The following is a 282,033-nucleotide window of genomic DNA, read 5'->3' on the forward strand; positions in this document are numbered from 1 at the left end:
ATGCCTCAAAGCACAGTACAAAGTATTCCCCAGTGGCCACTAATGTGAGCTTTAAACTTTTCCAGAAAAAAAAATGTAATATATGAAATGGGCACCAACAGTATGCCAGTGTGGGGAGAACTATTTAAAGAGGGAGAATATCTTTGAGAACTGAGCAGAAATTTATGGAAATTTTCATGAACAACGTACATTGGTTCACCACTGAATGTTGCTTATTTCTGTTGCGTTTGGTTGATCACATTAAATCAATATTGAATATCAGTTCAAGAAGTGAACAGTGTTTTATTATTGAATTAGACAATCATTCAATATTGATGTATAGTTTGTACATCAATATTTGCCCCATCTGAATAAATTAAAGAGACACACAAGTACTGTAAAGGTAATCTATTCCTTTGAATCTATGTCCTATCCCATTTGTTTTTTCAGGAGCTACGATTATTCCTAAATTACAGAAAATACAAGAAAGAATAGTAATCAACTTGGTTGCCCTAAATTTTATTTCATTGAACTTCTTATAGTATAACATTTTGTCAGCTAAATATTTGCTGTTGAATTAAATCCAACTGTCAGCCAGCAGTTGGTGCTGGTGTTTACTGGAGAATATTGGGTGCTCTGAGCTTTAGATGAATCTGTTGTGAGAAATGATGAATGCTCTGTGGGAGAGGCTCAGCACAAGCTGTCAATATGAAAGCTCCTACACAGGGTCAAAGGTCAGGCTGAGCAGATGTGCTCTTGTTGATGATGCCTGTCATTTGATGGATTAGACACATGCCTACTGTACCTAACCCAGCAGGCTCCCAGCGGTCAGCCTAAAGCGGACAGCACCCTAACACCTGAGCTTCAGGACTCCAGCAGATACTGCACCATATCTTCAGTTGCAGCACAGTACAACAAAAACACCAACTACCAGTACTCTGACAACAACAAGGCTTCCTAAGTGTTCCACTAATCCCTTTCCTCTTACAGCGTTCCTGCTTTTAGACCAATTAACTATGATCCTGTCAGACTGCTAAAACAAGTAGCTCCCCAAGCAAGAAGATACTGCAAGAAATGCCAATAACAAAGCTCTGGTTCAGTAAGTAGCTGGCCTCACACAATTATTATTCTTAAAGAAAAGAATGACTGTAGGTCTGTGCTTATTCTGTAATTTTAACTTAATAAAATCTGCCACGTGACAAAGGGTAGATTAACCAATATATCAGCCCATTAAACCTCTGGGTGTCAGCGTCCACTCACAGATATTACTCACACTAACAGCGGGTCTGTATTAATATTGATCAAAGCCGTTGTAGCAAATACATTCCATTAAACTAAAAACACAATGATATTCGATGTGCGGAATGTCAAGCTTAATCAGAGTGTTATTGATCTTGGACACAGGTTTGGTTGGGAAGCTGGAGAAGAAGCTTGGTGCCGGCTAGCCATTTCCTATAGAAGCATAATGAAAGCCTGGATATTGAGATTCAAGGTTGAATTCATTTGTTGGAGGACAGTGCTCTCTGGTCATTTGCAAATAGCATCTGATGGGACAAATTACACAAGGCCGGCTCATATATTGCACCATCCAATGAGAACCACATGCTAAATGAAGCTGTTTTCTTCAGCTGTAAAACAAAAGAAGATCTGCTCAGCATAGAGAAATACACCATACACCCAAAGGTTTGTAGATATCTGCTCATCCCATTTCTTTCAAAATATAATGGTATATCTGGATATATGCACCCTTTTCTACCACATGTTGGAACGTTGCTGTGAGCTTTGGAGTGCATAAGGCTTTTTAACATAAGGGTCAAAAGACAAGAAAGCATATATTTGACAGACAATTACAGAGGATAATATGAATAATTAAAAATTACTTTTAGTGTTGGTTTGTTCACAGTTTCTTTATTAGGGTTTCCATTATTTTCCAAAAAAAAGGGGGAAAAAAAGGAAAAAAAGCTGAGATCACTAGAAACTTCTTTTTTTGTCTATTTGCTTTTGTCAAGTTTAGAGCTGTCTTCTTACAGTGGACAGAATGACAAACACATTTTTTTCCAGTGAGAGTGAAGCTTGATTTTCTCGTGTCTCTCAGAGACAAAATATTTGCTGGGATAGTTCTGGTGCTCTATCAGGATGGTAGGTCTCATTTTCTCTTTATAATTTTGGTTGTGGAAAGTTTTCTTCCTATGGAACGTACCCTTCCATAAACAAGTGAAATAATAATCTCATAAAAACATTGTACTTAATGTTTTTTGGCTGAAAATTTTATGAAGTTTGGTCTCTGACAGTACTGTATTTCAAGAACATAAAATAAATAAACAGTCTCCTGCTGGACAGGTTATGGACCTGTTTAAGCGGATTAAGGGCCTGTGCATGTGGATGATGTTTTTGGTCCTCCATGCTAACCAGCAGTATGTCTGTAGGCAGGTGGCTAATCAATTTCCTGGATCAGATCAGGCTGGAGGCAGGTGTGGACAGAGCTGGCATAAGCGCAGGAAAAATATTTCCTTAATTCTGGTCTAACTTGCTCAATTTGGCTCTAGATTCCTAAGAATTAATAGCTAAGTGCGGTGTGGTCCAAATTAAATTTTGGTTGTTACAAAACAAACGCAGATTATGGGAAAATATCAGAAAGTTTCAGATGTTACAGTGGCGTTTGTATGATTGGGAACTGCACTGTAAAAATGAGATTTGGGCTTAGCTTGTTAAAGCAAAATTTGGCTTTGAATTGGAGCAAGGCAGAAATAGCATTGAGGTTTAACTAATATAAAATATTGATTTGTTTTTCATCAAAACAAAAATGTTGCTTTGAATTGTTGATTCAGTTTATTCATCTGAGATTTATTGCTTTGTTTACGGTGTATGGTTTACAGTGTGGTGCCTAGTTTCAAAGTGATTTTCTGTGTGTGTGTGTGACAGAGAGAGACAGACAGAGAGAGAGAGAGAGAGAGAGAGAGAGAGAGACATGGCATGAAGAACAATAGCCTCATCTGATGACTACTGACATTTTCTTTGTCTCTTCCCATCAGTATAAATGCAAACATACGGTAGGCAGAGTGTGGAGGAAGAGTGGTGGCATGTAAGAGGGTTGGGTGTGTAATTAGCAGGCAGAGAGCATCCTGTGCCTCTCCTGGCCCTGGATCAAGTCTCTATGCTCAGATTACTTTCGTAGACATTTGAAATGATTCTCTGCGGCTCACATGCTTAGTCATATTGTTCCAAGGTCGATTCCATCCTGGATGTGGAACGCAAAATATTGTGCAACACCTTTGCTATTCATTTATTGATTCAAAGAAGAGCCTTGTAACTATTCGTCTATTCGTTTATTTGTGGTTAGAGGAAACTGAACTTCCAGTGACTCCCACTGCAGTTTTCTTCACACTGTTTCTCTCTCTCTCTCTCTCTCTCTCTCTCAAACACACACACACACACACAATGTGGCTCCCGCCACTAGTGCATCATAGTTATTCAGCCTAATAGGGGAAGTTTGGAAGGAGGGGGTGGCAGAGAGAGAAACAGAAAGAGAGAGAGAGAGAGAGAGAGAGAGAGAGAGAGAGAGAGAGAGAGAGAGAGAGAGAGAGAGAGAGAGAGAGAGAGGGAGGGAGGAAGGCAGGGAGGAAAGAAGGGGGAAGGTGGGAGACAGTGACAGGTAGTGTAAGGAGTGAGAGAGAAAAAAAACATCAGCAGAGCTGTTGCAGCGGATACAATTTTTTTACAGCACAGAAGCTGCATTCATGCTAATGCCTTTACTGATCAATGCTAATTGAAAACTAATGGATAATTAAAATGCTGCTTGCAGAGGCAGAATTGCTGAAATGTTTTTGCATCTCTCCATGGACATGACAATTTGAACAATTTTCTGAAAAGAGCTGACCACTTAGCGGACACAAGGATGAGTCCAGCCAGGAGCTTCCAGTTGGTCCTGATCCTCTGCCTTCAGCACACATACGGTAACCTCTCGCTCTCACTCACATACTCACAAAACTTTCTGATTGCTTTTAAAAAGTAAGCATTGCCTTGTGTTGTTCAAGGCAGAATGTTATACAAGGGTCCTGAGCAGTGTTTTCTGTTTTCTATTCTTTTATATAAAATTAAGGAGATACAGAGTGTCATGATATTTTTCAGATGTCTGTTTTTCCTCTGTATGGATAATTCATGCTGAAAAAATCTCTTACAACCTTGACAACTAAGACCACTCAATGTATTTCTTTACATTTTCAAATGATATACCTTACAGTAAAGGGGGCATTCCAGATTAATGCAGCATAATATTTCCGGTAATTTTCACTCAGAACCGTCTCTAAGTACACGTTTCTTAATGCTGCGGAGACTGGGTAAAATTCAAAGCACCCAAATGGTCCACTTTAGATAAAAAGTACTTTAAACTTTCATACCATCAACTGGTGACACATGTATCTCCAAAACTAACTTTAGTGGAGAAGGAAAAAAAACATTTTCAGCGGAAGTCAATGCGAAAAGATTTTATTCCATTCATTTTGGAGCATTTTTATTGGTTGATTCATCATCAGATTTTCACACGGTGTGAAGGACAGCCGCTGTGTTCAAATGATGACTAAACTTAAAAGCAACCAAAATGGAGATGCATGCTCTTCTTTGGAATGCAATGATATTTGAACATTTCAGACGTGGGAAAATGTGAGAAGGCAACTCAGTGCTTTAGGTTTGAAAGCTGTGTAGTCATGCGTCTGATAAACGTAGTGATGGTTAAATAGTTTTGTATTGGCCTTTTAACTGTTTTGTTTTGCTTGTGTAAATATATAAGAGCTTGACAACAGTGGCATTATATATTTTTTATTGACCAAAAATAGCATGGAATATCAGTGTCACAGTTCACTAACATAGGGGATATATTGCCTCAGCGCTACGACTATAACCAGAAAACACTATGGATAACACTAGATTGAATGTTGATCATTTGAAGAGGTTATGAAAATATCAAGCTCTAGTGAAAGTGTTAATAATGATAGATATAAACTTGTATAGTGTTCTCCCCGTGTCCGCGTGGGTTTCCTCCAGGTGCTCTGGTTTCCTCCCACAGTCCAAAAACACACGTTGGTAGGTGGATTGGCGACTCAAAAGTGTCCGTAGGTGTGAGTGAATGTGTGAGTGTGTGTTGCCCTGTGAAGGACTGGCGCCCCCTCCAGGGTGTATTCCCGCCTTGCGCCCAATGATTCCAGGTAGGCTCTGGACCCACCGTGAATTGGATAAGCGGTTACAGATAATGGATGGATGGATAAACTTGTATAATATTTCTACTGCTGATCTGAGAGCATATTTACACTGCATCAGCACATTGGCGTTCTGCACTGAAGAACACATCAGCAAGCTTTAACTGAGTTGAGCAACGAGATTAAGAAGGCAGAAGCTGATTGGTTTGTCTTGTCTCAGTATATGAATGACAATGCATGTGTATTTATTCATCTCACTCTTTCAGTTTGTACACTCATTCCGGCACGTGCACATGCAGAGGAGAGGCTGCTCCAGGTTCTGTTCAGCCGTTACAACAAGCTCTCGCGTCCTGTAGCAAACATATCTGATGTGGTGCTGGTCCACTTTGGCCTTTCCATCGCGCAGCTCATTGATGTGGTGAGTTCCCCTGGCACAAAGCACAGCAAAACTCTGGCGAGCTCCCAAAACTGAAAAATGGAAAAACCACTTTCTTAAAAGAAATCCATTCACAGCAGTCTGTTAATACTAAATTAGACTTTCCAACTTCGTGACCATTTCTTTTATCACATCACATCTTGAAATGAAATGTGATTATCTCAGTTAGACTCACTTGATCTAAAAATACTATTTTAACAATTCCTATTATATACCTTGCTTTAGGATGAGAAGAACCAAATGATGACCACAAATGTGTGGGTGAAACAGGTATGTTTTGATCAGTTGGAGCATATAATTGAAAATTAATGAGATTTTTAATTGGAACTGGGCTTCCATTACCCCACTCTCAGTTCTCCTGTCATGCCTGCTGATTCAGAACATTGATGAGAGTGTATGTGTCCTGACAGGAATGGAGCGATTACAAGCTGCGCTGGAACCCTGAGGACTATGAGAATGTCACCTCCATCAGAATCCCCTCTGAGCTCATCTGGAGACCTGATATTGTGCTTTACAACAAGTAGGTGATTCTTTATACAGTGTCCAAATGTAGCCTGACCACTCATAGTCCATGTAATCTCAAAAAATGTCTTAATTTTGTTTCTGGTTTTCAGTTGCAACTTCCTAACTTTAAATTTAAATTTCTTGTTTGATATTAGTTCCTCTAAAGGTACAACCAATGTAAATGGACCCCCAAGTGTACAACACTATCCATAAAGTCCAGTTGGTATGAAATATAGGAATGATATATTCATTTTCCCAGGGGAAAGGGGCATATGTTTTTATTTACAAAATACATAAAAATGAAACTAAATTATTAGATGAAACTAAAAATATGAGAATCACTGTTCACTCATTCATTCATTATCTGTAAGCGCTTATCCAGTTCACGGTCGCGATGGGTCCAGAGCCTACCTCGAATCACTGGGCGCAAGGCAGGAACACACCCTGAGGGGGCGCCAGTCCTTCATAGGGCAACACAGACACACAAACATTCACTCACATACTCACACCTACGGACATTTTTGAGTCGCCAATCCACCTACCAACATGTGTTTTTGGACTTTGGGAGGAAACCGGAGCACCCTGAGGAAACCCACGCGGACACAGGGAGAACACACTAAGACAGTCACCCGGAGGAAACCCACGCGGACACAGGGAGAACACACTAACTCCTCACAGACAGTCTCCTAGAGGAAACCCACGCAGACACAGGGAGAACACACCACACTCCTCACAGACAGTCACCCGGAGGAAACCCACGCAGACACGGGGAGAACACACCACACTCCTCACAGACAGTCACCCGGAGCGGGAATCGAACCCACAACCTCCAGGACCCTGGAGCTGTGTGACTGCCACACTACCTGCTGCACCACCGTGCCGCCCATCACTGTTAATTTTCATTCTTTTTTGGAATGTAAATCTTTTCAAAAACTCATCACTAGAAACTCACATTTAAGTTTTATTTAAGAATTTATGAATTTATGAAATTTAGTGATAATCCACTTAAATATTGTTGGTTCTGCTTTTATCAAACCATAAACCCAAGTGACTAGAAATCTATATCAGGAATGGAACCCGTTTTATGGTCAGATTAGACCAACATTTTTGGAAAGTTTTCTGTTGCTTTGGCAGAAAAACACTCAAAAGAACTTACAATCAGCTTTGAAGTATGAATGTGTTCAAATGCATAGTATCAAGAGCAAGAGACTACGGCTGGGTCATGGTTGAATCTTTCATCGGGGTGATAGTCCAAGGTGTATTGACAAGTCAGCTTATATTTTCAAGTTCTTGCAGAGGTCATCCTGGTTCAGTAATCTAAATCCTTAATGAAAATCTGTGCAGTGAGCTGAAGAGAACAGTCCCCAGAAGACTGAGATTTTAAATGGGGGAATGGCTTTAAAGCCGTTTATATTTACTCTCATTAATTTGGCATTATAGCAAAAGTCCAGTGCTGCAAATCTATAAAATGAAGCCAGGGAGTACTAAATATAGAGAAGCTAATAATTCCAGTAACTGGTTTTAGAGAGGAAAATCTATTTATATAAATGTGACCTCAGTGGAAGGTTAGTTTTATTCAGTGTGGAATTAAATGACGAATGAGATACAATTCTGTACGAGTGTTATTTCCTTTGAACTTAAAGGGGTTTCTTTCCTCAGTGCTGATGGAGATTTTGCTGTGACACACCTCACTAAAGCTCAGCTGTTTCATGATGGCAGAATCAAGTGGAAGCCCCCAGCTATATACAAGAGCTCCTGCAGTATTGATGTCACGTTCTTCCCGTTTGATCAGCAGAACTGCACTATGAAGTTTGGCTCGTGGACGTATGACCGGGCCAAGATTGATCTTGTGAGCATGGACGGTGACGTGGACCAGATGGACTACTGGGAGAGTGGGGAGTGGGTCATCATTAATGCTGTAGGAACGTACAACACGAAGAAGTATGAGTGCTGTACAGAAATCTACCCTGACATAACTTATTCCTTCATCATTCGTCGGCTTCCTCTCTTCTACACCATCAATCTCATCATCCCATGCTTGCTGATTTCTTGCTTGACTGTCCTAGTGTTCTATCTGCCCTCAGAGTGTGCTGAAAAGATAACGTTGTGCATCTCAGTCCTCCTTTCCCTGACTGTCTTCCTTTTACTCATCACTGAGATAATCCCTTCTACTTCTCTGGTGATCCCTCTTATCGGGGAGTACCTCCTTTTCACTATGATCTTCGTTACACTCTCCATCATCATTACAGTATTTGTGCTAAACGTGCACCACCGCTCTCCACGCACGCATCGTATGCCTCACTGGGTACGGCAACTCTTCCTCCACCTGGTGCCACGCTACCTGTTTATGAAGCGTCCCCCTGCTTCTGGCAAGAGGAACTGCCGGAAGCTCATTGAGATGATGCACAAGCCGGTGGTGCCGCAGGCCATGTTGCTGGGAACCACTGCCCTCCCTCCCTCTGAGACTCCCTGCCCTGATTCGGGTGTTGTCCCTTCGTCTCCATCAAGCGGACATCCAAGGGAACATGCCTCTAAAGCTCCACTTTTCTGCAGCTCTCCCAGCAGCCAGTACTCCATCCTGCAAGAAGAACCCACACTGGCGCCCCGCACACCTGTGCTCAGGTACTCGCAAGCACACAAATCCTCAGCCTCCAGTCCATCCTCGACTTTAGACACAGCCCTCGGATCTCTGCTTCACACGCTGCCCCTCACTGAGGTATGTGAGCTTTATTCTCATAGTGCAGAGAGCGTGTTCATAGATACTGATCAGAAGGAGGTTCCTCAGCACTGCTGCAAGCATAAGGGGGACGCACTGCAGACCCACACCAGTGCAGATGAAGGTGGGAATACAGGACAATGCTCAAGACTCAAACTGCTAGACACACAAATCTCAAGCTCCAACTGCAGCAAAGAACTCAAAATGGGAGAAATGGACAGTCCCCTGTCACAGTCACTGCTGAGGGCCCTGGAGGGAGTGCAGTATATTGCAGACCACCTCAGAGCTGAGGATACTGACTTTTCGGTAAGTTACCAAACTTCAATAAAACATAAAAACAGTTTAGAAGTGTCCCAGGAGAACTCTTTTTCTGCTCTTGAAATCCAGTTCTTCTGCACTTACTAACATTTCATGTGGATATCAGCTTGACGCAGAAAGGCACTGACAAGACAAAACTTTTAGCTTTTCAGTTATTTGAGCCACTTTTGGCTGGATGTATTTTATCATTAATCTTTCACCAGCAAAAGAAAAGGACAGATCTATAAAACAAACCTCTCACAGGAAAGTGGTCATGCAGAAAAATCAATCTGAGATGATCAGACTTTATTGGAAGATGTAGGTTGAGATTTGACGCTCATATGATTTCCTCTTTTACCAGGTAAGAGAAGACTGGAAATACGTTGCCATGGTGATCGATAGAATATTCCTCTGGATGTTTGTGCTGGTGTGCATCCTAGGGACAGCTGGACTGTTTCTTCCTCCATGGCTGGCTGGAATGATCTAGAATTCACCATGGAACAACGTCCTGGATATGAGCAGGGGAGAGAGATGGGAGACCTGCCAATCACTTTTGGTGTCCTTATTAAAAGTGATCTGCTGTTTTTCAATGTGCATATACAATTTCAGTGCGTTCCACCATGCCGTGTGTGGCCAACATAATGATGAAGCGCTTTTTCCAAGGTCATCTTATATTTCCTTGATACGCCTTCATAAAGCAAATATATTCATTTCCGTCCTTTCAGCATTGTACGATTTTTGTCGCAGTTAATCCGTCGCGCTGACTTCCGGATCATGTTCTTTCCTCTGTGTACTATTCCACTCAGCTTTTAAAGGAGTCCATTTTTATTCACACTTGCCATGAAAGCAGGGGGACTTCCAAAATCTGCCAACCATTTATTGTACGTTATATCTGTAAACTTTTCGACATCTTGGGGATACATTTCAGTTATTATATATAGGACGTTTTGTATGTAATATTGAAAGTTACAAATATAATCTTGTGTACATGTTTTGTACAGTGTCATAACAGTGAGTTCTTTCATTTAAAAGGTACCAATAAAAGCCTTTTGATTAAAAAGGAAAATGTGATTTATGTATGAGGCTGGGGTTCTGTTTGTAGTGCTACCCTTCCCTTTCGTCTCTGTACCCTTGGGACAAATCTCTCCCTGTCTAAATAAATCTTGAGTAATAACCCTCTTCCCTTCCTGGTTGTGACAAATGAGTTGGCATGAGGTCATTATGGATGTCGATGCCAAAGTTAAATTAATGTTCCAGCACAGGTAGAACGTCCTGTCTGTGTCCACATACAGACAGACTAAAGGGAAATTGTGACAAGCGATTTAAAGGTGCCACAATTCACCTGAATGGCAGTTGCATTAGAGCACTCACAACAGTGAACTAAATTTATTTCCAAACACGTTTAAGACTGCACTGAAATTTAGCACGACATACTTGCCCTTTACTTGAAAGATTTATGAATGTGTGTAAAATTACCTCCCAGATCTAAATGAAGTCTTGCCTGCCTGCTTATCTATTAATCAAATGAACAGTTAACGCTCTACATTTGTTTATGCATCATTCAGTTCAAACAGGGACGTCATAAAATGAAAAGTATACTCAGAGGAGCGTATAGTTCAGTATTGGCGCCTTTTGGGTTGCTAGTCTGCCTCTTACCCTTTTTAATCAAACGCCATTATAATACAATATATTTATGGCCAAGCAGTTCATTAAATTCACCTGTGCTATGAGGTATAATTCAAACTACATTTACAGAACAGAACAACCACCTAAATTGCATTAAGAGCTGCTTATTCATTAGTCTGATATATCCTGTTCTACTCTCCTGAGAGGAAGACAGAAACCACATTAATATTACAGCACTGTGGACTGTGCATCTCGGCACACTAATAGACCAAGGTTTCTTAAGCATGTAACATAGAAGTTATTGTTGATGTATTCATCCACTGCCTGATTAATCCTGCTGCAGCTAATCTCCAGATACCTGCTGCACACACACACACACACACTCAACAGGACCAATTTGTATGATTTAAAGGAAATTTAATTGAATTCATGGTGTAATGTCCCAGTTGAAGAAATGAAAAACACTTTAAACTGAATACAATTAGAAAAAAATTAATTTTGCAAATATTTCTGAAAATATTACACTGGCTTCATGAAAATGTTTTTCTCATGAGCAGAATATTCCCTAAACACAGCTGTCATATGCAGTGATTTAAATGGATAATGAACATGTTTTCTAATACAGTAATATGAACAAAACAAATGTTCCCTCCAATTAGAGAAAAGGCAAGTATCACATCAAAATTCAGTCATTTTCTTATGTGTGTCTGCCTTCTTCTGAGCTCTCTGTATGGACTGCTCCTGAGCTTTCAGCTGCTGTAGCAGGATACGAGATGCTGCAAGTTTCTCCTCCATACGGCTCAGCACTGTGGCATCCCTGAGGAAGAGGAAGGGAAAGAAAACACATTCAAGGAGAACATGTGGAGGGCAAAAATAATAGGGAACAGAGCAAAGCCTACCTTCCGGTTCGTCTGTTTAGAGACTCTGTGAGTCGTTGGATTTCTTTTTCCACCTGGCTCACTCTTTCTGTGGTCTGAAACAGCTGAACATTAAGGGAGCGCTTGACACTCTTTCCTCCTTGGTAGGCCTCCACCCCACTGACTGAACAACTGACTGAAGGAGTGGTGGAAGAATGAGTGCCACCCCCAAGCTTAGAGTTCAAAAAGTCAAACACATCCGATCGCGTTGAAGTGGAAGCCCGCTTCCTTTTCATTTTTCTTTTGCCAGTGTGTGAACTATCTTTGCCAATGGCAGCACGAGTTTTCCGTTGGGTCAGCTCTGCGCACTGGTCCAATGAGCGACCTTTGGGGAGGACCACAGCCTGAACAGGCTCCACGCGGCCCGAAAGGGTCTTTCCCAAACCTGCACAAATGCACACCAAGCGTAAATGTCTGCTTGGTAAATCATCTGAAGCACTGCAGAATTGTCTCCTGTATTTCAGCTTCTAATAGCACAACAAATTCATGAGATGGAATCGCTTACCTTTCCCTAACTCGTAGCCCATTTTCAGCAAAAGCTTGGAGCCTATGCCCCGAGTATGAGCTTCCCAGCCACAGAACTCTGTACTGTTTGCGGGAGTCAAGTCCTCCTCTTTAAAGGAACTGAAAACTGAAGAGAATATGAAAAACTGTATAAACTGTGTGTGCATTACTAATGTGATGTTTTATGTTGGGCAAATATTATATTCAGTCTTGGGTTTCCCAGCTGGGATAATAACAGTAATCTTAACAGTAACTTAATTTACTGGAGGGTGTTGTCTTTAACTTGGGAGGTTAAGCTAAATAACTAATCTTGACGTGACAAACCTTTAGCATAGCCTGCGTCACACTCCTCAGAATCATTTTCCGAATCGGAGGAAGAGGAAGACTCATCTGGCCGAAGAGGAGGAATAACACTATCAGCCTCCAGGACAGCCTCCTTTAGCAGTAAGGAATCAAACTTTACTGTGTAAAAGCCATCCTCGAGCTCTAGACAGCAAAGGCACATGACAGATGTCAACACCAAAAGAAATGAAAGGCCACTTCACAACACACAAATAGCATAAATATGTAAAATAAAAATCAAACAGGCTCCATTTTAAATAACTGGTCTATTAATCGTGAAGGATTCTAGACAAAACAGCTGAGGAGTTGTACCTGTGATTTTGGCAGGATACCAGATGCCATCTTCATGCTTGGCCAAACATGAGGATCCTGGCTGCATATTTGTAAGATTTGCTTCAAGAAAGTCCCTCAGTTCTGACACACACACCACTTCCCCATGAGAGTACCTGAGTGACAAGCAGCAGCAACACAGACACAATTGGCTTATTATTTCTGCACTCTCAAGAAGAGCCAATGGAATAAAATGACATAATGGGATGGCTGAAACGTCAATCTAAAAAATACATATAGTGCAATTACACATGTAAATGCACTACTCCTCTGTCTTCTCTCTATATACACGACAAAAATGACAAAATATATTTCATTTATATTAAAATAACTACAAAAAAAAAAACAAGTTTGAGTACCTGCAGCTCTCCATGAAGCGGCACTTGCCTTCCAGAAAGAAAGAGCAGGGCTTCATGGACTTGTGTGTAGGATAGAGGTAAAGCACCCTCACTCTGTTCTCTTCCCCATCTGGTTCCTCAGAACAAACAACCATGGCATTGTGGTATTCAAGTGTTCCCCAAGAAGTGTGAAAAGGTGCTCGTACTTTAGTGCCACTAATATCTTCCTCTTCTTCTTCCTCCTCCTCCTCTTCCTCCTCCACCACATCATCAGGCTTGAGATTTTGTGCTGCTTCCCCATCACACCCAGACAGTTCTGAATAGAAGGCAGTGAACTCATCATCCAAGTTGGCACCTCTGGGCTGTTCTTGGGTTTTAGCTGGTGTTGTCTGTGTTGCTGAAGGATCTTCAAGTAAAGCCAAAAGCTGGCTCTTCTTGACTGAAATCAAGCTGGACTCTGTGAGTTCAATAAGCTGTACCAGATCCTCCTTTAACTTCAGCAGGTCTTCCTGCTCAGAGGCACCGAGACCACAGGCCAGGGCAGCCTCCACTTGCCGAAGCTGGGCATTGTAGGTTTCAATGGCCTGTTCCAGGCTGCCTTCATCCATGGTAAGGTTCTATGAATGATGGCACCTTAAAATCTAAGAGAAAATTTAAATAATGCAGAAAGTGCTTTTCATTGTAACACCAAGTCTTATGTATTTTATTTCATAAAAATATAAACATGTTTATTAATTAATAAAATGTTGCATGTTGGGATTGAAACATCAAGTCCTATTAGCTTTATCTAATAAGTATGACTGACAATTTCAGAATTATGCTGGGCGAAGTGGCTTGGCAAAATAAATCTATAATATGTAGATACCAGCAGGTTTTATCCACGGGTTAAATGCTGGCCCCAAATATGGACGCCCACAAATAACTGTTATGGGATCAGGAAGGTTTATAAATGAGACCAAATTGGGCAGCCCACCTGAAACACAAAACGTCTCTATCTACATTACAACTCACTATATGCCCAATAAGTAGACAGTTACTGGTCTGCCCACATTTATACCATCTAAACTGCCCACCTGGGTCCCACTAACAGCCCATGTACCAACCCATAGCAATCTTGAACACAACTATCCGGTGTTCTATGCGCGACCGTGTTTATCTTCATAAAAAAATCACTAAAGACTGCTGTGCACGGTGAGCTAACAAAGTAAAGCTAATAGCAAAACACCGGGTTGGAAGACTCTTTAACTAGCCAGATGCTAATGAAACTGATGGTCTTTATGGTCCTCTAATAAACCTAATTCGACACGACCGAGTTATATTGTCTTACATTTACATAGTGGTTAATTCCATGTTGATATATTCTGTCTCGCCGCGTTTCTCTTCTTTATAATCGGTCCTGTACCGGTGGATCTAGCTTCTAGCAACACAGCAGAGAAAGACAGGAGTTGAACTGGGAGTCGACTCACTGATTCAGCCAAGAAAAGTCGATTCAAAAGATTCAGACTCGATTCCTCGCAGACATGTAATTCTTAAAATCAAATCAGTGTTCATTTGATTCAGTGTCTTTCAGTACTCCCCAGGAGTGGCGGTTGGTCTGAGGTGAACACTTCATTAAAATTATAAGTTACATAAAGATTACCTAAGATTTACCAGTTTGATATTAATTACCCAACCCCCAATGTTCATAAATACAGCTACAATGATTGGAAAACAATTTTAAAAATACTGTTTTTAAATATTACATTTTCATTAGCTTCAGCTGGTTATGTCAGCCTCAGACATGACTGGCTTTGGATGCTTTAGGCAGTATTAGCTATCCCAACTGCTTTTCTAAGTTCCACACAATTAATCTGACTTTTTGTTTTTATAGGTCAGTGGTGGGAATATGTCAAATAGATAAATGTCAAGATAGTATAATAAATGTGTTATAGCTTTAAAATGTAAAAAAAAAATGGTGTCTTTAATGAACTATTCAAATAGACAGAAAGCTGTTACAAAACTCAGCATTTATGACTAGGTACCATAAGCCCAGGCGAGGATTTTCGCTTATAAATGTCCCCCAGTTCTTGTCCTATTGGACAGGCATGCCTTTGTAGCTGAACTGAGAATTTGGTTCACAAAGTAGGATTTCTGTTTAGTTCAGATACCCTGACTTAAGTTCAATGTGAATTGTAAAACATCTTACAGATGTCATTAGGTATTCACGTTTCCAACAATTCCACTTGTCAAATTTAAAATTAAACAACGCTCCTCCACGACGTTACACAAAACACACATTCAACTCTGAAACATATAAAAGTCTTAGCAGTAATTTCTCAGCTCATCACAGCCAAAAATGAGACCACACATTACGTACTAAAATACTTTAATGTATTTTTGAGTTTAAAAATTGCAGTGTCTTTATCAAAATTGTTTTATCAAAGCACAATTAAACATTTTTAAATAGGTTTTTGCATCTATGGTCCATGTATGTAAGATATATGGAGATTGCACCACTTTGATACTAAGAGAATAAGAGATAACTTAAACCTAGTATGAATAACATGATTTCTCTGGTCAGGAGAAGAACGATGATATCTTGGTCTGTGATTTTTCTGCAGTGCGTTGAGAAACTAGAGAAAAACAAAAAAGGACAAATCAGTGCATCTCTGTACTTACTGAAACCATTTTAAATTATAACGCCTATTATTTCAGAACGTGAAAGATCTGGGCCTTGTGTTAATGATGTAAATATGTACATTAGCTGAGATTAGCCTGTACATGTGCACATCCTTAGACTCTGTAAATAAGACCTGAATTATACCTGGAACAGCATTAGTGGAAACACCTTCAGAGTCTTGTGAGGTCTCTGAGACACTTCCAGTCAAAGCTGTTAACATTTCAGAGAACTGCTGACTATGGTGCGGTGGAATGAACACAGATAATCCTGAATAAAAAAAAAAATTAAGGAATATTTTGAATCTATAAATGTGACAATGCTAAAGAAAAAAAGGCTTTCCAGATGTTCATGTAGGGCAGGCACTCACGTTTTAAAAGAACAATGTCTTGGTCTCGTTCCGTCAGCAATCCTACAACTGTTGCAACCATCTGCTCATAATTATTTGTTTTTTTGTATGTTTGCAATGCTATAAACAGCTGATTGGTTTTTTCAGCTCCTATAGCCTTCTTTATATCAGAGAGTAAGGTAGAAGTGAGCTGACGGCCTTTGCCTGACTTCTGTAGTTCCTGTGGTTTCTGATCATTTGTGCTTGAATCCACTGTAAATAAAAAAATAAATAAAAAATAAATGAAAAAGCACAGTTGAAAATAATGCATGTATTATATTCTCATTTATAAAATTTAAGGTTTCACAATACATCAGTTTGCAATCCATTGGACTATGAGTAATATTGATATTGCAGCAAACTACAATACAAAAATAAGCTCTCTAAGCATTCTTGGTACAATTCCAGTTCAGGGTTTTTCTAGAAACATAAGCATTTTAATGCACTGCAAGCTTTATCATAAAATATTTGGAATACAATTGCATATTATACAAACTACTATTCATATTGTACAGAGACATACCTCCACACAAATTATGAGTTCCTAAATGAGCGCCACCTTGATTCAGTTGTTTGCTTGAGTCTAGTTGTTTGATTGTGCCCTTTTCAGAGGTCTCCACTTTAGCTGAAAAAAAGACGTGTTGTTAAGACAATCAGCAGACATTTGTTTAACTTAAATGGCACCAATCTACTTCAGGTTAGGTGTTCTTTCTTTAGTTTTGATGATGAGGAATAATAATAATAAAAAAAGCAGTGTTCCATACAACAGTGAACACAAGTTACCTGTTTGTTGCGTGAGCATCTCCCGCTCCTCCCGAGAAAGTGAGTGCTCAGGTTTGTAGCCACAGCCCTGACCCGTAAGCTGCTGACATTTTTCATCAAACTGCTTCTTGTGATGTGGCCGAATGAACTGATAGAGCCCTGGAGAAAAAGCATATATGCAGAGGCATCGGACATCAATCTTGGATACCCACAGCTCTTTTATTTATTTGTATTAAATTTAATGTTATTGTAACTAATGCTTACTATCTCGTTAAACAGCTAAACAGACACTTTTGTACTGTACATTTGTATGACAACATCAGTGCATGTAACTTCACCAAACACACCTCTAAACAGGCTGTGCGTATTGGGGTCTTGAATTAAGAGTTCTGCTGCCTTTGCCACTAGGTCATCAAGGTGATCTGAGGCCTTGTAAACTTGGAGCGCATGCATGATCTTTGTGAAACTATCTTGACTCAGATTTTTCTTCAGCTCCAGCATAAAGGCCTTGCCTTTGCCTGCTGCACTGGATTCTGCAGGTTTCTGAAATAAACATCAGTGAGAAAATGCAGAAATAAATGTTTTTCATTATCAGCAGAAGCTAATCTCTGTTGTACATGAAATGATGTATGCTGCCAGCACAAGATAATGGTTGTGCAATTTATCTTTTTGATTTCTTTACACATTATATATTTATTATTCATTCATTATCTGTAACCACTTATCCAGTTCCGGGTCCAAAGCCTACCTGGAATCATTGGGCGCAAAGCAGGAATACACCCTGGAGGGGGCGCCAGTCCTTCAAAGGGCAACACACACAAACACACACACACCCCTACGGTCACTTTTGAGTCGCCAATCCACCTACCAACGTGTTTTTGGACTGTGGGAGAAAACCGGAGCACCCGGAGGAAACCCACGCAGACACAGGGAGAACACGCCAACTCCTCACAGACAGTCACCCGGAGCGGGAATCGAACCCACAATCTCCAGGCCCCTGGAGCTGTGTGACAGCGACACTACCTGCTGCGCCACCGTGCTGCCCTATATTTATTGATTTTATAAAATATTATATTTATACATTATATCAAAACTAGACACATAAGCCCAAAAAAGATTATTTACCCGATCTTGAACTACTCTGATTTTGCGTTTGCCACCCCTACATTCGTCATCCATGCGCTTATCATGCTGCAGAGATAGTGTGGACAAGCGGCTGGCCTGTATAAAGAGAATGAAAAAGTAATCAAAATGTTAACATTTATAGTTACAGAATTCTCATTCATATTCATATATATATTAAATTACCAGGTCATTCAGTACAATTAATTAATTTTTCAGTGACAAAATGGAAACATAACATAAGTTCAAAACACTTATTATACACTCTCACCCTCTCCTCCCCAACCAGGTGGTCACATTCTTGTCTGGGTTCGCTGTTGTCCAGAGCATCAAGCAAACTCAAAGGCTTCTTCTTACTGGAGCTCATATCCATCTCATACTGGATACAGAGCCCAGCTGTACCATCCCTCCCACAGTCCTCTGACAGCCATTGACATAAATACGTGGAAAATATTCAAGTTGCCTTTTATAGATTAACATTTCAAGACATATAAAGGCACAAAAACCTGTGCTGTTTTTAAATAGCTAAACATGAATTAAATTTATATTACCTTTTATTTATCATTAATCTAAAACTGCCCGTTCTCACATTTAGAGACTATACAATGTGGAACAATTTTAAAAGTGTCAGTGTCCCAACATTAGATCAAACTCCAAGTCTTATTCAAGTAGTCTGGTTTTCCATAACATGGCTGCTTTAAAATTATTTACTATCTGTATGCCTGAAGTCTCTGAGTAGAAATCTCACCCAGTTTCCTTCTTTTCAGGCTGGGTACATGGGAGTCCAGCACTTTGGCCTTTAGTGAGTAGCTGCTCTGCCAAGCACTCTTAGATGAAGAAGCACAGCTTCCACCCTGGCATCCACTCTGACCAGCACCTGGAACTGATTCACCCACCAACTCGGAATCTTTCAACGTCTTCTGTGGTACTGGCCTCTAATGTACATGAAACAGCAAGATCATTGAAGATTTAATAACTTACTGTCTTGTGTGGAATAAGAATGTTGTTTCTAACTTACTGAAAAAGGCACATATGCATGTACAAAGAAGAATAGCGATCTAATAACACAATCTTGTTACCCACAAGTTTCTGTGCAACTCTGAAAAACTGTGCTGCGTCACGAACCACAGTGCCAAAGTTATCATACGTTCGTAGGTAAGGCCTGACCCAGGAGGGCAGCTGGGCTCGTGCATCTGTATATTTGAACCTTGAAGAAGCATAAAGTCAAAGTTTAAAAGATTCCACATTTGTAATAAGAGATGAAAAGTGTTAAATGGGAAGCCTGGTGATATCTGACCTGTGGTCACAGAGAAATATAGCTCCGTAATCTTCTTTGTGACGTATCACTCTACCGATGGCTTGGTTGACTGCACGGGAAGCCTGCTGCCTGTACCACTCCTGTCCAGACAAATACTGAACAAATACACGAACACACACACACATTAGACTTCACGTGTACAACTTATTCAGCTTACATTTTTTCCACTGAAATGTTAAAAAAGCTGCTACCTTCACACCACTGGTTTTGCTCCTGCACATCTCGTCCAAATACTGCATCTTCAGCACCACTCTAGGGTCCATTTTGGGAGGAAAGGGAAGACCGGTGATAACCACCCCACGGCCATATGTATCTGCAAAGTCAAGGCCTTCACTCGCCTGGAAACAGATGGAAAACAACATTTCAGTGGGATGCAGTTCTACTGAGCATATTATAAACAGTGCAATTGCAGTAATTTTGTCCTCTTACCTTTCCCCTGCATACAGCAAAGAAGCTCCCTCCGTTTGATTTTGGATCTTTAACCTTGTCATAAAAACCATCGATAATCTGGGAAATTAAAATGGTAAATGTATTATGAGACTCATTCATATAGCCTCAGTATAAATGTTAAGACTTAAAACCAAAAAACACAGCATGATCCAAGTAAGCACAAGACATACCTCTGTAAATGTGCCTTTTCCTTTTGGCTCTACAAACATGGGCTTCATATTCTCAATGCGGTCTGCATGGCCACTTGCCTGTTGAAGGTAGATAAGGAAAATACAGTTTGGGCAACTCTACATTCTCAAGTTTCTGGGGTTTGTAGAATCGTTTAAAAATTCCAAAGTGAATTCAAAATCTTTAAAAACATATGTCATCCAAGTGAATGAAGATTCAATGACTATCTAATTACTATAATACAAAAAAAATTATTCCCACTCCGTGTGACTGTGTGAGAGGAGTGTGGTGTGTTCTCCCTGTGTCTGCGTGGGTTTCCTCCGGGTGACTGTGTGAGAGGAGTGTGGTGTGTTCTCCCTGTGTCTGTGTGGGTTTCCTCCAGATCACTGTCTGTGAGGAGTGTGGCGTGTTCTCCCTGTATCTGCGTGGGTTTCCTCCGGGTGACTGTCTGGGAGGAGTGTGGTGTGTTCCCCCCGTGTCTGCGTGGGTTTCCTCCAGGTGACTGTCTGAGAGGAGTGTGGTGTGTTCTCCCTGTATCTGTGTGGGTTTCCTCCGGATGCTCTGGTTTCCTCCCACAGTTCAAAAACACACCTTGGTAGGTGGATTGGTGACTCAAAAGTGTCTGTAGGTATGAGTGTGTGAGTGAATGTGTGTGTGTTGCCCTGTGAAGGACTGGCGCCCCCTCCAGGGTGTATTCCCGCCTTGCGCCCAATGACTCCAGGTAGGCTCTGGACCCACCGCGACCCTAAACTGGATAAGCGCTTACAGATAATGAATGAATGAATTTAGAGTAGTGTCCACTTCCCATAATAGATCATGCTTTACATTTGTAAATATACAGTACCCTCCAAAATTCCAGAGTCTTGTCCAGTACAGGGTATGATGGGAAAAACACCAGCAGGCCATGTGGAACTACTCGACAGAGATTAACTGTCACAGGAAAAAGAAGGAATTTGTTACTGAAAATATACAAAGTGCAATGTATATGTTGTCTTACTGGATGCTGAGAGTAAAGACTAGACTGACACGCCTACTAAATTAAAGTCTGATTAATCTCTTACCGACAGTATTTCCTAAGGACGCCATGTTTTCAGGAACAAACCTTTGCAAATAAAAGTCACAGGACATGTCATTACAGAGTGCATTGTTAATTCTCAAAGACCAGGTAATTCCTTTAAATGTGTGATAAATCTTAATGTAAAAAAATAAAAAACAGGATGCTGATCAGGCCACAACCGCTGTGTTGTCTTAAGCATGGGAACTTAAGGTAACTACATGCTCCAGGCAGGTTGTTGCAATGCTTCTTAAGTGCAGCCCCTATTCGTATGGGACAGCTAAAGCTGATGTAATATGGGGGAAATATCACAGCGAGCAATTTCTTACAAACTGCTAGAGAAAGATGCACCCACCTCTTGTCAAAAGCTGTGCTCAGCTGCACACCGTCTGGGCCTTTGTCCACAATGCTGACGAAAATCTGGTCCTGCTGAATGACATGAGGGTTCTCCAGACACACAGGGAAAGGACTACAGTGCACAAAGCAGAATGAGTGAGGAAGGTACATATATATATATATATATAAATGTACAATAAAAAGATTGAGCTTCAAATACACTCTTGAAAATAATTGTTTTTAAGTGATTCTTGTACTGGATACACAGCTTTCATTAACTGACCCTATAGATCTGTGCCTGGTTTAAGATGCGTTGGGCAAAAGAGCAGAGGACAGGACCTACATTTGCATTTCACAGGTGAAAGACGAAAGAGGTGAAAGGGTCCCGCTGGTCAGGATGATGCAGCGCACTTCTTGCCTGAGTAACTCTTGCATGCTGAATCCCGGAGAGAAACACCAATAGCTCAGAACATTTCCTAAGGGACAAACAGATGCCATACATTTACAGAGCAGTCTGAATGCTGCTGAATGTTCACAGTTTTTGTGGTTCTAGCTCTATATTCCAGCATATTGAAATTAGAATTCCCAGAGGACAGAATGTAGCTGGACAGTGATATAAAATATTTATAATATATAAGATCTGTTGGTTAGTTGTTTTCAACCAATGAGAAACTGAATTTTGTCCCCTACACGGATGATGCATTTTGGGCAAGTAGGTTTTTACATTCTACTTGTTTCATCAGCTTCTTTCCACCTTTCAAAGTGAAATGCTACTCAAGAAGATTAGTCAGATTTATGGGGTTACCCCTCTATGCCCAGAGCCGGCTTCTCCCCAGCCATAAATGTCAGCTGATGTTTCAGTGTCCTGCTTTTTCCAGAAATTGCTGGAGTTTACAGGAAATTTGATTGGATCTTTTGCTTGCCACTTTTTCTCCTTTCCACAACTACTTCAGCTGTTGTCAACAACTCATCAGGATACTTTGGTGCTGCGTTGCGTACAGTTTTTTCCTGTGACTTTTGATAATTCAGGGAAATATGCCATGCTTATTAACATTTATATTTAATCACTGTATTTACTAAATGTGTTACACTCAGTAAATCTGTTAATAAAATGTTATTAACGCTACATGTTTAAAAATGTATTAATTCATTCATTATCTGTAAGCACTTATCCAGTTCAGGTTCGCGGTGGGTCCAGATCCTACCTGGGAATACACCCTGGAGGGGGCACCAGTCTTTCACAGGACAACACACACACACACATTCACTCACACCTACGGACACTTTGGAGTCACCAATCCACCTACCAACGTGTGTTTTTGGACTGTGGGAGGAAACTGGAGCACCCCGGAGGAAAAAGGGAGAACACACCAACTCCTCACAGATAGTCACCCGGAGGAAACCCACGCAGACACGGGGAGAACACACCACACTCTTCACAGACAGTCACCCGGAGCGGGAATCGAACCCACAACCTCCAGGCCCCTGGAGCTGTGTGACTGGGACACTACCTGCTGCGCCACCGTGCCACCCCATGTTTAAAAATCATTTATCTATTTAAAACCTCATATTTTATGTTTATTTGGTGGATGTTACAAGGCCTACATTTTCAAATAAAGGTCTCTTTAAGGATTAATATAATTTAATATATTATGTTTTATCTTAAACTTAAATGCATTTCAATCTTGTACTCACTGCATTATTTTAAATGCAATTGGCTAGAGAACAAAGCCAAAAAATACATCTGACCAATTATAGATTTATTAGCATATAAATGTACAAGCTAAACTAAAATGCATGGCAGTATTACAAAGCTGTTGTTGTTTTTTCCATGTGATTCACTGAAATCTGCTCAAATGAATCTGCAATACCTTGTTTCTTCATAGAAGACGATGCCCATACATCAGTGCTTTGCTTCTTCTTAAAATTGCTTGTGTCAGGATGAATATGCACCTGTGGATAAATTAGTTTAAAATGAGGTCTATAATTTGATTTAAGAACAAAGTAAATAATGTATTCTAGCGGTCTAAATAGAAATGCAGTAATCCTGACAGACCTTAAACTGCTGCATATTATTTCTCTTGTTTGATAACATACTGCCCTCTGCAGGTTCAAGTGCAAACACCAACTGATCAAAGAAGAAACAGATCAATCAAAAACAAAATTAAATATCCCATCCAATTGTGTTGTTGTAATTGTGGAACTGTATCTGCATATTCTTACCTGGATTATATCTGCAACCTTCTGCAGACCGCTGGTGTTAAGAAAAATACCAGGCCCTATATCAAACAGTTGTAGAAACCATTATTTTCTGTGTCAGAATCGGACAGCAAGCCCCACATGTTCTAATCTACTTACTTCCAGCCAAATGTCCTGTGATCTGCTCCATTGCCTCCACGATTGCAGTTTTTGTGTCAAAGTTTACGTGTGCTTTTTGGAAAAGTTCATAAATGAAGCTGGAATAGAGCAGGAAAATAAATGTCTACAACAAAGAAAACAACACGAGCATATTCAAAAACAAAGAAGCATAATACTTGGTAAGGAACGTAAACTCAAACCTGCCAGGCTTTGTAATTCCCTGGTTATTCGGGGGCATCTCATAACTATTTATAGCAATCTCCAGGTCCATTAAAATTTCTGCAAAAGTAAATCAGAACTCCTTACAAATTCAGCCTAATATACACAGTATTAAATCCAGCTCAAAACAATGCAACACAAACTGCTAGAAAGCACATAAGCAGTTTATATTAATCACTATAATAAAAAGTACCAATGCATGCTGCTCACGTTTTATTTTAGCAATGGTTGTGATGTCCAGTTTCAGTCCTGCATAGAAGAGCACAGTAAATCACAGACGCATCAAGAAGACCACAATCTAACTCTTCTTCACAACTATAGGCCAAACCTGAATTTAGAGAGTCGACATTAAAATCCTCTAAAGATTCTCCTTTCCCAATATCTGTAGCCTGTTCCCTCAATAGCTTGTCCACAGCATCAATGGCTGAAGTCAGATCATAAGGTGTCAGGTCAAATGAAGTTGACTCCTCGCACATCTTCTCCTATAAAATGACAAGTATTCTCTTCAGTTAGGATCAATTACTATGTGTAGTCCTCCACACACGTAATCTGTTCATCAGTACTAAAAATATTCAACTCACTACATTATGTGCTTCATCAAAAATTATAACAGCTCCCTTAAGCTCTATGTTGTGTGCCCTTCGACTCTGTAAGAAAAAGGCACTGATTAAAAATTGCAGTCAGAGGACTTCAAGAAAAAACAAATTGGTAAATAAAATAAAGAATTATCTAGGTTAAAGAGGTGAAAAACATTCCCCTCACCTTTGGATCAAGAAGGTAGTTGTAGGGCATGAAAATGAGGTCTGCATGTTGCTTCAGAGATCGGGAAAGATAATATGGACACACTCTGCCAAATAAAGTTTCAAATTTCTTCTCAATAAGCTTTGGCCAAAAGTAGAAATTAAAGGTCACACTCCAGTCAATATTAAGTTTTAAACCTTGTTACTGGTCCATGTGTTTTTGTTTATGAGCAGTGTTTCAAAGACGGCGTATTTCAGACAGCCAAGGTTTCCTACATTAAAAATTATGGAACCAATCCCATCAATTGATAAAGTAGGGTTTTCAAGTTGCAGATGAGCATCAAAGAGGTGGGTGGAGATTAACTGAATATCAGCAACTAATTGAATATCGAAAGGCGTAGTGGTGAAGGTATAGTGACATATTTAATCCACTTTAAAGGCACTGGGGATTTTAACATAATTTTAAACTGGCATTTAACTGCATTTTATTAACGTTTTGTCTTGTGTAAAATCAGTCAAAATACAATATACTTTTTTTATAAAGTTCCTTAATCACAGGAAACATCAGTGAAATATTAATATTAATCCATCCTACATCATTACAACAGTCACTTAATTAGGAGATTGGGAAATCCATACCTTTGCTTTTTGCCAGTTTTAACGAGATCTTCCACATCCAGAATACTGTTCATGATATCTTTATCAGTGCTCTTCTCTTAAATTAACAGCACAGGAATCACACACAAACAGACAGTACATAAAACATATGGATTATTAAAATGCTGTTGAGCAATGTTTATCCAAATTCACAGCATTATTAACCTAACATGTCATGCAAGACACAATTAAAATTAAACCAGCAAAATGCTATTGTATGTTTACACATTACATTACAATAACATATGGCTCTTACCATCAACATTGTTATAGAAGACACAAGAGCGGGAAGAAACTTTTGCTCTACACATATGAACCTGAAGAAATACAAATGAAACTAAAGCAGTTCAACAATGCTCATGTTTTTAAATGTGTATCACATCTTCTGTGTGTTTTCCTGTTTTGTCCTTACCTTGATATGGTTGCTTTCCTGCTTTACTACTTCTTGGTTAATACACAGTTGTTCTCTGGATCCTAGAACACAAACTTTTGGCCTGTAATCAAGAGAAAGATTATGATATATTTATTGGGAACTTTCTTGTGACAGCCATTACCTACTGAATTTTCCTACAATATTTTGAATCACTGACCTGTACGAAGTGTTCCTCAGTTCACTGATGACTTGTGTCAACTGAGAATGTGTCCTAGATGCATAGATGATTTTGGGGATGTCCGTGTAATATGCTACATATAACAAGCAGGAAACATTACATAATAAATCATCTGTGTAACAAAACCCTTTCCATTCCAAACACAGATTCCAAGTGGCACCATAAATCAATATTTTGATTGGTATAACGTGAAAACTGGAACTGCTGGTCTTTGCTTATCACACCTGGTACATCTCCATCTGTTGCTGCCGTTCCCCAAGATGACAGAGGCCTATCAGGAAAAAGCTCAGCGCCTCCCATTTTCTCTGCAATCTTACGGGCAGATATGGAGTCTTTGAAGTATTCTCTCCAGCCAAGAGTTGCACAAAGCAGACACAGGGTCTTGCCTGTTCCTGTTGGACTTTCAAGAACTCCATTCACTTTCTGAAAGGGGTGGGGGGAATAAAAGACAAATGAGGAAGGCATAATAACTAATTATTGGGGCCACTGAAGTTGAGCAGCCACTGCCTTAGCAGCAGGCACTAAAATTAATTATAAGAGCTGTTTCCGAAACATTATTAAGTTCATAACAACCCTTCAAAATTAATGAAGACATGCGAACAAATTAATTCTGGGAAAGATTCATCCATCCATCCATTATCTTTAAGCACTTATCCAGTTCAGGGTCATGGTGGGTCCAGAGCCTACCTGGAATCGTTGGGCGCAAGGCGGGAATACACCCTGAAGGGGGCGCCAGTCCTTCACAGGGCAACACACACTCACACATTCATTCACACACTCACACCTACGGACACTTTTGAGTCGCCAATCCACATACCAACGTGTGTTTTTGGACTGTGGGAGGAAACCAGAGCACCCGGAGGAAACCCACACAGACACGGGGAGAGCACACCACACTACTCACAGACAGTCACCCGGAGGAAACCCACACAGACACAGGGAGAACACACCACACTCCTCACAGTCAGTCACCCGGAGGAAACCCACACAGACACAGGGAGAACACACCACACTACTCACAGTCACCCAGAGGAAACCCATGCAGACACAGGGAGAACACACCACACTCCTCACAGGGGAAAGATTCAGTAATTAAATATTTAAATATCACGTTCTCGAGACGTTCGTCCGCCTTAATTTAGTTTTAAGGGTTGTCACCAGCAGGGCCCAGTAAAAGAGCAAATCACAAACAGCACTCACATTCTGTAGGCATTCAATCACTTTGCTCATGTAGTCCTTCTGACAGGGATATGGGGTAAAAGGGAAGTCCACCGTTATCCCTCTTACATCGAGAGAAGGCATCCTGCACAACTGGGAGACTACAACTTCTCGTAGGTTTGAAATCAAAACAGGGTTTTATTCATGACAACTTTCATAACACAACACACTGACCCGGTGGCGCCATTTCTTCGTCGTCTTCTTTTAGATGTTCTGCAGAACTGTGTTTATATATTGCCCTCTGCTGCTCTCTACAGCTCAACCGCATTAGAACAAGTCCTCTACATTTACATTGAAACCCTGTGCGTAATATATCTAATACAGATCAATTTGAGTGTTCAAAATCTATGTACAGTCTCCTAATGCAATATTGTACATTCTTTGTGGAAGAAGAAAAATAATTTGTTTCACATAGTGTACTATCTGAATGGGGGCTGAGATTTAGCTCAACATTATTTCCCTCTAAGATTCTTGGGTTTATGTCCCAACATCAGTTGTATCGATATCCTTGAGTAGGATATAAAAGGCTTTTTGTGCCTAAAGGTTTCTACCATTATTTTATGCTAATTAGTATTAGTACTACTACATCAATATACTTTGTTACCTCATGACAATAACAGTACATTGTCTTTCATACTATCAGTTTACTGTACACATATTCAAAAAAAAAAACTATATTCAGTAAATTCAGTAGAAAACAGAACTGAAATATTGAAACCCTTGAATTCTCTTGAAAAGTCAGTGTACTCTCTTTAGATTCTCTTTCTGTTCTTGGCACTGTTTCACTGGAACATATTTCTGATTATATGAGTGCTTTGAGAAAAATAAATAAATCAAGAATATGTGACATGGAGCTGTAGCTCAAACCAGTGAAACGGAATCACATCTGAGGTGCTCTGTGAAAACATTTCTGACAACACTATTTCACACTTATTTGTTTAACATCACTTTTCCTCAAAACACTAGGGCCTTGCAAATTAGTGAAATTGGTTCTTTTAAGAGCACTCATTGCTGACAAAGATATTCTTTTGAGAACACACATCATGTATTACTATAGAAATAAACAGCCAGTTGAATGCAATGAGCCAAAGGTCAGCCATCAGACACAGGGTATAAATCCCTCTAGTATGTTGTGGAGCAGTGAAATAGCAATGGCACATATTCTCCCTTTTGGTTGTGTTGTACCGGCATTAGTAAACCTGAAACAGCAGTTCATTCATTCATTCATTGTCTGAAACTGCTTATCCAGTTCAGGGTTGCGGTGGGCCCAGAGCCTACCCGGAATCGTAGTTAGGACTGTGGGAGGAAACCGGAGCACACACACACAGGGAGAACACACCAAACTCTTCACAGAACAGTCACCTGGAGTGGAACTTGAACCCACAGCCTCCAGGTCCCTGGAGCTGTTCAACTTGGACACTACCTGCTGTGCCACCGTGCCGCCCAGCATCAGTACATAACCTTACTAATGCTCATGGGGCTGCATTCAATCAAATAATTGCAGTGTGTTCCATATTTAGTGTAAAGTCATTCCTATCAAAGACATTCATTATGACAGAATATACGTTTTTGTGCTTCTACACTGGTTAATTTTTGAAAAGACCCTTAAAGTCTCCATCTGGACGTCAATGGTATCCCCTTTTATCCAGCACTTGCCACTACTGCTGCAGCTGACAATCAGAGATTAAACATCACTCTGAGAGTCAAGAGTCAGCAAACTTTTTAACAAACATACAATTTAGATTATGCCTCAGTGGGATTTATTTATTGAGCCCTGCTAGGGATTTTTTCATAACAAAATTAAAATATGCAAATGGTTGAATGCGTGCAAATTATTTAAAACGCAAGCCTCAGTGAATCACCTGGAGCTTGAAAGCCTCACCCAACAAGCTTATAACAAAACAAACTATTAAAATCTGAATCCACAGAAGACAAGCAGTTTTAAACCAAAAAGTGTGAGTTATATTATACTCTTTAATTTGCTTAAGATATACTTTCTAGCTTGAACAACACAACAGAGACATGATACAGACATGGTAGAAAACTTAATTTTCCTCGGAGGGAGTCTTTAAGTCAGGATTAATGCTACATTAATAAAATAGAATAAAATACACACACGAATATTCAATGGGAATTTAGTTAACTGGAGCCAGTAGCCTACACAGGTTTAACAAAGTTGACACCTGTAGATTAATGGATGTGAATGTACATCTACTCCTTTCTGGTTCACTATAAAAGATGACAGATAAAACTATTTTAAATGAATAAAAATGTATAAATAACCACTTTTTTAGGTCTGAAAATATAACACTTTGATGTTGAACCTGTTCTTTTGTCGCTGCATTTATTTCCCTGCTCAATGTTTCGTCACAACATGGCGACGTACTCAGGCGCCAGGGTCGATTTAAACACTGAAAACATTCAGGTAAGCTTAGGCTCCAGATTATTTCATATTATACCTCATATATCTGTTTTTATTAATTGCTTGTTTGCTATGCGTGCGGGGTTTATCTGAAGTGAAAACGGAAAGCTGCACTGGAAATACGCTGTTTATATTTAAAGTGGAAGAGGTTCTTGGCTTTATTTACGGAGGAAGCAGCTAACGCAACGCTAGCGAAACCTCAGACAACTCCTTCTAGATTCGTATAAACATTAATATCGATTGCTGCATTTAAGTCATAGGGTTATAATTAGGTTTTTGTGTGGTAATGAAGACGTGTGGATGTGGTTTGGTTGTTATTCTAAACGAATACTCGCCGTTAATTAAATAGCTACGCATCTGCAACATTACAGAACTAAGGTAGGGGATTTATTACCTAACGTTAACCAGCATTCAGATATGTCTCCTTCGCACTTTGTCTGACAATATTATTTATTTTTTCGGCCTGGAAAAAAACCCGGACTTGGCTTCTTATTAGACAGTAACGTTTTCGAATTTTCCGTTCCACCTTAAATGGTCCACAAAATATATTTGGACGCCTGCGACATTTAAGGTGGAACGGAATATTTAGCTTGAGACAACTTCACCTTCATTGCCTGGGAAGTGTTTTCAGGTACAAAGGTAAAAAAATGGGCTTGTCTTCTGCCTGTGAAATGTCAGGGATTATTATTATTTGTGTATTATTTATTTATTTGTTTATTTATTTGTTTGTTTATTTAAATGTATGTTTCAGGGCTTTTATTGTACCAACTTTGTCTGACTTATCAATTTTACACGAACGACTTTGACTGTGTCCCAGTTTATAACTAAAACAATAATAGATTACATAGTGAAGTTTAGGTGCATACTGTAAACAAGATAAATTGAATTGTGATGCTTTTAAACGGAGATGTTTTATTTGGACTGATTCAGCCATCAATTTGGACATGTCTGCTTACATGTATTACAAATTGACCAGTCGACTTAAATTTACTTTTTTAAAGCCCGATTTTCATGTGTTCCCGCGAAAAAACTTGCTTCCCCCCTGCTGCTGTCTTTTTATGGGACTTGAATTTTGTTGTCACTGCCCCATGTGGCTTCTCTTGCTGCTGTTTCTTTGCAGCACGTGGTGGGCTCATGTTAAACTAATCCTCTCCTTTTCTCAGCTCTTAAACCATTCTCATCATTAAGGCCCGCTTTCTACTCTTGTTTTTAACCTAGTCTTGTATAAGTATAATAATGTTTGGAAACGAATCTCTGAAAGTTGATCATTTTAGCCCATGCTTTGTAGTTGCTATATGATGTGAAACCTGCTCCATAGACAGGCAACAGAGCAGCACTAATTTATCATGTCTGTTTCCTCTGCCCCTGGTCTAGACTTGTTCTCTTTTGCCACAGGCTAAACTTAATATTAAATAACATCAAAAAGTCTGATGAGTACAGTTAGGGCAGAAATAGGTTGAATTTGACCCGTCTTTAATGGAATGAAAAGGTGTTCCACAGCCTGATCTTGTTTGCATAGGATGTTAATATAGTTGATACTTCTCATTTTGGCACGAGTCCCCCTTCGGCCATTAACGAAGCCCATAAAACCGCATTTATGTTCAAGAGATTGACATATTTAGGAGTTATTTCTAAGAAAAAAAATACTAATGCCTTAACAGTGGTTTAGATGCAAATCTACATCTCACATTAATTAATTTATTCAGTATGTGCCAATCTAAGGCTGTTATCTTCATTTGTCTCTTTGTTGTTTTGCCACAGATCAAAGGTTCTTCCTGGGGTTGGATGGATTTGTTCCTTAGGTTTATGACATATGAAACCCTGCCTATCTCAGTTCACCCTTTAAAAAAAAAAAGGGCAAAAAGTTTTATGTTAAAATGTAGGAAGATTCATCTTTAAAGAGCAATATCCTTCAATGGTTACCCTTTTAATAAGTAGTTCACACTCTTTGTAACTTCAAAAGTTAATGAGTGGAGATACCTGCTGTAGGCTGAGTATTTAGATATAACAGAAACATTTCACTGCAAACTGGCAGTTTAGTTCACAGTAAGGCCAGGAAATGAATGGGATGTTAAAAAAAATATTTATAATAATTGGGAATTTAACCTGTGCTGTTATTTTACACATTATGATTTGATTATGGTTAGCACATCAAAAGTTTTAACACAGATTTAGACCGTTTATATGGCTAATTACTTACCCTTAAATATGTTTGTTCCTTCAAAAGTACGGCCTGAAAACCATGGATACCACCGATGTTTGTGGGCTAGATGCAGCCACACGTGGAGTTGTTGAGGGCAGCAGTTCTCCTTCCTCTAAAGATAATCTTGAGGAGTTTGAGGGGCTAGTTAATACTTGCTGCAGTGAAGAGGTGAGAGGGGAAACACCTGGGCGAGAAGATTGTCACATTGATTCCCTCGAAGAAGAACTGGACCCCAGTGACCAGAACAAGGAGCAAAACATGTTTGGTAGGTGATGTCATCAATGTCTCATCCACATAGCCAACTGCATGGTCAAGCATAAACATAAGGTGAAACATTGACACCGGACTATAGACATGCTGTAAATCTTTATCTTCCATAGGGAAAGAGGTCCTGCTACTGATGCAAGCCCTTCACACTTTAGCTACCCCAGAGGAGAAACTTGCGGCTCTTTGTAAGAAGTATGCTGATCTGGTAAGAATTTGTGGCCTGTAAAAATACTTTTGTAGTGTTATTGTAGTATGCATACATATCCAGGTAGGTTACTGTTAGTTGAATGTAGAATACACGTGTAGCCCCTATGGATATGGTAAGAGTGTAGCTGTGGAAATGACTGCAGGCATGAAGACATGTTACTAAATATCAGGAACATAATGGAATCTTATTATCTGTTAGTTGGAAGAGAGTCGCAGTATGCAGAAACAAGTGAAGATCTTGCAAAAGAAGCAAACGCAGGTTCTCAAAGAGAAGATTCATTTGCAGAGTGAACACAGCAAAGCCATTCTTGCTCGCAGCAAGCTGGAAAGCCTTTGCAGGGAGCTACAAAGGCACAACAAGACCCTGAAGGTATAGTGCATAAGGTAATAGAACAGGAAAGACTGTTTTTTTTTTTTTTTAACAGTCTTTCTTGTTCTTTTAATTCCCAAACTGTCATGACTAATTTGAATAACTGTTATTATAAGTGAACAGAAGGTTTTTTTTTTTCCCTCCCCCGTTCTCTCCTTAGGAGGAGAATGCCCAGCGGTCCAGGGAATATGAGGAGAGGCGTAAAGAGGCCATGCTTCATTTTGGGATGACGCTCAATGAGATCGAAGCGCAGATGGAGCAGCACAACTTACACAATGCCAAGCTGCGGCAGGAGAATATGGAGCTCGCTGAAAAACTCAAGAAACTCATTGAGCAGTATGAGCTGAGAGAAGAGGTAATCAAACTAAGTCTAAAAAGACTGTGCAAAACTGTAAAACAGATGTCTGAGAATAAGTAACATATGCCCCTATACCCCCCACCCCCCACCCCACCAAACAGAAGAGTTGGTCAGATGTGTGAGGCACAAATTTAGAAAATGGAGAAGTGCATTTTTGAGACACAACAAAGTAGTATGCCATTTATTTGCAGTGAGCATTAGTTTTTTTCAGATCTGTTAGAATATAAATAATAAAACAATGATGAAACTTTTCACTGTGAGGAAATGTGTGTAAGAGTTTAAGCTTAACCAGTTCCAGTACCTTTCTCAGGGAAGCACAGTATTTATAGTTAAGGTCCTGACCGATTTTCAGCCTCACTATGCCTCACACAGCATAGTTTTGTAGTTCTTATAGTTATGCTGTATATATTTAGAAACTGCTAAAAGGAGTGTGATTTTAAAATCACAAACTGTTGAAGATACATGAAATGTGCTGCTGGCACATGTTTTAATCTTATTACCACTTGTTCCTCTAATAGGATTATGCATATATTGGCTACTTACTTTAGCTGGCTTAGTGCAGAAACCCCAAGAGCAAGGCAACATTCCAATGCATTGTATTCCCTTTTTAATAGTGAGGTAATGTGAACAGCTTTACAGGATTCCAGGGGGTCATTGTTTGAAATCGTGATGGATACTGATTGAACACTGTGTGATTAAAATGTTCTTTTAAAGCAAAGTAATAGACGACTAACTTGGATTTAAATGTGGCATGTTTCTCTTCAGCACATTGACAAGGTGTTCAAGCACAAGGAGCTTCAGCAACAGGTAGTTGATGCTAATCTCCAGAGGACAGCTGAACTGATGAGAGAAGTAGAAGAGAAGCAGCAACGAGAGAGAGAACTTGTAAATACTTGTTTTCTGTCCTTTATTTAGATTTTGAGAAAGACAGCATATGAGCACTTAAGGAAGTAAGAGATATACTGATAGATAATAGAATCCTAATGTGTTAGATATGTGTTCAGTTAACGATGTAGTTGAGCTGATTTTATTGATAACATCTTAATTATAGACCTATCAGTTTTTAATATTGTGCCACAACTTTGTAGGTAACTAAGTTGTTACTCAAACTCCCTTCCATGTTCAGCTTCTGAAAGATGCTACAGAGTCAAGACATAAATGTGAGATGATGAAGGAGCAGGAACTTCAGTTGAAGCAGCAGCTTACTCTTTACATGGACAAATTTGAAGAGTTCCAGACAACCCTTGCTAAGAGCAATGAAGTGTTCACCTCTTTCAGACAAGAGATGGAAAAGGTTTGCATCTCTTAAATCTTCGGGAGCTGTGGGACATTCTTCAGCTTTAGTGCAACTATAGTATTCTTATGTTACTGCTCTGTTATACACAGATGACCAAGAAAATCAAGAAGTTGGAGAAGGAAACTAATCTTTGGAGAACCAAATGGGAGACAAACAACCAGACCTTACTGCAGATGGCTGAGGAGGTGAATATTTTGAATAGCAATATAAGCCACAGTCTGGAAGTCTCTGATATATGGGCCACTCTTTGGATCATTTTTAGCCGTATTGTGATTTTCACATTAATCTGTGACTTGTCTCATGTTGAGAGTTCCTGTCTAGAAGATGCCTAGAATTGGATTTGCATATTCTTTTTTTAATTTCTGTAGAAAACTGTGCGAGACAAACATTACAAGGCCCTTCAAGGTAAACTGGAGCGCCTGGAAAAGCTGTGCAGAGCGTTGCAGAGGGAACGCAATGACCTCAACCAGAAACTAGGAGCCCTCCAGGGTCCAGCAAAGAATCCTGAAGAAGAGGGTACAGGGCCTCCTGACCCCCAGCCAGAGGAGACCTTCAGCCAGTCGTCAAATGCAGGAGTGGATGTAGAAGTAGAGGGAGAGATGGAATGTTTGGTTCCTGAAACGGAGAAGCTGGCATTTCAGCTAGAGAAAGAGTCAAACACAAAGCAGCTTTATGATGACTGAGGCACTTTTTTTTTCTTTTCTTGAGGTATATATTTTTGTGTAATAGATATCATAATTAAGACTTAAACACACATATATGAAAACTGCTCTGTACATTGGTGATTGGCTTTGTGATGAGCACTTTTTACTCGCTTTTTGTACCACATCTGTATTTTCTTAGGAAATTGTCAAGTGGCCCAAGGTGGCTAGAGCTTTAGTGTTCCATGCTTCATTTGTTTTGTGTTACCCTCCTTGTTGATCTGTGTTATGGTTGCAGATTTGAATTATGATAATGTAGCTCTCAGATCTGACATCTAGGACTGAAATATTTGGTCATTTGGCATAGCCAGGATGTAGTTACTAACCGACTTTGTCTAATTAACAATGCAATTAAGGGGCATTCCTGAATAATGAAGCGCTTAAGAGATCTATTCAGTTATAGTTGATGTGATCTTACAAATCACATTTGGGCTTTGTAGTCCAAGGACAGTCAGTCATTGGTTTGTTCTTCTGTTTACTTTTTGGGAGCTAAAGTCTTAAGTATATCATCTAGATATGTATCTTAATTTCAACTACTATACCTGTATCGTTTTTTCCAACATGGGATTAAGGGCTAATTTGACTTTTTAAAAGGCTGCTAATAACAGATTATGTGAAATGGTGGGACTACTTTGACACACAGTGTCAGACTGTGTCAAAGTCATAGACTCTGCAAGGCTAATTTGAATGTGGCTGCAGATTGACTTTTTATTTCTAATGCAGTTAAAAGCGATTAAGGATGGGCATTTTTTGTTAACGATTTATGGGGATTTTCTTTGAGAATACTACCACAAAATTCCATTAAGGATTTTATATGGTGAAAATTTAGTGATATTTGCATAAATCTTGTATTAATTGTTACTTGTGTGTTTAAAGGTACAATAAACAAATTTCCTATAAAACAAAAATATCAGGAGTAGGTCTAGATCAACGTTTTGACGGGTAGATGGGAAGAGTGACAGTGCTGTAATAGGATTCTTATTCAGAAAGGCAACACTTAAGTCATGTGGTCTGCCTTGTCACTAACAATGAGCCAGATTTGTGCAAATAAATTTACTACAATATTATTTTGAGTTCCACTTAACATACTTAGATTAAAGAGGTTTATGCCGAATGCAAAAGCAATTTCTTAGTGGGATACGTATAGAATAACTTCAAAAAAGTCTTTTAACCTATAGTTTAGCAGCAGTTGAAATGGGGGCAACTTATTTTCCTTGCAGTGGTGGAAGTTTTCTAGTGATTGCTTTTAATTTCAGTGACTTTGGCCCTGATGACTTGAAATAAGCATTTTGCAAATTCATACGAGGTTTGGTAGAACTCTACATGCCATCTATTACTTTTTTTATTTTATTTTTTTTGTCAGTAAAACTGCACATGCTACCTACTTGCTTCTGATCGATGCAACGTTTAGGTTTCAGAGACTGATGCACTGCTAATATACACAGCAAATGATTTCCACAACTGGAAGCAAAACTGACTGAAAAGAATCTGTTTTCAAAAGGGGCCTTGACATCTTTGATACTTTACTGGAAATGCTGAATGTGATTTTTTTCTTTTTCCTTTGGTCTAATTTTTACTATTAATTGTGTGATAAGACAAATGTACTTCAAGCATTATGCTGAAAGCAGATGCTAACCTTCAGTAGCTGTGAGCATTGTAGATGTTGCTGACAATGTGAAACGGTGTATAGAGAGCTGAACTCATGAATGTAGAAATGTTTCACCCATGTTGCCACTGTCATGCCTAATTATGCAGACGTAATAGGCACATAGCCTTACAATCCTCTGATAATTCCTTTGCTAGAATGAACCGGGAAAACAGGGTGTCAGGAACATGTTCCCTCAGGTCACTAAAGACTGACCTGCATGTCTGTGTTCACTGCAGACCTGCTGTCCATTCCACAATTCTTATTCGATTAAAGGCAATTGACATTCCAGTGCTTATGTTCCTACTGGACCCAAATCTGATGTTTCCACTGCCATTACAGTTAAAATGTGGCTCAGTGTGCAACGTATATCTGGTAAATTTGCTGGAAAACATTGGGATTTCTATTCAACCGGATCATCAGGGTCTTGGTTCACATTTTCTATTATTGAATTGGGACAATATATAGAAACATGGGCCACAATTTCTGAATATGGTAAATGGGGCGCTGCTACATTGTGAATCTCTAAAGAGGTAGATGCTCACCAGCATTGTGACACTTTAAGCAGTGCTTCATACCGCCATTGTCTAATTTTGCGATGTGAATGTTAATGATCTCTGAAGATCAGTTCTTCTTTTTAGAGGTTTTACCTAACTAATTATGCAGAGACCTCAATAATGCTTTTGAACCTCTCTTCCTCAAATTTGAACCGTGTAAACTCAATTGTATTTTATTTGCTGATTGAAAATATGGCTTTTTTTGGTACTGTTTGGTATTTGCTTTTCTTCCTTTTTTTAGCAGTGTCCCAGTCTGATTCTCAGGTTATGCAAGAAATCTACCTCTGCAGGTAAGACTAACTGTGAAAGAGGCTTAAGTCAACAATGCTTTGAGAATGCTTTCTCCCTTAACTCAGCCTGTCCTTTCTGAGATTGTATGTCATTGTAGTCCTGTCTTTCTTTTCAATAAAAAACGTTTTGTAGATTTTTCTTTAATACTCCCTGAGATGTTGTGAAGTGTTTTGTTTGAAATGAGCAGATTTGTAATACAATATATGAAATGATAAAAGCTTGGAAGGCATACAAGTCATGAACAGGAACACAATATTTTTGAAAAACTGCAATGTTAAAAAACTAAGGGTTCCTTTTCCCTTTTCATTTGCTTTGCAAATGAAAATACTGCCTTTGTCAAATGTACGTGCTTTAAAGCAGATGGTAAATTAATATTTAAATTCGCCCACGAATGCTCCCCCAAATAGACAGTGAGGATTATTTGCACTTTATTCCTGTGTAGAATAAGGTAACCGTTATCAACGTGTTAGAAATAGAAAATGAACAATTATTTTAAAAGGTATTACAAAATTTTTATTGCAGTTGACATCAGGCTGACGCACAAATTAAAAATGGATTGGATAACTGCCTTACTGGCTTCAGTTTGGGAGGGGAAAAAAAAAACTTTAACAGCAGTGTCCCTTCATCAAGTGCATTTTTGAAAGCAACACATTTTTCTCCATCACTGAAATCTCCTATATATCTCGTTCTTAAGAGCATTTGTAACAGGTTGTCAACAGAGGATGGCAACTGCCATTCAAGAAAACCTCTGATTGAAGGTGGAATACTTTTCTACACAAACCTGAAGTTCAGAGTGGTGAAAAAAAGAATACTAATGAGCAAAGAAAAACAATGGAATCCAGTAACCAGTATGATTGGATTTTGGTCCCTGGATGAAGTCCTGAAAAACAGCTGTTTCTTTCTTCGATGTAATCTGTCCAGGAGATGAACCTTGGCTGGATCCAGGTATTTATGGGATATTAACCCTGTTCTTCCATGTTGAAGAAAGAAATTATGAGGCCTGACTCTCAAGCTCTGAGGCAGGGGTATCTGGTTCTTCATCATTGTAGATGTTCTCTGCCTGAATGAGGAACACATTTATTTATAAGTAAAGCATCTTTTGGTTTGTGCTGTCTATCCACAATAAAATCAGTACTGACCATTTGCCAAACTTGCATAATATTGTCCTCAGAAACAGAGCAGATGACCCAGGGTTCGTTGGGATTCCAAGAGAAGTCTGAAATCTTTGCTGTGTGCCCACCATGAATGAACTGTCACAAATGAAAACCAAGTAAATCATACACTAGAGTAATGTATGTACGCTCATTTTAACACAATGAAAAAGACAGCAGTCTGAATATAATTTTGTGGTCTCACCAGTAACTCAGGAGGTCCATCCTCAGCATCCTCAGCAGACTGTTCCTCTCCGATTTTACTGCATGTCAAACACAAACTTGTGAATTACTTAATATACATTTGCATAGTAGCAGAATTGGAAGTTATCATTTAAAAAATACACCAAGAGTGAAACATGGCTCCACTAAGATTATATATTTAACTTAAACAGGAACATTATGGTTTACCTCAAATCCCAGACGTTGAGTCTTCTGTCTGTTCCACTGGAAGCCAGAATCGTCTCATTATGGGGTGACCATTGAACCTGCAACAAGTAACTCACTGTCAGCATAAGAATCCTAATACACTTATATGGACAGATGCATTGGGACACCAACATAGCTTTTATAACATCAATTCTAAAACCACAGGTGTTAATATGAAGTTGATACAATTTTACACATTGTGCAACGTTGCACTGTAATTTTACATGGGCAGCCACTTCATGGTTCAGTTGCTGTATTTCTTAAACACTTCTGTTTTTCAATAATACCACTCAAAGCTGATCATAGAATATATAGTGGGGAAGAAATTTCACAAACTGTATTGTTACAAATGTGGGATTAATGTACCATACTCAAGTATATTGAGCAAATTAGAATGACCAATTCTTTCTCAAATAATTAAAATTGCTTAAATGGAAGACCTAAATTTGTTGATTAGATGGTGTGCCCCAATACATTTGTCAATTGTGAACATTAGGTACTGCAAAATGCTATTATGAAACATCAATAAAAATATAGGTCTTTTATATATAAGACTGAAAGGTTGTTGGGGCGGTGGGAGTGAAGGAACAGCAACTGGCTGCTCGCCGCTCTGGGTCTGTTCACAGCCCCTAGTGCACTAGTGTGTGTGTGTGTGTTCACTGCCACAGATGATAATACATGTCGTTGTACAATGAAAATTAACCGCACACATTAATATATATACCTCAGCCTATATACATACACACGCATACATACATTACCTGAAAGATTTCATCTTTGTGCGACTCAAAAGAGTGAAGCTTCAGCTTCAAGTTACGTAGATCCCAAAGAGCCACAGTCTGTAGAAATAAATAAAACAATTACAATATCCTCCTGAGATATATTCATGGTAGTTTTAAAGTCTCAGAGACCACATTTTGATTTTTTTTTTGCATATATATTACTAAACCTGTGTGTCAAATGAGGCATTCAACAAAGTTTAAAAAGAAAACACAAAGCAGAAAATTACAAAACACTCTTCACAACCACCAAAATGACCTCTGTGAACAGTGTGAACTTGGTCTCAATATGTTAGTGAATGTGCCAGACATGTTTCTTTTTATTTTTACCAAAGGCGACACATACAGCCATGAGGCAGAAAAGCTCTGGGTTTTTCCTCAGAGTGAGACTTGGAATGAGCTTTGGGTTTACTCTGTGTGAGGCTTGAACAAGCTCCAGCACGAGGTTACCCAGAGTGGGAGAGGACGGAGCCACATTAGCCTTGATGTCATAACCCTGACCCATTTTAAGACCCGCCTATTCTACATAATGAGAAGAGATCTATACTGGTGAAGTATGGCAAACATAGTTTCCTATGGGCTTTAAGAAATGTATATGAATTCTTGAGTGTGTATGTACATATGGATGCTAGTCCTGTACAGACCTTATCAGCAGAGCCGGTGGCTAAGATGAACTCACTGTAGGGGTTGAAGGACAAGCAGTTCACCTCAGCTGTATGGGCATCCACAGAGTGACTAGGCTTAGATGTGTTGTTAGATCTTGTGTCCCAGCTAATGAAAGAATACAATATTTTTTCATTAGATCTCCCTGATAATGATAATGGCTACATAATGTTTACTGGAACAGTAAAACCTATCGGGCGATCATTTAAACTACTAGAGATAAACTTATAACAGCCTCACTTTCTTATACTATGAGAAAGACAAAACATGTGACTTGAAATTTAAATGAAATTTGACCCAGAAACATCTATAGAAATTGATGCCTACCTTACTAGTCAAACTAATACTCACATCATGAGCTTCTGGTCATCAGCAACTGAGCCAAAAAGTGACTCGTGGAGAAGGTGCCAGGACACATCCTCCACCACAGCAGTGTGGCCTGTGAAGATGGTCTTGGCGTCTATAATCTTTCCTTCCTTTGGAGATCCACTGATATCCCATAGACAGATTGTCTGCAGTAAATAAATATTTGAAAGTGTTACTCAGAAGACTGAGCTTAGTGACTTCTAATGTAAGCTATAGGCAATCCAAACTCACATGGTCATCTGATGCACTGAGAAGGTTTCCACTCAAGTTGGGGTTCCAAGACAAACCATAGCCTTCCTTCTGATGCCCTCTAAGTCTCAAGTCTGGACTGCATTCACCACTTGGGTCTACAGATAGAAAGACATTTTGAATTCATAACACAGGCCTCTTAAAAGAGAGTGAATCCTTCCATGTGAGAGAAAGTGAGGTGGAACCCATGCTAAATACATCTTAGACTCACCTGGTTTGGATGGATGTTTAGTGTAGTCAAAGACCAGCACATCTGATGTTGGGGTCTTCGTGGCAATGATGCAGGGGTTCTGTGGCATGTACCTCGCTCGGTTGACCTCTCCCTCATGATTGATCTTAATCTCAATCTCAATTTTGCCACTCACAGAGCCGAATCCACCAAACTCTGAAATGAGACACAGCAGAACAAAGATGCTTAGATGAATGAAAGATGCTTAGAATTGTTTGAATCTGATTAGTAGCAGCTGACTATTGAAACATATTTCATGCACAAATCAGTCTGATAGATCAACCAAAAAAGCAAAAGGTTTGTGCACTCAGCACAGAGATGATTCTTTCCGTCATCAACACTAACACCAGATCCACTTCTGACCAGCAAAGACTCAGCAAATGAACATACCTGCTGAGAAAACACACAACAAAGCCTTTAATATTCAGGATTACAAATCAGTTCATAAAAATTCACAATTATTTAAATCACAAACCTCCTTTTTCACTGTCGTAATGAGACGCATCAAACTGAGCATCATCATTGGGAATCTGAACACTGGCGATGACCAAATGGTTCTGCTCATCTGAAGTGTGTGTCCCCAACACCAGTCGGTGCACTGCATAGTCCTTTCCCTCTGGTCTATTGAAGGGATGCATATTGAAATCTTACTTGAACTTGCCATTTGCTTATTATAAGAAATGTTCTTGGAAAAGAATGAATTACATTAAGAAAGAGAAATGTGAAGGTGAAATGAGTCCAACCTGTTCACATCAGGCAACCACTGCACTGTTAGACTTGGCCACTCAAGGGCATGCGTCATGACCAAGTCATAGAGAAAAGGTGTATTTTTCTTCCATATTTTATATTCTTCGTTTATAACCCGCTCTTCTACAGCATCGTCATACACTGCAAATGAAAAGAATCAAAGATTTCCTTAAGACAAGATACACATAAACTGAGAGTCTTTACATATATCCCAAAATATCAGGTAGGAATAAGGAGAATAAGATTAGAGATCTCTAGAGATATCTAATGATGCAACAAATCTCTCACGGAAATAAACATGGATTTAATGTTGGTTATTTATTCTCAAAATGAGTTGAAATTAAATTTCAAATAAATTGGTGACAATAATCACGTTGCTACACAATATAGTGACAACCCTAGAGCTTGTTTTGGATGCAGACTGTTGCCTCACAAACATTAATAAATCAATCCTTTCTCAAAAGGTTTTTTTTTTTTTTCACACAGTCGTTACATAGCCACCTTAATGCATTACACTCTGTGCTAAGTCCAAGCCACATAAGCATGTGACAAACTGTGAAAAATGTGTTATAGTATGTATGCACTAAACACATCAACTCTGTGCATGGAGTCTGAAGAGAAGCCAACCACTGACCTATCAGAAAACAGTTTGTGGCTTCATAAAAAAAGGGTGAGCATCCTAGATGCAATGTTTAACAGAGCAGCCTGACTTGTCAGAATTAGAAACAGGACATCTGTCAAAAATGGCATCTCGCATTTCGCACTGAGGCTCTGGCAACTGTAGACAGGAGTACTGATTATAACAGAAGTGTTGTTTTAACTTCCTACACGTGCAGAAACTATACTAAAACTGATGTGCTAAATATGGCTGCCCCCATGATGGTACCCGTTCTATGTAGCATAAACGGGATTCAATCCCTAAAACCTTATTCCTCAACTTATGTAAGCTGCGCTAGAACACATTCTGTGGTAAAACAACTTTTTGCACTTTTAATTGAACATAGTTCTATGAAGCTTTCACCAACACTGACACTTTAACGTTATATTATTCTTTGTGGTTTGTGCTGCCTGCTAGCTAATGTTAGGAGCCCAGTAACTGTATTAATCCGAGAGGTATATAATTATTTTGTTTTTGATAGTTAGTTATGGTCTCTAGTTTTAACGCCATTAACACCGACACTAGCACAAACCCGCGGCGCCAAAATCCGAGGAGGTGCTAACGCACAGTTAGCCGCCAAACAAAGCGCACACTCCCGCACAACTTCACCTTCTTTATCCGCCATTTCTGACCGTTCTCGGTACAACGCAGAGCCGCAGAGGGACTTAACGCCTCGCTAAAAGTTTCCCTTCAACCAGAATGTGATATATTTCTTTCACTGTTTCACAGTGCGGAACACTTTCCTCTCCTCGCCCGTCCACAACGCACTGACGCCCGCAGGGTTGCCAGGTCCTGCAAAATAAATCTCCAGTCGAGCACAGTGTATGCAGACCAAAGCAAAGCACTTCATGGGCACTTCAGTTGCTGCTTCAGGTTTATGCCCCATAACCAGAAACACAAACCTTTTTAAAAGCACATTCTATTTGCCTTGGGTGTACAATATTTTTTTCTTTTTTTATTGTAAATTGTATATTTTTTCCTAGTTCCAAGCAGTGAGAGGCTTGATGTAATGAGTTCAGATTAAGTTGTGTTCATTGACTTACTGAATAGTGACTATTTAAAACCTCTCTAGTCATCAATATTATATATTTAGTAAGTAAATAAGTAAATAAAAAGAGGTTTTACTCTAAACTTTGCCTTTATTCAATGTGCACAGATCTTTTAATATACAAAGTACCGGACCTTGCAGCGCTGTCTAATGTAACTCACAACAGTTTTAACCATTTTTCCTCAGCAGCGTTGTAGCATTGCTGTACTATAAACAACACCACACTTACATTTAAACAAACTAGAATACACTAGAAGTGTTTTTTAATCTCAGATTGGGGTAAATTAAAAAATCTGGCAACTTCACACACACGCTGCTGAGATGTGCGTCATCAGAGAGCGACAGAACTATGATAAGCTACGCTCCAGAGAAGCGAGCTTAGCTAACATCTTGATGCGGATATAATTCAGTTTAAAACATAAAGCGGGCGACTCGGGAGAAAATCGAAAAATGTGCTGAAATGCTAGGCAACGGTTCTTGTTCAGATTTGAGTGGAATGTGTGTAAATGAGGTCCCGGAGCCTGAGGCTGAGGCGCCTGAAGGGCTAAAGGGCGAAGTCGCTCCTATCAAGTTCGTATTTCTTCCCTAAGCCTGTTGCAAATGTTTTGTTTTCCTTGTGAACGTATTTTATTTATTGTTCTCCTCTGTCTTCTGTTTAGTGGGAAACAGCGACGGGCCTTGCTGAAGAGAGAAAGAAGGAAAAGAAAACGCCAAGCACTCGCTAAACTCAAATTATGTAGGTTATTTTAAATTATACTCTGTATTTAAAGGGGCGTTCCAACATTTCATGTATTTATGTATATGATATAAACAAATCTAATCATTGTTTCTGTAACTGCAAAGCTGTTGATCAGTCTGAAAATGACAAGGACCATGATGGTGGTGGTGGACATAAAGACGTGGAGGAAGATGAAAGGTACAGTGTGTCCCTGTAGTTGCTGCTATTAGGAATGTGTGTATTTAAATAATTTCGTTTTATGAATGTTTTATGTTTTTACCAATCCAGGCAGCGTTTACACCAGGAATGGTTGGAGAGGGAAAGGATAGCTCAAGAGGAATTCAGGCTGAAGAAGGAGAAAGAAGAGGCAGCTCAAAGGAGAAAACAGGAAGAGGAGGTAATGGAACAGCTTAGCAAATCTGGACAAAGGCTGTGTTGCTTCACCCCACTCTGATTTTAAATAAATCTGTTATGGATTTTGTTTTAAACACTGCAGCAGAGAATCAAGGAGGAATGGGAGGAGCAGCAGAGAAAAGAAAGAGAGGTGCAGGAGCAGAGGCAGAAGGAGAAGAGAGACAGAGAGGTGATCCCTGCATTCGGAGGATAAAGTGAAAGAGGCTGATACCCCCTTATATATCCTCCCACTAGATGCTTTCATATTTCATATTAGTCTCTATAAGTTAGTAAAATATCATTGCACTACTGAAGAAGTGTTTGTAGGTCGGTAATATAAATTTAAAACCCACAGACATGCCATTTTTTACTTTTGTTGGTGTTTTGCTTGCCAACTTCCTTTTTTTAACACTAATACTGGGCCAACATGATTTATTTTTAATGCACATTTTACAGTTGTATAAATCCAGTAACTGGTTGGTAAGTAAGTAAGTAAAGTCATACATCAGCATATGAAAACCATGTTTTGCAAGGTGATACTGTTTGCTGATTGAAAAATATAGAGCAGGTTTATGAGTAAACTGCTAATTGTTTTACCCTATGTTCAGACTTGGTTGTTATACATAATGATTTCTTCATGATACTCCTTAACTAAGATACACACACAATGCCTTATGCCTACCGGTGTCTTCTTCTGCAGAAGAAAATGTATCTTTTCATCATGTTCAACCTTTAAAATATAATTTGACTAAAAAGTAAAGATCCTAGGGCAATTTAAGGAAAAATACAGACATAAATCAAGATGTGTTTTCTGTTAAAAGCTGTGAAAACGGTGGAATTCCTCTTGTCTATGTTTGCTGTCAGGGGGAATACAATACTTACTTAAATGTGTGATCTTAACAAATTCTAACAGACATGTTCTAGCTCACTGCAGGTTTTCATCAGCCATACTGTATGTTTGCACCATTTATAGGAAGCGGTACAGAAAATGTTGGACCAAGCGGAAAGCCAGGTATCCATGAACATCATTATATGGCGTTTATTTGTATTTGTAGTAGACATAGTCAGTCATTTTGCTTATTTTTGCTTGGGTGCTGTGTGGGCAGCTGGAAAATGGAGGCTCCTGGAAAAACCCTGATGCCCCAGTGGATTATGGAACAGAAAAGGACAAAGCAAACTGTCCCTTCTTCCTTAAAACTGGGGCTTGCAGATTTGGCGACAGGTAAGATGTACTACTTGGGATGGGATATAACTTATTAATTTATTTTGTCTTGATCACTTGACTTTGTCATGGACAGGTGCTCTCGAAAGCATGATCACCCAGCATCAAGCAGCACTCTTATGGTCCGGGGTATGTTTGTGACATTTGGTATGGAGCAAATCAGACGTGATGATTATGACACAGACGCTAGTCTAGAATACAGTGAGGAGGAGGTGTACCAGCAGTTTATGGACTTCTATGATGATGTACTACCAGAGTTCAGGAATGCTGGGAAAGTTGTGCAGTTCAAGGTAACAAAACCTAAAAGCAGCTGATGAAAGCCAAATCTGTAGAAAGAATAAGACATTTCAAACTTGTTGTGTTCTGTGGCATTTATGTGTGTTTTTTATACATTTAGGTGAGCTGCAACTTTGAACTTCACTTAAGGGGAAATGTTTATGTACAATATGTCACGTAAGTAAGAATGGTAATGTGTGGTTGTGGGTTTTGCAGATGGTTGGCCAAGAGATGTGTGATTAAAGTACATGTTTTCGAAGACACACTTTATGATTGTCTTTTGTATGTGTGTGTGTATGCAGTGAGGATCAGTGCAAAGAGGCATTTATGATGTTTAATGGGCGGTGGTATGCAGGAAGGCAACTACAGTGCGAGTTCTGTCCTGTTACCAGATGGAAAACTGCAATATGTGGTAAGATATTTTGTAGGAGGAGCACAAATATTTGAATTTTATATGTATATTCATTCCATTTAACTGTTTGACTACACCTTAAATTCTCACACAGTGTTTTTAAATTGTTTAAATTGTCTCAGGGCTTTTTGACAGACAGAAGTGTCCAAAGGGTAAACACTGCAACTTCCTCCATGTATTCCGGAACCCGGGTAATGAATTCTGGGAGGCGGACCGTGATCTACATTTGTCTCCTGACCGTGGCGGAGGCTTTACTGGACGACGGTCAGAACGTTTGCTATCACAACGTAGCTACAGCCCTGATCGCTCTTATTACAGACGAACTGATAGGAGGAGCTATAGTCGAGAGAGGTACAGAAGGAGACGGAGTAACAGTAGAGAGAGGCGGAGCCGCAGTCGAAGCAGAAGCAGAGAGAGTCGGAGGTCTCAGCATTCAGTGAGAAGGGGTGAGAGGTACCAGAGAAGTGAAAGACGCAGGTCACGTAGCAGAGGAAGAGATGGAGGTCGCCATTCGCTAACAGACACAAGAAAGGTATCTCCACGGAGATCAGAATCGAATAGTCCTCAAGATGAGTCCAAAAATGGAACTGTTAAGAGGAAGAGTGGGAGCCAAAGCCCAAATAGTTGTGATGCTGCTTCTACCAAAGCAGTTACTTCCTCACGTCACCATAAACGCTCTAAAAAGAGCAAGAAGAAAAAGAAGAGCAAAAAGAAACAAAATCGAAAGAGAAGCAGGTCCCGTAGTCGGAGCTCATCTGCGGGAACAGGCAAAGAATCAGAGGATGAGGATGAAGGGCCTGTAAAGAACAAACAAGATCTGAGCACAGAAATGCCTGGAGAGAACAGCAAAATAGCTGAGCCTCTCGCAGCACTCGAAGAAGAGAATTCAGAGAATGATTCATATAACTCGTCAAGTTGAAGATGCGCCACTGCAAAGCACTGATGTCTCAGCTGCCAACACTGATGCCGGAACCAGCACTCCAGCGTTGCAGGAGTTCCCAGTCTCCGTCTCTGCAACCCCATGATCTACACATTCTCATGTGTTCTGTACCGCTACACATGTGACTTTAGAGTGCGAGTTTGCGAAGATTAGGGTTTGTTATCCAGTTTTGTATACAACAATGTCTGTTTAAGATGAACAGTGTGTAAATAAATGTTTATTTTAATAAAAATGATATCTTTTTCTTAAGTTATTCGTATGTCCATATATGGGGACATGTTGTACAGATCATTTAAACAACAGTAAAAGTTCTCTTTTAATATAAGGTAATAGATTTGGCCGGCGATTGCCATTTTGGATTCTTCTGCAAGCTGAATCATTGTGCATAGTATGAGTTATAAATCTGAGCCACGTGAGCTGTCTAGAACTCAGTATTGCTTTTCCTCTCAACTTTCAGTCATTGTTACATTCTGCTGTAAGTCCTGGCAGTAGACTAGTCCTTGGCCCTTAGGTTAAGAGACAACAGGCAGCTGTTTTGTGTCTGTACACTGGGCAGCAGGTTTACCAGTCACTGTGGCATATTCTTAGACAGTTTAAAGCTAAACATCTGCCATTTGTTGTTTGGTTTCTATTATCTGAAACAATTATTTATTTTACTAACTGTTGGGCAATGAGAAAGATGTAAGAAATGAAGCAAAACTCATTGTTGACATTTAAGAAAATTGCATTTTATTTCAAGAAAGCTTAGTACATCCTAGAGAGGCTACATAGTGAATCACAGTGTAATCTGAAAACCATTGATAAAAAAAAATCTAGATGCAATGTGTAAATTCTTTGGCATGAAACCAGCAGGGTATTTCATGAAGTCAGATGTTTATCTACAGACATTCTTAATACATCTTGTTTTTTTCTGCTATTGGACAGTCCAGCATATGGCTTGCAGGTCAATGTATAATCATGAGCTGTATCTGTGCACAACAACAACAGTGGAAAAATGACCAGGGGGATATTCCACAAAGCAGGATTTCTCAGGACTATTTAATAGCTATCATGCTCAGCTTTGTTCCTATTGGACAGGCTTGACTTTGGGCTTAAGTTAGCTGACTAACTGAGAAATCCTTTGTTGAACAGCCCACTGAATATTCTACATATTTCTGAAGGTTTCCTAGAATTGTGTTTGCAAAGGCTCTCAAAAGACAATATAAAATTCTATTGACTGCAGGATTTTAAGCTTAACCAGCTGAAATATCTGACAACACATCCATAACACTCACCGCCTGTGGTTAATATTTATTTCTATCAGAAATGCGTTTTCCAAATGCTGAAACGTACATCTTATTCCATATAATATTGACCAGTAAAGGTTATCTCCTTTAAGACTTCTTGCTCCATCATATTTTGCTACTCAAGCATTTCTATATTCAGTTTATAGTCCCGTTTTTCATTGTCAGTATATTATTTGGTCCCAAACAACTGATTCCATTTCTTACAAACAAATGCTTTTGTCTCCATTGAGACAAATGAATTAAGCTTCCACCAAGTTGCATAAAATGCTGGCAAAATACAACAACTGTGAAAGTAATTTTTAAGGCAGTGGAGGGTAGACAGTGAGGTAATATGGCAAGTTAATGAAAAATGTTAAAAATTCAGCAAGCAGATTTCTTGTTTTTAGTTACTAAATGGCTTCTGTTCTCAAGATACTCATAATAGCTTAATGCTAATCACTAAATTCACTAAATTCCCAGATAGTGTTCTAAGAATCCTAAAGAATCAAATGTAAACAAAAGGTTAGTATTATAATTTCCCTTGCACATTAAGCTAAGTCCAGGCACTCTCATTTTTATAATACAAAATTTTGACCAATACCTCTGTTGACAAATGCATCTGAATACTGTAAATAAAAGCAAATTTAGAATAAAGGAATGAATGTCTCTTCTGGGGCAAATGAGAGATTTTTAATATTTATGTGAGTCCAATCTCCTCCAGAACACTGCGTGGAGCTTCTGCTTCCTGTAACAATTAGAAGACATCCAGTTACACATGTGCACATACGAAAAAAGACAGTGATTCTTAATATATGCTTATGAAAAGAATTGTGAAAGGGTTAAACATCCTGCACTACGTAACCAAAGTGGCAGTACACTCATATATTCATTATCTGTAACCCTTATCCAGTTCAGGGTTGCGGTGGGTCCAGAGCCTACCTGGAATCATTGGGCGCAAGGCAGGAACACACTCTGGAGGGGGCGCCAGTCCTTCACAGGGCAATACACACACTCACACATTCACACCTACGGACACTTTTGAGTCGCCAATCCACCTACCAACGTGTGTTTTTGGACTATGGGAGGAAACCGGAGCACCTGGAGGAAACCCACGCAGACACAGGGAGAACACACCAATTCCTCACAGACAGTCACCTGGAACGGGACTCAAACCCACAACCTCCAGGTGCCGCCCCACTCATATATTACCACTCATATATTGCCACAGTATTTGTTTCATCATCCTGAGGACCCACTCAATATGTAAAGAACAAAATATTTGGCAAATTCAATATGACTTCTATTGGAGTCCTGTCTCTTCCAGTACACTGTGTGGTACAAGCAATACTGTGCCGCTCAGAGTAAAATGAGCTTAAAAGAAGCAGTGTCTCTATACCATTTGACATGTACCTCAATATCATAACATTTAAAATAATGTACTTTGAAAATTGCTGGTATTTCCATAAAGTATCCAACCCCCACCTCTTGTAACATATCTGCCTGTTCAATGGCCTTCAACACAATCTTCTTTGAAGTCTCCTGAGCTTCTCCGCCCAGTATAAACTCATCCAAAATGTAGTATGCCTTCTCAAAGTTAAAGATTATGTCCAGTTCACAAACCTGAATGGTACAGAAGATAGAAACCCAAAAATACCACAGTTATAAGTATGTTTGGGGACAATATGCTTATGAAATATTATAATAAACATAAAACTCACACTGCCAAAATATTTGTCCAGCAGCTCTACATATCTGTGGATGATCTCAAGGGTAATCAGTTCATTCTCCTGATCTTCAACAGCACAACAAAAATAAAGGCTGGCATATCTGAAACAAAAAAGAGACAAACTGAAGAAAAGAACTGGCATGCTGAAAAAAAAGTAAAATGTTGCTTTTGACACATTGTTCTCTTTATTATCTGACCGTAACATAATACAAAACCATCAATCACAAAAAACATAAGCTACAAATCTGTCTTGACCTTGACAAGTACATGACATGCTTCTTACACTGTCACTTGCCTTTGATACCATTTGATATCCATTCAACAGCCACTCTCTTAAAAACATTTACTTGTGAGTTCACCATGCCATAGAGCTTGAAATATTCATCCAAACCTGCCTGGACTTGAATACTCAAGTACTGTTGTGTTATACTATGTCAAATATGTATTGGGCTTGTGTAAGGTTTCAGTTTTAGTCTGTGCCCTAATTTTATCTTACATGCCCCATGCTTATTTTTTTCTATAACTTTATTTTCATAACCTTTTAATCTGGAATGTCGCTCATAATGCAAACAATGAGGCCCTCCATTCCAAGCAGAATTACCCTCAGGAAAAAAAGATATATTAACCTCTTGTAGACGATTTTCAAGTCCCTCCATTCCAGGAAACTGCACATCTTGGGCTTACGAGCCAGAACCATCTGGATTACCTCACGGGAAATCTTTTTCTTCTGGGTGTCAGACAGGGGTCTGTACCATTTCTGCAGCCGAAGCTTGCCCTGGCGACTGAAAAGCAGCATGAACTGCATCTGTGAGCAAAGAAACAGAAGCAAATTATAATATGTACAGTACCTTATAAAGATTTATAATAACACTTTAAGGACTATAATGACACTGTAAGTATAATGTATTTAGATTTCAGTTTAATACTTCACATGTGTTATTCTTGCCTTGTGCAGTATTTCTGAAGATCTGTCTTAGACTAATATGAAAGACAGTCTTGTAGAACCCTCTAGTTAAATGTATGAATTGTTAAAGTTTTAAAATTGACCACAGAGCCCAAAATATTATGATTTTGGCATCAAAGTTTCAACCTTTGAAATGTTGTCTTTGTACTTGTTTCAAATAAATATTGGGTTTAAATGATTTGCACATCATTGTATTACGTTATCATTTACATTTTGTTCAGCATCCCATCTTTTTATTAATGAGTTTTGTTTATACACATCAGTCATGACATTAAAGTGACCTCCTTGGTGAGCATTCTCAGCACTGCAGTGACACTGCCGTTGTTGTGGTGTGTTACACTGGTAAGACTGGATCAGTCACAGTATTACTGCTGGAGCTTTTAAACATGGTGCCACCTCATTGGATACTCTATTACAAACACATCTTGTTGGTCAACATAATATGTAAAGTCAGAGACAGCAGCACTGTTACTGTACACTTCAATTAGACATCCTCTAATCCCTTATGAGTGGTCACAGGATGCTGCTGGTGGGATATTTTTGGTTGGTTGCTGCTTCTCGGTGAAGTTGGCATCGTCCTGTGTCTGGTCCATTTTTTCCAGTGCAACAAACACAACCCCAAGTCAGTGTCACTGCAGGGCTGTGAATGCTCAATCATGAACCTAATACCTGCTCTGTGATGGTCCTTTGGGGTTTCTGACCACTAAAAAAACAAGATGAAAATGTAACAAAATATGCAGGTCCCCAAATGTAGCACTTTAGAATTACACAGTGCACTTAAAGCTGATATATCGGACAAAGAATGTATACCCAAGGTGATTAATTATTTGAGTGAAATATTTAAGTGTTTGCAAACTAAGCTGAAAAAGTCATAAAATACATCCCTAAAGGCTCCGTGTTGTTGCCAAATTAAACACTAATCTCTTCCAAAGAAAACTAACGTAGATACAGTTCTGAACTCGTCTCTCCAACGTGATGAGTGTGTTGTTTTGGGGGGTCGGCCACTCCCAGTGTGTGAGGCATTTCCCCCACAAGCTAATGTTCTCTGTCTCTCCTTGGCTTCAGGAACACTGTTTTATAACTCATTAGCCACACAACGATGCTAAATATTAACAGACTGGCTGCTAATATTCGCTATTTACTTTATTTTATGACGAAACATAATACTCAGAAACAACACAGGGGGGAAAAATGGCCCAGACGTCCTTTAGCGAGCTAAGGTAACGGTACAGTTCTCCTTCACATCACACACCGAGCAGAGAACAAGGCTGTGCGTAGCTATGAATACATACAGATATTTTCCCCGAGAAAACAACAGTAATTTAGTTACCTCTGCTCTTTTAAGAATATATCCGTCCCGAGAATTCAGCTACTCGTCTGCTGTGATAATGAGCACCGTTAATCACACCACTATCTTTCCTCTCATTTTTTTTATTCCGTTCGGTAAAACGAGAAGAATCGCCCATTGGTTCAGAGCAGAGCCGTAAATATGCGTCACTCCGGAAACTCAAATTGCTCCTTACACACTTTATAGTGCACTCGGTCGGATAATATATTTTGTATTCTTCCAAAAATATATCTCCTGCAAGGAATCATACACACATCCATGAATGTCAAATGCCTCGTTGATAAATATATTATGCTGTGTGTAGGTGCTACACATAGCTTTGTGTTATATGTATAATTAAGTTATGCACTACGTAGGGAACTAGGAGCCATTTTAGGTTTACCCAGACGGTTTGAAAACGAACAGTTCTTTTACTGATAGGTTTAAGGTTTCGTGTAATGGTGTACACGTTGTTGTAACTGTGGTATGAAGTTTGAACTAATCTATTTTCATTATTATTTATTATTATTATTATTATTTCTTCTTTTTACCCCTAGACAATAGGGGTGTCTTTTTGGGGAGTGTAGTTCCTCCTCTGTCCACCAGAGGGCAAGAGGAGCTGTGCTTAAAAGCTCTTTAGATCCGCTCTCTCTCGCCGGGCGCGGTGGCGTGCGCTTGTAATCCTAGCTCTGGGAGGCTGAGGCTGGCGGAGCGCTTGAGCTCAGGGGTTCTGGGCTGTAGGGGACTGTGTCGATCGGGTGTCCGCACTAAGTTCGGTATCGATATGGTGCTCCCGAGGGAGCTTGGGACCACCAGGTCGCCTAAGGAGGGGTGAACCGGCCCAGGTCGGAGACGGAGCAGGTCAAAGCCCCCGTGCCGATCAGTAGTGGGATCGCGCCCGAGAACAGACCCTGCACTTCAGCCTGAACGATACAGCGTCACTCAGTCTTTTGCACTGTTAAACCGCCTGACTATTTTGTATGACTACAGTAACTGGTGATTTAACCAGTGCCTCACTTGTAATATGTACATATAACCGTTTAAAATGGAAATTGAATTTACGTGGCTTCACTGACTTTAGTATATAACGGGCTATAAACTCTCAATGCAGCAATATCAAGAGACTAAATCATCAGTTTTAATCCGTTCTGTAGCATTATATTATAGCATTATACTGCCTCCTGTGGGTTAGACATAAAATTACACATTATAATTAAAAACTATCAAGTCATGTCCAGTAGAGGGTGCTACTGATTTTCTCCACTCCAGCTGAACACCAGCAAAATCGCGTTATCAGGTGTCACCTATATTGTAAACTGTTTTTACTATATTAAAGTACCACTACATGGAACCTGAGAGTTTACTACTTCCAAATGCCAGGTATTTATCCCATAAAACCTAACACATAGATATTTCTGGGAATTCCACAATGTCCACAAAAAAAAGATGAATTTCAGGACTGGTTTGTATTGTTGACGTCATATGTTGTGTAGTTAGGACCCACCATGATCCATTCATATTTTCTCAGCCGGTCAAACATTTGCCCCACGAAGTGAGGCCCTGTATGTTCTGAGATCTGAGATGGTGAAAAAAAAAAAAAGGGGGGGGGGGGACGACTACTGACGTGCAGACTGACCAATTAAATGTTTACAGGGAAGGTTATCGCCCAATAAAGCTACTTCACCACGCCCCCTTCTCACTTAAGCGAACCAATCGGAGTAGGGGAGGGCGGGACTAGTTTGTGAACGAAACTTCTCGAAGTTCTATGTTAGCTCTAGAAAAACTAAATCCCGGACGTTTATTAAAGTCTAAAAAGAGGACATGTCCGGGTAAAAGAGGACGTCTGGTCACCCTACTGTTAATAGATAATGGGCTTTAGATGGGTTAAATGTAGGCCCTCCAGCTAGTTTGGACATGAGTTCCTTGATCCACCGGGAAAATATCTTGTATGGTTTACACATTCTATTTAAACTGCTCTTATCTACTGTAGACTATATCTGGGTTTCTTGTGACCCCTGAAACATGTTTAAGTGACCCAGTGATCTAATCTCAATTACACTGCGCCTGTGTAAATGGTAATTTAATTATGTCTGTGGCAGTGTGTGTGTGACATCTGAATTTATCTGCAGCTGATTCAATGATCTACATCATGTATTTAGTCTCACCTGCTGTTGGCTTTCTACACCCCTTACCTGAAAATGAGTGAATATATCCAGAACCTCAGTGTCTTTTGGTGTAAACACTCTGACAGGTGTTTTCATGTCTTTTGTTTATGGCACAACAGGCTTTGATGGATGGTTAGGAGCATTTTGTTTTGTTTGTTTTTTAAAACACTACAGTCATGTTTGAAGCAGCACAATACATCCAATTATTCTTTAATTACTCCATAACTTTTTAATTGTTCAGTAAAATAATGCATTTTCCTGAACTGTTTGCTGTGCGTCTACTTTTGATTTCATTTGTACTTACTTCCGTTAAAAAATATCAATTACTATTACAATTAATTTTAGTGTTCAGAATATATTATCAGATTATACATTTAAATGTATAGTGTGTTAAAGCAAAGTAAAACGGCAAAATATATTGCAGGTGTCATCCAGATCTACATACCAACAAAAGTAACTCTCGCATTTTACTGCATCATTTGCAAATGTAACAAGATTCACAATCATTGTGGTTAAACATTAATGATGTGCTCATGTACTTATAAATGAAACAACACCTGAACAGCAGGTGTGCCCAACCCGATTTAAAGCAATAAAAATAATAATGTGCACCTGACCCAGTTTCTTTTGAAGTAAAACCATTTCTAGGAATAATCTGATTAATTCACTCAGAGTGGTGAATCCCTACCATCACCATCACATAATAAGGTAGAACAATACATTTTGTGTTTTATATATATATATATATATATGTATGTTTCTAGCAATTATGCAGAAATACATGTCTAAAGTGTGTCAGGATTAGGGACCATATAATGTTTAGTTAATTTTTTAATTTACAAATAAATGTACATATAAGAAATAAGTACAAATAGTTTACAAAAATATGTTATGGACAATATGCTATTCTATTGAATTTAATGTTTTCTAAAACAATTGTCAAATATTTAAAACAAAACATTTTGAAATGAAAAAATGCAAACAATTCAGATCCTTCAACTACCGTATTTAAAATTGAAATTGTGAAAACATTAAACAGTGTAATTAAAAGGAAATTTTGATGTGAGGAACAGCATGGGATTTTAGGAGTTAATGATTGGTAAAAATGAGCAGCGTACGTTTTTGTGCTAGCGGAAGCGCTCTGGTTTTGATTGAAGCAATAATATTATATAGATTTGCCTTAGATTTTTATTCAAGGAAAAAAGAATACGAATGTGAAATAGACACAAGTTAATGTTTAATGTTAAACTGTAAATAAAGTCGAGAAAAAAAACACAAAAAAGAAGAAACCGAGACGATGGATTATCGTTAGATTAAAGGGTATTTCTGTTTATATTTATGGAGGTCATGTAAACACGTAAATGTTAAACTTCTAAGTACAGGAGTAAAGAGGGGAAACAATTGTGTACGTGATTTCACTTTGGGGCCCCTTTACGCGATGACGTTATTCGAAGACGAGAGCGCGCACGTCTACACAGTCCAGCTATTTTCGGTGCATTGGGAGTGAGCGGGAGAGAGAGAGAGAGAGAGGGGAGGACGGGAGCGAGTTAGCGACACATCCCACGGGGTTTATGTTGCTGCTTCTGAGTCGTCAGGTGTCTCTGTCACTCGTTCGACAAGTCAAACCCCGAGGTCTGTTCTCGCCGCTGAAGCGCGTCTCTTTGATTTTGAGATTCAGTGCACTCTGTGTTAGACAAAGTACGGTCTCCATAAACTCTGTGAACGCCACCGTCCCACAGTTAGTCACCATGCCTGAGAGGAGGCCCTTCGTGCGGCTGCCCACTGACGTCTTCCCTGTCAACTACGGGCTGTCTCTTAAGCCCGACCTCATCGACTTCACCTTCGAGGGCAAACTGGAGGCAGCCGTGGAGGTAGGTTGGCTACAGCGCGTTTTCATTCTATTGCATTTGAGGACGTAAACAGTTGAACGTTAGGAGGTAATAACCATTCGCGTTCACGCTTGTTAACCGTCTATTTAGGCTGTTCCTCAAATGGCCCCCTACTCATTGTCAAGTGCCCTATGTAGGTCATGAAGCAAGTATACTTCTACATCCAAAAACTGCCTCCTGTGTCGAATAGAGAGCCCTTTATAGTCAACCATGACCTGGAAGACTTTCTCTATCTAACATAGAGTGCAATATATGTGTGCAGTAGTCGTAATATAGTGACTTGTGAAGTGCACTGCGAAGGCAGTGTGGAGTCATTTGTGACACAGCCTTAGTTATTGCTAAGCTAAACTAGCTTGGTGGCTGTGTTAGCAGTGTAGCTGGCTGACTTAGCTTAGCTATCAGCCACTAGATTATAGCCTCAGTGAGAAGCAGATATAGCTAGCTAGTGAACTTAGTAAAAAGATAACTTTTCCAGTTTTCATGCTGTCACGCAGTGGGATAGCGAACTTAGCAGACTGTGTCAACGTAACTGCCTTTTCAGGATAACGTTTCAGGCTGAAGTTGGCTTCTTATTTTAATTTTCCGTTCCACCTTAATTGGTGTGACTGCCATTTAAGGTGGAACGGAAACTAGAAAACGATGCCAACTTCAGCAATACAGCTTGCCCTCCGTTAAAGGCAGGGGCTGTTCAGTGTGAGGGTTTATGAAAGCTTTCTTAGGTAAAGGACAACGGTGAACATCAAGAAGACCGGCATGCCAGTGTTGTTTTCTCTCAAGGAGACTACCACTGAACGAGTGTATTAACAACCTAAATTATTATGTCATCACAATTTGGTCTGAGATATAGTTTCCTGCAAACTGTCAGCCTCCTCTTCAGCCTTAGATTTGTCTGATCCTACTTTTTGCCATTTACTTATTTTTAGTGTGCCTTCATGCTACATTCTTATCTTGAGTTATTTAATACAAATTTTATTCTGTTTTCCTATTCCTTGAGGTCCTTGAATAACTTGTTATATTTTTAACATAATAAAACAGGCATAATTCATTTCCAGGTGGCCTTTTCCAGAAAGTAGGGTGGGCTAATATCACTGTAAAAGTAAAAATAGAATCAGGTGTAAGCTGAATGGGTGAGGATATGTTTATAAAAAAAAGTGTGTGTGTGTATATATATATATATATATATATATATAATCTCATGTCTTTTTTTTTTTTTTACAGTAAATTTCAGTAAGACATTGCTATCACAACATAAATTCTTTACATGGATTCTGACTCTTGCATATGATTTGAAAAAGTAAAAATACGTTCATGTGGATCCAAAATATACGTCTTTCTAACTCCTATGCTTTGAAAAACTGCATAAAATATAACCTCAAGTTTGAATATATATATTTAAAGAGGTAATTATATAATGTTGTATATTTTTATCTTATCTTAAATTATGCATCACTGTCACTCACATTTTACTAGAATTATAGTAAACTGCTGAATAAGTCACTTTTTGATTCCAGTTGACGGAGTCAGTGCAAAATATCTCATAAAAAGAACAATTCACTTATGAATTGCAGAGAGATTAAACCTTGTATATCCACTCCATGGGACTATTAAACCTTAATATGCCCATTGTTGCTTTGTGAGCTCTGTGGGTCAGTTACACAGCGCTATGTTCACACTGTTACCTAAACAACAACCTCACTCACCATATACATTCATTGCAAAAAGAGAGATTTAAGGTTTAGACTTAGATTAGTAACAAACATGCTATAAAATACTCACACCTCAAATATTACTGAACTCAGAACAAAAATGTTTACGTGTAATTTGATTAAATGGTCTATTTGAGTTTTTGGCACATGATGCACAACAAATTGCGTTCCTTATTTGCTGGAATCTGATGCAGAACATCATTAAAACTGCAGAGTTATGAAACTATTAATAAAATTATGTATGTAATCATGTTTACACTGCACATACTAGACTGATATATTGATATGCCAGATTCCCATGTTACCCTGTTTACTGCCCTTTCGTGCCTTCTATATTTACTCTGGTCCACCGCAGAGTTAAATTTGATGGTGAAATAGTTTGTAGAGTCATTGTTGTGTAGATAAACTTAAAGCGCTTAAGTTAGATTACTGCCTTTTCTTATGCTGAAGTGTTTTTAATGCATTTTTAAAGCCAGTACAATGCACTGTTTGTCACTTAGTGCTTCACTCTAATGTAACCCCGTTGTGAAATTCCCGTTAGCTCAGTGTGGCCTCTGTGCCAAGTCTCATTGGAGCATGAGATTAACTACATCCCCCAAAATGCCTCAAATATTATCGTCACCCTCAGTAAAAAGTGGGCTAAAAAGTCTCAGCCATCTACAGCAAGCCTCATGTGTTCTCTAAAGTGCTATCTCATCTGAGCCCACTGTTTACAAAACTGAAGAGTAATGACTGATTATTTCCTCATATGTTCCCATTAGGCTGGTGCATGGAGATAGTTAAGTCTGTTAATGTGTTAAATGATCCCACTGATGATGAATACTTCTTTTTTCATGGTTCCAAAAAGGTGCTTATTGATGTATTTCATGCAATCCTTAAAACAATTATATTAATTCAATGCAAAAACAGGATCAAACTCTTTAAGATGTTGAGTGATGTAGTATTAAACATTAACATGGTTTTATTATACCTCACATAAACATCTTTTCTGCTGCAGAGCTAAATGGTTCTGAGCAAAGATTGTAATTTCCTGTGGAGTTCCCACATGGACAATGTTTGGGCCACAATGCTAGTTTGCCTAGTTTATTTGACAGGAAGGCAGCTGTACAGTTCTGGTGGGTTGGCTTAAAGATGTTTGTATTTGCTGAATGGTTCAACATTTATAATAATCCACTTAGGACACTGCCATTTTTCTAGCCGCTGCCTAATCACACAAACCGACGGCAACAGGAACTGTAACCAAGCTCACAAGTCTATACCAGTATGGAATGGTGAGATTCAGAGACGATAACAGTTCTTTCTTGCAGTGGAATGAGGCTATATGATGATATATTGCCTGTTATTTAAAAAAACCCAAGCACCTTTGGTTAAGACATATATTTCAGACTGTAGGGCCAGGTTTTGGATCTTAAACTAAAGTTCATATTGTGTGAAAGAGACTCAAACAGTAACACACAAAATATCATTGGAGATATAAATGGCTGTTTGTACTTACAAGAGTGTTTAATCTAACTCTAACTCATTTTTGTATCTTGCTGAATGTTTGTTTGCTTATTTAGGAAAAATTAAGCCTCAGCTTTACAGGACAAAAGAGAAAAGCAAAGGAAAATAACCTCTTTGCCCTAATCCAGTTAAACCACATACTGCAGTTATTTTCCTCCCAGTTACCTGAATAAGTGAACTGTTTCCTGCACACAGAAGTCCCATTTTGACTTGCTTTAGGTGTGACATGTTATTCTTTGAGGTTGAAAAATAGAATGTGTCCATATAAACAGCCTTTAAGAGGTATTGATTGTTCCAATGGGGGAAAAAAAATCACTTCCTACTGAGCAACTCTGCACACTTTTTACGCTATAGTGTGCACTTTAGAGGAATATGAATTACTAGGCTGAGTGAATCAGCCAGGTTTATACAGAATAATGTTAGTTAATCCAGTCCCAGTTATCAGATATTCATTCTAATGAAAGAGCACACATGGCCTGTTGGCAGTTCATTTTATGTGAATGCAAACTTTATAATTTTATTACTCATTAACTCATATTTTATGGAGAATTCTTTGTGTTTTGCTTTAATTACCAGGTTACACAAGGGACTAACCAGATAGTGATGAACTGTGCTGATATTGATATTATCACTGCATCTTTTGCACCAGAAGGAGGGGAAGGTGAGTATGCAGTTCTTGTCACCATCACAGTCATCATTTCAGTCCGTGACCTTGCATATGTTTAGTAACTTCATTCTATTTCTAAACTCATTTTAACATCCTTAATCTATGCTTAATTTAGGGTTTAAGCAAAAATGGTGCTATAAAGCTGCTTACTTGAGATTATTTAGTTTGCTTAGAGCTGCATATTTTTATCATTGGTTTATCAATATCACAATTTAGTGATATCACAGAAGACAACATGCTAATAAGACTAGGACCAATTTTTATTGTGTTCTTTGAGTGTAATGAGCAAGGTTCTGTGTCTGTGTTTTGATAATCAAGGCTGACCATGTTGATGTTTATGATCCTCGACAAGCATCATATATTTTGGTAAAAGTAATGCAGGCTGATCATTAATCATGTAACATCAAGGATTCACTAATTTGTTTTATTATATTCCCTGCATATCGCAGTTGCAAAGCCTAGCAGTGTGATTGCAGCATAGAATTTCATCCTTATCACGCAGTGATACTGTGAGTTAGATATTCTGATATTCTTAGAAGGAATTTACAGATGCTATTGTTTAGTCTTGTCTAATGAGGCTAGCCTTTTGTAAAATATATGTAACAGATTTTTGTTTCTTTCTTAACATAGAAATTAACGCTACAGGATTCAACTATCAGAATGAGGATGAGAAGGTCACTTTGTCATTTCCCAGTGTTCTTCAGAAAGGTAAACATCACAGCAACACCAGTGGGCTCAGCTGTGTTCATGCAAACATTCTCTGTGCAATCAGTTTCTATAGTTATTTTTCAGCAGCTTGAATCAGGCCTAATCAACTTGCTGTCAAGGGCTTAATGATTCATTTTCATCTATCACATCAATGACTCATACCTTGTGATGAATTCTTTTTATAGTTTGAACCAATTGTGAACCAGCCACAATGATAGTTACACCTTAAAAGCAAACACCTGTTTTTACCTGATTTTTAGGGTCGGGTACGCTGAAGATAGACTTTGTTGGAGAGTTGAATGACAAAATGAAAGGATTCTACAGAAGTAAATATGCAACTCCTTCAGGAGAAATCCGCTATGCTGCTGTCACACAGTTTGAGGTATTTTCCCAAGCAGATAATTTACCTTCTTGTAGTTCCAACAATTATTCTGTGTCCCAAAATTTAGATTATAGTGCTCTACTAATTTTAATTTGGGAGGATTCAGCTGGTCACTTGATATATAGTAAAATGTCTTGAATTCTACTCAAAAGTAACTTCACATTGAACTAACTGGTAATAAACTTTAGATCATAGACAGAACAGAGGAAAGAGGACATTTCCCTGTACGTATTTACAGCTGCATTGTGTGGATTGTTATTGTTTTGGGACACATTTATCAGTTCAGATTTTTGTTTGTGAAGCTATGACTAAAGTTAGTTATTAATAAACAAGGTTTAACATGGGCTTAAAATGTGCTAATGTACATCTAATTAAATGAGATTGGTGTTTGATTTTGTGTGTCTATGTAGTCCCTATATGCTTGGCGAGCACACAAATGAATTTAGGGTTACGGATACTATCCTTGTTTGTTATGTTGAATTTCTGTGTGTATGCAAACAAATGTTCTAGCATGTCTTTCGACCACTGTCACATGACCTAGCTTTCTCTGACCTCTTTTTGCTCCCCTTTTATCTGTTATGACCCCCCCCCCCCCCTTTCTTTCTCTCCTACTCTCTATCTCCCTCTTTCTCTTTCTCTCTCTGTGTCTCTTTCACTCTGTGCCCCTAGGCCACGGATGCTCGCCGAGCTTTCCCCTGCTGGGATGAGCCTGCTATCAAAGCCACCTTTGACATCACCCTCATTGTCCCCAAGGACCGTGTAGCCTTGTCAAATATGGTATGTGTCAAACCTTTCTCTGCCCTTGTGAAAACACTAGACCCCAAATGACTAGATTCACATTACTCAGCGCAGGCTTTGTATTCTGTAGCAAAGTGTGTGTGTGTGTTATGTAACACAGGCTCAGAGGCATTGTAGTTCCTCACAGCTGATGCAGGCCAGCTGTCACTCAGTAGTGCTGAGGACATCTTTAATGTCCTCTCCGTATCTTGAAGCAGAATACTAATTGTTTAATATATAGTATTAGAAATGTTTCTTTAACAGTGGAATCCAAATACAGATTTCTGTGCCTGTTTTAAGAATGAAGAAAGGTACTTGCAATTGGGGTTGGAAATGAGATTTTCTCACTTTTTGTAATAGAGGATCTTGTGCACAATATTTAACATAATTAGATGAGGGTGAATTTTTCTGGGGATTTGGGTTGATATGTCATAAAAATGTTGGGATTTACTCTTCTTTTCTTAGCCTTTTAGAGAATTCCCTTTTTGGTAGAGGATTATAACTGCAAAAACATGGAAAAAATGCATACTTAAAAAAAAAAAATACTTATTAGCTGATGTTTGTGTAATAAACAATAGAGTGCATAAGTGTGTTCTGCCTTTCGGCCCCATGTTGAATTAGAGGATGCTTACCATGTTGTATGAAAGCCAATATTCCTTTATCATCTGTGCAAGTCAGTAGATCTCAAATCAGAGTTGAGAGGGGCTGAGAGTGTAATGGTTGTGTAGCTCTGGTTTCACTATTGATTTCAAGATGGAATGCTAATTACAGTTGCTAATGGAAAGAAAATGCAAACAGAAACAGGCTGACATGCCTTTGCCCTGAAAGCTTCTGTTTCTAAAAGGCCTTTAACCAATTAAATAAGTTGAAGAACTCTTTCATAGCATAATGCAGAGAAAAATAGAGCTTCTAATATTATCTGGGTATCATAACTGTTTTCCAACACTGCAGAATGTTATTGATCGAAAGCCATACCCTGAAGATGACAGTCTGGTGGAGGTGAAGTTTGCTAAAACACCCATTATGTCCACCTATTTGGTGGCATTTGTCATTGGAGAATATGATTTTGTGGAAAGCCAGTCGTCTGATGGCGTGACAGTCCGTGTGTACACTCCTGTGGGGAAAGCAGAGCAAGGGAAGTTTGCACTGGAGGTGAGTTATTCCGCCCTGACTATTCTGGTGTAATTCTACAAATCTTTGTAAAACTTTCATACTAAAACACTATCAGCAGTTTCAATAAGAATGCAAAATAATGCGTTTTTGTCTTCTATTTATCTCTCCTGTTTTTTTAGGTGGCTACAAAGACCTTACCTTTCTACAAAGAGTATTTCAGTGTTCCTTATCCCTTGCCTAAAATTGATCTAATTGCTATTGCTGACTTTGCTGCTGGTGCGTAGCAAAATTTTCATGTCAATAAATTGTGCTAACTTGTTTCCAATGTTTGTGATGGTATAATTTATTATATACTACTTTGTTCTGTTTAGGTGCCATGGAAAATTGGGGCCTTGTTACTTACAGGTACAGTGAAAACTTAATGATTTTATTGTTCACTAAATTATTGAGGTTCTTTTTGTGGCTGTGCAGTTTTAATGTTATGTAGTCAATAACATTTTATTGTAGGCTTGTTCCATAACAAGGTGTCTTTTTGAATTTGTGTTTTAATGTTTTATAATGTGTGGAAATGTATCCTGAATATGCTTCTCATCTTAAAATTTATTTAGGGAGACTGCTCTGTTGATCGACCCAAAGAACTCGTGTGCGTCTTCACGTCAGTGGGTGGCCCTGGTAGTGGGGCATGAGCTGGCACACCAGTGGTTTGGGAATTTGGTTACTATGGTGAGTGTGTGAACTCTCAGTGAGGTGAACCATGCAGGCTGTTTTTATTGTCTAATGAGAAGCACATTTTAAAATGTGGTATTAATTTAATAGTCCTTGATTAAAAACAAATCTCTTTTCAGTTTTAATCAATGTGATTTCATGAAGATAAATTTAATGAAGTTATTGTTAATATAGTGAACATAAAAATAATTTGTGAATTAATAATGGTTAAGGATTTTTGTTTTTATTCCGTATTTGTTTATGATTAGTTAATAACATACAACTGTATGGGAATGTAACCTTGTTGACTTGCATTAGATTATAAACCTCTGGAATCTGTAAACTGAAAGAGTTATATTGTGTAGGAGTGGTGGACCCATTTGTGGCTTAATGAGGGCTTTGCATCATGGATTGAGTACCTCTGTGTGGACCACTGTTTTCCTGAGTACGACATCTGGACCCAGTTTGTGTCTGCGGACTACACCAGGGCTCTGGATCTGGATGCTCTTGATAACAGTCACCCCATTGAGGTGTGTATATTTAAAATAAATAAAGAAATAAATAAAAACTGTGCTTGTTTTTCTCCCCCCTTTCAATAGTTTCTTAAAATCTTTATGAATGATGTTCAGATGTGTTTGTAAAACTATTCCAAATGTTTCTACCAAGAAAGTATAACGTTTCGTCTTCTCTATTTCAAGCTGCATAGCTGAAATCTACTTCTGTGTACACTGCCGTGTCAGTTACTGTGTTTGCATTCCAGGCTTAGATTTAGTGTAATTCAATATGAGAGTTTAGCTCTCTCTCCTTTCTCTCTCTCTCTGTGTGTGTGTGTGTGTGGCAGGTTAATGTAGGACACCCCTCAGAGGTGGATGAAATATTTGACGCCATATCTTATAGTAAAGGGGCCTCCGTTATACGAATGCTTCACAACTACATAGGAGATGAGGTAAGAGACAAACTCAAACAAACTCACCCCCTCCAGAAGGATAGGAACTATTCTCTCTGCTCCAAAAAAAAAAAAAAAAAAAAAAAAACAATTTTCCAACGGGTGCATGAATGCTATGTTAGCTGACCTACTTATTACTCAGTCAATAATCTGCTAGGCCTTGTTGTCCTTGATATAAAACGCCACTGGACCTTTGTGATCTGCAAAGAATTTTTACTTCGTGAAGTCTTATACACATGTATTGAATATAGTGCCCCCACATTTCTGAATAACTGTTTTTTTTTTTATTTGTGATTTTTAGGACTTTAGGAAGGGAATGAATGCTTACCTTTTAAAGTTTCAACACAAAAATGCTTCTACAGGTAAAAGATTGTTGGGACACTTCATTAAAATACAGTCATAGTTAGTTTGTTAATTCACTTATATCTTTAACGGACAAAAGGACAAAGAAAAGAAATGAATTCATTAAATATAAACAAATGTAGTACTAGAAGAATTGTTAAGCACTGTAACAGTAACAATGCACATGGCTGTTTTTACATAGTAGTTATAGCATTCTTGTGTGATAGATTTAAATAATTGTTAATACTAAAAGGTGGGTTTGGGTTGATAGTTGATAAACATTTACAAAGCTTCATCATGTGTATCAAATCCAGTTTGAATAGGGCTTATATAAGGTACATGGGTTAAAACATGATTTTAAGGTGTTAGTTTTAAACCAGCAATAGGTAATATAATACATGTTGGATTATGTATTGTAATGAATACACAGATGTGCAAGAATGGACCAAGTTTTAACAGGTGTGTACCTGCCTGTAATCTATTTCCTCCATGGAAACATGAAAGGGGTCTGCTTCCATTATTTTATGTTTTATTTGCACCATAGCACTAGGACTATCATGATGTTTTAGCTGATTATAAATTACTAAGTGAACAATTTTAATTAAATATTATGTCTTACAACAATCCTAAAATGGCCGAACTTGTTTGAGTTAAAAATGAACATGTATTTGTGAAAGAAGTTTAACATTGTGATAATTTTAAATATTTACACAAAAGAAATAACACATCAAACTGTCCTTTTTTTTATGTGCACCTTCTTTGTTTCAGAGGACCTGTGGGACTGTTTAGAGCAGTCTAGTGGGAAACCTATTGCTGCGGTGATGAACTCCTGGACCAAACAGATGGGATTCCCTATTATTGTAGTGGACCAAGAGCAGGTAGTGAAGCTTCCGTATCAGTCATCCAAGTAAAGACAGCATGCAAAGTTTAAATAATAACGCAGCTCATTGCTTGTACAGTTTGTATGGTGCCAATCTTTCATTAAATTAAATGAATATCAACTTTTCATTCTTTTTTGATTGTAGTGTTATTTTCTTTTAGCAAGGACCTGATCGGGTGCTGAAGATATCTCAGAAGAAATTCTGTGCTAGTGGACCACACAATGGTGGGTGAAGATGACTTCAGGATTTAACCTTCTTTTTATTCCAGGAAAGTTGTCCTTTACATCTCACTGCTTTATGAATATTAAATATATTTGAGTAATGTTTTGAATTTGAGTAATTTAAAACAATTTTATTACATAAACATACAACATTAATTTTCAAATTGGGCTTTGGTGTTGACTAACGAGTTTAAAATGAAACGTTTTGTTATTAATAAGTCATATAAAAAGTGTAATGTTTTGTTATATTATTTTGTGCATATTCACAAAGTTATCTCTGCTGTGTTGAAACAAATGTGTGTAAAACTGCTTTGTGATAAATGAAGTGAATGAAAAGTACACCTGGGAACCTTTCTGTTTATATCTGTGTGGTTGTGTTTGATAGGGGAGGATTGTCCTAGCTGGATGGTCCCCATTAGCATCTGCACCAGTGAGGACCCCAGCTGTTCCAAGATAAAGTTCCTGTTAGACCAACCTGAAAGCAAAATCACCATCCCTCAGCTTGGACCAGATATGTGGGTCAAGGTTGGCTCAGTCTTTTCTCTATGTATACTGATTTTGATGTGGTGGTGTTAGTTGTGCAGTTGTTTATAGATTCATGAACACATCTTATTTAAATCCTTTAATTTTTGATTGTTGGACCTGATAGAATTTAGCCCTTTACTTCTTTGTGTAGATAAATCCAGGCACAGTGGGTTTCTATAGGATTCAGTACAGCTCTGCCATGCTGGAGAGTTTGCTGCCAGGCATCAGAGACCTCACCTTGCTCCCTGTGGATCGCCTTGGCCTTCAAAATGACCTGTTCTCTCTGGTAAGGCTAGCACACTCACTGCATTATAGATTACCACAATGTATCCATTAGTCTCTCTTGCTCTCTCGCTCTCTCTTTCTCAGTATTTCACTCAGAATGACTTGTATTGCAGCCAAAAACCATTTCCATATAATTTAGTATTAATTTTTCATTAATTTGGCCTTAGAAAATGCATATACAGTATATATTGCATTACATATATGATTTGAGTTTTGCCCATATAAATATATATTATAAACTATATAATTTATAGTTATTTTAAACTCTGATGATTTTACAGTCTTATTCTGGAGTAATATACAATAAAAGTAAGATAACATTTTGGAAACTGCACTTTTGTTTTTCTTTCAATAATAAAGACAAAAATGTGGATAAAGTGACTAAGTACTATTGAAAGTACAGCCTCAGACATGGCTTTTTTTCTGCCACAGACTCTGCTTTTTTACTCTCTATAATATCTACACTGAAACTGATAGCGAAGCTAACTGTCCGGTCACACTGGTTTGTGCAGTTATGAGTGTAAGGTCTCATGCTCCTTCCCCTTCCCCTTATAGTGAACAAAAGATTACTCTGTTCAAAAGTTAAATCTTTATTAATACTGTATTGAAAAACAGTAGAACAATTTCAATGTAGTTACTGCACACATTTCAACATTTTCAAAATACTTTTAAAGCAGTTATTATAATTGTTTTATCATCTTGAACTAATCACTTTATAAATGGTTCACCCTCACCCCCCTCCCACCCCTCTCTCTCTCTCTCTCTCTCTCTCTCTGTGTCAGTCTCGAGCTGGTATGATTAGCACCGTGGAGGTACTGAAAATGATGGAGGCGTTTTTGAATGAACCTAACTACACTGTGTGGAGTGACCTGAGCTGTAACCTAGGCGTGTTGTCCTCTCTGCTCTCCTACACGGAGTTCCATGAGGAGATCCAGGAGTTTATCAGAGACCTCTTCACACCCATTGGCCTCAACCTAGGCTGGGACAGCAAGCCTGGAGAAGGTAAGTTTCAGTAAACTGGGAGTGGATATTAATAAAATAAGAGAGTGTTCAAACAGTGGCTTTTGAAAAAACCTAATTGTGAATTTCCTCTCAAGTGTTTGTCTTGTTTTTGTTTACTGTATTTTTAAAAGTAAAATTGAAATGTAGTGATGATTTCCTAAAAAATGTATATTAGTAATACAAAAAGATAAAATAAAGTCAGCAGAAAAGGGACATCTAATATAGATACAAATCTTTAATCTCAGTGATTTGATTACATTTCCCATTCTCACGTTTCTGTGCTTATGCCTTCCTTTAATGGTGTCTTCACCAGGACATTTGGATGCTCTACTGCGGGGACTGGTTTTGGGGAAGCTGGGTAAGGCAGGACACAAGGCCACGCTGGATGAGGCTCGGAGGAGATTTAAAGAACATGTGGAAGGCAAGCAGATCCTCTCTGCAGACCTCAGGAGTCCAGTAAGATTTTCCACAGCCAAACACATTCAGACCCCTTTCCTTAAGACTACAGCTATTTTTCGGTTCATGAGTTGAGGACACCACAAACAACTTCCTCATTTATTTGTAGTTCTCCCTTCAGATGTTTATTGGCAACAGCTGAAGAACTAGAGAGTTCATTTTGTGATATGATACATGAAAGAGATGAATTGTACATGTGATATTTTTTTCTCTCTCTCTGTTATTCCAGGTTTACCTAACGGTTCTGAAGCATGGGGACAGTTCAACACTGGATACAATGCTAAAGGTAATTTATTACATGCGATATGATATATCTTTGGCAACTTGCAGGTACTCTTGCAGCCATTCTCAGTAGGGTTAGTCCTAATGTAATGTGATTTAAAAAAAAGTTATTATAATTTGAATTTTTCTAGTCTGAGCTATATATTGCATAGTAATTATGCAGTAGAATTATAATATCCTCTGGAGTCACTTTGGCCATGATCAAAATGGAATGGAAAATGAATGACTGAATGAACAACTTCCCTCTCTGTAGCTCCATAAGCAAGCAGATATGCAGGAGGAAAAAAATCGTATAGAGAGGGTCCTCGGAGCAATCTCAGCCCCTGAGCTCATCCAGAGAGTGTTAAACTTTGCCCTCTCGGTATGTATGCCTATGAGTACTTAAACACACACACACTTTCACAAGGTCAAAACAACAAAAGCTTTGTTCGTCTGGTCGTGCACTTTTATGAGCAGCACAGAGAGAAAGGAAAGACATGGTGGGATTACAACAGGAAACCCAGCTCACTTTAATGAGGCTTTTTTTCTCCCCAGAACAAAGACATAAAAAAGGTACTTACAAATCAGGGAAGAAGACCTGGAAAACAGTTGTTTACTTGACTTGCATGTTATATACTTCTGAAATTATGATAAAACCAAAGGATAGCAATGCTAATTCTGTACTAAACCAAATTGCTTGATCCTAATACTCCTAAATCTGCCACTTGTTTAAACATGTATTTGAAAATCATTAAAATCTTAAAATATCTATCACTTTCAGCATGAGAGGTTCTGAGGGTTTGTGTTAGGGATTTATGAGGAAGTATGAGAAGTGGAATTGTCACTATTGCTCAAACCTACCTACATGAATAAGACTTGTGAAATAGCTTTTAAGCAGTTCGTTTATGCATGATGCATTCTGTAACAAACTGTTTGAACTTCCTTTTATTTTGAAACCTTTAGAATTTGTATTTAACGTTTTATTGCAGCAGAAATATTGTTAAAAATAAACCAAATAAAACAAAATATTTCTTTGTGTTACCGCAGGATGAAGTGCGTCCCCAGGACACAGTCTCTGTGATTGGGGGTGTAGCAGGCAGCAGCAAGCAGGGTCGCAAAGCAGCTTGGAAATTTGTCAGAGACAACTGGGAGGAGCTTCATAACCGTTACCAGGGCGGATTCCTCATATCACGACTCATCAAGGTGAAAGTGCCTTAACAGACTTTCACTGATAATCAGTGAATAAAGATGTTTTTATACACTTCATCATCTTTGTTTTAGTCTACTGAATACAGATTTTAAAATATAATTAATTTTGCTAAGTACTAAATCTTTGCTCAAATCTTTTTGCTTTTCTCAGAGCACAATTCCCTCTGCAATTTGTAACCTAGCCAAAGGGCCCTTTTTTAAGTAATGGCCACAGCTGGTTAACTGGTTGTTCATGGGTATAAGAAGTGTACAGCTGCTTAAAAGATCTCATTTGTACATTAGTTTATAACTTTGCAAAATGTTAATAGGCTTTTGCACCACTGCTTGCTTTGGCTACTCTGGTATATTTTGGAGCCCATAAAGACAGACACTTAAACATGCTAGACAGGTGCTGTGGGGCTCCCTCAATTGCAATTTACCTCCATCATACTACATTTTGAGCTAATATATATTTTTCTTTTTACATCTCTTCTTTAGCTTACTGTTGATGGGTTTGCAAATGATAAAATGGCTGCAGAGGTAAAGGTAAGCCACATAACCGAGAAGACTTTGAATGCATCAGGTCTCTGTCTTCACAATGAATGTGAATGGTGAGTGTATGCAGGGTCTTAGCTGTACGAGTGCTAATTTTACATTTCTGCTTGTTTGTGTTAATCTTAGAGCTTCTTTGAGAGTCACCATGCTCCTGCAGCTGAGCGTACGGTGCAACAGTGCTGTGAGAACATTCTCCTGAATGCAGAATGGCTCAAACGGGATGCCGAGGACATCCACCAGTACCTGCTGCAGCGCAAGGTGCCCCCAGTCTGACCCGTGAACCCTTGACCCTGGCCTCTCCTGACCTGCTCACTCACTCACTCACTCCGATCTCCCAGCAAATCATCGCTGCCTCCGCCCCTCCGCCGACCAGAGTGAGAGCGTCCAGAAATCAAACGGGCTTTCTTTTTTTTCTATATCCAGTGACAATAATACAAAGATTACAGCACTGCAGCTTCATCTTGAGAATCACCCAAGAGAAATCAAAACAAGACGGAAGAACAGAACTGTCAGAAGTGTGATGAGCAAAGCTGTACCCTGTTCTGCCTGCTGTAGTTGATATACATGCAAAGATGTGAATGAAATTGGCCAACATGCCAAATGTGTGGATTTTTTTTTTTTTGTTAGTTTGTTTCCTTTGATTTTTAAAGATGGAAACGCATGCGTATGCTTTTTAAAGTTAGCACTCATTCAGTACAGTACTCCGCAAGGCATTTCAGTACGCACATTTACACAGTAGTATGAGAACTGTTTTTCCCTCTTCCACCTCTCTCTCTTTATTAAGAGGCATGCTTACAATACAATGTTTGATATCAATGATTTAAAGTTTTTCTGTTTTTGTTTTTGGTCATTAATTATTTTTTTTTTGCTGTCATGTCATCTGTGATGATGGCTATAGTCAGATTTCCAAGAATCACCCTGAGTTGTGGCTTGGCAGAATGGGGTTAAAGGTCAAGGTGGTGTGTTATTAGAATGGACATTTAATGGCATCGGCACTGATCCCCAACGCTAGACCGGTTAAAATAGACCGAATAGCGTACGCATGGTACTGTATGTATATTGTATAATTCAAGTATTCTTGCTGAGACTTTCAGCTGATTTGAATTGCATCATACATTTCTCCTACCATATTAAAGTATCCCCTTTTCCGCAGCACATGCCCTATAGCTTGGCCCTGTTGAAGAACAGCTGAGAAAGTCATTTGACACCCTGCATCTGCCATATTATAAAAACTGAGTTGTTAAAAAAAGAAAAGGAAAAAAAAAGCATTTTATAAAGTGTATATTCAACAATTATTTTAATGTCGTGAAAATCACAGCTGAAGTAGAACGAACATAACTTATGTAGGACCTTGGAAATGATCAACTCAGTCTAGAACATGTCAAGGCTCTCTTAAAGTGATGACGATGATGTACTCTAATTGTGCTCTGAGGCCTTAAATCGGTAAAACTGGTTTGCAATAATAATAATTCAGATCAGACTGGTAATTGTACTTAAACATGCAGGTGAATGTCAGACAGATGTTACAGATGTGCAGAGGCTTGAGGAGTGAGTATATCTCTTAAAGGTCTGTCTGATTTAACACAACTTTACAGGAGATCAAACTGTCCAGCTCTTTCCCTGAAACATTTGTTGTGCTTTTGTTTAAGGATACAATTGGTGTTCATTAAAGATGAAAAGAAATTAAGAGAAAATCTTAATCTGAATTACGTAAACAGTTTCATGTGTGAGATATGGACGTGCATGCTTAACGTAGTACCTTTTTCTATTTTCAAATAATGCTGAAACCAAATGGATCCTTTTAGCCTATTTTACTATTGAATTCTTAGGCAGAAAGTAAAAGCGCAAACTACAATGTTCTGAAAATTATTTAAACAAATGTCGCCAAATAGCTGAAGTTGTTCTGTATTGATCATGAAGCATTTAAATTGATATCTAGGTGCAGTCATGCGCCTGACCCAGAAGTAGCTTTCAGATAAAAATAAATAAATTAGATAATTACTGTTAAAGTATTCACATTTGTGATGAATTCCGTATTTATTCAGCAGTTCACGTGATTTTATGGCTCTGGTCTCGTCCCACTATCCAAAAGCACATTAGGTCAATTGGCTGTGTAAAATTGTCTATTGTGAGTGTGTGATCCCATATGTTGCCCTGATGGTATTCCTGCCTTGTGCCCAGAGATTCCAGGTAGGCTCTGGACCCAACACAATCCTGAACAGGAAGAAGCGGATAATGAATGAATGAATGAATGAAGGAATTCAGGTTTTTATATCCACAACACCTGCAATATCTCCAGGGTGATGATGAGACTTAAACAGAAGCAAACACTAGAGACTACATGGCTGGGTGTACTGTAAATATTGATAATGATGGTATCTCTGGTTTGATGGAGGAATGTCTGTCTAAAGGAAAACTTCAAAAATGTTTTGCTGGTTTTCAGTTGCTTGCACCAGTTAATCCTGTTTGTGTTGTGAGTAATAACTACGACACACAGACATCAACCAAATTCCTTATCCCTATGGCTAATATCTGATATTAAGTTATTATTAATATGTATTAAAGCCGCAATCCTGAACTGGATAAGCGCTTTTAAACAATGAATGAATTATATATTAAGTGATATTATTATATATAACTGATAATAAGAATGAGTGCAAAACTGTAGAATATACATCTAACAAAAACATCTTTGGGACATTGCAAGTTTGATCCCCGGTGACGCTGTCCACTTCCATTCATCCAAGAGAGCACCGTTAGTTTATGGCCACCATGTTCTGTGCCAGATGTTTTGATTTGGGGCAGTGTTCTCTGGGTTGATGGAGCCTCATCTAAAACCATTGTGAATGAATTGTGGGTGTTGCGATCCAGAACTAATCATCTGGCATCAGTACCTGACCTCAGTGATATTTATGGCTAAACACCATCAAACATCATTACGAGTGTATGCGCAGTTTCTCTCCTTTCCGCCTGGGGGCGCTCATGAGTGAAGTGTCTCTTCGTTGACATCATAGAACAACACGGGGACGAACATGGCGGCGTCCATCTGTAGGACGTTACAGTTAACCCAGAGGAACTGCCTCAGCTTAAAAGTGAGTAAAGATGCGTGTGGTATGTGGAGTATTAATGCAGCAGAAATATGAATAACTGCACTGTGTTACTGTCAGAGTGAAAAACATGGATTACAGTCAGAAAAACACGCTTTGTCCAGCACGCTTTTTACACACGGCTCAACAGAGGCGGGTTTAGATTTACTGAATTCACTCCTGTTTTCTGCTTTTGTTAGGGCTTCTTAACCTTTAATTTAACCATACAAGAAGCCAAGGACATATTTTAATAGTGTTAATTTGTTCTGTAAGTAACTCAGTGCTATAAAGCCTTGTGTAATAAATATATCATGCATTAAAATATCTACAAACAACGTTTTCAGAAATTAAATAGTTAATTAGCTCCAACATTAATTTAACAAACGTACAATATAATATGTAATATGTTTTTGGGTTTGTGGTTTAAGCTGCCAATACATATGTATGATTTTAATCATGTGTTTCAGTCCTTAAAAACAACCTTGTGATATTTACATATGGTTCCAGTGTGCTGCTGCTCCTCTGCTGGATGTGCAGTGTGTCCAGGCTGTGGTGATTCCTGTCCGGACAAAAAAGCGCTTCTTCATTCCTCCAGCGGTGGGTCTGAAAGAGAAGAGTCATGCAGAGCAGGAGGCCAGGGCACGGGCGGCTGGAGTGGTTATTAGACAGGAATACATGGAGAGAGCTATCAACATCTCATGCACAGGTAAAACAAAAATCTCTAAACGTACCACCAGACATTATCAGTGACATCTGTGTTTCTGGTCCTCTCCGGTGGTTATCAACTCCAGATTGCTTTGTGCTTGTTCCAGTAATTTTTATAGGTTTTAAACTTGGTTCAGAGTCATTTATGATTTGTCTGAAGGACGGGTATGGAGCTAAATCAATGACGTGTTTGAATTCAGAAATACTCATGTCATTGATTTAGCTCCATAGACGAGATTTCTGCTGTTTTCTCAGCACTGTATTTTATACTTTATTATGGATAGCTGGGGTTGTTGATCCCTACATCCCTCCTGAGGGTGATGCTCGACTTTCCGCTCTGTCCAAAGAGGGTCTGAAACAGCGCACAGAGCAACTGAGACAAAGCGCTGCATCACAACTCGCGTAAGATCTCTGTTTCTCTTCAAATATTTTATTAAATATATAGTAAATATGGACGGCACAGTGGTGCAGCAGGTAGTGTTGCAGTCACACAGCTCCAGGGAACTGGAGGTTGTGGGTTTGGGTCCCGCTCCAGGTGACTGTCTGTGAGGAGGTGGTGTGTTCTCCCTGTGTCTGTGTGGGTTTCCTCCGGGTGACTGTCTGTGAGGAGTGTGGTGTGTTCTCCCCGTGTCCGCGTGGGTTTCCTCAGGGTGCTCCGGTTTCCTCCCACAGTCCAAAAACACATGTTGGTAGGTGGATTGGCGACTCAAAAGTGTCCGTAGGTGTGAATGTGTGAGTGTGTGAGTGAATGTGTATGTGTATGTGTGTGTGTGTGTGTCTGTGTTGCCCTGTGAAGGACTGGCGCCCCCTCCAGGGTGTGTTCCTGCCTTGCGCCCAATGATTCCAGGTAGGCTCTGGACCCACCGCGAACCTGAACTGGATAAGCGCTTACAGATAATGAATGAATGAATATAGTAAATATATAAAAATGTGTGGGCATCAGTGATGAAAGGTTTACCCATAGCTGAACTATGAATTTAGTTTCACAAACTCAGTTTGTGTAATCCCCATAGATGAGCATTGACCAATAAATTGGGATGTTCTGGAACAACTGCACATGAATCTAAGGTCATTATACCCAATGTCAGTTGTGGACTTGAAGGCTCTAGACCATGGTTTGTAATGGTGGTTGGAATATGAATCTTATCACTAACTTTCATTGAGGCCCTCAGGGCTGCATGCAGTCATATTCCCACAGAAATGTTCCAACATTTAATATAAAGACTTTAATTAAAAGATGTAACACTCTATTAATACACACTGTAGGTAAAGCTCAGAAAATGGCAGTTAGCCCAGGTTTTCTTCTTGCCTTAAAACTAGTGCTGTGTGCTGACACTGCTACAGGAACCCATTATATACAGCTCCAGGGCTAGGATTCACAACACAGTCCTCGAATTGAAAACTGATACTGGATCAAATCCCACCTTATTGATGAAGGTCACAGCTGTAAAGATTCTAGGTTTAAATTCCTGTTCCTGAGATGGTTTGTGAATAGAGACTGTAATGACTGTAATATAGTAATGTTCTAAGTAAATGTGACGTTTTGTGGAGTTATTTGGTTCCCAGTAAACCAAACTCTGTGCTAAAAAACCCTGAACAATTAGCTCTGTCTCAATTATGATCTGGCTTTGAGTGGGGTGACAGGTTTTGATGATGTCCTATTAATGCTTATTAATGTTTAATTAAAATAAATGGTAGATATTCCTTAACTTTTGTGTGAAAGTATGATTTTTATCATATGGATTTATTTTTATAGCGTACGTAAAATAAAGGATCATGATCCAGAGTTTTCTACTAAGGAGTTTGCTGTGCGAGCTCAAGAAATATTCATTGATGCCCATTTGGCCCTGACTCAGTAAGAAACATGACTTTATACTTTTCTGTTAATTATGTAAAAGAAATAAAAGTTTGTTTTTTGTTTTTTTTTGGCCCTAGTGTGCTGTATTCATGTTTTTTTATTACGTACATAATTAATCTTTAATTGTGTGTATAATTGCTTGTTCCCTTAGGTTCAACAAAGAGAAATTGCATTCTTTGGTCACGGAAAGGTGTTACCCTGTACGTAAACCATTAAAATCCAATACAATTTATTTACTGGAGGCTTATAACAACATTGAAACTTTGAGTAATGACTGACGCAGATATCTTCAAAACCTTAAAGTCCGATGTACATTAAAATGATCTTTTTTCTCTAAGGCATTTAAGATTAATTTAAAAAAGAAGGAAAAACAACATGCCATAACACATTAGGTCCCATATCTGATACAGCACTCTACTGATATTGTTTCATTATGGGATACTTGGATATCTGGAATCAGATCTGTTCTATGCCTGTTTAAAGTTTACAGTGGTGTCATTTTCAAGACTAAATACAGACTAGCTCTGGAGTCAGTCATATTATGCACTTCTCAAGGCATATGTGTATTACAGGAAATGGTTAGAGGGAACCGGTATAAAACCCTGCGCTGGCGCTTTGTAGAGTCACTGGAGCCTCCACGGGTGGTTCACGCCCGATGCCCTGACATGGTCAGCAAGGGCAATCTGTACGGTCAGGTGACCGTCCGCATTCACTCCAGACAAGTGAGTGAATTACTATAATGGCTGTATGTATATACCCCCTGCAGTGTACTATTCAAATAGAGGCTTTTTAAAGCACAAGATACATGCTTATTCTTCTTGCTCTTTGGTGGTCATTTAGACATTGGCAATCTATGATCGATTTGGCCGATTAATGCTTGGCAACGAGGAAGAACCCAAGGATGTGTTAGAGTACCTAGTGATGGAGAGGCACCTGGTCAACCCGTACGGCCGCTGGAGGCTACATGCCAAGATTGTCCCAGCATGGGCGCCACCTAAAGACCCCATCATCAAGGTTGGTTGGTTTTGTAATTAATCTCACATCAACTGGAAGTATAAAGTGGTAGATTAATTATATTCATGGCCTGCATATTGTTTACTGAGTAGTTATTAATATCTTATTGTATTCGTCTCTCTCTCTTTCTCTCTTACGCTCCCTCTCTTCTCCTTCTCTCTCTCTCTCTCTCTCTCTCTCTCTTCAGACTGTTATAATTGCAGGACCCAAGCTAAAGCCAGAAGATGAATTTGAGAGTCTCAATTACGAAGTACCAAAACCTAAACCAGTGCAATGGCACAAGTAATCCAGAGGGTGGTGCATCTATTCCCCATGTACAGACACAGTATTGACCTTTTAAAATAAAGCATTTTTTCACTGAATATCAAACAATCTTTCATCTATTCAGTCTGAAGTAGTACCTTTTCCTGGTGTTGGGAAGTTTGTACAGGTTATCATACAGTTCTCTCAACAATCTAATATTAATGCAATAAAATATTAGAATTTTTATTGTTCCGGAATGTTTTGTTAATAATTTTGTTTCTCATTAAAAATAATCTTGTTTTATTTTAAAATGGAGCCTCCACACTGTAGAATTACCCAGTGAATAAGTAAATAACCCCAGATTAAAGCTGACATTGTCTTTTATTAAAAGGTTCATTCTTAAAATCTCCTGGAGTACAAATATACAGCATTTATGTCACTGTCTGTACTCAAAAGTGTCCATAGGTGTGAGTGTGTGAATGAAAGTGTGTGTGGTATGTGTGTCGCCATGCATAGGACTGGCGCCCCCTTCAGGGTGTGATCATGCCTTGCACCCAGTGATTCTGGGAAGGCTCTGGAACCACTGCGACCCTGAACTGGATAAGAGATGTCTAATTACTTAAAATTTGACTAAATATTGATCATGGATTTGTTGACAACGGTTTTCTCAGGTTTCTAAATTTGATTCCAAGCCATGCATTGTTTTAGCGTTCATGCATATTTGATTAAACCCCAGTCTTTGAACCTGAACACTTCCAGTAAACATTCTGTTTACAAATACAGTATGAGGTGAAAGCAACTTTTACTAAACTGATAGTAACATCATAGAAAAAAAACTGCATTATCCAGCCTTATGATTATAACAACAAAGTGATTCTAAATCATAAATTTACAAAGATTGTTTTCCTTCCTTCTCAGCAAATGGACTGTTCAGTGCAAGATTCAAATGGTTAATGAGTCAGTGACACAGGCTACTGGAAAGTTCAAAATAGTTTGTTTATATTTACAATGTAAACAAAACAATTCTGTTAATAAACGTATACTTATATATCAAATTTAATGTAAACAAATGGCTTTAAAATTGATGACGATTATTTGTATATGGTATTTTGGATATTTTCCTGGACGCCCTCCTCCAGACACACCACTGCCATACTGGTCAGTTTGGTTAATGAATGTGTTGCATGTAGTTCCAGTGTTGGTTATATTACAGAAAGCAAATGCACTCAGCATAGTTGAATATATGTAGAATTAATGTCCACACCTACTGCATTTCCACATATATCAGCAAAAAAAATGATAACTTCATAAACCTCATTTGATAGACATGCCTCTTACACTGTTGACACTTTGATCGATATCACTGTTCACCTCCATCTCTGATTTGAAGGTGATGCAGAGATGGGACTGATGATTAAAGAGACTGCACGGTTGTACAAACACAAAGACACACAAAACAATACCAAGCTCAAAAAGGGATTGACAATAGTTTAGGACCAAATGGGGGTATGCACTTAGGTGGGGAGACCAGTCCATCAATGATTTTCAGTCTTGGCATATTTTTCGACGAGCTGGAATTTGAACAGGGCAAATATCTTTGATACTTTTTTGTGGCCATGAGAGTTTGCCCGTCACTACGAATGGACATTGTATATTTGCTGTGGTATATGTGTAGTAACCCAAGTTTAAGGTGTTTCTTAAGTTAGAAGAACAAAGCACAGTGCTGAATAGCTCAGAGTTTATAAATCAGGTGGGAAAATAAAGGCCTCAGCAGCAGTTTCTGCATCACCTTCTTCCTCCTCTGGTATAGGCTCCTCCCATGTAAAAACATCTGAGTTGTTATCATGCTGCATTATGGATGGTTGTGGTTCTCCCTCCATTTCCCATGGACATAGTGCATCACATCGAGTCAGAGGCCGAACAGCCCTTGCCCCTTGTGGAGTGTGGGCGTTTGCATCCACAGATAGTGACAGATCTGATGTCCTCATATCAGTGACACTTTGATCAGTGTTTTCGTCTTCTTTTGCTTGTGTTTCAGGGGCTGATTCCCAATGATAAATACCTGCACTAACACTTTCTTGCATATCTGACTTTCTTGGGTACTCTACTTCCTGAGGACACACATCTGCTTGAGTACTGTCTTGACTCTGAGATGGTTTTAGTGACTGTTCTGTTTCTTTGGAGCAAATATCAACGCCAAGACTCTCTTGTTTCTGGATTTGCTTTTCTGGCTTACTTGCCTCCCATGGACAAACATCAGACTGAAGACTAGCTTGTTTTTTGCATGATTTCTCTGGCTGGTTAGTTCCTGTCTCACTAGTTTCCCAAGGACAGACCTCTGAACAAACATCCTCCTGTCTTTTGACTGACTCACAAGATTCCCAAGGACAAACTTCGGCTTGTACACTTTCTTGCTTAATGACTGATTTCTCTGGTTCAGTGGCTATGGCATTGTCATTTTCTTCTAACCTTTCAGACTCCTCTGCCTCCCATGGGCACACATCTGCTTTCTTACTTGTACACACTTGCACCGTTAGTCCTACAGATTCTTGGTTTGGATACCCAGATGCCCTCTCAGACTCTGTCAAAGTATGCGGAGGCTCAGAGTATTCCCAAGGACAGGTTTCTGCTGTGCTTGTCAGTTGTTCTGTAAGCCGATGTGGTGCTTCTGTAGTTCTACTGGCTACAACTTCTCTTAGTTGTTCTTCAGTGTCAGGTTTTGGTTTCTCTTCTGATTCCCATGGGCATACAGTAGAACGAACACGGTCTTGTCCTTGGGCATTTGTGACATCAGATTGCTTCTCAGGGAAGTCCCATGGACATGCCTCTGCAGTAATGGTGTGCTGTTTAGTTAAAGAATGTGTTGTGGAAGCTGTGCTTTTCTTAGCTGCTTCAGTTTTCTGCGTTTTGTCTAGGTCTTTCGCAGTTGCGGCCTCTGATTCCCAAGGACACACGTTGGCACGGGTGCTTTCTTGAGGTTTGTCTACTTCGTTTGATTCCCAGGGACAAACATCTGTCCGAACTGTGTCTTGTTGCACTGACCCTTGTCCATTTGATGCAGTTTCCCTTGTGTTTGCGTTTACATAGATAAGACTTTCAGATGGTTTTTGTTCTTCAGAATGTGATTTGGCAGATTCAAGTTTAATCTGAGAGGGACTAGTGTTTGGTACATCCCAAGGGCACACCTCAGCCTTTATACTGCTCCTACGTTCTTCTTCTTTAGATTTTTGACCAATACTGGATGCTTCTTCTGAGGCTTCCCATGGACAAATTCTCAATAGGTCTTTTTTCTCTGTTGTAATTTGTGATTGTTTGCTATCTACTTCCCAGGGACAAACATCAGCATGTGTACCCTTTTGTGGGTCTGGTTCCTTCATTTCCCAGGGGCAAACATCAGCAATACTGCTTTGGTTATACTGATGTGGAGCCTCCCATGGACAGATTTCTGCCTTGGGAACACTTAGTGAAGGTCTTTTGGAAGCGCTTTGGAACAATGACATTTTGTTACTCTCAGTACTGAGGGTCAGAGACAGTCTGTGCTTGCTGCCCTGCTTTAGTATTATATTTTCATAGGGACTTTGTTTCTTCATCTTCATTACTATCTCTGACTCCCATGAACACACATGAGTTGGAACACTGGTTTTGGGGCTCCTCTCTGGGGAATCATATGATGATAGTCTTATTGCATCTTGTTTCACAAGGCAAGGTTTTGTTTCAATAGTGGTCATAGCTCTTCTTGGTGTTTGTGGTGTCCTCCTTCCTGAACTTGCCACACTTCCTGGAGTCAGTTTCATCGATGTAGCGTGGACCTGCGGTGACATATCTTCTTTACTGCAATTTTCATTTCTACCTTTATTTTTCCCGCTCCCTTTTCCAGGCACCAAGCCCCGAGCCAAGAGAAGGCTTTGAGTAGCTGAACGGAAAGAGAAACCACGGTGGTCCTTTGGCTTGGCAAAGGCATGTGGTGATCCTGGAGCACTGGAGGAGATTGGAGGTTTTGGCCTTGGAGAGTCTACATCTGAGTCCATCACATTCCCTGCCTCTGTCACAGGAGGAGGAGGGGGAGGCAAAGCTTCCCAGGGACATACGTAGAGTCGTTTTGGTGATGATGCAGACTCAGGTGCTGGGGGTTGTTCCTGAGAGAGAGAATATGTGACATGTTTTTGGTTTGACAGGTTTTTGCCTGCAGGCAGCTCCTCTTCAACTTCCCAGGGGCAGATCTCAGCCTTGTCAAATGACAGACAAAGCAAGGCATTTGAGGTTTGCTCCTTTATTGAGCCTTGTGGCCGATGAACCTTTTCTCCTGGGCTTGCTTTGGCAGCAAGGGATGCATCCTCCATACTTCTTGTAGGACAAATAGGATAATGATCTCTGTGCTTTTCTGTGAAACTCAGAGACTTCTGGAACCGGGTAGAGACAGGCTGAAGGAGATTATTGTCCACTGCAAGATTGTGAGCACTGGCTGACTTGCAAATAAGTAAAGCTGTGTCAATGGACTCTGCCTCAGAGATATGTGACGACCTCTTGTCCATGGAGTTTCTCATGGAGGATTTCCGAGAACAGTTCTCTGGGACATATTCATAGGCACTAAGGGACTTGCGCATCTTTGGAGATGGCATCCTTGCCGTCTCATTCTTAATACTTGCACTGTCTGGAGTTGACATGAAAGCTCCAGACCACTTCCGTGTTCCTACAGCCCCCACAAAGTCCTTGTCCTCACGACTGCACTGCCGACTCAGGCTTTCTGGGATCTCAGCAATGCGCTTAATAAGAGAGCGGCCGAGTGTAAGCCGAGAGCTGCGTTTCTTCTGCAGGTGTGGGTTGTTGTTTGTCATCTTTTTGGTTTTGTGGACTTCCAACTGTGCATAAAGTTTCTTCAACTCATCCTAGTGCCAAAGTAAATGGTGCAAAAAGAGGGGATTCAAATAAGTATGAGTTTGAGGGAGCACATGGAAAGGTGTTTATGACTATTGCTGAGAGAACACAACACTCAAAGATTTTGGGAGTAACAGGGAGAGGTAGAAACTGAGGAAAAAGGGAGAAGAGGTCATTCAATGTTTAGGTCACAAGTGAAATGATTAAAGAAGATTAACACACTTTATCAAATTTTTAAAAATTTGTTTTATATTAGAAAATATTAATAAAGTGTTAGTAAATTAGTTATTTAGGAAGGGTTTAGTCTTAAATTATGGTTAGTTTATTGTTTGTTGGGCATAGAAACTGTATAATTATATCTGCATTTTCTGGAAACAATTATATACTTTGGACACAATAATTAGCTGTATATGTATATATAGTTTTTGGCAGTTGTCTTTAAACACCCATTCATTATTAGCAGCAGTTAGTTTAGAAACTGACTCTTGACATGTATGCAGATATTATCATACTGTGAGCCTTAGAAAGGTTGTTAGGGGCTGCTAGCAAGGCTGCATGGGGGTAAAAGAATTTACCCGGATGTCATCAGGGTCCAGGCTGTGGTCACTCCAGCAGGCAGATGTAAAACTGCTGTTGAGGTATGAGCATGAACGCCTCAGGTCCACCTCATCCTCATAAACCTCTGCCGCAATCTCCTCCTTCACAGGTCGAGAAATGTGGAGGAACTGTAACAGTGGTAAATGCGTTCTGAACATTTGTTTGTAAGGAATTGTAATCTGTTATTATGAACTGGACCCTGGCGTACGCACAAAACAGAACCATTCTTTTAACAACAGAGAAGTACCTTAGGAATGAACAGCAGACCCAAGGTTACAGTGATTGTGACATGAGTATGAGTGAAGAACAACAAGAGCATCCAGTCAGGATGAAGCCATGGCCTTGAAAATCTGGTTGGAAATGTAAACAGACACAAAGATAAAATGAAAGCAGGTCATTTGCGAATCAACTTGTAATGACTTCCCTTATCATTTTCATTGCTTTTTTGCAAATATATGCTCATTCTAATATTCACGACAGAAAAACAGAAATTACCCATCACTTGGAATGGAGATTTAAAGCATATTGATTTAGCTGGGAATGTTAGAATGACACTGACTACTTGCCTGAGAAAATGAAACATGGCGGAAAAGATGAGCTCATTGTGGATGGCGATGCCCATGTAGCGAGGCTCGTGGAACGCAGAGGGCACGGCCTTCACTGCATTACAAAGGAAACTGCCCCAGCATAAGAACAGCAGCTCAGCTGAGAAATAAAGAACCCAGCTGTCACTTTGACATGGAGCCATTATTTGATGTGATGTTTGCTAGTTGTGTACTTTAGGCCATGGATTGTTAGTTTGCGACTCATATCTAATCATTTCAAATGACACTTTTGAAATAAGCTTGAAAATCCACTGGATTAGTCTTCATCAGTTATATATTCAATCACTTGATGGCTCCTCTCTGCAAAACAGTGTATTCTGGCTGTCAGATGCTGCATCGGCCAGTGTTATTTGTCAAGAAATGAAAACATAAGGAAATCATAGGTTCGTAATCTAGGACATTTCACCCACCCACAGCCATCATGTAATCCCAGCGGTCCAGGTCACACACACTGAAGCCCTGCCCATTTGAGGTGGTGGATGTGATCAGCAGAGGAACGTTGCGGTCTCGGTTTTGTAGGACCCCCATAGTCCAAGCGCAAAGAAACCAACTCACGGTCAGCACCATCACTCCCAACATCTTCAGCACAGTGATACTAGACATGTAGGGCACTCTCTGCGCTGTTCGTGAAAGGAATACTCTCAGCACCCTGGAAACATAAATGATATCCAGATTAACAGCCAAAAGGTAATATGAAAGGTAAGTGAAAAAAATGATACTGTTGTGCAGTTTAAATAATGAGATTGAACACCTCCAGAACCAAGAGTTAATCCCAGCCCATTTGGTTTATTTAAATATTATGCTTATGATATTGTATTAAAAGTATTGCTAAAGTGACATCAGTGACAGAACTGTGCAGATCTCATGAGTGTACAGTTGTGTTGATTTCTATATGAGAAGCCTAATAAATATTTTAGCTTCCCTCAGCAATGAGCTTTAATTCTGTTGTTGATTTCATGGGTAGTAGGGCCTGTGGCTGCCTGAGTGGGTGCTGGGTTTAGTTTTATTGTTCCAGTGTTCAGCAGGAGAGAAGGGTGATGGTCAGGTGAGCTTGAAGAGATTAAGGATGGGATGGGCTGAACACACCGATACATTTTCAGCATCAAGGTTCCATAAACGATGGCAAAGCCGAGCAGACGAACCCAGCGCAGTAGGATGCAGCGAAATGTGCTGGGTTTGAAATATAATATGAAGACCTACAAACAGAGACATATAGACAAAGTTTATACAATAATACTTACTACTTTTATATCATTTAAAGCACTATCTTAAAGTCTATCTGGATAAACTATATAGAGTACTGTGCAAACAATGAGTACCCTTCATATATTAAATTTCTAGTCTAAATATTCATTCATTCATTATCTGTAAGTGCTTATCCAGTTCAGGGTCAAGGTGGGTCCAGAGCCTACCTGGAATCATTGGGCGCAAGGCGGGAATACACCCTGGAGGGGGCGCCAGTCCTCCACAGGGCAACACACACTCTGGTGGGAGGAAACCAGAGTACCTGGCTGAAACCCACGCAGACAGTCGCCTGGAGTGGGAATCGAACCCACCACCTCCAGGTCCCTGGAGCTGTGTAACTGCGACACTACCTGCTGCGCCACAGTGCCACCCTTAGTCTATATATGAATAATTTTAATAAGATATTTAGAGCTTTCAGGGAGCTGTTACTGAAAATAAACCTTTGCTAATCAAGCAAAGAACCAACTGACTTCTAAGACTTTGCAGGTATGGAACTCTAAAATTCCATGTATCATTTAAAAATCAAATACCATTTTTCTGAATAGAGTGGGGGTGGCACGGTGTTGCAGCAGGTAGTGTCACACAGCTCCAGGGGCCTGGAGGTTGTGGGTTTGATTCCCGCTCCGGGTGACTGCCTGTGAGGAGTTGGTGTGTTCTCCCCGTGTCCGCGTGGGTTTCCTCCGGGTGCTCCGGTTTCCTCCCACGGTCCAAAAATACACGTTGCAGGTGGATTGGCGACTCAAAAGTGTCCGTAGGTGTGAGTGTGTGTGTGTGTCTGTGTTGCCCTGTGAAGTACTGGCGCCCCCTCCAGGGTGTATTCCCGCCTTGCGCCCAATGATTCCAGGTAGGCTCTGGACCCACCGCGACCCTGAATTGGATAATTGGTTACAGATAATGAATGAATGAATAGAGTGGAAGTTGTATTAATGGTTGGGCATGCTAAATACTGAGTGACTTGTATAGCTTGTATTCATGAATGTTATGACTTTGCACAGTACTTTACTTAGTTCCCTTCAGTGACTTAATATTAAAACCCTACTCTGAATGTTTCAGCAGATCGATAAACCCATCATTCTGTGTTTTGCCTCATGATGAATGTGCCCTGAGTTGAGAACATTTTTGATATCAATTAAATCCCTGTACAGATAATGGGTCCCCACAGCTGGGGTAGGATTAAAAGCAGGTGAGGGCTTTAGAGAAAATAGATTAAGTTCTGCACTTTAAAGTATAGCCACTTCAAAACATTCTAAACTCAAACATTTTGCAAATGTCTAACTTCTAATGTGAAATCATGTTTTCCAGAATGTAAGCTACAACACACACCATAATAAAATTCTATAATAAAAATTATACAGTTGATACAACTAAGGTCAAACCTCCCAGTACATATTCCAGCTGAAAGAGGTGGTGGACAATAAATATAATAGTAACTTTAGGCTGTGCAATGCTTCATACATTCTCTTCCCCAGCAATTCTGCCTTTGCACTCATTATGAAATAATCCTAGATTTCATCTCAAACTCACTGGGAAGTAAAGAAGCAGAGATCCAAACAGTATCATCTCCAGCAGCATGAGACCAGACGCTCGGATCCGCTGACACACACAAGTGGACAGTAGGGAGGAGAGGGAGACAGGGGAGAGGACACAGAGGCAGAGAAAGGCAGGATGAAGGATTAATTAAAGCCATCTACAGCATAAGTAATGAGAAAGTGAGGTCAACATAGCTATTATTGCTGCATATTTATAGAGCTGTTAAACATTTAAAGATTAATACTGGATGAAACATTGTCTTCTGTGGGTATTCCTGTGCTGTATCATATCATATAAACAACATCCCATTCTGTGGTCAGGCCCTCTTTTATGCATGGCCATATGTAATGGGACTAATGAATCAAAGTAGCACAACAAATGATCTATCCATGCTCTGTCCATAGTTGTTTTTGCCTGAAGTAACTTGTATGAGGGCGTGGGGTCAAACAGAACCTAATGAGAACCTGGAGCGTACTTCAAATTTAGAGCATGTTATTATTTTCAAATTGCCTTAATTAATATATTCATGTGAAGGTCACATTGTTGAAAGTTATACCTAATAAAATAAATTACACGGACTGATCAGCTTTATCTTATAATAAGACATACTGCATTATCCTGGATAACTGATTGGTTTGATGAAGATGAATATAACATCAATCATACGCTACGGCCTTTCACTGGCACCACCTAACTAATCTATAAGACCTGCTTCTATGGCAAAAGAACAAACTAGAAGCCCAGAATGAAGATGTGATGTTCTGAGGTTTGGCTGAATTTATGATTTCTCCATAAATGACAACTACTTGAGTACTTTAAGTTCTTGGAAGCCATATTTCGTTTCATATATTTAGACAACAACTAAGGTTAAAAAAACAAACTATTGCTATTTTTATGACACTATGTAGAAAGAAAATAAATACTCAGAATAACAGTTAAAGCTGGCAAAGACTTTCTCTAAAATGCCTTGTTTTCTGTTTGCAACAACAGCATCATATCGGTTCTACATAAACCTCCCCTCTTAATGGTCATGGAATTGTATTTTGAGCTAAACAGCTTATATGACTGGGAACTATGGACTCCGGGATACACTCAGATGGCAGGACAGTATGAAAACAATGAAATGGCAACAAGACCATTGGCCAGCTAAGATAAGATTACACTAATACAAGCAGTCTGACATAAATACTAATGTAGATATAATGAAGGCATCTGCCCAAGGGTTAGCAAAATCATGTATTGTGTTTTGTGGATAGGAAAGACAGAAAAGGAACTACATTCTCTGTTCTATGATTTTAACACTACGATAAAACAAAAACAAAATTCTACAGCAACATTATTTAAACAGTTATTAAAATTAAGGCTAAAGTAGAGTTCCTTTCACGGCAGGAAATATTCATACTAAAATCAAAGCAGAAAAGTCAGATTTTTTATCATAGGTTCAGAAAAAGTAGAGTTCAGTGTAATTGCATTATTCGACCACAGAGGTCTCCAAATCCCCAAACTGTATAGTGCTACTTTTAGGTCCCAATGAGAACATCTACAGTCCGTCTGATGTAAATTTGCCCTATCGCAGTCTACATTAAAGAGAGGTATCAGGTCTGCTATGAATGGCCTCTTTCCAGGACTCACCCTGGTCCTGCGGCACTGATATGCCCGTAGCATGCTGATGAGCACGAGAGCCATGAAGAGCCCCTGAACAGCCAACACTGCAGCTCTCAGGAGCCAGTCTTCTTGGACCAAACAAGGTGAGCCATCCTTACACTGTTTACAGCCAGGCCAACAGGGCAGGCACATGGGCAGGTTCGGGTAACACACCCGGGTCCCATTCCCACCATCTGCCACTGTTTCACAGAATCAAAGTGGGTAAGATTCAGATGAGCAAATGTTATATTAGCAGACATTATTACATTGAAACATGATTTTATTGTCATTCAGATTGGACAAATGATCTTCCTGCCCCTTAGCTTGCTTCTCTAAACGTTAGTCTACAGCTCTCCCTAGTAGAGGTTAAGCAATGAAAATAATGAACAGACATGCTCTTGACCAACTCTAAATGAACAGACTGCTCGTGATCAGCTCTTCACTTTCATAACTACACAAGATTATAAATATTCATTCAGACCTCATTAGATAAGGTCAGCTGATAGCTAATTGTCCACCAGGCTGCTTCAGTAATGTTTAGATACAGGCTTCGGATCCAGAATTTTACAGAATGGCACATGGTAAAACTATTTCTACTTATAAAGCAAATTACAAAGTTCTTGCATTGAACAATATTACAGCTGGTAAATCTCCCTGATATTAGAACTGTATCTGATCATAAGCAAAATTTGTTATGTTATATTCTCTTACACTCATACTATACCACAAAATATTACTCATAACCCAGGGTGGACCAATGAGGTACATGTGTCTAAGGCCATGGACAGTGTGTGGGCAGTGTTTTCAAAAAAAGCAGCAGTGCTTCTGCTTCTGACCTGGTCATACCAGTGCACCAACAGGTTAGTCTCATTGCAGTGCTGAGAATGACCAACCAGCCAATTATCCCTGCTTTGCAGTTGTCTTGTGGTGGTCCTGAGCACCGAATAACAGGCTAAGTAGGGGCTAAGAAAATATACAGGGCAACAGGTGGACATCTGTAACTACAAAGTGCAACTGCTGGGTCCTTGAGCGGACATTGAATATAGAAAGAAGGTTATTGTAATATTATATCTGATCAGTGTATATACATTAAGAGTGTCTCACATTTAATTTATTTGTGTGTGAAAAGCCACACTCTTAGACTGTCTGTTGAATAGCATTTTCAACTTGTTTTGTAGTGACTCTAAGCAAAGTCGGTTACAGTAAAGACTTTGACTGGGATTGTTTTCGGATCAGCTCTAGTACTGCTTTGCCAGAGTAAAGGACACCTCTTGGGGATTTTGCAAATGATCATGTTTTACAAGTGAAACTTACCTTGGCCCTTGTTTTCTGGTGGTGGACTGTAGTATCCCTCTTTACAACGGCAGCAGTACTGGCCCAGGCGAAAGCCCTGCCTGGGAATTGGGTCACACTGGGTAGAGGACAGGAGGTGGGGGGAGAGAAGAAGAAGAAAGGATTGGGTGAGAGAGAAGGGTGATTTTGGGGAGTTGGGAAAACCATAAACAAATGTTAAGACTTTTTCAGCTGAATTTGTCAGCCTTCACTGATGAATTATTGACCATTTTTGTACATGGAAAACCACAGTCTTAATGGCTTTCAGATCAATGACCAGCCGCCTCCAGCCCCTGAGTGTGTGAGCAGTTTAACAATTCTTGGCTGAGAGATTAAGCCTGGAAAGAGGCACTCAGAGGCCAGATTGCAGTTCATGCCCACAGAGGACTGTGTGTGTGTGTGTTTGAGTGCTCTCTCTCATTAATTACATGAGCAGACTTTCATCAGCACTCCCTCAGTTAGAGTCGTTTGACCCACTCATCAGAAAAGCTGTGAGTTAATCTAAGTTAAAACGTAAATGGATGGGTAATGCCTATTGAAAGAGCTTTATCATTTTTCCACAACCCCCCCCCCACACACACACACACACACACACACAACTCTCACATACACACAAACACAAACCCACACAGCACATGGTCAATTAATCTAGGTTTTAATCAAATATGTAGAAAGTTTTTTGTTGGACATCCACCACTGTGGTCCCCCAGTGGATTTGCTGTTGTTAAGCTCACTGTGCTCCCTTACTCCTTAACAATGCACCAATAATTTTAGCTAGTTATCTGCTTGATTTGTTATTATTATTTTTATTTAAAGTTGCATTAAACCTTCTTGGGTGAAAACAGCAACAGACCGCAGAAGCCACATCTAAAATCAGCTCGTTCCCTTGTGTTAACTCTCTTGTGCATACAATTATGATGCAAAGATGACACACAGCTGTGCAACTGAGTAGGCAACAGTCTAACTACACCCTTACAAATAAAGGTTGCTAAATGGATTATGGCTTCAGTGCAGCGTATTATACATTTGAATAGTCATAGGACATCCACTATGTGGAAACTATATAAAATATGAAAAGGATATCATTTATACCAGTACACTGTATTTTGCAGAAGTTACATTTGGTATATTATATATTCTATATAGTGGCGGCACGGTGGTGCAGCAGGTAGTGTCACACAGCTCCAGGGACCTGGAGGTTGTAGGTTCGATTCCTGCTCCGGGTGATTGTCTGTGAGGAGTTTGGTGTGTTCTCCCCGTGTCCGCGTGGATTTCCTTTGTGTGCTCTGGTTTCCTCCCACAGTCCAAAAACACATGTTGGTAGGTGGATTGGTGACTCAAAAGTGTCTGTAGGTGTGAATGTGTGTGTGTGTGTCTGCGTTGCCCTGTGAAGGACTGGCGCCCCCTCCAGGGTGTATTCCTGCCTTGGGCCCAATGATTCCAGGACCCACCGTGACCCTGAACTGGATAAGCGCTTACAGACAATGAATGAATATTCTATATATATCTGAGTTTTAACTATCCACCCACAAGTTCACCCTCAAGTCACCCCTAGGCACACTTTTCCACCAAGCTTTGTGAAAGAAAATCCATACATGCATCTTGCCAGACATGTAAAGCCAGACACTACATCTTTATTCAAGTGATGAAACATCATTGGGCAGCTCAATGCAACTGGAGGAGAACGCCATCTACTAACCCTGTTACAGAAGTATCATGATCACATTAATTATGGCTGTGTATTAAAAAAGGATGTAATTCCTATATGATTTACCAGATTTTGGATGTAAGCAGTTCATGTTATTATTATTATTATTATTTAGCTAATTTGATGGGTGACTGTCTGTGAGGAGTGTGGTGTGTTCTCCCTGTGTCTGCGTGGGTTTCCTCCGGGTGACTGTCTGTGAGGAGTGTGGTGTGTTCTCTCTGTGTCTGTGTGGGTTTCCTCCGGGTGACTGTCTATGAGGAGTGTGGTGTGTTCTCCCCGTGTCTGCGTGGGTTTCCCCCGGGTGACTGTCTGTGAGGAGTGTGGTGTGTTCTCCCTGTGTCTGTGTGGGTTTCCTTCAGGTGACTGTCTGTGAGGAGTGTGGTGTGTTCTCCCTGTGTCTGCGTGGGTTTCCTCCGGGTGACTGTCTGTGAGGAGTGTGGTGTGTTCTCCCTGTGTCTGCGTGGGTTTCGGTGATTCCGGGTAGGCTTTGGATCCACCGCGACCCTGAACTGGATAAGCAGTTACAGCCAATGAATGAATTAATTAACTATAAAACATACACCCTGCTAGGAAGGGCAGTGAGGAAATTTTAGGTGACTTTTTGTTTTGTTTTGTCTGTTCCTCCCAACCAGATGAGTGGTGTGCAGGGAAAAAGGATGTCAACATCACTGGATTAATGCCATAATCCCCCCGATCATCCCTGTACCACCCAGCACAAAGATCTTTAAATAGAAGGTCTGGATGAGAGAGAGAGGATGGTGGCAGACGGGGGAGGGATGAAAGAGGGCTTGGGTGAGAGAGACAGAGAGACAGAGACAGACAGACAGAGAGAGAGTGCAAGAGCACATGATGAGAGAGCGAGAGAGAGGTGTCATGGCGAGAAATCTGTTAGAGAGAGAGAAAGAGAGAAAGTCAAAGTGAGCGCCATGCACAACACGATGAAGTATGGACGTATGGTGGCAGATGAGAATCTACCGGCAAGAGAGCACTTGCAAAGTGTGTCATGAACCAAATCAAGATGATTTTCCCCCTGCAGGGCACTCCAGGTTACTGGTTCACAGCTTAGTCGATTCATCATGATGTTGCACAAGAGTGTTATTGGTGCCATCTGTTTAACACTATGCATTATAAACCAGTTTAGAAAACATTGCTCAAGTGTTGCTTTTAGGTTTTTGAACGGTGAGAGCTAAAGGTAGATGTTGGAGTAAGGCCCTAATTCACAGACATGGTTAGAGACGGGAGAATCAGATTTCAGTCTGCTGGAGAACCTCTTCTGAAATATTGTAAACTAGTGGTGTTTCTTGCTAAAGTCAGTATTAGCAATCGTTAATATTAAATTACCATTTATGACTAGTGTTAGGAGAGTAGTGTTAGGAGTCTTGCCCAAGGACTTGTATTGGTATAGGTTAGGCTAATTGCTCTTTGCCCCCTCACAGAATGTAACAGGCTGATTTAAATAGGTTCTGTGAGTTTGAACTGAATGAAGACAGCTGTAAATTTACCTCCATGCTGGTACGGTTACACTGATGTGTGTCAGCAAACCACACATTTCCACTGGCACACTGGTCCACATCAAAGCCCTGAATGTTCACATCCACACGGACAACACCTCTGACAACAGAACAGAATGCAGCAGAAAGCCAGGTTTTGAATGATAGGCAGCTATAAAAACAGTTAACTAATTCAAATGAAGTCTAAAACTGTGACCAAGGAGCAAATCAAAAGAACAAGACACACTTACAGGGGTTGGACAATGAAACTGAAACACCTGGTTTTAGACCACAGTAATTTATTGGTAAGGTGTAGGGCCTTCTTTTACGGCCAATACAGCGTCAATTCGTCTTGGGAATGACATATACAAGTCCTGCACAGTGGTCAGAGGGATTTTAAGCCATTCTTCTTGCAGGATAGTGGCCAGGTCACTACGTGATGCTGGTGGAGGAAAACGTTTCCTGACTCGCTCCTCCAAAACACCTCAAAGTGGCTCAATAATATTTAGATCTGGTGACTGTGCAGGCCATGGGAGATGTTCAACTTCACTTTCATGTTCATCAAACCAATCTTTCACCAGTCTTGCTGTGTGTATTGGTGCATAGTCAATGTTTGAACCACTGGATGCACATGGTCTTACTGGTGCAATGTGCAATTAATGAAGATTGGACACCAGGCTGTCCAATTTAGCCATGAAACCTCCCACACTAAAATGACAGGTGTTTCAGTTTCATTGTCTAACCCCTGTATATACTACATAAAGTGTAAATAACTCTTAAAATAAATAGAACTCTACATTTTAATACATTTGTATACATAATAATAGATTTCAGCTTTTTTAATATAAACTAAGTCATTCAGTTGTTCTCACACAGCTTGGAGCATCTCCATTGAAAAACATAAAATGAAGTGGGACACTATGAAGCAGCAGCTCCTGAACTGATGGCTATCATGCTAAATGTCAAGCATGGTTTAGAGTATAAAGGGTATATAAAGCCCTCCATGCATAAGGCTGTAAAGCAGCGGAACTGCATTCTCTGGAGTGATGGAGCACCATCCAACAAGTTGGAGTAGCATTTGTGATCCACCCAAGATCATTATCCCAGTTCACTCATATGTATACTTCTATATATAAACATAATTTTTAACACATTATTTCGAAGCTGCAAATCCCCAGAGCCCAAGGCTTTTTACTTTTACAAAGCCTCAAAGCAATGTTTTAAGGTATAGGATTTGCATCTTCCAGGTTACAAATCATTAGTAGAAGTATTGTGTTAGAACAATGAATGAAGTATAGATTTTCCTAAAACAGAAAGTAATGGTATAGTAATGTGTAGAAGTCTAAAGTCTACCTTCATATACTTTTATATATGTTTTTTATATACTTTTTTAGGTTTTCTGTTTCCATCAAGTACAAATGATTTGTTTTCCAAATTATATGCCTTAGGAGATTCAATATGAGATTATCCACTTGTATAATATATAAACTTTATTCTATTTCAAATGGAGATCAATTCCACTGCCAAAAATCATGGTGAATACACAAATATGGGATATTATTGATCATATTTATCTTCTTGTCCCTCAGATATGTAATAATTCAAATACTGAATAAAATTCGCAATGCATTAGGTGGCTAGTTTATATTTACCTCATTTAAATATCTTATATTTAGTATGTAAACAAGATGTGATACTGTTATTATTTGTATATTATATGGGATGACAAACCTGGATAAACATAAACGAATCAGTATCACAGGCCACTACAGTCCGAGTGAAAGCTTACTGACCTGAACTCTGGGTTAAGGTCTGGTTTAAGTCCGTAAAAGGGCACGGACAGAGTGAGGAGCCACCCAGGCAAGAACCGTCCATTCTCACACTCCAGGAACGGAGCCTCGCCCCAGCGCAGTCCACTGCTGTTGGTTACGTAGCTGTCCCCACGCGCCCACTTGGGTGTGTCCAGGGTGCTGAGGTCATTGAGCAGGACGCGTTTAGACAGGCCAGGGAGGGGGGTGCTGCTGGATTTCAAAGAGGTGAACCAGCTGTGACCAGGACCAGGGGCTGGAGAGATAAGTCTCTCCCAGGCCAGTGTCAGGTCCTGCATATAGAGGTGAGATGACATTTTTAAAATTATTAACCGAATACAACACCTTTTCCAAACTATATATTTGTGTATATATCAGTCCTCCCATGATAAAAACCATGAACTACATTATTTCCTTAGAATATACTCACTCCAAATCACGCTAGAAACACTAAATCATAATCACAAAACTTAATTGAATTGATATAAAACATATTATGTTCCCAGTGGTAACCAAACACAGTGATATGCAAAATATCTGTACAGTGTTTCACTGATGTCACTGATCAAATTTTCTAAAAAATATTACAGTTTTTTGCACATTATAGTGAATAATTCCTTTTAATTTATGGAGTGGGCGGCACGGTGGTGCAGCAGGTAGTGTCGCAGGCACACAGCCCCAGGGGCCTGGAAGTTGTTGGTTCGATTCCCGCTCCGGGTGACTGTCTGTGAGGAGTTGGTGTGTTCTCCCCATGTCCGTGTGGGTTTCCTCCGGGTGCACCGGTTTCCTCCCACAGTCCAAGAACACACGATGGCAGGTGAATTGATGACTCAAAAGTGTGAGTGTGTGTGTGTCTGTGTTGCCCTGTGAAGGACTGGCGCCCCCTCCAGGGTGTATTCCCGCCTTGCGCCCAATGATTCCAGGTAGGCTCTGGACCCACTGCGACCCTGAACTGGATAAGGGTTACAGATAATGAATGAATGAATTTATTGAGTTAAATATAATGAGAAATAAACCTCAAAATGTGCATATTACAGTGATATTCCATAACATTTGCATAGGCCACATTTTAGGATACATGTCATTCATTCATTCATTATCTGTTACCCGTATCCAGTTCAGGGTCGCGGTGGGTCCAGAGCCTACCTGGAATCATTGGGCGCAAGGCGGGAATACACCCTGGAGGGGGCGCCAGTCCTTCACAGAGCAGGATTCATGTCAACTTTTGCAAATAAATTATACTTAAAATCTGCAGGTGTGCCCTGTGAAGGACTGGCATCCCCTCCAGGGTGTATTCCCGCCTTGCGCCCGATGATTCCAGGTAGGCTCTGGACCCACCGCGACCCTAAATTGGATAAGCGGTTACAGATAATGGATGGATGGATGGATCTGCAGGTGTTTTGATGCATTTAAAAAAAATCAATATGAAATATCATTCGGCCAGTGCACACAAAACTTTTGCACAGTTTGTACACAAATTTATTTTCATGCAAGTTGTAGTTACTGGTTATTAGCTGCAAAATAATAAGTGTTACTTATTATTAACAATAACAAGAAGGTTCCTACCTGCAAGTAGATTTCCTGTGAGGGGCTCCTGGAGGCACGGAGCACCAGCTGAGGCTGAGGTGCTGTGGGATCAGCATCAAAGGTTAGCAGAGCTCGTCTGATGAGCCCGGGCCTGTCACCTTCAAGCATAGCCCTCACCAGCGCATGGTACCACTCAATGTCCTCCCTCACACTGGTCTCCCGCAGCTCACTGGCCTGAAAGATCAGGTTGAGGAAGTTGGCGGCGTTGGTAAGAGATGCTGCTGCCTGCCGGAGCAGGGGCTGGAGGTCTGGCGGGACAGGGCCACGCTGGGAGCCCAGTGTGAAGGGCCGGCGGCAACTGGAAGTTCTCAAGACAGAGGCATCGCCGGTGTAGAGGTAATTCTCAGGCACAGACCAGTTTTCTTCTTCTTCCTCTTCTTCTTCTCCTTCCTCTTCCACTGTTAACATTAGGCTTGGCCCAGCACTGGGGCCTACTGGCTCTTCTTCTTCTGAACTTGTGTTGTAGATGGATGGAGTGGGTTCCAGGCTATTGGTGTTAAAGCTGGACCTGATTTGACCAGATACCATGAAAAGCCAAAGAAAAGGAAGGAGAAGAAGAAGTAGTGTGGCATGGAAGCCCATTTTCATGGAGCTCCAGATCTGTTGGTGTGTCCTCTTATGGAATCGCACCTGTGCCCAGCATCCCAGCCAGATATGATGAAACAGGAACGTCCTTGTCCAGGAGCTGCTCTGCCCACCGTTCTCCCTGGGGTTGCTCTTGGAAGGTGCTTTGGAAAGCTGCAGCAGGTGTCCGTGGTGACGGCAGGAGAGGTGGCAGCCGTTCTTCACTGTTGTTACTGTATCTCCCTGGCACGATCCCACGTCCTGCTGCCACAGATGTAAATCAGTAAAACAGGCATTGTTGATAAGCCAGCTGTCCTTGCCAGCACTGTGTGAATCAATGAGTTTCCCACTGCGACAAGCCTAATCTTACTCTCTGAGAGATGAAGCCAGCCAGAGATTACGCAGTCTGCACCTTCCAGAGCTTCTGTGACAACAGGGGAGCCGAGAAAGAACCAAGAGCCCAGAGTGTGTATGAGAGACAGGGATGTAGAGGCAGAGGCAAGGGAGGTGTGGAAGAGGGCAGCATGTGCGAGTCTTCCCGTCTCTCTCATCCCTTGCTCTTCATTTGATCTGCGGCTCCTCTGCAAAGCCTCTGTCACTTGCTCATGCTCTCTCTCTCTCTCTGTCTCTCGCTCTTACCCCACCCTCTCTCTCTCTCTCTCTCGCTCTCTCTCTCTCACTCTATCTATATCTCGCTTACCCTCAAATATGACAACCTCTGTGATAGGCACTCAGAGTTGTGGGGGTGATGAGAGTGACACATCTGTTAATGTTAGAATTGCAGAGTACAGTGTGTGTGTGTGTGTGTGTGTGTGTGTGTGTGTGTGTGTGTGTGTGTGTGTGTGTTTGTGTAGATAGGATGATGGATGACTGGAATGGAGGTTAATCCTCTCTATTTGGGCATACAGCACAATCTCGCCGCTCTCTGGATTAACCCGCCACTCTCCTGTGGGGTCAGAGAGTAAGTGAGTGGTCTTTTATGGTCTTTTAGTGTGTCACTGCTGATGTGTGTATGAGTATTAATCTGATTGGTGTGTTGATGTGTATTTGTAAGTGTGCAGCTAGAATCTACTTCTGAACCGTATGACATACACACATAAAAGGAGAAACATTGAAAGTCATATGTTGTTCTCCTTTAACGCCAAGGTGGAAAAACAAAACAAATAAAAACTACACCACTGTTCTTATGAAGGAGGGGAAAGAGGAAAGAGTGGAGAGAGGGGCAATCTATAGAGAGAGAGAGAGAGAGAGGGAGAGAGAGAGAGAGAGAGTGTCCGTATTTTCTTATGAATCAAGCAGTCATACTGGGTGATGCAGGCAAATCCTTGTTTTGGTGCCATGGCAACAGGGTTCTGAGAATTCAACATCCATTCCTGTGGGTCCCCACCCCCACCAAGACTGCGGAGCATGTAGCAGTGATATCTGCGTGTTTAGGTGTACTTGTTTATATTTCGGGGGGAAAATACAAGAGCCCAAACACTCATGATAAAACATTTACAGTACATACAGGGCATGTAAACCACAGTGTCTGTAGCAAAAAAAAAAAACCTAAGCAGCTTCCACCTGACTTTACACACAAGGAAAACGATCATCAATAAACCTACAGATGATCTGAAAACTAGAGCCCTTGACATTTGAGAACAGCTAAAACTCTTTATATTTATCGTGCAGACCTAAAGGCTGTTGCACAAGTATTAAAGATATTGGCAGATTCCAGTCTGTGGAAGAAAGTACGATGTCTAGTCAAAAAAAAAAAATCTTGGCTTATCACAGGCGCCTCTACAGAATGGGGCTTAATCCTTTGTTTGCAGCGACACCGTGTGACGGAGCGAGAGAATGCAGAATGCGAGGGGCGCTTGGAATAAATCAGAGACGCTAACACAAGCGTAGGTACATTTACCAAGGCCCATATGAAGACAAAACTCAGTATTGGCACATGTTTAGAATTATTTTGTAAGAGCGATGAAGAAGACAGTATGTGGGAACTGAATTAATAAATGGCTAACGTGGGAAAACACAACTAAATCACAGAGGTAAAAATATAGTGTTACACTTGTGTTTACATGCACCTGCCTCCAGTAGATTATTGTAGCCTAGTTTAACTGCCCTTTCTGTGCTCCAATTTAAATAATTTCGACCACTGTATATGTATATGAATGTAATTTCAACGGAAAATAAACATTTAGCCATGTTTGCATTAATCAAGTCTTTGCCTCATCCTGAAATGAACTGCATTGAAAAAATCGCCTCATGTCTTTTATTCATGAATCACGACACACAGCACCGCGCTTCGTAAACAACAGGCCGTCATCAAAATAACAACAGGACATCTGACATCTACGAATAAACCCTCTCCATCCACGGTCAGCGCGCAGTCTTAGCCCGAGCGGACCGACACCGACCACGGGCAGTTCGCGGAAGTGAGCGCGCGGGTGGGGCCTTACGGTTGTTTTTCCCACCCGTATTCTGACCCCAATGTCCCGCCCCCTGCGCTGATTGGCTAACGGGTCAGTCTCAATGAGAGCTTGCGTTGCTTAGCTAATCACAACACAGAACACAGCACACCTTATCTACCTGCCAGCCAATCAGAGCTCGTGCTGACAGGGGTGCTGAAATATAGTTTAAATAGGACACTGACCGAGTTAGATTCAATGGATAGAATTCATAATTTCTATCCATTTCTACCCCCCGCCCACCACTACAAGACTTTAGTTATCAGCCTATTCTTTTTTTGATTTTCAGGACCTGACACATAGAGTATATTGCCAAATGTATTCGCTCATCTGCCTTCACACTCTTATGAATTTTAGTGATATCCCATTCCATAGGGCCATAGGGTTTAACATGATGTCTGCTCAACATTTGCAGCTATAGCAGCTGCAGCTCTTCTGGGAAGGCTTTCCACAAGGTTTAGGAATGTGTTTATGGGAATTTTTGACATTGATGTTGGACAAGAACCCCTGGCACACAGCCTTCGCTCGAATTCATCCCAAAGGTGTTTTATTGTGTTGAGGTCAGGACTCAGGTTAATCAAGTCTAAGCCAGTCTTCCACACCAAACTCGCTCATCCACGTCTCTAAGGACCTTGCTTTGTGCACTGGTGCACAGTCCTGTTGGAACAGGAAGGAGCCATCCCCAAACTGTTCCCACAAAGTTGAGAGCTTGAAACTGTCCAAAATCTCTTGGTAGGGTGAAGCATTAAAAGTTCCTTTCACTGGAACTAAGGGCCAAGCCCAACTCCTGAAATACAAACCCACATCATAACACCCCCTCCACCAAACATCAAAGTAAAACATTATTAAAAACACACTTTACACTTGGCACAATGTGGTCAGTCAAGTACTGTTCTCCTGGCAACCGCCAAACCCAGACTCGTCCATCAGATCACCAGCTGATGTAATCCTTGGTTGCAGCTGCTCTGCCATGGAAACCCATTCCATTATGCTCTCTTCGCACTGTTTTTGAGCTAATCTGAAGACCACATGAAGTTTGGAGGTCTGTAGCGATTGACCCTGCAGAAAGTTGGTGACATCTGTGCTCTATGCCCCTTAGCATCATCCAGTGACCACACTCTGTCATTTTATGTAGCTTACCACTTTGTGGCTGAGTTGCTGTTGTTCCCAGTGGCTTCCACTTTGTTATAATACCACTGACAGTTGACTGTGGAATATTTTGTAGTGAGGAAATTTCACAACTGGACTTGTTGCACAGGTGACATCCTATCAGGGTACCATGCTGGAATTCACTGAGCTCCTTTGAGCAACCCATTCCTTCACAAATGTTTGCAGTCTGCATGCCATGAAAACAATTAGAACACTTGAATTCAATTATTTGGATGGGTGAATGAATATGTTCAGCAAAATAGCGTATGTGAACTTCATTATCTTGATCCTTATCTTGATGACTCCCTGCACGCACTCTGCATCCCACAGAAGGATCCCTGCAAAAGTCTGATCAAATATAACAGATAGGGAATCACAAATATATCCATTAGAGCAAAGCATTCCGTGTACAACAAGACTTTGTCAAAAGCAAGAAAAATAAACATACCTGTAATAACACTAATTACCAAAAGAGTAGACACCGGTGAAATATAAGTTAATATGTTTATTACATTTTCCATCAAAACATGGCTTGTCTTATAAAAGCTTCAGATGGGATTAATGAAGGAAGACCATGAACTTAATGTGAATTGTATTCCAGCAATTAGGCTAACTTAATTCCCTGAGAGGCGCTAATGGTAATTAGCTGCTGTTCGTTTTATTTTTCTTACAAGAGAAAAGTCTTCACTCCATTATTTGTTGTTTCAGTAGCTTAATTTTTATTTATTTATTTAAGATACAACCAATTCTGGGCACCTGATCCCACAAAGCTGATTTCTTTGATTAGCAAGATAACTTAATGGTGACATTGCTATTTATTTGTAAGACAAGAAAAGTGACCCCTGAACTTTTCCTCAGTAAGAGCACACATCAAGACCAAACTCAAAAGCATTCCCCGCAAAACCGAACCGAGCTCAAACAAATACATCTTAGCGCAGGAGCGTCATACTCGCCCACCAGCCAATAGCAGCGGCACGTGACGGAAAACGGGTAGGTAAAAAACACCGAGCGTCTCTCGCGGGTGGGGCCTGTGTGCGCGCGCCTGTGTGAGACGCTAATGTGAACGGAGACGCGCAAGCAGCCCGTTCAATGAAGCGTTATAGATGACCCTGTGAGGACCCGCTGTTGTTGTCTTTTCTCTGTTTTTTTGTTCGGGAAGCGGCCTGTAAATGCTGTTATCGTTTGTGTGGAAATACCGGGCGCCGCCGTGACGGTCGTGCGATGTTGAGCGAGCGGCCGGAGCGGTTCGTGTTGTGATTTCGTTGTGGCGGAGCGGGTTACAACACCACGAGCGAGAGAGCGGATTTATTAAGGCTTCCATTATGGTGCACTAGCCGAGCCTGACGCCTCGAGACTGGGGGGGCGATGTGAAACGCAATTGATCTCTCTCTCGCTCGCTCCTTCGCTCGCTCCCTTTCTGTGGCCACCGAGGACGAAGAATGAACGACGCGCGAGAAATGTCTCCTGATTTCGTCTTGATGCGCCTGGTCTCCGCGGCCGAGGACGAGCGCCGCTTGGACGACGAGAGCGGCGTCGTGCCGTCGACTCACGGCGGAATAGTGAAGAGCAAAGTGCAAACGACGGCAGCGGTAACGGCGACCAACAACAACAAAACGAACCCCGAGGCGCCCGAGCGCGGCTTAGTGACGGCGGCGGGGCCCGCGGCGCCCCCCGCGCTCCATGCCGCTGAGGCCGCGCGCAGAGGCGCGATGGCGGGGCCTCAGCTGCTGGTGTTCCGCAACCTGCCGCGGGAGTCGGACGTACGCGACGATGTCGCGGGCCTCGCGGACGGCACGAGCGACGCACGAGAAGGCGGCGCCGTAGACGCGCGACAACACCAACATCAACATCAGCACCCGCCGTGGGCGTTCAAACTGGACGCCCCAGGGTCCGAGCTGTGTCCCCGGCACGCTGTGATCACAGAGCGATCGGAGTGGCCTGTGGCAGAAGCGGACGCTGGATCTCCACTCGGGCCAAAATGGGTAAGCGATGCACCCGTGCTGGAGCTGGCGAGAACGTTCGGGCAGCTGGGGGTCGCCGGCGTCCCCGACTTCCTGCTCAAGGAGGGCTGCTCCTGCCAGAGTGCCCTGGGTCAGGCAGCGGCGGCAGCGGCAGCAGCTGTGCGACAGGGCGAGGACCCCACCGAGACCAGTGATGCCCTGTTGGTGCTGGAGGGTCTCGCATCCGAGGAGGTAGACAGTCTGAGTGGAGGCCAGAAGAGCCTCTCTGGATCACAGGAGGGGGACAGCAGTAGTGGCGGAGGGCCAGCGGCAGGTGAAATGGCTGGAGCGTTTGCCCTTAAGTGTTTACCCACCATGCTCACAGCACAGGCAGTTGGGGTGAGCGGGGCACTTTGTTCTGCAGCGTGCCGTGATCCACAGCTGTGCTGCCTGCTGCGAGGGTCTCTAGCCCCCCGAACTCAGCCTCAGGCCAACCCTGAAGACAGGCTTTCAGCAGATGCCCCAAACTCTCAGAATAAAAGGTATATAATAAACCTGTCACTGTGTCCCCCTCGTGTCATTGCTATGTACCCCTCTTGCCAATGTGTACACTTCATGTGACTAATACGTAGGCTACCCCCTCATATCACTCGTGTGTACCCCTCATGTCACTGATGGACTACCTCTTCATATCACTGGTGTATACCTCTCTTGCCAGAGATGTGTACTCATGTCATTGGTCTGTGCCCCTCATGTCACAGGTGTGTATCCTGAGAGTCATGTCAGTTATGATGATCCCCCCATAATATTAATTTACTCCTCATGTCCCTGGTGTATTCCTAATGCCATCTTCAATACCCACCAATGAGGACCTCTCATATCACTAATTTATACTCTCATGTCACTTGTGTGTACGTATTTTACTACTGGTGTATACCCTTCATGTAAGTATTGTTTACCTCCATTACATTTAGACATACTAGACTTTATTTTACTTTAATATTTTAAAATAGGGTAGTGTCGCAGTCACACAGCTCCAGGGACCTGGAGGTTGTGGGTTCGAGCCCCGCTCTAGGTGACTGTCTGTGAGGAGTTTGGTGTGTTCTCTCTGTGTCCTTGTGGGTTTCCTCCGGTTTCCTCCCACGGTCCAAAAACACACGTTGGTAGGTGGATTGGCTACTCAAAAGTGTCCGTAGGTGTGAGTGTGTGAGTGCATGTGTGTGTGTTCATGTGTCACCTAGTGAAGGACTGGCGCGCCCTCCAGGGTGTGATCTTGCCTTGCGTCCAGTGATTCGGGGTAGGCTCCGGACCCACCGCGACCCTGAACTGGACAAGCGGTTACAGACAATGAATGAATGAATGATTAAAATTGGCCCCTTTTCCCAGCGGAAAGAAGAGTACTAGAGCAACTGGGTAAAGTACACAAGTGAACCTTCAGACTGATGTGGCTTTGAGCAAACAGCATTATTTTTAACACCATGAACAAAAATATACCTGTATTCTACTTTTCTGACAGTGTGGCACCAGAATCACATACACCAGCTTCAAGCCCCAAGAGGATCACAGGGGTGCTCTCATCACGGGGAGCAAGTGGTGGAGGTCAGAAGACACTCAAGGTGCCTGGCAAGTCCAGAAAAGGGTCACTTAAAATCCGCCTGAGCAAACTTTTCAGAACTAAAAGCTGTAGCGGCTCCAACAACCTGCTGGATAAGAGACCGTCGGTGACTTTCTCCATATCTTCAGCGGGCAGTTTAGTGGACATGTCAGGGGTGAGCAATGCGGAGCAAGACACGGCCAGGTAAGGCTTCTTTCATAAACTTTGTATGGATACTTCTGGTTGGCACGGCAATACTTGGTTATGCTTTAAATATGTTTACTTTCATCTAACTCCAAAGAGCTACAGAAATTCACAGTGAAGAACTGCCGTCATAATCCTGTGCTAATGCATATACTACAGCAAGGGAACTTGAATTAATATTAAGCAAAATGCGGGTTGTGTTCTCAGTATAGTCCATTTATAGTATAGTTCTTACATCATCTTGTGTTGCAATAATTTCACGCCATCTGTCTTCCTCCAGCCAACCTGGACTAACAAGGGCACAAAGTGCCTTCTCTGCTGCTGCTTTCACTCCCGTCTTCACTGGTAAGGAGCATATGTTCCGAGTAGTAGGGCGAGGAAATATACATGTTTTAACACTATGCCATATTATATCTTTTTAATTACATTGTGGATGTCCTCATTATTTAATAATGCCAAAGCAGTATGTGAAAATCACTTTAGATGCATGAGTCTGAACCAAATTATTAAACCTCTGAAAATCTTGATACATATTAAATATATTGGAAAAGGCAAATAAAACAGTCTATTTGATATAAATTGTTGTCTTAGTTAAATGTGTAATGATTTCTACATACAATTTAAAGGGAACATATTATGAAAATAAATCAATTTTCAGTGCATTAGCACCGCAATTTTGGGATCTGGAGCCTTACAACACACGCTGAAATAAAACTTTCCAGTCTGTTTTTTGTGGGTTGCCACAATAAATATGGAATAAATTGAGTTGGCACGATATTGTGCTGCACATTACTTAGAGTGCAGACATTTTAGATTTGTCCCATTTTCTTGTCTTCAGTCACAGAGCTGGACATGTTTTTATATGAGAGGGCCAAAACCTAGTGAAAATGGCAAAAAAAACAACAACATACCTTCTGCTCCTCACTCCTGGGCTCTCTCACACTTCAGCAGTTGCTCATTCTCATTTAAAGCATGCACTGAAACTGTGAAAAAATACAGTTTTTTTTATCTTTGTGGTAATTTGACCAAAGCATGTCACAGCTATTTAATTATGATCCCAAGAAACTCTGGTAACCTGTGGAAATATGCTATAATATATCCCCTTTAAAGCTAACTGGGAGGGTATTATTTATTTGACACATTAGCCTTGTACAAAATTGTACAGCAAATATTCAAAGTTATTATTTGTCCAAAATAAGCTCCATATGCAATCTTTCTTTTTCCTTTCTTCTTGTCTTTGTTACTGAAGGAGAAACTGTATCATTGGTGGATGTAGATATTTCTCAGAGAGGAAGAAATTCTCCTCATCCCCCAACACCCCCGCCCCCTCCACGCAGGAGTCTTAGCCTGCTAGGTACAGACACACATGCACACACACACACACACTCACACACACAACATTATTCATGTGATAGCTTTCAGTTCCTGTCTTTTAAGAGCCACTTTCTCTTGCTTCTCTTTTTTGCTTATCTTACATCTTGTACCATCTGCCATCTTTGTTGACATTCTCAGAATGTCTCGCTTGGCAAATATCTTGCCATCTCTCCACGTATCTCCCACATATCGCCGCCTTACTCTCATGCCAGTCTCCCATCAGTTCCCATCGTCTGAACGTCTGAAGAAATACAATGCAGGATTTTCTTTCTTTAATTGCTATAAAAACTCAAAGGAATTGTGCTGCTCTTGTTACAAATGCTAAAGTAGTCAGAGGTTCCAACCTGTTTAAGGTTATGCTGTTTGGAAGATGTTCCTCTGGAGTGTGTTGGTCCATCATCTTGGATTTCATTGCGCTTGCTAGGATTGAAAGAGGAATAATCCCTATGCTGGTGGTATACCCACAGTTGATTGCACTGTGTGATTACAAAGTCTTTGTGGTGAGAAAAAGACAGGATTAGCTGTCATGATTGGATGTTTACTGTCTGTTTTCGATTTGAGGGAATGTTTTCTAGTTTGTTACTTGTGAAGGTTATTAAAATAACCTGTTGCAGAATTAGTGTTTTGGCATGGTTTTTTTTTTTTGCCATCTCATAAATCCATATTCCATTGCAGTTAGCATGTGTATATGTTTGCGCATTTGTAGTCGAATCTTTGTGTTTGGTTAAATTGCAAATTGCATCATGCTACAGACGTCTGTGATTTGTGGCCTGTCAGTGTTACTGCACGTGCTGTAAGAGGATAAGATGACAGACTGTGTATGTTGTGTCATCTAATTGAGGGGATTTGTCCAGTTGTTGTGTGGTTTGGACAGTTTCAGCAAAAATATGTTACATGTACATCATTTGCTTTGCATGTAAGGCAGAGAACTGTATTAAATACCATTCTAAATGAGATGTTTGTTCTTAACGTCAGCTTTTATGGAGTGTTTAGGACTTTCAGTGTAATCTGAAACATTCTTAGACCTAGCCAAGCATGTACACTACAGGATTAATACTGCATTTCTCAGATAATCTACTCTAAACCGTAAAGTTCACATGAAGAGTGTGATGTTTTTATATAACTAGACATGCAAACAGACTCTATGAACCTTTTAGAGTTTCATGAGTGAGGTTCTGTTGCTTTCTGCCGCACGTCACTGATTTAATCATAATCCCAGTCTCTGAAACTTTGCCAATCTATTCCAGACGATATAGGTGGGCCGCAGCCTGGGCCTTTCCTAGTGAGTGTCATGGGGGCATCCCTGCAGTCTCTCCCCCTGCCTCTTCCTCCTCCTCCCCCCCTCCATGCCACCATCCAGCATAGTCTCAGCCTCAATGGTAAGGGTGCAGTGGCAGCACAGTGTGTTTTTTGGTGTTTTAAGGAGCTTTTCTGGTTATAAAGGCAGACTACAATCTTTTTTTTCCTGCACCCGCCACTATCGTCCAACTGAATGACAGGCGTTCTGCCCTCTGAAACACTTTCACTTCATGAAACAACAAATTCAATTGTTTAAAATACTGAGGATTCCTGTTGCATGCATTGCTTTCATTTTGGAGACTGGATGAGCTTGTGTATTACTTTAGGGCTGCAACCAATCAAGACATTATGCCTTCTGCTGGATCTGTAATAGTGCCTCCTTTAGCAGTTTATTGTTTATGATACAGTGAAATAGTGCCCATATAGCCCCCTCAGCTTATGCAGTGTATTACTATTAGGGTTGTTCCTATTGATTAGTAAATGAGTAATCAATCTATTATTTTCTTCACCAACTGACTAATAGCACTTCTCTAGAGCTTCTGTGAGGGTTTCTGTGTTACACAGGCATACAGAAGTGATTTGGGTGCTAATATTTTCCCCAGTGAAGAATGTTCATACATGGCTTTATTCTGGCCTGCAGGTACCATGTTCCCCTGTTTATCAATCACATAGCAAATATCACTATAAAGGCTCCCAGAGAATGTACAAGCGAAAAAATAATTGAGTAACTTATTTTTTCATAATTGTCAAAGATGGTCATGAATCAGCTTTATCAGCTAACTGTTGCAGCCTTACTTTAATTATTTTTGTAGTTTAAGAAAGTTTAATTACTGTACTATTAGATAATAATGTTGGGTGGGTACCACTTTAGAATAGGACTACGCATATAAAGATTTAAAAAAAGTTTACAGTTGTATGTTAATTGTTAATAGATTGTAAACACGTTCAAATTATAAATAATCAGAGCAACCATGATTTGTTGTTTTCCTAAGAGTTAACCCACATCCATCTACACTGTTAAACCTCAGATCTTGCCGGATCCTGACCTTACTTTGTCTCCTCCATCAGTCAACATTATGCCTGTCAGCTTCAGCACATATTTGTTAAGACATTTAACCATTTAACAATCAAGTTTCATCAATTAACCACCGACAGAATGTATTTTTAGATGGTGATAACGTGGTGTGTACCTGAACATATGAAATGACTTAATTAACATTCTCAGGTCTTAGCTTATTCTTTTTATTGACACTTTCATGAAGTTTTATCACTTTCACTATTAGACAATAAAAAAAAGAGGTCCATGTTGCTCCTTCTATCTCTGTTACTATTTGTAATTACTATTACTCTATTACTAATGACCTTAAGATGTTTACAATGTAATTAATAAATATGTAGTAAAATATATTTAAAACAAATAAAAAAAATGTATCCATTTTTAAACCTTTATATATAAAATTTAAACTATATATATAATTGTAGTCTGATTTTATAATGGTACTGTTGGGTGTAGGTAAAAAGCTTGATAACATCTATGCATTTTCATCACATCAACGTCAAACTGGATCAAATGAAAATTGTAGGATATTGAGGCTTTCATATCTTACATGTGATAACATCAGAATAAATGTGTTAATAAATGTTAAGGCTATGCTTATAGGTAATGACTTTGTTTATCAACTAACAAGTTGCATATGTAACCAAAAGTTTGTTATTCTAACCTCAGTTGATTTGGAATTTTTCTGATTTGAAATTCTGTTTCTGTACGGAGTACAGTCTAAATTTAGTCCATGGGGCAAAGCCAGCTGTCTCTCATGTATTAACTGAACAAAGGCTACATATGCAACATGCTGTTTAGTTACATGCAACAAACAGATTGCCTCAATGATCAATATGGCTCATGGCCTATGCTAGAAGGTCAAGCTGGGAAACATCTTGCCAACAAAAACACTCACAGAGGACGACTGGGTGGGTGTACGTAACAAAGCCATCAGGGCAAACACAAGTGAAATACAATATATTCAGTAACACAACTTCCGGAGTAAGGAATATTCACTACTTCTTGTTCACCACAACTTGCTGTTTCACAAAAGTGCTAGAACAGTAGTACCATCCTGTTTTGTCATCTCCTGTTAAAAGTAGTAGGCCCCACCCTGTGTGAAATTTGCGTATGCTTGCAGACTCTCTATAATGTGTTTTAAAGTTTGTACTCTAATTGTATTCTAAATGACTAGATTCTATATTTGGCATTGTATCAATGCATAATTCATAGGTGTAAAATTGTATAACTATCATTATAAGGAGCTACAGGCCCAATACATTTGCCATGCTTGCAATGCCATTTGTTGTGAAGATGTGAAAGAAAATGTAAGCCCACACACTACTCACACAGAGGATTTGCCCCTTTGCACTTCTCTAAACATGTACTTTGCACAGACCATAGAGTGAGAGTAAGATACTCTCCCAGGGACTTCCCACAGATGAGATCTCCACTGTTGATCAGCTGATGTGGGGCAGTGGTGACTCAACACTGGAGCAGAGGAGCTTAAAATGTGCACTTTCTTTCCTGCATCAGAGAGGCTGGCTAACACATATACCACAGCTAGCAATCTGACAGTATTTAGCAGCATGTAGATGGACTGTACAATACAGAAATTTGAAGAAACCTGTATACTTGGAGTGTTTGAAGTCTCAGCTTGCACTTGAATGTATTTAATAACAAAAACCAGAGCCAGTGATGCAAGAAGGATGTTTAATTGCTGATACACATTGACAAAAAAACACAGTGACATCTATGATGTCTTGCTAATTCTATGTACAATTGTTGTCTTTACTCTGTAGGGTCTGCAGATTCAGTGGTAGGAGTAAATGTTTTAGTGCTAACATTAACTAGCTAGCAGGTCACTCTTGTATTTTGTTGGGACCAATGGTGGCAGTAAATATTAGGCCATTGTTAATGATCTTTTAGTTTCTTGGTGGCGAAACTATATTAACAATTCAATGTATATAGCACATACAGGCCATAGATAACATAAATCTATGACATCTTGAGAAATAAAAGCCTCTTGTATATATGTAAATGTTACTTTTTTTTTCCAGATGCTTTCTTCCGATCACTTCCTCATTCTGCGCCATCCCCAATTGAGACCCCTCCCCCATCCAGGGTGGCTCCGCCTCCAAATCTGTGTCCACTGAGAGGAGTTGATTCTAGCAGCTTTACAGCTAGCCTAAGGGAATTAGAGAGGGTACGGTGAAATACTGTGTAGAAATCAAAGGTCATGTGTAGTTTTTAAAACTATGTTTATCAGTTCATCATTGGTGATTTTGCTGTGTGTGATCATTAGGAATTACCTGCATGGAAAACTTTGGTCTGCTTCTTTTTCCAGTGTGGCTGGTATTGGGGGCCAATGAACTGGGAAGATGCTGAATTGAAGCTAAAAGGGAAGCCTGATGGTTCTTTTCTGGTGCGGGACAGTTCAGATCCCCGATACATACTCAGTCTCAGTTTTCGCTCACAGGGGGTCACACACCACACACGAATGGAACATTACAGAGGTAAAAAATGGCATGCAAATCTTAGATGCATTTACTTTCCTCATTAGGGTTTATATATATATATATATATATATACAAAGACAATATTTGTTGTTCCACGTTCAGGGACCTTCAGCTTATGGTGCCATCCAAAGTTTGAGGACCGCTGCCATTCTGTGGTGGAGTTCATTGAGCGTGCCATCATGCATTCTAAGAATGGAAAATTCCTTTACTTCCTGCGGTCACGTGTCCCAGGTAATGCTTTTTCAGTATATTTTCTATATTTTGTATAAACATCTTGATTATGATGGATATTTTGTACTTGACTTGGATGTTGTATATTTTATGGACATTGTACATGACATATGTGCATTATATGAAATATTAATTCATAATTTTGTATGTGAACAAATGGCTAGGCCATACATTTTTGGATAGATTTGCATCTCCTTCCTGGTAGAAAAATTTTAACTTAAAGAAACCAATAAAGTGAATTTTCCAGTAAAAATTATTATTAAAGTAATTTCATTTATTTAATTGTATTCAAGTGCATTATCACTCCTATCGCAGTGGCCTTACTTCAGTCTTCTCTCTGCTCCAGGGCTTAACGTCTGGTCTGTGTCTTTCAGGACTACCACCAACTCCAGTGCAGCTGCTGTATCCAGTCTCTCGCTTCTGTAATGTCAAGTCCCTGCAGCATCTCTGCCGCTTCTGTATCCGACAGCTCGTCCGTATAGATCACATTCAAGAGCTCCCTCTCCCAAAGTACTACACTCTCTCACTTGTGCTGCCTTACTGCCCTCTAACCCTTGTGTTACTTACACTGCACTGACACTCTGATTTCTAATCTTTCCACACCAGACCACTCATTGTCTACCTGAGAAAGTTCTACTATTATGACCCAGAGGAAGAGATGTATCTGTCAATCAGAGGCATGCGCCAGATGGCGGGTATGGAGCAAGAGCCAGAGTCTGAAACGTAGCCGGAAGAGCCAGGTTCGCTCTAAGAATTCATACATCATAAAGCAAAACCGCACATTCATTCATTCATTGTCTGTAACCGCTTATCCAGTTCAGGGTTATGGAGGGTGCCGAGCCTACCTAGAATCATTGGACGCAAGGCAGGAACACACCCTGGAGGGGCACCAGTCCTTCATAGGGCGACTGCATATACAGTACTTATCAAAACATAGAGACCTCTGTTTCATTTAATAATATCCTTTAAATCGTGTGTTTGGAATTATGATTATCAATCATGTGAAATGTAAAATTAATCTAACAACTAATGCTCTGAAGGACTGGCGTCCCCTCCAGGGTGTATTCCTGCCTTGCGCACAATGATTCCAGGTAGGCTCTGGACCCACCGTGACCCTGAATTGGATAAGCGGTTACAGATAATGAATGAATGAATGAACCAATGCTCTTTTCCCACCTGGCATTAATATATATGTCTCAGGTGACCATTTTTGATTAGATTTCTGACACCATTTCCACTAGAGCAGGGGCATGATGCACTTGAACACTGGAGTCTGGCAGGAGACAACAGAAATTATTAGGTTAGGTGATACAAGCTCCTACAGCATTGAAATTTTACCCACTTCCTGCCTGTACTTATGCCGGCCACTTATGATCAGATCACACAGGATGCATGTTAATGCCAGGTGTAAAAAGAGCCTAAGGCTGACTTTTGAGGTTTGTATTAATAACATAATTTGAACTGTGATCGTATGTTTTCAGGTGTTCTGTGTATGGATAGCGGATGGGATAGCGCATAGACACTGCTGGTGCATAGCTCTGCCCTAACTCCCCATCAGTCTTCCAGCAGAAGCCAATGAACATCATAGGAACTGTCCCTCTTCTTATTCTGGATCAAAAAGAAGACAGAGGCAGGGGGAAGGAATGCTGGAGTTCTGTCCGTTTGAAACTGGCATTATATCCAGAGACTGATCTGGCAGTCTGGACAGGCACAGGACTGAAAACTAAACACATAGAACATTTGATGTGATCTGGAGTTATGACATAAACCTCCATCTGTAGCTTTCTCATGGAAAAAATGGAGTTTTTAAACTGGACACATTCGTGAATCACTTTCCTTTGTTTTGGTTCTTCTTTCTCTCCCTGTTATCTTGCTGTCCCCTTTATTTCTCCATTACCTCTACTGTAATGTCCTCAGCCTGACAACAGGCCACATGAACTGTCTTTTCAGTAAAAGAGAGTGAAAATGAAAAGGGCTTCTGAATTCCACTTACTAAAATACAGGTATGACTACAGTATGAAACATACTACAATAACATTGATGCTTTTTTATTTACTTATTATTATTATTCAAATGGGTTCTCGTTTTTAGAGTCACAGGGCACACACTGGCATTGCTACAAATCATTAGGGACGATTAACTATACATCCATATCCTTTAAACAAAGGATAAACGAACTGGGGTTTAACTATAAATGCTATATTTCACCAGAGGTCTATATTTAGCATTGTTTTCCAAACGCATGTTGTATTCTTGTGAGAAAGATAGTCATTTGAGGAAGTGCAGTTCTAAGCCGTAATAATAACTGCGTGTCAGATGCTACCGATAAATACTAATTTAGCCCTAATCATAAGATTAATATAAACAACCCTTGAGAATGTAAGATCCAAACCTCAACTTTTTACAACAACAGCTAGCATATGATTAGCAGAAATCTGTTTCAGGGGAGGTAGATGTTCTGCACTTTACCAATCTTATTGTTGCTACAGGTTTTACTGTATAAAATCTACAACTCAAAAAACTATGTTTATTTTGTTAAAATCTCATGAGACGGAGTAAGTTAAAGAAGTAAGTGTCCTGTTTGTATGCTATTTATAGATTAAATTAAGCTATCATTACCTCTGAAAATGTAGACAAAAATTTTTGCCGCTGTGATTTGAACTGATATTCTTTCTGCGCCAAGTATATCTGAGATTCAGATCCCTAATCCTAGACCTCTCTGATGGAAATCTGTGGTAAACAACATGCTGAAACATTTGTAATGCTAATTATGATGACTTTCCTGAGCAAATGAATCTGATACTTGCAAATGGAAGAGTATTCGAAAGAGAACTCCATCAAAACTTTGTTACGTTTCTCAGTATAATTTTGATTTTACATCTGAAATCCTCACATATCAAGTCCATCCAGATAGATATTTTAAAAGCTGTGTCTCACATTAATACGTAAAAACATGTATAAGTCTATAAGTGTCTTGCCGCAGTGCACATATAGGCTATTGTAGTGTCTTAAATATTAGACTAGATTTTCAACAAAAATGTTACATAAATCAGCTTTAATTGTCAGTGCCTTGTGTCAAACGTACATCTTAATAATAATAATATCCATTATGTGTCATTCCAGGTCTTGCTAAAGTGTACATTTTGCTGGTTTATTTGACTTAACCATGTTTTCTCAACGTTCATTGGGATTTTCAAATGACGTTTGGTTAGACTTGCTCCTTTCAGGGCGTTTTGTGAAATAATCCCTCACCCTTTGGTTTGAGAGGCAGTTCAACATGGCGAAGTGAACGCCAACTGAGCAGAAAAGAGGCGGAGGGTGGGAGAGTAACTTGCCACGGCTTAACGTTAAGCATATCCAACTGTTCCCGAAGGTAATTAAAGGGGCCGCGAGTTTAGTTCCAGCGGATCGATCAAAATGGATGTCAGTTACTTTTGATTGATATGTTACGGCCATTTCTAACTGGATGAACTAAACGTCACTGAAATACAGCGCTGCTTATCATTCGTTCACTGCAAGTCTTGCAACAGCGCATAAGCCCCGCCCACTTTCCTAAACTGATGTCTGCTATTGGTTAAAGACATGCCCGTCACCTGTCAGTGCGCCGCTGTAGTATTTCATTGGGTAATGTAAAAGTCAATCACAGAGATGGCCTATGCTGATTGGACGGGGCTCTGGTCGCTCAGTCGCAGAGCCGCAGGCGGATTGGTCGCGGGCGCGGGTCTCACTGGGCAGGGGTTTGATCTTGAAGCTTCACGGAGAGCGAATGTCGTCATGAGCGGTGGGTAGGAATTAAAACGTTGGTGTTTATATTACTATCTACTTTGTAAAACACATGGTTGACTGCAGTGCATCTTATCAACAGAGCGCCGTATTTGTACACGCTACAAAACGAGCTAAAGCTGGGCGGGTACAGCTTGCGTTCCTCGGGATAGGAGCAGCTTTTCCGCATCAAAGAGTTTATCTTTGCTAGTTCGGGGCTCGTTAGCATGCTAACATTAGCCACAGCTGCTTACGAGGCTGAAGTTGGCTCCTTATCCGAATTTTCCGTCCCACCTTAAATGGTGCAGAAGTTACATGCGTGCGCCTTTTAAGGTGGAACTGAAAATTGGAATTAAGGCGCAGGGCACAGCGTCGAAGCTGGTTGTGCAGTTTTAAGTAACGTTACCATTACACTTTCACGGTTTTGGGTTAAGCCGAGTTTTGCGTGGGTTCATTTTCGCACTCCCTCGGTCGTTTCTTTGTTCCCTCCTTTAAAAGTGCATACGCGTAGCAGGAGAGCAGCGGTGTCCTAACTCAGCCAAAAACATAGTTAGAATGAAGGCAGTTAGCCTTTAGCTCGGTTATAGCGATGTTACCGCGCTCCTTGTGTTTGTTTAGCTGGGGGCTGTTAGCGTTAGCTCCGCTGGGTTTATTTAGAGGTGGCGCTGTCAGGCCGCGCGCGAAAAAGGGATGTGTTGTGTTTTTTCTGCTTACAACTCGAAATTCAACACCTCGGAACATTTTACACGTTACTGGGGCATTGTATTTAACAGGCTCTTACTCGTGTGCAGGCCAACGGATTTTAGCCAGTTCAGTTACTGCTTCTAACTTTGTGTGACTTCAGTTTCCAGAAGTATAACGCTGACTTCCAGTGAGGAGAACTAAGGAACTGGGTGGCAACGTAAACATAGAGATTAATACAAATCTCCACATTTCAGTCGTTCGTTGGGCGTAAAGGATGGATCTTTAATTAGCACTTATTTTTTAGGTATCTTGTTAGCATACATATTTATAAAGTTAGCTAAGCATTTCTGTAGTCATTCGTATGTCTGTTGGTGATGAACTATTTGGAAGATACATCTACGTTTATTATATATATATATATTTTTTCTTTCTGACCAATAATACAATTGATTTAAATAGAATATTTGTTTTATAAATTAAGTTACAGGTCTGATTTTCTTTAACCATGGATATCTAGTTTAAAATTTGAACGTTGAATGCAGAATGCCCTATAGTTATGGTTATATATGTATATATATAAGACTTATAGTTGTGGTTGTTATTGTACACACAGCACAGTGTTGTTGCCTGTAGACATTCTTGATATCAGAGCTTAAATTGCAGCTCTTGAAATTTCACGTTTACACTTTTTAAAGCAATCATTTTGGTTTAGAAAAGAAAAAAAAAGCCAAGTTAATCTTTCTGGCCTAGTCTATTGGTCAAGAGAATGAGAAGTGATTCTAGGGCTTGGTGAAACAATTCTGAATCCACAATATTGACATTGTTGTCAGAGAATTTAACTTCAAAAAATAGTCTCAACGATAAACATTTTCTTTCAGCTTTAAACCACATTTCTTTAAACCAAAAACCCATTATTAATCCAATGGCAAAAATTGATTTACTGTTGCCAATAATTGTGCAGAATAGCAGCAATATTTCTTCTGGGCTCTGGTTTTCTCTCACACACACACTGACAGGCAGGCATGCTAGCAAACTGCAGCAAAGGAAAACCAAGTCATAGTGTTCTTAGAACATGGTCAAATCTGTTAGTTTTCTGCCAAAACCCATTGTGTTCTAATTTATGTTTTGCAAATGAATTGTGGCCGTCTGTCAGATGCTTGGAACTCATTTCTTAGATGAATATACAAAGTAGTAATATATATGCTTTAAAAAACTGGGTTAGGAAAGTCTAAATGTTATTGCATGCAGTATTGGTTGATGGTGCAAACTCTTGTGTTTAAACCTATTCAGTGACATGACATTGGTCATAATGACTATCACTGTGTATCACTGTGCTTTTGACTCATGTTTATCTAGATAGTAACAGAAAACACCTCTTTAAATAAATCCCTAACATTTTAAAAGTGCATGCAGTAGTCTATTTGTATATATAATGTTTAGTGAATGTATGCATTATGTGGTGGTCTGCACTTGATCATGTTTAAATATTTTTAATTGGTTAAAGAGAAAGCATTTTGACAGAAGTGACATTGTATTCTAGTAATGTTGGCCTCTTGCTAAGCTTGCATATTAATTTAGTAGTTAATTTATAAATTAACTACTAGATGTATATCAGTGTGACAGCTCTTCGCTATCACTGTTTACTACAGTAGTTTCTTTTTTTAGATCAAAAGGACAGTATGGCTACCACTGTTGCTGTCAGTCCCAGTGAATACCTCCAGCCATCTACCACCACTTCTCAAGTAAGTTTTTGTGTTTGTTAAGTTATCTCTGTTCTCACTGACATTGAGATATGTATCAGTTTTATTTACTAAGAATGGAATTTCAGACATTGTATCTGTAATTAAGTGTTGGTACGTCATTTGGTCATAATTTAAGTTAGATTGGGTGGTCTGCATTTATTTTTTTAATTGTTTTTTAAATTAAAATGATATGCAGGTGTAAATAAAATAAACTGTTGCACTTATTATTCTTTTGCATGTCTGTTTCATTTTGACCATTTTGTAGGATTCTCAGCCCTCGCCTTTGGCCCTCCTGGCTGCAACTTGCAGTAAGATTGGCCCACCTGCAGCCCAGGCCCCAGTTAGCAGTCCACCGGCTCAGCCAACTACACGTCGCCTGCACCCCATCAAGCCTGCTCCCATTGCTCCGGCTCCACCCAAAAATATGGCCTTCCTGTCTGCTAAGGGAAATGTGATCCAACTGCCTGCAGGCATAGGTTCTTCAGGAGCCAGCCCCATCCTTCTCACTATCCAAACTCCGACACGCCCAGCAGGCACGTCAACTGCCAACATCCAGTACCAAGTGGTGCCCCAGATCCAGGGAGCACAGACCATTCAAATGGTTCCCCAGGGTGGACAGATTCAGATTATTCCTGGAACCAATCAGGCTATTATCACCTCCCCTGTTACAGTACAGGCTACCACACCCACTCCAACAACTGTGGCAGCAGTGCCTGCTACACAGAAGACAATAGCAATCAAGCCATCAACACAAAAACGACGACAGAATAATACTAATATTGCTTCTAACACGAACATTGTACGCCTGGCCGGTGGGCTTACGCTACCCCTGAATGTTTCTACGGGTGAAGTTGGTGGAACTCAGATTGTTGCAGAATCAGCAGCTGCCACACACCGGCCAGTGAAAGGCAAGAGGGGACGGAAAAAACAGATTGCCACCCCACAGCCAGCCTCATCTCCTCCTGCTGAACAAGTGGAGACAGTGCTGATAGAAACCACAGCTAATAATATTATTCAGGTAGGTTCAGCACGTTTTTCGTTTATTATTCTCATGTGGCACTGTTATTACATGTTTTATATGAAAATATTCAAAAATAGGTCTGGGATTTTGTGTATAGATCCATGTCTTCAAATTAACTATGTGAAATTTGCACTTACAGAGCCAAACACACAAGTGGTTCACAAGTAAGGATTAGGTGTGTGTGTGTGTGTCACTGAATGGATTTAAATGGATAACTATTTTAGAATAATTAATATTAAAATAAATTATTTCTATCTTTTGACAGCACTCGTGTGTGCTTGTATCTAGAAGATATTCCTGTTAGTGCCAGTTAAACCAGACTTATACGTCTGCGTCAAACCTATGCTGTAGACAACATATCGATGCAAGTCTTACAGTGTAGCCTGATGTGCACCTCTCCAGAAATCTAACTGTGTGTCGCATCGACACAGACCACAACAACTGTGATTAGTCAGTAGTCAGGTGGATATTGTTGAAGTTGAACTTTAGAACTACAGAATCATGATCTCCTCCACACTGTAGGTCAGACATGGTGTAGACGTCAGTGATGAATAAAAATGTTGAACATTTGTATTTTTCAAATGTCTCCAAAAGGAAAGAAAACCTTTCAAGGAAAAATTGTGCAGGCTTGTATTTGTTTCTGTCCTGGCACCTTATGTAAACTATGCTCTGTCCCAAAAAATACTCCCTAAATAATACACTTCAAAGATTTATTAAAGTAATTCTACTACAGCACTGCATTGTTTACAACATAGTGTAGAAGTAGATGTTTGTGATTCAGCCCTAGTGTTGAGGTGGTGTAATTGCAGAGTGACACAGACACTAACACACAAGTATAAATGCTCACGATGGCATAGTGCCCTTGCGTAGCCAATGGCATAGGCTCTGTGTCTAGTCAACACAGATGTATAAATTGGCCTTTAGAAGGTAACCTGTTGTTAATGTGTTGTTGTTTAAACATACTAAGGTATATCCTTTTTTTGTTAGGCAGGGAACAATCTCCTGATTGTGCAGAGTCCAGGTGGAAACCAGCCTGTGGTACAGCAGGTGCAATTGGTTCAGCAGAAATCAGAACAGCAGGTGGTGCAAATACCCCAGCAGGCTCTAAAAGTGGTGCAGGCTGCTTCTGCGACACTTCCTCCTGTGCCCCAGAGACAGCCGGCTACACCCAGTGTGCAGATGACACCCCCTGAACCCACACAGGTACCTAATTTTATTTTATTTTCTTAATTTTGTTTCTCTGAAAATATGAAAAGGAACAGGACATGCAATTTCATGATAGCCATAATAATGAATTGTAGTATTCATTTTTCAGTATAGCTTTCAAAATGTATTTTAAAAAGTCAATGCCTAATTATGTAACACAACTAAATAAAAATCTGCAATTGAATGTTTAAGAAATTTGTCAATAATATTGGTTTTGCTTTAAAAATATATATATAAATATTATCCAAGGGCTGCACAGTGGCCCGAAAGGAGTTGGGTTCAAACCCTGCCTCAGGTCATTGTCTATGAAGAGTTTGATGTATTCTCCCTGTCTGTGTTGGCTTCCTCTGGATGCTCAGGTTTGCTCCCACAGTCTAGATACACATAATGGTAGGTGGACTGGCTATGTGAAATTACCCAGTGTGTGAATTACTGCGTGACTGTGATGCCCTGCGATGCACTGGTGCCCTGTCTGTGCTTGCTTTGTGCCAAATGATTCCAGGTAACCCCAGAACCCACTGTGGCCCAAACAGGGTGAATGGGTTAGGGATGAATGAATGAATGATTGAATGAATGTACACATGTTAAACATTATCAGATCAGTAAATGTGTCAAAAGAGGGCCTATTTATATTCATGTTTTCAATATATGCTTACATACATTTCATTATGTTTTAGTGTTTATTTATTTGGTGCTGCTTGTGGTATTTTTATTTTTATATTTTTAAAACATATTTAAAACAACATATTTTCAACATTAAACTGAACAAGAGCTACAGAGGAAAATTAGCATTTTTGTCTTCTCCAAGACATATACATCATGACATTGTTACACGTGTCATTGGGTGTCCCTGTTCAATCAATTAAAAAAATATTGTATGCTTATAAAATATTTAAATGTGCTATTATCATGGCCATTGTTTCTTTTTAATACACATCTTATGTGACCGTAAATCAGGTCTATCCATATAATCTGTTGATCAGTTGTTCTAGTTGGATTTGTCTAACTCGTATCCTGTTTTTCATAGGTCCTGATTAAAACAGCTTCAGGTGAGTGGCAAACAGTGCAGCTGCAAAAGACCATAGTTGCTGCACCAACTCCACCTGCTACTACTGCCACCCCTACCACACTGACTGTTGTCAGTAAGAAAACCCAGCCAGGGGCACGGAAAGAGAGAACGCTTGCAAAGATCGCTCCAGCTGGTGGAGGTCCGATCACGTTAAATGCAGCTCAGCTCACTTCAGCAGGTCCAGCTGTTCAGACCATTAATATCAATGGTGTTCAAGTACAAGGAGTTCCTGTGACCATCACAAATGCTGGGGGTAAGTTGAAAAATATTGACTCATTTTTGGACACAATAGACTTTAAGGCTTCAATGTAAGGCTCAGTGGTACACAGGAGAATAACACCCGTGTTGCTGGTATCTATTGCACTTCCAGGCTGGAGACATTGGTATAGAAGTGAAATTAATCAGCAAAACTGAACGGCTGCACCAACAGATTGGGGTACATACGGGACTCCCCTCTCTGTAGTGTCTGTCTGTCATGGGTCTCAACATGGTTTGCTTGTTGTCCTAGTGTTGCTTTTGTTGGATTGTGGTGTTTGTTGAGGTTGTCGAGAATGAATTAAATAGAGTCATGCGTGTGTGAAGAGAGTAAAGATGTTTTATTTTAAAATAGAGATGGAAAAGTTTACAGAGATATTTCTTGGCCGCAACTTGGTTACTCTCTCCCACCGTCAGTGGGAGCAAACACATATTATAGAAAATGTTATCACCCTCAATTGTTCCATGAACAGCCATCCCCCCCCCAAGCATCAAGGTTATAAACTGATGATACACAGGCAGAGAAGAGACGAACAACTCTGAAAGAGTTCACAGTAAACTAAAACAAAATATAACTGAATCAGAATAAAATATAGAATTAATATGAAATTAATCACTTCCCTCCAACAACCAATCAAAGACATGCAGTTGATTAATTACATTTAACACTACTACATATTCTGGACTAAGTTTACACACCCCATAAGTTGGAAGTAGTGCTCCCTATCAGTAGGATGACTACACAATGTGAGCATGAGTAAATCACATAATATGTGAATGTGTGTCAAATAAAATAACAAAAATTAAATGTTACATAAAAGTAAGAAAATTTTGTAATAAAACTTGAATTGCTAATTAGTTTTTACTGATTTGGATTGTGTTGATTTCAAAATTAATTTTTCTTTGGCACCTAGTGTTATACGTAATTTATAACAGGTCTCATCAAATCAAATGTATTTGTTTTGCGCTTTTTTCAACCAATGATGTCAAAAAGCAGCTTCACAGAATTTCGGTAAATATAAAGTTATAACATGAAATTTTAAAATATAAAAATACCCCAGGGGAGCAAGCCAGGGTCGATAGTGGCAAGGAAAATCTCCCTCCGAGCTGAATCTTCCTCCTCTGGTCAATCTACTGTTAATATTAGTTAGTATTCCATGAAAAATTCATGGGTCGGGTGGGAAGCTCCAAGGCAAGGTAGTTATTATTAGGGATCCACTTTTGAGATAGCAAACCCATCTGGTTTTTACTAAGCTTCCACATGTTTAATAAAAACCCTGAAGTGTAACTGGAGTATTATTAAACTTCAGTTATTTAGCATCATAAGGGGCAAGTAGCACTACACAAACTAAGCATTGAAGCATTGAACAAACTGTTTAAGGTGTTTTATGAGTGCTGCAGGTTTTTGCAACACACACACACAGAAGAAACCTGGTATCATAATGTTAAAATTTAAGCTTTGCTTCTACTACCCTTTTTGATTCCCAGGTCAGCAGCACTTGACAGTCCAGGGTGGAGGGCTACAGCTGGGCAGTGTGCAGACGCAGGCACAACAGCTGAAGGTGGACCAAACACTTGCCCTTGAGCTGCAAAGCCAACCAGGCGAAAAGAAGCGGCGCATGGCATGCACTTGCCCCAATTGCAAAGATGCAGAAAAAAGGCAAGGAATCACATTAAAAATATTGCAGTTTATATTAATGGTGAATGGTGAATGCTTCGCTGGATTCAGCCTTTGACTTTTTAGTGGCCAAAATGTGTAATGATGTGTACACAGGTACTGGTCAATAGGAAATAGTGATGTCTGATTATAGGACTTGATTGAATTTTATTGCAGCTGTTTAATTTGTTAAAGTGTAGTGTTATTGCTCAATATGAAGCTTGTTGTATGTATTAAACCACTTGTTGATTAGTTATTCTTTAGATGCAGCTTTATTAAAATCATCAAATAATCTTAGTTTCAAATTTAACGTGGCCATTTTAAAGCCAAAGTGTAATCCTGTTACAGCTGCTAATGTTAAACTTTATTACATGTGACAGATGTCAGAACAGAGTTGCAACCAAGGACCTACCTAAAGACATAGACAGGGTTAATGATTGTTCTTTCATGTCGGTTGCAGACCGGGTGAGGTCGGGAAGAGGAAGCATATATGTCACATACCAGGTTGTGAGAAGACCTTCAGAAAAACGTCTCTGCTGCGAGCACATGTTCGGCTTCATACAGGAGAAAGGCCCTTTGTCTGCAGTTGGGTTTTCTGTGGGAAACGCTTCACACGCAGCGATGAACTTCAGCGACATGCCAGGACGCATACAGGTATTAGACACTGTGCATTATTGCCGATGTGATTTTTCTGAAAAAAATAATTTGCTGTAATTGATGTGTTGAATTGTCTATGTTTGTTGACTGTAATGTTTATTAGAACAGTTTATTAAACTAAAGACTTTGCAAGCTTTAACCATAATATATTTCTTTTTTTCAGGAGACAAGCGTTTTGAGTGCTCAAAGTGTCAGAAACGATTCATGCGAAGTGACCACCTAACGAAGCATTACAAAACACACATCAACACCAAGAACTTGTGAGAAGAACATGTGCTTTCAAAAGAGAACTCTTAAAAAAAAAATCTCTTTCCATTGGGGTGAAAACAGGGAGGGGGCTTTTCAATGGAGGATGTCCTCTCTCAACTGGCCCCAGTCAAACACATGATGTGTCCTAAACCAGGCCCTGTGGAGTGGTCCTTTTGCACAAGCCCAGGTTCCTCGTCTCCTTCACGCATCCCATTTGTGATTGGAGAGCTGGGCCAGTACGTAACAAAAGCATCATGTTTGTCTCACTTGTGGATACAGCAACCCGACTTTGTGGCTGTATAGTTTGAGAAATCTTCAGTCTTTGATTCAGTTTGTTCTTCCTTAGCAGGAAGAAGAAAGTGAGGACATAATGACTGTTTCTCAGATATAAAATGTACCAATAAGTACTCCAGCCAAAAAGCTCTGTTTTTATCCATAATAGATTTTTTTTGAGCCTTTTGACTGGCGTGTAGCAGCTCATGGACAGTGTGTTTATTGTGTAAATGTTTGCTAACTTACAAACATACATTTGTACATACCGGGGCTTGTTTGAATATTGAAATGCTTGGAGTTTCTCTACAACCCAGCCAAGGCTCATTTCAGAATCTGAAATGAAAAATATTAGATCATCTAATTCCATTTGGTTAATATTTTAGCACTACTTTATCAAAACCTCGTAAATCTATTTTTTTTTTGTTCTTTTTTACTTTCTTACGTTCTCTTTTAATTATTTCCTCCCCTCTTTTTTATTTTAAATTAAAAGTGGTAGCTGTCCTGTAAAATGTGTAAACATTTAATGACAAACGGACCAAGGGAAATGGTCCAAAATAATAACTATTTTACAAACATAAAATCTCATTACATTAATGTACATTTCAGGTAATATTTTTACCCGAATTTTCAAAATGATCTGTTTCTGAGGTACGAGGTTTTGTTACAGCAGTGAGGTTATTAAGATATGTTGCTGTGACTGGACAATCATGTCATGAAAATTGAAGGGCAGATAAATTTGAAGTCTCTTGATTATTGCCGCTGTAGGAATCATGGAAAGATTTAATAAAAACTACACACATAGACAGAAAATGGCTGTATTTGAAAGACCGAAATAGCCTTAGTCTTGTAAGTAGATGGGATTTTATGAACATGTAGTCTGATATTCAGATAGTAAAGTACATGATTACATTAAACTTATATGCTACCTTAAACAGAAATCTCAAATGAAAAGAGAAATTAAGTAAGATAGGGAAGAGTTTTACAACTACCCACAAACACTGTAACACTGAAAAGAGTTGTAGCTTTGAAACACAGCCTAGGAGTTACCCAAGCATTTTGGAATTTATTCCAATCAAGTTTATGTAAATGTTTGATGTCCTGGTCCTCAGAAGTGCTTTAAGGGGGAAAGTCTGTGCATAAGTATGTTTGTACTGTGTGTCTGAATATGTATAAATTTCTTGGAGACCACAAAAAGTAGGCTATTTGTTACACAGCCAACTGCATTGGCTGTTCCAGCTGAACCTGAAGGACAGGACTGTGTATAGTGTAAATGAGAAAAAGAAGTAACATTGTATAGTTTCATTCCTGTAATACACAAGCCTATTAGATGACCCTTTTTATCAACTTAATGTTGCCTTAGACAGCTGCACCCCCTTATTTAAAGAGATTTAATTCTAATTACATGCGTTTGTATAACTGCTTTATCTTTTGTCTAACTTGTATTAAGAAATGCCAATTTTATGTGCACTGACCAAATTCAGGGTTTTAAATGAGTGGTTGAGTTTAGTATTTTGTTCATGCACCATGACTTTATTTTGTCAAAATTGAAAAGGAAAAAAATACCCTTTCTATCTTTCCTAGATAAATCCTATACCGAATATCCCTGTCTCTGAAAGCTGATGATAGGTAACTGTGTTTGTATAACTTGTACTGAGGTGCTTAAAAAAAAGAGAGCTTGCTACTTTTTCTACAGTCTGCCCATCTCTCCCAGATTGACACAATAAAGCATTCAGATCATCTTTGGGTTGTTTCTGTGCTTAGGCGCACATGCTGAGTAAGGACTTGAAGTTCTCAACTAATTTGAAAGGGCACAGAAACAAATACCAATTAATACTACTTTCTTTTGTATGCCATATGTCCAAACTATTTAAACAAATCCATTGTTCCAGCCGGCAGACGTAGACATTTTTTTCATAGAAAAAACACCAATAGAATGGGACACCCTGGAACAGGTTTATGGGAGTATAAGGTCACCATGCTCATTGCCAAGCATCTGCTAGAAGGTGTGTTAATCCCAAAGCTAGATTTTACACCAGCCTAGGGGGTGCTTGGCATTTGGGCCCAGTCAGTGGTCTGCTGTCTCTGGAGGCCTGGAGCTCCATTCGATATCTATGAGATGATTCTAAATGGTGTTCCTGATTAAATAATCTTTAAACACCTTACCAATGCTCTCATGAGGCTGAATGCAGTCCAATACCAACAGCAACAATCTAACACCTCTAGGGTTGGTTTCCCAGACATGGATTAAGCCTGGTCCCTGACTACATGGCATTTTGAATTGTGATTTTCCATAGAAAGAAGGATATAGTCCGGGATTAAGCTTAATCTCTGTCTGGAATAACAGCCTCTAATGTAAAGACTTGTCAGTAGAGTTTTACTATAGAAGCAGGGGACAAACCACAGATTAATATCCAGCATTATAGAAGAAATGTTGACTAAATTGGCGTCCGCAAACTTTTGGCTATATAGTGCCTTATAGCGACTTTTATTATGAAAGGGGTTTTGCGGAAAGTGGAGGGTGCCTGTGTTGAGTCCGACTCTTGAACGCTGCAGTGGGAAAAAGGAAACCCTCAACTCACTGGATGCAGGTATGGGGAGAAATTAAATTAAAATAAATAATTTCACAATCTTTAAGGCAACGCTAAACGCTCCGGACATAAGGCTTCAGGACTAGTTTAAATATGCGCAGTCATGCTGGTATCTTTGTTTTAAACTCTGGCTCATGGCTTACGTTCAGTGTTTTGAAGGAACAAAATCCCCATTAATGTTGCACTTTTAGTTTGGAATGCTTTTGTATGGATGACGCTGAGTAAAACAGATACTACAATGGGGTTTTTCTGTAATCTTAGCATTATCTCCCTTTTCGGTGAGATAGTAAGTCGTAATTGTGAAATACTAGTCAGTATATTGGGTAATATTATCAGTACATGAGAAAGCATTCTCATTATTATTACTTAATGGCATTACAGTGATTTTTAAAAGTATATGCAGTCTTATTTTTATAGTTTTCCACCACTCGGTTACATATTAGACCCCTAAAAACTAATCTCTTATCGAAATTACATATTTAGATGTTATTTCTAAAAACAAAAATCCCTTAATGGCTTAAAAGTGGTTTATTGGTTATTCTAAACCACCTTTATTTAGTACATGTGGGTTTTTGATTTAGCAATTAACCCAAACCTGTCCACCCATGTCTCCACCACTCACCTGCAGCTTGAAAGTCCCATTCCTCAATAGGATTGGTTGCTTTGCTGTATGACGTCACCAAACCTGGCTATCTGAATTTGCCCATTTGAGAATAGAACAATGCCATTCGAAAGCTGAAAAGCTCAGCTCTGGTGTTGGTTAACTGATGATATGTATGTATTCTAGCATATAAACTTGACACACAGACATGTTAGGAAAGGCACATACTTCATTTTCACTGGAGAGGGTCTTTAAAATGTATTTCTTGTTGTCAACAAGTAAAGCATATAAGTAATATTGCACCCTACAAAAATAACTTCCTAAAATGAATATTAAATGTAAAAACTAAGATGCCAAATATAGGTAATTTTGAACAGCAAAGTAACAAGTCTTCACTAGAAACTGTTGGAGACATTTGTAAAAATATACTGAGTTACACTTTTAAATGTTTGAGAGCTGGCAATCAGAGTGTGTGCTGTGGGCTTGCAGTGAAGATATGTTTAATGCAAATGAAAAGAATCCTGTCTGAGTTTATGATAAAGCAAACCCTGTGTTGTTTCAGCAATGCTCCGCCGGTCCAGATCATGGGGGGAAGTGTGTCCGGTTTAAGCCCTGCTGAGCTCCTGTCAGAGCTGTGCGGAACTGAGGAGGACTCAAGGTTCCCTGTGTGGCAGAATGGCACAGTGAGCCCATGTTTTAATCAGATGATCTGTGGGTCTCTCGCTCATGCCATCACTGCAGTCTTTAGTGCCTGTTTCCTGAGTGTGCCGAGGTGAGCAGAGCAGCCACAAAAGCTGACTACTCTCTGAAATATGTGACAGTTTAAAGGGCTGATAGCATGGAAACACTGATTAAAAAAACATTTGGTGTAGCATATATACATTTTCAAAATATACTCTCAGATTTGTGGATACTAATATGCCAATAAGCTTAGCTTGAACTCACTGTTATGATATGAACACTTTCAAACCCACAATCTGAGTAACTGCAGTGGCGTACGTCTCTGTTTAAATGTAGCCACAATTTGCACACTGATATTTTTATTTTCAACATTTTGCAGCATCCTGTAATGTTCTCAATGCTTAAACCCTAAAATGTTATCAATATTTGCAGACTTGGGTCCACTCCACCCTCCCTGGCTATTGGCTGGAACCTCAGGGCTGCTTGTGCACTACTCCTAGTTCTTCTTTTCATCGCAGATTTGGTGTTGGCACTTGAAATCCAACAGAAAGCAATTTACCTGGATGTCCTGTCGGATGGATGTGGTATCATTGCCTGGCTGGTCCATTTTCTGGCAGTCTTGGTTCTACAAAGATCTGTCTACAGAAGGACTAGAGGTCCACCATTATTTGTGATCCTTGCTATACTCCTGATTCCTAACCTAGCTTTCACCATTGCTGCTTATGTACAGGATGGTGAATATCTCAATACAACATACCCATGGCATGTAGTCCGTCTCAGCTTTACTGTGACCAGGGCAGCTCTTATTTTTCTCTACCTGCTAGCATTTGTTTTTCCTTGTTATAAGTCACGAGGGGAATCCCTCTATATAAATGCAGACAATGCAGCTCCTCTTATTGTCCCAGAGCCTTGTGGAGGAGACACAGTGGCAGAGGATGGCTGCAGCTGCCTGTCCAGACTCCTCTACCTTTGGCTGAACCCTCAGTTAAAGCAAGGACAGCGTGGGGAGTTGGAAAGGCCATGTGACGTTTTCCAGCTGCCTCTCAGACTTCACACCAGAGCCATCACTCATCGTTTTGGTCAGTGTTGGGCCAAATGCCTGAGTCAAAGATCCTTAAGGGAACAAAGGAAAGCTGGAAGGGGACAGGATGAACCTTTGTGTAGTGAGGCCCAGCAAGAGGAACTCTCTGAGGAAAGGAACCACCATGAGATCAAGCTTTTGTGGGTGCTTCACAAAGCTTTTGGTCCACGCTACTACTCCCTTGGTGTGCTAAAGCTGCTAGCCAGCTTGTTATCATTCGCAGGACCACTGCTTCTCAGTGCACTGGTGGGCTTTATGGAGACTGAAGGGGCACCACTGAGCAAAGGTGTGTGGTGTGCTGTGGGACTCTTCTTGAGCACAATCCTTGCAGCATTCCTGCGCAACATCTTTGTGTTTGAAGTGTCGAAGGTGGCTCTGGAGGCTCGGGCTGCTGTGGTGTCCACAATTTATACCAAAGCTTTGCAGGTCAGTGGGTCAGCCCTGGCACGCTTCAACATGGGCGAAGTAGTCAACTTCATGAGCACCGATACAGACAGGCTGGTAAATTTTTTCCGCAGTTTCCATGATTTGTGGAGTCTTCCATTCCAGTTCGCCCTTGCCCTTTACCTGCTTTACCTGCAAGTGGGCGTGGCTTTCTTGGGAGGATTGGGTGTGGCTATTCTGCTTGTACCGCTCAATAAGTTCCTGGCAGCTCGCATCCTGGAGAACAATAAACATATGTTGACCCACAAGGACAGCAGAGTGAAGGTAGGAATACAAATGAAATGATTTTAATAGTGGGGTGGCATGATGGCGTTGCAGGTAGTGTCGCAGTCATATAGCTCCAGGGACCTGGAGGTTGTGGATTCAAGTCCCGTTACAGGTGACTGTCTGTGAGGAGTTTGGTGTGTTCTCCCCGTGTCCACATTGGTTTCCTCCGGGTGCTCTGGTTTCCTCCCATGATCCAAAAACACACGTTGGTAGGTGGATTGGCGACTCAAAAAAAAATTTGTCCATGCGTGTGAGTGAATGTGTGTGTTGCCCTGTAAAGGACTAGCGCCCCCTCCAGGGTGTATTCCCACCTTGTGCCCAATGATTCCAGGTAGGCTCTGGACCCACCGCGACCCTGAACTGGATAAGCGCTTACAGATAACGAATGAATGAATGATTTTAAGATATACATGCAAATATATTTTGGCCAGAATGCATGGCCTGACCAGGAGGACTGGTAAGGGTTTCTCTGTAAACTGGATCACCTAAGCCAGAATTGGGTATTGTCCAGTAGATGGATCTCTGCTTCTATTGGGGAGGCTTTCCATTTAGCTTTAAAAATAGTGTGATAGCTGCAGGCAGAACAGTTTTTAAAACATTTGCATAGCTTTGATAAACAATAATATATTTATCCAAGTGTTATCTAATGAAGTGCTCTCCGATGCAGAGACTGGCCCCTGTCCAAAAGTCCAAACAGAGATATAGACAGCTGAAGATAGGGGGTGTAGTTACCTTTTAATTATTGCGCTGTTTGTTATATACAAGTTTACAAGCTGGTCTTAGAATAAGGAGTAATAAACACAAACAGTTTATGAAAACCTTTTGACTCATGTAATGGTTTTGTTTATATACTCTTCTCCACCTCAAGCTAATGACTGAAGTGCTTTTTGGAATTCGGGTTCTTAAGTTCTATAACTGGGAGCAGCACTTCAAGGAGAAGATAAACCAAAGCCGTAAAAAAGAGCTGCATCACTTAAAGACCTTAAAGTACCTGGACGCAGTGTGTGTGTATACCTGGGCTGCTCTTCCTGTAGTAATCTCCATCCTTACCTTCATCACCTATGTGCTGTTGGGAAACAGTCTCACTGCTGCAAAGGTGAGCACTTCACTATATCATTTGCTTGTCCTGTATCTGGTTTGGCTGCATTCACTCTTTAGGCTGCACATCCTTTCATTACCCATTAAATTATACATACAGTCCAGAAACCAGCCTTTTTCTCCCTCTGATAAACCTTTTACTTGGCTGCCAAATGACAGTTGCATTATACTGTAAATGCTGTATATTTAACTTAATATTATAGCTGTAATGTTCCTCTTGCAGGTTTTTACCACTCTGGCTCTGGTGGGCATGCTGATTCTGCCTCTCAATGCTTTCCCTTGGGTCCTTAATGGCACACTGGAAGCTAAAGTATCTCTGGACCGAATTCAGCAGTTTCTTCTTCTGCATAATCAGGACTTAGCTGCATACTACAGCCAAGGTACTGAATTATTTTAAGTGGTTCAGGTTCTAGGCCTAGTTTAGGAAGTTAAAGGCAGACTTGCTTTTAGAATGTGAGAAGCTACGTTAAAAGATTTAACTAGATACAGTTTAATTCTGGCAGTGGTTTCCCTAATATGAGCTGGGATTTATACAGCCAGACACATTTCTGAAAGCAGTTGACAAAAAGTGCTATTTGGAACTCCAAGGTCTTCAACATTAAAGCAATTTATGTTTGTTGTCTCTGAATATGTTTGTAGATTTTACATTTTTTTTACAATGACTGTTTCTTGCAGAAGGCTCTGAGGATCCTCTCTCTGCCATTCAGATGACCAAGGCCAATTTCTCTTGGACGAGGCCAGGTGGTACACATACTGACACTGAAGTAGAGGGCAGTTTATATCTCCATAATCTCAATTTAAATGTCAGAAAAGTAAGTGGCCTATTCTCACAGTTTGATGTAGACCTTGTTTCCACTGGTTAAATTAATGTAAATTGTTTGTGGATTGTATCCTGTGTGTGGTTCGTTTTAACCACATGCATTTATAATAAAATAAGTCACTGCAACCAATTTCCTTTGTTCCTCGTTCCTGTTTTCTGTGTTATACACAAGATTATTTCAGCTGTTGTGCATTTCCTTAAAATGTTCCTTTGTGCTGCAACCTTGTGTGTTCACAATTATTAGCTTCTACAGTCATGGATCACGTACACAATGATGTAATATACTGAAAGTGGCTTTGGTTGTGAAATGTGGCTCAGAGGGAACCATTTTTTATGTGCATATGATCCATACATACAGTGTAAAGGGCACCTGGTACTTTCAAAATCTCCTATAATGTAATTTATTAATGTCTGTATTTTAAATTATATTTTCAGGGTTCTCTGGTTGTTGTTGTGGGAAAGGTTGGTTGTGGAAAGAGTTCACTGTTAGCTGCCATCACCGGAGAGCTAAACAGGTACAATTTAATACTGTGTTTACAATTGTACAGTATTTAATTGTTAAGTGGTTTGCAATCAATTAGTTATTACACCATATAATGTGTTTTTTGATTAATTCTTTAACATATTTGTTACTCATGCGGGGGACCTGGGTTCAAACACAGGGCAAATTGAATTGTGTCACTGGTGCGGTTTTAGGAAGTAATTTGATCTGTTTATTGTAGAAATTCATTTTGCAGCAATGGTAATATAAACTCTAAAAGTATGTTTCATAAAAAAAATCTTATCCCATTTATTTATGTTTATTCTTTAGATGTGGTGGTGTGGTGCATGTCCAGGGTAGGGAGCAAGGCTTTGGACTTGCTGCCCAGGAGCCCTGGATTCAGCATGCAACAGTACGAGACAACATCCTGTTTGGAAAGGACTTCGACAGTGGCTTTTATCAGGCGGTGTTGGAAGCTTGTGCTCTTACCGATGATCTTAATGTAAGCTCAGTGGACCTTTGAGATGTTAGAGAACCATATGATGTCTTTTAATGTATAAGATGCATATTTTACTGGCTACTTGTGCCACCAAATGAATGAATTAACAACAGGTTAAGGATGAAATATGAGCTTTCTGAACAAACATGCATATTAAAGGAATGGCAGTTCCAGAAGGATGGCAGTTAAAAATTATATCCACAATATTTTTTTTAGAAGTGACCATGTAGACTTGTTATTAAATGGACTGGAACTCTTGAACCGTTGCATGCTAAATATATTGCAGATTTTGCCCGATGGGGATCGGACAGAAGTGGGGGAGAATGGCGTGACCCTGAGTGGAGGACAGAAGAGTCGACTCTCCCTGGCCCGAGCTGTTTATATGGTAAGTAGGTCTGTCAATATTCATTGAATTAATAACTGACTGATTTACATTTGTATCGAGAGTTTGCTAATCATGTCATCAGAACTTTTTTAAAAAGGTCAAATATACTTTCCTCCATGACAGGACAAGGACATCTATCTATTAGACGATCCTTTAGCTGCAGTGGATGCAGATGTAGCTCAGCATCTCATGGAGAAATGCATTCTGGGAGTTCTTAAGAATAAGACCAGAATCCTCTGCACTCATCGAATAGAGTTTGTGGAAAAGGCAGACATGGTGGTACTAATGGAGAATGGAACAGTTGTAAAAACAGGTATTGACCAGTGGCAAAAATTTTATTTCACAGAATGCTGTAAAAGTTGCTGTATAAATCTAAACATGTAAAAAAAAAAACAAATTATTGATAAACGTAGTATCATAAGATATTTCTTATTTTGCTTTGAATTTTAAAGGAATACCAAATGAAGTCTTATCTCTGGGGAATGCTGTGCCAAATGAGAGTGGGATTGACAGCAAAGTGACTATGAAAGGTATTTGTTCCTCTCTTTGACATGTTATACGTATGGGGACAGTTTCCAGGACATGAATTAAACCTAGTCTTGAACGTCTGCACTGTCAGTGGTGAATCACCTTAGAAAAACATTTTAGATGAATCTTAGGCTTCATTTGGGCCTGTGAACCTGGGCCTAAATACTTTATCCTATTAAGCGTTCAGGGATGAATGTTGTTTTTTTAACAAATGCATACCTCATTAGATGATGGTAATGACAAGGGAGAACTGACCGTTGAGCCAGATTCAGAGGAGGGCCTAACCTCTATGGGGGAAGAGCAGAAGCAGACCGGTGGGCTTGCCTGGACGGTCTATCAGTCATACTGGAGAGCAGTGGGCGGTTGCATGGCTATGTCTGTTCTTATTTCCTTGTTCCTCATGCAAGGTATGACTGCAAAACAGCATTTCATCTGTTTTAATCGATAGTTTACTATTTATATATCATTATTAATAACATCATTTTTCATAATATTATGAAATATTAATATATTTAATAATATTTTTTTTCTCTAGCCTCTAAGAATATTTCAGACTGGTGGCTGTCTCACTGGATATCCAACTTAAAGGCTAATGGCTCTGAGTTGGTTTCACTGACAGCAGGTCCCCTTTCTTCCATGGTGCTCCTCCTTCCAGAAAGACCAGTGTAAGTTGGACTTGTGATTGGTGTAGAGTTATGGCAGGAGTATGTAGGAATGAGCATGTTATTGTCTATTTGAATTATATAGTGCTTATAATGGGGGAATAAATTCATTACTTTTCAGTTTGATAATATTTGTACTTTTCCTGTCAAATACATGGCATTCACTCCTCAGTCCATAAAGTCCATATATAGAAACAAAGCTGTAAAACAGCTCATGTTATTATATAGTAATTTACATATCCATATATCCACCCACACACTGAAATTATAAGGTGTGTTTCAGCCTGGATTGCTTTTTTAAAGACTCAAAACATAGTAGCCGGTCAGAACAAAATTTATTTACATACATCACTATGAGCTGCTTGTGTTTTAGATGTTTTCTGCAGTTCTGCAACCTATGCTCAGCCAAAAGTCTTTTTAAACATTTTAGACCAAAAAATAATAAGCAGTTTATTTAACTTTCTTGGTAAAATTATTATTGTTATTATTATTATTCCTCTAAATCATTTTTTAGCTTCCCTTTACCACTGGGGCACTCCAATCCATTTGGCAATATGAGCTCTGAGCTAAAGTTCTACATGACAGTGTATGGTTCTCTAGCTGCTTCCAACACCATCTTTACTGCTGCTCGGGCTTTTCTCTTTGCTTATGGAGCAATCTGTGCTGCCACGGTGATCCACAAAAGACTGCTGGATAGTGTACTTAAGGTAACCTCCATTTTCTTTTTTAAAAAACATTTTTAAGTTTAAAAAGTAAATTAAAAGTAACATTTTTCAACATATTGAACAGTGGAAATTATTTAAATATAATTATGTCTTATGTTAATTGAATGTAAACTTAAATGGCCAAAGTATAAGAGAAAAACTGCAAAAGGTTTGAAAGTTGTGTAGAACTCTGATATGAATTTCACTTCTTTTGTGACTGTAAGACGTTTCAATCCTAGGCAACAGTGACATTTTTTGACACTACACCCCTGGGCAGAGTTCTGAATCGTTTCTCCTCGGACATCTACACCATAGACGACTCACTACCTTTTGTCCTCAACATCCTTCTGGCCAATGTGTTTGGGCTGCTAGGGATGCTGGTGGTGATGAGCTATGGGCTGCCATGGGTGCTCCTCCCTCTGGTACCTCTAGGGGCGCTGTATTACCAAACCCAGAGGTTTTATCGGCACTCATCCCGCGAGCTTAAACGTCTCTGCAGCCTCACATTATCTCCAGTCTACTCACACTTTTCTGAGACGCTCAACGGCCTGGCTACTGTGAGGGCCAGTGGACATGCTGCTAGGTATAACACGTGTCTGGGCAGTACTTGCCATTTCTGTTCCTTTTTTTACGTCTTGTCATAAAAGCACTAACTTAAGTTGATAATCCTACATTAAAAGTAACAATCCTACGACTAACAGTCACTGAATCTGGTATGGTCTGTGATTGTACTTGTGCCTGTGCAGGTTTGAGGAGGAGAATGAGAGCCGCCTGGACCAAAACCAGCGGTGTTTGTTTGTCAGTAATGCTGCTATGCAGTGGCTGGACATACGGCTGCAGATGATTGGTGTTGCCGTAGTGACTGGGATCAGTGTAATTGCTGTGATCCAGCATCAGATTAGATCCATTGATCCAGGTAGACGCACCGTTTCTCTCAAACAATAATAACTGTTATAGTAAAACATATGCTGGGTCTATAATAGATCATCTGTACTCAAAGTTGTTATCGGAATATAATAGGTTATGGACTTTGAATTACGTGTCTCTGAAGATGCAGTTTCCAGGAAGGTTGGGACATTGAGTTACAAAAGTGCAATTGGAAAATTCTGTAAACCCTTCATTCTTATTTGGCCCCTGTCCCAGTACGATCAGACATTAGTTTATCAATTTGTATGTATTTACAAAATACAATCAAGTTGATCAGTAAGAACATTGGAAATCTTTTCTTTATACATTTGTCATTTAAATAAATATTCAAAGGTATTTGCAAATCAGAGAGACTGGTTTTTACTACAGTGAAATTAGGTTTGTTAGAAATATTTTTACATTTTCAATTTTGACATCCTTACCAACTGAAAATAAGTACACGTCTCTACAGGAAACTCTATGCAAATTATTCTGCTCATTCTGTGAAAATGAAAACATAAGCTATGCACAGGGCACATTTTGTTCTTTGATGCTTGAGTCAGCTCTTTGTCCAATGTCTTTGTTAAATTTCAGGTCTGGTTGGTCTGGCTTTATCCTATGCCCTGTCCATTACTAATCTGCTGTCAGGGCTGATCTTCAGCTTTACTCAGACTGAGATGCAGCTTGTGAGTGTGGAGCGCACTGAGGAGTATTCCACCTGCATTCCACTGGAGCCTCAGAAAGGCAGCAAAGTGGTGAGAAATACCAAGTAGAAAAGCAATGTTTCCGACATCAGGTTCTATAGCCCAACCTGTAGCTAATGGTTTTGTGTTAACTGCATTGGAGTGGTCATTAGGTAATTGCCTCATTCTTTTTTGTGGGTGTTTTGGATGGTGGTGTTTAAGTGATAAAGTTTCACACCAAAATTAGAATGACCACACACCATGGTTCGATGGTTATTGCCTAATTGTATCATGCTGTATATTCGTCATGAATGTACTTAAGCTACTCCACCCATGAATTCGGGTTATTCCTTAAATTTGTCACCTGTCTGCACATCTCTCGAGATGGCCTAATGACAGCTTTGCCTGATGTGTTTCATTTGTCTTCAGATAATTTTAATAAATACAAAAGTAACAACCACAAAAATAACTGCAGATACATTACAACTTCACAAGATACAGCTCTTGCCTGAATATACCACATTTATTTATGACATGCCAGGAGCAACATCCCCATGGATATATAAATTTAGCTCAGAAGGAACTTGATAATTTATAAAAATATAATACAGGTGTGAACCAAACAGAACAATGTGCAAACTCTACAAATTCCCAGGTTCCCAACTCTTGGCCGGAGCATGGTCGTGTGGAGTTTGCTGGAGCTGTGCTGGCTTTTCGGCCTGGCTTACCCAATGCTCTGGATGGGGTGAGTGTGGTGGTGATGCCAGGAGAGAAGGTGGGGATTGTTGGACGCACAGGCTCAGGGAAGTCCACTTTGTTCTTGGCACTTTTCCGTATGGTGGAACTGAACCGTGGACGGATACTGTTGGATGGGGAGGATATCAGTCAGGTTGGACTATCTCAGCTCAGGTGAGGTTCATAGTTTAGTGTGATATATTAGCGCTATATTTGTGAGGAGCTGTGGAGTACATAAAAACAATTTTTAGAATGTATTTATGCTGTGGCACTCTACCAATGCTTTAACTGTAGAGAAGACTAAATCAATCTGCTGTACAGATGAACCTGATCCACAAGTTTATTAAACGCTATGAGGTGTCATTTGCAGGTCCAAGCTAGCCATCATCCCCCAGGATCCCTTTTTGTTCTCCAGTTCAGTACGGGAGAACCTTGACCCCAGTGGTCATCACCTTGACCATCAGCTACTCGATGCTCTCGAGCAGTGCCACCTCGGAGATGTAGTCCGGAGAATCGGTAAGTGCCTAAGGGAAGTCCCAAAATTGTTTTTTTATTTAGATGAATCAAACCCCAAGTGGTTCTGCTTTAACCTTGTGTTGTTTCTGTGCTGTTTGACAGGAGGGCTGGATGCCGAGGTGGGAGAGAGGGGGAAATCTCTTTCAGTTGGACAAAGGCAGTTGCTCTGCCTTGCCCGTGCTCTTCTAAGTGAAGCAAATGTAAGTGCTAATTATGTAATCTGTTGTTCAGGCTGTTCATATAAAAGGTTAAAAATATATAATAATTACATATAATAATGTAGAATATTTGTTTCATATTTGTGTTGCTCCTTTTTTTGTAGGTTTTATGTATTGATGAAGCCACAGCTAGTGTAGATCATAAAACTGACATGGTTTTACAGAAAACCATCCGTGAAAGATTCAAAGATAAGACTGTCCTCACCATCGCCCATAGGTTAGTGTATTGATTTTTCTGATTTATAATATTTAAGCAAACAGCATGAATAAAAGCAAATAATATAACTATGACTTATCACCTTTGTCATAAAACACAGTTATTTTATAAATGACGTTTCCTCTTTTATTCAACAGACTCAATACAATAATGGACTCTGATAGGGTTTTGGTGATGCATGCTGGGAACGTAGTGGAGTTTGACAGCCCAGCTGCCCTTTGCAAAAGAACTGATTCAGTTTTTAAGAAACTACTTTGTGGAGCAGGAGAATGACAGACAGATATTATCTTCCAGTGTTTTAAACAGTGACTGTAAAGCTGGTTTAACAAAACATCGCCAGCTTTCACCTAAAGAATCATTATACATCTGTGGGGGGAAAAGGAGAAACTGAACAGCTGTACTTGAACACTAAGATTCTTTGTGAACAGTGTCAAATGTTCACTTGATACACCTGCATTTTGTTTCGTTGGTGTCCTTTGAATGCAGCACTTGGATGAGTTTTTTAGATGTTCAGACTTGAACATCTACTTCAGACTCAGCGGAAAACATCTACTACAAAACCTCGTATATTATCAGACTTAAAAGTAAATGCAAAGTTTGAATGTTTCTGGCTAAATGATGTTTTGTTGATTTTTCTTAGTGCACAGTGCCATATCCCCTTCCATCCTGTTAGGTGAGAGCCAAATTTCCCCATCGCGCAATGCTAACAAAACTCAAAGAACAACCATCTGCTTCCTCCCAGATGTAATGTTTGTCACCACAACTTGTGTCTGTGTAGAAAATGAAACACTTTTTTTTCTCAGACTTTAATTTAGAACAATTGATTGTATGGCAGTAATTTTTGCAATAAAATGTTTTTTTAATATATCATTTTAAAATGTATGTGTTGAAGTGTACTTTTCCCATATAACACAATATGGCTTGTTTTCTTGTTATAAAATAGCTTATTAGCTATTTTATCTTTAGCGCTTTTTGGTCTTTACAATGTGCTATTAACTTGTAGAAAAGTAATACTTATAAAAGTATGTTTACAAACAAGGGGAATATATACACAAAATATATTTATACATACATAATACATTTTTATTTAAATGAGTATTTTTATTAAAGTATTTTTAACAATTTAAAAATGTGAATATTGAATATTGTAGTCATCAGAGTTGTTTTATTTTCCTGTTTCTTATAACCATAAGCAACCAAAAGGTGTGGCATGCTTCTTGCATTCCCATTAGTAAAGTAGTATGCATATTTACTATGTGCTTGTTCACGGAAGAAAATGCATTAGTGCACATCAGGTATATTAACCCTGGAGAAGTCTTCTCCACCCAGATCCTATGTGCCTCAGGGATGGTTTGTTGTGTGACTGAACTGAAGAGAGACTTATCATGAGTCACACGGGAGGATACAGGTGTGACTGCCCATTGTGTTCTAAATTGATTTTAAGAAGTTCTTGTATAGTAGGTTTCCATACGCTTTTCAGGCAGAATTTTGTGGGTTTTGTGTGTGTCCTTGGGTGTGAGTCAGAGTCTAAACCAGTTTGTTGGCTCTTACAACTGCCTTGAAGAGTACGCCCATAAACAGTCAATGGAAAGCAGCAGTAAACATGGTCTTGCCACACAGTGTTTGGCAGCAGTGCTTATCAGTATGGCAAGTTAACATCCAGCTGTGGAGAGAAATCTTGAAGTTCAACAATCTTCATACGAGGTCAGACAAAGTTCTACTTTATTTTTCAGGGTGTCTGCAAATAATTTAAGTAACATTATATATCATTATCTCAAATACCTAATTAATTCAACCACTTTTTAATATAATAAATAGATAATTGACATTCAGGTGTGTTCCTGTACAGTTATCATTCATTGCAGAATGTGTGATGAACCTTTTAATAACAATGGAACATTGTCATTTAATGTCCCTTTCATTTAATTTGGTAATTGTTACATGTGCTTATTTCTCTCACATGCTCCTAATATGTGCATTTAAATAGAGCATTATAAGAGCTACCAGGAGTGAAACACTAACACTGAAAAAAATATTTATGTTAGTGTAATCACTCTCTCCCAAATGTGTAAGATTTATTTATATAACAGATAAATGGTCTTATTTTAGGATTTCAGTACTGTGGGATGTTGGCCATGTTGTCTTCATTAGGTCTTAGACCTAATCCACAGATACTGTTTTTAGCACTTGTCAAATGCAATGAAAATCTTTCTTCCTGGGATGTCAAAAGATTATCACACTTCATCAAATGCCACTAAAAATTTCCCAGCATGCATGATGTGTATTTACACCAGTGGGTGTGGGTGAATACACAGTCACTTTTGTTCTGGCCTAACCCGTTCCTGGCTCTCGTCGATACACTCTCCCAGAACAATTCCATGAATTCCTCAAGGTTTCAGGTCTGTGTTTACCTACCTGCACCTTGCCTTTAAGTGCTGGACGAGTGCAGATCTAAAATTGTTATTATTTAATATTAGGATGGAATTGTGCTACATTACACTGAGTTACACTTATTTATTAAGTCAAATCGCTGGTTACGTATGTAACCGTGGTTATGTGAATAGTGGATGACCGCCAGGGCGGTGCCAAAAGTGGATGTATCCCTGCCGTGCCACGGCCAACCGAGAGCGTATGCCAACGAAGTCACTCACGTGACACAGCGTGAGAATCCCACGCAGTATATAACTGCTCGGATCACGCTGTACTGCCTCAGGGACCTGGATCTTCTCGCCTCTCCGAGTGACCAGGAACCCTGACGGTCATCCACTATTCACATAACCACGGTTACATACGTAACCAGCGTTATGTTTCATATCTCCTGACCGCCAGGGCGGTGCCAAAAGTGGATGACGTGTATCAACGATGTCACGAGGAGGATTATTGACAGTCTGCGGCCCGGGATAGAACTGCTGTAGACAGCCCCTCCGCAGCTGCGATGTTCACACTATAAAATCGGGAGAAGGTGCACGGTGTGGACCACGTAGCCGCCGTGCATATCTCCTGCAAGGAAACACCTCGGAGTGCAGCCCAGGAAGTTGCAACACCCCGGACAGAATGGCCCGTGATATGGTAAGGCATCTGGAGGCTTGCAGCCTCATAAGCCCCTCGAATAACGTCCACAAGCCAATGGGACAGTCGTTGTTTAGACAGTGCCATCCCCAGCTTGGCGGCAGAGAAGCAAACAAACAGCTGATCGGTCTTCCTTACATTAGCCGTAGCGGTTACATAGGCCCTAAGGGCACGCACAGGGCAAAGTAAGGACCGCCTTGCATCAGAATGGTCTGTGTAGGCGGGAAGGTCGATGGCCTGATTCACAAAGGCAGGTTCCAAAATCTTAGGCAGGAAGGCAGTGTTCAGCCTCAACCTGACGCTAGAATCATTTATGCCTCACTGCAGGCATAAGGGGCTGATGGACATAGCATGGAGCTCACACCTCCGCTTAACTGTGCAAACGGCTAGTAAAAAAGTGGTCTTCAGGGAGATCCACTTGAGGCTCGCCTGTTCCAATGGCTCAAAAGGTGCCTGACAAAGGCTGTCTAGCACCAGTGAAAGGTCCCAAGGTGGAGACCGAAGTGTACGAGGCGGGACCAGTCGTCTCGCCCCCTTCAAGAAGGACGTAATCAACTCCTGAGAACCCAATGAAACACCATCAGACAGCACCAAGTGGTGCGACAGGGCGGCCACGTACACCTTAAGTGTAGAGGGAGACTTCCCTTCATTCAGTTGTGACTGCAAGAAGGACAGAACTGTCTGTAGCGTGCATGAATGTGGGTCCAAACCTTGGCCAGCGCACCATACCTCAAACTTCCATCTGCCCTTGTAAAGGGCACGAGTAGAGGGGGCCCTAGAATTATCAATAGTGTGTTGCACCTGGGGAAAACACAACTCTAGCCCAGTGGGGGGCCTAAGGGCCACAGCCACAGTCGAAGCCGTTCTGGCTGGGGGTGACACACCTGTCCTCTCAGTTGTGAGAGCAGATCTGTACGACTCGGTAGCTCCCATGGTGTACCTTGAACCAGGGAAAGCAGAAGAGGAAACCATGGCTGGTATGGCCATTGAGGTGCCACCAAGAGAACCCGATGGTTTTCCCAGCGTACTCTGTCCAAGAGAGCTGGAAGTAGTGGAAAGGGAGGAAAGGCATAGAGTAGTGCCCTCGGCCAGTCGTGGGCTAGGGCATCCTCGCCCAGTGGGCTGTCTTGCGGCTCTTCCGAAAACCACAGGGGGCAATGCGTGGTGTCCCGTGAGGCGAAGAGATCCACCTGAGCTTTCCCGAACAACTTCCACACTGACTGAATCACCTCGGGATGCAGTCTCCACCGTCCTGAGTGTATGGTGTGGCGGGAGAGGGTGTCCGCTACGTTGTTGGAGGAGCCAGCCACATGTGCTGCTCTGACAGACAGGAATCTTGGGTAAGCCCATGTCCACAGACCCTGGGCAATGCTCAGGAGCTCGCGGGATCTCGTTCCGCCAAAGTGATTCACATAATACACCGCTGACATGTTGTCTGAGCGTACCAAGACATGCCTCCCCTGGAGAATGGGAAGAAAATGTCTCAGAGCAAGCCATATTGCCCGCAGTTCCAGCGTGTTGATGTGGCTCTGGGCCTGCCGGTCGGACCAGAGTCCCTGAACTGCCCTGTGATGACATACTGCCCCCCAGCCAGTGGGGGACGCGTCTGTGGTAATCACTTCCCTGCGGGAGGGGATGCACCCCAGCCTGACACCTGACTGGAGGAAGGTGACCGAGGTCCATATGTTCAGGGCAGAAACACATTCTCCTGAAATGTGAAAATGCCTGTGACGCACTGCGTCCAGCCTTAAGCTGGTGATCCACATCTGGAAGGGTCGGATGTGGAGCCTCCCCAGTGCCACCACCTGTGAGGCTGCGGTAAGCAGTCCCTGTAGCCGCAAGAGATCCAAAAACCGGACCTTGCGTCCTAGTTTCAAGCGGCGGATGGCGCAGAGTATGGCTCGAGCATGAGCCCAAGGGAGGGACGCTCTCATAAGGTGTGAGTCCAGCACCATTCCCAGAAAGGTGATGGTTTGGGTCGGAGTGAGCACGCACTTGCCCCAATTTACAGTGAACCCCAGTGCCTGTATGTGCTGCAGCAACTGGAGTGTGTCCTTGTGCGCACGCTGTTCTGTCGGGGCACACACGAGCCAATCGTCGAGGTAAGGCAGAATTTTCAGTCCCTCTGCCATAAGTGGGGACAGTGCGGCACGTATGCACCTTGTGAAAACCCTGGGAGCCAGGGAGAGGCCGAATGGTAAGACACGAAATTGGTACACCTTCTAATTGAAGGCAAACCGGAGGAAGCACCTGTGCTCCGGAGCAATGGGAACATGAAAGTAGGCGTCTGCAAGGTCGACAAGTGTGAACCATTCTGCCTTGTCGATCATACGAAGGGTGACCGCTGTGTGCAACATCCGGCACGGTAGAACCTTTAAATAGGCATTTAGCCGCCGGAGGTCTAAAATGGGTCTGAGCCCACCATCCTTTTTGGGAACTACAAAGTAAACAGAGTAAAAACCCTCTGTCTGAACATGAGGGGCCACTAACTCTATGGCTCCCTTGTCCAGGAGAACTCGAACTTCCTGGGAGAGCCTTGCTGCCCGGTGTGGGTCTTGAACTCTGGTAAACAGTGGGCGAGAACTTAGGGGTGGCTGGCGGCGAAACTGCAGCCTGTAACCCCTCGACATGGTCCTGAGGACCCATGGATCTGAGACCGTCCTGTCCCAATAAGCTTGATGGAAAGCAGGAAGGGGTCCAGTCACCGGCCGGGATGTGTCAGCGACGATCTGCTGTAGTACCGTGGGGTACATGCCGTCTAGGGGGCCGTGCATGCCGCCTAGGGGCCGGCACAGGAACCGTGGAATCGCCTGGGCGGACCTGGGGAGCTGGAGTGCTAATCCGCCGTCCTCGGTCATGACTCCGCACTCTGTGCGGTGGGCGACGAAAGCTCTGTGATTGTCCCACGCCATGAAGTTTCCGTGCTCGGGCAGCGAGGACTGGGCCAGCCACACTTGACGACGAGCATGTAGACTAGTGGCCACAAGCCGTCCAGTATCATGGGTCATATATCCAGCTGTTAAAAGAGCCAGATTCAGCAATTCTTCTGGAGCGGTGGGGTCCTCTGCGGTAGCAGGAGGGTTCTGAAGGGCTATGAGCAGGATGCATAGCGTGTTGAGCAGCCTACCCAGCCGTGTCGCTGAATTATGCAGTTTAACAACCATTTCGTCCGTGCGTCTGCATTCCACACTGGGGCAGCGGGGCTCCTGACGAAGAGCCTCATCTGGTGAAACCACTGTTGAGGCTACACAGGGGTCGATAGGCGGCATGTTCGCTAAACCGTATTCAGCCGCTCCAGACATGGAAGATAGCATGCGAGCCGTATCTGTCGGACGACATGCTCTCTCACTACGAAAGGCGGCAGAGAATTCCGCCACAAAATCCTGACATGGGGGTACTGCAAGTCCGTCTGCCTCCAAGCGCTTAAAAAGAGCGTTAGAGCGCAAGCATTCTGCCGCTGGGGTATCTAGGCCCAGCCTGGCCAGGGCTAGTTTCAATGTCTTTTCCACCGAAGACCTGTGTGAAGACGCCGCAGGGGTTTCTCCATCCTCTCTAGCTCCACTCGAAGAGAAAGAGCGAGGCGGCAGTGGGGAGCTCGGGTTTAGAGTAAGGGCCTCAGTCTCACGACCACTAGGTGGCATGGTCGGGAACCCCATGTCCGATGCAACCGTGGAAAGAATATCTAAGTCCGGCTCCGGAGGCAGCAACCCAGAGTCCTGAGAATCCACAGAGGCTTCTTCCGACTGCCTCTGATTCTGGCTGCCCATAGCTAAAACCAAGCTCTTCAGTTGGTTCAGCTCGGAAAAAACAGTGTCCATCCTGTCAGATAGAGCCCCATAAGACTTTTTCCGACGCGGCTCTTCCGCGAGGCGCGGGGCGCTTCTTTTGGCTCGTGTTTTAGGTGCAGCCGAATGGCGAATGGCCAAGGGCATCACCGCGCAATCAATGCACGGGTCCGTAAGTGCCTCGCGCAGGTGGTCCAGGCCCAGACATGACGGGCACAGTCGGTGTCCATCGTTGGGCTCCAAAATGGAGGGGCAGTGAATACAGCTAATCTGAGATAGCATTGCCAAGGAAAAAAAACCTCTGCGTCACAAAAGCCGTTCCTTACCGGCGTATACTGCGTGGCCTCAGTGGATTCGGTGTACCGAACACTGAGGAGCAGAAAGGAAAAACGCGTCGATGCCTAGCGCTGTAGCCCTCGGTGTACCACGGCTTGTGCGTCTAAAGGCTGGAGAAAAGTACTCACCCGTTAGGTTCGCGGTGGTTCGTATAGGCTCGTACCTAAGCTCTGGTACCAGGCTATGTACGGCGGTCGGCTGACGTATCCCTCGAAGAGACGTGAAGAGAAGAAAAAATAAACAGCTCTAGAGGTCGGGAAAAATTCCGAAGCTCAAGGCGAGCTGCGCTCAATCGGCTTCCAAGGCGAGAAGGAGGCAGTACAGCGTGATCCGAGCAGTTATATACTGCGTGGGATTCTCACGCTGTGTCACGTGAGTGACTTCGTTGGCATACGCTCTCGGTTGGCCGTGGCACGGCAGGGATACATCCACTTTTGGCACCGCCCTGGCGGTCAGGAGATATGAAACATAACAGCACTTTGCAAGAGCATGACTGAGAGTGGCAAAAATATCCAATAAGACAGCTCTGGTCCCTCTTCATTTTGGTCATGAAGCTTTGAGGGTCATGTAACAAAAAATCATGGATTTTGTTTGGGTGGGGGTTTTGTGTGTTGTTGTTTTTTCTTTTGGTAATACATAATCCTCTTGGGAGACACTGACCTATATATATTACATTTCCCTCAGTGCTTCAGTTTTCATTTTGTGTAAGAAGTACAATAAAGTATATTATTATTGTTGTTATTTATTTGTTTAACGATCATTTCATAATTAGAATAACGATCATATCGTTCATGATTTCCTGAACCCTCACTTGATACTGAGGCATGTAGCATTATGTCAATAGCCAAAGTGATATTAAATATGTAAATACAAAAACATCTGCTCAGTTCTTTTTCTCATTTCCAGGGATCAGCCTTGGTGTTAACTTTACAAACATGGTAAGTGTTCTGATGTTTGCTTTAAAGCTTGTGCTATAAATGTAAATATAGAAGCTGAAAAATTCAAAAACAAACAAACAAAAAAAATTGTTACATTTTATTTTAGGCATAGCAGTTAAGTTTTTGTTTTATTAATATTTGCATTGAACTTTGTAGAAAGAAAATATTTTGTGTAACTGTTTACATAACTGTTTAAATTAATTTAATTCAGTGTTATAAAGCAGACACAAATATGAAAATTAGCGTGTGTGTTTTTTCCCCCTGACAATTTGAAATATTCTATAAAAACATTACGGTAAAAAAAGAAAGTCAGACAATATTAGAAAACAATAAACTGTATTTGTATCTATTTGTAGTAATTTCTTGTCATAAAACTCTGAATATCTGATTGATGAGTGAGATTTTGTCATACATACTTTTGTAATTCCAATTTATTCTAGCCTTGTATATGAAGTTTATTATTAAACAGTAACTACATTTTTTTAATTGTTTTAATGTGATTTTGAAATTTTGAGTAACCTTGTATGTTTACACAAAGTCACTGAATATTTGGTTTCAGCCTGGCCATCGAAGGAGTCTCTCTGAGGACCTTGTACTTGAAGATAATGAAAAAGGTTGTGTGCTGATCTCCAAAGTCAACTCTGACCTAACCGAATGTCAGGGGATACAGGAAGGTAAATTCAAAATTCTGTAATAAATTCAATATTGTTCCCTATTTCTTTTTTTTTTTGCTGAATTGGGCTAATTCAAATTTCAGTCAGGTGTGAAAACTGAACAGTGCAGTTTTTTTAATTGCAGACCATTCAAAATTAAGATGATACATTTTATGAAAAATTACCTTGTGTTGAATAGCTGGCAGGCCAATGATAGAAAGACAGGTACAGTAGACTACAGGTAAAGAAAGGGAGGAGGAGGAAATGGATGATGTGCTTGATTTCACATCAGTGGTTTTGTATCCATATCTTTACTATTTAAATTTGAAGGCTAAGAAGTGTTTCCACATGTAAACGAAAGATTTAAGAAGGCAGGGGAAGACATACATTAATTACATATACCAAACAGATCTGTCTTTTTATTTTCCATTCAAGTTTGATCCTTATATCTGTGCTGATGTTGTTGTGACTGACAATATAGGAGATGAAATTGTTGGTGCCACCATTCACTTTGACCACCTAAAGAAGAATGAAGTGATTGAAATACTGAAGCTAATTGAACCGTACAATGACAAGGTGCAAGTGCTGTCGAAGCCAGGCCTTAGGCCTACCAAGAGCTTGGAAAATCTGGACAACAAGGTCAAACACCCCGATGAGGTGAGTTTTCAGATTCAATATGTATTTTTGAAATTACACATATTTTGAAATATCTATTAAATATATTTATAGGACAGGCACAGTTTGAGAGTATCCCTGTCATAATACACCTATTAAATGTGTTGAAAAAATGAGATCAGTGCTATAGACCCCCAAGACCAGAGTTAGACTTCCCTGGTATTTAAAAATATACAAACATGAAATAGAATATAACATGTATTTGTGTTTTGCATAGATAGGATTCTGAGATAAACCCTTCTAAAATACTTTGCATGCAATGTAATATAGAAACGTTAACAGCTGTCATACTGTTTCTGCAGTTACGTATGGATTCCTACAACAAGATTTTCAATGCCAAAGTCAAGAAGTTTATGAAAGGAGGTCCAAAAGAAGGAAGTAAAAAGAATACAAGCAGCTCCCCGAGTGGTGATTTGACTGCCCAGGTTTTAAGAAATGACAAGGCAAAAAGTGACAGCAATCTGCTTTTAAATGACATGCCTACTGCAGACGTCTCCATCAAGAAGGCAAACGTGGCATCTTACCTTCAAAAGCTAAAAGTTAAATCTCCAGAACTTGATACTGATTCTACCTCAGAATATCTATACAACTATAACTCACTGCAACATGGTTCTGGTCTTAATGGAACAGGTGAGGTTATGGTTCCTGAACTTAACACTGATGCTACTTCAGAATACGACTATAAACCAGACATGAAATCGGGATTCCCTGAATCTGATATTAGACGGCCCAAACTAGAACTGAAACACCCTGACACTGATGCACCAACTGGAGAAACAGAACCACTCAGATTTGGATTTTCAGGTGATTTGCAAAATCCATATCTAAAAGTTCCCACACCCAGGGGAGATATTGATGGCCCAGACATGGACTTAACTATCCCCAAACTTAATTTAAAAGGTCCAAATCTGAACATGAGGTCTCCTGATATTGACATTGATTCTCCCTCTGGAAAAATGAAACTTCCAAGTTTAAAGATGCCAGATATCAAAGCCCCCCGAAGTAAGGGAGAAATTAATTCACCAGACATGAATTGGGATTTGCCTGAAGCAGATATGGAATGCCCAAAACTACATGTGAAATCACCTAATATCAATATTGATGGTCCTGAAAGCAAATTAAAAATGCCCAAAATGAAGACACCCAAATTTAGCATCCCAGGGTTTAAAGGTCCTGACGTGAATGCCAAAGGGAAACTGGAAATGCCAGATATGAGTTTATCTTCACCAGAATTGCATGCAGATGTTAATGCTTCTGATATTGACGTCAATGGACCCAAAGTTAATTTAAAACATCCAGAAACAGATTTCACAGTCCCTGACGTTGACATACCATCGGGCAAAGTGAACAAACCCAAGTTTAAGATGCCTGATTTTGGACTCTCAGGGCCTAAAGTAAAATCACCTGAGATGGATCTTGATCTTCCGAAAGTGAAAGGAGAAATTCATACACCAAACCTTTCAGCCCCACAGTTTGATGTAGATGTCCCTAAGGGTAAATTTAAAGTACCCAGCCTTAAAACCCCAGAGGTTGACATCAATGCTCCTGATTTCAGTGCTGATGCTCCATCAGGAAAACTGAAAATGCCAAAATTTGGGTTTTCTGCTGGTTCACCTAAAGCTCCAAAGATCAAAGGTCCCAAAGTAAAGGGTGGAATTAATGGACCAGATATGGACTGGGATTACCCTGAAGCTGATTTTAAGGGGCCAAAACTGGACATGAAATCCCCTGATGTGGACATTGATGGACCAGATGGCAAATTCAAAATGCCTAATTTGAAATTACCTAAATTTAGTGGCCCAAAACTGAAAGGACCTGATGTGGATGCAGAAGGATACTTTGATAAGCCAGACATGAATTTGTCATCTCCTAAATTTAATGCAGACTTTAGTGCTCCTGATATTGACATTAATGGACCAAAAGCTAGTTTAAAACGTCCAGAAACAGATTTCACAGTCCATGATGTCGACATACCATCAGGAAAACTGAACAAACCCAAGTTTAAGATGCCCGATTTTGGACTCTCAGGGCCTAAAGTAAAATCACCTGAGATGGATCTTGATCTTCCGAAAGTGAAAGGAGAAATTCATACACCAAACCTTTCAGCCCCACAGTTTGATGTAGATGTCCCTAAGGGTAAATTTAAAGTACCCAGCCTTAAAACCCCAGAGGTTGACATCAATGCTCCTGATTTCAGTGCTGATGCTCCATCAGGAAAACTGAAAATGCCAAAATTTGGGTTTTCTGCTGGTTCACCTAAAGCTCCAAAGATCAAAGGTCCCAAAGTAAAGGGTGGAATTAATGGACCAGATATGGACTGGGATTACCCTGAAGCTGATTTTAAGGGGCCAAAACTGGATATGAAATCCCCTGATGTGGACATTGATGGACCAGATGGCAAATTCAAAATGCCTAATTTGAAATTACCTAAATTTAGTGGCCCAAAACTGAAAGGACCTGATGTGGATGCAGAAGGATACTTTGATAAGCCAGACATGAATTTGTCATCTCCTAAATTTAATGCAGACTTTAGTGCTCCTGATATTGACATTAATGGACCAAAAGCTAGTTTAAAACGTCCAGAAACAGATTTCACAGTCCCTGATGTCGACATACCATCAGGAAAACTGAACAAACCCAAGTTTAAGATGCCCGATTTTGGACTCTCAGGGCCTAAAGTAAAATCACCTGAGATGGATCTCGATCTTCCGAAAGTGAAAGGAGAAATTCATACACCAAACCTTTCAGCCCCACAGTTTGATGTAGATGTCCCTAAGGGTAAATTTAAAGGTCCCAGCCTTAAAACCCCAGAGGTTGACATCAATGCTCCTGATTTCAGTGCTGATGCTCCATCAGGAAAACTGAAAATGCCAAAATTTGGGTTTTCTGCTGGTTCACCTAAAGCTCCAAAAATTAAAGGCCCCAAAGTAAGGGGTGGAATTAATGGACCAGACATGAATATGGATTTACCCGGGGCTCATCTTAAAGGATCCCATCTGGGCATGAAATCACATGATGTTCACATGGATGGACCAGATGGCAAATTCAAAATGCCAAAACTGAAATTTCCCAAATTTAGTGGTCCAAAAGTAAAAGGACCTGATGTGGATGCAAAAGTAGGCATTGATAAGCCTGATCTGGGTTTGTCATCACCAAAATTTGATGCAGACTTTACTGCACCTGATATTGACATAAATGGACCGAAAGCTAGTTTAAAAGGTCCCAAAACAGATGTTACTCTCCCAGACATGGATTTTCCATCAGGAAAATTGAACAAACCTAAGTTTAAGATGCCTGATTTTGGACTCTCAGGGCCTAAAGTAAAATCACCTGACATGGATCTTGATCTTCCTAAGGTGAAAGGAGAAATTCATACACCAAACCTTTCAGCCCCACAGTTTGATGTAGATGTTCCTAAGGGTAAATTGAAAGTACCCAGCCTTGATAAACCAGAGTTTGACATCAATGCCCCTGATTTCAATGCTAATGCTCCATCAGGAAAACAGAAAATGCCCAAATTTGGGCTTTCTGCTGGTTCACCTAAAGCTCCAAAGATCAAAGGTCCCAAAGTAAAGGGTGGAATTAATGGACCAGACATGGACTGGGATTACCCTGATGCTGATATCAAAGGCCCAAAGCTAGATATGAATTCCCCTGATATTGATGGACCTGACGGCAAGTTCAAAATGCCCAAAATGAAAACACCTAAATTTAGCATCCCAGGGTTTAAAGGTCCTGACGTGAATGTCAAAGGAAAGCTGGACAAGCAAGATCTGAGTTTGTCATCTCCTAAATTTGATGCAGACCTTAGTGCACCTGATATTGACGTCAATGGACCCAAAGCTAGAATAAAAGGTCTAGAAACAGATTTCACAGTCCCAGACATGGACTTTCCATCAGGCAAAGTGAACAAACCAAAGTTTAAGATGCCTGATTTTGGACTCTCAGGGCCTAAAGTAAAATCACCTGAGATGGATCTCAATCTTCCTAAGGTGAAAGGAGATTTTCAAACACCAAACCTTTCAGCCCCACAGTTTGATGTAGATGTCCCCAAGGGTAAATTTAAAGGTCCCAGCCTTAAAACCCCAGAGTTTGACATCAATGCTCCTGATTTCAGTGCTGATGCTCCATCAGGAAAACTGAAAATGCCAAAATTTAGGTTTTCTGCTGGTTCACCTAAAGCTCCAAAAATCAAAGGTCCCAAAGTAAAGGGTGGAATTAATGGACCAGACATGGACTGGGATTACCCTGACGCTGATTTTAAGGGGCCAAAACTGGACATGAAATCCCCTGACGTGGGCATTGATGGACCAGATGGCAAATTCAAAATTCCCAAAATGAAAACACCTAAATTTAGCATCCCAGGGTTTAAAAGTCCTGATGTGAATGCTAAAGGGAAACTGGAAATGCCAGATCTGAGTTTGTCTTCACCAGAATTGGATGCAGATGTTAGTGCTCCTGATATTGACATTAATGGACCCAAAGTTAATTTAAAAAGCCCAAAAACAGATTTCACAGTCCCTGACGTTGACATACCATCAGGAAAATTGAACAAACCCAAGTTTAAGATGCCTGATTTTGGACTCTCAGGGCCTAAAGTAAAATCACCTGAGATGGATCTCAATCTTCCTAAGGTGAAAGGAGAAATTCAAACACCAAACCTTTCAGCCCCACAGTTTGATGTAGATGTCCCTAAGGGTAAATTTAAAGTACCCAGCCTTGAAAAACCAGAGTTTGACATCAATGCTCCTGATTTCAGTGCTGATGCTCCATCAGGAAAACTGAAAATGCCAAAATTTGGGGTTTCTGCTGGTTCACCTAAAGCTCCAAAGATCAAAGGTCCCAAAGTAAAGGGTGGAATTAATGGACCAGATATGGACTGGGATTACCCTGAAGCTGATTTTAAGGGGCCAAAACTGGACATGAAATCCCCTGATGTGGACATTGATGGACCAGATGGCAAATTCAAAATGCCTAAAATGAAAACACCTAAATTTAGCATCCCAGGGTTTAAAGGTCCTGATGTGAATGTCAAAGGAAAGCTGGACAAGCCAGATCTGAGTTTATCATCTCCTAAATTTGATGCAGACCTTAGTGCTCCTGATATTGACGCCAATGGACCCAAAGCTAAAATAAAAGGTCTAGAAACAGATTTCACAGTCCCAGACATGGACTTTCCATCAGGCAAACTGAACAAACCCAAGTTTAAGATGCCTGATTTTGGACTCTCAGGGCCTAAAGTAAAATCACCTGACATGGATCTTGATCTACCGAAAGTGAAAGGAGAAATTCATACACCAAACCTTTCAGCCCCACAGTTTGATGTAGATGTTCCTAAGGGTAAATTTAAAGTACCCAGCCTTGAAAAACCAGAGGTTGACATCAATGCCCCTGATTTCAGTGCTGATGCTCCATCAGGAAAACTGAAAATGCCAAAATTTGGGTTTTCTGCTGGTTCACCTAAAGCTCCAAAGATCAAAGGTCCCAAAGTAAAGGGTGGAATTAATGGACCAGACATGGACTGGGATTACCCTGACGCTGATTTTAAGGGGCCAAAACTGGATATGAAATCCCCTGATGTGGACATTGATGGACCAGATGGCAAATTTAAAATGCCTAATTTGAAATTACCTAAATTTAGTGGCCCAAAACTGAAAGGACCTGATGTGGATGCAGAAGGATACTTTGATAAGCCAGACATGAGTTTGTCATCTCCAAAATTTAATGCAGACTTTAGTGCTCCTGATATTGACATTAATAGACCAAAAGCTAGTTTAAAACGTCCAGAAACAGATTACACAGTCCCTGACATGGACTTTCCCTCAGGCAAAGTGAACAAACCCAAGTTTAAGATGCCTGATTTTGGACTCTCAGGGCCTAAAGTAAAATCACCTGACATGGATCTTGATCTTCCGAAAGTGAAAGGAGAATTTCAAACACCAAACCTTTCAGCCCCACAGTTTGATGTAGATGTTCCTAAGGGTAAATTTAATGGTCCCAGCCTTAAAACCCCAGAGGTTGACATCAATGCTCCTGATTTCAGTGCTGATGCTCCATCAGGAAAACTGAAAATGCCAAAATTTGGACTTTCTGCTGGTTCAGCTAAAGCTCCAAAATTCAAGGGACCCCAATTTAATGGTGAAATTCATGCACCAGATATGGACTGGGATTACCCTGACGCAGATCTTAAAGGCCCCAAACTAGATGTAAACTCCCCTAATATTGATATTGATAGTCCAGATGGTGAATTCAAAATGGATGCAAGTACTCATATGAACGTGCCAAATCTCAGGAAGCCAAGAAGAAAGATTAATGTGTCAAACCTTTTGGATGTGGATGACAATATAAGAGCAAATTCAAATGGTGATGTGTGTGCTCCAAGCACTGACATTGACACTTTGAAGGGTAATGCACAAATAGATTTAAATCCTGACATAAGGGGCCCCAGTTTTAATTTCAAATCTGGCAAGAAAAATATTGATAAGCAAAGAAACACATCAAAAAGGAGTTTAAAGATAAAAGACTTGGAAGCATTTGCATCAAACATGGATCTTGATGTACCAAAAGGCACCTTAAAGGGGTCAAAATTGAAACTATTAACACATGTATGATGGACAATTAGATAAAAAAAAAAACAGAAGGATTATCATCTTGACAGGCTTTTAATTCCTTGCATATTACTGAATGATGTGATTCTGTAAAATGTATATTTACATGCATTTATATGTAAACATTTTGAGGAACCCCTGTGTCAGGTGTACATGAAATAACAAAAGGTTATAGGTTATTTTTATAACATGGTGTTACATGTTTTTACAAATAAATACATCAATGTATGTGATTTTTCTTTAAGGGTCTCAAGTTTTATAGATATTTTTATTTATTTTATGTTGTAGCACTATGTACATAAGCATTAAACATTGCAATAAGAAACCCCAGAAAGTCTAATACTAATTTGTGTGAAATTAATATGAGTGTTTACTCTTGTAAAATTAAAAGCTCATTATGTGTTTGTAAATATCTTAATTAACTTTGTTTTAAAAACATTTTACTGTAAGTGATTCTAACAAACTTGAATTTATTTTTCTATTGTGTAATTTATGGCAAATGTGACAGCAGTTAAAAATTATTAAACTGTGTAGTTTGAGGCTTTTTTTGTTGTTTTTATTATTTTTCTCATTGTGGAATCGTATGCACTGTTTTAATAAAGACTTTTATCAAAATCCCTGCCATTATTTATTATTACAAACCAGCAATACTAACCATAGGGTAAATCAATGTAAATTTAAATATGGATTTAAAAAACATCTAATTTACACACGTTTAAACATACCCTAAAACCTAGGGTACACATAACAGAATTCTATATTACTCTTTTTTGCTCTACTGCAGACAGCGAAGAATATATCGGCCCACTGGCATAAAAAGGTTGGAACACCACTGACTGTAGACCATTGTGGGTCCACCATCGAACCACTCAGATTACTGTCCTGTACAGGATCTAAATAATTTTTAATCTCCTCAAACAGAGTTTAAATTAACAGAGACTTTTATTCTGGAAATCAAACTAATATAAATATTACCAACAACTATTAGAGAAATAATAATGAGTATAATATGATTAAAATGATTATGAAAATGTTGACACTGTGCTGGATTAAAGTTATTTACTTATGTAATTCAAAAAGAATAACAAAAAATTGTAAATTGGACTGAATGGTAAAGTGCTAAAATGTGACATTTTGTCTAAAATTCTGTTTAATCACCAGTGGTCCACCCAGAATATGCTGTGCAAAGGTCTGCTGTCTCTTTGCAATCAGAGAAACTAAAGAGGAACTTAGCAAGTCAGCTACATATGGCTTTATTTTAGATATTAAATCAATATACTAGTCTATCAATAAAGGCCTAACTAATGTTAAAAAAACAGCTTGTTTCATTTCACTGTGTTTTGATGTCACAAAACATTACAGTCGACTAAATCAGAGCACCCTTACATATCCAGTGTAGACACATGAACAAAGGGAAATGGCCAAGTAAAAATTAATTGTTAGTTTTTGGTAAATAACAGATAGATCTCAGGGGAAATAATACAATAGCTTCTTAATTCACAAATGGCTTTTATATCAACCAACATGTCATTGCTTGGTTGTTATGTTTCTTTAATATTCAACTAAATTACTTTGTTTGTCTATTATTAGGTGGTTAATTAATTTGTTTTGTAATATGTAAAACATCCTTGGCCGCTTTATATCTTTGAAAAGCACTTTGCAAGTAAAATTTTTTTTTTTTTATCTATTTGTTAATTCGTAGTGATATTTCCACCTGCTAACAAGTAGGATATCTTAAAATGGGGTAGTGTTTTTTGTTAATGTTATTTGAAAGCAGTTTTGCTGTTACTGACTTATGAACAGTGATCCTGGAGCTGATCCCCAGTATGACAAGGGCTAAAACTAGGTTATAATACCTTTTCTGCTCCAATCGGAGCACTTCGGGCATCTGCCTCCATTTTGTGTTGGCTCCTCGATTTCCTGGTTTCTTCACTGTGGATTCTGTGAAGGAAACAGCGGCCCTTTTTTACTCTCTTTAATGGGAGAAAAAGTGGAAAGAGCATGAGATAGTTCATAGAATGTCTGGACTGTTAGCTGACATTTCTAGCTTTAATGGTCATTGGTTGGGAGCAGTAAGTTTGTCGGGTTATTCTGAACGGTTCTCCTCCAGTGTGCCCCGCTGGCGAGTGGAAAACATGAAGCTGTCTGTGATCAGTTAACGCTGCTCGGTCTCCAGTTTTTCATTTGTAGCCGGTCAGTCAGTCCCAACATTTCTGCTGGAGATTTCAGACTGACCCTCGGATTCCTCCAATGCTGTTGGACACATAAATTGTTCAGTAGTTTTAGGTAAGTTTGCAGTTGGGTTGTTTAAAACTTTGTGACAACACTTGTTGACATGACGAATTGAACTTTTACTCCAGTACTCTACAGACTAACTGCACGTTTGAATTAACAACATGTAAGCTCTTTTTATATTACTATTATTATTATTATTTGTAGAGGGCTAGACTTAAGTTGGCGTTTTATTCGCCAGTCTCGTGTTCGAACATTCCGGTCCACCTTAAATGGTGCAGTAAGGCAGTTATCTACATACTTAACGCCCGACCCATCAGAATGTATTTGCCTCACCGTTTAAGGTGGAACTGAACATTTGAATAAAAGTGAACTTCAATCTCTTCGGTAGGCTGCCGTTTAAAATGCTGTCCTTCTAAATGAAGACGCCAACTATGTTATTTAGCTAATATTTTATTTTCGTAACTTCTCACTGATATTAATTCGCAGCCCAAAGCCTCAAATAGTATGCACTTTTTTCTCTATTATCGTAGGAAGCTGCGTTCAATGAACTGAAATAAATGACTTTCTATATTGTATAATATTTACAGTTGTTAAAGATAATGATATAAGATAATTATATAATGGATATTTCCCTGGCTTGTCAGGTTCAGCAGTATAGGTCACACTGTCCGACCCTGAATTTTACCTGTTGCTCCATTTCCTTGTTTAGGTATTTAAATTAGGCGTGTACAAAAGCAAATTTTGTTACTTCTTCAGTCATTAAACCTTTTACATGACTGTAGATGTTACACTTCCGATTGTGAGTTTAACATTATGTTGAACGTCTTGTTTATTTTCTTTGGTTTTAAATAAGTCTGTAATCCGCCATCAGCCCTGAGCCATATTGGCCAACCTGCTCCAACGTCAACAACTCCTGAAGGCCAAACGTTACAGCTGGACATTGCGGTAGAAAAAGTCTGTATCTTGGATTTTTTTTTTTTTTTTGATTTGCCAATACTATATACACTTTTGTCTGAAACTCTGAACCAACATTTGAGTAACTTCACAATCCTGGATGTGTTATATTATGATCACTGGTAGGGTCTGTCATTTTGCCATATAACCTCGTGTTTGGGAAATACTGGATGTCGTCATGGCTTTCAATAAACCAATTTAAGCTACATTTAGTTTTATATTTTTTGCACGTTGACAGTTCAACTGTATATTTAAGTATATTAATGAAGCGAAACGCTCTATAATGTAGTTCCTACAAGTTAACTATTTGGCTTGTTAATAAAAGCAATGAATTTCAATCACTGTGCTCTGTTACTTGAAAACTTGTGTGAGAATGTCATAATTTTGTTCTTCCAAACTGTCAGAACAATGTTAAATTGAGCTAATATCCTAAATGCAAAACTTTTATAAGAACTTATGAGTAAACTTGGGGAGCAAAGCTAAGCATATGGTTTTAAAATTCTTTTATGGGAGCATTAGAAATGTGTAAAATGTTAAATTAAATGTTATAATGACGTAAGGCCTGTATGGTCACCTGAGCTTTTTTTTTCTTAAACATGTTTCATAGCTGACACTTCTGTTACTTGTTTGGTTAGTGTTGATCTTGCCTTTCGACATTCCTTTGGAACTGGTGAAGCTTTGTATCATGTCATGTCTCTGTTTACCTGCACTACCCCCCCCCCCACCCCCCACACACACATTGAGATGTTCTTGTGTAAACCTGCTCAGACATTTTTTTAAAGGAGGGGTGTAGGGCAGGTAAGGCCTAAAGGAGCATTAGCTCTCTGCCAACTGCACAATCCTATCCGACTGGTTTGGGAAGCTTTAGCAACCAGGATTCAGGAAATCAGTGAAAATAAGGAAATAACAGGGTTTGGTTTGCTTTTGAATATGTTGACATTTATTTGCATGTAAAAAATGAACTCCTTCACCACAGCTGACGTGTTAATGTTATTTACATAGTGTGATTTCATGGAATATAACTTTTACAGCAGCGAGGGTGGCTGCAAATGTCTGTCCTGATTGTCACATACCTTATTAAAGCAAGCTTCTATGCACACTTTTTTACAGAGCTTTTGTGAGCAAAAAAAACGACAACTTTCAGAGACTGAGGCGACAGTGGGCATTCTCAGGGAAGCTCCAAGATGCCCATTCCACCTCCCCCACCTCCTCCTCCTGGACCCCCACCTCCCCCTACATTCAGCCAGGTACCTAAAATCCCAAGACCACACTTTACATTACTAAGGCAGACAGTAGAATTTTATTTTGTCAGCAAATCAGTAGTCATGGCAATAATTTTGTGCATTGTTTTTAACTGCAATTTAATTACAAATGCTAATGTGCATTGTCTGCTGGTAGTGTGTGCAAAGTTATGTTCTAGTGGTGAGCATTATTTTATTATTAGCTTATGTTCTGCTATTTCTGTTTTATCTGGTTCAAAACACCTCAATATGACACTTTGATAAATATATTTGTATTCAAATAATGTTAACTTTATTGTTGTTATTATTATTATTATTATTATTGTTATTATTAACAATATTAGACATTTTATGGAGTTTAAAAAAAATAAATCAAAACTGTAAGCTGAAATCATATTCCCTTATTACAGGCCAACACTAACCCGCCCAAAGTCTCTCGTGATGAGGCTAAAGGAAGGGGTGCTCTTTTGTCAGACATCTGCAAAGGGGCCAAGCTGAAAAAAACCACTGGGATCAGTGACAGGAGTGCACCCGTTATTGAGAGTAGGTCACAAACATGAAGGCATGACAAGAAGTTTTTATTTTAACATTTAAATTAATTTGTGACTATATTTATTATGGCTAATCCATATGTGTGCTTTCTAAGAATCCGGAGGCGGTGGAAGCGGAGGTGGAGGGGGCAGCAGCAGTGGCGGAAGTGGAGGGGGGTTTGGTGGTGGTTCTGGACCTATGCCAATGGGAGGCCTGTTTAGTGGAGGAGTGCCTAAACTACGACCAGTGGGAGGTAGTTTTGTTAGGTCTTTTTACAAAGAACACCTTCTGTCATCATCTGTGCTACTAACCTCATGCATTTCTTTTTATTTATTTATTTATTTTTTTAAATTAACCTTTTCTGAACTAGACCCAGTCATATGCTGACCATAATCCCTGTGGTCTCATCCAAATCCCATGAATTAGAAAAAGCTCGGCTCACATTCAAGCTGAACTCCAGAGAAATTCCAGATGATTTGATCTGAAGATTTTCTACAGTTGTCCTTTCCCACGTGTAGCACACAGTGGGAGGTTTCCTGTGTTAGATGCATTCTTGCAGCAGAAAGTGTTCTGCCTGCTTTAGTTATGGGATGGCACATGTGCAACATGTGCAGGAGAAACATCATGATTCTCTGGAACATTAGCAACTGTATTCACACATGTACTCGTGCACATTACCTGGAATTTGTACTAGGATGCTAGCAGGATGAAGTCTGGGTAGTGTCCAGGACAAATAATGCAGACATTTGTATTCAAACATAGAGCTCCTTCGGGTAAAGGTTTGAATTTTTTATTTTTTTTCCCCTTTTAGTTCTTACTAAAACCTTAATTTCATTCTGTGTTGTTATAATTGTAAACAATGTTAGTTATATTTAATAGGATGGCTTTTATTTTTATATTTTGTTCCATGACAAATTTAATGAGAAATTGGCATTTGATAATTGTGTGTTTAGGAATTTATTCTGCACAAAGGTTTGCTGCGAAACAAAAATTAATTTACATTTTTCTTTAAATATATTGAGTTACTTCGATCAATGGGTACGGGCTATTTAAGTATAATTATCTCTTTGTGACTCCTTGTAGACAGCACAGTAGGAAGATCAGCCCTGCGGCCACCTGGTTCTCGTCCTGCAGTACCACGCACTGGGGGCAGTGCCCCCTCACCAATGGGACATCAGGCTGAGGAGGAGCGTTCTTCCCTCCCGGAGCAGACTCGTAACCCACGTCCCTCATTGCCAGATATCTCTAAACTAGCCAGTGGTGCGAAACCCAGTAGTTCTGCCCCTCCCCCCCCTCCACCGTTCAATCGCAGACCTAATAATGCCCCTCCCACTTCAAATCAAAAAGTCACTGGCCCCTCGCACAATAGGGAGAAACCCCTCCCACCACCTCATGCAAATAAGGCTCCTCCTCCTCCATCTCCTTTACGTGACAGCGCCTCAAGAAACGCAGTTTCATCTCGTCCTCCACCTGCAACTTCCTCTGCTCCACCCCCACCGCCACCTTACCGACAGCCCCCACCGGTTACTAATGGAGACCCACCGCCTGAGTTGCCACAGAGACGTAACTCGCTGAGAAGGAATCATGCCAGTGCTGGTTCTCGCAGCCAGGCCGCACCCCCTCCACCACCTCCACCACTCCCAGTTCAGCAAAGCAGCCGACCCCCACCACCATCACGGGACCCTCCGGGACGCAGATCAGGTAACACACCCATCATTATGATTGCATTACTGTTGTTGCATTATGTGTTTTTTCCTAATAGAGTATTTCCTTCCTATATCCTTTTGAAGCTTGTTACTATGTAATCTCACATGGGTATCTTGATTCTGACAATATATAATGTACATTAATTCATAAAAATGAAAAATACAAAAAATAACTAATGATTGCTATAACTCTTAGCTTTGCTGGACTTCTGTTTCATTAAAATTGAAATAATGACAGTAATCTGATTTAATCAGAATCAAGTACTTTTAATTTCAATGGCATTTGTTTTAATTAATGAAGCACCCCAGGCTCCCAGCTCTGGATCCCGGAATGGTACTCGGGATGTGCCCCCTCCTCCTCCCTACCGCATGCACAGTGGTACATCTCAAACATCCTCAGAACCACCCAGCCGAGGAAGACCTCCTCCGCCCTCTTCTGCTGGTCGTCAACCCTCAGGACACCCACCTCCACCGCCACCTCTCCGCAATGGGCACACCTCTAACTCCAAGGCATTTTCAGGTAAAAGAGTACATCTTGTAGATCTCTAGTTGTGTTCAATCACAGAGCCAGCATAATTTGTATCACTGTCCAATTATTAATGGACTGCCAAAAAATAAATTCATACATTTTATGCTACAGCTTAATCCTGTTCAGGATTGCAGTGGTCTTGAGACATACTCTAAATCATTGGGTGCAAGGCTATGACAGGGCACACGCTCAAGAGAGCACTCACACATACACACACATGTGGACACAACTGAATGGCCAATACCTCTACCAACATTTGATTTTGGACTATGGGAGGAAACACAAATGCGGACAAAAAAGAAATGCACAATGTCCCAAGGTGGGTTTTGAACCTATAACCCCAGGACCCTGTAGTTATGTAATAGCAACACTACCTGTTGCGTCACCATGCTGCCCAGTGTTCACATTTAAAGAACCTTTCCTTCAGGCATCACTAACTGATCCACCTATCTGCAGCTTGGACATTGTCAGAGTTTGAAAATAGCACTGTAGTCAAATGATCACTCAGGAATTCAAATAGGGCTCTTGGAGTTCCTCTTTGCAAGCCAATAAAGAGCACTCTCAGAATGCTAAGTTATCGTGTGTTCATATAAATTGGGCAAGAACATTGCTGCAGTGGCATGGTTAAAAGGATGATTACGTTATACTACAAAGCAGATGTTATTTGTTTTGAGGGATAATACATCTGGGAAAAGAAGAATACATGACAAGAATATAATATAGGACTCTGCATCTGGAGTCCAAATGATGATGATATATTTATAGACTGAACTATTAAAATTAAGTTATTGTTTGGTCCCACTTGTTTAATAAATTACATATTGTATAGAGCATGCACATGCTAATGTGTTTCTAATATACAGAAGTCTGGTCAGGTTTTCCTCTTCCATGCAAAGCTCTCAGATTACAGCTCACATCTTGATTGAAATCCAAAGCTGGTTTGTACGAATTTGATTTGTACATCTCTAGTTGATGCTTGACTTTCTATTGAGTGTTTTTCTATGAAGATTACACAAATCATGTGATTATGATTGAGGTGTTTCTCAAACTGAACACCTGTATTAATAGTGGCAAAATAAATCTCCAGGATTTCATTCCAAATGCCAGACTTCTCACATAGTCTCAGAACAGCCTTAAATGTGTTACGGTAGTTGAAATTCTAGATTTGAGTTTACCACCTCTGCAATGGGAAAACAAACGTACTTAGTTCACAGTTTAGGAGGGGTGTCTAGATATGTCTCAAATGTCATTCTCTTTTACAGATGATTTTGAGTCCAAGTACTCTTTCCATCCTGTTGAGGATCTTCCAGCACCTGAGGATTACAAACCATTCAATAAAACCTATCCTAGTAAAACATATAAAAGTAAGAATTTATTTTACTTTACTCTGATACTTGGATATTCTATGCATCATCTGGGGTACTGTATGAAATTAACATTGTATTATTTGCTATATTTTTATGCAAAATAACACATTTATAACTGAGATAAATAGTATTGTGTGTTGTGTACTTTTTTTTGGGGGGAGTTAGTGTCAGACTGTCCAACTTGATCTAGGTATAAGTCTGTGCACGTGTAATGGGCACTAAATTTTTATTTCTGTTTGTCCTTGTGTAGTTGGGATGAGAGGCGCTCCTCCACTGCCACCTGTTGGAAGGTGAACTGAACTCAGGAAGGAAAATTTCTACAACATTGTAACCCATCTAAATACATGCACACAAACACTAATGCACCTATACACTCAAAACGGATGTGTTAAAAACAACGCAGCATGGTGTATATATATTTCTTTAACACATCTGTATGTCCAGGTATGGACAACACATTGTGTGTTACATTTAACACAACCAGTTGTTATCCAGGTTAATATAAGCTGTGCTCTTCTGATAGAAAATGTGTTAAAGTAGGCTTAATAAGCTAATGTAAACTTTAACATGTTTTAAGATTATGCTGAGTGGCTGACCTCAGCACAGCATATGATTTAGTGTGATATTTTTGGCTTCACTTGAATAATTAATGTATTATCAGGTGAAGAGAATTGTTGGGCTTTACAAATCACATTAAAATAATAAAAACCTAAGTAGAACTTTTGCACATTTATATATACATATTATAATTTTGTTAAAATGCAAATAAATTGTAACTATGCATTACAAGTAAAACACTTACATTGCCATAGGTGCATCCAACTGGACAGCTAACTAAAAAATGTTATGAACTGTTTGACCACACTATGGACTGGTTTCACAGACCCTGACTAAGCCTAAGATTGGACTATTTTCGATCCGTGAATCAATATTGGGGAACTTTCAGTGGTGAATTGCCTGTTCTTAGAAATGGTGTAACCCATCTGCTCCTGACTATAGAAAACTGTGCAATGGCATGATCCTGATCAGCTCATACTGCAGAAATCACCTTTATTGTGCCTACCGAGAACCATGCACAACTCCTGTTGACCCAGTGCATTCCATTATTATTTTTCTATTGAATGGATCATTTTGCACTTTTTGATCATGATTACCCCATTTAGAGAATAAACAGAGATTACTTAATGAACTGAAAAGACAATCATTGCATTTTGAGAAGCAAGAGTTTTTTGGGTCTTACAATCAGTCATTTTTGTTTCCCTGTGATATATGGTCTTGCCCAGTGAGACTGAATAATTTCAGATTATTATTTTGCCAATATTGTGGGGCTAGAATATTTGAATATTTGTCATGTAGGCCATATGGCCTTTGCTCGAATCATTCATTGCATGTGAATTCTATCTCTAAACTGTTGCCAACAATCAACAAACCACAAAGACAGTACAAAATTATAATTATTATTACAAATTTTTTAAGGGGGTGTTGTTTTATGTTTTTGTCTACGAATAAGGGAAAACTGATACCATAATTTATATGAATTAAATTTAGAGACTCTAAACCACTTCTTCATTTCTGACCAAATATCCAAAGTGCCACTTAACTCACAGAATTTACTTTATAACCACCCATGTCTGTTTCAAGAATATGTTCATGGATATGCGGTGCAAAACTTTGCTGTTTTAAATACAGCAAGTTCATGTGAATTTTTCTTTTGGAAAAATGTTACCTTTCTGTAAAATTGGATTGGTACCATTTGCATTTTTTTTTGTAATAAACACTAATGTGCTAATGGAAAATTTGAAATGTAATATGTATATTACTCTTTATAAATTGTAGTTAAATATTTGTATTGTAATTTTTTGTAATGCAGAGGATTACACCTGAAAACATAGCAAGACATTCTTTATTATGAAGAGACCAAACCCGTTATTAAAGTGGTCCCTTTTATAAAACGTTGATTTGTGTAGCCATGTGAGGACTGTTCATGTTTCTTGGCCTGGGGTAACTTGATGTAATCATTTGGTAATCGGTTGTTGTGAGATGCCAAATGTACAGATTGAAACTTTAGGCTGACATTTGTACGACTGTCGGGTTAAATTTAAATAAACGGTTATGGGAAGTTCGTGTGGTTCTGTTGTATTTTGGGGAGTTGTGGGGGTGTTCCACAGAGAAGGATTTCTCACTTTACCGAGATAAAACTAAGTCAAATGTACCCAATAGAAAAAAAGCTGAAGGACCATCTTGCTGGACCGTCATCCACTGTTACCATATTTATTCATTAATCCTGTTTTGTATAACAGCCCCAGAATTGAATTGTGCCATTTACTTTAGCACAAAGAGGCTGATTACTCGCTTTATCCAATTTCCCGGGAGTTTTTCTCCGCCAGAATATCAACAAAGCGAAATACCCGCCAACACTGTGTCGTCACTCAGAAACGGGGTGAGGCTTGCATTCTGATTGGGCAGCTGTATCTCTCAGCACGTAGTCAACCAATGAGCTTTTAAAACGTAGACTGCGTCAGAGGGCGGGAGGTGCCAGCTGATCCAAAAGAGAGCTCTCTGATGAGAAGCGCGCCAAGGTGTCTGACAGCGGAGAGGTGTTTGCTGCAAGAGCATTTTTGATCATAGTTTTAAAAAAGGTAAGTCGTCACTGAGTTCATTTTGCAGCGCGTTTATATATACACGCAGTGTGTGTCCAGTAATTGATTCAATCGTGTTGTATTTCGTCGTGGAGAATGTTTTTTTCTTTTTTTCTCGAGTGGGGCAGAGTTGGCGCCAAGTTGGAAATGTAGTTTTAACTTAGCTACTTATCAGACGACTGAGCAGAACTTTATTAAATCTTAAATTAATAACAGTACGTTTCTTGCTTCGCAGTACGTCTCCAAAATCGCTTTAAATCCAGGCGTTTTTTAAAGCTTGGCGCTGTTGTGAAAAAAAAAAAGCACTTAAGCTATCTCTAGCTAAGCTGTGGAGATATAACATTTATCTAGCTAGCTGACTACCTATTAGTTATTCAGTCTTAACTAATATAAGCGCACTGTATTTAACTTAAACCATAACAAAGCGGATTAGTCCAGTGTTTTTTAGTGGACGTTACTTTTACTTTATTGAAACGGTCCCACGATACGGTAACGTTTAATAAAAGTTCCCTTGTCCCCTTCGAAGTGCGCTGCAGAATTGATACATTTCTGCGCTAAAAATAGAGATGTAAAATGTCAGACATACCCTTTTAAAGCGTCGACTAAAAGTGTTTTTCTATTAGAGCCTTACAGCGTTGTTTGTGTGGAAATGCTCTGTTTTCGTAACCTACATAGTGCACTACGTATGGAGTAGGGTGCCTACGTAAAAGAAGGGCACCATTTGCGATTTAGCCTAAATTAGCTCGCTAGCTCAGTCGAAGCTCCTCTAAATGGCAGTTTGTCCCGTTTCTGTGTTAAAAGGAACTCCACCAGTCGGTAAAACAAATGCCCTCATCGTTTAGTCCTTAGTTTTTATAAATAAAAGTTTCCCTGGTGTTAGTATGAATGAGGGGACTCGATGTCTGCAACAAATGTGGCCATTTTGCCTTTTCCTACAGAACGGCCACTGGAACTAGGGGTTTTTATATTTAATGCTGATTATTGTTATTTTTTTTATCTCCCAACAATGAACCTGGCATGAAGACACCCACCTGAAGTTAATGTTCATGTTTGCCGAACCATTTTTGTTAGAATTGTTTTGCTATGTACAAAAATATTTGATTTGGTCTTTCACACAGTTCTCTGGCATTATTTTTTAACTTGCTTTCCTTTTCTTTTCAGAGCTGCCAACTGATCATTTGTGAAAATGCCCAGCACTCGTTCTCAGACACAACCCACTCTCCAGTTCCCCAAGCGAAAATCATCTAGGGTCATCTCTCGCTCCAAAAGTTCCTCTCAGCCTGGGTCGGAGAATGCAGTGGCCGTTCAAAACATCCCCCTTTCTCCCAGAAAGACTAATGTAATGGACGTGGGATCTGCCCCTTTTTCACCTGAAAAGACAAAACTCACAGATATCAGAGCGATTTCTCTTTCACCCCGGGGCCACATGCTTAGAAGCAGCTCTCTGAATGAGAGGCTGCCCCTGAGCCCACGCAAGCGCACAGGTATTCAGAAAACCAGTCATTTTTTCCCCCTTCCCCCTCTGGCAGTTAGTGGTTGAGTACATTTTTCTTACATTAAGTCTTAATTATTTGTTTTTTATTTGTTTTTTCCCTTTCATCAGGTGATGAAAATGAATGCAACCTGCCAACCTCTCTGCTGGGTTCTCCTCCTAAACAGAGTCGTCCATGCATGGGCTCCCCCCGCAAGCTCACCTTCAACGAGAACTCCCCCGTCTTCACTTCTCCTCCCCGGTCAGCCCCTTCATCTCCTAAATTTCCTGTGTCATCCTTTGCTGGACCCTCTCCCAGATGCTTGCAGGCTGTCAGTAAGGATTTGGAGTCACCAAAGAAAACACTGGTGTCACATCTTCCTGAACAAAGTTAGTTTCGCTTATTGCAGTATACCTTTCATTACTTAGAAATGCTATTTTTTATCCTGTTAGAGTTTCATGGGGCATATTGGTCAAAATGAAAGAACCTGTATATGAGCCTTTGTTTTCTCTGTTTAGAATCCCATTACCAAAGTGTGAAGCAGGCTCTGCACACGGCTGTGCCTGAACGACTGCTCTCCCGGGAAGATGAGCGAGCCAAAATCGTGTCCTTCCTGGAGAACCATGTGGTGCCTGGAAAGCCCTCTAGTCTTTATATCTCCGGAGCACCAGGGACTGGGAAGAGTGCCTGTTTGAACTGTGTGCTTCAGGAACAAAAGGTAAGTTTGAAGTGTTGGATAAATACAAGGCAGAATTGTTGCAGCTTTTGGAATCATATTCTTCGTTAGAGTACTGCTGTTTTTCCCCCCTCTCCTTAAATTCTAACCACATTTCTCATTGCTCCTGCTCCAGACTCTCCTCAAGGGCGTGCAGACTGTGGTGATTAACTGCATGACGTTGCGCAGTTCCCATGCTATCTTCCCCATGTTAGTTGAGAAGTTGAGGACCTCCAGAGGTTCTAGTAATGGCAAACTTGAGAAGCTGCTGACGAGTTCAGGGCCCACAGTGTAAGTGTTTGAATATGAAGACTTGGACATTTTCATTGCAAAACTTTCTTTTTGAAATATCCCTCTTTGCCAGAGAACAAAATAATCAAAGTGTACATTAACAAACATCAACAGATTGTTGGTTCTGGATGAGATGGATCAACTGGACAGCAAGTCCCAGGATGTTCTCTACACTATCTTTGAATGGCCTTATCTTCCAGAGTCACGTCTTTGTCTTATAGGTGAGACATGCTCAGAGGAGTAGTTTGTTTTTATGATATTTAAGGCAATACTTAGTGCAGATAAGTGTCAAGTGTAGTCTAAAGCCAGATGCAGTCTCAAGTCCTTACTGCTTATGTTCACAGGGATTGCGAATGCTCTTGACTTGACGGACCGTATTCTGCCCAGACTCCAAGCCAAGCCTCACTGCAGACCACAGCTCCTTCACTTCCCGCCATACAGCCGCCAAGAACTGATGGCCATTGTCCAAGACAGACTCATGCAGGTAAGACAACCCTCATACATAAGCCCAGGTTTTTGAAAGTTCAGATATTTATTAAATGTGCTGTATAAGGGCTCGTAACTCTGCCAGTTGTTAACGGTACTTTTTTTTTTTTTCCCCAGTCATCAGGAGAGGACCTTTTAGATTCTGCTGCTGTTCAGTTTTGTGCCAGGAAAGTGTCTGCAGTGTCAGGAGATGCCCGGAAAGCACTTGACATCTGCAGGTACAAGAACGAAATTAATCTTTGACCTTTTGTCAAGTACCATTTTTAGTGATGTTCTCTCCTTTCTGGACATCATTTAAGCTGCTTTTTCTTATGTCCCTCTTACAGGAGAGCTATAGAAATGGTTGAATCTACCAACAGGTCAAAAATGCCAACAGAATCCCCAGTCAGTAATAAAGGTAAAGTTATTCGAACTGTAAATCCTTTTAAATATGAGTTCTTAATTTACCAAGTAGGCCTCAGTATTTCTAAACATAAAGAATGTCTTACTAGCTATAGTTCCTTATATAAATTTATTAAAACAGCTTAGTAAAGCATTGACCACTGGATTCTCTGTAGAAGATGGAGAATGATCTGTGGCTGTTAATTGAAAGGAAATTGCTCATGGGCTGTTTCTCTCATTGCAGTGTCTCGTGTGAGCGTACCTCAGGTGGCCAAAGTACTGTCAGAGGTGTATGGAGACCGCATGGCTTCCAGTGGTGGACAAGAAGAGAGTTTCCCCCTGCAACAGAAACTGCTCGTCTGTTGCCTTCTCCTGCTCATTCGCAATGGCAAGGGTAGAGAAGTCCAGTTGGGCAAGGTGAGTTTAATCAGCTTTTTAATGTAAGTTCATAATTGCTTCAACCAGATGAGATAAAGGTGTATAACTGTGTCATTTGTCTGAGTTCTATGCTTTATTTTTTTTGCTGATAGCTATGTGAGGCCTACAGCAAGTTGTGTCAGCGGAGGCAGGTCAGTGGTGTGGGGCAGGGAGAATGTCTGTCTCTCTGCAGTCTACTAGAGAGCAGGGGCATCTTCTCCCTCAAGAAGGCCAAAGAAGCACGACTCACCAAGGTAAGTTTTAACGCAGGTGTATTGGTTCAACTAAGGATTTTGGTTGTTAGTCTTCTTAGTGGATCCACTTGCTCATTTAGTAAAATCATGGACTATGTTCAATAAGTCATGCACAACAAACATGAACGGTTAAGACCCTATGGAGTCCTGATATTTAAATATTGCCTGAACAGTTTTACCTCTCCAATGATGTACAGCTAATACTTGATCTTGGTCTCATAGTATCCCCCTTTTTTTGGGACAGATATCTCTCAAGATTGAAGAGAAGGATGTGGAGAATGCCCTTAAGGATCGTGCACTACTGGGCAGCATCTTGGCTGCAGGCCTGTGTTAAAGTTCAGGCTCCAACATTGTGTCCATTACTATATGGGGAAACTTTTTTTTTTTTTTTTCCCCTCATGAACTGGGGAGGTTAAGATTTTTTTTTTCTCCTCCCCTCTTCATCCTTATGGTAAATTTTATTTTAACCGGTATGTTTTAATTTAACTGTACATGAGTTTTTAATCATGTCAATGCAGTTTGTAACTGAAATTACAATGAACTGCACTGTAAATAAACAGTCCAGGTGACTTCTGAAAGCTTGTCTTGCATATTTTTTGTCAACTTCATTTAAAAAAAAAAAAAAAACACATCTTCAGTTAGTAACCAGTTTTATTTATTTTTCTACAAAGTATGAAGTAGAAACACTATAAAGACAATCCCTCATGTTTAACATTCCTACAAGTTAATCCACACTAAAATCTCTGGTGAGATCTCCAATGTGTTAGTGTTTATCCCTTGTCATTGCATGGTTATGTAGTAAAAAGTAAAAGAAAATCAACTCAATTTTTAGAACAAAAGGACTTGCAGGATATTGTTTTTTCCATTAGTGTCTATACATATTGATTGGTTTTGTCAATACAGTGCCAGAGAAATATCAGAAGGCCAGTGTATACACTCAGGTGTTGTCCCTTTCAAGGGGCAGTTTGGAAGGATATTCGTTTCACACATTTTTAGCAGTTAGTGCCCAAAATAAATTTAAAATCAAAACGTTAATGCTAGGTCTAATGATGGACTTAACGTTACATTCCAAACACTTCAGTTTGCAAGTCGCACCTGTTTCGTTAAACTTTATTAGACCAAAACTACTTTACACCACATTGTGGCCATGATGGTATTCTCAAGGGGATCACTCAGGAAAAACTTTTCAAACCATGGTGGGCAAAGCTATAGTCTGAAACCGGGGTCTGTTTGAGCTCTTCAGTCTCAGTGCTGGCAACATTTTCCTAAATGAAAAAGTACATTTAAAAATATAAACCATTATCATCAACACAATAACTCAATAAAATCTCTTTGGCAATTTTACCAGTCCTTTCACCAAAAATGTGTCCACACATTCCCCAATAAGAGCCCTAAAATACAGTTTCTACACAACAAAAAGGTAAGACAAAACGTGCTGTTTGAGAAGGCAGTGTTAAGTAATATTGGATTCTGTCCCTCACAGCACAGTGATATTTGCATATAGTACAGCAGTGAGTGTGCAGACCCAATAAGGCTGATGAGTGAGCCACAACAGCCAAGAAAATGCTCGACAGAACAGCTGTTTCTGAAGCATTCACACAATTACTGTTCCTGTTCTTGACCTTGAACCATTACCATTCTGTAAAGATGACAAAAAAAAAAAATTCACATTAGTTTCACTGGGATGATACAAAAAGAGTTTTGACAAATCTATAGCACTTTATCAGATAAAATGTACAAGCAACACTTTAGTCATTCATTTTGTTTACATTAATTTCAATAAAAACAACGGATAGGAAGAGAACCTGAATAATTATGTTTAAACACGTGTAATAACCTGTTAGCAGGCATCATAAGGTCTCTGCATGTCATAGCCTTGGGGGTAATCATCAACCAAGTCCATATCTGCATTCATTGTATCCATCATATACCCAGCACTCATAAAGCGAGGGTCCTCTGTAAAATAGATTTGAGCACATTCAGATTACATTTACAGACTACTGCTTTAGAAACATTCAGATCAGACTTAAGAAATCTACTGGAAGGAGAGACTAATCTCTACTATAATGTGTTTCATACAAAGCTTTGAGATAACTCCATATTCACTATTGATACAGACCTTCTTGCGCATACATAGTTTCCATCATCGCATTGCTGTGAGCCTAACAAAATACACAAACAAAAACACAAATGTTAATATATCACAGTCTGAGTTATATGAACTGTAATGTTTATGCAACATCTACTCTTCAGGTAAGACTACACTAAATGATGAAACATTTCTCAGGTTCAACCACGCCAGCATTCCCAGTAAACAAGGAACGTCCCTGGACGTTCAAAATAGGTCTAAAATAGTCTGTCCGTCAAGGACATATTTTAAATGTCAATGGACGTCCAAAATCCATCTTAAAAAGTTAGTTAAGTGGTGACCAATCGATAACGTCAGTGGACGTCCAAAACGAGTTTTATACAAGTTATTTATTTCGAGACCAATTAATAACGTCAATGGACGTCCAGAATACGTCTAATAGTCTTTTCAATGTGTGTGTTTGAACGTCTTCAACTTTCATTTTCAACCTTAAGAGAACGTTGATTAGACGGCAGTCATTACGTTATTTCAACGTTGAATCAACGGCTAAATGTTTACTGGGTTAGTAGAGATTATGCGCTTTGCAAGCTGTATGTGAAAAAGGGTCTATAACCTGGCGTGGCTTGTTATGGTCTACTATGTCATAGCGGCTTTGTTCCGCCAGAGGGCGCACCCACCATGTCCCATGCAGCGGGGTCGTGTTTGAAGAGAGAGTGTGTGAGCTCCACGGAGACACGCTTTTTGTAGTCTGCGTTTTTGTCCTCGGAGATGCGGAAAAGCACTGCGGCCGCATACGTAGCTGATAGAGAAAAGAGATAAAGTCATTTATCAGCACAAACTTTCCAGATAGTGCTGACTGATACATCTGCACTCCAGTATCAAGAGAAGGATAATGGCGCTCTCACGAAACTACCGGTTTAAAGGGGAACTCCACTTATTTACAAAATGTCTGCACAAAGACATTCAGAATGGTTTGGTGCAAATGCTCCAGTTACAAATAAATACACTGTCTATCCAGAAACCTTGATTCAGAGCTTTTCGCCCCTTCAGATTCACCACTATATTATAAAAATAATCTCATAAGAACAGTGAATAAAGTGGCTTTTGTAGACATTGTTACCACCACTGTAAAGAGGCCAGTCAGCAAGTTTCTCTACAATCAATAATTTAATGTCATATTACACTGAAAACTTCACACTTCAGTTGCATTCCCCTGGGGTCAATGAGTGCAGTAAGAATGGCTTATGGTTTTAAAACAGATAATGAAAAATATACATTAAATACAGCACTTTTCTAAACACCCAGGGTGCTTTACATTCTTTGGAACATTACAGTCCAATAACCGTCAAACTTATTTACCTGGTTCATAACACTAAGACAACACAAGTTAGGTCTCCCCATATTACAGTGTATGATTTAGCCTTCTGTTCTTTACTCTTTGCAAATTTAAAGCAGTATTTTCACATTACTACATTAACTGTTAAAGTAAACCATTCTGATTTATTCATCCCTCTCTTTCACTCACCAATGCCCTCATTGCTTGAGTGCAGCAGCTCCATCAGTGGGGCGCAGGCTCCCTCATTATCAATGACCAAAGCTGACTGTTTATCCAGAGCCAACTCACATAGCACTCCAGCAGCCACTCGCTTTATGTTATCCACTGGAGAGTAGAGCAACTAGAGAAAGAGAAAGAGAGAGTTATGCGAGACATACTATACATTAGAAGCCCCGTCCTTTGAGAAAGGGAGAGTAAATGGTGCACATTGAGGACATTAACCTGCACAAAGAGTGGGATGGTGTTCATGTCAGCGATCATGCCTCTATTAATAGGGTCTCTGGCCATGATGTGGAGCGCTCCTGTACAACCCTCAACAATCTCCTCCATCCTTACCCCATCCTAAGAAAAAGCACACAGAAGAAGAGAAGTTTGATAATATGGAATTGGATCGGGTAACTGCAACCGTTTTTGTGAATCATATGAATTATTCATTTGGGCCATGACTTGGCCCTTATGTACTGGAGGTCATATTACCTTGTACATAGCAACAAGTTGCATGAACTGAAATGGTAAAATGACTGTCACAATCCCAGTGGTGAGAGCAACCTACCTGGTATGTTTGCTGGGTGGCTGAACCATGTTTTTGAGCATCCTGGTGAGCACTTATTAGAAGGTTAACCAACTTAGGAATGGCATCTGCATCTCTAAGTGGTCCCTGGTTGGCTGGGCAGAGAGCCAGGTTACGGATCAGGCCAACCACAGCCTGAAGAGGAATTAAAAATGAATCAAAGAAAACATAAACCATGCTAGTAGTTTAAAAAATATGTTTTTTAAATATTCGTCAATACAGATTTTTCTGTCCATCTCACAAAAGTTCTCACCTTCACCACAGGCCAGTAGTAAGGCTTGTTGATCAGTTTGACAATGGCAGGGATGCCGTAGTGCGTGCGGACGGCATTCTGAGCCACTTCTGCCTCTGGGTGGCGACTGGTAAGGTGACGCAGGGCACAGGTGGCTGGCTCAGCCACATCCTCTTTCTCTCCAGCACGGATCAGGGCATGGATCAGAGCTTCCACCCCGTTGTTCTGTGTCACATGAGTCTTGTTGCGAGCATTGTTGCATGTAAGATTAGAGAGGATGCCTGTGACGCAGGAGAGCATGTTCACATCGTCTGTTGAGAGAAGGCCAATCAGGACCTGCAGCAGCCCATCCAGCCCATCCTACAAAGAAAGGGTGAGACACATTATAGTTTAAAAAGTCATTAATACACGAGTTGAAAGAAAAAGAACATGGTTCACAGTTTTAGTTTCTTAATCAGAGTAGATTATAAGCATACCTGAGTTTAAGAGAGTTACTGAAAGATAACAGACCTGTTTGGTGGCAGCATCAGACAAGTTCCTCAGAGTCCACAGACAGTTCTGTGACAGACGCTGGCTAGAGCCAGTCACATGCTTTCCTAGAGCCTGCATTCCACCTGAGAAGGGGAAGGCAAGGGAACATAGAGAAAGGGAAGGACAAAGTAATTAAACATCCACAAACAACCACACAATTTAACAAATCACATAACAATAACAATATAAATATATTGATTTTCCTGCATTATCAGTTGTTTTGTTATTCTCACAGAGAAATTTGTATTGACCCAACACCTCATACTCAGTCAGTAGGAACACTGTAACTGGATTTGTTAGAAGAGTGAAGAGAGAGAGGAATGAATGAACAAAACAGCAGTAAAGAGAGACTGAAAGAGAAAGAGCCAGTTCTCTCACAGAGCCTGAGACTCCCTAGAGATTGATTGTCCTGCTAGAAGAGCAGTCAGTCCTGGGAGCGGGCTTAGAGCCTCCCATTCTCACTCACCAGCGTCCACTATGGCAGGCTTGTTGCTAGGACACACAGAGAGCACTTTGAGCACGCGGCTGGTGGTCCACAACAGCTTTTCGTAGTTGTAGTTCCTCATGATCTGCACCAAACCCTCGGGACCCCCGTTAGCCAGGATTATCAACTGCAAAGTGACCAGAGAACAAAAACGATTGAGGATTTCCCCCTAATATACATATATATTTTCAAATACCAACATTCTCAATGCTTCTATATATTTTAACCAATTAGGTATTTTTCACTACAACACTATTTAAATACACAGTTGTGTACGTATGTTTGAATTTTCATGGAAATGAATGCTTTGTTGAATTTCTAGATAACATCATATGAACAAAACTGCTCTGAGGGAACACATGTTTCAGCTTTTTGTGCACATTTCATATTCATTCAACAAGCCTAATATAAACTACATAAAACACAAAGTAATTGTGCATTAAAATACACAGATGTATGTGTTCTCTGTAGACCCTATGGCTTTTCACTTAGAAAATCAACAAAACCAGTGGCATTCAAATTTTGCATTGTCGGTTTGTGCACACATGCTTTCACAAACCTTGCTCTCTTGGTTTCCATATGAGAGAAGCTGAAGGCAGTCTGTGGTAATGGCTAAGAACTTAGGGTTGCTCTTCTTCAACAGTGGGACCATCCTCTGGAGGCCATCAGCCAGACGCACAGCCATCTTGGCTCCCTCTTGATGCAGAAGCAAATTGTGCAGTGTGGTGATAGCATAGAACAGCACAGACTCCATTGGAGAGCTGAAACGGACAAATTACCTGGTTGAAATACAGTGTGGTTCACTGCAGTTCAATTTACCAAAATTATACATATAAATTTGACAAAACGTCACTCTTACATGCTTGTTTGTTACTATGATGTATTCAGGTTTAAAGTTTGCAGAGCATTAATTGGTTAAGCCGAGATTTTCTTACTTATAACCTTGTTCATCTTACTGTAATTTTAAATGGTCAATTACTGGATGATGCCATAATTTTACGTAAAAAACCAACTGACACTAAGACATCCACTGTTTGTCCATCAAGTTAAAATGGTTGGTTTCTAAAAATTTCTTTGGAAATATCTTGCTCTCAGACACACTGGACTATGTCTCACCTCAGCATGCGCACAAGGGCAGGGATGCCACCGGATTTGAAGATGGCTAGCAGCCCCTCTCTTTGGTGTGAGAGATTGTGCAAGATGCTGGCTGTGGCTCTGGCTGTGTCCATGTCACCTGTATTTTGCATTGCTCTCACCACAGCAGCCACCATCTGTGGCGACTGCATCAGAGCTCGACGGGATGCTTCCTTCTTTGTCAGCTGGTTTACAATCTGTGCCGCCTTGTTCACTACCACCTGGACAAACAAACATTCAAGTTACTAATGTTCTTAATAATGTAGGCATATGGATTGTGTAGAGATAAATGCAGAATAACAAGTACCACTCTCAAAACTTAAAAAAAAAAGATAAAACAATCCATGTTGTTGATTAAAAAAAAGCCATGTTCAGGGTCAAATGAAAAAAAAAAAAAATAGTTTACTGAATAACTAAAGAGCTAAAGTTCACTCATGCACCTGGTCATCGTCATTGAGGAGCTTGGTAAGCTCAGGTACAGCACGGGTGGCCAGCTCGGCATCGTCCTGGTAGTTGATGAGGTGGATAATGGCAGTCTTAAGCAGCTGTGAAGGCTCTGCCAACTTCTGCACGTTAGTCTGCTGAGAAGAGTCTATCTGTGTGGATAAAATGGTCGTTCCCTCCACCATCGTCTCAGGAAACATGGCTGCCCTCACACGCTGTGCACGGGTCATAGTATACTGAGACTCAAGATCTGCAGGGAAAACAGAGAATGCATACAGTAAACACTGGAGATCTGCACACTGAAAGCTGGAAAAACTATAAATATATGCGTGTGTAGTTCACCTGCAGGGTTTTCTGTAACTGTGGTGGTTAGTGTGTATTTTTTGGTACTGTATTCTGTACCATCATCATCTGAGCGCACTGTAGTGGCTCCTGACTGGATTCCTGAATCTCCTGCATAATACGTCTTCTGCCACTCTTTAACCTTTACCACACTCTCACGATCACCCACTGAAATGCACAGAAACATGTATATAAACACGGCAAAGCAGTTCTGAGTGAATAAAACATACTTGTATTTTTATTATTCACAAATTTTTCAACTGATTACATTATGTTCACTTACTCTGCATAGCCATCTTAGACTCCTTGGCTCTAGTCCAGTTCAAATCTTAAAACCTGCAAAAAACAAAAAAAGTTACAAATAAAAGATTTGTTAGCAAAATTAGCTGTAGATTTAGCATAACTGCCCAGGCAATTATTTAAAGAAAACTATCAGTTTATATTTATTAGTAGTTTACTAATATTATTTTAACATAGTAACCACATTTTCATGACTTTGTATTTAATTGTGATTAATAAGTTAAAGGGGAATACAAATAGTTGTGATAAATAATATAAACATTGACAGCTATTATTTATACTATACTGTATTAAAAAAAGATCTATGCCTAGGCTCATAGAAAAGTGTATTTTCAAAGTCTCTGTATGAATTTGCGTACAGAAGAGAAAAGGAGGAGCACAGCGATGTGAGAGGAATGTCAGCTGTAAGGTTTTTTTTTTTGACCTTTGACCTCAGGCTCCACCCTCAGAATCGAGCTGTAGTAAGCACAATTACTCATCCGACCGGCTCAACCAGATTCAGCCTTCACACACCCATACACACCTAATACTTCAACAAAACTAATGTTAATTTTCAGAGCTCACACTGATTTAAAACAGTGCTAATTAATGTTTCTCTCCTGTGAGAGACATGTGCCCTCTCTGGGGTGTGCTCCTGCCCTGAGCCCAATAATTTTGGGTATGATCTGGACACACCAGAAACAGGATAAAGCATTACAGAAAAGGAATGAATGAATAATTAAATTGTTTCTCTCACTTTAAAGCTTTCAAGTCAAATTGTCCATTAAATACACAATTTATTTTTCACTGTCAATAACACAAAGCAGGAAACACATTTAAAATAAAATTACACGATTAAAATTTAATTACGTTCAGGAGCCATTATTTTGAAAACACAGTTGTCTTCTCACAGTGGAAGGACTGACGTGAAACACATGAAGAATTTTCAGATCTGAAATAAGAGCTGAACTTGACTTTTTGAGAGTTTTGGTTGTTAGCTGACCCATTTTCTCATTGATTTCCTACAGTTTTCATTTGCCTTTTTCCTTCCTTTTTCATTCATTTTCTGCAAGAGCTTATCCAGTTCAATGTTTTGGTGAGACCGGAGCCTACCCGGAATCTCTGGGTGCATGGACGCCACATACTCATTCACTCACATAGACCTACGGACACTTTGAGTAGCCAATCTACCTACCAATGTGTGTTTTTGGACCTTGGGAGGAAACCAGAGCACCCAGAGGAAACCCATGCAGACACGAGGAGAACACCCCAAACACCACACAGACAGTCGCTCAGAGCCGACACTACCCTTTGTGCAACTGTGCCAACCCCTACCTTATTCAAATGGATTATACATGGTGGGCCATTTATATGGATACACCTTAATAAAATGGGAATGGTTGGTGATATTAACTTCCTGTTTGTGGCACATTAGTATATTTTTTCAATGGGAAGAGGGTCATGTGACACATCAAACTTATTGGGAATTTCACAAGAAAAACAATGGTGTGCTTGTTTGAAACTATGATACTGGAAGCCTGTGCTAGCATTTCTCCTGCGGTGTTGCTATCAGCATGTGAAGAGTGGGAGAGGAGGGCTGCATTGACAATCCAACACAATGGGCAGCACTTTGAACACATTTTATAAGTGGTCAGAAACTTGTAAATAACTCACATTAAAGAGTAAAGTTATGTTAAAATCAAGCACACCATTGTTTTCTTGTGAAATTCCCAATAAGTTTGATGTGTCACATGACCCTCTTCCCATTAAAAAAACAAAAGCTGGATCTAAAATTGCCAACTTCAAAATGGCAGCAATGGTCACCACCCATCTTGAAAAGCCCCCACCCCCCCATATACTAATGTGCCACAAACAGGAAGTTAATATCACCAACCATTCCCATTTTATTAAGGTGTATCCATATAAATGGCCCACCCTGTATATCATTTCCTCTGAAATATGCTCAGAATTTTTTTTTATAACTTATTATTGTCTGTTTTGACAAGAAATATGACCAATGAAATGTTACCTCTGTTGTTTTAGGGTAAGGCACATGAATTTCTTCATCTTATGAGGTCAAATCTCATTTGTTGCACTCTTATCTCTTACTCCATATTCTCACTCCTCTGTCTTTATTTCATCATCCTCATATCTTTATCAGTTTTTCATGACTTCTTTCTGACACCCATAGGCATTTCACCGCCTTTTTAATTTATCATTCTCCATCTCCCACTTTTTCTCTCTTGTTCTTACATACCCAATACCACTGACTCATTAGGCTGCATTTACTGCTCAATGACAAATCTGGTGCGTCTGCAATTCTATGAAAAGTTTATACAATGAGGTAATATAGAATCTAGGTTTCACCTTTTTTAATCCCAAACAATTCCAAATGAAAATAATTAGCTCAAAATACGATTTTATGACGCAAGATTTTGGTGCCATTTTTTAAATTATAATGGTTCCATATTATAATGTCCATCATTTATCCAAGAGTGTAAGAATATATAAAATTATCACAGTAAATTTTTTGTCATATTCAACACCACCACCACAGAGTGGAGGATGGCCCAGCTAGACCAAACACATCACAGAGAAGACCTTTCTCTGACAGATACTTAGCAACTGCTCACTCCAAAAAATCCTAGGACTTGTGAAAATGAATGGAGATGTGCATGCTTGAATTCAGAGAAAGAGTTAATGATATGTATGGTATGTGGAGTATCGGCAAAGCTTGGGGCTAAAAGAAGAAGCACAGATCAAGTTTTGCATATGCTCCACTTCAAGGATACAAACTAAATGTTTGTAATATGCAAATATTTTCTCTGTATAAAGTACTTAAATTAGTTTTTTTTTTTTTTTTTACAAAGATCTTTATTCAAGGCATAAAATCTATTTACCATTTTGTAAAGGTAAATTTGGTATTTATTCTGATGCAAATAATTAAAAAAATAAAACCCTGTTTCATATAATAGTTTGTCCTTTTTGGCCCTCTACCAAGCAATAGCATTGCAATTTGCCCCCTTTATTTAGTAGATATTCTTCATAAAGCAGAATAGGGCAACTTATAACATACGCAGGTGAAACTTACAAAATACGCAAGTGAAACTTAAAAAGATAAGTCTACTACATTTACAGGAGTCTGAAGCCTGACAAAAACACCTGGTTTACTGTAGACACAGAGCTGATAAGAGCAAGCACAAACATGTAACAGGTATGACTACTGTCCTCCTCCCACGGTACACTGCCTCAACTCCCCTGTGAAAGCATGGGTGTGGCCACTTTCCCACTCCAAAAAGAATTATGACGAGATGAACAACTCATTCTGAATACAGCATTCACACACCCATGACTAATGAATGGCATTAATGTACATGTAGATTTAGTGTACTGTGAACAGAATTATTTTATTTGCTATATATATATATATATATATATATATATAATTCATTACTGTAGTATTATACTATGCAATGGCTGACTTATGCAGTCATATGTTATGCACTGGAATATTTTATGTGTAGCCTGTTTTAACAAGAGAAGCCAAACAGTAAGTGTGACACATCCAAAAACAAGTTAAAAAAAAAAAATCTGTTTTCATTCACCCCCTTTCCATCAAAGTTCAAGAGCCAATGTCAAGTTGTGACAATTCAAACAACAGTCTAAAGGAGCTCATTTGTAAGATTCCCGATCCTCAAATACAAGTCAATTTTATTCATGATTTCACAAGAAATGCAGTTCAAACAGAACTGTTAAAGGGTGAAAATGTGAGTGATCTGCAACATTTATCTCCAAAAACATGTATTTTGTGGATTTTTAGTTTACTACATCATTTGAACCGAGCAGCTGTCCTTCACATTGTGTGAAAACGTCACGATGAATAGACCACCAGAAACGTTCCAAAATCATTTTGAATAAAATCTTTTGACACTGACTTCCATTGAAAAGACTTTCATTGAGTTTTTTCCTTCTCATGTAAAGTCAGTATTTTGAGAGATACATGTTTTTCATTGGACAGCGATGTGCTAACTTTTAAATCGTTTTTTTTGCCTGATTACAGGTAAAAAATCTGGTCATCTAAGAACTGTGATGAAACATATCTGACTGTTCGGAAGATGCCTAAATATGGCCAGATGTACAGTGTAGTGCTGATGAAGGCTGATAAACAAGATAACACTCTACTGCAGACTTTGGACACCAGCCCAACAGTATGAGGTTGTGAGTGACTGGTAAATGAGTAACAGTCTTTCAATGCACTTTCAGTTTTCTGACAAAGTATCACATCACTGAGAATGACACGCCTTAATACGGTGTCTGCAGTTTTCCTCATTTCAGTTTAACAGGGTCATCATTTTTGGATGTTACAAGGCAGGTAATTCTCTTGATCTTACAGCAATCAATTGTTTGTTTGCAGTTACTGTTTATAAATTATAACACACTAAGAGTCACAAATGTAACCAGAATTCAATCTACAAACCTATTGTTCTAGCAAGATACTTCACTCAAGCTCATAGAATGAAGGTTACACTAGTAACCTAAAGTTTTTTCAACAAGCAATGATTGTACAAACATGACTGGATTTAGGGATCTTGCATTTAAAACAGCAGATTGTGAGTTTAGCTAAAAATGCACATACAGGAATAGCAAGGGACAGTATCGTAATAGCTTTATGGCATTTATATCCCACCAGTCTTGGACATGATGTTAGGCAATGCAGAACATCACTTTTAGACATGAAGAATCACTGTAACATACAGCAGCTTAAAGTGGTACTGCTCTTATAAATGGAAAAAACATACAACAACATGTAACATGTAAACACATATTTAATGATTATATGTAAAACACACTAATCACAAGTTTCACAACTTCTAATATGGCTTAACAACAATAGGCTATAGCTGCCAAGCACCAATATGTTTTTTAACACCTTGGTGCATTAACACACATTTATAACCAATGTGTATGTTGAGCATTTTACTATACCTTTGTTGACATATCAGAACTGCTCACTCATAATAATCAAACATATTATTTCAAAACTGTTTTGCTGAATTAGGATCTCCAAATCAAACTATCACCGCAAACATTTCATCCTACAGCTCAGCTGTAACCCCTCAACCAGATCTGAGTGTGTCTAGAATGCTGCTGACACTGGGGTTGTTGTTAAGGGTGGACAAAACAAGAAAGGCAGGGCCACAGAGCAGAACACCACCTCTCAGCCAAACCCAGCCAAGCCCAGCTCTCTGTACACTCTAATCCTGGTGTGACATTCCTCACCCAGAGCATTCTCTCACAATCTCTTTTTCTCCCCCTCTCACTCACTCACACTACTTCTCTCTCACTGGCGCTGACTCATTTTTCTCAGTATCTCTCTAACAATCTCTCTCCCAGCTTATTTCACTCACAGACACACCCAAGAGTCAAAGGAACTGAGGCAAATCAGTCAGAAAGTTGATCATTAACAGTCATGAGCAAATCTGGGACGGCAATAAACACAAACGTATGCAATTTGGTCCTTCACTCAGCGTCTCCTCCTTCCCTCAAGGGCGAACAAGGAGTGTCACATTAAGGTGGGGCTTGGGTTTGTGAACCTTTTCCTTGTAGATAGCACAATGCAATGTCTGAATCCCCATTTCTTTTTAATCCACAGTAGTCAGTAATTGCGCAGTGCAAGTAATGCCTGTAATCCTGATTTAGTAAAATCCATTTTTTCCCCTAACTATCTTTAGTTGGGGCAATTCAAAGCGGAGTGTGATTCCCTCCTTGTCCAAAACCAATCCCTCACAAAAACAGGCCAATTTGAAGAGCACTGTTGATCCCCATGTTTCCAGACAGCTGGGTGCCATTAGTAAAATTGCTGCAGAAATTATGGGCAATTTTCCATCCAATCAGCCATGCACATCTGAGGCACAGATAGACACAAAGATAGAGTATCCAAAGAATACAGCCTCAGTATCTGATATCCTCAATACTGCAAGCTCAAAACCCACACCCCCACACATACAAAGAATTAATGGCTCTGTGAGACAGATACCAGCTGAGCCTATACTGTTAAGAGCCTGTGGTCACTAAGTGATCCCCAGATACATGCTAGCTTCCGCTGGAGCGTGAGCGGGATGTGGGTTAGCAGGTGGCCACCACTGGCTTGGCTTCATGGGGTGAACTTAAAATGATATTTTGGTGAAAGATTTACACAGATGCAATTTCTACATTTCTTCAAATGCAGCAAATCTAGTTACAACATTTTTGATGACTACGGATCTTTCTACTGAAGCTACATACCTGTACATACAATCAATTCATTATCTGTAAGCGCTTATCCAGTTCAGGGTCGCGGTGGGTCTAGAGCCTACCTGGAATCATTGGGCGCAAGGTGGGAATACACCCTGGAGGGGGCCCTGTGCATACAGTGAAACTTTAATAGAAAATATATTTGAGTTTTCTTACATAGTAATATTTTTTATAAACATGAATTGATATTCAATTACTAAGTTACTTTCATTGTTATCACAATGTTATGAGTGACCGCTGACGTCTGTGATATTGAGTTTATAATTGTATTTCACATAACGTTACAGTTCAATGAACATCATGCATCTCGAAATTAGCAACTTTATAGAAAGAACATGTCTTTTTAACTTTCAATGAAAGTCAATGTAAAATGATTTTATTCCAAGAAATTTTGGCACATTTCTATTGGTCCATTCATTCATTCATTATCTGTAACCCTAATCGAGTTCAGTGTCGCAGTGGGTCCAGAGCCTAACTGAAATCATTGGGCGCAAGGTAGGAATACATCCTGGAGGGGACACCAGTCCTTCACAGGGCGACAGACACACACACATTCACTCACACCTATGGACAATTTTGAGTCACCAATCCACCTACCAACGAGTGTTTTTGGACTGTGGGAGGAAACCAGAGCACCCAGAGGAAACCCACGTGGACACAGGTAGAACACACCAACAGTCACCCGGAGCGGGATTCGAACCCACAACCTCCAGGTCCCTGGAGCTGTGTGACTGCAACACTACCTGCTGCACCACCGTGCCGCCTCTGTTGGTCCATTCATCATATAACAGAATGTGAATGATAACTGCTGTGTTCAAATGATGTAGTAAACTAAAAATTGACCAAAAATAGAAATACGTGTTCTTCATTGGAGGGCAATGTGTTGAGAGATGCTTATGTTCTATTATTCCATATGATTTTCAGTTCTCTATTAATTTTGAACCTCATACCTCTATTTCTCTACTTTTGAAGTATAAATTTACTATATTAGCCTTAGTATCGGTTGAGGTAAATTCCCTTTGCTACTGATTACAATTTACGTCTTTCAAACAGGAATAAAAATTTGCCCCCGCTGTGTCCCAATGAGATCTGATCTTAACTTCCTACATAAAAACACACACATCTTTCCACTTAACTGCATGAAACCTACTTTAAACATCGTTTCTCACGGGCTAATTTCAGTGTATTATAAATTGAAAGAAATCCCATTTACAACAAACAACAATGCTTCTGTTCAGAGCAGGAGAAGGTTTTTATTGGCAGCTGCTGTAACCTCTTTCACGAATAATGCCAGACATTCAACTTAATTTGTGGGAAAGACCCATTTCAGCTTGCATAATTGTATATGGATACAGTAGGCACATTCCGTTTTCACTTCTATCAAATGTGGTCTTCTTTGATAATTTCGGAATGTGGTTTGAATTATCTGATCACAATGCATCTCGGTTTTTCAGGCAGTCACAAACATAATATAAATAAAAAGAAGCTGGTAATAATAGGCACGCATATCTGTCCATCTATCTGCCTATCTATGGAAAAACCAAATGCAATGAGCAAATCTGCAATAATTCCTTTGTTATTTTAAAAGACTATTGTTGCACAGAGAGTGTCTCCTTAAAATATACCAATACCATTGTAGATATACAGTGCACAGATACATTTCGGTCATCCTGGGTGATAAAATTACTCAAACATACAGCTGAGCTTTATGTAACATAGTGCAATCTGTGCCAAACTGCAAGTTCACTCTACTGCATATGATATTCATTATTTATTGCATTTTATGAATAAAATACTACACAAACAGAAACAGAAAAACTGCACAGACTTTGGTGTGTTTTCTCAAAGTTGCCTTCTACCTTGTAATTCTAAAGTAGTGAACTTCAGGCTACAATTAGGCAGATGACTACACATGAGAATATTTTAATAATTTATGATGAACTATGGCTTTTACCACACAAATATTTACAACACCACTCCATCTGCCTGTTAAGTCTACTACATCAAAATTATAGTTTACAGTAAAGCATTAGATATCTATATTGTGGACACTTCTTGTAAAGGGAAAAGTATTCAAATGTCTGGAGTTATTAGGATCCTGAAGAAGCCGCAGTGACTGCCACAAAACCTCCACAAGGGAATGCAAGATATCTTGTGCAGACCTGGTCTATATCATTAGTCACCGATGATAAGGCAGTAAATGGCTTCTTCAATAGCAACTCGGTGGCATCTCCCCTTCCATTAGTCCACGAACGAGGAAACAATGAGGCATGTTCCAGTAATGTTTGCAAAATGACACAAAGTAAATGTCTCACATCCTTGGGGAAAACACTACAACATAAGTGAGGTCTGCTAATTAGCTTTTGTTCTGGTCCAAAAAAATGCATATACACATTATCGTCAGTGTGTTTTTACTATCAAAACTTTTATTAAACTAGGAACAAAATTCATCTTTTAAGGAGTGATAGTGATAGCTCCAGTAACAGCTCTAGACTTACTATAGCGCGATACTAACTTTTAGCATGCTTTGACAAGCTCAAGCTTTTTTCCGGGACCTTTTGCACAGAAAAGCCAAACCATCACTACTGTAAAATGGCATACTGGTGAGGGGGGGTGTAGGAAGCTGGATTTGTACAGACATGCAGCATAGCTTAGTGGTAAAAGGTACCAAGCAGAAAGAAAATAGGAAAAAGTTTTAGAATATTCCATTTTTTGACAAATAGTGTTAGTTTTTTTTCTGTATTGAAACGAAATTAACATAACAGAAACGTTCTAATAATAGAACTCAATATTTTATGCCAATAGTTCCAGAGTATAATGTTGAGATGTCTGACAGTAATAATCTAATGAATTTACTGCTGAGTAAAATGTTCCTATTTGGTGGACAATGATACAATCATACAAATGTTAAAGCATTTTAAGGGCTCACGCATATTAGCAACATCCAGCTGGACTTGGACACTGCATGCAAGGCACTGTGTATTTTTATGCAGAGCAGAGGAAAGCATTTGAATGTTCTTTTGCATTTTTGAGGGGAGAGAGAAAGAGAAAGAAATAGAAAGAGAAAGAAAAATAGAGAAACAGGTTGTGAGTAGACTATCTTGCCTGGTCAAGGAGTGAAGCAGAGCCTGTTCTGGGTGACAGATTTGCTTCATAGCAGTGTGAGAACAGAGAAATATGAAAATAAATAAGTTCACCAAAACCAGGCTCTTGCCCAGGCCTTTGTACCCTGGATGACCCCTCTGTTTACTGAAAATAAAGATGCTAGGCTTAGATATACATTAAAAGGAGAAAGAATCACCAAATTGGGCCACTTTAGAGAAAATTAAGGGGCATAAGGAATTAACTTACTGACATTTTAGCAGGATGCTGTTATGCGTTCTTACTTGCTCCTCTTAGTGCACCTCACTAAGCAAATATAACTCATAAAATGTCACTGCAAATGGCAGAGTAAAATGTTTTTTCAGCCCTTACTGCAGCAATGAGCACCGTCTTATCTTTAGCCCACTATTCCTCCTCTTTCTGGCTAGCAGTGAGGCTACGTCACGAGAGGTATGCATGAGTTTGTATCTCACCGCTGAGTCAATGTGACAGTTGGTGAATATTTCATTGGTTCTAGAGGCCCTATGGGAAACTGTGCAGGCAAGAGTGTAAATCTGATGAGAAGCCGAAGAGCATGACAATCTTTCAGTTTTTAGAGTGAGCTAAGTGAGCAAAAAAATAACATACTATGTAAAAATGTTGTAAATATTTTAGAGAAAAGCTAATACAGCAGTATTAAAATGGGTGGGCTAAGTTAATGGTGCAACTACTAATAAAATGATGATACTAATCTGGTGCTGTAGTTCAGGAATATGAGCATCAGGGCAGCTAGTCAACAGAGGGTGCTAGGGTGTCACCCTCCCTTGTGGGAAAGTAACTTTTGTAGCTGATAAATTAACATTTTTATATAATCAATAAACTCTTATTTGAGATACGAGTATGTTACAAATGTAAAATAATACGCAATATATAAAATATATAGAGAAAATTAAACTACCCATCCGGTCCAAATGAATTTCAGGAGTACAGATATTCAAAAAACATTTCTGAAGAAAAAAAACCCAATACACATTGCCCCAAGCAGAGTGAATTCATGTTTGCGTAAAGACCTGAGGGTTAATGGTGATAACTCAGGACACAAGATTCCAGCAGCCTCCAGATTCAACAAGATCTCTCAGTTCTCCAAAATCTGTCTGAGAGGAGAATTTGAAGAGGGAACTACAAGGCAAAGAGCTATGTCCAGATAAACCCACGCACACACACACATTGGTTTTGCAATACTTATGAGGACCTTCCACAGAAATAACGATTACTGTAGCTAATTAACACTACGCCTACATCTATTTAAACATGATTGATTTTGGTGTCCTGTCGTATTTGTTAAATTGTATTTGCATTACGAACAATGTGGCACAAACTGCCCCTCCTAGAATATTTTTTTCCAGCTGCCACTTCTCACTGCTCAGATGCTCTCTGACAACAACAGTACATTGCTGCTTCTACTCACTTCTGGTGAGGCCTGATTTTTAACACAACATCCCTTAAATTAACCCCTTGACATATAACACAGCATTAGATAACAAACGACATTTAAAAAAATAAATAAGCTTTCAACTTACATAGAGGTTTTATTTCACTTTGTAAATGTCACTAACAATTTGCATTTGTTAAGTGGGAAACCATCTGTAACAAATGAGTATGATGGCACTTTTATATACACATTATATACATTTTAGTACATTGTATAATGTTGATTATTATACTCATAGAAATCATTTAGGTTTTTTGTGTGACTTATGAGCTTTGTTTGTAAAGAACATTAGTTCCTAAACGCTTATTGATATTTAACATCTGTACATTCCGAACACTGCCATTAGTAAACATATCTGACCATGTTTTAAGTGACTATTCCACTCGTAGACTCAGGGAATCATTCATATTGAATGAAGCATATGCTGGCCTGCTGGGGCTGGTTCAGTGACAGACAGCTTGACCGCTGCACAGGGAATAACCAATGATGAAACTGGGGGAAAACCTGCTTACCAACACATTCAAGAACTGATTCACTCACAGCATGGCAATTCCTGACAATTAGTATTTTACAATGGGCAAAATACATCACTTTTTAAGAATTTGCTTGTATTCCAAATTTTCTGGAAGATATAAAACATTCAACTATATTTAGAATGCTTAATCAGGACTTTGAAGAATTTGTCTTCAGTGTGTGAAGATTCACAGAAAAGTTATCTTCCCACTCCTGCCTAGTTGCAGTGAGTACATTTGGATTAAGGAGTGGAAATGTTCTGGTTATATGACACATGCCTAACTACTCCCACATCATTGCCTAACAACTTACAGAGAACAGCAGATGATAACAGCTGTTAAAATAAAATACTCCTGTATCATTTTCAAAGGTGACCAACTCACTGTTTTTTCCCCAAACACAGACACTTTTCTGATTATGCTATAAATATGTTTTGCTTTTGACTGTAAAACACACTACTTGTACACTAATACAAACATCATTCAACAATACGTGTATCTCTATGCTTATATTATAATCTCCATAAAAAACTTGATTAAATCCATTGGGAAGATGTGACACAAATGACCACAAGATCACTATTAATTAGAAAGAAAATGAGAGACAAAATTAATCAGCTTTAAATCCTTGTTTAAATCACGATTTGTAAGGCTTAAGGAGAAAGAATTACCATGCAAAGACGTAATATGTAACAACCTTTCTGTTTTGCCACACAAAGTTCACTACATACAATACAGATGATAAAATTCCATACATTCAATCTAATAATAGCAAGTAAACGTCACATGGAAACTGTGCCAGCTGATTAAATATAGTGATACAAGACCACTTCCACAGATGTTCATGCGCACTGATGTCTGTTAAGAGGGGCAGCCTGTCTGTCATATGTAAAACTTTGGACACATTTAAAATATGTTGTAGGGCATCATCTGTCAATCAAAACACTACGATATGTCTAGTTTACCATTATTATTATTTAATTTGATATATCTGTCATGTAATCCAGCCCAAGTTGCCACCCACATTTAGCTCAAGAATTCTCACGGTTGTCCCCAGAAGTTGTTTTCACAAGATGTGACCTACAGGTGAATACTTAGGCTTACTATGCAGTTTTAAGTCTCATGGGTTCAAAAACCTATTCAGTATAATCTACAAATCGCTAGTTAAATAACTATATAATGCACATGAAATTCATGCTGTTATTAGATTGAGGAACTGACATGTAAACCCACAAATGGCCCTTCAGGGTAGAAATCAGATGACTTATTAATTGTTATAGGTTCAGAAACCCAAAGAGCAACACTAGGAGTGATAGATGCTAAAAGAGTTATGCCAATCGGTAATCCCCTTTGCTCTTCTGAAAGTGTATTTATAAACTAGGGGATCACACGGTGCCCCTAGCCCTCCTAATGTAGGGCAATATCAGGGATTTAAGCTAGCTGAGGGATTAGAGGTTGTGTGTGTGTGTGTCCAGATGCTGTAAATCTCAGCCAGAAAACCTGCAGCCAACAAGCCATCTTGTCCTGACTGCACTACTAACTCTGTGTAACAAAAGTCAGGACCATTTCTCTAAAAAAACAAAACAAAACAAAACAAAAAACAGGACATTGTGAAAGAATAAAAGTCTTAGAAATGCAATCAAATCCAATTAGCGATTAACTTCAAATGGTTCATCACATTTTCTGACAACACCTTTCAAGTGGAAAATGAGTTTCTAAAATTATTACAAAATTACCCATATAAGTTATGTGAAAAGACAACATGAATCTAAAAGTATGTGTACTTTTACTCTCAAGATGTCCTCACCATGGAAAAATCCACAAAAAAGGAGGACACTTGCAAAACAAACAAAAGAAGCTGCTGGTGTTCCAAAAAAACGGACTTGCCACCCCTGAGTCTAGATCACAATCTTCTGAATCTGTTTGGGTGTACTTGAGCCACAGGAGAAAGCAACAAACCACTGAAACTGAACTTTGAAGATCTGGACATAACATGTAGAAAATGAAGTAGAAAGCAAGTCTTGTGACAACGTAAAGGCAACTCTCATATATGATATACAGAATGAATCAGACGTTAAATGAAGAACATTTCCCCTCATGGTTATCCTCCTTGATTAACTTAACACAGAGCAAGTTCAACAGTCAAAACAAAGTTATCCACAGTTGGAGCCCAATGAAGAAGACAAGCTTCAGTTTAGACTGGCTTATCCTCACTAATGCAGACCAATCCATGTCATTAAAGTTTGGTGAAATTAGTTTAAAAGATTGCTCTTAAGACTGTGCAGATGTTCAAGCCAAATGACATCCTCTGTGTCATACACAGGAAGGGAGGAGGATAAAGGACATTATTTCCTTTGAGAGATATTAATAGTGCATTCCCTTATGCACATGTGTTGTATACAGATGTGGTATCTGACTATAGACTACTATCAATGTGACATCATCTGAAATAAACAGCATGGGATGTATTTGATGAATACTCACAGGTGCTTTCATTAAAGTCTGGGTTTGAGAATTAATCAGTGCATGAATCAAACAGACTAAAACCCCACCCAAGTCTTTATACCTCTCAAACACACACACAAACCCACCCAAGCAAGTCTGTGTTTTATCTAGGGTCAGGCAATGAAGCAAAATTACAGTGCTGCAATAGTTGACAACATTGCCATGGTACACAATATACACAACAATACTTTTTTTTCTGATGTTCGACAAAGAAAGCACAGATGTGCTTATGCTTAAAACACATCTTTGTCTTTGTGTGTGTGGGTATATTTGAATGCATCACATGCTGTGCTCAAGTGCTCACATACATTGAATTCACTTTAACATTATTAATTTTGTTCTTTTGTGCATGTAATAAACAATCTTTGCAATTTCATGTTCTCTAATGGAAACCCTAAATAGTGAATATGTGAAATTCTCTTCAAAGTAATGAAAAGCATTATTTGACTTAATCACAATGACAATATTCATTTTGACACAATCCATATTCTATCCTAAAGTATAATTCACATAGCAGGATTTCTCAGTTTAGCCACATATCTTGAGCACAAAATCAAGCCCTTCTAATAGAAAAACTACAGGCTGACCATGGATAATCCTCAACTTTGGACTTAGAAACTGAGAAAACTTGCTTTGTGGAATACCAACCCTGTTGTGTTTTCTCCCCACTGACTTATAGAACAGTACTTCTGCATGCTACAACCCAACCCTAACCTTTACCTGTAACCTGAAGCTCTCTCTGCATTTCTATTAAATTCATTTGCATTAAGACAAAAACTCAGGGCAATGGGGTAAAGAAAAGCCCTTTCAAACAGTTTACGTGAAAACCCAATGTGTCTGTAACCCCAACAAACACACTGTGTAGATCATAAAAGCTGTCTCTAAGGTGTGGCATTAGCTTCAATAGCTCCAGTGATCAGTCCAATCCACCCCCACACACATACCTGTCTGGACACCTGAACGGCAACCCGAAATTAACGTTCCTCACTGCTGGTCGCCACTTCAGTCTATTTTTGTCTCAGTAGAGTAACAGGCCTTTGTTTCAAAGCGTTTTAGCCTGCCTTCCGATGTTTGTCTGCACTGAACACTGACATTTAAACCGTTATTGTGTTAACGGCTCTCTCAGAAAACCGACGAACGCAAAAAAAGCACATAGGCCTATTCTCGTCCCGATTTAAGTTACAATTATAGCAGCTCTTAAAGCGGTTTTCGAAAAAGTTGTGGTGAGCAAAAGAAACCCGACACATACGGAAGTGGGAGCGAATTTCTCCCTCAGGTAGGTAAACCCACACCGAGTCTATACTTCACACATAATCAAAATGTTCTGGTATTTCACCAGGGAAACTCACGAATACTTTTTGTCGGCTCTCGGAATGAGGAAAAATGGTTCAACGATACCAACACAGAAAACAGCAACGGCTGTTTTCGCAGCCAAGGTTACGCAAACAGTAAAGTACAATACACTCGCGTACATACAACATTTTCCTTATTTGACTTACTTTTCAGATGTATTTTCCAATAAAAACGTTACAAGTTCTTGTCCAAAGTGCGACTTCCCTCCACCGTCCAGGGTGTGCGTGCAACTCTTCGCCTAAAATCCGACTGAGAGCAAAAGCGTGTGTAAAAGCAGTGAGAAAAAGCCTTAGGGAGAGAGAGGGGGAGACAGAGAGAGAGAGAGAGAGAGAGAGAGTGAGGGAAAGAGAGTGAGGGAAAGCTATACAGCTCCGCCTCCGAAACCAGGGCCACACCCAAAACTCCACACCCCACAACAAACACTCCAACTCAGTTTTAACCTTAAACAAACCAAGCAGACTCTCTACTCGCGAGCTTAAATAGTGTTCACGTCTTTCGACCCAATGTAGGCTTTACTATTTTAACCGTTAACTCGTTTCAGTTATAATATATCCCAAACAGGGCTCCTCCAGTCTACCTTCGACCGTGTGAGGACTTGTTGCGACAAGTAGCCACACCTGTAATTACGCCAGTGTATCAGTCTTATGTTACATGACTCATAGTCAGCCCAGACATGAATGCGTTATCATGACGACTCCCTCTAAATGCTTTACTTTTTACACCCTTGTTTCTTTTTATTTCCTCAGAACCCCCGGGTGAAGAAGTGCCTGCAGTGTGACTCAACGACAGAATCACAACCTGTATTATCTTGTTCACTGCTGTACTGTTATTCAAATCAACATTTTCCTACCACCAAAAAATGTATCGAGGCCTTGGCTCATTTTTAAGCGTTGTCTAATGATCTTCACATGTCTATTAATTTGGTTTTGTTTGTTCCTCCTAACATACTGTGAGTTTCACACTGATACATAGTCTACTGTGAACTATTTTCTGATTGGCTGGCTCTTGCTTGACTGGGCAGAGGTGCTGTAGGTGTTACTTTAGAGGTGTACTTTTACATATGAACTGGGAAGTGAATATTATGATTTTAAAGTGTTTACCTATTGCATCAAAACTTTGTTATTAAAAAGGCGAGCAGAAACCACCATGACTGCCTTATGTTCGGATAAATTTAATATGCTACATTGGTTTACTCCAATTGGAGGTTATATTAAAGACAGTGTGTGAAAATGTTGCTATATACACACACTCTTAAATATATTGTTCATCTTGGTGCCTGAGCTAAATGATGCCCTTTGAGTTAGTGAGGGGACAAAGGGTGCGGTTTGAATAAGGAAAATACAGGAAACAGTCGCCATCACCTGGTCAAACCACGTGAAAACCATTGATCAAGATGGAATGGGTGAAAGTGTCAGTTCATAAGAATAACACACATGCTCAGTTCAGATTTGTAAACTTGAAATTGAATGGAACATTGTCTGATGATGATAAAGTGAATGAATAATCCACTAAATGAATAATCCAGAAGAACCAATGTTATATAGGTCTACCATCCCATTTCCACATAGTTAATTTTTGCATACAGTCAGAACAAACAAAACACCTATACAACAAAGGCTTTACATTTGCATTGGTATGAGGGTCAGAGGCTAACATTCCCTGGCAGGTTTCCACAGTTGGAAACAGGAGCCAAAATAGAACAGTATGTGCTTCAGCTGGGTCTTTTTCTGCATCAAAGCAGGGCTACATATAGTCTCACAAATGCTTAGTCTGCCATCTCATTTCCCTCAAAAAAAAAAAAAACCTTGAAAAATTCAATTATTTATTATATGGTAACTATAATTTCAAATAACAGTTCATGCTGCATATAATGGTTTCAGAGAAAACTTTCATTACTTTCAAGCAGTGAAATGTAGTAACTTTGGTTACAGCCTTCCTGGAATGCCATAGCTTGCATTTCTGTTGTAAATCTTTTCTTACAAATATGTGTCATTTGAATATTTACCAAGTACATTCACACAGTAGCCCTGCAGATAGTTATTATATATTGAGGTTTACAATATACAGAAGGTTCAATGCATGGAATGTTTTGGAACCTGAGAAAATAACATATTCAGGGATAAATATGCACAATGTGTGCTGCATATGAATTGAATAAGAATTGTGCCACATATGATGATTTGCATTCAGGAAGGATCTTGATGACAGATAATTAACAAATCTAAATTTCAATATCTCAGACTGCCACAATAATACAGCATTAATTAGCCAGTTGACAATAATGTGTATAGCACACAATAGTTTTCCCTAAACATTCACCTCTTAACAACAGGAAGCATTCATTCATTCACACAAATATAACTCCTAAATCATGAAGAGCTTTTCAGATTGGTTCAGAACCTACTGGTGGAATCAATGGGCTCATGTCAGGAACACACCCTGAGGACACCAGTCTATCACAGACCTTACTCATCTGGACATACCGGTGGATATTTCGCATAGACAATGGACCTACCAAGAAGTTTTGAAATCAGAGATTCCGAAGTAAACCCACAGAGACATGTGGAGAACACAATAAATGACTGAGACAGTGATGCAGGTGAAATCCAGGACCTTAAGACTCTGGACCTGTTTGGCAGAAATCTACATGCTAAATTACATCATTAAATTACCATTTGGTGCAAAGCTGTTGTACTGACCAACACTGGAAACAGATAGCCACAAATGATTTTATGATTGTTTGACAATGGAAATATTTAGATTAGGGTGGTACGGTTGCGCAGCAGGTAGGTGTCGCAGTCACAAAGCTCTAGGGACCTGGAGGTTGTGGGTTCGATTCTCGCTCTGGGTGACTGTCTGTGAGGAGTTGGTGTGTTCTCCCTGTGTCTGTGTGGGTTTCCTCTGGGTGCTCTGGTTTCCACCCACAGTCCAAAAACACATGTTAGTAGGTGGATTGGTGACTCAAAAGTGACGGTGAATGTGTGTGTGTTTCCCTGTGAAGGACTGGTGCCCCCTCCAGGGTGTGTTCCTGCCTTGCGCCCAGTTATTCCAGGTAGGCTCTGGACCCACCCCGACCCTAAATTGGATAAGCGCTTACAGATAAAGGATGGATGAGTGTTTATGTTATATGTTAATATACAATGACGTAATAATGAATTATGCTAATTTTCTTACACACCCATGCTATAGTCCTGATATATAGAGAACCCTACAAAATGAACTATTGTTTAAGTGATTTTGTGCCTGTGTTTTCACTAAAATAAAAAAAAAAGATTCAGCTTACAAAATTCTAGCCCTGTCTACTTGATTTCAGACACAATAAGGCAGCCAAGCAGAACAGGGGTTATTTTTATTTAAAAAAAACAGGCAGTTTAAAATAGTAAAAGAGAAACGTTGAAGGAAACTGTCAGCAAAATGGTTTAGGTTTAAAAAACTACTTTAACCTCCAACGTAAAATATAGCTCGAGGGAAACAAAAAGGAAAATTCGGAGTAGTATATGGGCCCTTTAAAACACTGTCCTCAATCGTTGAAGATTCTAAGTCGGTGAGAGGGCGCCCTCTTGTGCTTCACGAGTCCCAGAACCCTGGGCTTCAGCTGTGTGTGTGTGTGTGTGTGTGTGTGTGTGTGTGTGTGTGTGTGTGTGTGTGTGTGTGTGTGTGTGTCAGTCCGCCGAAGGCGGTGTGGAAAAAGTTGCCTCCGGCAAAAAGCTCTTGGCGGCGCAAAGACAGGACAAGCGGGCGTTAAAAGTAAGACTCGTCTCTTCTAAAGTCCACTTTTAATCGAATTCGATACGTATCATGTGTTTGAAAGACTTGCAGATATGCAGGCGAGGTGTTCTCCGACCTCTAGCCGGGATTGGAAGGGTGGGACAGTGTTGTTTGGTCGTTTTTTTTTACACCCAACCTACTATGACTGTTTAATATCATAACATTGTAAACAAATGTTTAGGGATATCAAAACCTCTCCTGGCGTGTACCGTTCAAAGTGAAAAAATATAGTCATATGATTTTAAGTTTTTCTTCTCAGACAGACCTGTATTAACTTCCTTTTTTCCAAATAAGGTTCATTTGAGTCACCAGGATCTTGGTGTCTGAGAGGCTTATTGTTTCCAGTGTTCCTGTGTTCTTGTGATGGTACAGGTCTTTGTTTTAGAAGAGACAATGGTTTGTGAACATCATTCCTTTTGACATGATAACCATCTAAATGCAATGAAGTTCAAATACCCCCAGTAAGCTTTACTTATATATAAATTATATAAAAATAATAAGTCGTTCTTTAAATAGGTTTGGGTGTATAAGACTATTGAGATTAGATCAGTTCTTCTTCATGTTCCATATATTCTGGAAGTTGCCATGATCAAGAGAATAACAAAAGTTAAACAGATGATTGCCATGTCCCAGAATAAACCCAGATTAAGATTGAAGAACAGCAGTGTAATCCAGGAACAAATGTGATCAATATCTGAAAAACAAGCCTTACAATTCAGAAATAAAGCCCAACTGACACTGAAACATAATAACAGATCAAAATCAGATCAAATTATCACTTTGTTTTCATTTCATCATCTCCACTGGTGGTGTGGGTGCATGTTGTAGTATAGGAACTATTGCTATTGCAGATCTGTTGCTTTGCGTGATTGTTAAACCCATTTTCACTCTGTTCTTCAATGGTCAGAACCTCCACAAGACCACAGAATAGGAATTGTTTGGGTGGTGGATTATTCCCAAAGCTGCAGTGACACTGACTTGGTGGTGGTGTTTGGGTGTGTGTTACCCTGGTAGGAATGGATCAGACACCGAGGTGCTGCTCAAGGTTTTAAACCCCTCACTGGTGCTGCTGCAGTCACACAGCTCCAGGGACCATGTATGAGGAGTTTGGTGTGTTCTCCCAGTGTCTGTGTGGGTTTCCTCCGGGTGCTCTGGTTTCCTCCCACGGTCCAGAAACACACGTTGGTAGGTTGATTGGCGATTTAAAAAAGTGTCCCTAGGTGTGAGTGTGTGTTGCCCTGCGAAGGACTGGCGCCCCCACCAGGGTGTGTTCCTGCCTTGCGCCCAATGATTCCAGGTAGGCTCTGGACCCACCATGACCCTGAACTGGATAAGCGGTTACAGATAATGAATGAATGAATGAATGAATGATTGTCTGATGCACACATACCAGTCACAACACACACTAACAGACCACCACCAGGGCAAGCAAAAAAATGGAGAGCAGCCTTTGGACTACAGTGTAACAGTTTTTTAATTGTAGAAATACAAAGTGTCTCTGTATGGTCAGTGGAGCTAAAAAAATGGACATAAGTGACCAAACATGAATAAGGTGAATCAACCTTTTAACAAGCATATATATTTATATGTAAATATTATTGTAATCTAAGGGCGGCACGGTGGTGCAGCAGGTAGTGTCGCAGTCACACAGCTTCAGGGACCTGGAGGTTGTGGGTTCAAGCCCCGCTGCAGGTGACTGTCTGTGAGGAGTGTGGTATGTTCTCCCTGTGTCTGTGAGGGTTTCCTCCGGGTGCTCCGGTTTCCTCCCACAGTCCAAAAACACACGTCGGTAGGTGGATTGGCAACTCAAAAGTGTCCGTAGGTGTGAGTGAGTGTGTGTGTTTTCCCCTGTGAAGGACTGGCGCCCCCTCCAGAGTATATTCCCGCCTTGCGCCCAATGATTCCAGGTAGGCTCTGGACCCACTGCGACCGTGAATTGGATAAGCGGTTACAGATAATGGATGGATGGATTATTGTAATGTGTTTTTTCTGTTTACATTTTAAAATGTTCTTAATGCTTAATTTTTGCTGAAAATATGAGAGAAATGTAGGCATTCTATGGCTTAAAATTAGTTTAAAAATATATGCATTTTTCTGTTGTTTATTTTTTGAATCGTTCACTTAATGCTAAGTTATTGTCTAATTATTTTCTCATAAATACCATATAAATAATTCTCACAGGTCATTCTGTTGTACAAGGCCTGTTATGATTCTTCATAGTTCCTGCTCTTTGCTTCTGGATTGCCTTATTCAGCTCATATCCCTAGTTTTCAATGTGCTTGTGAAGGGACTGGGATAGTCACTATAAAATATTGCATCTGTGAACAATTATATGTAGATTTAAGATCTAGTCATTGCACATAGGTCTAATATACCTGAAGTTACAAGAAAGGTAGGGCATTTGAAAGACAGACAGCTCATCTACTTTTGTTGGTGTGTAGGTTGTGTCTATTTGTGGTTTACACCTGCAGTTGTGCAGAAATGATCCTTAGAGAAAGTTGTCTCTAAAATTATCTTTCTCACTGTGTAGGGGGACAGAATACACTAGTGATCTCTTCCAGGCTGTTTGAAATGGTCTTAGTATATAATGAAGGATATTTTCAGATGAGTGGCTTTTTATATAGCCAAGTTTCTTAAATGAATGGATGACTAAAATAGTTTGACAGAGGCCACAGCAAATTTTTGTCAACATTTACCTTTGTTGATTTATATGCTTTTTAATGTTTAATTTCCCATAAAACCAACTATTGCATACAAGTAATTCACTTTTCAGGAGACATATTTAGAAAATATTTAGAAAATTTAGAAAATTGGAATGAAAAAATGTTAAAAAAAAGGTAATAATGCAATCAGCTTCTAAGACTGACATTGGGAAGTGCAGACTTCTGCAATTAAAACCATTTTGATGGGAATCGGAGCATTAATAGATCATGATAACAGATGGACACTAAATAATAAGTAAAGTAATGCTAATAATACTAAATGATAATAATTCTGGAGGATGTTGTTTTTATTTATGCTTTATCTACAGATCAAAGTACATTTTTCAAATCATATTTTTAGATATTCTTCTTAAATTCTAAAATTATTGACCCCTATGACTCCTATTTCTCTTGTCATTTTTCAAACTAACAAAGACCATTCTAAAGCTTTTCACTCAAGTTTCCTCATTGTTGACTCAAAAACATTACTCAGGATTTTGCAGTGTTAAGGACCTTAGAGGCTTTGCAGACAGCTATTCAAAATAATGTTTTGCTGAAGGCATTGGGTGTTACAATGTTTGAATTAAGCTTTTATATTCAGAGTAGGCTGAGCTCAGTACGTGCAAAAGGCACGTACATGTGGAAGCACTAAACCTTACTTTTCAGATAAACTCTTTTTAACGATGTTGTTTTACATCGTTAACCACAACAACTCTCTCCTGTTTTTCAGGAACATGGCCTCTACCATTGTATGAAGTTTATACTGTATCTATAAAATGGAAAACCCACTGATGTTGAATCTTTTTAGTTGGAGTCCATTTGTACGTGTCTAAACACAAGCTGTGCTTTGTGCAAATTAAATGAGATTATGTACTTTTCAGAACAATCTCTATTTTGTTTGGCTGGTTGTCCTGGGCATGTGAAGAAAGCTCTTGCTTGTGAATGCAAAATTACATACCCAGTGTTTGGCACCTGCATCTGTGTTGTTTAATTAAGTTTATCTTTAACAGTGTCAGATGGGTATTTTGCAGCAAAAGCAGCACTACTGTGGTAACTTGCATAAACAATTCAAAGAGAAATTCTCAAATTTTTCAAAGATGCTGCATAATTAAAAGTTAAGGTCTTAACAATATCAGTCATTCATCAAAGGGAAGCAGAAAATTAAAGAATTTAAACACTGAAAGATACCGCACAGAAATTGCTGTGATGACTAAAATATTGTTTCATAATAGATTCTTGATAAGGTTTTGGCATAAAATGCATTCATGTTAGTGAAGTGCACGCTGGTTGATATAATGAAAAATTGTCCCCAATATTGTATATTTTCTGGAAAAAACATATATTTCTATTATATTATGATTTCAGTGTTGCATATAAAACTGTAAAAACAAGTGTTAGTTCACTAGTCATTATAGATAATGAATAAAATGTCTATATCTGTGTAGGTCTTATCCCCTGGACCTGATCATCTTTGCTGTAATTATAGATAATTTCCACTCCTGTGGGTTTTCTCTACAATTAATAGTTTCACAGCAAACAACTCAAATTGACCTGGTTTACATGTCCACAATTAATTTATGCAGCTGTATATAATAATTATATGGAATTTCAATTCAACAGTTTGTCAAATCGTGTCCAGTAACTAATTGTGTTCAGTAATGTCAGCAGAGATTTTTGTAGCTATACGTCTGCACCAAAAGCCACATAGAGGTTTAATTATCAGTTATTTTTAAGAGTGACCAGTTATTGTTGGCATACAGTTGTTGTAGGCATGCACTGATATTGGAAATATGGGTCGATCTGGGTCAATATCTGATGTTATGTGTGTCTATCTTAAAGCTAACAAGTTAGCTTTAAACCAACTGTATGGAAAAATATAATGAAAGGTATCTTCTGAGAACATTATTAGCCATATTTAACTTGTATAACTGGTCTTTCACTTTTGCTTTTGAGATTTTGGTTTCTTTACATTGTATGGAGTCAACAGAACAAATGAAGAATAGGGAATGGGACTCCAGTTTAATGGGACAGATTGAATGGTAAGGAAAACTATGCCAGCTGCTGCACTGATATATTAGTTCTGACTCATATATTCTCTCTCTCTCTCTCTCTCTCTCTCTCTCTTTCTCTCTCTCTCTCTCAGACAGGCTCTCTCCACCTTATATACTCTGTCCCTCCCCCAGTGTGTCCTCCTACCTCCCCCTTCTCTGATACATCCCCTTTCCCTCCTCCTTCTCCTCCTCCTCCCTCTCTTTCACTAAACAGGAGGTGCTTTCACTGCATGAGAGAGAGAGCGAGAGAGAAAGAGAGAGAGAGAGAGAGAGAGAAGAGAAGGTTGCCGGCTAATGTGCAGCAAACACAACAGGATCTATTGAACGTGACTTCTAGACTGCTGGCAGTGGAGGAGAGTCTTGTCCCTGAACCCAAGGCAGGAGTCATTGTCTTGAGTAAGTAACTTAACCATTCACACAAGCCATGTATATTAATCTTAATGGAGCTGTGTACAGGGCACTGCCGCATACGTTTTGTTGATTAGTTCTCATACCGCCACTGGAGTCTTATTTGCTTTCACAATAGAAGAGAAAGACTTTCGTATCAATTTTGACATCATCAGGTTTACTCACTTATTGAACGACTGATTGACTATAACTCCAGTTTTGCTGAATGGAAAATCAGGGAGAATGTGTGCCTTTAAACAATCTGTATGTTTATTATTATTATTTGTTTTGTAGATGTTTATGCTACTCATTATATGGATCTCTTGAGAAAAACTTGCATCACTAGAATAGTACCTTACCTGTAGATTATTTTACAGCATTGTTGTTGCTACATTTGTCATTTACATTTTAGAATTAACAGAAATTGTGCATTCCTTGGTGAGAATGGGGGCCTGATTTCACCTTGAAATCCACAAAATATGTAAAACATCTGGGACTCCAAGACCTTTGTGTAAGAACGTATTTATGCTAATTTACCACTTGGGACAGGTGATCCATTCAACTGTCACCAAGTTGGCAAAGCACAAGGCAAACATTATCACTGGTGTCGTATAAAATACCTGGCTCTCACACTAACGTCACAATAATTCAGGGTCAGGCCCTTTGACTTACACATGTTGTTGAAAAGTTATGTTCTTTGAGAATTTCAGGAACATGTAACCAATCGATTATTTACTAATTTATTTCTTTCTCTTTTCTTGTGTCTTTGATCATTTTCTATTCTGTATTCGTTGAACATTCAGTTTTCCACTGCAGTCGTGGTTACTAGGTTCCAGACTTAGTTGCTAAAAGTTGAGAAAAATTTAATCAGCATTCACACGGCATGGACCAGACAGCCCCTGTGGTGTAGGAGACCAGCAGGCCTATACAAGAATCCCCTAAACATGTGTTTACAACACTGCAGTTTTAAATAACACAGCTGTTAATCTTCCCCATTTGTAGCATTTTAGAACACAGTCGTGCAAAAGGGCTTGAAGGCATATAAAGTTACATTTTACAGTCTTCAAAGATCAACTAAAGCCCAGATCGTGGGAGACAGAAGGATCAGCCTAATCACATCAGTCTGAAAATTGATTCTATTTTCTGTGTCCCCACTATGTGACTAGTAATAATTTAACTAGGCTCTTTAATTTTTTTTAGATAGTGATTATCCACCATACAGAGCAAGCAGAATATTCCAGCTGAGTATATATATACTGTACCACTCCAACCTTTGCATACTCCTAATTTAGTGACTAAATGTTAACAACACCGTGACCCTGGAATGGACAAGCGGAAAAGATGATGAATGAATGAATGAATGTTAACAATAAATCTTGTGCAAAATAAACTACTTACCAAAGACATCAATGTTCCTTTATTAATTTCCTGTCAAACCGGCAATTGAGTGAAAAGTGCCTTCGCTATAACCTCCAATTCTTACTTTTATTTTCTTTAAAGAAATCTGCAGATATATTTTCCACACCTCTGAAGATCCATCTTAGAAGCTGCTTGCATTTTCTGCTTCATGTGATCCAAGTAATCCCAAACACATTCACTACCACTGAGCCTTGGGCTCTGGTGCAGCTTATCCATTATTTTGAGACCACCAGCAGCTTCTTTGTTTGATTTAGAAATCCTTTCTTTTTTTCCCCACCATGATGATGATGGGGATGATGATAATTTAAAGTTGGTCTCTGACTTTTGCACAGTACAGCAGTCTGACATTACCTCTTTACACTCAGACCACTCCATTTCGGATGAGAGAACTTTATAACTTTAAACGAGATTTCTTTAAACAACTTTTCTACTTGTCCAAACATATTGACCTGTTTAACCTGAACATAATTTACCTGCTGTTGTTTCAGTGTTTCAATGGATACAAGTGGTAAAGTTAGGGTCTTTAGGTGATGAATTAATTTAGTGTAAAACTGTGGTATGAATCATTAGTAGGGGGCTGAGGCACTAATTTCATTCATTCATTCATTATCTGTAACTGCTTATCCAGTTCAGGGTCGCGGTGGGTTCAGAGCCTACCTGGAATCACCCTGGAGGGGGCGCCAGTCCTTCACAGGGCAACACAGACACACACACACACTCTCACACCTACGGACACTTTTGAGTTGCCAATCCACCTACCAACGTGTGTTTTTTGGACTGTGGGAGGAAACCGGAGTACCCAGAGGAAACCCACGCAGACACAGAGAGAACACACCACACTCCTCACAGACAGCCACCGGAGGAAACACACGCGGACACAGGGAGACCACACCAACTCCTCACAGACAGTCACCCAGAGGAAACCCACGCGTACACAGGGAGAACACACCACACTCCTCACAGACAGTCACCCGGAGGAAACCCACGCAGACACAGGGAGAACACACCACACTCCTCACAGACAGTTACCCGTAGCGGGATTCGAACCCACAACCTCTAGGTCCCTGGAGCTGTGTGACTGCGACACTACCTGCTGCAGCACCTTGCCGCCCCCGAGGCACTAACTTGTGCATTATTAATAGTAATCGTCTGATAAAGAGTCTGAAAACTGATCAGAACACCAAAAGTCGGTCAGGTTATACATGGCATTATTCTGTTTTCTTAAAGTAGAGACATTAATCAAATAGCTGTTGAATTGCTGTAGGTGTATAATGTGATAATGATAATATTTATTATTATTATTTAATTTATAATTGTGTTTTTCTGGTACTAACACAACACAAACCTACTGCATTTTCCATTCCAACAAAAGTGTAATTAGACTTTTAATTTGATTTAGTGCAGCATTGGATTTCAAATCGTAAATATATCCTTACATTACTATTTTTGCCCTATCTCCCATTCCTTTATGTGGTCCTCAAAAAAGGGCTTGAATCTCAGTGAAACTTTGTGATCTCTGAACAAACTGTTTTACTCTATAAGGTCAAACGAAATGGAACACCTGCTTATGGGAGAGGTTGTGGTTTAAAGTTAATGTTTAAACATGTATCTGCCCTTCTGAACACGTGCTAGAGCTAGTATACTGGTTTGGGCTAAATCTCAAATATCACATTAATCCCTAAATAGTGCACTACATACATCTTGCCACAAAAGGCTTTTACATAGTAATATTGCACTACTTGTCGAAGTTAGTCTTACAGACTATGAATTGATGCCAATCTCTTTTAGGCATACAACAGACTTGACTATAGAAGCCATTTAATAATTGACCTATGTAGTGTAGTAAGAAGTGCAGTTTTGAGATTCATTTGTGATGAGGTGGTGTTTTATTGGGAGGTGATTTCTTGAAACTGTGTCATTTGCCCAGTGCATGTTCGGATATGTTAAGTCATAGCAGTGATTAAGATAGATAAAATAATTATTTTACGCAATTCTCTTTGTGATCTCTGCACTTTTTTTTTTTCTTTGGCTAGGCTTAATATTGAGCCACACGAGTGTGGTTCAGTTCATTTTGCTCTATGAGGCCCCCTCTGATAAAGCAAGGATGAATAAGGCCAAAAACAGTGACCAAGGAGAATGGCTTTTTATTGAAGTTATTATATATTTATAATGCTTACTTGCAAATATAAATGATGTTATGGAAATCTTCTATATTCTGGCCCTTTGCTCTTTGAAAAACATATACAATACAAACTAAATACTTAAGTCTATAATAATTGTGATTACCTAGTTCATTTTAATCTGTACATTTTGTTGATCTTTTGCTCATTTGGCTTCTCATAATTTTGGATTGTGATAATTTGTCAATGTTATATTTTTACTCTCTTTTGCTCTCTTGAAACTGTGTAGTGTCCTTTAGTTGCTTAAAAAAATAAATAAATAAAATAATAACAATAATAACGTTATCATGGGCGGCACGGTGGCGCAGCAGGTAGTGTCGCATTCACACAGCTCCAGGGGCCTGGAGTTTGTGGGTTCGATTCCTGCTCCAGGTGACTGTCTGTGAGGAGTTGGTGTGTTCTCCCCGTGTCTGCGTGGGTTTCCTCCGGGTGACTGTCTGTGAGGAGTTTGGTGTGTTCTCCCTGTGTCCGCGTGGGTTTCCTCCGGGTGCTTCAGTTTCCTCCCACAGTCCAAAAACACACGTTGGTAGGTGGATTGGCGACTCAAAAAGTGTCCGTAGGTGTGAGTGTGTGAGTGAATGCATGTGTGTCTGTGTTGCCCTGTGCAACTCTTATTCATTATATAGTTCCATTCACCTATAAAACACCATCTCACCAAGACCGAATCTCCACAATGTAGTGCACTACATAGTTCATGATAATGTAATGGGTTTTATAGCCAAACAGTGCATTGTATGCATAAGACTGATTAATATTCAGCCATAGTCTCATTCATTCTAGTCAATGCCCATATGCTGTTTTGAGCTATTGACATTTAAAGTTTACATGCAGCGAATACAATAAATGATCTATTGCCTCAGTAGCCTGTGTAAAGTATAGGCATATCCCCACAAAAGGAGAAGAGTGTAGCCAGGCCTAAATCTTGCATCTGAAAAGTGCTAGATATCAGTTTATATCAGTTTTATTACTTTATTACTTTCTTTCAGTTTGAAAGCTACAGAATCAACATGTGCCTGTTAGTCATCACTTATTCAGTGATTACAGTTATTTGTCTTTGTGGGAAACAGGAACATGTTTTTACATATTTTCTGAACATTATTAGAGTGATTTTGCTTGGAGACCTTAAATGAGATCACGCTGGAATTGCTTTGTGTAGACCCAGTATAAAATGCTCACGATTCATATAATACCTACCCCAGTTTGAGAATATAATCCTATTCAGGCAATCCTGGATACGGTGTCTGTGCTTTGTTTTTGGGTTCTTTTTTTCATGCAGTTATTTGTCCTTGAACACCTTTGGCAGTTCTGGCTGTATACAGCTAGGGAGAGCGTGCGGGATAGCATGTAGGCAGTGGACACTGTTTGTTAGCCAACACCAGTGAGATAATGGACTGATAGCTTCAGGCTTATCTCAGAACTGAAACACAGGTCCTGAAGACATCCTTCAGTATTTACTCTAACCATGTAGGCTCCATGACCTCATACAGAGCTGAAACCACAAGAATCAATAACTATCATTACAGTAAATTAAATATAATCATTACAAAATATTTGATCTATTTTATACATATTTATTGAAAAATAAATAAACTACTTAAAATATCAGAAATAATAGAAAATAAATTCCAGCTGATCAATATATGTATTTAATATAAACCTAGCAATAAAACGAAAATTAGAAGAATTTAAATAAAAGAAATAAAAACATATGATATTAGCTTATACTCCCACCTTAGCTTATATATTGTACTCAGTGCTTCTGGTTGGCCTCAAACCGCAACCCTGAACTGGATAAGTGGTTATAGACAATGAATGATAATTTCTTGTAAGTGTAGATTAAAAATATATTACTTTGCAATTCATACAAAAACATTTTTGTGAAATCTGATTTCTTATTGCTTTATATTAAATGACGTGGCCTTGGATTTATTGCAGCTGTTATCTTAATTCCACCACACCTTTGCTGTACTGTACAAACAATTGATGTCTTCCAGACATCAGGAAAAGCTGCTGGTGAAATACATGACTGCTAGGAAACTTGTAATGGGATTTCCTTCTCACTATGTGCCGTCTTCCTTCTCCTAAATCAGTAATTTAGCTTAGGAGTGGGCTGAGAGAAGAGGAAGATGATTGTTTCTCATGTAGGAGCATAATATGTTTGTTTACACTCAGATGCAAGGGGTGGGAATTATGACAATGTTTCTTGTAATCATCATTTAAAAGCTTGGAGCAGCAGTGCATGTCATGTCATTGCTCAGTAGATGTTTGGAAGGTCAGATATACCGCTGCTGAAATAGATCTTTGATACTGGCATAAAAGCCAGTGAAAACTCAGAGAGGAACTGAGGAAGCATGAGCTGTTTGAACATGATGACACGGTAAACTGGGACCTTTTTGTATTTGCAAAAAATGGGGGCAACAGGACATTTGGTTTTTATGTGTAAAGGATTGCTGTACTGCATACAGTGGGTATACCGGTAGGATTTGAATATGATTGCAATTAGTTCTGTTTTGCGTTCTGTATTAACTCAGTTAAGCCTTAATGTTGGTTTAGTTCACCTGCTCAGTCAGTGGTGATTAGTTAGCAATGTGTGTGATGATAACATAAGGTGAAATAAAGGAAAAGTACAGTAACACCATAATTGTAGACATTTTCATTAAATACTGAATAAGCTGGAACAGATTTGCACATGCATTAACACATACATATGACACATTTACATATAAATACTGCCAAAAACAGAATACAATCTATATTTTTAGTAAAGCTTCTCTATGTAAGATTGTTAAAGTTAAAAGTGTCCTTCTTTTGAATCACGCGAGATGTTGGGTTGTTTTTCAGGATTTTTTTTTGCACCATTTCAGATGTCTTCATGTCAAATATCACAGGCTCTGAAAGAATTTCAAGCTCAGTGGGCTGTTGTCCCGAGAAAAATTGCTTGGAGTGTGGCTGACAGAGCTCATCTGTACAGCACTAGTCTGTGAGGCATGGAAAATAGTGTGCTGAAGTAAAACCAGCCAAAAGGCCGTATTCTTTGAGGAAGAGAAATGTTTTCAATCTTCCCAATCTGATTTAATTCCATTAGGCATTTTATTTACTATCTCAACCAGTTAAATACTGATACAACTACTTATCTATTTATGAATTGTATATGCCCCATGTTATTAAGAAATTGTAAATATTAAAAAAAATATCTTTGGATGCTCTTTTACCTCTCCGTTACTTGCATGGACAGTCCCTACATGAAATATATTTTAGCCCAAAATGACATGTGAAAACTTTCAAAAAAACAATGCTAATAAGATCAAGAAACATATGTGTAATCCTCACATGTAATGACTTTCTGTGAGGAATATTTTAGAGACTTTCAGTTCTTATCATGCATTTTTGACTGGAACTCAGCATATCACATCAAAACACTAAATTTATCCTAGTGCAGTGTGTCATTTTAAATGTGTTGGCCTTATCTGATGATAATAATAATATTACTTTGTAATTTTGGAAGTCTTTTGTTTAGAAGACTACAGTGTTGTATTTTTTTCTGGCAGTTTTTTCTGTGTGTATGAATACTTGCTTTGAATGTGGTCTCTGAACAGATGGTCGTAAACATATATTTTATAGGAATTAAGATAAGCAACAGCTTTACATTTTGAATCGGGAAAAAAAGCCTGATTTTAACTCTGAGTCTTACTTTCAATAGAGGTTGGCTTGTGCACATTTCTTATGGCCGACAGACCATAAATTTAAAAGACATTACCATAAGCATTAAATTTGGAATGGCCTCCACATAGAAATTCTGATTGAAATTAATAGAAACATTTCAATAAATATTTAATTACTTAATTTATTTCTCCCTGAAGTGACAAGCCTTTACCAAAGTGTTTGTATTGAGGTTTCGGTGTTTCATATTTGTCCTAATGATTGTGTGAGGTCATGCTCATAAAGCCCCACTTGATGGATGGGTCACATGACCAAGCCAGTCCATAGTCCTGTGGTCTCCTAGGTAACAGAGTCTCAGAGTGCGTGTCTCTTTCAGCCAATCAGAGAAAAGACACTCATTCGATATTCAATGTGCCCCTCCCCCAAGTGCTCTCTCTTTAATTCAAGTGGGTTATTTAGGATGGTTTTGACCAGAGCCGTGGCTCTGCTTTTGACAGGCTGAAAAAAGGGGGTTTAACTCAAGTACTTTCATGTTTCATGTCTCTTTTTTTCCTTTCTGCCTCTCTCTCTCTTTCTCTTTTGTTGCCCCTCCCGCTCCCTCTTTCTCTGTAGTGTGTGTGTGTGTGTATGTGACAAGACACACGTACACACACCCTCTCTCTGTGGAACGGCTGGCACATAGCACGACTGAGTGGGTCTGACTGGCCTTGAGCTTCTCCTGCCCTTCAACTTTGCTCCTCATGTGACCGCTTTGAGAGTGACTTCATTGTAATGACCTGAAGTAATAGCTCTTTATTACATTCGTTGAAGTTGTTCTAGCCATTTTTTCTTTTTACAAATTGCAAGCAAATTGTAATCCAGTTTAGGTGGATCTCGAGCACACCCTGGAGAGGGCCATAGGCGTTCAGATGGTTGTTAAAATGTTCAAGTTTCCTTAGGGAGTCCGTGACTTTTATAAATATCCCTTGGAAAACCTTCATTCGTCAAAGAACACATTATTTTCATGTTTTTTAAAAAATGTTTTTCATATGGGGCTTGCTATGATGTAAACCACAACATAATACAGAAAAAGATAAATAAATGTCTTTTTAATATCATAAATGACATTAAACCGAAAATGCTGTGGTTTCATCATGGTTTTGTGTGTGTTGCCCTGTGAAGGACTGGCGCCCCCTTCAGGGTGTGTTCCTGCCTTGCGCCCAGTGATTCCGGGTAGGGTCCTGACCCACCGCGACCCTGAACTGGATAAGCACGTACAGACAATGAATAAATGAATCTGGCTTTTTTCAATCATATAATTTTTTGTTGCTAAAACTTATAATGGGAAATACACAAATCAACTTATAGAAGTGAAAGAAGAGTAGCATCTTGAAATTTAATATACAATGCTGTTTTGTGATGTGATATGAAGCATTATTATTCATTCGCAGTAAAGATGAAGGTGGAGCTGCCATAGCTCGTTCTGTGCAGAAAGAGGGAGTCTCCTGTTACACATCAATAGCTCAGTGCTCACAGGCCTCCTCACGGGGGAAAGTGATATGGGCTTATACAAAAGAGCCTCTGTTGTTTTCCCATGTGTTCATTTTCCCCACGATCTCAAAGCAAGATTCAGCTGAATCAAGTTACAGGGTATACAATTGCGTGTTGAATTTAGATTTATGTTATAGTCATATACACGTCCATCCATCCATCTTCTGTACTTCATCCTGATCAATGGGTGCAAGGCAGGAAAACATTTTGTATAGGGCACCAGTTTAACATACATTCATTCATAAACACATCATAGTTACAAATAAAAAAGAAGCTCCAATGAAAACAATGGGATCTTCTATTTTCATTGTAATTAAAAAATAAATAAAATATTATTGTTGCTTAATGGTAAAAGGTAATGGAGTGTTGCTACTTTTAAACCGATATTACACAGTACAATTGATTTAGTGACATTTATTTATTCTAATATTCATTCATTATCTTTAACCCTTATCCAGTTCAGGGTCGCAGTGGGTCCAGAGCCTACCTGGAATCATTTATGGGGCGCAAGGCGGGAATACACACTGGAGGGGCGGCAGTCCTTCACAGGGCAATACACACACATTCACGCACACCTACGGACACTTTTGAGTCACCAATTCACCTACTAACGTGTGTTTTTGGACTGTGGGAGGAAACCGGAGCACCCGGAGGAAACCCACGCAGACACAGGGAGAACACACCACACTCCTCACAGACAGTCACCCGGAGCGGGAACCGAACCCACAACATCCAGGTTCCTGGAGCTGTCTGACTGCGACACTACCTGCTGTGCCACCGTGCCGCCCTTATTCTAATATATTTTTTAAATATATATAATTAAATGTGACATTAGAATAAGTACATCTACTAGGTTTTAAAGTGTTAAATGCTTTAGCACTCATGTCAAGCACTGTTTTCCAGGCTGGATTAAGGTCAAGTGCTTGTTGGCTGCTCATTCCTCTCGTAAAATGTGATGACTTAGCTTTTGTTTGTTGTTCTCCAAAGATTTAAAAATATTTTTCTACCTACGTGCATCTAGCACCTTCTGCCTAGAGTCACAAAGAAAACAAAGTCTATTAATTATCTACAACTTTCATTTCTTTAGCTTCATTTTCAGTTTTCATTGTTCTTTAATTCATTTATCTTGTAATATTTGCAAAAATTGAGAATCCCCTACAGCTTTATTTTCTCTCTGTGTATTTACTGTCCAAATAACATCAGGGATTCCATGTGACACAATCATGCTAATAGCAAAACTCACAAACTTTTACTGCTGTTAGCGTACTCTTCCATTATTTGTATTAGTATTAGAGCATGAGCTTACATCTCTCTATTACTGCTCTTTCTTTTAGATCAGATGAAGAAGACGGCCTCTCATCTCTCCGGATCCTTTCCACTGTCTCTAATCCAGTAGAGGGCAGCAGAGACTTCCAGTCGTGGGACTTCAAAGGAGAGAACTCTGATCACCATCAGCCCTCGAATGCTCCCTTTCTCTCCTGCCCTTGTTCCATCTGCTACAGCCCTCTAAAGGACCCCCTGGAGCCCCAGACATCCTGTAGCTCCCCACAGAGCCTCCTGGAGCCCAGGACGTCCTGCAACCTCTGCGGGGAGCAGGAGGAGGGATGTGCTTCCCTCTCCCAGCACCTCTGCCTTTCACCTGGAAACCTGAGATATGGCCCGGTCCTGGATAAATCCCACCAGGATGTGTCCACTCTTACAGGTAAGGTGTTGTTGTATGCATGTGTTCAGTGGCGTTCACCCCATTCTTTAGAATATCTTCCTCTGTCATTGGCAAATAATTTTTTGACTGATAAAAGAAATTCAAATTTACACGTGTTTCACAATATAAACACATTTCATATGTGTATATATATACTCAATTTGTTCTTGAATATTTTTCTATGAACAATGTGCTTTTACTAACTGTTTAACTGAGAGTGCTCATAACTCCAGGTAGTGTCTAATGGGTCATGTAAACTGAAGCAATCAGGAAGTAATGATTGCCTTTACTTTTTTCCACTAGAGTGCAGCAAAGACAGACATTAGAAACTTCTGCATGAAGTTTAAAGCTTAGTATTACGTTGAGGAAAGGGTTAATCAATTATTAACTACATTTAATCCTTTTTTCATTCTTGTAATCCAAACCATAATAAAACACCCCCTCTTCTACAAACCTTATTTCAGAATTTGCACCTAACCGAATAAAACTCAAATACATTTCTAATACAAATAAACCTTTAACATATAGGGATTGTGGTTGTCTGTGTCAGATCTATGTTCAGGGGCGGATTTGCCAGAGGTGGAGATTGTGAGTTTGCTGAGTGAGGAGTTACCCAGATACACCCTGCGGGCGGATCGTATTTTTGGGTATGAACATGACGACTGGCTGCAAACTCCACTGCTGCCACCAGAGGCTGCTTTGAAACTGACCTACGAACAGATCGACGAAACTCTCAAATACTTCTGTGAGTCTGTGCACTTTTTTCTGTCCTTTATTTCCCAGTGCTGTTGGTAATGATAACTGAGTATTCAGAACACACCTGAATAACAATCAGTAGAATCTACAAACTGAGAAACAGCCATTTTGTTGTTGTACTATTTGACTGTGGCCCAACTTATGCAAATACTATTATTAATTTATTATGTTAAGAGAATAAAACTGTGTCTATTAATGCATTTGGTACCATGTCACATAAGCTTCCCTTATATTCAACTCTTTCTTTTGGTTTGCTTGATTCAGCATTTTCATGATTGGACTGTGCACAATGTAAGGTACTTATTATAAGATACACATTCATCAAGTCATTTCTGGCTTGAACTTGTCCCTCAATATTTTCTTTTGACAACTTTCTGTTTTTGTGAGAAAATCAGTTCATGGTAATTTGATCTCTAAGGGAAAGCTCGTTCAACCTTTTCACTTTTATCTCTTCTGAACAATTCAAGTGCAATGTAATCTACAGACACGCAGATATGGTCCAAAGGCCTATATACATTACATGACACTGCTTTAAGATAGATTACTTTTGTAATTTGGCATTCAGTTCAGATAGAAATGGCTTTGAAGAAGGTTAGTATAACTTCAAATAACTGAACTTGTAAAGATCTGACTAGATTTGAAATTTTCAAAAATTGTATGATCAATAAAAATGGAAATGGGACTTAAATAAAATCAAATCCTTAAAAACACTATGTGGAAAAAATACATATTAATATGTTCTGTAAGACAATCAGTAGAAGAATCTACAGTAAAGTGCAAATCTGCCTGTTAATTGTGAGTAATATTGTTACTATAGTTTAGCTTGGAATGTATGTAATATTTCAGATCTTTAACTCTTGCTATAGTAATGTTGCTTGACTAATAATTAGAGAACTGTGTCCAGTATTAGACCCCTTTTTGGTTTAAAGCAGGAATCTTTCCCTATCGTTTTACCATGTCCCTATACCTCTCCTTCTCTCTGGGAATTAAGTTAAACTGCTCCCTGCCCACCCTGTATGACCCTAAACACTGGAAGGATTAAAAGAGTTAGACTTATGCGAGTCCTTATGCAATTTCTGGTAAACTGCACTAAACCATTAGCAAATTATCTGTGTGACTCCTTTTGAAGTCCTTTGAGATGGTGATCTTCAGTTCCGCTCTTCGCCACTAGAGCTGCACCTGCTCCTTCCTTCTTTAAATCCTGAGCGCTTCCAAAATGGCACAGATGTCAAAGACAATTAAGCAGATTAACTGATTGCTTTTAAAGTATAGTTAGCCCCTTCTGGTGCTCCCGGCGGCCTCTCTCAACCAGGCAGCACTTTGCTTGGACTTTGTTTTGGTGGTGCTGACGTCATTACAGCCAGGTCATAGTGGACAGGTCAACACTTTACCTCCCTGCAGCCGTTTCTCATTGATGCTTAGCTAGACTGGATTGAGCTGCTGCGCTAGCACTTGTGTTTAGTCTGTTATAATGGTGGGAGATGAACTTTGTGGAATTAATGCACCCACTTACAGGCTATTTTTAAGTTTTGAAAGTACTCATAAATATTGAGTACAATTCACTGATATATGAGACAGCGGGTCCAGTCTGTTCCTGCACAGCATACTGCTTTTAATTCAATCATCTAACAATGATTTTAAAGATGAGATTCTAGATTCTTTTAATGACATTTTTAATGGAATTTAGTTGGATTAGCATTTAGTGGTGTGTTGTTTGTCGGGATATCTGGGATTGTTGTTTTAAACTCTGGTTAATACTGGACAGGCTGTTCCCACAATGATCTTCTTACGCTGCAGCCAACACACAGCTGCTCGCTGTTCTTACTGCTGACCACTTAGACACACCTCAGTTTCCTTTGTTTTTCTTTAGGGCCTTGGTTTGTTTTTTTACTCATTATGCATCTCATAATCTCCATTTTTCAATGACATTATACCAGAATGCAAGAATGCAAACTCAGACTTGATTTGTTTATAAGCTAGCAAGATATAAGTTGCTTTTCTGATGGTTTCTGACTTTTGGAATTGTGAAAAAAACAGTTCACAACTCACTCATAATTTAGTGTGGCTCTGGCCACTTAAGGTGAACTGCATTAGACATTAATCATTAACCATTAGCCTTCTTTTGTTAAGATTCTCTTGGGAGCTTTCAGCCTCCAAACAGATTTCTACATAACTATATTAACTTCCAAGATAAGGAAGTAGTTTTTCAGTATTGGAGGTTTTATTTACAAATTAGTCCATTGATTTGTTGATTATTTACAAAAAATCTTGTCATTGTTCTCCATGGGTACTATGCAAATTTTAAGACACTGTGGCTTTCAAATGTGTGTCTGAGAATTCAGCTGTTTTTCAAAACCCCAGTTTAATTTAATCATTAAGCTGTAAGGAAAGTAATCCAAAGTGGTTTCTGGTATGTTGTCTTACCTTGTTTTGTTCCAAGCAGTGTTATTTTAACCTGACGCCTGTAGGGTTTTGGAGTATAACAAGTTACCTTTCAGGAAGTTACTACACAAAATGTGTTTCTGAAAACACCATCCTTTGCTTCAGACATTGTATTATGGTAGTTTTAAAAGATGATTTGGGCATAAATCTGTGTTTATAAATACAACCACACTGGAAACGTTTAGTGAATTGCAAAATCAATTGTAAAACATTCTCCATTTTACTGTTATCAATGGTACAAATAAAGTTGTTTGATACATTATAGATGATTAGCCTTGATGTTTTACAGGCATAGACCTATTGGTAAGCCATTTCAGTACATTTTTACGTTAAACAAAATTGAATAATTAAGTTAGTTTATATTTATAAAGTAGATGTTAGGCCGATGTAACAGAAGCAGGTTTTGGATGCCTCCTTATCCAGTATTTCAGCTTGATTTCATGACAAAAATATTCTCAAACTACTGCTGTGATCTTTGAAGAGTTTTGTCCCTTTGGACCCTTTGATCCAGAGCACGTTGGCAGCTACCTGATCCAGAATTGACTGTTTAGAGCTAAAAATTTCCTGCAGCATGAAGTTCATATTTAATGTAGAACCATGTAGACCATTTTTAAAGATTTGTGGTCAAAGTAGACTGTTTTTACAGATTCAATAGAAGGTTTGGCTTGCTAGTCTGAATACCAAAGAAATCAAGGTGTAGTTCATTCTGCTGTATGATAACATTGTTATAGCTGATATCAAAGCAGACAATGCAATCACCTTGCAGACAAAATATAATTATAATATGTTCACAAAATTTTCACAACAATAACCAATAATAATCATGTAATATACAGTTCATTGGAAAATGTAGCTTTATTTTACTACATTATTCAGGGTGGTTTTTAGTGTCGTACATAAATAAGACCTTTTTAGAAAATTGTTCATATTACACCCTGCAGTAAGAAATGTGTGCAGTGTTTCTAGACAAATGTTTTTTCCATTTTTTGGGGGGAAAATATTTCCCCAAATGTCTTTGTGTCATCTTATTTCCAAAGTCAATAAGTAAAGCCTTGTTCACATGGCAGTTTAATGTGTCTTTGGTGAACTGCCAAAACTTAGCTATTTACACCTGGCTTTTTGAATGCATTTTGAGTGACAACTTGTGATTGGATTTCTGCGTAACTTCCATTGAAGGAAGAGCCGTGCACGTACACAGCTCGTCTGCCTTATTTGTTTTCAGACAGAGATCTCACATGAATCCTTGCTCACGTTACATTATGGGCTTTTACAGACATTCCAGTCGTGTGGTCTGCTAGGCCAACAGTCCATTTCAGCAACTGTGTCTGGCTGCACACATAAACATATTGCATTTAAAATATCATTCAGGGGATGGCTGTGGGTTATTGTGCAACCTGAATGCTGCTTTAAAGTGAGTAGGGTACTGTCAGAGCTTTAAATGTGGTCTCACACATGCTACAGACAAGCTAACATTTTTGTGCATTTAACTGAAATTACTAGGTAATAAACTAATAAAGCTAAATACGATATAATATATTACTACAGTATTGCATGCAAAAAATAACATTATAAATATTTTATAACATCTCCTTCAGTTTATTAATCTAAAGACCAAAGATATGTCACATACAAAATTAGTAAAACATATTGATTTTGTAATATTTCTTTTTAAAGTTTTTGTCCTTAAAAGTACATTTGAGAAATGTACATTTGATAAAATTTAAATGTTTTTTTTTTTTTTTTTATGTAATAGTAATTTCCAAATTTAAGAATATAGTTTAAAAGAAGGGCTCATTCCATGTGTAAAGTGTAAATATGTTTATGATATAAGACATGAAAACAAACACATACACAAGCACACCATGTGTCTGCTTCATTGGGAGGCGTGTCAGTCACGTACCCTGCAGCAGAAATACCTCTTCAGATTTACAGAAAGCGCAGCAGACTGGAGCATACCAAAACCTGGAGAATGGGGGTGTTGACTCTGTAACATGACTCTAAACTTTTAAGAACACCATTTTGATGACCCTCACTTTCCAAGTGTTATGATATTTTAAAAAGACATTATATCATCAATAGACTTCTTAATCTCCCTTTACTGTTGTTGTTCTCCTGGTTGTACCTTTAGCCTCTGCCCTCCCTCTTGTCTGTACTGTTATCTGCAGCCTGTGTCTTACTGCAGCCAGGTGAGTGCCAACAGGGAAGCTGCAGCTGAAGCTCTGAGAGGATTTAACAATAACGACCTTACACACTCAGCCACAGAGAGCTTTCAGGTGTGTGAGGAAGGATGTGTGTGGACAGTATAGGAGTCTATTAGAATATAATAGGAGTGCATAAGTTACTTGAGACAGACAGAGCAAAAAGAGTTAAATCTCTAAGTTCAGACAGATTTCCAGAGGAGAAGGGATTATTGAACTTACTAGACAGGAGCAGAGGCTTAGGAGGTAATCATGGAGGTGTGGAGCAGCTCGGGCACAGACGAGAGCGAGCGAGAGGGCAGCAGTCAGGGTGAGGAAGACGAGGAGCCAGGGGAGGAAGAGAAGCAGAGCACAGAGGGTTTGTGCAGAGAGCTGGTGCAAGGTAATAACTGAATTTTTAATGGAATTTACAGACTGCATTGGATGGATTGAAACTTAGATATAATAATAATGTATATGTTGTGGTCTGTGTACTCCCAAAATATTTTACTATGTTGTCTTGTTTATATGAGGATTAAGGATGCTGGTGGATTGATCTGCATGGCTAGGAAAATTTATAATACTTTTATACTTTTATCTAATGCCACTTTGCCTCCTAAATCTTGAATAATTTTTTGTAGTTATGCTAGAGTGTATGGTTTATAGCTTTCGCATTTTGTATGGATATTTTGTATTAAACAATTGGAGATTTTCTATGAGTGCTAAATAAATAAACAACATTAAATAAAATACGGATTTATTTGTAAATCATTATTATTCACCCATTGCTGTTCTGTTTTATTGATGTATTATTCTGCCCTCAAACAATTGCAATCACAACTGATGTACATAGCATCTTTCTGATTATGTAGGTCAGTGGTGCTGCTAGACAACAGTCAATCCACTACAGTGGATACAGAGGAAATGCATTTCAATGCATTTAATGAAAAAACATTTGCTCCAAGGGTCTGTCTGCAAAGGATGATATGACACACAGAGTGTTGGGCAGTATTCACCCCAAGAGTTCTATCCTAAAACAATGTAGAAAGCTGGTAACATACATCAGGATGTTGAGATAACTAATCACACTGATTTACTCAGAGATATGCCATTAACTTCAAATATAAGCACTGTCGGTTTGTTCTGTTTAACAAGTGTACTTTGCCTAACCTTGAGAGAAGGCAGTCATTGTTCAGAGTGTAAACTTAGAAAGCGTGCTTTCTGAATTATAGATTAGGAGCCAGACTTTCAGTCAGACTTATATAAGCAAGGGCATAGAGTAGAGGAATTTTATTTTGTAGCAGATTTTAATATATTTTAGTTGTTGCATTTGATGTTATGCTTCACAGTTCAACCCTAACATTTTAATTGGTTATAGGTGCTGCATAATGAAAATCTGATTTTGATCTGTAGTCCACTAGTGAGGATTGGGAGACCACCAAGACGGCACAGCAAAGGTCTAGGGAACCTAGCCTAAAAAACCTGCAGATTATCAATTGCAGCCTGTATTACGCTCTTGAAAATAATGTTGCCAAGGGTGATTTTTCAGGGTGATGTTGCAATGCTTGTTTCTCTAAAGGACTTCCACATATCATAGCCACGTTCAGCCACCTTCCAAAGTGTTATCATTCACCTAATCTATAATCTATACATTGTAAACAATGGCCACTTGAATTTACATTTGTTGTGAGTCAGTATTGTTTCATGCTGTGAGTGACGTAGCTGATCCTGACGTAGGTAAACTTAAGCAGGACAACAATTAGTTTGACTCCAGAGGTCACAAAGTCATTTTATCTAGGGCTGGGCTTAATTGGGCATGGAAAACTGGCTCTGTTACAGTTAAGATGATCTAAATAAGGCCAGGTCAAAGCTGAATGAGAGCCTAGACACTACAGTAAAGTCGGTGAATGTGTGGAACTGGTGGCTAACGGGATTGTGGAGGTCCGTGCTGTTACCATGCAGTTTGTCCAATTAGAACCTTACTTTGTCCTATAGCCCATAGATTATTTCCAGTTGTGGACATTGTCACAACAATAATCTTAACATCAATTCAAGATTACATCAATACTCTTTGAGGTCCAGAAATTGTTAATTACATTTGTGATGAACATTTGAATGGCAAACATCAGACGGGTAATTATTCAGTGACTTTCAAACTCTTAGGCTTCATGTGATGTGCAGTCTGCTTTATTCTGGTTGTCCTTTGTTCTCATTGTCCCAACCTTTTACTAGTAAATCTTTTAATTTTATAAAAGCCCCTAGCCATCACAAAATGGCAGCCAAGGCATAATCCCCATAAATGGAAACAGGAAAGCAGGTAGTAATTAATCACTTAGGCTAATGTGGTTTGTCCTGAAAAAATATAATTCACAATAACATTTTATAAATGTTTGTTTTATTTATGTATGTATTTCCATTAGGCCTCAATTAGATGGATTTACTTTGCAGTGAATGTGGTACGACAGGCTGTGGTGTTGCCTTATAACTACAGGATCTTGAGGTCCTGTGTTGATCCTTATGTCACTGTCTCTCCATCATCTGTGGTTTCCTCTGATTTCTTCCTATGATCCAAAACACCTGTTGGATGTGCTAAATTATCCGTAGGTGTGAGTGTCTGATGCCCTGAGATGGACCGGTGCCCTCTTCCTGCTTTGCGGCCAGTGATTCTGGCACCAGACCCAGTGCAATCAGGATGAAGAGGTTACAGAAAATGCATGAATGAAGTGTTAGATTTGTGGTCTTTCTTGTGTCATCTTTTGTCATGTGTGTGCGCTGGCATGATCAAGAAATCAAGGCATCAAGGCCTGCCATTTTCTGGTGGGATTGCAAAGACATCATGTACTCTTTCATATGTCTCTCCATCGTCTTTGCCCTGCATCTTCTCTGTTGAAGGGTAAATTCCCCATTAATGTGATGTCTGCAGAGCTATATTTCACTGGGGTTTGGCTCTGGGCCCAAAATAGAGCTCACTGAGCTCAGAGGCATTGGCACTTTGGTCCATTTGATAATTGCTACTTAAAATGATTGCACTGACTGTTGTTTCTGGGGCAGTTACATAGGTTCATTTATTGCTGCTCTTGATATTCTGGTCACGTTTGTCCTGTAATCATTTTGCGTATGTACATAAACATAATTGCACTCAAGAAAACACAGTGATTTGCTTTGTACACAGAAAAAAAGCTGTTTGCTAATATTATGGTATATTTACCAATATTATAAACAGGTATATGTGGTATACAAGTTTATGACAGTGTATTCCTTGGGTTGAAATGCTACCAAGCTTGGAGGGTAAAGCCCAACCATATAAGAACAGTGAAGCAAGTCAGTGGATGTTTTCAAATTGCTGCGAACCAACTTAGAGTAGAAGACAGCACACCCAAAAAAAAGAGACCAGTTGTGCTGTCTCCAGGCCGTAGATGGCTGGTGCATCGCTAGGGATCAAACTCATAACCTCTCAGTGTATTTGTTTACATATTAGTGGTAAATATTACTGGACTCTGGTGCTGTAAATCATTTCTGTAAAATGTGGAGCAGCACTCTAATCCTGTGCTGTATCTTTACCCTGGCACTGCAGTTCATTCAGAGTCTGTTTGTCAACTGTGGACTTGATCTAGTACATGGATATATATATCACATGACAGAGAATGGCAGACTTAAACTGCTAATGAAGCTCATCCTCAGAAGCTTAGCACTTTGAATGCTCAGTCAATGTCTGTGTGTGTGTCCAGCATCCAACAGTATAAAACTTTTAAAGCACAGCAGTTTTTACCTCCATATTTACTGTTTTCATGGTTTATGTTCGTGGTTATGTTTATAAATTGTATCATTTCCATTGCTCATTTCCAATATTTTTTTTAAGTAGCATTAAATAAAATCCATTCTCTCTCTCTCTCTCTCTCTCTCTCTCTCTCTCTCTCTCTCTCTCTCTCTCTCTCTATCTCTCTCTCTCTCTTATTATAGTGCTGTGTTCAGAGAGAGTGGGTCAAGTCACTAAGACGTACCATGATATTGAGGCAGTTACCCATCTTCTAGAGGAGGTGAGAAAGACCCCTAGGCTTCTGGTAATGTAATTAAGTACAACGTGACATCAGATTTTTATTAAAATGCTTAAAAATTCTCAATATTAGACAGGTGTTTTGATTTATATTTAAGAGCATTTTTTATTGTAAACCTGCAACTCTGTGCTAATTTGGAATGTATTTGATTTGTGTTCATTATACTGTTTGTAAAGCTAAAGAAACTGTTCATTAGTTTATAATGCTAGTCCAATAGATGCTGTGCCAATAGTTGGATGTTATAAATGTGTATTTATTTTACATTTGCATCAGATATGACCAGATATGTGTATGAAACATATTAGGTTTCAGAACCGACCCACGATCCATATGTCAGTGCATCTCTAAATTATATCATAAACACACTCAACCAATGTGCACATTTTCAGTTTTGCCCGGAATTGCTTTTTCTCTGTAGAAAGAGCGGGATCTGGAGCTGGCGGCAAGGATTGGCCAATCACTGCTCAAGCAGAACAAAGCATTGACTGAGCGCAACGAGCTGCTGGACGAACAGCTGGAGATTGCAAAGGAGGAGGTTCGAATGTTACATATATTTTAGTTTATGACGTGCAATTAGTTTTAGATGACAAAGAAAACTAATTAGAAATCTAGTGTACTCATACATTATAAACATACAAGCTGTATTATGTATACCATCCTCTGAAACGGTCTTTAGAGGGTGTTTAATGGTTTAACATTGAAAGCTAGGAAAATTAAGCTAAAAGCAAAAAATAAAAAGACATTAATTTAAAATTGGACTGTGTTTGTGTGTGTGGGGGTGTTTAGATTGCTCAGCTGCGTCATGAACTTTCTATGAGAGATGACCTCTTGCATCTGTATGCCAGCACTGAGGAAATCGAAGCCGCAGCAGAATCACGCTCACCGTGAGTACCTCGCGCATGCACAAATGAACACACACACATACACACACACACAGGCATACATGGATAGGCAACCGTTTAAATAACAAAAATGATGTGTTGTTTTAGAATCAGACGCAATGAGTCAACGTCCTCTCTCAGTAACTACATCCATTATGACTTCCTGCAACAGAAGCTCAAGGGTCTGGAAGAGGAGAACCTCAAGCTCCGCACTGAGGTCAGTTTAGTCACTTGTGTACAGCACATCTTGTACTTTTGTACTTTTAAATTGGTATTGTATACATTACATGCAGTAACATTATACCATACTTCTTGCAAATGGTTCCAATAGCTAATGATAGCATCTAGCATCTTTTGTTTGGGTGATTGATTATATATTAGATAGAAAAATAGCACAGTGTAGTAAAGGAATTAGGGAGTGGCTATTATACAGTGTGTATCCATGTAATTATACAGGGTATACCCTTGTAAAAGTTGTCCCCAGATGTGTGACTTGTGTTGTATGTCACTGCACACTCTCAGGCTAATGAGCTAACATTGGAGACCAACAACTATGAAGAGCAGGAGCAGCAGCTGATGATGGTGTATGTTGAAGAGCTCTGTAAGTAACCTGTATTTTCACATAATCCTTAAGGATCTGCTTGCAGTACCATGTTGAATTTTAGCAGTAAGTGGAATGTAATTACTTTAATAGCCCCCCCCCCCCCTCTCTCTCTCTCTCTCTCTCTCTCTCTCTCTCCCTGTATAGCATCAGTAAATAAGCAGGTAGTGGCTTTGTCAGAGGAACTGGCTCGTAAGGTGGAGGACTCCCTGCGGCAGCAGGAGGAGATCAGTTCACTGCTGGGGCAGGTTGTGGATCTGCAACAGCGGTGTAAAGGGGTGAGACTGATTTATAAGCATGGACATGCCATTTTCCACCAAAGGAAAACCATTTCATCTTTTGATCATAAAATCTATAGGTTTGTTTGATGTACATTCATAGAACAAATGATCTGAGCTTTACTCACTAAATTGTTTTGTTTTAGTGAAAAGAATTAACACTTAAACATACAAAAATATCTGAATATGGGTGCTTAGAATGTCAGAAAAGCAAAATAGGATTTTATTAAATGCCAGAGATTAACAGTTCAACAAAAAGCATGTCCCATCCTGAGTGAGGATGGTAATTTCATTGTTGAGACCTTGATTTTTTTTATGTTGTTAGAATCTCTCAGGTGAAACCAAACCAAATTACATTTTTCATGCTCTGATCTTGATTTATAAAAATGTTAACATAATTTTAGTTTTTAATAAAAAAACATATTTGTATTTGTTAACACCATTATGTTTTGCTGTATCATCATGGTTTGCAGCCTTACAGCACCATTATATGATCTCTAACCATACATAATTCCTATGCACTTAAGCCAAAGACTCACATTACTTGCTTCCATTATTTATCAGTCAACAAATAATGGCTTAATAATAATTGGGGCTATGCACAGTAATGGTTTTTATTCATTTATGTTCTGGACTGGTAAGTATCTTATCACATACAGACACCTGTAAATGACCTAGATTTTGCAAAGTTAAATCCTTAGTCTTGTAGTTATTTATCCTATCATTCTTAGCTCTTTTAAATGTGTTTATCTTTTCTTGTGTTTTGTGTGCAGTTGATAAGAGAGAATGAAGAACTGACCCAGCACTTGAATGCTTCACGAGAAATCCAATCACAGCTCAAAACAGAGGTTCGACATGCCCTCCTCACTGATATAATTGCCTTTATAAACATTTTTTTCACAAGCCTAGGCTGCTTTCACTCTAAACTCTAAACATCCTTGTTGCTGATAAAGTACAAAACTGGTATCAGTGTGGCAGTAATTGCTGTAGTTAAAGGTGGTTATGACAGTTTGCGGAACCCTTCCCAGGTCCATGCTTCACAATGATCTCTGTCTCCCCCTGTCCGCAGCTGAAGGATCTGCAGGAGAGATACTCAGAGTGTGAAGATATGCTGCGGGAAGCAAGAGAGGACATAAAGAACCTGCGCAATAAGAGCCTGCCCAACAGTACAGTGCAGCGCTACAGCTCCCTATCTGCTGTTGTTCCCATGGACTCTCTCGCTGCAGAGATCGAAGGAACTTTTCGCAAAGGCCTGGACAGCCCTGCTCCTTCAGAGTACAAGTCAGTCATCCACAAGTGTAGCACTGTCTGCTTCTTATCTCATTATATTACAAGCAAAATATAATATTTTTCTGTATAGGAAATCTGGTAATAACATGTTTTTGGGTCCTAGTTTACCCAGAGTTTCTCCAGAAATTCAGTTGTAAATTTAAATATTTTGGAGGACAACATTTTGGAAGCAAGACTGCCTTTGTGAAAATAAAGCAGATGTTTTTAATTGTGGACTATTAGTGTAAAATTGTAAAACATTTCTCTGTATAATTTTAAAAGTCATTAGTGTTGACATGAGGCTTTGCGCCAATAGGTCACACCCCTGGCGTGTGTTTGAAACGGTGAAAGTAGCCAACCAAGCTGCTCGTCTGCGCTCTCGGTGCCAGTCTCCTCAGGTGCCAGGCTCTAACTCTGCCTCTCCGCGCTCCAGTCGAACCAGCACACCACGAACCAGCTACTATGGCTCTGACTCAGTCAGCCTCAACCTTGAGGACAAACTTGCCTCAGCAACACCATCAAACGAGCAAAGGTGAGGGCTTACTCAATGTAAGTGTGGAAGTATTTCATTGCCAATGTGTATAGTTAAATTTTAATATATGTTAAGGCTATAACAATATTTATTATTGAAGTTTATGCAACTTTAGTAATGTGTGCTTTTACTGTTCCTCAATATAGAATTACCATTGCCATTAACTTTGAACATTGGCATATTCGGTACAATAGGTGGCAGTGTATATTTTTTAACCATAGGGAAAAATACAGGGGTTGGACAATGAAACTGAAACACCTGGTTTTAGATCACAATAATTTATTAGTATGGTGTAGGGCCTCCTTTTGCGGCCAATACAGCGTCAATTCGTTTTGGGAATGACATATACAAGTCCTTCACAGTGGTCAGAGGGATTTTAAACCATTCTTCTTGTAGGATAGTGGCTAGATCTCTACGTGATGCTGGTGGAGGAAAACTTTTCCTGACTCACTCCTCCAAAACACCCCAAAGTGGCTCAATAATATTTAGATCTGGTGACTGTGCAGGCCATGGGAGATGTTCAACTTCACTTTCATGTTCATCAAACCAATCTTTCACCAGTCTTGCTGTGTGTATTGGTGCATTGTCGTCCTGATACACGGCACCGCCTTCAGGACACAATGTTTGAACCATTTGATGCACATGGTCTTACTGGTGCAATATGTAATTAATGAAGATTGGCCACCAGGCTGCTCCAATTTAGCCATGAAACCTCCCACACTACAATGACAGGTGTTTCAGTTTCATTGTCTAACCCCTGTATATAGAACAGAGAAGAATCCTGTTAGAATAATTCAGATAATAAACTAGTGAATTATTTTCATGTGAATGGAGCAATTAGCAGTTTACTTGGTGACACCACATTTGTTGTCGTGGCAGCTGTGTGGAGTCAAAGCGTCTGGGTCAGCCAGGCACTCCAGGCGGTCAGGATCTCGAAGAAGCTCTACGTTCACTCTCTGCAAGGCAGGAGAACCATTCGTCTGAGCGTCCTTTCTTTGAGGTGGAGAGAGAAAGAAAGCTGAGGGCACTTGGTGGCAGTGGGAGTGGCAGTATGGGAGCATCCAGCGGCTTCCTTACACCCAATGACAGTGTGGTCTCCACTGGAACCAACTACTCAGGAAGCTCCCAGCATTCATCTGGGTCATCCAGCTCCCGCTCCTACCTTCCTGAACGCCTGCAAATAGTCAAGCCACTGGAGGGTGAGAAGACAAACACAAAAACACACATGCACAAACAGACATACTTCATGGTGACGTGTTAATGGTCAAACTATTTATTTGTACAACAGGCTCAGTCACCCTGCACCACTGGCAGCAGCTGGCAAAGCCCAACCTGGGGGGCATCCTGCACCCACGCCCAGGCATCCTTACCAAAGATTTCAGGGAGCTGGATGTGGACCTCCAGCAAGTATATAGTCTCAATGACCTTGAGGAGGATGAACTTGATATGTCCAGTTTGCCCAACTCCACTCATCTTGCTATGGGTAAGGTCCACAGCCCTGTCTCAGTTCTCATAACAAATGTACTGTTACTGTTTAGATAAAAGCAGGATTATCTGACATTGTTTACACCTGGGATTAACATCTGATCTATGTGGTCTGTGATCTTGCTTGTCTGAAACTGAAAAATAGCATGCAATACTTTCTCTTCTACACTTTCTCCAGGGTAGCGTCTGCATATAGATATCGATCAGATCTTTTTTCACCATGCAATATTTAAATTTTTTAAAAAGGCGTGGAGCAAGGTCTATACAGACTGTGTTCATCCTTTTACTTCTTTCAAATTGCAATCAAGGTGCGGGGGAATTCCAGACATTATAAGATACCATGCAAGCATTGACAGTACTTTTTCCTGAACCACCACACCTAAATACAGATGAAAGACAAATATGACAAACATGAGATATAAACAAAGCCAGGTGTGGTGTCAGAGATATGTACTTTCCTTCCTAGGCAGGTAGTTTAAAGGCTTAGAGTTTGCCAAATCTGGATACCAAAAATGTCCAGCTTAAATTTACTTATTTAACAAAAGATGAATATTTGTGAATGAAACACACATATCAATTAATTTAACAATAAAACCTGTTTGTTTTAAAGCTTGTCTGCATCGCATGTGTTAATACATCACGATTAAGATCTGGATACATTCTCATCACAGTACAACTACCCTGGCCTAGTAAATGCAAAAATCTTTCACATATAAGACACATTGTAATAACAAGTATAAACAGGGCTGCTGAAAGCTATTTTTTATGTCCCCAATAGGGAAAAACTATCATTGTATCTAACTGATGTTTGAATATGATTCTTGCATATCAAGGACATTCTGTCACAATATCCTCCTTCTCTGCATTAATCATTTCAGGGTTTTTTTATGTTTTAAATTACATACCTTGAGTGAGTAGAGTGTTTTAGTGAGTGTTTGTGTGTGTGTTTACCTCAGTCAATTCACCCGGTCCCAACCTCCCCCATGCCCATACCACCCACACCATCACCAACTGCCAGGCCCTTCACCCTTCTCTCCTGCTCTCCTCATTCTCTACTAGGTAAGATACCATTCTACCTCACTGCATATATGTACAAATGCCCTATGTGCTTTACTCTGGTTCTAGATTGTCACAAAAAAGCTGTGGTTCTCCAGGACCGAGGCCCACTGCCCAAGTTATTTGACCATTATTGGACACGTCCATGTTTTCCCCCTTTTTTAGCCCATCATTTTCATCTTTTTTTACATCTTCCATTTTATTTTCTTTCCTCAGCTGAAGCTTAAACAGTGATTCCTCCAAGGAATCATTTCCAGAAATGTTAAGGCTTTGTGAAAATAGTTGTTTCATCAACAAAATGGAAAATAGGTAATGCTCCAGTAGAATACATATGACTATCAGCTGCACTCATGTTACTCATGTGCCTTTGGGGATTCTGCTGATTTTCTTCAACACCTCGTCCTTCTCTGCTTTTCCCCTTCCTACTCATCCACTCTTAATTTACTCTCTCAGTGACAGGAAGCGCTGGTCAAGGCTCTTCCGACAGCTGTAATTTCACCTACCTCCATAAAGTAAGAACCAAAAGTCAGTCAGTGGTTGGAAAGGCTGGAGACACTGCATCAGAGTTCCCCTGAGATGCACTGATCACCCTAACTTTTGAGACCATACCCCAGCTTATACAGAGCTAACTAATCAGCATGAAACGTACTTGAATGGATTTGGCACTAATTCTTTTTATAATTCTTTACTATTTTCCTCTTTATTAAAGAACCTACATAAGCTTTTTGAAATTAAACTAAAATATCCATAGCTCAAGTTACTGAACTAATAATTTACTAACCTCTTTTGCTGTTGCTGCCATAAGAAAACCTCATAACTCAGTGAATATATACTTGTAGATTCTTTAATGCCAGCTTCTGTTTACCTTTTATTACTAAGTTTCTAAATCCAAAAATGAGCGTTCATTACTGTTTTGCCTTTAAACACCCTACATGTTCCCCTCTTGTCATGAACAGATTTAAAAATTTATATTTTAACAAACTTTCATATTGACCATGTTTCGAAATATTAGAAAAAACTGTTAAAGATTTCTAGCAATGTTCTTCAAGGCGATATTTTAAATATCTTCCTATATAACCATTTCATAAATTTGGTGGACTCTTGTGCTAAGACAAGAATGCTTTTTCCTTCATATTCTATTGTTTTCTTATGGCAGTGATGTTCTTTATTCACACTGGTCTGAACTAACTTTTTTATTTGCAGCATACGGGCTGGTGATACTAACGTCCATGCTGTTCAGTGTTGAACTCAATGTCTTTTGTATTATTTGTCATTTTTATTGTTTTTTGCTTTTTGTGTTTTTTCCACAGCCTTCAGCCTCACAGCCTGTCCGCTTGTGGAAGCCGTGAGCATGTAAAGACCTCAGCGGATCTCCAGCAGAGCTCCATGCTTCCTGGTTTCTTCCATAGGACCATCACAGCACCTTCCCTCGGTCTCCTCCAGCTACTTAAAAGCCAGGGCATCTCTGCATTATCTCAGCCCAACTTGCCTTCCATTTTAGCAGGACCTTTTACCAGTACAGCTTTAAAGGATAAGGAGACAGACAATAGACACAAAGGAGAGGAACGCAAGAGGAACATTTTCAGCTTCAATCTGGTTGAGAAGCTTCAGAACCTTGGTCTTCATAAAGTGGTGGCCAGAGGATTCATAGACTCAGGAAAGGATAAACCTCCTCCAACAAAATGCTGAAAGCTGGACTCCAACACAACCATTGTCTGATGCTGTTTTTGATTTAAATGTCTTCCACTTCTGGTCCAGAAGATCTAGTTTCATATCCAGCCTGTTCATCACTGGACAGATTGAAAGCCATAGACATGTAGAATAAGCTTTGTAGTCATGATCTCTCTATTTGATTATGAATGAATGGGAGACCATATCTGTTTCAAGGCTGTCCTTTCTGCTCCTATGTCTGTTTCATATGCAGCCCTGACAGAAACCTGACTGATCTGGAGATCCAACATCAAGGCATTTTAATTCTCTTAGATATATATATGATATGTTTTAAGTCACAAGTTCTGTGTTTAAAACACTCATCAAAAGGGAATGTTGTTTTATTATTTAAGAGCTTTTTGTGCTTGTTTAATTATATATTATGGTCATCATTCTCATGTCACAATGTGTCTTGACATATTTGAGCACAAAATATTATTTGCTAGCGTCAGCACAGAGATAAACGCTAGAATTTCTGAATGTAGAAGTGCAACAGAGGGGGCTACGGAGTTTCTTTTAGGACCAGTTTCCTCTGATTAGTCTTTATGCTGTCTGTTCATTTTATGACAATCTTTGCATGTGTTCTTGCTTTTAGAAATGCTGGATCGTCTGAGCATATTGTTCAGTATGTCTAGTTTGACTTTTCGCAATATTTGATGGAGCAGCTTTTGGAGTGTGTTCAATTTTCCCATCCTTGGGACCCAGATGAAGCTTTTACACAGAATGTAAAGGTGCTTCAGAGTATACTTGAAGTCACTGTAAAGAACTGACCACAAACTAGTGACTGTGTTGTTTTGACTGCTATTTAAGTCACACTGCTGTATGCCGGCATGCTGTACAAACATGAAGAGATTTATCACAGTTGTTAGCACCACATCAAACTACTTGCACATTCAGATTCAGCAACAAATCACTGAATGGACCATTTTTTTACCTCACCCAGTTACACAATCACGTGTTCATTTTGCTTCATTGGGACAGTTAACCTAAATGCTGTAGAAAGTCTGTTTATATAATCACATGGCATTTCAAATTCACCTGCCTGCCAGTCTGGTTTATCTGTACTGTGCAGTCAAGTAATTATCTTATGCCACATTTATGGTTTGTGATGCAGTGCTTTGTTAATCAAGAATGTTTCACTAATGTTCTGTAGAAGTAAATGCAGTGAATCTTGCATTAGTATTTGCTTAAAGAGAACTGTACTATAATCACTCCTAATGACAATAATAATGATCTAATAATTCAGAACTAAATGACACTTTTTATTCAAGGAATATCAAAGATATTGTTTCAAAGTTTCCACATAAAGCCCTCGTCCTTTACAACGTGTTATAGTTTATGAATAAAAATCCAAATAAGAACTGAGAATATAAATACTATTTGAGATAGAGATGGAGGGAAGAAATTTGTACAGTTAGTAGTCTGTTTCTGAAAGAATTATTAAAATACACTTACTGACCCTGTCCCAACCCAACTGCAGATGATCACTGTGTTATATCTGTGTGTAATCACTAATTGATGTAGGTAAGAAGCAGCAAATAATGAAGCAATAATGTTTCTGTCTTAATTGTCCTTTTCTAAATGGGCAACTGAGCTCTCTGTAATTATAAAACACAAATTTGCTCTGTACATTGCTGTAGTATATGTAAATGTATGTTTCTGTATATTTACAATAAACACAATCCTTTGCCTGTAATAGGTCTGTTACTGTGTAATCATTTTTCTTAATTTTATATGACCATGATAATTTCACTCTCATGAAGTTTTCACAAATTAAAAAAAATAATATAGACTCCTTTTGAATGCAGACATAAGCTTTATTCAACCGCTAAGGATTAAAAGATACATCTGTAAAAGAATACAATTTTAAAGTGGATAGGACATTTAATGAGTGTTGCTAGAACAGTGAGGTAAACTTCAGTCTGTGCTCCGGCGCCCAAAATCCACCCAGCCCTGATAATCTGAAATACAGTCCTCCCGCTGAATAATCTCTGTGAAAATGATACAAAAGACAGTGAGATTTCTTTTTTTTTTTTTGTGGACGGCTATTTTCTTTCTTTTTTGTCAGATAATATGAAATGTTATCAATACGTATTAAAACTTAATATTAAAACATTATAGTATGAGTACATTGATCTTTGTGAATTTATAAAATACCAAATTTGACATTTCCACAATAAATTGTACGTTTTTATCACCTTTGTTATAAATAAGGATTTTGCAGCCTAATGGAAAATAATAAAAAGTACGTGGCCAGCAGTTCAGATATTATCTCTGACATTTGGAGTTGAATCCAGTGACCTTTGGAGTCAAATCCAGAAAACCCGGTTCTCTATAGTTGTCATTGTTCTTACCTGATAACGCCTGCATGATCTGTTTGGAGATTATTTCTCGCTGGTCCTCCACCAGGCGCTGAGTCCTGGAAGGCCGGATTTGGGGGTCCCTTACTGGGTGCTGTGAGGCCACAGCTTCTGAGTGGAGTGCTCTCATCTGGGTCTGGTCCTTTCCACTCCGAGGGTTTGAGAGTGGAGAACTTCCACACTGCAGTGCCACAGCCGACATCAGCAATGACACAATCAGCTGAGTCTTCATACCTGAGAGAAGTTAAAACACAGAATACAGTTAAGGACCACCACTTTGCAGTTTAATCACAGTTTAACTAAACCAAAATAAAAATCATGGCCTATATCTTTTATCCCAGTGTTGTTTACAGTATCATTCCCCCCCAAAAAAGTTTAAAAAACAAAGGTACTTTAAAAATGTTGCTAATTTACCTGAAAAGTGCAAAGAAGGAACAGGAGAGAGGTTAGCCTTAATGTAGTAGAGCAAAACTGTGTTCGGGTTAAGCTCTGCTCTGTTTTATATATATATCCAACTCATAACAGGAAGACTACAACAGTCAATAATTTCTCATTGTTTGTAAGTGAAGAGTGTGATGTTACCACTATAAACCATTCACCTAAATGTTGCTAACTGTAAATTGGTCACCTGGCCTTTAGAAAGTCCATAAGTCAATATGAACCATAAAGATTAAATTTGCTTTTTAAGCACATATGACTTAAAACAGAAGTCCAAATTGCCCCTTCAATTTTATTTTAACTGCAGTGAGAGGAAAAAAAATTAGTATAAAAACCCAAATCTGTTTCTTATGTTTGTTTGTGGTAAGCTTGAAATATGATTAGAGACTACATTTGAGTCTTCAGGGCTTTGGTAATGACAGCATATGTATTGATTGATTGAAACTAAAATAAAGGATTAAGTGGTTTGACTGACGCAAATATTGCTGTATTGCACAAAATGACATTGTATCTTGTCCCATATCTACACTTGTGCATATGTACATAAAGATTTTAACCTGAGGTAATTGCCTGTCCTTGCCGTACTGTAGGCCTCAGTGTGTGCCAAGAGCAAACAATTAAATACAGCTCATGCAACTTACACGGAAGTCATCTACAGTGTTTTAACAAAATGTGACGTGTCCAATGCGGTGAGAAATTAAATGCTGATGGTTACTAATGACAAAAAAGGCAATGGAACAAACACACTGTATTTACAAACCTCTGTTTTTAAAATTCTATAAAGTATGTGTATGCAAGTAAACACAGAATATGGTGATTTGTAATGTCATCCACAACTCCAATGTGTCTGAACACAGATAAAAACATTTTACCAGGAATTCATTGTCTGTAACCCTTATCCAGTTCAGGGTCGCAGTGGGTCCAGAGCCTAACTGGAGTCATTGGGCGCAAGGCGGGAATACACCCTGGAGGGGGCGCCAGTCCTTCACAGGGCAACACATCTGCCAATCCACCTACCAACGTGTGTGTTTGGACTGTGGGAGGAAACCGGAGCACCCGGAGGAGACCCACACGGACACAGGGAGAACACACCAACTCACAGACAGTCACCCGGAGCGGGACTCGAACCCACAACCTCCAGGTCCCTGGAGCTGTGTGACTGCGACACCTACCTGCTGCACCACCGTATATTATTTTTTATATATTTATTTATTAATATTATTTCACATACTGCCAAAATATTCAAAAATGTGCAGTGGAGAATGTGTCTTTGAGCATTAAACAGCATGCAGTAACTTGCAACAAACAGCATTAAGAAACATATATAAATAATAAGTAGCTAATACCCAAGAAACACAAGCAGTCTTGCTAGTCTTCTGGCTGAGATTGTTATCTAGGTATGGCTAAGGTGTGTAGAAAGTGAGCACACCCATTTCTTTTTAAACACAGATTAAGAAAAGCATTTGCTGTCTAAAACAACAACAACATCCATTTAATGATTCTGGAGAATGCAAAGGATTCACTGTCTGTGTGCACCTGTGCACTGAAAGCAGAACTCTTGTTTTTCCAGGGAACTCACTGCAAATCCCCTCTATTCATATATATTTTGAGGTAGAGTTTTGCTAAATAATAGGCACTTTTGTGTCTGTGTTTTATCAGGACCCTATTAAAAGAATTGTCTACTAAGTCTGTGAATTAAAGTGCAAAAGCCATGGAAGTGATTGAAAGAGATAAGTTTTCTTAAGAAATAACTATACGTTTCAATAAGGAACATGAAAGAGAGCCTAAGAGTCTTATTTGTCAAAAGATTCACTGATGATGAATGTGTAGTGTTAAGAAGGATTTGGTCATGCTTGTGCAGGTTCGGCCATGTATCATCCAGCCTGAAAAAAAAAGATGAGGACAATTTGATGTTCATCTGTATATAGACACACTGTCCTGTCTTGTCATTAGCATTATGTGAAGATCTCCTCCTATGAATGTATACATGTTTGCTTCCTGGTGTGTTTATTGTGTCTTCTACATTTGTTCATGCATGTTATATCTTGTTGCACCCTTGGCCTGATGTTTTGGTTTAGCTGTGAATACTTGTATTTACATTAATGTAGTAAGTAAATGTAAGTTATAATAATAAATATATGGTACATATAAGTATCACATATGGGTGAACATTTGCATTACAGCTGCCTGGTCTTGAGTTCCTGGGTTCAGTCCTAGACTTCAGTCACTGTTTGTAAGGACCTTTGTGTGTTCTGGGTAACTGGTTATGTGAAATATTCTGCAGGTGTGTGTGCAAAGTTTAATAGTTTATGATTAAAACTAAAATGAATGTATGGCTGTAAAATCCATAATAAAATTGAAGCATTGTTACTTGGGTAAAATAATATCTGCAGTAAAATATAAAAATATATCTGAAAGAAGTTCGAGAAGTAGGAGCTCAGAATAATTTGTAGAACTGCATCTTAGTACATTCAGGACATAACAGCACAGGAGTTTATATGACACAGGTTTTCTATGTTTTTACCCTTGGTTTTGCCCTCAGTGGCATGGTCTATTACAAATCTTCAAAGAGGAAATCACCATTATACAATAAATAAATGTATTATAAATGATTATTAGAGATGAACAGATTTCTCATTTTAATTAATAACTTAATACAAATGCTATAGTTGTAGGCAGAAGGCAATAACCACACAGATGATAATCACATTTGCAGAAGTTCAGTGCAGATATCATTAACGCCTTCGTAAAATCTTTAGAGAGACATTGTCAACTGAAGTATTCGCTGGCACGAGGTCTTGACATTTTAATCATTTCTTTGCATGGCTATGATTCAGGTTTCTTCAGTAAACAGAAGTGAGGAATCTATTCTTTGGAAAGGAGGGTGTGTTTTCACTGAAGGTGTTGTGGGATGAGATGCCGCAAACCTTGCTCTCTAAGCATATATAAGACCTTCCCCCTGAGAAATCATTTCAGATACAGACAGACGTTCACTCTTTGCTTCTTCACTGAGAACCTGCAGAATTTAATCATGCCAGTCGCACTCAAGCGTAGCTCTTCCTTCACCAGCCTCAGTGCTGTCGGGTCAGGCTTCCACAGCTCAACTGGAGGGATGGTCCTGAATGGTAATTCAAGCATTTTTGATGCTTACAGTGGCTATGGCACTCGCATCTCCAGCTCATCTTCACTGGGTTCCTCATATGATGTTTCATTTGGTGCCAATGAAAAGCTGACCATGCAGAATCTGAACAATCGCCTGGCATCTTATCTGGAGAAGGTAAAGCTCACTTTGTTAAGCTACACTGTGACTAATTAAAGAGAGAGTCACCAGAGAAGTGAACTAAATTAATTTTAGATCATCACATGTTGTAAAAAACATATTTCTATTGATACTGAATCTTTGACACATTATATTCTCCTTCATTTCAGTTTATCTTGGGAATTTATATTGCTAGGATTTTGATTACATTATTTTTAAATGCAGGCTGACATCTACTGCTTGTGAAAAACATGACTAGCTCAGCAATAAAAATGGTTCATTTTTAAAACTTAGCACTAAGGTGCAAATGTATAAAAATATGTGTTTGATATCCTCTTAATGTGATTTATTCTCAGGTGCGCTCTTTGGAAGCTTCCAATAGGAAGATAGAGCTGCGGATTAAAGATTATTATGAGAGCATGAGCCCTGTGGGCCGTAAAGATTTGACTGGATACTACAGTACCATTGAATCTCTCCGCAAACAGGTAGAACATCAGCATAGCAACAGATGACATTACAGTCTTTCAGCTGCTCCTAATCTGTCCGCCCTAAAAGCCTCATGGCTTTTACATATTTCCATACTTCAATCCTAATATTGACCTTATATATTTCTTTTATAGTATATACTCCACAGTATAATTATTAATATTTAATCATAATTATTATTGGTTAAGATTTATAGCTGAATAACAGGCCTAGTGTCACTTCTGGTATGGATATTAACCCTTTTTGTCACATAAACAAGTGTAAATATCTTTTTAAAAATCTTTTTTTTCACCGACTTATCTGCATTTCAAGGAGTCCTACCTGAAGTTTGAGCAGCATTAACCATAAATCTATTGTTTAATTGTGTTTCCTCCTTTGTTAAAGATTATTGCCCGTGCCATGGAAAATGCCCAGATCCACCTGCAACTGGACAACACCAACCTGGCATGTAGTGACTTCAAAATGAAGTGAGTTGAGTGTCTGCTGTTTGTTGCTTGTTTACTAATTTTTGTTCCCATAAATATGGTGGATATAGATTATCAAGGTTATAGAGACATACTCTATAGAACAACTTATTACAGAAAACAGTGCGACACATAAATATTATACCGCATGGTCCAATGTATAAGGCACCTGAAAAAATGAGATTTAAAATGATTTATGCGAGTTTATTTGCTAAAAACCCCAAAAACTAAAAAAACAAACAAACAAACAAAAAACATAATAAAAACAAAACATCAAGTTACATGAAGTGTGCTGTTGTTTTAATAAATCCATAAGATCAAGGATAACATCTGGAAACAAACTTTTTTTTCTTAACATTCACCACACATCTACTTAAAAAAAAAAAACTTCAATTTTATGGCATTTACATTTTTGTATTTATTGTAATTATATAAGCATTTGCATAAGCACCATGCTTATTGTGAAGATAAATGATTTTAAATGATAATAATAGTGATCTAACATGAGGGGGGTAAGGGTTAGACAAGACTTTTGCACAGTACTGAATATCTATACAACATAATATAGATTTCCCAAGATGTGCTGTTGTATAATATCTTCTTATATATCTCACATTCATGTATGTTTTATTTAGTAACACTTTGCTATAACCATACTGTAAATAGATTATCTCATGATGTCATACACTGTCATAAAAGATGATGTCTAATAACATAACAATGTCATGCTACCGTTAACATGAACTGTTATGGCATAGTATTTCAGGCCATTAAGGTTAACTATATAACACTACAATGAGTGTATTTAGAAGTGTGGGTGTGACCAAATACATTATGGCATCTATCATTATAATTACTAGTTGTGTTACTGAAACAAAGTCTATCTTTAACTCAGGCCTTAAACTATTCATGGGATGTCTTTGTCAGTGATATGTAGCAGGGCTCATGTAAAGTGCTACCTGTTAATTATAGCTACTATTTATACTTTTGAATTTTAGTTAATGAATGTTATTTCAGCCAAAAATTAGCAAGTATTTTATTGTAACCGACGTAAATTTTCCATTTAACTAATATTCTCACATTCTAGAATTGGCACATAAAGGTTCACTTTCTTATGCTCTGGTGCAGGTATGAGGTGGAGATGAACATGCGTTTGGCCATTGAAGCAGATTTGGCTCGTCTGCGTCGGGCTTTGGGAGAGATGAAGTTGTCTCAAAACAATCTGGAGCTACAGATGGCTGGACTTCAGGAAGAGCTGGTGTACCTTAAAAAGACCCATGAGGAGGTGACCATTTTTTCTTTCATTCTGTCTCTTCTCTTTAGTACCTCCAGTTAGGCATAATTGCCATTTGCTTACATTCCCCAAGATTCAGAGATTCGTACTGTGTTGTCGAGGATGTTGAGTCTTGCTTTTTTCCTTATGTTTTGGTCTTTTTCTTCCTTGTTTGAGGTTATTAATCTGATTTCTGTAAAGCTGCTTCGTGATGACACCAGAAAATCAATGCATATATAAAAGTGAAGTGAACCGTTTCTGTCCTCTTTTTCTGCATTTCCAGGAAATTCATGCACTTCGTGCTCAGCAGAGTGGCTCAGTGGATGTGCAGGTGGACAGCGGCCCCTCAGTGAGCTTTGAAAAAGTAATGGAGGAGATGAGAGAGCAGTATGAGCTCCTCATCCAGAAGTACCGCAAAGACGCTGAACACTGGTTCCACAGCAAGGTTTGTCAGTAGGAAAATTAATATTACAAAACTATGCCATTATATATACTGTAAAGCTCAATAAAATGCAGTCAGAAAGGAACAAATTGTACTGATGTATACATCCAAACGTTCGGTTAGGGGTGTAGTTCAAATGGTTAAAAACACAAAACCCATACAGCGTGTGAAAGTATAAAAATGAAAAGAATGTTACTGTAGATTACGGTGCTGAAAAGTGAGGGTGCTTAAGAATAATATGGTCCTATAGTACTAAAGGGAGTGTGAATTATGTTATAATTCTTTGACAAAAGAAAACGTTTGGCAGGTATGAACATGCAACATGTCTTTTCCTTTCTGAGTGAACTTTTGACATTATACTGTGAAAACATTACAGGAAATTAGCCATTCATTTAATTTCAGCCATTCATTTTTTGGACTATGATTGTATGTACTGTATTAAATATGTTTAGTGCACTTACGCGTTTTAAATACAAAAATTAAGTAATGTAAATATGACTGACTAAAAAAAGGGTAAAGCCTATTGTTATTATTATTTGAGTTTTTTCACTGATTCTACTTTACAGGCTGAATCACTGAAATCTCAGGTGAGCACTAGTTGCACGGAGATAAAAACCTCGCAGACTGTCATCACTGACCTGAACGGAAAGTACCAGAACCTGAAAATAGAACTGGATGCAGCTCATATGCAGGTACATACTCCTTAGCCATTTGTCTGGTTCTTTATTGATGCAAACTATTATACAGTCATTTCAAGTCATTACTAAGTGAAAATAAATGATCACTCATAACAATAAATAAGTGATATAGATGTCGTTCAGTTGTCTTAAAGAGTTTTAAAAACTTAAGATTCATTTTATTATTTTGCCTCAGTCATGATTACATTCCCCTTGACTAATTAGCTCTTCCTTTACAGAATCAAGTTATGGAGACGAATGTTTCTGATGTGGCAAAACGTTACAGCGCTCAACTGTCAGAGCTTCAGCTCCGAATCTACCATCTTCAGGAGGAGCTCCAGCAGATTAATGTCAGCATCAGTCAGCAGTCCTCTGAGTACCAGCTGCTACTGGACATCAAAATGAGGCTGGAGCAGGAGATTGCTGAGTACAGGAGGCTTCTGGAGGGGGAGGAATCAATGTAAGGAACTCTGGTTTTCTTGCAGTAAAGTTTGTCTGAGGATCACTAAAGCAGCTTCCAGTTATAAAATCATGATTGTTAGTAATAATCATTTATTGTATATTTACAATGTAATGCAAAAAGTAAGAAAGCACTCTTCGTACATTAATTTCTAGTCCAAATGGCTAATACGTATATTTCTAATTCACATATCTAGAGATATTCCTGCAGAGGTAGAGGACAATACACACATTTGCAAATGCAGAAAATGCAACCAATTTCTAAGACTGAACTTTGGGCGGTGAGGGGTAAAATATATACTTGCAGATTTCTGCAAAATTGGCAAAGTGTAAATTAATTAAACGCTGATTAATATTACTTTAAATCTACTGTATATTTTTATGTGAAGCATTTTTTGTTTCCGATGCTCAATAATAATGAGGAATGTGTACTTAAATAAATCACAGCTTATCTCTGAGTTTTGCATAATACTGAATGTCTGAACAGAAAGCACAGTGTCTATTTTTTTCTGTATTGTGTGCAGAAGTTGTAAGAGTACGACTGTCACAGAGACTGTCACAGAGACAGTCACAGACAGCGTGACTGAAACAGTGACAATACAGGAAGAGGGTAAATAAAAAAATAATTCATTTCACTTTTATTTATTTATCTTATCGTTATCTTATGCAGTCTTTATCTCTGCCTAATGTAATAACTATTTTACCAAGTAAATTGTTCAAGTGGTTCAGCTATCTTTTGAATTAGTTCAGTTTTTAATGCATGCGTGTGTGTGTGTGTGTGTGTGTGTGTGTTGTAGAGCATAATCCTCATGTCCAGAGGCGAGTGAAGGTCATTGTGGAGGAACTTGTGGATGGGAAAGTTGTATCCAGTTCAGTGGAGGAGAAGGTCCAAGAGCTGAGCTGAGGAGGGGATGACAACAGCATTTAACAACAGCAATGGTCATGGAGTCAATGATTAAAGTAATAATAACAATCTGATCACAAAGAAATACACATCAACTTGTGTTACATTAAAACCTTCCTGTGGAGCCTATAAATAAAATTAAAAAGTTTTTAAAAAGAGTAAAAAGGTGCTGTTTTTTTTTTACATTTCCATTCATCATATTAATAACTTTTATTAATTTGTTTTACTTTTTATATATTATAAACTTGATACCAAAAATATAAACCAGTTGTTTATTAATGTTACACCATAGTGTAAAAATATGGGAAATTATGATACTGGATAAAAAAAAAAATTGCTACGATTTCATTTGTAGTCATTTCTTGTGTGTCACAAAATTAATACATTAAAATATTTTGGTTAATAATATGTAAACATGGACGTAATGGAAAGTCAAAAGATTTAAAATGCACTGTTCAATCCACAGTCCAAACAGAACCTAGGCTGCAGAACAGCACCTTTTTCAATTAATTGTTTTTATGATGTCATTAAATTGTACATTTACAAATATAAATCTATAATAAAAAGCACAATATTTAAAAAGATTCATAACAATTTTGAAATAAAAATCATTTTAATAATAACAAAAATATTGATTCCAAACCTCTGAAAGTCACAACTACATATGTCTGCACGCCGGAGGCTAGCAAGTGGAAGGGGCGTATGTAGCAAGTGGGCGGAAACCAGCAAGTGGGAGGGGCGTACTCAGCAAGTGGGCGGTAAACCAGCAAGTGGGAGGGACGAATGCAGAAAGTGGGCGGAAACCAGCAAGTGGGAGGGGCGTACTCAGCAAGTGGGCGGAAACCAGCATGTGGGAGGTTTATCTCCAACAGAACTAGGTACCCTCTACTAGTTATAGTTTAAAATATTAGGTTTCAGTGAAAACGAAATACATAGCACTCCTGATATTTTAATTATATACTTTTGGTAATCTGATTATGGGGTGAACTGCAAACTTATGAAATCCATTAGGTCTCTCATGTCTACAATCATTATTTTAATTTGATTACAGAACTATAGGACTGTATTATTTGTTTTGTACTCAGCACAGTATTGGATTATCATGAGTTTAAATGTGTAAACCCTTAAGTAACACTATAGAAAATTGCCCACTATTGAAATAAATATTTAAAGCAGCTCCTTTCCATTAATGGACGTGGGAGAAATGGTGCTAATAACTTGCAGATAATCATAATATTCAGCAAACCTACCCTACCATGACCACTCAGTCATAGAGGGTGTATATGACAGTATAGTCAGTGCATGTAGCTATAAGTTAGGTCAGGGGTCGGCAACCCGCGGCTCCAGAGCCGCATGCCTCTCTTTGATCCCACTGATGCGGCTCAGCTTTAGAAAATAATTAATGAGTATTTAATTAAAATGTATTTTATTTTGGTTCGTTCATTTTCAAAATGTAATTCTATGAAGATTATGGCGATCTTGTAACATCTAAAATATTTTAATATTCAATATTTAAAATATTTTTGTCGCTCTTAATACACGTCACAACTTCCAACGTGCGACACCCGCCAGTGTGCGGTTTCTTGTAGTGATGGGAATTTCGGCTCTTTTTGGGGAGCCGGCTCTTTCGGCTCCTAAATGGCTCTTTGTTTTACCACTTATTTCCACTGGTACATAACAATATTACCTACATTTTACATGACTATATGGACAAAATATTATTGTTCAATATTAAAAATAATAAATAGTGTTGCAATGGCCAATTGTTTTTATGGCTGTTTTGTAATAACTCACTGATTGCACTCACACATTTAATTGTATAAATAACTGGATTTTATTTAAACACCTTCATAAAAAATCACTTGTAAACTCTGAAATATAGCCAATGGAACCCAAAAGGTAGGTATTACAAAATAGATTGTTAAATTAAATAATCATCCATTTCTGGGGAATAAAATAAACAAATACTCTGCAAAGTGCAAAACAGCAGCATTCAACGGTAGTAATTAAAACAACCACAACTGTCGACAAACATTTAACTGATTTAACATTATCTTCAACTATTTTTTGGAAGGCAGGTTGGCATTCAGGAAAACCAAGTGTCTCACCTCGGAGGGTTGGAGCTTGCTTGTTGTTCTCTGATTGGTTGAATGACAAGCCTTAGAAAAATGGCTCGGACGGGAACCGGCTCTCATCGTTCACTTACAAGAGCCGGCTCTTTGAACCGGTTCGTTCGCGACCGACACACCACTAAGTTTCTTGAACTTTTTGACAGCTGACTGCACGGCGCCAGTAAAATAATGACGGCACGCAGAGAGAGGACAGCATTTTTGTTTCCTGCCAGTGAATAATTTAAGTTCTGCGTTTTTTTCCCCATTACTACAAGGACTCAAATAGACATAGTACTTTTTGTTTTTGAGTTAAAAATGTTTTTTTTTGCATGCAGAAATGTTATTTTATTTTCTCTGCAGTCGTTCATTGATTTCATAAATGTAACACAGTATAGTTTGTTTATACATAACACAAAGGCAAAAAAAAAAAAAATGTTATGCGCATTATTATTTCATTTAAAATTTCAAAAGGGTTTTGTGGCTCCCAGTGTTCTCTTTACTGTGTGAAATGGGTCCAAATGACTCTTTGAGTGGTAAAGGTTGCCGGCCCCTGAGTTAGGTGAACTTCATAAGATGGAAATTCACTATAATGTAGTTATGGTTTAATGAATTCTGAGATAGTGGTTCAATCTTTCAGGAAATTTAGCTCAACTTAAAACAAAGAATATAAATAGACATTCAGAGAAGTTCACTGTACTTCATCTAGTTCCTTTGCATGGTTTTAAATGATTCTTTATAGAAGTATGTCCTTGTTGTAGAGTATTATGTATTACTCTTTGTGTTCAGATGATAACATATGCTTTGATTTGGCATCAGAACCAGGTCCTGGAACACCCTACTCACAAAATTAGTTGAATCAAGTTTGTTTGAACAGGTAGAATAGGATCAGAGTTGGATAACACTGACTTAGACTGTCAGAAAGCCTCCCTTTCTTCTTACCTGGATTGTGCATGTGAATTTGTAGAAGGACTATCATTCATTCATTGTCTGAAAATGCTTATCCAATTCAGGGTCGCGGTGGGTCCAGTCCGGAGCCTAACCGGAATCACTGGGTGCAAGGCATGAACACACCCTGGAGGGAGTGCCAGTCCCTCACATGGCGACACACACACACACATTCACTCACACTGAGTCGCCAATCCACCTACCAACTCCTCGCAGACCTTCACATGGAGTGTGGCTCAAACGCACAACCTCCAGGTCCCTGGAGCTATGTGACTGCATCACTACCTGCCTCACCATCATGCTGCCCGAAGGGCTATCAGTTTATTTTTATATAGTTCATTCATTCAGTTTATTTCAGAAATACATCATATGAACACATATTTGGGGACAAATTTGTAATGAATGTATTCTACATAAAGTTTTACCCATTGCTAACACAGATGTGCACACACTGCCTCTCTAATGTAGAGAAATACAGACAATAGAATTGGATTCTCTGGAGTAGAGAAACATGAACCTAATGCCAGGCGAAGGATATATAGCACCCCAGCACTGAGCTGTGCTGATGAACCCATATTTACTGTCACGTCTCTTGTTAGGAAGGAAGTAGTAAGCTATATGTAAGCAAACATTATCATTCTCAGCACATGTGGTCTCAGTTAAATGGTTATTCTCTTTTTATTGCAAGAATTTCACATATTAAGCCAATCACAAACAAGTCATGTATATAAATATGTAAATCACATGATGCTGAAAATGTACTCCATATAATGTACTCAATGTTTACAAGGTACAATATTAATACTGAAAACAAAACAGTTATTACATGGTCACCAGGCATACAGCTGTACTACAAAATACACAATAATCTAACACAGTATCCCAAAGAACTCACTGACATTCTCTTACACTTCCAAACAATGCTGTGTTAGTTATAGAAATTTGTTAGAAGAAAAAAAGTAACTAGGATACCTATTTTGTGCAGGGGTATTTTACACAAAGCAGGACATCACAGTTAACCAGACAGCCTAGGTTTCTAAAAGTATCAAACTATACACACTGTCTGAACTGTGGTGTATAAGGTGCCCTGCAGTCTAGCATCTGTGCCTTAAGAATTGAGGTGAGGGGCTCTACAGTCCAGTTTCCAAGACTTAAACATTCTGGGGTGAGGGGCATGGCTTATCCACAAACATCACATTGACCCTGAGACCCTGCTCATCAACACAAGCTTTTATCATCAACAGCTCCATATCACCCCTGTTTTCAAAAACAAATAAAAAAGTGTTCGGTAGCCTCTGGGTCATCTCCAGAGCCTTTATGCCAACTACATATCTCGAAGCCAGCGACGTGCTTGAGTCGTGCTTAATGTTCTTTCGCGCTCATTTGGAACTGTACCGCCCACTTGGAACTGCCTCCGGCCTGCAGAGATACCCTTCTCCTGAAATTAGGCATATTTTTGTTTGTTTGGTTCAGCCACTAGGTGTCGTCATTCTCTTATCTTCATACTCATAACCGGAACAACGGAATGAATGAAAGATACAGGGGTTGGACAACGAAACTGGAACACCTGTTATTTTAGTGTGGGAGGTTTCATGGCCTGGTGGCCAATCTTCATTAATTGCACCAGTAAGAGCAGAGTGTGAAGGTTCAATTAGCAGAGGGTAAGAGCACAGTTTTGCTCAAAATATTGCAATGCACACAACATTATGGGTGACATACCAGAGTTCAAAAGAGGACAAATTGTTGGTGCACGTCTTGCTGGCGCATCTGTGACCAAGACAGCAAGTCACTGCGATGTATCAATATCCAGGGTAATGTCAGCACACCACCAAGAAGGACGAAACACATCCAACAGGATTAACTGTGGACGCAAGAGGAAGCCATCTGAAATAAATGTTTGGGTGTTAACCCGGATTGTATCCAAAAAACATAAAACCACGGCTGCCCAAATCACGGCAGAATTAATTGTGCACCTCAACTCTCCTGTTTCCACCAGAACTGTCCTTCGGGAGCTCCACAGGTCAATATACACGGCCGGGCTGCTGTAGACAAACCTTTGGTCACTCATGCCAGTGCCAAACGTCAGTTTCAATGGTGCAAGGAGCTAAAATCTTGGGCTGTGGACAATGTGAAACATGTATTTTTCTCTGATGAGTCCACCTTTACTGTTTTCCCCACATCCGGAAGAGTTACGGTGTGGAGAAGCCCCAAAGAAGCGTATCACCCAGACTGTTGCATGCCCAGAGTGAAGCATGGGGGTGGATCAGTGATGGTTTGGCCTTCCATATCATGGCATTCCCTTGGCCCGATACTTGTGCTAGATGGGCGCGTCACTGCCAAGGACTACCAAACCATTCTGGAGGACCATGTGCATCCAATAGTTCAAACATTGTATCCTGAAGGTGGTGCCGTGTATCAGGACGACAATGCACCAATACACACAGCAAGACTGGTGAAAGATTGGTTTGATGAACATGAAAGTGAAGTTGAACATCTCCCATGGCCTGCACAGTCACCAGATCTAAATATTGTTGAGCCACTTTGGAGTGTTTTGGAGGAGCGAGTCAGGAAACGTTTTCCTCCACCAGCATCACGTAGTGACCTGGCCACTATCCTGCAAGAAGAATGGCTTAAAATCCCTCTGACCACTGTGCAGGACTTGTATATGTCAATCCTAAGACGAATTGATGCTGTATTGGCCACAAAAGGAGGCCCTACACCATACTAATAAATTACTGTGGTCTAAAACCAGGTGTTTCACTTTCATTGTCTAACCCCTGTAGATGAAGTACAGTGAACTTCTCTGAATGTCTATTTATATTTTTAGTTTTAAGTTGAGCCAAATTTCCTGACAGGGTGCACCACTATCTCAGAATTCATTAAACCATAATTACATTACAGTGAATTTCCATCTTATTAAGTTCACCTAACTTGTAGCTACAGGCACTGACTATACTGTCATATACACCCACTATGACTGAGTTCACATGGTAGGTTTGCTGAATATTATGATTATTTGCAAATTATTAGCACCATGTCTCCCATGTCCATTAATAGAAAGGAGCTTCTTTTAATATTTATTTAAAGAAATTACTGAGAGTAAAACATGATGTTGGACTACACGTATATTTTATCTGGTTTTGTAAGGGCAAATCCATTTAAGCATCACCAAGAGATTGTAATTATGATCATATGTTCTCTCTTATGCTTAAGGTAAACATGGGAATACTTGTCATGGGATAAGAAATAGAGATCCAAATGGTTGGAGAAATAAAAAAAAAATATATGGTTAAAATAACTTAGTTTAAACTATTAGTTTTTCAATTAAATTCATATTTTTTAACTTCTTCCAGATCAGAGTCAAGGTTGGTCTGGAACCTTCACAAAATCATTCAGCACAAGGCAGGTACACACCCTGAAAGGGACACAGGGCTTCACAAACGTACACAATCTCTCACACCTCTGGGCAACTTCACACAGAGGGGCATAACTAGACTGCGAGGAGACCCAATATTTACCAAATGTTTGTAAGATCAAACCCAGCACGTAATCAGGTCTTACTATGTAGGGCTTTGTTTTAATTGTACAATTCTAGTAAAACTGTATAATATACGTTGGCTGCACATGTAAATTTACTATGAGATTATTTTAATATGTGAGTGCTTAACTAAAACGCTCAAAATAGCATGATGTCAACAAAAACATCGAAGAACATGAGCCATTTTACCTGCATTCAGAAAACAACCGCAGTGCCATGCATTTGTGCTAAATACACTAAACTGTGTGTGTCAACCTCAATGTAGCAGGCCACAAAAGCTTTAATCGATAACATATCAGCAACTCTTCTTAAATACAATTCAGAATTTTAAAATACAAAATGGATGAACATTATAACAAATATGGTTTTATCATATTTACCATCACAAACTAATATAACGTTGAATTTTTACAACACATGACACGATCAAGGGGCGGCACGGTGGCAACAAAATTACCAGTTAAGACAACAAAATTACCAATTCCAACAATTTCTTTGTTGTAACAGTGCTTCTTGGCAATAAATCATATTCCGCTGGAAAGCCTGTTAATTTCCTTTTTAAATGGTGCCACATTTGTAAGGAACATGTATGAGCATGAGCAGTAGAGCTGAGTGTGTGGGTTGCATGTATGAAAAATTTGCCAAATCTTTTCAGCCATTGCCAAACAGCTTATTTTGCTGTTGCCATTGACACTAGTTTTGAGCTTCTGGTACCCCCAGTGAGCATGGGCCCTGCTACAGTGGTCAGTAGGTGTCTGCTACAAGAATCCCCTGATCTGGATAGGGCCTGTGCGATATGGCAACTTCAAGCTGGTGTCACACACACCAAGTTGCGGCATTATTTGGAGTGAGCCCTAGTACCATCTGCAAATTGAAGGCCAAGTTTCTTATAACAAGGGATGTCAGAGACAGGCCTCAAAGTGTATGTCCCAAGAAGACGAAATACCAAGAAGATAGTTTCCTCACCCTGTCAGCACTTAGGTACTTAGGTCTTCTACAGTCAAGGTTTGCAGGACGATATCGTTGACGGCTCTCTGCCCAAACAATTTGGAACAAACTGCATGCAGACAATCTATGGTCTCATCGGACTGCCATGACTGCCCTTCACCATCAAGCCTATTTGCACTGGTGTCAGCATTTTAAGCAGTCCACTTTGTCCACTATAAGACATGCTTTAACTTCTTTTGAAGCAAATTTACGTTTAGAGTATGTTTTTCCTGCAGTTACAATATTGAATATTATACACCGCTCTGAATTTGATGTGTAAATAGAGCAGATGTTAGATGTATTCTTTCTCTCACATGAATCAGCATGATTCCTGGCTAAAAGAACAAAGAGACGTTTTTTCTCCGCTTTGCGACAGGTCTAAACAGAGTGGATATAAAAAACAGACCTCAGCAGGGTCAGACACAATATTACTGAATATACTTCTCTACATTGTGTAATTCAGACACAGCCCCGGGGATGCGGAGGATGCTCACATATGACACATATTCACCTCCTGTCAATGAAAAACTTTAATTAATCTATCTTAAATTACAACTGATTTCATTAGTGCTCATATTCTTCTATTGCTGTATATTTACCTAAAGGCAAAACCCTTTTTTTGCAATAAAAGATATTATAATAATAAGTACCGCGCCCCTGAAATGGACAAGCAGAATAGAGGATGACGATGATGAAGATTATGATAATAATATGTAAACCTGGTAAGATACATTTGGCATAGCTTGAAGATATGGGTGAAGACCTGTGCTAGCTGGTCAGCACATGCCTTAAGCACCATTCCTGGTACACCATCCGGGCCTGTAGCCTTCCTCGGGTTCACAGCACGAAGCACCCGTCTCACATCCTCAGCTGCAAGTATGAGTGGGGGAGGACAATAGACAGGAATGGGTTGTAGTGGGAGGGTGGGTGATGTCGTAGTTAAGAGCTGTGCCTGGGACACAAAGCGGGCATAGAAGCAGTTCAGTTCTTCCGCCAGTGCCACATCTGAGTCACTGGATGTCGTAGCACAGCATTCTTTTTACCATTTTTAGTTTACAGCATCACATTTTTTAACACAGATGCTGTCCTTCACATTGTGTGAATGAACCAACAAAAAAGCTTCAAAAATTCTTGGAATAAAATGCTTTACATTAACTTCAACTGAAAGTAAGAAGGGTTTTCCCTTCTCTTGTACAGTTACTGTTTTTGGAGATACGTGTTTTTTATTAGACAGCAACAATCATTCATTCATTATCTGTAACCCTTATCCAATTCAGGGTCACGGTGGGTCCAGAGCCTACCTGGAATAATTGGGCACAAGGCGGGAATACACCCTGGAGGGGGCGCCAGTCCTTCACAGACACACACATTCACTCACACCTACGGACACTTTTAAGTCGCCAGTCCACCTGCAACATGTGTTTTGGACTGTGGGAGGAAACTGGAGCACCCGGAGGAAACACACCAACTCCTCACAGACAGTCACCCAGAGCGGGAATCAAACCCACAACAAATCCAGGTCCAGGTCCCTGGAGCTGCGTGACTGCGACACTACCTGCTGCACCACCCTAGCACGCCCTGCACGCCCTAGACAGCAACAATATGTTGAAATATAGCAAGTTTCTAATTTAACTAGTCCTCTGCAAAACAATGAAGTTATATGTTTAATTTGTAGTTAAAACAGGTTTTTAGATATAAAATAATCCACAAATCCAAGTGGATTTTATTGTCATTTCAACCTTTTATAGTGTGAACAGTACATAGTGAAATGAAATTAAAAAAAAACTTTCCAACAGGACCAAAGTGCTATGAAACATCTCAAACAACACTACACTGCATAAAAATGTGCAACAACTCAAGGTGAGTAAAGTAACAGTAAACCCATAAATACTAGGGAGAGAAGACAGTGCAGTTTTGATCAGTCACAATTCACAAGGCTGAAAAAGTCATGAAATAAAGCGCAGTAAACTAAAATTATATTGTTGAAGGGAATAGAAATGTAAACATTGTACACTGGTGTAAACATTAGTACATAGTACACTAATAAGCAGCAGATGGTCGGGCAGTGGGGCGGCACGGTGGCGCAGCAGGTAGTGTCGCAGTCACACAGCTCCAGGGGCCTGGAGGTTGGGGGTTCGATTCCCGCTCCGGGTGACTGTCTGTGAGGAGTTGGTGTGTTCTCCCCGTGTCCGCGTGGGTTTCCTCCGGGTGCTCCGGTTTCCTCCCACAGTCCAAAAACACACGTTGCAGGTGGATTGGCGACTCGAAAGTGTCCGTAGGTATGAGTGTGTGAGTGAATGTGTGTGTGTCTGTGTTGCCCTGTGAAGGACTGGCGCCCCCTCCAGGGTGTATTCCCGCCTTGTGCCCAATGGTTCCAGGTAGGCTCTGGACCCCCCGCGACCCTAAATTGGATAAGCGGTACAGATAATGGATGGATGGATGGTCGGGCAGTGAGTGTCCATTTGAGCAGTGCTTTATTCTTAAGGTGACCGGATCTGAAATGGTGAAAAAGAGGACATGTCCTGGGGGACTGACCAATTAAATGTTTACAGAGAAGGTTATTGACCAATAACGATAGCTCTGCAGTCAGACCGTGCAATCAGAAGATTTTAGACTACTTCACCACGCCCCCTTCTCACTCAAGCAAACCAATCGGAGTAGGGGAGGGCGGGACTAGTTTGTGAACGAAACACTTCTCAAAATTCTATGTAAGCTCTAGAAAAACAAAATTCCGGACATTTGTGAAGTTCCGCCCGGACATTTTTTGCTCAGCTTCCCCTAAAATGTCAAAAAATAAATGATCAAATATATACTGTTGTGTGTACATGTCAGTGAATAAATATGCACTACAACGCGCTCAACTTTTGTTCAGAATCAGCTTCTTATCACTGGTAAAGATGTTTACGCAGTTTCACGGTGCTTCAGCGTCCACAAAGTTCAAATCGAGCTTCTATTTCTGGTGGGTTTTTTTTGTAGCTGCTTGTGTTTGGAGACTGACTTCTATCACTCTTTCTGACTTCTATCGCAGTTTCTAGCGTGTGCTGCTGAGCCCCTCCACTGTCACAAAGCACTCACAGGCGGACACACTTCACATGGGCCAAGGCCGTTTAAGCAGCCTAGCTCTGCTGGCCATTGAGAGGACACTAGTCAAGTCCCTGGAAAAGACGCCTTGTTGGTACGACAGGGTCACAGATCATTTTCTTGAAAAGGAACGGAGGGTAGAATTTACGTATAAATAAACCAACACATTTTATGATGTAGGCCGAAAATGAGCCTCCCCTCCTTGAAAGACCAGCATCCGCCACTGATGTGTTCATATTTACACCCTTGCCTTGAGGGTAAGATGAGGTTTTATTATTGCAGGAATGTTGTCACATCTTCTCATCTCCTAGCTTTTCAAAAATCTGGGATGGGAATGACGGGTTGTGTAATGTAATATCTCCCTGTTAACCCCTTAAATGACAAGGGGCTAAATAAGGATTTGCACTTTAATTTCCTCTTATAACTATATACCGTCCATTAAAGTCCAAAAGGAGGAACTGAATAATTCATAATAGCTTAATGTTTCACAAAACTGGTTTATAGCTCTGATGACAAAGGGGTTAATTGTACATTCTTCAGCTTACCTGCACATGCAGCATCATCTTGCCAGGTCTTGTGCCCCTTGGCAATGTACTGGGTGGAGAATAAGGTGATGTGCTTTTTTTTATTTTTTGTCCAACACCCTCCTCCTCCACTCAGTAAAGAAACATATAAAAACTTGTCCTCTGTCTTAACTGTGCAGTCTCTCTCCCAGGAAAGAGCCTGATCCTTGCTCCCCGCTACCATGATGACCAGCAGAAGCCACACTTCTTTCTCCACTGTGGGTAGTGGAGGCTCCTTTCGGGGTCCCAGCATGGGTGGAACCTCTCACCTCTCCATAATGAGTGGTGGAGGTGGCAGCCGCAGCGGTGCTGTCGGTCGTGCTCACAGTGTTCATGGCGGCTCAGGAGGGAGCAGAATGCGCATCTCCACAGTGTCAACATCCTATGGTACTGGTAGTGGGTATGCAAGGATTCCGTGTGGCTTTGGAGCCAGATTTGGAGGTGGAGGAGGCTTTAGATTTGGAGGAGCTGACCTAGACTTTCCAGTGGGAACCAGCGAGAAGGCAACCATGCAGAACCTGAATGACCGACTGGCATCCTACCTGGAGAAGGTGCGCTCCCTAGAAAAGGCCAATGCTGATCTGGAGCTGAAGATCAGAGAGTTCTTGGAGAAAAAGACATCCCCCTCTGCTCGAGATTACTCTGCCTTTGAGGCCATAATCAAGGATCTACAGGACAAGGTATGGTTAAGAAAATCAGTGACCCCTGGAAGACCTACATGTGCTAGTTCAAAGCTAGCAGAGAGTGTATTTGTGCATCCTTTGGTCGTTGTGTGAGGACAGGAAAAGAAATGAAAACTGTATCTGAGGCTATATATTAATAAATAGAATTTCATATTGTTCAATATTCCTACAGCAAAGAAGGCCAGCAATGAAATCATAGCTTTGTTAGTTTCATCCTACTTACATTTATCAGATTACCTCTATTTATTTCTGATGATTATTAAACAAATTTAATATATAAACCATTTTTTAAAACTGAACGAAATGAAGAATGTTCTTGGTAAAAAAATGTCCACAGATCCAGGAGGCAGCCAGAATGAATGGAGGCATCTACCTGAGCGTTGACAATGCTAAACTGGCTACCGATGACTTCAGAACCAAGTATGCAACCACTGACACACATAGTCTGCACAGAAAATGTACTGAGGTGACGTGAGGGCTCCACTACAGTGTTTCTGAGAGATTTTGTGTTCCTGGTCAGGTATGAGAATGAGCTGGCCATGCGTCTATCTGTGGAGGCAGACATTGCCGGTTTGAAGAAACTCCTGGATGAGCTGACACTGGCAAGGTCAGACTTGGAGATGCAGATTGAGGGCCTGATGGAGGAGCTTATCTTCCTCAGGAAAAACCATGAGGAGGTGAGTTCCAGAATAAACACAGTTTCACAAATGCTGTTATAAGATTTCGGGCTGATTTTCTAAAGGCAGGGCACTACAGAATATCTCTGTGGGCAGATGCACAATATAGGTTCTAATAGATTCCCTTGAAAACAACATGATAGATGTAGTATCTACAGTGCAATCTTTGTGCTCTGTAAAAACCAGCAGGTTACCTATGTGGCCAATATCCTCTAGTCAGTAATATGTTATATTAATCAGTACATTATCTCCATCTAGGAAATGGAAGCTATGCGCACTCAGATGACTGGTAACGTGAATGTCGAAGTGGCAGCAGCACCTGGAGAAGACCTAAACCGTGTCCTGGCTGAGGTCCGTGAACAATATGAAGCACTGGCTGCCAAGAACCAGCGTGAACTCGAGAACTGGTTCCAAAAAAAGGTAACCATATGATCTAGTTTATGTTCAGGTTGTGGCCAGTCTAAAGATCTAGGGAGCAGTAACTTCTGATTTTAAAGTTATGTTAAAAGAGATGCTTTTTCTTTGCAGTCAGAGTCTCTGAACAAGGAGGTGGCCACCAGCACAGCAAACCTTGAGACGTCCAAGTCAGAAATCACAGAGATCAGACGGACTTTACAAGGCTTGGAGATTGAACTTCAGTCCCAACTTAGCATGGTAAACTATATTTGGAATTAGCATAGGATTTATATAGATTTCTGTACTGTCTGTCTCCATTTTAATTCCTACTCCAATTATTTTTCTCATACAGAAAGCATCTCTGGAGGGGACTCTAGCTGACACAGAAGCTCGCTACTCCATGAAACTAGCCGGAATGCAATCTCGGGTCACATCATTGGAGCAACAGCTGTTGGAGCTCAGAGCTGATATGGAGAGGCAGTCTCAGGAGTACAATATTTTACTGGACATCAAGACGCGTCTGGAAATGGAGATTGCTGAGTACAGGAGGCTGCTGGATGGAGATATTGGAGGGTATTCTTCTAATTATTTTGATCTTTACAAAACTGTAAATCTGTTAAATTCACATATATGACATTTTCACACTTGGTACAGAAGTTAAACTCATATACTGTGTTTTGCAGTGACAGTGACCGTGGCAGAGTCATGGGTAGTCGTGGTGTTTGTGGTGTTGACAAAATGAAGATTGTGGAAGAGGTGATTGATGGGAAAGTGTTTCGTTCCTTCAGTATGACCTAAAGGCAGCCTGGAAATGTTCATCATCATATCATAACATCAACCACATCTGCACTGAAATGAGAAAATAAAACGGCTCTTACAGAACACCTCTTGCTACTCCTTAATTACGTGTCTTTCATATATCATTTTTTACTCACAGATGAGTTTGGTAAAACAAATCTATCTTCTGTTTTCAGTCTAAAGTCATCTAATAGTTATTGAATACTAGTGCAATCATTTTAAATGAACTTAGCAGACTTTCTGAGACCAAGCATTGTCTTATGTTCCCTGAGTTTTTTATTTGTGTAAATACTATGGAGTCAGTGCTTTCGGTACAGTAATAAGAGTAGGTTTGAGCTGTGGAGAAACACAGAGGAAGTCCAACAGTGCTTAGGTCTGGGGAAGAATTTCATTATGTGACTGTCTTAGTTGTTTGTGTATCATGATGCTGGTGCATAAAACACAGAGATGTAGTATGTGCTTGTGCACTCCATTGCTACCCTTTATTTGTGCCAGATCAAGACACTATCATGTAGTTGATTAGAAATCAACAGAGACAGTAAAGCATTACATAAAACATGTAAATATATTTGGTATATTGTCCAGAAACAAGAACCTAGTAAATCATTCAATGTCACAGTAGAGGATCATTAAAGCCACTTTACCTTGATGTAAACAGTGTAGAATACTACATGGAATGTACATGCCATAAGAATACACCAGTATGATGTTCGGTCATTGGAATCTCATGAAGAAAAATGCCTAGATGAACCTATCTATATATATATCAAACAACAAAGTTAAGTTAAACTAACACCTCAAACAAAAGTGGATTATATTTCAGTGGTATTTAAGAGTTAATATTTGAGTTACAATTAGACACAGCTGCTGATTTTTAGATTAGAAGAGTGCAGGTTTTAATGGAGTGTGTTAGCCAGCTTCATTCTTGTGTAGTCAAGGCAAGAAATCCACCATCTGCCCATTCACATCCATCTTTTGAGTAGCTGCAAAACAAGAAATGAGAGATAACTATCAGAGCATTGCATTTCTCTATAATAATTCAAATTAATAATAGTGAAACTGTCATGCATTATAGAGCTCCAGAATATATACGCTTATAACTGTGTCCTTTTAGAAGAGATATGTGTCCTGATATGAGGATACAAACAAAAGACTCTTATATAACTAAATAATCAAATAATTTTTGTAGCTCACTGCTACAAAAAGAAAAAGAATTCAAACATCAACCAAGTGAAAAACAAACAAAAAACAACCACATATTATTCATGAAGATAATATGTTGGGCTCTATGTGTAACTCTACAGTTAAGTGAGCAAGTGCTAGCGCCTGTTTATTTCAGTTTTAAGCATTGGACATCGATTCTGGTAGTGAGTGATTTACCGTTGGTTGCTGTGGTTATAATGGCTGGTGTAGCACCAAAGTTACAATTTATGGTTCCAATAACACGCTCCAGTGTGTAATATGAGCAACATATGGGTTTTATCATGTAGTCAACATTATTTTATTCGATTATACACATTCCCACAGCTCAACATCAACTGGAGCCCCAAGAGCTGTTCACTGCTTTTATAAACATCACTCGGTGAGTGAGTGAGAGAGAGACAGGGTGAAAGAGAGAGGGGTGTGTGTTTGTCTATGAGAGAGCCGTGTGAGGGAGAGAGAGATGTGTGTGAAACCTGATTTCACGACAGTACTGTAAACGTGATTTACCGTCAGCAGCAGGTAAGGGGTGATTAGGAGACAAAAAATATGATTTTTTACATTGTATTCCTTTAAGGACTAATCACTGCATACTGGGAACACCCCACAAGATGTTCAGACATATCATATGACAATTTGGCCCTTGTCAAATTCACTCAGATCCTGCTTCCAATATCGATTCCAAAAATGATTGTTCATCAAATCAAATCAAATTTACATCTATAGCGCCTTTTACAACTGATGTTGTCACAAAGCAGCTTCACATAGTTAGTATCAGAACAGAACATTTAAATCAAAGCCCAATGCGAGCAAGCCGAAGGCGACATTGGAAAGGAAAAACTCCCTCAAAGCTGGAGGAAGAAACCTTGGGAGGAACCAAGACTCCATCCTCCTCTGATCAAACTATAGACTGAATTTTAAATGATCACCAATTAAGTGTCATTATGCTACAGTACAATAATAGTAATAATAATAATAATAATCATCATCATAATAGTGACATCACAATAGTGACATTTGCTGCCTAATACTTCTCAACCTTGGAACAGTTGCCACTATAAATGGATAACCCATGTTTTTCACTCCACCTGTCAGTGGTTTTAATCTTGTGGCTGATTGGTATACATATATAATTATATATGCTATTGGACTGTGATACGCAGAGGCAGGACAAAGTGGTAGAATCAGAAAAAAATAATTCCTTCCTTTCCCTTTTGGATTTTATGGAGCCCCTGAAGTCTTATGGTGGTTACATTTTTTGAAGGAATATTTCGTTCTCTTAATTTAATAATCCGTTCCCTCAATTTAGTAATTCGTTCCCTTAATTTAATAATCCTAACCCTCAATTTTAAAATAATTTTCAGACTGACATAACGGGGCTATTCATTAGGACACACGTTTGATCTCAAGTGTTCATACCTTATTTACCCGTTACACCCACGTTTTTACAGACTAAATTATTAATAGTTCAGGTAGAGGAGGGAGTGAATATAGCCATGATTTTGAATACGACGGGACTCTGATGGTTGTTAGCTGAGCTAGTTTGGCTAGGCCAGGGATCGGCAACCTTTATCACTCAAAGAGCCATTTGGACCCATTTCACACAGTAAAGAAAACACTGGAAGGCACAAAACCCTTTTGAAATTTTAAATGAAATAACACTGGGCATAACAGGGTTTGCCCCCTCCAGGTTGTATTCCTGCCTTGCGCCCAATGATTCCAGGTAGGCTCTGGACCCACTGCGACCCTGAACTGGATAAGGGTTACAGATAATGAATGAATGAATGAATAACAGGGCTTTTTTTTGCCTTTGTGCTGTGTATAAACAAACTATACTGTGTTACATTTATGAAATCAACAAACGACTGCAGAGAAAATGAAATAACATTTCTGCATGCAACAAAACATTTTTAACTCCGAAAAAAAGACGTTGTGTTGACGGTTAAATAAAATACTCAATGTCTATTTGAGTCCTTGTAGTAATGGAAAAGAAAAAGCAGAACTTATCCACTGGCAGCAAACAAAAATGCTGTCCTCTCTCTGCGTGCCGTCATTATTTTACTGGCGCCGTGCAGCTGTCAAAATGTTCAAGAAACTTAGTGATGTGTCGGTCGCGAATGAACCGGTTCAAAGAGCCGGCTCTTGTAAGTGAACGATGAGAGCCGGTTCCCGTCTAAGACCGAGCCATTTTTTTCTAAGGCTTGTCATTCAACCAATCAGAGAACAAAAAGCAAAGGTACCAATCAGCGAAGGGTTATACCACCAAGCAGGGAGCGGAGGGGTGGGTGGCATCCACCCCTCCCCTCCCTGCTTGGTGGTGTGTGCAGTGCTCGCGCATGGCAAACTGGAGGAAAGTACAAAGGGAGAGCCGGAGGAAGAAAAATGCCAATCTGCCTTCCAAAAAATAGTTGAAGAAAATGTTAAATCAGTTAAATGTTTGTCGACAGTTTTGGTTGTTTTAATCACTACCGTTGAATGCTGCTGTTTTGCACTTTGCTGAGTATTTGTTTATTTTATTACTCAGAAATGGATGATTATTTAATTTAATAATCTATTTTGTAATACCTACCTTTTGGGTTCCATTGGCTATATTTCAGAGTTTACAAGTGATTTTTTTTATTAAGGTGTTTAAATAAAATCCAGTTATTTATATAATTGAATGTGTGAGTGCAATCAGTGAGTTATTACAAGATAACTATAAAAACAATTGGCCATTGTAACACTATTATTTTTAATATTGAACAATAATATTTTGTCCATATAGTCATGTAAAATGTAGGTAATATTGTTCTGTACCAGTGGAAATAAGTGGTCAAACAAATAGCCATTTAGGAGCCGAAAGAGCCGGCTCTTTATGAAGAGCCGAGCCAAAAGAGCCGGCTCCTCAAAAAGAGCCGAAATTCCCATCACTACAAGAAACGGCACACTGGCGGGTGTCGTACATTGGAAGTTGTGACGTTTATTAAGAGCGACAAAAATATTTTAAATATTAAATATTAAAATATTTTTAAAAATATTTTAGATGTTACAAGATCGCCATAATCTTCATAGAATTACATTTTGAAAATGAACGAACTAAAATAAAATACATTTTAATTAAATACTCATTAATTATTTTCAAAAGCTGAGCCGCATCAGAGGGATCAAAGATCAAAGATCCCTCTGGAGCCGCGGGTTGCCGACCCCTGGGCTAGGCGCATTTAGCTGGAGGTGGGACAGTGAGTTCCGGTTGTGCGTGCACATAGCCGCGACCAAAATCACATATCATTCTCAAACAAATTATTCAATAAAATCCAGTTTACCTGCTATTGTCATTATTCATAAATTACCACATGAATATAAAATAAACCTAACGGGGCTTTTGTGGACATAAGTTCCCATTCATGAAAAGGACTTTAAAAAATTCACGCAATACTATATCGTCCACAAGAGGGCACCCCAAGCTAGGATTTAACACCTCATTCAAGGTAACGGTGCATTGTTTGGCATTATTTGACACTTTGGGGGTTTATGACCCTAAATTCTGCAAAAAGGACACATAGTTGCACACGTATTAAGTCCATCATTGCTTTTCAGAACCTAATATTGTCCACTATGGCTTTTCATGTCCATACACAATCCATGCAATGTATGTTTGTAAAGAATTAATATTCACACAAATTACACTACTCCAATAGAAAGAGGAAAGTTCCAGCTTTCGTATGTCACCATCATTTTGTATCTATTTATTAAATTATTGTTACTATATTTTGTACTCTACTTTGCTGCAAATAACATATAATGAAGTAATTAGGAATAAACATACACCTCTTCAATAAGTGCAAATAAAGGAGCAGCTTTCCACTGGCATCGACAGACGTATTCCTGTAAACACCATGTTTATTTTTTATGGTTTTATTCATCTTTTCAAACATTAGTTCTTCAAAAAATTAACAATAGCAGATCAATTTGATTTTATTGAATAATTTGCTAGAGAATGAGGTGTGATTTTGGACGCGGCTACATGCCCACTGTCCCACCTCTGCACAACAGTTTAAGTTTCTAAATAATATTTTTCCACCATAAGACTTTAGGGGCTCTGTAGGATTTCATTCCATCCTCCTAATGAACAAGTCTCCAATGCTCACATCCCAAATAATTACTGCTGATGTAATACGCTGGCAAACATGCCTCTGTCCTGTCTTTTTGGAATGTGTTGTTGGCACACCACCTTATCTTGGTGGAGGGGTTTGCGTGCCTGCGAGAGCCTAGGAGCTATGTTTTTGGGGGCAATAGCTCCTGGTAGGGTCTCCCAAGGCAAATTGGTCCTAGGTGATGGGCCAGACAAACAGTGATCCGTAAAGACCAAGATGAATAGATTAAGAACAGGGACACAGCCTCCCTTGCCCGGAGTAGGGTTATCGGGGCCTCACCCTGGAGCCAGACCTGGGGGAGGGGCTTCTTGGCGAGCACTGTCATTCATGGGGTCCGGCCAGGCTCAGCCCAAAGGAATAACATGGGTCCACTCTACCATGGGCCGTGGATCGGGTGGCAGCCGGGGTCGGGGGCCCTGTCGTTCTGATCCTCGGTTACTAAAACTGGCCTTTGGAACATGGAACGTAACCTCTCTGGTGAGAGAAGAGCCTGAGCTGGGGCGCGAGGTATAGTTGGGCTCACCTTGACACACAATATGGGCTCTGGAACCAATCTCCTTGAGAGGGGCTGGATGCTCTTTCACTCTGGAGTTGCCCAGGGTGAGAGGCGTAAGGCAGGAGTGGGCTTACTCATAGCCCCCCGGCTTAGCGCCTGTACAATGGGGGTTACCCCAGTGGACGAGAGGATAATTTCCCTGCGTCTTCGGGTTGGGGAAAGGGCTCTGACTGTTGTTTGTGCTTTTGCACCGAATAGCAGTTCAGAGTACCATGCCTTCTTGGGGACCCTAGAGGGTGTGCAGGAGAACACTCATTCTGGGGACTACATTGTTCTGCTGGGGGACTTCAACGCTCACGTGGGTAATGACAGTGAGACCTGGAGGGGCGTGATTGGGAGAAACGGCCCTGCTGATCTGAACCCGAGTGGTGTTCAGTTATTGGATTTCTGTGCCCGTCACAGTTTGTCCATTACGAACACCATGTTCGAGCATAAGGGTGTCCACAAGTACACCTGGCATCAGGATACCCTAGGCCGCATTTCAATGATCGACTTTATAGTTGTATTATCGGACCTGCGGCCATGTGTTCTGGACACTCGGGTGAAGAGAGGTGCTGAGCTGTCAACTGATCACCACCTGGTGGTGATTTGGATCAGACGGCGGGGGAGGATGCCGGACAGACCTGGCAGGCCCAAACGTATGCTGAGGGTTTGCTGGGAATGTTTGGCAGAGGAACCTGTCAGAAAGATCTTCAACTCCCACATCCGGCAGAGCTTCGACTGCATTCCAGGGGAGGCTGGTGACACTGAGTCAGAATGAACGAAGCTGTGGCTGCAAGGTTGTTGGTGCCTGTTGGGGTGTCAATCCCCGGACTTGGTGGTGGACACCCCGGGTGAGGGGGGCTGACAAGCTGAAGAAAGAGTCCTATCGAGCCTGGTTGGCTCGGGGGACTCCGGAGGCAGCCGTCAGGTACCGAGGAGCCAAGCGGCTCACGGCTTCGTGTGTGGGAGGAGTTCGGTGAGAACATGGTGTAGTGGAGTATGGACCGGATAACGAGATGAAGAAATCAAAATGAAGAAAAGAAAAGTTTTGAATTAAAAATTTTCCATTTTGATCAGGACCTTCTGTCTGCGACAGAATCCACATTCCACAAACCGCGGGAGTGCAAAGACCTTGCAGCCCCCCCACACACACGCACGCACATAAGATACATCAAAGACGGAGCGAGACACTTTCCAGCGACACCTGGCCCCCGGCCCCCTTCCTCTCTTCAGGAACTAAAAAGATAACAAGTTTATAATGCTTGTAAGAAACAGGAACCTCAAACAAAGAGGGGAGTTATAATCCCGTTTTATGACGAAGTGGCACCTCAATGTCTCTCGTTATCTCCCACGGGAATCAGCAGATGGTTAGAAGGGGTGACCTCGGTTTGAACACCCGTTGACTCATCCACACCGAACCAACGGCATGGACCAACAGCGACCCCAGGTGGACGTTTGCGAAATCACGTCTCTTCTAAGGCCGTCTAAATACATGATGGACTTAATAAAAATTTAATAAGTCTGTCTATGCAATATGTATAAATGTCACTCTCTGTGTCCTACGATGAACGTCCACCTTCTAATGAAATGGTGTGTATTACTGTTTCTATCATGAAAGGAAGTTTCTGTCTCTGAGTAGAAAAACGGATTAATGTTTTTCTAACATATCATTGTAAATGGGATGCAAACACAATGCACCCAAGATGAAATCTTATGTAAATGTTTGATATTAATAATCCAGGACGCTCATTGTTGTATAGTACTAACATGTATAAGAAATTTCAATACGCGAAATTTATATTCCTTCTGTGTGAATCTCTGATTCAAACTCCCCCTCCTCTCTCTCTCGTGAGAGTCACGTGAGCCTCGAACTCGCACCCAATCGGAAAAAGGACACCTCCCAATAGGGCGTGACCGCGCTGGCTTTGAAAAGAAGTTCAGCTCGGCACATCAGAAAAAAAAAGACATCAGGAGAGATCGGTAGAGAGACCAGTTGAGAGAACAACACAGGAAGAAGTTGAGAGAACAACACAGTTCAAGAAATTCAGAAAGAAATTCGAAGTGCTGCAGTTCAGCGGTTCAGCTCAGAAGATCGGAAGCTCAACTCATCTCAACTCTTTGTCTCTCTGACTCTTAACTTCCCTTCCGCTCTGAACACCTGCACACGGTCTCTTTGTTTCATCTCTTCAAGCTCCAAACCTCTCCAAGCGAGACGCTTTCTCCTCTTCACGCTGACGAACGAAAACAAAGAAGAACCTTAAAAGACTTCACTAAAGCTCACAAGAGACGTCTTGAATTAGCTAGAGTATGAAGCCTTACTAATACGTCGAGTGATTTGAATATCTTCTTTTCTTTTAATCGTGTTTATGTTTTATCGCCCAATCTAAGTTTAATCTCACGACTGATCAAAGCAGGTGAACTTATTCGTGGCCAGAGTGAGAAACACCGCCGAGATAGAAGAAAGTCGTCAAATAGAGCATAAGCCTATTGAATCGATTTTCAGTTCTGGATCTGCAGGAATCAGCAAAGTTTTCGTCTCTACGTCCACATAGTGGACTCTCCTACTCAGGACACTGAGCCAGAGGATCTTGACGCCGGCGCCATTACGCTCCGAGGCGACTCGACCAACAAAGAAAGAACTCCACGCTGGCCCAGCCTGGAAACTTCCGCGGGAGCGAAACCAAACAAGACGCCATCACTTCCAGGACCTTAGAGAGCCTTTGTACCCAACGAGTGGAGAGAATCGACGAAAAGTAAGCTAAACCTACACATCTCCAGAGCTGAAAATTGAATCAAGTCTCTTGATAAATTTTTGTATTAATTAAACCTCAGTTAGAAACATTTTATTCACAAGCCAGAGTGCCTAGCTTATCTTTAAAGTCAAATCGGTTTCCCCTGCGTTGATGCCGTGAGATTACAAGGTTATGCAATGTTAATTAAATATCTTTCCTCTTATTAATAAAACTTTCATTATTTGAAATTACAGTGTGTACAGTTTGTTCATTAAAATTCCTGAAAATCCTGAAGAACTCACTTAGCTTGACTATCATTCATTCTCAAACTAATTAGTAACGTTTTAATTGTTTAAGCCAATTATAAACTTTAATTGCTATCATTAGTCAAATATCAGTAATTATAAGAGTTTGAATAAGGTCAACGCTATAAACACAATATATAAATATATATTTCAAATATATATTCACATAGGTATCACGGTGTATGACCAACATACACTACAATGGAAAACGACTTTCGGTCAGCTCCGAGAAGTTTCTGGCAAACCATCAGGCGATTCAAGAGGGGAAAGTGGTTTTCCACCAACACTGTATATGGTGGGGGTGGGGAACTGTTGACCTCGACTGGGGACGTCTTTAGGTGGTGGAAGGAATACTTTGAGGATCTTCTCAATCCCACCAGCTCGTCTTCCGCAGAGGAAGCAGACTTTGGGGACCTCGGGGGGTGGGGGCTCGTTTATCACTGTGGCTGAGGTGGCCGAGGTGGATGAAGGCTGCCCGTTGCCACCGGTTCTGTTCATAATTTTTATTGACAGAATTTTTCCACATAGCCAAGTGGCTGAAAGTGTCTGGTTTTGTGGTCTGAGGATTCCATGTCTGCTTTTTGTTGATGATGTGGTCTTCTTGGCTTCATTAAGCCGGGACCTCCAGCTCTTGCTGTGCCAGTTTGCAGCCGAGTGTAAGCGGTAGGGATGAGGATCAGCACCTCCAAGTCAGGGTCCATGGTACTCAGTCAGAAAAGGGTGGAGTGCTCTCTCCAGGTTGGAAGTGAAATCCTGCCTCAAGTGGAGGAGTTTAAATACCTCGGGGTCTTGTTCACGAGTGAGGGAAAGATGGAGCGTGAGATTGACAGGCGGATCGGTGCAGCGTCAGCAGTAATGCGGGCTCTGTACCGGTCCGTTGTGGTGAAGAGAGAGCTGAGCAGAAAAGAAAAACTCTCGATTTACCATTCAATCTATATCCCAACCCTCACGAATGGTCACAAGTTTTGGGTAGTGACCGAAAGAACGAGATCACGGGTACAAGCGGCTGAAATGAGTTTTCTCCGCAGGGTGTCTGGACTCTCCCTTAGAGACAGGGTTAGGAGCTCAGAGAGACTTGGAGTGGAGCCGCTGGTCCTCCACGTCGAGAGGAGCCAATTGAGGTGGTATGGGCATCTGGTTTGGATGCCTCCTGGACACCTTTATGATGAGGTGTTCCAGGCATGTGCAATGGGGAGGAGGCCCCTGGGGCAGACCAAGAACACGCTGGAGAGACTACATGTCTCGACTGGACTGGGAATGCCTCGGTATACCCCTGGAGGAGCTGGAGATGGTGGCTGGGATAGGAAGGTGTGGGTTTCTTTGCTTTGACTGCTTCCCCCGCAACCCGGACCTGGATAAGTAGTGGATAATAATGGATGTGTTGTTGGCATCCACAGTTTGTTTCAGATCTATGTTCATATATCTGAAAGCAATCAAAAACAAACAGTAATATGTCAACAGCTACTGCAAAACATTTTCAGGAATACAGCATGTAAAATTATAAAGAAACTTTTGACACAGATGGGTGAAGATGAGTGTAAAAATATTTCCTTGTGTCAACTTAGCAAAGGCACAAAACAGCCTTTTTGGTGTGCACAAAAATCAGCAGCAGGCTAGAGCATGTCTGTGAACACAGAGCATGCATTGAGCAAATCACCATGAATGAAATTTAGACCCATATGAAAGGAAGTGTGGAAAATCACCAGGGCAGAATGTTACGTTGCTCCGACAAGGCTTCAGACGCCTCAAAGCAATCTGACTCATGATTTCTCAGCCCAGTCTGTATACCACAAACCCTTAGAAGCATGCATGCACACAGAACAAGATTATCATATCCCTCTACAACAAGAAACACCTATCTTCTTTTTACCATTTTTAGTTTACAGCATCACATTTTTGAACACAGATGCTGTCCTTCACATTGTGTGAATGAACCAACAAAAAAGCTTGGAATAAAATGTTTTACATTAACTTCAACTGAAAGTAAGGGTTTTCCCTTCTCTTGTAAGTTACTGTTTTTGGAGATACGTGTTTTTTATTAGACAGCAACAATATGTTGAAATATAGCAAGTTTCTAAATGAACTAGTCCTCTGCAAAACAATGAAGTTATATGTTTAATTTGTAGTTAAAACAAGTTTTTAGATATAAAATAATCCACAAATCCAAGTGGATTTTATTGTCATTTCAACCTTTTATAGTGTGAACAGTACATAGTGAAATGAAATAAAAGAAACTTTCCATCAGGACCAAGGTGCTATAAACCATCTCAAACAACACTACACTGCATAAAAACTCAAGGTGAGTAAAGGAACAGTAAAACCATAAATACTAGGGAGAGAAGACAGTGCAGTTTTGATCAGTCACAATTCACAAGAGTGAAAAAGTCATGAAATAAAGCGCAGTAAACTAGAATTATATTGTTGAAGGGAATAGAAATGTAAATTTTGTACACTGGTGTAAACATAGTACACTAATAAGCAGCGGATGGATAGCAGTGATTGTCCATTTGAGCAGTGCTTTATCTCCAGTGTGAACTGTGACTGATGAAATCCCCTCCCTTCAAACACAGCTACTGCAGTGACTCACTATTACCACTCCGGCTTTAAATGAAGTGTTGAACAGTGAACTTTCCTTTTTCATTTTATATATACTTGCTGCTAACTGAAGTAGCTGTGCTTTAAAGAGCATTTATGGGTGAAATGCTCAGCAAAGCTGCTAATAAACACAATCAGACTAATTCCTCTGAAACACTGGTAGAAAACACGTTGGAAAGTGAAGAGAACTGGAAACAAAAGGAGGTCTGTTCCGTAGATGTTGACATGACTCCCAGCAAAAAAGAAGGTTTAGTCACTCAATACACTGTTTATGAGCGCTGATCAGATCCAAATCTCAGTTGTTGGAAACTGTTTGGCATGCAATGTTCTTTCTGTCATTTTTTGACACACTATGTCATCAGTATATAACCAGTAAAACATTTGAACTGCTTCCAGTGTTTCTTGTTATGAGTGGTATAAACATACTTCAGGCACAACACGCACTTTTGTTTCATATACCATCACAGTGAGTCCATTTTGAGTAGTTTGTATGAAATATTTAGGTTCTCATATGCAGGCTTAAACACAGTGAGGGCAGGAATAAAAAATTACTTCAAACACTGAAGGTCAACACACATCTTATCTTCAGACTATTTAAGAAATAGGTTTTGAATCATTTGAATTAATATTTTTTTACAGCAGGAGGATCAAATCTATTCCTAAAGAAGCAACATTAAAAATGCTCAGAAACATTTAGTACAGAGAGCGAAATGGATGCTAATGGACCAAAATTTAATTCCAGGTTTCTTTGGACAACGTACACAAGCCTGGTTTTACAGATATTACAAACTGAGTGACTTCATAGTGCTAGGGTGACCAGATCTAAGATGGTGACAAAGAGGACACGCCCCTCGCTGCCGTTGTATGCTTAGCTGAACCTACGTGTGCTTTTAGGTCTTTTACACATTTATTTGCTGCACAAAACATGGGAATTTCTTTTTTTATTCATCCGAGAACTTACATGTACGTGTCGGCAATAGCTGCTCGAGATGAGGGTGGGTACATGAGATTTGCCTGACGTAAACAAGGACTACTGACGTGCAGACTGACCAATTAATTGTTTACAGAGAAGGTTATCGACCAATAACGGTAGCTCTACAGTCAGACCGTCCAATCAGAAGATTTTAGGCTACTTTACCACGCCCCCTTCTCACTCAAGCGAACCAATCGGAGTAGGGGAGGGCGGGACAAAAACGCTTTACGAAGTTCTATGTAAGCTCTAGAAAAACGAAATCCCGGACGTTTGTGAAATTCCGCCCGGAAATTTTTTAAGTCTAAAAAAGAGGACATGTCCAGATAAAAGGGGACGTCTGGTCACCGTACATAATGCTCTCTTGCTGTGTAGGTAGGAACAGATTGAAGAGGGCTGTGCTAGTGCATGTTCTCAATATCTTTGTCAAAGTATATATGTAAAAAGCAAAGCCATAATAATTCTTGTTTTATGCATTTGTGGATATATTCAGTTTTACACATTCACATACATTGCAGGAACAATGGGTTGGTGTGTTCACATTTCCAACCGTGCCTTGAGGGTAGGATGAGGTTTTATTATTGCAGGAATGTTGGCACATCTCATCTCCTGGCTTTTAAAAAATCTGGGATGGGAATGATGTGTTGTGTAATGTAATATCTCCCTGTTAACCCCTTAAATGACAAGGGTCTAAATGAGGATTTGCACTATAATTTCCTCTCAATTATATACCGTCCATTAAAGTCCAAAAGGAGGAACTGAATAATTCATAATAGCTTAATGTTTCACAAAACTGGTTTATAGCTCTGAAGATAAAGGGGTTAATTGTGCATTCTTCAGCTTACCTGCACATGCAGCATCATCTTGCCAGGTCTTGTGCTCTTTAGCAATGTACTGGGTGGAGAATAAGGTGATGCACTTTTTTTATTTCTTGTCCAACACCCTCCTCCTCCACTCACTAAAGAAACATATAAAAACTCTAAGTCCTCTGTCTTAGCTGTGCAGCCTTTCTCCCAGGAAAGAGCCTGATCCTTGCTCCCCGCTACCATGATGACCAGCAGTAGCCACACTTCTTTCTCCACTGTGGGTAGTGGAGGCTCCTTTCGGGGTCCCAGCATGGGTGGAACCTCTCGCCTCTCCATAATGAGTGGTGGAGGTAGCAGCCGCAGCGGTGCTGTCGGTCGTGCTCACAGTGTTTATGGGGGCTCAGGAGGGAGCGGAATGCGCATCTCCACAGTGTCAACATCCTATGGTACTGGTAGTGGTGGTGCAAGGCTTGGGGCTGCCGGTGGAGGAAGCTTTGGCTTTGGAGCCGGAGGTGGAGGTGGAGGAGGCTTTGGAGCCGGAGGTGGAGGTGGAGGAGGCTTTGGCTTTGGAGCCGGAGGTGGAGGTGGAGGAGGCTATGGCTTTGGAGGAGCTGACCTAGACCTTCCAGTGGAAACCAGTGAGAAGGCAACCATGCAGAACCTGAATGTCCGAATGGCATCCTACCTGGACAAGGTGCGCTCCCTAGAAAAGGCCAATGCTGATCTGGAGCTGAAGATCAGGGAGTTCCTGGAGAAAAAGACATCCCCCTCTGCCCGAGATTACTCTGCCTTCGAGGCCATAATCAAGGATCTACAGGACAAGGTATGGTTATGAAAATCTGTGACCCCTGGAAGACCTACATTTGCTAGTTCAAAGCTAGCAGAGAGTGCATTTGTTCATCTTTGGTGGTGGTGTGAGGACAGGAAAAAAGATGAAAATTGTAGCTGAGGCTATATATTAATAAATAGAATTTCATATTGTGCAATATTCCTATAGCAAAGAAGGCCAGCAATGAAAACATAGCTTTGTTAGTTTTATCCTACATACATTTATCAGATTACCTCTATTTATTTCTGAGGATTATTAAAAAAAATTAATATATAAACCATGTTTTAAAACTGAACTAAATGAAGAATGTTCTTGGCAAAAAAAATTTCCACAGATCCAGGAGGCAGCCAGAGTGAATGGAGGCATCTACCTGAGCATTGACAATGCTAAACTGGCTGCCGATGACTTCAGAACCAAGTATGCAACCACTGACACACATAGTCTGCACAGAAAATGTACTGAGGTGACGTGAGGGCTCCACTACAGTGTTTCTGAGAGATTTTGTGTTCCTGGTCAGGTATGAGAATGAGCTGGCCATGCGTCTATCTGTGGAGGCAGACATTGCCGGTTTGAAGAAACTCCTGGATGAGCTGACACTGGCCAGGTCAGACTTGGAGATGCAGATTGAGGGCCTGAAGGAGGAGCTTATCTTCCTCAAGAAAAACCATGAGGAGGTGAGTTCCAGAATAAACACATTCACAAATGCTGTTATAAGATTTCGGGCTGATTTTCTAAAGGCAGGGCACTACAGAATATCTCTGTGGGCAGATGCACAATATAGGTTCTAATAGATTCCCTTGAAAACAACATGATAGATGTAGTATCTACAGTGCAATCTTTGTGCACTGTAAAAACCAGCAGGTTGCCTATGTGGCCAATATCCTCTAGTCAGTAATATATTATATTAATCAGTACATTATCTCCATCTAGGAAATGGAAGCTATGCGCACTCAGATGACTGGTAACGTGAATGTCGAAGTGGCAGCAGCACCTGGAGAAGACCTAAACGGTGTCCTGGCTGAAGTCCGTGAGCAATATGAAGCACTGGCTGCCAAGAACCAGCGTGAACTCGAGAACTGGTTCCAAAAAAAGGTAACCATATGATCTAGTTTATGTTCAGGTTGTGGCCAGTCTAAAGATCTAGGGAGCAGTAACTTCTGATTTTAAAGTTATGTTAAAAGAGATGCTTTTTCTTTGCAGTCAGAGTCTCTGAACAAGGAGGTGGCCACCAGCACAGCAAACCTTGAGACGTCCAAGTCAGAAATCACAGAGATCAGACGGACTTTACAAGGCTTGGAGATTGAACTTCAGTCCCAACTTAGCATGGTAAACTATATTTGGAATTAGCATAGGATTTATATAGATTTCTGTACTGTCTGTCTTCATTTTAATTCCTACTCCAATTGTTTTAATTCTCATACAGAAAGCATCTCTGGAGGGGACTCTAGCTGACACAGAAGCCCGCTACTCCATGAAACTAGCTGGAATGCAAGCTCAGGTCACATCATTGGAGCAACAGATGTTGGAGCTCAGAGCTGATATGGAGAGGCAATCTCAGGAGTACAAGATCCTGCTGGACATCAAGACCCGTCTGGAAATGGAGATTGCTGAGTACAGGAGGCTGCTGGATGGAGATATTGGAGGGTATTCTTCTAATTATTTTGATCTTTACAAAACTGAAAATCTGTTAAATTCACATATATGACATTTTCACACTTGGTACAGAAGTTAAACTTATATACTGTGTTTTGCAGTGACGATGGCTTACAAAGTGGTCAGATTATTTGTCGTCTTCAACCCGCAAGGACCATAAACATGAAGATTGTGGAAGAGATTGATGGGAATGTGGTTTCTTCCACCACTAACTAAAGGCAGCCCGGAAATATTCATCATCATATCATAACATCAACCACATCTGCACTGAAATGAGAAAATAAAACTGCTCTTACAGAACACCTCTTGCTACTCCTTAATTATGTGTCTTTCATAAATCATTTTTTACTCACAAATGAGTTTGGTATAACAAATCTATCTTCTGTTTCCAGTCTAAAGTCATCTAATAGTTATTGAATACTTGTGCAATCATTTTAAATGAACTTAGCAGACTTTCTGAGACCAAGCATTGTCTTATGTTCCCTGAGTTTTTTATTTGTGTAAATACTATGGAGTCAGTGCTTTCGGTACAGTAATAAGAGTAGGTTTGAGCTGTGGAGAAACACAGAGGAAGTCCAACAGTGCTTAGGTCTGGGGAAGAATTTCATTATGTGACTGTCTTAGTTGTTTGTGTATCATGATGCTGGTGCATAAAACACAAGAGATGTGGTATGTGCTTGTGCACTCCATTGCTACCCTTTATTTGTGCCAGATCAAGACACTATCATGTAGTTGATTAGAAATCAACAGAGACAGTAAAGCATTACATAAAGCATGTAAATATATTTGGTATATTGTCCAGAAACAAGAACCTAGGAAATCATTCAATGTCACAGTAGAGGGTGTCTAAAATACATTTCATATATTTGTGTGATCATTAAAGCCAGTTTACCTTGATGTAAACAGTGTAGAATACTACATGGAATGTACATGCCATAAGAATACACCAGTATGATGTTCGGTCATTGGAATCTCATGAAGAAAAATGCCTAGATGAACCTATCTATATATATATCAAAGAACAAAGTTAAGTTAAACTAACACCTCAAAAAAAGTGGATTATATTTCAGTGGTGTTTAAGAGTTAATATTTGAGTCACAGCTGCTGATTTTTAGATTAGAAGAGTGCAGGTTTTAATGGAGTGTGTTAGCCAGCTTCATTCTTGTGTAGTCAAGGCAAGAAATCCACCATCTGCCCATTCACATCCATCTTTTGAGTAGCTGCAAAACAAGAAATGAGAGATAACTATCAGAGCATTGCATTTCTCTATAATAATTCAATTGAATAATAGTGAAACTGTCATGCATGATAGCGCTCCAGAATATATACGCTTATAACTGTGTCCTTTTAGAAGAGATGTGTGTGCTGATATGAGGATACAAACATAGAGACTCTTATATAACTAAATAATCTAAAAGAGTAGCTAAACACAGGCATACAAAGTACATTCATGGCCAAAATCTATTAGGGCATCCTTTCTTGTTAGTGTAGCTAAAAATGGAACCCTTTGTCTATTTACTTAAATAAATGAAGACAGAAAACATTTACTTACATTCAGGCTCACTGCTACAAAAAGAAAGAGAAAAAAAATACAAGCATCAACCAAGTGAAAAACAAACAAACAAACAATCACATATTATTCATGAAGATAATATGTTGGGCTCTATGTGTAATTCTAATAATGAGCGGCTGTACAAGAGTTAATACTGGACTGAGCAGGGTGAGCTGAAACAGACATGAGAAATATTGAGCAGTGCAGGGTTTGCAGCTTTTCACTGGTGGCTGTGTGGATTAATTGACTGAATTTAATTGACTGTGTTGTTGGAACCCATGCTTTGCTGTTTTGAGAGTTACTGATGAATGAGGGCGAGTGCTAGCGCCTGTTTATTTCAGTTTTAAGCATTGGACATCGATTCTGGTAGTGAGTGCTTTACCGTTGGTTGCTGTGGTTATAATGGCTAGTGTACCACCAAAGTTACACTTTATGGTTCCAATAACACGGTCCAGTGTGTAATATGAGCAATATATGGGTTTTATCATGTAGTCAACATTATTTTATTCGATTATACACATTCCCATGGCTCAACATCAGCTGGAGCCCTAAGAGCTGGTCACTGCTTTTGTAAACATCACTCGATGAGTGAGTGGGTGAGAGATGAGAGAGTGAGAGAGAGACAGGGAGAAAGAGAGAGGGGTGTGTGTTTGTCTATGAGAGAGCTGGTTGTGTGGGAACACCCCACAAGATTTTCAGACATATTACATCACAATTTGGCTCTTGTCAAATTCACTCAGATCCTGCTTCCAATATCGATTCCAAAAGTGATTGTTCATCAAATCAAATCATTCATTCATTCATTATCTGTAACCACTTATCCAATTCAGGGTCGCGGTGGGTCTAGAGCCTACCTGGAATCATTGGGCGCAAGGCGGGAATACACCCTGGAGGGGGCGCCAGTCCTTCACAGGGCAACACAGACATACACACATTCACTCACACCTACGGACACTTTTGAGTCGCCAATCCACCCAAGTACATATCTCTGCAGGCCGGAGGCCCGCAAGTAGGCTGAAACCATCAAGTGGGCGGAAACCAGCAAGTGGGAGGGGCGTACGCAGAAAGTGGGTAGAAACCAGCAAGTGGGCGATCTATGTTTTGGGGGATGTTCTATGTAGGAAAAGCAGCCTTTGTGATTTGAAAAAAGGGCATAGTTTATCTCCAACAAAACTAGGTACCCTCTACTAGTTGTAGTTTAAAATATTAGGTTTCAGTGAAAACGAAATACATAGCACTCCTGATATTTTAATTATATATTTTTGGTAATCTGATCGTGAGGTGAACTGCAAACTTATGAAATCCATTAGGTCTCTCATGTCTACAATCATTATTTTAATTTGATTACAGAACTATAGGACTGTATTATTTGTTTTGTACTCAGCACAGTATTATAACAGGATTATAATCAGTTTAAATGTGTAAACCCTTAAGTAACACTATAGAAAATTGCCCACTATTGAAATAAATATTTAAAGCAGCTTCTTTCCATTAATGGACTTGGGAGAAACGGTGCTAATAATTTGCAAATAATCATAATATTCAGCAAACCTACCCTACCATGAGCACTCAGTCATAGTGGGTGTATATGACAGTATAGTCAGTGCATGTAGCTACAAGTGAGGTGAACTTAATAAGATGGAAATTCACTGTAATGTAGTGATGGTTTAATGAATTCCAAGTTAGTGGTTCAACCTTTCAGGAAATTTGGCTCAACTTAAAATTAAGAATATAATTAGATATTCAGACTGGCACCCCCTCCAGGGTGTATTCCCGCCTTGCGCAAAATAATTCCAGGTAGGCTCTGGACCCACCGTGACCCTAAATTGGATAAGCATTTTCAGACAATGAATGAATGATAGTCCTTCTACAAATTCACATGCACAATCCAGGTAAGAAGAAAGGGAGGCTTTCTGACAGTCCAAGTCAGTGTTATCCAACTCTGATCCTATTCTACCTGTTCAAACAAACTTGATTCAACTAATTTTGTGAGTAGGGTGTTCCAGGACCTGGTTCTGATGCCAAATCAAAGCATATGTGATCATCTGAACACAAAGAGTAATACATAATACTCTACAACAAGGACATACTTCTATAAAGAATCATTTAAAACCATGCAAAGGAACTAGATGAAGTACAGTGAACTTCTCTGAATGTCTAATTCATTCATTCATTCATTCATTATCTGTAAGCGCTTATCCAATTCAGGGTTGCGGTGGGTCCAGTCTGGAGCCTAACCGGAATCACTGGGTGCAAGGCAGGAACACACCAGTCCCTCACAGGACGACACACACACACACACACACACACACACACACACATTCACTCACACTGAGTCGCCAATCTATCTACCAACTCCTCGCAGACATTCACATGGAGTGTGGCTCAAACGCACAACCTCCAGGTCCCTGGAGCTGTGTGACTGCATCACTACCTTCCTCACCATCATGCTGCCCGAAGGGCTATGAGTTTATTTTTATATAGATCATTTATTCAGTTTAATTTATTTCAGAAATACACCATATGTACAAATATTTGAGGATAAATTTGTAATGAATGTATTCTACATTAAGTTTTACCCATTACTAACACAGATGTGCAAACGTGAAACACACGGCCTCTCTAATGTAGAGAAATACAGACAACAGAATTGGATTCTCTGGAGTAGAGAAACATGAACCTAATGCCAGGCGAAGAATATATAGCACCCCAGCACTGAGCTGTGCTGATGAACCCATATTTACTGTCACGTCTCTTGTTAGGGAGAGAGTAGTAGCCTATATGTAAGCAAACATTATCATTCTCAGTACATGTGGTCTCAGTTAAATGGTTATTCTCTTTTTATTGCAAGAATTTCACATGTATGGTTCAGCCACTAGGTGTCGTCATTCTCTTATCTTCATACTCATAACCGGAACAACGGAATGAATGAAAGATACAGGGGTTGGACAACGAAACTGAAACACCTGTCATTTTAGTGTGGGAGGTTTCATGGCTAAATTGGACCAGCCTGGTGGCCAATCTTCATCAATTGCACATTGCACCAGTAAGAGCAGTGTGTGAAGGTTCAATTAGCAGAGGGTAAGAGCACAGTTTTGCTCAAAATATTGCAATGCACACAACTTTATGGGTGACATACCAGAGTTCAAAAGAGGACAAATTGTTGGTGCACGTCTTGCTGGCGCATCTGTGACCAAGACAGCAAGTCTTTGTGATGTATCAAGAGCCACAGTATCCAGGGTAATGTCAGGATTATCTGTGGACGCAAGAGGAAGCTGTCTGAAAGGGATGTTCGGGTGCTAACCCGGTTTGTATCCAAAAAACATAAAACCACGGCGGCCCAAATCACGGCAGAATTAAATGTGCACCTCAAGTCTCCTGTTTCCACCAGAACTGTCCGTGGGGAGCTCCACAGGGTCAATATACACGGCCGGGCTGCTGTAGCCAAACCTTTGGTCTCTCATGCCAGTGCCAAACGTCAGTTTCAATGGTGCAAGGAGCTAAAATCTTGGGCTGTGGACAATGTGAAACATGTATTGTTCTCTGATGAGTCCACCTTTACTGTTTTCCCCACATCCGGGAGAGCTACGGTGTGGAGAAGCCCCAAAGAAGCGTATCACCCAGACTGTTGCATGCCCAGAGTGAAGCATGGGGGTGGATCAGTGATGGTTTGGGCTTCCATATTATGGCATTCCCTTGGCCCAATACTTGTGCTAGATGGGCGCGTCACTGCCAAGGACTACCAAACCATTCTAAAGGACCATGTGCATCCAATGGTTCAAACATTGGATCCTGAAGGCGGTGCGGTATATCAGGACGACAATGCACCAATACACACAGCAAGACTGGTGAAAGATTGGTTTGATGAACATGGCCTACACAGTCACCAGATCTAAATATTATTGAGCCACTTTGGGGTGTTTTGGAGGAGCGAGTCATGAAAACGTTTTCCTCCACCAGCATCACGTAGAGACCTGGCCACTATCCTGCAATAAGAATGGCTTAAAATCCCTCTGACCACTGTGCAGGACTTGTTAATGTCAATCCCAAGACGAACTGATGCTGTATTGGCCACAAAAGGAGGCCCTACACCATACTAATAAATTACTGTGGTCTAAAACCAGGTGTTTCAGTTTCATTGTCTAACCCCTGTAGATGAAGTACAGTGAACTTCTCTGAATGTCTATTTATATTCTTAGTTTTAAGCTAAATTTCCTGTCAGGGTGCACCAATATCTCAGAATTCATTAAACCATAATTACATTGCAGTGAATTTCCATCTTAAGTTCACCTAACTTGTAGCTACAGGCACTAACTATACTGTCATATACACCCACTATGACTGAGGTTTGCTGAATACTATGATTATTTGCAAATAATTAGCACCATGTCTCCCATGTCCATTAATAGAAAGGAGCTTCTTTTAATATTTATTTAAAGAAATTACTGAGAGTAAAACATGATGTTGGACTACACGTATATTTTATCTGGTTTTGTAAGGGCAAATCCATTTAAGCATCACCAAGAGATTGTAATTATGATCATATGTTCTCTCTTATGCTTAAGGTATACATGGGAATACTTGTCATGGGATAAGAAATAGAGATCCAAATGGTTGGAGAAATAAAAAAAAATTATATGGTTAAAATAACTTTTTAAGTTAATAAGTTTAAACTAGTTTTTCAATTAAATTCATATTTTTTAACTGCTTCTTCCCAATCAAAGTCAGGGTGGGTCTGAAACCTTCACAAAATCACTTGGCACAAGGTACACACACTGAAAGGGACACAGGGCTTCACAAACGTACACAATCTCTCACACCTCTGGGCAACTTCACACAGAGGGGCATACCTAGACTGCGAGGAGACCCAATATTTACCAAATGTTTGTAAGATCAAACCCAGCACGTAATCAGGTCTTACTATGTAGGGCTTTGTTTTAATTGTACAATTCTAGTAAAACTGTATAATATACGTTGACTGCACATGTAAATTTACTATGAGATTATTTTAATATGTGAGTGCTTAACTAAAACGCTCAAAATAGCATGATGTCAACAAAAACATCGAAGAACATGAGCCATTTTAGCTGCATTCAGAAAACAACTGCAGTGCCATGCATTTGTGCTAAATACACTAAACTGTGTGTGTCAACCTCAATGTAGCAGGCCACAAAAGCTTTAATCGATAACATATCAGCAACTCTTCTCAAATACAATTCAGAATTTTAACATACAAAATGGATGAACATTATAACAAATATGGTTTTATCATATTTACCATCACAAACTAATATAACGTTGAGTTTTTACAACACATGACACTGATTAAGGGGTGGCACGGTGGTGCAGCAGGTAGTGTCGCAGTTACATAGCGCCAGGGGCCTGGAGGTTGTGGGTTCTGTTCCCGCTCCAGGTGACTGTCTATGAGTAGTGGGTGTGTTCTCCCTGTGTCTGTGTGGGTTTTCTCCGGGTGCTCCGGTTTTCTCCCACAGTCCAAAACATATGTTGGTAGGTGGATTGGCGACTCAAATGTGTCGGTAGGAGTGAATGTGTGAGTTTGTTGCCCTGTGAATGACTGGCACCCCCTCCAGGGTGTATTCCCGCCTTGCGCCCAATGATTCCAGATAGGCTCTGGATCCACCGGGACCCTGAACTGGATAAGTGCTTACAGATAATGAATGAATGACATTGATTAATTAATTGTGCCTGTCAAAATGATGATTTTTAAGACAACAAAATTACCAATACCAATAAACTGAATTTCTCACTGACAGAAGATTAATTTAGCCTAAAAGTAAGGAAATTTGTGTTTGGTAGATTTTTTTTGTTGTTGTAACAGTGCTTCTTGGCAATAAATCATATACTGCTGGACAGCCTGTTAATTTCCCTTTTAAATGGTGCCACATTTGTAAGGAACATGTATGGGCATGAGCAGTAGAGCTGAGTGTGTGCGTTGCACGCATGAAAAATTTGCCAAATCTTTTCAGCAATGGCCAAACAGCTTATTTTGCTGTTGCCATTGACACTAGTTTTGAGCTTCTGGTACCCCCAGTGAGAATGGGCCCTGCTACAGTGGTCAGTAGGTGTATGCTCCAAGAATCTGCATGGCACGTTTGACTGATCTGGATAGGGCCTGTGCGATAGGGCAACTTCAAGCTGGTGTCACACACACCAAGTTGCGACATTATTTGGAGTGAGCCCTAGTACCATCTGCAAATTGAAGGCCAAGTTCAAGATGTCAGGCCTCGAAGTGAGTGTCCCAAGAAGATAGTTTCCTCACCCTGACAGCCCTTAGGTACGGTAGGCTGTCTTCTACAGTCAAGGTTTGAAGGATGATATGGCCGAGGGCTCTCTGCCCAAACAATCTGGAACAAACTGCATGCAGCCAATCTCCGGTCTCACCGGACTGCCATGACTGCCCTTCACCATCAAGCCTATTTGCACTGGTGTCTGCATTTTAAGCAGTCCACTTTGTCCACTATAAGACATGCTTTAACTTCTTTTGAAGCAAATTTACATTTAGAGTACTGGTTATGTTTTTCCTGCAGTTACAATATTGAACATTATACACCGCTCTGAATGTGATGTGTAACTAGAGCAGATGTTAGCTGTATTTCTTCTCTCACATGAATCAGCATGATTCCTGGCTAAAAGAACCAAGAGAAATTTATTCTCAGCTTTGCGACAGGTCTAAACAGAGTGGATATAAAAAACAGACCTCAGCAGGGTCAGACACAATATCACTGAATATGCTTCTCTCCACTGTTTGATTCAGACACAGCCCCGGGGAGGGGAGGATGCTCACAGATGACACATATTCACCTCCTGTCAATGAAAAACTTTAATTAATCTTAAATTACAATTGCATTCATTAGTGTTGATATTCCACTATTGCTGTATATTTATCTAAAGGCAAAACCCTTTTTTGCAATAAAAGATATTATAATAATAAGTACCATGCCCCTGAAATGGACAAGTGGAAAAGAGGATGACGATGATGATAATCATATGCAAACCTGGTAAGATACATTTGGCCACATATGGATAATAAGCTTCAAAACCATTTGAATATATTGAATAAAGTTATAAGGAGTGTCTGTAATAATGGCATTAATATGCAGTAACTGTTAAATTCTGTGCATCATTGTCAATTTCATCAGCTTCATTTACCATATAACTGTTGTTCTACATACAGTGTTAGCACATATTCAACCTGTTCTTCAAGACCCCAACAGGGAGGCAGATAATTCCCAGCCATGCAGTTACACTGAAGTGGTTTGGTGTGTTATTGTGTGTTGTAAGTGGATCAGACACAGCAGAGCTGCTGCAGTTTTAAAAACCTTGTTGTCACTGTTGGACTGAGAATAGTCCACAAACTGAAAATATCCAGCGAACAGCATCCTGCAGGCAGTTGTTCATGACACTGATGAAGACCTCTGACGTAATATCTACAAATTTGGCCAACAAGGCCCATGTGTGTAATAGAGAGGACAGTTAGTGGACACAGTGTTTAAAACCTCAGTAACACTGCTGTGTCTGGTCCACTCATAACAGCACAAGACACACTAAAACACCACATCAGTGTCAATGCAATACTGAGAATGCATGGGACATGTGCTCCAGTAAAATGTTGCTGTGACACACTAAATTCACTGCAGTAAAATATTCATGTTATCCTGGTTTGCTGAGCAGAGTTAGGATACACCACGTAAATACAAATATTGTGCTGAAAAACTGAAAAGTCCAATTATATTTCATATCTTTTTATACTGTAAAAATACCATTATCATTTCTCTGCTATGGCTGAGTTGTAACCATTTCAATGGGTGGCTCCTTTTGACTGAGAAGAATACAATGCAAAAAAGGATAACTGGAAGGCGTGCTTATAACTGTAATGCAATAATTAGAGACGTGTCTATGCTATGAATAATGTTCAAGACTGAACAGGCAGTGCATTTATTTCTCTGCATTCTTTTAATGAACAGTGCATTTATGAAAAATATTTTCTGCTTAAATATAGATTTTTAATAAAAACAAATGAACAGTATCACCTTATACAGGTTACTCATTAAATATGTCTTTTTCCATAGATACAGGAAATATGTGAGAGACAATAAAAATAACATTTCTGATTCAGTGTAAAATAATAGTATAATTACCTAAGGAACACTGGGTTACAGATTTACTCAACACTTATAAATGCCTCATGAAAGATGAGATCAGGCTTATTAACTGACTGGCAGATATTCAAGGATGAGTTTTAAGAGGGTTCACATCATACTCATAATGCCATGAGGACATTCAGGTCTCAACACGACTCAAATGCACTCACATCATACTACATGAACGAGGTGCATTCACCCATGTATGTATCAGTTTTGAAGCATTATGACCAAAAAAAGAATGTAAGATCTTACACTATAAACGCAAAGTAAGGAACAGTAGCCTAAGTCAAATAAATATTTTGTTAATTAGGTAAAATTGTGTCAGTAATTGCCAAAAGAATAGGACAGTCTGTAGCAGCTATGAAGTGTGGGCAAGAAGGGTAAAATGCACGTTGAGATGTAGAACAGTTCTCTGGAGACATGGAGATCAACCCAATAATTTGGGATGATTTGAAGTAGTGTTTGTGATCGAGAACTCTTCGTGCAGCATCAGTACCTGGCCTCACTAAAATGTATCTGAAAGCAATCAAATACACACAGTAATATGTCAACAGCTACTGCAAAACATTTCCAGGAATACAGCATGTGAAATCACAAAGAAACATTTGACACAGATGGGTGAAGATGAGTGGAAAAATATGTCCTTGTGTCAACTTTGTAAAATAGCAAAGGCACAAAACAGCATTTTTGGTGTGCACAAAAATCAGCAGCAGGCTAGAGCATGTCTGTGAACACAGAGCATGCATTGAGCAAATCACCATGAATGAAATTTAGACCCATATGAAAAGAAGTGTGGAAAATCACCAGGACAGAATGTTACGTTGCTCCGACAAGGCTTCAGACGCCTCAAAGGAATCTGACTCATGATTTCTCAGCCCAGTCTGTATACCACAAACCCTTAGAAGCATGCATGCACACAGAACAAGATTATCATATCCCTCTACAACAAGAAACACCTATCTTCTTTTTAACATTTTTAGTTTATAGCATCACATTTTTGAACACAGATGCTGTCCTTCACATTGTGTGAATGAACCAACAAAAAAGCTTCAAAAATTCTTGGAATAAAATGTTTTACATTAACTTCAACTGAAAGTAAGAAGGGTTTCCCCTTCTCTTGTACAGTTACTGTTTTTGGAGATACGTGTTTTTTATTAGACAGCAACAATATGTTGAAATATAGCAAGTTTCTAAATGAACTAGTCCTCTGCAAAACAATGAAGTTATATGTTTAATTTTTAGTTAAAACACGTTTTTAGATATAAAATAATCCACAAATCCAAGTGGATTTTATTGTCATTTCAACCTTTTATAGTGTGAACAGTACATAGTGAAATGAAATAAAAAAAACTTTCAGGACCAAGGTGCTATAAACCATCTCAAACAACACTACGCTGCATAAAAATGTGAAACAACTCAAGGTGAGTAAAGTAACAGTAAAACCATAAATACTAGGGAGAGAAGTGCAGTTTTGATCAGTCACAGTTCACAAGGGTGAAATAAAGCGCAGTAAACTAGAATTATATTGTTGAAGGGAATAGAAATGTAAATATTGTACACTGGTGTAAACATAGTACACTAATAAGCAGCGGATGGATAGCAGTGATTGTCCCTTTGAGCAGTGCTTTATCCCCAGTGTGAACTGTGACTGATGAAATCCCCTCCCTTCAAACACAGCTACTGCAGTGACTCACTATTACCACTCCGGCTTTAAATGAAATGTTGAACAGTGAACTTTCCTTTTTCATTTTATATATACTTGCTGCTAACTGAAGTAGCTGTGCTTTAAAGACCATTTATGGGTGAAATGCTCAGCAAAGCTGCTAATAAACACAATCAGACTAATTCCTCTGAAACACTGGTAGAAAACACGTTGGAAAGTGAAGAGAACTGTAAACAAAAGGAGGTCTGTTCCGTAGATGTTGACATGGCTCCCAGCAAAAAAGGTTTAGTCACTCAATACACTGTTTATGAGCGCTGATCAGATCCAAATCTCAGTTGTTGGAAACTGTTTGGCATGCAATGTTCTTTCTGTCATTTTTTGACACACTATGTCATCAGTATATAACCAGTAAAACATTTGAACTGCTTCCAGTGTTTCTTGTTATGAGTGGTATAAACATACTTCAGGCACAGCACGCACATGTGTTTCTTATACCATCACAGTGAGTCCATTTTGAGTAGTTTGTATGAAATATTTAGGTTCTCATATGCAGGCTTAAACACAGTGAGGGCAGGAATAAAAAATTACTTCAAACATTGAAGATCTACACACATCCTACCTGACTCTTCAGACTATTTAAGAAATAGGTTTCTAAAGTAGCAAAATTAAAAATGCTAAGAAATATTTAGTGTCTATATCTCCAACATTGCAACTGTACAGAGAGTGAAAAGGGCTCTTATTTCGAATGGATGCTAATGGACCAAAATTTAATTCCAGGTTTCTTTGGACAATGTACACAAGCCTGGTTTTACAGATATTACAAACTGAATGACTTCATAGTGCTAGGGTGACCAGATCTAAGATGGTGACAAAGAGGACACGCCCCTCGCTGCCGTTGTATGCTTAGCTGAACCAATATGAACTTTTAGGTTCTTTACACCTTTATTTGCTGCACAAAACATGGGAATTTCTATTTTAATTCATCCGAGAACTTACATTTACGTTTCGGCATAGGTGCTCGAGAAGAGGGTAGGTACATGAGCTTTGCCTGACCTAAACAAGGACTACTCACGTGCAGACTGACCAATTAAATGTTTACAGAGAAGGTTATCGACCAATAACGGTAGCTGTACAGTCAGACCCTCCAATCCGAAGATTTTAAGCTACTTCACCACGCCCCCTTCTCACTCAAGCGAACCAAACGGAGTAGGGGAGGGCGGGACTAGTTTGTGAACGAAACTTCTCGAAGTTCTATGTAAACTCTAAAAAAGAGGACATGTCCAGATAAAAGGGGACGTCTGGTCACCGTACATAATGCTCGCTTGCTGTGTAGGTAGGAACAGATTGAAGAGGGCCGTGCCAGTGCATGTTCTCAATATCTTTGTCAAAGTATATATATGTAAAAAGCAAAGCCATAATAATTCTTGTTTTATGCATTTGTGGATATATTCAGTTTTACACATTCACATACATTGCAGGAACAATGGGTTGGTGTGTTCACATTTCCAACCTTGCCTTGAGGGTAGGATGAGGTTTTATTATTGCAGGAATGTTGGCACATCTTCTCATCTCCTGGCTTTTAAAAAATCTGGGATGGGAATGATGTGTTGTGTAATGTAATATCTCCCTGTTAACCCCTTAAATGACAAAGAGCTAAATGAGGATTTGCACTTTAATTTCCTCTTATAACTATATACCGTCCATTAAAGTCCAAAAGGAGGAACTGATTAATTCATATTAGCTTAATGTTTCA

The 282,033-nt window shown here is 39.7% G+C and overlaps 21 protein-coding genes and 1 long non-coding RNA gene across 35 annotated transcripts; 15 read left to right on the plus strand and 7 right to left on the minus strand.

Moving 5' to 3' along the window:
* The first annotated feature begins 3,659 nt into the window (after positions 1 to 3,659).
* On the plus strand, positions 3,660 to 10,150 carry chrna4b (cholinergic receptor, nicotinic, alpha 4b). The gene is made up of 6 exons (XM_066647196.1): positions 3,660 to 3,932; positions 5,438 to 5,589; positions 5,833 to 5,877; positions 6,018 to 6,127; positions 7,771 to 9,133; positions 9,486 to 10,150. The coding sequence occupies exons 1-6, from the start codon at positions 3,875 to 3,877 to the stop codon at positions 9,609 to 9,611; spliced, it is 1,854 nt and encodes a 617-aa protein (XP_066503293.1). The 5' UTR covers positions 3,660 to 3,874; the 3' UTR covers positions 9,612 to 10,150.
* A 1,001-nt stretch (positions 10,151 to 11,151) lies between these two features.
* zgpat (zinc finger, CCCH-type with G patch domain) lies at positions 11,152 to 14,643 on the minus strand. Of its 3 annotated transcripts, none has more exons than XM_066647953.1 (7): positions 14,285 to 14,401; positions 13,203 to 13,822; positions 12,826 to 12,959; positions 12,496 to 12,657; positions 12,173 to 12,298; positions 11,650 to 12,052; positions 11,152 to 11,567 (listed from the first exon to the last, which is right to left on the minus strand). In XM_066647953.1, exons 2-7 carry the CDS (start codon positions 13,787 to 13,789, stop codon positions 11,429 to 11,431), a joined length of 1,551 nt encoding a protein of 516 aa, XP_066504050.1. In that variant the 5' UTR covers positions 13,790 to 13,822; positions 14,285 to 14,401; the 3' UTR covers positions 11,152 to 11,428. The 3 variants fall into 3 exon arrangements, with proteins under 3 accessions (XP_066504050.1, XP_066504049.1, XP_066504048.1); XM_066647952.1 differs by having other exon boundaries at positions 14,255 to 14,346; XM_066647951.1 differs by lacking the exon at positions 14,285 to 14,401 and adding an exon at positions 14,509 to 14,643 and having other exon boundaries at positions 11,154 to 11,567.
* A 934-nt stretch (positions 14,644 to 15,577) lies between these two features.
* rtel1 (regulator of telomere elongation helicase 1) lies at positions 15,578 to 27,426 on the minus strand. The gene is made up of 33 exons (XM_066647195.1): positions 27,221 to 27,426; positions 26,245 to 26,443; positions 26,000 to 26,093; positions 25,822 to 25,903; positions 25,666 to 25,726; positions 25,392 to 25,467; positions 24,775 to 24,859; positions 24,594 to 24,659; positions 24,341 to 24,494; positions 24,223 to 24,261; positions 23,994 to 24,072; positions 23,794 to 23,891; positions 23,659 to 23,714; positions 23,492 to 23,563; positions 23,307 to 23,388; positions 21,779 to 21,911; positions 21,455 to 21,568; positions 21,107 to 21,147; positions 20,890 to 20,975; positions 20,048 to 20,125; positions 19,857 to 19,934; positions 19,619 to 19,765; positions 19,407 to 19,522; positions 19,193 to 19,316; positions 18,858 to 19,044; positions 18,381 to 18,529; positions 18,113 to 18,208; positions 17,335 to 17,530; positions 17,009 to 17,146; positions 16,749 to 16,850; positions 16,208 to 16,438; positions 15,985 to 16,107; positions 15,578 to 15,793 (listed from the first exon to the last, which is right to left on the minus strand). The coding sequence occupies exons 1-33, from the start codon at positions 27,320 to 27,322 to the stop codon at positions 15,738 to 15,740; spliced, it is 3,540 nt and encodes a 1,179-aa protein (XP_066503292.1). The 5' UTR covers positions 27,323 to 27,426; the 3' UTR covers positions 15,578 to 15,737.
* Positions 27,427 to 29,536: 2,110 nt separating this feature from the next.
* txlng (taxilin gamma) lies at positions 29,537 to 37,699 on the plus strand. Of its 2 annotated transcripts, none has more exons than XM_066648106.1 (9): positions 29,537 to 29,663; positions 31,888 to 32,128; positions 32,244 to 32,335; positions 32,537 to 32,707; positions 32,868 to 33,062; positions 33,831 to 33,950; positions 34,192 to 34,359; positions 34,452 to 34,547; positions 34,731 to 37,699. In XM_066648106.1, exons 1-9 carry the CDS (start codon positions 29,598 to 29,600, stop codon positions 35,043 to 35,045), a joined length of 1,464 nt encoding a protein of 487 aa, XP_066504203.1. In that variant the 5' UTR covers positions 29,537 to 29,597; the 3' UTR covers positions 35,046 to 37,699. The 2 variants fall into 2 exon arrangements, with proteins under 2 accessions (XP_066504203.1, XP_066504204.1); XM_066648107.1 differs by lacking the exon at positions 29,537 to 29,663 and adding an exon at positions 29,722 to 30,038.
* Positions 37,700 to 38,045: 346 nt separating this feature from the next.
* Positions 38,046 to 43,626, minus strand: rbb4l (retinoblastoma binding protein 4, like). Of its 2 annotated transcripts, none has more exons than XM_066647268.1 (12): positions 43,437 to 43,626; positions 42,166 to 42,310; positions 41,898 to 42,043; positions 41,405 to 41,578; positions 41,176 to 41,291; positions 40,930 to 41,090; positions 40,560 to 40,686; positions 39,898 to 39,975; positions 39,119 to 39,195; positions 38,913 to 38,970; positions 38,696 to 38,806; positions 38,046 to 38,616 (listed from the first exon to the last, which is right to left on the minus strand). In XM_066647268.1, exons 1-12 carry the CDS (start codon positions 43,450 to 43,452, stop codon positions 38,548 to 38,550), a joined length of 1,278 nt encoding a protein of 425 aa, XP_066503365.1. In that variant the 5' UTR covers positions 43,453 to 43,626; the 3' UTR covers positions 38,046 to 38,547. The 2 variants fall into 2 exon arrangements, with proteins under 2 accessions (XP_066503365.1, XP_066503364.1); XM_066647267.1 differs by having other exon boundaries at positions 41,405 to 41,581.
* Positions 43,627 to 44,182: 556 nt separating this feature from the next.
* Positions 44,183 to 48,036, plus strand: zrsr2 (zinc finger (CCCH type), RNA-binding motif and serine/arginine rich 2). Its single transcript, XM_066647654.1, is given in 12 exon segments — positions 44,183 to 44,445; positions 44,535 to 44,611; positions 44,719 to 44,791; positions 44,882 to 44,990; positions 45,090 to 45,176; positions 45,960 to 45,998; positions 46,093 to 46,208; positions 46,285 to 46,498; positions 46,606 to 46,661; positions 46,787 to 46,896; positions 47,019 to 47,805; positions 47,807 to 48,036. Coding segments are annotated over 12 exon segments (1,893 nt in total). The 5' UTR covers positions 44,183 to 44,335; the 3' UTR covers positions 47,922 to 48,036.
* A 513-nt stretch (positions 48,037 to 48,549) lies between these two features.
* Positions 48,550 to 53,244, minus strand: ap1s2 (adaptor related protein complex 1 subunit sigma 2). Its single transcript, XM_066647494.1, has 5 exons — positions 53,122 to 53,244; positions 51,454 to 51,632; positions 50,820 to 50,928; positions 50,584 to 50,721; positions 48,550 to 49,846 (listed from the first exon to the last, which is right to left on the minus strand). The coding sequence occupies exons 2-5, from the start codon at positions 51,630 to 51,632 to the stop codon at positions 49,799 to 49,801; spliced, it is 474 nt and encodes a 157-aa protein (XP_066503591.1). The 5' UTR covers positions 53,122 to 53,244; the 3' UTR covers positions 48,550 to 49,798.
* Positions 53,245 to 56,745: 3,501 nt separating this feature from the next.
* On the plus strand, positions 56,746 to 73,339 carry npepps (aminopeptidase puromycin sensitive). 2 transcript variants are annotated; one of them, XM_066647943.1, is made up of 24 exons: positions 57,123 to 57,154; positions 60,958 to 61,042; positions 61,498 to 61,557; positions 61,679 to 61,756; positions 62,017 to 62,138; positions 62,808 to 62,915; positions 63,867 to 64,067; positions 64,208 to 64,304; positions 64,400 to 64,433; positions 64,637 to 64,751; positions 65,099 to 65,263; positions 65,575 to 65,679; positions 65,981 to 66,041; positions 66,790 to 66,899; positions 67,063 to 67,126; positions 67,509 to 67,648; positions 67,800 to 67,934; positions 68,716 to 68,935; positions 69,249 to 69,391; positions 69,621 to 69,677; positions 69,927 to 70,034; positions 70,700 to 70,855; positions 71,339 to 71,386; positions 71,522 to 73,338. In XM_066647943.1, the coding sequence occupies exons 5-24, from the start codon at positions 62,064 to 62,066 to the stop codon at positions 71,666 to 71,668; spliced, it is 2,289 nt and encodes a 762-aa protein (XP_066504040.1). In that variant the 5' UTR covers positions 57,123 to 57,154; positions 60,958 to 61,042; positions 61,498 to 61,557; positions 61,679 to 61,756; positions 62,017 to 62,063; the 3' UTR covers positions 71,669 to 73,338. The 2 variants fall into 2 exon arrangements, with proteins under 2 accessions (XP_066504039.1, XP_066504040.1); XM_066647942.1 differs by lacking the exon at positions 61,498 to 61,557 and having other exon boundaries at positions 56,746 to 57,154; positions 71,522 to 73,339.
* A 1,010-nt stretch (positions 73,340 to 74,349) lies between these two features.
* On the plus strand, positions 74,350 to 78,572 carry mrpl45 (mitochondrial ribosomal protein L45). The gene is made up of 8 exons (XM_066648329.1): positions 74,350 to 74,487; positions 74,989 to 75,187; positions 75,471 to 75,588; positions 76,943 to 77,041; positions 77,196 to 77,244; positions 77,617 to 77,766; positions 77,885 to 78,058; positions 78,246 to 78,572. Exons 1-8 carry the CDS (start codon positions 74,428 to 74,430, stop codon positions 78,342 to 78,344), a joined length of 948 nt encoding a protein of 315 aa, XP_066504426.1. The 5' UTR covers positions 74,350 to 74,427; the 3' UTR covers positions 78,345 to 78,572.
* Positions 78,573 to 78,604: 32 nt separating this feature from the next.
* gpr179 (G protein-coupled receptor 179) lies at positions 78,605 to 97,837 on the minus strand. Its single transcript, XM_066647056.1, has 13 exons — positions 97,637 to 97,837; positions 96,702 to 97,550; positions 95,121 to 95,428; positions 93,340 to 93,448; positions 90,112 to 90,208; positions 88,786 to 88,997; positions 87,148 to 87,216; positions 85,465 to 85,574; positions 84,789 to 85,027; positions 84,340 to 84,478; positions 84,021 to 84,123; positions 83,752 to 83,901; positions 78,605 to 83,187 (listed from the first exon to the last, which is right to left on the minus strand). The coding sequence occupies exons 1-13, from the start codon at positions 97,835 to 97,837 to the stop codon at positions 80,041 to 80,043; spliced, it is 5,733 nt and encodes a 1,910-aa protein (XP_066503153.1). The 3' UTR covers positions 78,605 to 80,040.
* Positions 97,838 to 101,944: 4,107 nt separating this feature from the next.
* socs7 (suppressor of cytokine signaling 7) lies at positions 101,945 to 113,071 on the plus strand. Of its 4 annotated transcripts, XM_066647329.1 has the most exons (11): positions 101,945 to 103,370; positions 104,345 to 104,626; positions 104,907 to 104,971; positions 105,876 to 105,980; positions 107,248 to 107,379; positions 110,399 to 110,544; positions 110,686 to 110,854; positions 110,960 to 111,088; positions 111,463 to 111,598; positions 111,695 to 111,828; positions 112,570 to 113,071. In XM_066647329.1, the coding sequence occupies exons 1-10, from the start codon at positions 102,328 to 102,330 to the stop codon at positions 111,813 to 111,815; spliced, it is 2,328 nt and encodes a 775-aa protein (XP_066503426.1). In that variant the 5' UTR covers positions 101,945 to 102,327; the 3' UTR covers positions 111,816 to 111,828; positions 112,570 to 113,071. The 4 variants fall into 4 exon arrangements, with proteins under 4 accessions (XP_066503426.1, XP_066503428.1, XP_066503427.1 ...); XM_066647331.1 differs by lacking the exon at positions 107,248 to 107,379; XM_066647330.1 differs by lacking the exon at positions 105,876 to 105,980.
* Positions 113,072 to 114,790: 1,719 nt separating this feature from the next.
* sp2 (sp2 transcription factor) lies at positions 114,791 to 125,581 on the plus strand. Of its 3 annotated transcripts, none has more exons than XM_066647862.1 (8): positions 114,791 to 114,869; positions 117,200 to 117,276; positions 117,542 to 118,294; positions 119,285 to 119,500; positions 120,531 to 120,825; positions 122,316 to 122,487; positions 122,945 to 123,138; positions 123,305 to 125,581. In XM_066647862.1, the coding sequence occupies exons 1-8, from the start codon at positions 114,863 to 114,865 to the stop codon at positions 123,403 to 123,405; spliced, it is 1,815 nt and encodes a 604-aa protein (XP_066503959.1). In that variant the 5' UTR covers positions 114,791 to 114,862; the 3' UTR covers positions 123,406 to 125,581. The 3 variants fall into 3 exon arrangements, with proteins under 3 accessions (XP_066503959.1, XP_066503960.1, XP_066503961.1); XM_066647863.1 differs by having other exon boundaries at positions 114,866 to 114,887; XM_066647864.1 differs by lacking the exon at positions 114,791 to 114,869 and adding an exon at positions 114,932 to 115,838.
* Positions 125,582 to 126,194: 613 nt separating this feature from the next.
* abcc10 (ATP-binding cassette, sub-family C (CFTR/MRP), member 10) lies at positions 126,195 to 138,616 on the plus strand. 3 transcript variants are annotated; one of them, XM_066648280.1, is made up of 22 exons: positions 126,195 to 126,251; positions 127,415 to 127,624; positions 127,966 to 129,322; positions 130,194 to 130,421; positions 130,647 to 130,803; positions 131,099 to 131,235; positions 131,679 to 131,758; positions 132,055 to 132,226; positions 132,510 to 132,608; positions 132,732 to 132,921; positions 133,061 to 133,138; positions 133,364 to 133,543; positions 133,672 to 133,801; positions 134,313 to 134,505; positions 134,742 to 135,085; positions 135,249 to 135,418; positions 136,003 to 136,163; positions 136,747 to 137,000; positions 137,197 to 137,342; positions 137,445 to 137,542; positions 137,665 to 137,777; positions 137,915 to 138,616. In XM_066648280.1, the coding sequence occupies exons 2-22, from the start codon at positions 127,437 to 127,439 to the stop codon at positions 138,048 to 138,050; spliced, it is 4,611 nt and encodes a 1,536-aa protein (XP_066504377.1). In that variant the 5' UTR covers positions 126,195 to 126,251; positions 127,415 to 127,436; the 3' UTR covers positions 138,051 to 138,616. The 3 variants fall into 3 exon arrangements, with proteins under 3 accessions (XP_066504377.1, XP_066504379.1, XP_066504378.1); XM_066648282.1 differs by having other exon boundaries at positions 131,102 to 131,235; XM_066648281.1 differs by lacking the exon at positions 126,195 to 126,251 and adding an exon at positions 126,921 to 127,025.
* Positions 136,923 to 155,957, minus strand: LOC136672292 (uncharacterized). The gene is made up of 3 exons (XR_010795783.1): positions 155,881 to 155,957; positions 155,698 to 155,782; positions 136,923 to 137,049 (listed from the first exon to the last, which is right to left on the minus strand). It is a non-coding gene; the product is annotated as an uncharacterized lncRNA (long non-coding RNA).
* Positions 147,589 to 154,419, plus strand: si:ch211-69b7.6 (neuroblast differentiation-associated protein AHNAK). Its single transcript, XM_066646965.1, has one exon. It carries the CDS (start codon positions 147,710 to 147,712, stop codon positions 153,842 to 153,844), a length of 6,135 nt encoding a protein of 2,044 aa, XP_066503062.1. The 5' UTR covers positions 147,589 to 147,709; the 3' UTR covers positions 153,845 to 154,419.
* On the plus strand, positions 155,704 to 164,515 carry wipf2a (WAS/WASL interacting protein family, member 2a). The gene is made up of 8 exons (XM_066648283.1): positions 155,704 to 156,127; positions 158,141 to 158,277; positions 158,682 to 158,814; positions 158,918 to 159,055; positions 159,886 to 160,503; positions 160,810 to 161,028; positions 162,300 to 162,401; positions 162,655 to 164,515. The coding sequence occupies exons 2-8, from the start codon at positions 158,215 to 158,217 to the stop codon at positions 162,696 to 162,698; spliced, it is 1,317 nt and encodes a 438-aa protein (XP_066504380.1). The 5' UTR covers positions 155,704 to 156,127; positions 158,141 to 158,214; the 3' UTR covers positions 162,699 to 164,515.
* Positions 164,516 to 164,929: 414 nt separating this feature from the next.
* On the plus strand, positions 164,930 to 169,637 carry cdc6 (cell division cycle 6 homolog (S. cerevisiae)). Its single transcript, XM_066647994.1, has 12 exons — positions 164,930 to 165,043; positions 166,205 to 166,527; positions 166,647 to 166,904; positions 167,034 to 167,233; positions 167,367 to 167,521; positions 167,636 to 167,742; positions 167,866 to 168,005; positions 168,125 to 168,225; positions 168,334 to 168,404; positions 168,633 to 168,805; positions 168,919 to 169,059; positions 169,304 to 169,637. The coding sequence occupies exons 2-12, from the start codon at positions 166,230 to 166,232 to the stop codon at positions 169,391 to 169,393; spliced, it is 1,734 nt and encodes a 577-aa protein (XP_066504091.1). The 5' UTR covers positions 164,930 to 165,043; positions 166,205 to 166,229; the 3' UTR covers positions 169,394 to 169,637.
* Positions 169,638 to 169,699: 62 nt separating this feature from the next.
* jupa (junction plakoglobin a) lies at positions 169,700 to 192,261 on the minus strand. Its single transcript, XM_066647590.1, has 16 exons — positions 192,104 to 192,261; positions 176,725 to 176,777; positions 176,442 to 176,609; positions 176,096 to 176,349; positions 175,638 to 175,876; positions 175,081 to 175,282; positions 174,504 to 174,648; positions 174,017 to 174,120; positions 173,528 to 173,866; positions 173,257 to 173,409; positions 172,926 to 173,045; positions 172,674 to 172,824; positions 171,826 to 171,947; positions 171,179 to 171,221; positions 170,897 to 171,015; positions 169,700 to 170,698 (listed from the first exon to the last, which is right to left on the minus strand). Exons 2-15 carry the CDS (start codon positions 176,735 to 176,737, stop codon positions 170,900 to 170,902), a joined length of 2,169 nt encoding a protein of 722 aa, XP_066503687.1. The 5' UTR covers positions 176,738 to 176,777; positions 192,104 to 192,261; the 3' UTR covers positions 169,700 to 170,698; positions 170,897 to 170,899.
* Positions 192,262 to 206,830: 14,569 nt separating this feature from the next.
* hap1 (huntingtin associated protein 1) lies at positions 206,831 to 230,266 on the plus strand. The gene is made up of 16 exons (XM_066647057.1): positions 206,831 to 206,841; positions 210,989 to 211,356; positions 211,907 to 212,101; positions 220,692 to 220,768; positions 221,205 to 221,321; positions 221,573 to 221,670; positions 221,776 to 221,884; positions 222,190 to 222,268; positions 222,416 to 222,546; positions 223,320 to 223,394; positions 223,616 to 223,827; positions 224,132 to 224,347; positions 225,227 to 225,546; positions 225,636 to 225,830; positions 226,789 to 226,891; positions 228,199 to 230,266. Exons 1-16 carry the CDS (start codon positions 206,831 to 206,833, stop codon positions 228,575 to 228,577), a joined length of 2,685 nt encoding a protein of 894 aa, XP_066503154.1. The 3' UTR covers positions 228,578 to 230,266.
* Positions 230,267 to 234,383: 4,117 nt separating this feature from the next.
* Positions 234,384 to 239,921, plus strand: krt99 (keratin 99). Its single transcript, XM_066647443.1, has 9 exons — positions 234,384 to 234,673; positions 235,012 to 235,140; positions 235,526 to 235,608; positions 236,734 to 236,890; positions 237,162 to 237,323; positions 237,887 to 238,012; positions 238,237 to 238,457; positions 238,981 to 239,066; positions 239,254 to 239,921. The coding sequence occupies exons 1-9, from the start codon at positions 234,428 to 234,430 to the stop codon at positions 239,358 to 239,360; spliced, it is 1,317 nt and encodes a 438-aa protein (XP_066503540.1). The 5' UTR covers positions 234,384 to 234,427; the 3' UTR covers positions 239,361 to 239,921.
* A 10,846-nt stretch (positions 239,922 to 250,767) lies between these two features.
* Positions 250,768 to 253,139, plus strand: LOC136671392 (keratin, type I cytoskeletal 50 kDa-like). Its single transcript, XM_066647058.1, has 7 exons — positions 250,768 to 251,265; positions 251,606 to 251,688; positions 251,789 to 251,945; positions 252,204 to 252,365; positions 252,474 to 252,599; positions 252,694 to 252,914; positions 253,025 to 253,139. Exons 1-7 carry the CDS (start codon positions 250,768 to 250,770, stop codon positions 253,137 to 253,139), a joined length of 1,362 nt encoding a protein of 453 aa, XP_066503155.1.
* Positions 253,140 to 266,512: 13,373 nt separating this feature from the next.
* Positions 266,513 to 269,218, plus strand: LOC136671409 (keratin, type I cytoskeletal 50 kDa-like). Of its 2 annotated transcripts, XM_066647073.1 has the most exons (8): positions 266,514 to 266,930; positions 266,961 to 267,241; positions 267,582 to 267,664; positions 267,765 to 267,921; positions 268,178 to 268,339; positions 268,448 to 268,573; positions 268,671 to 268,891; positions 269,002 to 269,218. In XM_066647073.1, the coding sequence occupies exons 1-8, from the start codon at positions 266,660 to 266,662 to the stop codon at positions 269,114 to 269,116; spliced, it is 1,416 nt and encodes a 471-aa protein (XP_066503170.1). In that variant the 5' UTR covers positions 266,514 to 266,659; the 3' UTR covers positions 269,117 to 269,218. The 2 variants fall into 2 exon arrangements, with proteins under 2 accessions (XP_066503169.1, XP_066503170.1); XM_066647072.1 differs by having other exon boundaries at positions 266,513 to 267,241.
* The last annotated feature ends 12,815 nt before the right edge of the window (positions 269,219 to 282,033 follow it).

The sequence above is a fragment of the Hoplias malabaricus genome, chromosome 16, assembly GCF_029633855.1.
Source record: "Hoplias malabaricus isolate fHopMal1 chromosome 16, fHopMal1.hap1, whole genome shotgun sequence".
NCBI lineage: Eukaryota > Metazoa > Chordata > Actinopteri > Characiformes > Erythrinidae > Hoplias > Hoplias malabaricus.

Coding starts and splice junctions, on each gene's coding strand:
- ap1s2 (XM_066647494.1), bottom strand. CDS start 51,632: ATGCAGTTCATGCTGCTTTTCAGTCGCCAGGGCAAGCTTCGGCTGCAG. Junction 50,929..51,453: donor TTGAAAATCGTCTACAAGAG/GTTAATATATCT, acceptor TTTTTGTTTCAG/ATATGCCAGCCTTTATTTTT. Junction 49,847..50,583: donor AGGCAGATATGTTACAAGAG/GTGGGGGTTGGA, acceptor TAATTGTTACAG/GAAGCAGAAGCTCCACGCAG.
- rtel1 (XM_066647195.1), bottom strand. CDS start 27,322: ATGCCTTCTCTCGATGTAAGAGGGATAACGGTGGACTTCCCTTTTACC. Junction 23,389..23,491: donor ATAATATGCAGCAGTTTAAG/GTCTGTCAGGAT, acceptor ATTTATCCACAG/GTGCATATTCATCCTGACAC. Junction 21,569..21,778: donor TTCACCTGTGAAATGCAAAT/GTAGGTCCTGTC, acceptor TGTGCACTGTAG/TCCTTTCCCTGTGTGTCTGG.
- cdc6 (XM_066647994.1), top strand. CDS start 166,230: ATGCCCAGCACTCGTTCTCAGACACAACCCACTCTCCAGTTCCCCAAG. Junction 166,905..167,033: donor GTCACATCTTCCTGAACAAA/GTTAGTTTCGCT, acceptor TTCTCTGTTTAG/AATCCCATTACCAAAGTGTG. Junction 167,522..167,635: donor ACGAGTTCAGGGCCCACAGT/GTAAGTGTTTGA, acceptor AAACATCAACAG/ATTGTTGGTTCTGGATGAGA.
- sp2 (XM_066647862.1), top strand. Junction 119,501..120,530: donor CACCCCCTGAACCCACACAG/GTACCTAATTTT, acceptor TGTTTTTCATAG/GTCCTGATTAAAACAGCTTC. Junction 120,826..122,315: donor GACCATCACAAATGCTGGGG/GTAAGTTGAAAA, acceptor TTTGATTCCCAG/GTCAGCAGCACTTGACAGTC.
- gpr179 (XM_066647056.1), bottom strand. CDS start 97,837: ATGAGAGAGACGGGAAGACTCGCACATGCTGCCCTCTTCCACACCTCC. Junction 87,217..88,785: donor ATCAGTGCCGCAGGACCAGG/GTGAGTCCTGGA, acceptor TGTGTGTGTCAG/CGGATCCGAGCGTCTGGTCT. Junction 85,575..87,147: donor CTCTGCTTCTTTACTTCCCA/GTGAGTTTGAGA, acceptor CTCTGTTTGTAG/GTCTTCATATTATATTTCAA.
- abcc10 (XM_066648280.1), top strand. CDS start 127,437: ATGGGGGGAAGTGTGTCCGGTTTAAGCCCTGCTGAGCTCCTGTCAGAG. Junction 130,422..130,646: donor ACAGTCTCACTGCTGCAAAG/GTGAGCACTTCA, acceptor TTCCTCTTGCAG/GTTTTTACCACTCTGGCTCT. Junction 137,778..137,914: donor GTCCTCACCATCGCCCATAG/GTTAGTGTATTG, acceptor TTTATTCAACAG/ACTCAATACAATAATGGACT.
- LOC136671409 (XM_066647072.1), top strand. CDS start 266,660: ATGATGACCAGCAGTAGCCACACTTCTTTCTCCACTGTGGGTAGTGGA. Junction 267,922..268,177: donor TCAAGAAAAACCATGAGGAG/GTGAGTTCCAGA, acceptor ATCTCCATCTAG/GAAATGGAAGCTATGCGCAC. Junction 268,340..268,447: donor AGAACTGGTTCCAAAAAAAG/GTAACCATATGA, acceptor TTTTCTTTGCAG/TCAGAGTCTCTGAACAAGGA.
- LOC136671392 (XM_066647058.1), top strand. CDS start 250,768: ATGATGACCAGCAGAAGCCACACTTCTTTCTCCACTGTGGGTAGTGGA. Junction 251,689..251,788: donor ACCGATGACTTCAGAACCAA/GTATGCAACCAC, acceptor GTTCCTGGTCAG/GTATGAGAATGAGCTGGCCA. Junction 252,366..252,473: donor AGAACTGGTTCCAAAAAAAG/GTAACCATATGA, acceptor TTTTCTTTGCAG/TCAGAGTCTCTGAACAAGGA.
- si:ch211-69b7.6 (XM_066646965.1), top strand. CDS start 147,710: ATGCCTACTGCAGACGTCTCCATCAAGAAGGCAAACGTGGCATCTTAC.
- zgpat (XM_066647953.1), bottom strand. CDS start 13,789: ATGGATGAAGGCAGCCTGGAACAGGCCATTGAAACCTACAATGCCCAG. Junction 12,658..12,825: donor GTATCCTGCCAAAATCACAG/GTACAACTCCTC, acceptor TTTGCTGTCTAG/AGCTCGAGGATGGCTTTTAC. Junction 12,299..12,495: donor TGACGCAGGCTATGCTAAAG/GTTTGTCACGTC, acceptor TATTCTCTTCAG/TTTTCAGTTCCTTTAAAGAG.
- krt99 (XM_066647443.1), top strand. CDS start 234,428: ATGCCAGTCGCACTCAAGCGTAGCTCTTCCTTCACCAGCCTCAGTGCT. Junction 235,609..236,733: donor TGTAGTGACTTCAAAATGAA/GTGAGTTGAGTG, acceptor GCTCTGGTGCAG/GTATGAGGTGGAGATGAACA. Junction 238,013..238,236: donor TGGATGCAGCTCATATGCAG/GTACATACTCCT, acceptor CTTCCTTTACAG/AATCAAGTTATGGAGACGAA.
- jupa (XM_066647590.1), bottom strand. Junction 175,877..176,095: donor TCCTCAATGACGATGACCAG/GTGCATGAGTGA, acceptor TTGTTTGTCCAG/GTGGTAGTGAACAAGGCGGC. Junction 173,867..174,016: donor CTGATGCTGCCACCAAACAG/GTCTGTTATCTT, acceptor CTTTCTTTGTAG/GATGGGCTGGATGGGCTGCT.
- npepps (XM_066647942.1), top strand. CDS start 56,855: ATGTTGCTGCTTCTGAGTCGTCAGGTGTCTCTGTCACTCGTTCGACAA. Junction 64,434..64,636: donor TGGGGCCTTGTTACTTACAG/GTACAGTGAAAA, acceptor AAATTTATTTAG/GGAGACTGCTCTGTTGATCG. Junction 66,042..66,789: donor ACACAAAAATGCTTCTACAG/GTAAAAGATTGT, acceptor TCTTTGTTTCAG/AGGACCTGTGGGACTGTTTA.
- chrna4b (XM_066647196.1), top strand. CDS start 3,875: ATGAGTCCAGCCAGGAGCTTCCAGTTGGTCCTGATCCTCTGCCTTCAG. Junction 5,590..5,832: donor TCGCGCAGCTCATTGATGTG/GTGAGTTCCCCT, acceptor ACCTTGCTTTAG/GATGAGAAGAACCAAATGAT. Junction 6,128..7,770: donor GATATTGTGCTTTACAACAA/GTAGGTGATTCT, acceptor TTCTTTCCTCAG/TGCTGATGGAGATTTTGCTG.
- wipf2a (XM_066648283.1), top strand. CDS start 158,215: ATGCCCATTCCACCTCCCCCACCTCCTCCTCCTGGACCCCCACCTCCC. Junction 158,278..158,681: donor CTCCCCCTACATTCAGCCAG/GTACCTAAAATC, acceptor CCCTTATTACAG/GCCAACACTAACCCGCCCAA. Junction 161,029..162,299: donor TAACTCCAAGGCATTTTCAG/GTAAAAGAGTAC, acceptor TCTCTTTTACAG/ATGATTTTGAGTCCAAGTAC.
- rbb4l (XM_066647267.1), bottom strand. Junction 41,292..41,404: donor TAAACATCCATCCAAACCAG/GTGAGTCTAAGA, acceptor TTCTATCTGTAG/ACCCAAGTGGTGAATGCAGT. Junction 39,976..40,559: donor CCACCGGCTCTGCTGATAAG/GTCTGTACAGGA, acceptor TTATTTCTACAG/ACTGTGGCTCTTTGGGATCT.
- txlng (XM_066648106.1), top strand. CDS start 29,598: ATGTTTCGTCACAACATGGCGACGTACTCAGGCGCCAGGGTCGATTTA. Junction 32,129..32,243: donor CAAGGAGCAAAACATGTTTG/GTAGGTGATGTC, acceptor TATCTTCCATAG/GGAAAGAGGTCCTGCTACTG. Junction 32,708..32,867: donor GGCACAACAAGACCCTGAAG/GTATAGTGCATA, acceptor TTCTCTCCTTAG/GAGGAGAATGCCCAGCGGTC.
- mrpl45 (XM_066648329.1), top strand. CDS start 74,428: ATGGCGGCGTCCATCTGTAGGACGTTACAGTTAACCCAGAGGAACTGC. Junction 75,589..76,942: donor AGCGCTGCATCACAACTCGC/GTAAGATCTCTG, acceptor TTATTTTTATAG/CGTACGTAAAATAAAGGATC. Junction 77,767..77,884: donor TCCGCATTCACTCCAGACAA/GTGAGTGAATTA, acceptor GTGGTCATTTAG/ACATTGGCAATCTATGATCG.
- hap1 (XM_066647057.1), top strand. Junction 211,357..211,906: donor GGATGTGTCCACTCTTACAG/GTAAGGTGTTGT, acceptor TGTCTGTGTCAG/ATCTATGTTCAGGGGCGGAT. Junction 221,322..221,572: donor TGGAGATTGCAAAGGAGGAG/GTTCGAATGTTA, acceptor GGGGGTGTTTAG/ATTGCTCAGCTGCGTCATGA.
- socs7 (XM_066647329.1), top strand. CDS start 102,328: ATGAACGACGCGCGAGAAATGTCTCCTGATTTCGTCTTGATGCGCCTG. Junction 103,371..104,344: donor CCAAACTCTCAGAATAAAAG/GTATATAATAAA, acceptor CTTTTCTGACAG/TGTGGCACCAGAATCACATA. Junction 104,972..105,875: donor TTTCACTCCCGTCTTCACTG/GTAAGGAGCATA, acceptor TTGTTACTGAAG/GAGAAACTGTATCATTGGTG.